Below are 261,690 nucleotides of genomic sequence, written 5' to 3' on the forward strand. Positions count from 1 at the left end.
CTATGTTCATAGATTGAAACAGTGTTGTTAACATCATGAAAGTGAAAGTGAAGTCGCTCAGTCGTGTCCGACTCTTTGCGACCCCATGGACTGTAGCCTATCAGGCTCCTCTGTCCATGGGATTTTCCAGGAAAGAGTACTGGAGTCGGGTGCCATTGCCTTCTCCAGGGGATCTTCCTGATCCAGCGATCAAACCCAGGTCTCCCGTATTATAGGCAGATGCTTTACCATCTGAGCCACCAGGGAAGTCCTGGGGAGAATAAGGAGATATAAGGACAGCTAACGGGTGCAGTTTCTTTGTTATCATTGTTGTCTGTCACTAAGTCATGTCCAACTCTGCCACCCCATAGACTGTAGCATGCCAGGCTCCTCTGTCCTCCACCATCTCCCAGAGTTTGCTCAAATTCATGTTCATTGAGTCCCTGATGCTATCTAACCATCTCATCCCCTGCTGCCCCTTCTCCTTTTGCCTTCAATTTTTCCCAGCATCAGATTCTTTTTCAATGAGTCGGCTCTTTGCATCAAGTGGTCAAAGCATTGGAGCGTCAGCATCAGTCCTTCCAATGAATATTCAGGGTTGATTTCCTTTAGAATTGACTGGTTTGATCTCCTTGGGGTCCAAGAGACTCTCAAGAGTCTTCCTCCGGCACCACAATTTGAAAGCATCGATTCTTTGGCGCTCAGCCTTCTTTATGGTCCAACTCTCACATCTGTACATGACTGCTGGAAAAACCACAGTGTTGCCTATATGGACCTTTGTCAGCAAATTGATGTCTCTGCTTTTGAATACACTGTCTAGATGTGTAGCTGAAGAGAGAATTTGTGAAGTAGAGGAAAGGACAGAAAAAAAATCTAGACTCAAGCACAGAGTTAAAAGAATAAAAAATACAGAAACAAGCAGAGGAGACAGATATGATTCAATGAAAAGAGTCTCATGTTTATTTAACTGAAGTCCCAGGAGGAGAAGAGAGAGAATGAAACAGAAGTAATATAAAGAAACAATAGCCAAGAATTTTCCAAGCTAGGAAAGATCTCAAGCCACATATTCAAGAATCCCTACAAACTCCACTGAAAACAAGTACAAAGAAAACCGCTCCTCAACACAACCAAGAACAAAAAAATAAGTATCATAGATTGAATAAGAAAACTCTACTTTTTCATTTCAAAGGTTACCTAGGAAGGCTAAATGATCTTGTCTCCTAAATAAAATCCCCATCTTCACTCTTCCTCTCATCTACACCATTCTCTACACTGCAGTTAGGTTGATCTTAAATTTTTAAATAGCACCCATCACCTCTCTCCTCTACATAAATGTTTCAGTGACTTCTCACTCCCTCAGAATAAAGTTCAAATTCCTTGTCACAGTTTAGGTGGCCCTCTCAGATCTGGTGTCCGTTTACATTTGCTTCTAGATTCCTTTCTCACTGCTACCTCTCTAGAACTCTACACTCCAGCCACTTTCCACTGACTTTTTCTCATGCATGTGTGTGTGTGCTCAATCACGTGCAACTCTCTGCAACCCCATGGACTGCAGCCTGCCAAATTCCTCTGTCCATGGAATTGCCACTTTCTACTCCAGTGGATCTTCCTGATCCAGGGATTGAACCCTTGTCCCTATGTTGCCTGCATTGGCAGCAGGATTCTTTACCACTGAGCCACCTAGAAAGTCCCCACTTTTTTTTTTTTTAATTTTTTTATTGAAGGATAATTGCTTTATAGAATTTTGTTGTTTACTGTCAAATCTCAACATGAACCAGCCATCAGTTCAGTTCAATTCAGTCGCTCAGTCATGTCCAACTCTTTGCGACCCCACGAATCGCAGCACGCCAGGCCTCCCTGTCCATCACCAACTCCCAGAGTTCACTGAGACTCACATCCATCGAGTCAGTGATGCCATCCAGCCATCTTATTCTCTGTCACCCCCTTCTCCTCCTGCCCCCAATCCCTCCCAGCGTCAGAGTCTTTTCCAATGAGTCAACTCTTCATATGAGGTGGCCAAAGTACTGGAGTTTCAGCTTTAGCATCATTCCTTCCAATAGGTTCCCCCAAATTGTTTCCCTCTTACCCATTCCAGGTCCTTTGCATATGCTGTTCCTATTCCTTCTAACTCTCTCCTCATCTTACACTCCTTTTCCTGGCTTTCCTACTTTCTATTGTATTATTGTTTAAATAACATTTCCTTTGGAAAACTTTCTAAATTTCCTAGATTTGGTCATTTATGCCCATAGAGGGCAAGAAATTTGCTCCTTACTTTCTGAAATTCTCCAATCAAAGCACCTATCACATTCTATGATTACTGTTTGTCTCTCTGTAAAGCCTTTAAAGTTCTAAACAGGCAGAAACTATGTGTATTTTGCTCACATTTGTCTCCCTAAGTCCTTGGCCTGGCTCAAAACTGACATTCAATAACTTTTTAATTACTTATTAATTATTTCAAGAAACCCCTCATATATTATCTTCAAGACAGTCCATTATACTTCTCTTCCAGACCAAGCTATTTCTTTTTCTTCTAAGTTTCTAAATAAGGATAAATGTGAATTAAATATTTATCTTGGAGGGTCCTTTATCATTTTCAAGATATTACTGCAATAAAAATAAAAATGTAAGTGAAGGTATGAATATTCATACCACAGGTCCCTCTCCTCCTATCCTAATTCAACAGAGTTTAACGTTTTTACTTGCTTTCTTACATGCAAAAAAAGTGTGATTATACTACTAGCATCCTCAAATGACACTCTGGCTTTTCACTCACTCCAAAATCAGGTTCAAAAATGGCCTTCCTTGTTTCTCATAGCCTTCTGTGGCTCCTTTCCAGTTTTTATCACAGACTTTTTCTCTGCTTCCTCTTCTCAGTTCAGCACAGCTTCCTCTGTCATGTTCTATAACCCTGCCACTGTTGACGAGTCTTTTTATGTGCCATCTGAATTGGTCAGCTCTGTCTCATTACCTCTTGAGTTCTATTTCGAATTTCAGTGGCAAACAATTTTTTTCTTCACCTGCGACTTTCCCTCCCTTTATAACTAATTTCTTAATTTGGTCATTGATTTAACTCTTTAAACATAGGGCAAAATTGAATATGATCCCCTTGCCATCATCACATTTTATCTACTGTTTAAAGCCAAGAACAGTACCTGCTGCTGCTGCTGCTAAGTCGCTTCAGTCATGTCGAACTCTGTGCGACCCCATAGACGGCAGCTCAACAGCCTCCCCCGTCCCTGGGATTCTCCAGGCAAGAACACTGGAGTGGGTTGCCATTTCCTTCTCCAATGCATGAAAGTGAAAAGTGAAAGTGAAGTCCCTCAGTTGTGTCCAACCCTCAGTGACCCCATGGACTGCAGCCTTCCAGGCTCCTCCATCCATGGGATTTTCCAGGCAAGAGTACTGGAGTGGGGTGCCATTGCCTTCTCCTAGCACCTGACAAATACTAAGTATATATTTGTTGCAAAAATTAAATACCTTTGGGAGGTACTCTATGACAGATTGATTAGGTTGATTCAGATTACTTTTGTTCTTCATATACCACAGATAAATATCTAAAATGTCATTGAATCCCTGGAAGTTGATAACACTTAATAACATTTTATTTCAATATACAGATTGTGATCTGATCCAATTATAGGCATTCTTCCTTAGCAAGTTCTTTTTTGTTGTTGCTCAGAAATGGAAGAGAGGAGTTTTGTTATTTTCATTAACACATTTAGAAAACTTTACTTCCTTTGCATATCAGTCCTAGTCTTTGGTCAATAATCTAGTCTAACCAGTACAAGAAACACAGTTACTTCATTTACATGTTAACTAACAATGACAAATTCACCCTGTAAATCAATTTGCTGGCGTTTAAAAATGTAGACAGCAAGTAAGGCTCATGGTCCAGGGTAAAGGATACTAATAGAATGCAGAGAAAATTTCTGGGTACCACCCCTAATTTGAGATTTGGGGTAAATGGGGATTTTAGTGAGTGCCTGGGTTGGCAACAGGAAGGATTTGATAGAAAGACAAAGGTTAGATAGATGATGGACTTCACAGTTCAGGAAGAAACCAGGGTAAGCGTATTAGGAGATGGACTAATTCAGCATATAGTGAGATAAGGGGAAAGTATCAGGATCTTGGGAGAGGGTAGGGAAATAACTTAGAAGCGTGAATTAAAGGAAATCGAAGCGGGGAAATAGCAAGGACCAGGGCTTAGATGGTAAAGTCAGTGGCCTAAAGATATGCCCCCTGGGTAATAATGCTAAAAGTGGAAAGAGAAAGCAAGGAAGCAGTCTCTGAAGGGGAAGGGGAATGCTCAAAGGTGGAAATCAACAGGGGTGCGGTCGCCTCCCGCAACGGGTATAGAAAAGAGGGGGCGCAGTCCCCCCTCACAAGGCAGAAACATAGCCGGAATCCTGAGCTACAGTGCAGTAAAACGTGGGTGGGTGGGTGGGTATCAGGAGGGGAACAGAGGTCCAAGGTGCTGGGATGAGTCAAGGGCTGAAGGAGGGTGATGCAGTCTGGAGTTTTGGGAGGTTTTCACAGAGAGCACTGGGATTTAGAGTTCGGATTGTAAAAATATGTTTCAGACTCTCAGGGGGCTCTGGCATGTGTTTGGTAGAGTCCACTCAGGTTATCCTGGGGTACGTAGGTGGTGGTCAGTCAAGGATGGAAGGCAAATTCAACGAAGTCTGGGAATTCATTTAAACCAGTTAAGGGTGATTTCAGCGAAAGCTGGGAGGATTTAGGTCAACAGTATGGTGCATTCCAGCCCGAGTGGGTCGATTTGCCCGGTTTGGGGCATGAATTTAAGTGGGCGCTGAAGAGTATTTCAGGCAGCGTGGCTGAAGGACTTCCTTCAGGACCGCAGTCCCTGTCAGACCGGCTTCGGGGTGGGTTACAGCAGCGGCCAAGCGCACTGCGTTTAGGATGGAGTGCATTCCGGGCCGCGCCGGGGCGAGCGAGTCCGGGAGCGGGAGTCCGGCGGGGACTCCGGGGAGGTTCGGAGGGAACAGCCGTCAGCGCAGGGCAGGATCGCCGGCTCGGGGATGTTCCGCGCCGCGAGCTGTACTTCACTCCCGCCCCTCCCGATCCCGGGGGAACCTGTTGCCGGAGGAATGGGCGGGCGGCGGCGGCGAACCCTCCATCGCCTCCGCCTGGGCCTCATGGCGGCCCTTTCGACCTAGACGCTGCGCGGCACGGCCCCTCCCAGTTGCCTCTGTTTTTTTTTTTAAAAACGAAAGAAAGAAAAATCAGCCCCCAACCCTCACCCGTGACCTGCGGGCCCGGCGGCGGCTCGTGCGGCTTCCGGGAGCGGAGGCGCGGCCCCGCGGGCCGGAGGAGGCGGAGGCGGAGGAGGAGGCCAACATGGCGGCGCGCAGGGCTGGGCCGGGCCGCCGCCACTCCTGAGCGCCCCAGCGCCGTAGCTCGGCTCGCGGTGCTCACGCCCGCGCCCAACCTGGCCCGGCGGCCGCGGAGCGCGCAGCCCAGGAGCGCAAGGGCCCGCCCGGGCGCGGGGACGGCGCAGAGGCAGCGCCGCTGGGCCCGCCAGGCCCCGGACCCGCAGCTTCGCTGCTCGCCGGCCGGCGGGGCCCGGAGGCCGGAGCCATGGAATCGGAGGAGGAGCAGCACATGACCACGCTGCTGTGCATGGGCTTCTCGGACCCCGCCACCATCCGCAAGGCCCTGCGCCTGGCCAAGAACGACATCAACGAAGCCGTGGCGCTGCTCACCAACGAGCGGCCGGGCCTCGACTACGGCGGCTACGAGCCGATGGACAGCGGTGGCGGCCCCAGCCCCGGGCCCGGCGGGGGCTCGCGGGGCGACGGCGGCGGCAGCGACGGCCCCTCCCGCGGCGGGAGCACCGGAGGCGGCGGCGGGTTCGACCCCCCGCCCGCGTACCACGAGGTGGTGGACGCCGAGGTGAGGAGGGGCGACCCGTGACCCCCGTGGGAGAGGCTAGCGGGCTGGAGTTCCGTGGGGAGGGGACACACCCCACTGGGCTTGAAGTGCGGGGAGCGTGTGGAGCAGGGGAGGCACGGAGAAAGGGCAAATGGAGCACCGGGCTCGTCAGGACGGAGGTCAACGGACTGCGGTCAGGTAGGGAGTGGAGCCCATAGGGTAAGGGCTGATGAAACTGAATTGAGGATGCGGGGCAGGGCTGCGCGGCAGGGTGGGGAGGGGTCTCTCGGGCTTGAGCTGAGGTCACCAGCGGGGCAGGCCCGGGAAGGGGATGGGGAGGAGGGTCCAAAGCTGGCATCCCCGAGATGCGGGAAGATGACACATTGGCCTGGAGAGTGTGATGGGGGGTGGCGCGTGTTATCAGGCAGTCAGAAATGGGGTACTAGTAGACTAGGCAAGGACCCGAGATTTCGTGGCCCAGGGTTTCAGTGAAGGAGTCGGGGAAGGCACCAGGTTCAGAGTCAGAGAAAAAGTGGGATGGGCCAGCCAGGGTAAAGAAAGGCCTTTGCTGGGTCAGAGGAGGACTTGAGGTTACGATGGGATTTGGGTTTTAGCCAAGGACCAGAAAAAAGAGATTGGTCGGGGTCTAAAATGAAGAGGGACTGGGCAGAGGCCAGGAATGACAATAATTGATATGAGATGTGGATTGGGGCGTCATCGATAAAATCAGGTATTAAAGCCATGGGGATTAGACTGAGAAAGGTTAGAGATAAGAGGCCAGGACAGGAGTCAGAGCTGAGGAAGGGCTCGGCAGTGATGGGACCGGAGTTGGAATATGAAGCTGGGACCAAGTCTGGGTACTGGTCATTGATGAAATCAGAAATGAGGGAAAGCTAGACCAGAGAAAGGGGTTGTAGCAATGAGAGTGCTCTGCAGAGGGACAGGGACAGGGTGGAAAATAAAGGGACTGGAGGAGTCTGTTAAGGAGAAAGGGCCTTCTAGGTGAATGGCTTTGATCAGAGATCTCAAGTCTGGGTGGAGATGATTCCTTCTGTTTAGTTTGAGATGTGAGCAAAGAACACGAGGGAGAAAACAGACTTTACCTCTCATTTTTTTTTAAAAAAGTATCAACCAGAAGCAACAGTGTTGGTGAATAATTCTTTTGCAGAAAAATGACAGCTCATGATAGGGGTTTTGGTCCGATTTGCTGCATAGTACATTTCAAAGGTCCAGTAGAGTAGGTTGGCTTACCCTAGTGGTTTGGGTTTTTAAGTAGAGATGTGAATTTGGATAATTCTTAATGAAGCTAAGCCTCCTGAAAGGATTTTTTCATAAATAATATTCTGTCTTTTTAGTCATATGCTTTGGCAGCATGGGCTGAAGTAGCTTGGGAAAGAAAATAGCACTTCAAAAAACTAGATTTCACAAGATCTCTTTGGTTTCCAGACTTCCACATACTTGATTGATTGCCCTCTGTTACCCGGTAACTCAGCTGTATCATTGACTAGTGTATGGAAGTAAAGGTTGTAATTATTCCTACTTTGGGGGAAAGGTCCCATATAATTAAATCAGATCAGATCAGTCGCTCAGTTGTGTCCGACTCTTTGCGACCCCACGAATCGCAGCACTCCAGGCCTCCCTGTCCATCACCAACTCCCGGAGTTCACTGAGACTCACATCCATCGAGTCAGTGATGCCATCCAGCCATCTCATCCTCTGTCATCCCCTTCTCCTCCTGCCCCCAATCCCTCCCAGCATCAGAGTCTTTTCCAATGAGTCAACTCTTCACATCAGGTGGCCAAAGTACTGGAGTTTCAGCTTCAGCATCATTCTCTCCAAAGAAATCCCAGGACTGATCTCCTTCAGAATGGACTGGTTGGATCTCCTTGCACTGCAAAGGACTCTCAAGAGTCTTCTCCAACACCACAGTTCAAAAGCATCAATTCTTTGGCGCTCAGCTTTCTTCACAGTCCAACTCTCACATCCATACATGACCACTGGAAAAACCATAGCCTTGACCAGACGGACCTTTGTTGGCAAAGTAGTCTCTGCTTTTGAATATGCTATCTAGGTTGGTCATGACTTTCCTTCCATGGAGTAAGCGTCTTTTAATTTCATGGCTGCAGTCACCATCTGCAGTGATTTTGGAGCCCAGAAAAATAAAGTCTGACACTGTTTCCACTGTTTCCCCATCTATTTCCCATGAAGTGGTGGTACCGGATGCCATGATTTTCATTTTCTGAATGTTGAGCTTTAAGCCAACTTTTTCACTCTCCACTTTCACTTTCATCAAGAGGCTTTTGAGTTCCTCTTCACTTTCTGCCATAAGGGTGGTGTCATCTGCATATCTGAGGTTATTGATATTTCTGCCGGCAATCTTGATTCCAGCTTGTGTTTCTTCCAGTCCAGCGTTTCTCATGATGTACTCTGCATAGAAGTTAAATAAACAGGGTGACAATATACAGTCTTGATGAACTCCTTTTCCTATTTGGAACCAGTCTGTTAAATAACTGTATTTAAATCGCTTTAAGAAATGAGCTTCTGTTTGCAAGCCCCCATCACTCTTCTTGTTCCAATTAGTTTTGACCCAGTTTTGAAATCAAGAAGAAAGCCACTGCTTTTTCTGAAGCTGCTTTTATAGTTCTTCAAAGTTCAGCGTATCCTCATTTTGTGAAAAAAATTTACTTTTTTTTCTTTTATCACGCCTTTTAATTTCCTGGAATTGCAAAATCAAAATAAATTATAATGCTTGGTGGTACTTTAACATCCACGTTAGCTGCCCTGCCTGAACATTTAAACACTAAGAATTTTTGGCTTCCTTTCACATGAATGACAGGCTGAGGAGTCTGCTTTCACATAAAATCTAGAGAATCTATGACTTTGTGAAGACCCCTGTCAAGTTTTCATTTCCTCTTGACTTGTGGATTTGGCTCTACCATTTAATTTTGCAAGGTCAGAGTGGGAAGTGGGGGTTGCTACTGGTGCCTGAGGATGCTTTACCCAGAAGAAGACCACCAAGGATACAGGCACATGGGAACCTGGTGAGAATATTTAATCCAGTTGTTGCCTCTGTAGTTTTACAAATCTATTTGCATGCCGCTTGTGCAGTTTGTTGGTCATTCTTGTGGACAACGGGAACCTGAGGCATTTGATCTTGGGAAATAGGGAGAAGCGCTGATCATTGTTGAGCATCTATACGGTGTCAGGTGCTGTTAGGTGCTTTATACATTGTACTTAATCCCCAGTGAGGTAGTTAATAACATCACTGTTTTAGAGTTATGCTTAGCTAGTGGCAAAATCTGAATTTGAAACTGGTCTCTCTGACTGCAAAGACAGTGTGTTTTTCATTCTACTCAACTCATGGTTTAAGATTGAATTCATTTTAAGATAAAAAGGAAAAATAAAAAGGGAAAGAGACAAATTTGAGGTTCCTGTACAAGCTAGGAAAGATGTGGCTTGCAAGGGCTGAATCAACGCATTGGGAATAGGATAATGGATAGAATGAAGGGAGAATCCTACCTTTTTAAAGAAGACTTCAGAAATTAATGCTTAGTTTGTCTCCTTGGTTTTACATACATAAGCAGGCAAGCCCCAAAGGGGCTTGTCAACCTGTCATTCATGTCCCCACAGAGTCAGTTCATGAAAGAGATGGGACTAGGATCCAGGCCCGCTCACTCCAAGTCCATTGCACTCTCTCCCTATCAGCTGCCTGCCTTTCAAATGAAAAAGGGACAGGACACAGTTAAAGGCTGGAGAAAAGAAAGTGTAATAAACAAGGTAAAGATTGTCAGCTCTTGTATAATCTACTTGTTTTATTTCTTTAAAATGAGGTCCTTGGCTGAAATTATATAAATTTGTATTGGCCCAATAGGAAATTTCAGTTTCAGTGTCCTCTTAAAAATATTTGGGAATATACAGATCAAAATCCAATTGTTAAAAAAGAAAAAAATGATTGCATTTATTTTGTATTTGTCATTTGATAACAGGAACAGTCCTCTCATTTGGTAAGCATTTAATCCTTCCAGGTTCCAGGGCTGGGAACAGAATGTAGAGGTTACAGTCTGGTGGATCTTAGTGCAAGCCTCTAGCTTTACAAGAAGTGACTTCCCAAGGTCATGCAGTTAGGTCAATCAGTTTAGTAATTTGGGCTCATGCTATAATTAGGATTTGGTTTAAAAATTAAAATTTGGAAAGTAAAAGCAGTTAACTTCTGGTTCAGTAGCACCAAGGAGAATGCAGATAGAAAAGACTCAGATATCTAGTAGAATGCATAACACTGCACAGAAAGCCACTTTTTTAGATAATCTTCCAGTGACTTAAAGGTACTGCTTTGCAGAAAGTTGTGCTGGGTGTAGATGTGTATTAATTCTTGGTGTCTTGGCTGGATGGGATTTTGAAAAGTTCACCAGTTTTGATTTTAAATAGCATTACTTAACAACCTTTCCACAGCAGGTAGGAATCTGTTCTATTATTAAAGAGAGTGAGATCTCACAGCTGCTCCAAATAACTTATCCAGATGTTTAACACCCCCGGCTGTTAGAATTCTTCAGTGTTTCTTTTATGGTTAATGTCAGCCCCCCTGACCACTATTCAGGGCATGCCCCCTGGCTCTGCCCTCCTAGAGCTGGGACAGAGTTGGTCCTTTTAAGAACTGTGATCCTATCCAGAGAGTTAGAACTTAGAACCAGGAACCCTTTTAGGCACGTTTTAAAATTTAACACTTGTGCAATATACCTTACTTGTTACTAAGTTTCCTTGTTTTGTCTTTAGAAAATACTAAAATAGATTTTTTTTGCAAGGAGAGTTTTAACAGAAATACCTTAGTGTCAAGTTTCATGTTAATTCTTATTCCTAGAAGTGACATTTAATGCTGTGATCTCACTAATATTGTGAACTCCTTGTTTTGTTTCTGTTTAATTGTGAATAGTCTTCTGAAAATATTTTGTCAGAAGTATTTGCATGATTTCATTGCTTTTTTGTTAAAGAGCCCTAAAGTTGTCCTGCTAGACTATATATAAATCACATAAAAATCACATTAATTTGTAACTCCTTATTTTTGCCCCTTTTTTTTTTTCTTTTGGTATTAAGTGGGTAGTTATACATGAATTAAAATTATACATTGTATATTACATAATACACTAAGGTTTATATTAAAACTCGTGTCCTTTTTTCCCTCTAAAATACACAATTCTAGCTCATTTGAATGTGGAGTAAATATCTTATAAATAAATTTTAGTTATTTGTGATTTGAATATATGATTTACAGGTTCTGATCTGCTGTGACTTGTTCAATTAGAAAATGTAGAATCTATTTATAAGTTTTACAGTTAAAAAAATAAAATAATTCCCAGGACTTCCTTGGCAATCCAGTGGTTAAGACTCTGTGCCCCCAGTACAAGGGGCAGCAGTTCCATCCCTGGGCTGGGAACTAAGATTCTGCATACCACAGGGCAAGGCCAAAAAAAGGGAAAAAAGAATTCCAAAATTCAGTTGAAAGTACGTGAAAAATAGGGACTCTGAAAGATTAATTTTGAAATAAAAATTTCTTTATAATCTAGTATATATGTGTCTCCTTTGCGAACTAGGCATATGAGTTCATCTGACTTGTAATTACGTGACCATTTGCTATTAGAATGAATGTAATTTGGCATGAAAGAAGTACCTTTTGTGTATCAGTGAGGCGTATTCTAGTGAAATCATAGTATGTAGGGACAGCTTTATGCAACATAATAATCCTGTTAGCTTAAAATTTGAAACCAATAACAGTATTAGAAAAGTAAATGTTGTTTTAATAATTTGAGGAAAGAATTTCAACCGTAATATAACCTAAATAGCAGACATCAAGGTATTCCACAGCTTCGTGCTTACTGCTCAAAAAGCATATAACATGGATTTTATTTGAATTTGAGTGCAAAGATGAAAAATTGTTGCTTTTAATAAGAATTATTATATTCAGGAAGATTTGGTTCAGTAATAATTTTCCTGTCTGTGGAGTTCAGTTTTCCCAGAAGTTTTTTTTATTTGAAATACCAAAGAGAAATGAGAAGTAAAATATATAAGATTAAACCATTTCAAAACACCCTCATATTCCACATGCACTCAAGATCATGCACTTCACTCGTTTGTGTTTTAGTTTTTTTATTTTATTTATTGAATTGCTTTTGTTTTTGACTGTTCTGGGTCTTTGTTGCTGCTCACGCTTTTCTCCAGTTGCGGCAAGTAGGGGGGCTGCTCTAAAGTTGCAGTGCGCTGGCTTCTCGTTGCGGTGGCTTCCTTTGCTGTGTAGCTCGGGCTCTGGAGAATGAGGGCTTCAGGAGCTGAGCGTGTGAGGTCGGTAGTTGTGGTTCACGGGCTCTAGAGCACAGACTCAGTTAAGTTGTGGCGCGTGGGCTTAGTTGCTCCGCAGCGTGTGGGATCCTTCCAGATCAGAGGTCAAACCTGTGTCTCCTGCATTGGCAGGTGGATTCTCTACCACTGAGCCACCAGGAAAGTCCTAGCTGTTTTGTCTTTTTTTTTTTTAAACATAGTTCAAATAAGCTTTAATATTAGGTTTCCTGTCAAATTAGAAGTGTTTTGCAGTAGTCCAGACATGCGGTGATGAGCTGCTGGAGGCAAACACAGTAGTGAGAAGTGACAAGTAGCTCAGGGATGAAGGAGGGGACAGGAAGCTTTGAAAGCAAAGCCGTGTGTATGGAGTGATGTGCAACAGCTTTGTGTGCTGCATGCCCCCGAGAGGCTGTTTTTACTGATGCCGCACTCCAGAAAAGGTTACAGTCTGTTCTGTTTAAGAAAGTCCAGGAATGTGTAATACATTTTACCACGGTTTTGATTTAAAAAATAAGAAAATAATAAGAAGAAAGTTGGGCGTATAAAGAAGCAAGCATTGAGATACAAGGGACGTATCAGCCTGAGACTTTCGCATTGTGGAGGCATTGCTAAGAAAGTTGTGCTTCACTTTCAAGAGTAGATGTTTTTTCTCACCTTCCTTCCAGGGAGTTTTAGTTTCTTTTTTAAGTTTGTATTTCTCGTTCTCATTATATTATAATAGGAATTGTTATTATTCAGTATTGAAATATTTTTCAGTCACAATTGAGTTGTAAAAATTTTTTCTTAAGCTCATATTAGTAGTAGGTGACATTAGATTTGGTGTATGTTGATTTGTTCTGAAGAAAAGAGCTAACACAATTAAGTTGGCATTTCATTTTGATAATCTTTACCAAAATTGAAATATTTTAGCCATGAAGCAGGAATCTTTAGCCATGAAGGTGGAATCTTTTTCTGGGGCTAAGTTGAAGATTTTATTTTTCTTCTTGGAAATAAGTAATATCTTCAGTGCCCACCAAAGTCTTCTCACTTCTTAAGTTCCAGTATAGTTTGCTTTCTTGTAGTATCTGTTTCAGTTATGTGCATTGTGAAATTCAGTTGACAGCATTTGATATACTTTCACTTAAGTTTAAGATGTTTATGTTAGAAATATTTTATTTAAAAAATAAATATGATATATTCCTTATCAGTAGGCTTCCAAAATGGTTTCTGAAGTTAAAATCTTTTCCAGAAAGATTTGTTAGTCGCTGTTGCCAGTGCTTTTCAATTTCTACTTTGTCTTCTTTTAGAATCTAGCTTTCATAAACAGATCAAAATTTTTAGGCTTTTTTCCCCCCTTCTTTCCATTCCTCACTCATATTGGCAGTTTTGGTTGAAAATTGAATTGCTTTCTGCAATTTACCATTAGAAGCCTACCGTGTAGCATTGTAGTAGCAATTTAAATTAAAGCAATTTAAAATACAGATCCTAAAAAATATGAAGGTATTCCATACTGCCAATGGCAACACCATCTGTCAATTAGTTAATTTATTTAAGACTCCTTACTTTGTCTTCTTATCAAGTAGCCTGTTAATTCTAACCGTAAATATCTCTCCTGCCCCCGCTGTTACTGCTCTGGTTTTGTTCATGTCCCGTTCTTACTGTTTTTCTGTGCCACTCATGGGTACCAGAATGATCTTTGTAAAATATAAATTTTAGTTATGAGATAACCTTGCTTAAGCTGAAACTCCAGTACTTTGGCCACCCCATATGAAGAGTTGACTCATTGGAAAAGACTCTGATGCTGGGAGGGATTGGGGGCAGGAGGAGAAGGGGACGACAGAGGATGAGATGGCTGGATGGCATCACCAACTCTATGGACATGAGTTTGAGTGAACTCCGGGAGTTGGTGATGGACAAGGAGGCCTGGCATGCTGCGATTCATGGGGTCACAAAGAGTCGGACACGACTGAGCGACTGAACTGAACTGAATTGAACCTTGCTTAAAAATGTTTGGTGGCTCCTTAATTCCTGTAGGTAAAATCTGAACTCCTTTCTTTCAAGATCTCCATCCTTCTCCACCCCACCATGCCTCCTGCCTTCCAGTGCCATGTTCAGAGGCCATCTGTCCCCTCACTCTCCTCCCCAAACCTCAATAAGCATCTCTCTGGCTAACATGGATTTATTCTTCGAGATTACCTTGAATGGTGTTTCTCTTCAAGGCACGCTTGTCTCACCTGGCCACATTCTCCCAACGGCATTTTGTAGGTACACCAAGTAAAGACATGATCATATTTTAGCTAACAAAAAGGTGTATTTACATGTATGTATCTGTATTTCCACTGGACTTGAGGAACAGTAATATTTCTTTTTATCTCTGTGTCCCTGAGACCCCTGGCTCACAGTGTTTGGCTGGGTAAATAAATGAATGGAGAAGGAATATCTTAAGGGAAATAAAAAATCAAATGGAGTTTGAAAGAATATTAAACCAGGAATTTGGGAGATAGTACTTTTCTCTTCAGGGTTCTGTTGATTGCTAACTATAAGTTTATTGGACAAGTCAGTTTGCCTCTCTGAGCCTCAGTTTTCTCGTCCGTGAAATAGGCATCTTGTACTAAATCTATGGTTAATTTTCATTCTTTAATCTCTCTGAGAAGTTAAAAGCTATGAGGCCTTTCAGAAAATAGCATGTGTAAATATACACACTTGGTTTTCTAAATAAACTGATGCTAAACACTAATGGCTGTTATTTTTGGGTGATAGGGTACATAGGTACCCTATGTACCAAAACTCTTCAGTTTTACTGAATTAAAAAAAGATTAAGTTTTTAAAAAGTATATAAACTCTATTAAATGAAGACAAACCAAACTCTGGTGTCCATTAAAAATGAAAATAGCTTTAAAAATTGATTAAAGTATTTCATGATTCTTAGGGAAATTTTGCCTAGATTCTAAAATTGTTTTAAAACTTTGCAACTGAGGAAAGTTAAATATAGGAAGGGTTTGTGTTTTATGTAACTGAAAAACTGGAAAAAGTATATTACTTCCTAACATAAAATTGGGAACTTCTTTTTTAATCTAAATTTCATATTTGATTATATACTTACTAGATAGTTCCTAATTCTAGCTATAAGAAAACTGTCTCAGAAGATGTGGTTCAGCAGGACTTTTCAAATTTGAGTCACATTTTGAGCTTTAATGGAGCTTCTGTTTAGTCGCTTTTCCTGCCTTTCTCCTTTTCTCCGTGTTCCCCCCATTCCTCACCTAATATCTCCGAGCATTTTGCCTTGTTGACTGATTTTAGAACTTCGTTATCTATGACTCAGGTATGTTTGGACTCACCTTTCGATTAACCTGCCAGCATTTAGAGACTCTCTGAGATCTATGACTCTGTCTTGGAAACAGCTGTTTTTAAAGCATAGATTTTGTTTGTTTAGCTTTGCATTGCCAAAGGGATGGAATAGAGATGCATACCTGGACAACAAGGCCTTCCCTTGTCACCTGTGATTTCTGGGGCTTGTAGCCCTGCTACAGGGAGGCCTGGTATGCTGCGGTCCATGGGCTTGCAAAGAGTCAGACACAACGGAGTAACTGAACTGAACTGAGCACTGCTATTCATGACTGTTGGGCTCTTGGTGGCTCCAGACTTAGCCTCATCTGCTGTTTTCAAGAAGACACGACTGACGTGACTTAGCAGCAGCAGCTGTTTTCAAGAAACAGTCCACTCACTTGACTCTTTTCGGTCATTTGTTCACCTTAATGTACTCTTCCATGTCTGCTTACTTATTTCTAAGAGAGCAAGACTGCTGTTTCTGGAATTTTTATTAAAATACTGGAAAAAAGAGTTCTTAGAAGAGTTCTCTGATTTATATTAAATAAAGATAGAAATCAAATTCCAATGATAAAAAACAGGCATTAAATACCCAAAGTGTCAGAGCAGCAAGACAGGTAATAGTCCATTACCTGTGTTCAATAAAACACTTAAATCTACCTTCATTCAGTAGGTTTTTATTGAGCATTGAATGTGTGCTCGGCACTGAGTAGATGTTGGGCATACAGGAGTGAACCAATCACAGTCCCTTCCCTGTTACAGTTTCAAGGCTGATGGGTTTCCTTTGCTCTGTGTCCAATAAATTATAATGTTATAATTCAGAAAAGTAAGGCCTTGAAGAGTTGTGGGTTAAGTGTGAAGAGATTAGATCTCTCCAAAGCATTTGAGTAGTGCCTCAAGAATTTTTTTGTGATGTAATTTGATCTATAGTGGTATCCATTGCCAGGAAACCAAGTGATACTGTTTTTTCAAGTGTTATTTCTTTTAGTGCCATGGAATGTACAGAATTTGTATTTGTTTACTTGTTGCATGTTTAATATTAGGTTAATGATTCTCTCAACTAGCACCTCTTTTAAGAATGGTGGTAATTATTTCAGCTAAATGTCATTATGTTTTGTCCTAAAATCAAATTTGTGCATTTTTCCCCCCAGGAAAGAGAAATTGCTCTAGAAACTGGCCTTTTTTTAGGCTAAAAATCTCTTATAATTGTTGATAATACCCCCCAAAAAAGATTGTTTTTAAAGCTAAATGAAAAACTTGTCTGTTATTAATAACATTAGGAATCCTTAGTTTATTATCAACATTTGTGTGTGTGGGGGGGGTGTTTAGTTTTATGTTGGAGTGTTTTATGTTTTATGTTTACTAAAATACTATATACTTTTAAAATGTTAGTACTTTTCATTTTGTAAGATTTCCTTCTGCTTCATTTGAAATGTTTTTAAATGAAACATTTAAATAACAGTAGCAACAGATCATCCTATATTTCACAAGTTTGTATATCATATTTGATTTTGAGAGAATATCCATTGTCTGTTGAGCAATCAGTATTCTCAGTTATACCAGGCAAAAAATGTATGTGTAATATATAAAACGTGTACCGTAAAAAACAATTGGTTCATGAGATGTGTGCAGACATACTGACATCTGTAGAGAATAACAAGCAAGTCCTGTTTGCTTTTCATTACTTTGGGGTTTTTATGGTTGGAGTATAAAACATGTCTGTGATAAAGAAGTTCCAAGTATTTGTTAAGGAGAATCAACTATCAGAATCCATGCTGAGTTACCTTGGATTCACCCTATTCACAGTAATTTTAACATAGGAGAGAAATATCAAGAATACTTGGCAAGATACACTTTGTAAAACAGAGCAATTATCTGTAGAGCTGAGAATATTTTCTGTCCTGTCCTCTCTCTGTTCCAGTAAAAATGTTAAAAGTTGTAAATTTAAAGATTAAGGTTGAAGATGTGTTTCAAAGCTGGAAGAGACCATCGGGATCTTGTGATGTAACATCTCGCCAGTTTAGGGGTAAGGACCTTGACTCGGATCATTAGCAAAGTCAAGAAGGGAACTAGCTTTCCGCTTCTCAAGAAGCATTTTGTATACTTGACCAAACTGTCTTTCTGACATGAGGAAGTCTTTTACTGTAACTCATCTTTAGTATATTTAGTATATCCTTCCTCATAAGCTTGCTGTATCTTCATCACCACCATTTCCTTTGTTAGATACTAGTTTCAGTTAGGGGGCAAAAAGTTGACACTTGATTCATTTTTTCCCCCTTAAAGATATTTATCTTGTTTACCTTGCTTTCTCACTCAGCACTTTCTAATGTTAGCAGCTGTTGATAAGTTTATAAGAGGCGGTGAGGACGAAGGAGAGGAAGGTTGAGGAAACGCTGTCATTTGTGAAGGAGCTGTGTCCATCTGTCTGCTTAGCGTCGTTGTAAACCTGACAAGCATTAGTGATCCCCTGCCTGAGTGTCCACAGTGATACATGGGTACTGATATTTTAAAATAAGCTTGATAGTTAGTATATAAATTTCTTGAAATAACATATGCCTAATTTGTATATCTTTTACTTTCTTAAAACTGCCTTTTTGTTCTCTGTGTATCAAATACAGTGATTATCATAAATATCCACTCGGAAATATTATACATCTGTAGGTTTGAAATAAAAACATTTGGAATGATACTTTGAAAGGCTATTAATACTCTTAAAAACATGACACTTGCATTAATTATATATTTTAATGAATATAGAAATAAAACATAGTGTGTGTTGATTTACTCTTAGAGGATCCATTTTAAAAAATTAGCCTTAAAATATGCCAGGTTCTTTTATGACTCCCAGCCTATACGCATACTTTTCCTTCTACCTGGCCTGTTCCCCTCAACCTTCACTCCTAAGGAAAGGGAAATTCTCTTGTCATATTAGACCAGGAGAATTAGTCCAACAGCACTATGTGACATCAGTTTGATCCTTGTGGTTGATCCTTTCTCCACAAAGTAGATTTAACACAAGCTTGTAGTTGGCAGAATTAGATATTGAACATCCTCCTATTTCAGTCTCGTGAGTCCCATGAAATTCCAGATGTTAACCAAACCACATGTACCGTTAGATTTGCTACTGGTTTTCTTTTAGAGCTGTGCCTTCTATTCCACTTCCTCCTATTCAGTCTTCCCCTCTACCCAGTTAAAAGTCCCTTCTTGAGTTTGAATAGAAACCCTTACATACAGTGCTCAGTCATAGCATTTATCCCCTTGTATTGGAATTATTTATATATTTGTTAACCCAGACTGAATTGTAACTCTTTTGAGGTCAGGGTCTGATCATCTCCATTTACCACAAAGTCCAGGGAACACTTGACATTTGTTATTGCTCAGTCACTCATTATGTCCGGCTCTTTGCAACCCCATGGGCTGCAGCACTCTAGGCTTCGCTGTTCTTCACCATCTCCCAGAGTTTGCTCAAACGCACGTCCATTGAGTCAGTGATGCCATCTAACCATCTCGTCCTCTGTTGTCCCCTTCTCCTCCTACCTTCAATCTTTCCCAGCATCAAGGTCTTTTCCAATGAGTTGACTGTTTGTATCAGGTAGCCAAAGTACTGGCACTTCAGCTTCAGCATCAACCCTTCCATGAATATTCAGGCTTGTTTCCTTTAGGTTTGACTGGTTTGATCTCCTTGATGTCCGAGGGACTCTCAAAAATCTTCGCCAGCAGCACAGTTTGAACGTATCGATTCTTTGGCCTTCAGCCATTTTATTCCAGCTCTCACACCTGTACGTTACTACTGGAAAAACCATAGCTTTGACCATACAGACTTTTGTCGGCAAAGTAACATCTCTGCTTTTTAGTACACTGTCTAGGTTTGTCATAGCCTTTCTTCCAAGGAGCAAGTATCTTTTAGTTTCATGGCTGCAGTCACCATCTGCAGTGATTTTGGAGCCCCCCAAAATACAGTGTTACTGTTTCCATTGTTTCCGCGTCTATTTGCCATGAAGTGATGGGACCGGATGCTGTTATTTTCCTGTTTTGAATGTTGGTTTTTAGGCCAGCTTTTTCACTCTCCTCTTTCACCTTCATCAAGAGCCTCGTCAGTTCCTCTTTGCTTTCTGTCACAAGGGTGGTGTCATATGTGTATCTGTTGTTATTGATATTTCTCCTGACAGTCTTGATTCTAGCTTGCGATTCTTCCAGTCCAGAATTTCACATGATGCACTCTGCACATAAGTTAAATAAGCAGGGTGACAATACACAGCCTTGACGTACTCCTTTCCCAATTCGGAAAGGAGTATGTGGTTGTCTGAGGGGGCCTCGCTTGACATAGGAGGTACTAAATAAAAAAATCTGATCTGGAAAATATTTAGTTTGCGTCAGCATTTTGGAACACATTTTCTTACATTCATGTATGTCAAGTAATGCTGGGGATGGTGCATTTATCAGTATAATAATGATTAATGATGTTACTGTTAATCCAAGTGAGTTTATTTTGAAGTAAAGCTGTGGAGACACCGTTCATTTTTTTTTTTTTAACCCCTCCTTTCTTACCCCAGTTTCTTAAAGTGAATCTTGCCTGTAATAACCTATACCGTAGCTTGAAGGTAAGAAGTATTTTGGTAGCCCTATAGCAGATTTCTGTCATGGTATTTTCATTGTTTTACAGTTTGTGGAGGGCTTCCCAGATGGGACAGTGGTAAAGAATCTACCTGCAATGCAGGTTCGATTCCTGGGTCAGGAAGACCCCCTGAGGAGGAAATGGCAACCCACTGCAGTATTCTTGCCTAGATAATCCCATGGAGAGGGGAGCCTAGTGGACTATAGTCCAGGGGGTCGCAAAGAGTTAAACACGACTTTGCATCTGAGCACACACACCACACACAGTTTGTGGCAACTTTTTTTGAACTGTTGCCAGTATCTTTCTAATGGACACCATTTTGGACATAATGCATTAAATGTGAAGCTGGTATTTGGCACCACTCCCTCTGCTTTGTATATTTTTTCTGTAGCGCATAGAAAAATACTGTACACAGGAAAGAACATAATGTATGATCGGTTCAGTTCAATTGTGTCCGACTCTTTGCAGCCCCATGGACTGCAGCGCACTAGGTTTCCCTGTCCATCACCAGATCCTGGAGCTTACTCAAACTCATGTCCATCAAGTTGGTAATGCCATCTAACCATCTTATCCCCTGTCATCACTTTCTCCTCCTGCCTTCAGTCTTTCCCAGCATCAGGGTCTTTTCCAGTGAGTCAGCTCTTCGCATCAGGTGGCCAAAGTATTGGAGCTTCAGCTTCACCATCAGTCCTTCCAGTGAATATTCAGAGTTGATTTCCTTTAGGATTGACTGGTTGGATCTCCTTGCAGTGCAAGGGACTCTCAAGAGTCTTCTCCAACACCACAATTCAAAAGCATCAACTCTTCAGCACCCAGCTTTCTTTGTGGCCCAACTCTCACATCCATACATGACTTAGAAGAAACAAAAGTTTTTTTTAGCCTTTGTAGGACTATTTACCAGTCTGTTCTTATTACATATCTTAGTTGAGCTCAGCCTCAATAAGGAGAAGATTATTTGCAGAACTGTCACTTCTGGAAAAGAAAAAAAAATAGGATACAGAATAATTATAATAGTAAACTGATTTTTAGTGTCTTTTCTGTTTCAGATTGTCCTATTTGTTTCATTTATTAATATAATAATGATTAATGATATTACTATTAATCCAAGTGAGTTTATTTTTAAGTAAAGCTATTGAGATGCTGATTGGCTTTTACCCCTCCTTACTTACCCTAATGTAAAAGGAAAAAAAAAATAGCTGTGTGTAAAAGTAGGAAGAAGAAGGAAACAGTAGTATGGGAAGCATTTATGCATCACTGAACAAATGTTTGTTGCATGCCTTTGTCACTGGTCTGGCTGCTTATTGCTTCTTACTAGCTCGTAGCCTATTGCAGTGATCCTGAAGGGTGGTAGGGGTAATCAGCAACAGATCAGGTTGTGTTTTCAGGATGACTTGTCCTCAGCAGGGCCCCCAGCTATCTCAGGAGTGGAGAGGATTGGGTAAAAGTACTTAATAAAGCTTTAGAAATATCAATAACCTCAGATATGCAGATGACACCACCGTTATGGCAGAAAGTGAAGAGGAACTAAAAAGCCTCTTGATGAAAGTGAAAGAGGAGAGTGAAAAAGTTGGCTTAAAGCTCAACATTCAGAAAATGAAGATCATGGCATCTGATCCCATCACTTAATGGGAAATAGATGGGGAAACAGTGGAAACAGTGGCAGACTTTATTTTTCTGGGCTCCAAAATCACTGCAGATGGTGACTGCAGCCATGAAATTAAAAGACGCTTACTCCATGGAAGGAAAGTCATGACCAACCTAGATAGCATATTCAAAAGCAGAGACATTACTTTGCCAACAAAGGTCCGTCTGGTCAAGGCTATGGTTTTTCCAGTGGTCATGTTTGGATGTGAGAGTTGGACTGTGAAGAAAGCTGAGCGCCAAAGAATTGATGCTTTTGAACTGTGGTGTTGGAGAAGACTCTTGAGAGTCCTTTGGAGTGCAAGGAGATCCAACCAGTCCATTCTGAAGGAGATCAGTCCTGGGATTTCTTTGGAGAGAATGATGCTGAAGCTGAAACTCCAGTACTTTGGCCACCTGATGTGAAGAGTTGACTCATTGGAAAAGACTCTGATGCTGGGAGGGATTGGGGGCAAGAGGAGAACGGGATGACAGAGGATGAGATGGCTGGATGGCATCACTGACTCGATGGATGTGAGTCTGAGTGAACTCCGGGAGTTTGTGATGGACAGGGATACCTGGCATGCTGCGATTCATGGGGTCGCAAAGAGTCGGACACGACTGAGCGACTGAAATGAACTGAAGCTTTAGAAAAGGTGTGTGTGCTTTAGCCAATGACAAATCCAATGTGTATGTAATTTGATTTGTATACTAGATGTATTTTTCCAAAATTTTTATCTTGAGCGATTTCCAGCCTACAGAAAAGTTGGAAGAACAGTACAGTGAATACTTGCATACCTTTCACCTGGATTCAACATTTACAAACATTCTGTCACACTGACTTTATCTCACTTTTCTCTAAAGACAAACACCTACACACACACACACATTTTTTACCCTGAACCTTTTGAACCTAAGCTGCAAAAACATTGTCCAACAGAACCACAATAGCATTGTCTCAACCAAATGAATTTAACAATACATTAATATTCTCTACTATTTGGTCCATATTTAGATTTCTCTACTTGTACCAAAAATATCCTTTATAGATGTTTTAAAAAACAGTCCAGGATTGAATCAAAAATTATCATCTCATACCTGTCAGAGTGACTGTCATCTAAAAGAATACAAATGACAAACATTGGCAAGGGTGTGGAGAAAAGGGAACCTTTGTCCATTGTTGATGGGAAGGTAAATTGGTGTGGCCACTGTGGAAAACAGTATGGAGGTTTCTCAAAAAGCTAAACATAGAACTACCTTAGGACCTGGCAAGTCCACTCTTGAGTATATATCTGGAAAAAAAAAAAAAAAAACACACTGATTTGAAAAGATACATACGTGCTGATGGTCATAGCAACATTACTTACAATTGCCAAAGTATGGAAGCAACTTAAGTGTCCATCAACAGATGAATAGATAAAGGAGATGTGTATATATACACATATACATATATACAAAGAAATACTACTTAGCCATAAAAAAGAATGAAATGTTGCCAATTGCCATAGCATGGATAGACTTGGAGAGCATTATGCTAAGTGAAATAAGTCAGAGAAAGATATACTGTTATGATACTACTTAAATGTGGAATCTGAAAAGCAAAACAAACTAGTGAATATAACAACAAAGAAGTGGACTCACAGATAAAGTGAACAAACAGTGGGGAGAGGAGACGGGAGGGGCAACATAGGCGTAAGGGATTAAGAGGCATAAACTATTAGGTATAAAATAAGCTGCAAGGATATATTATACAACATGGGAGTATAGCAGATATTTTATAATAACTATAAATGAAATATAACCTTTAAAAAAATCATATGATAAAGTACTAGGCCCCATATTAAGCACTTCAGATGTATCATTGTGTTGGAGAAAAGTACAGGATTGAATAAAAAATTATGCATTGCATTTGGTTATCATATCCCTTTAATGTAGATTCTGGAATAGTCTTTATATCCTTTTAGTCTTTTGATATTGACATTTTCAAAAATAACCCAGTTCTCATCTCGTATTTTTAAAAGATTTTATAATTGAATCATTTTAAATATACAAGAAAGTTTTATCATTGTCTATTAAGGTAATAAGGAAAACTGAACAAAAATATTAACTTCCTTCATGACATAACTTGTTTCTCTTTAATGAGACTGTACTTACAGTCATCTTTATTTTGATCTTTTATAGAATTTTAGCATTTTTAGAGCCAAAGAAGGATCTTAGATCTATGGGTAAATGTTTTCATTTTAAAGATGATACTAAAATTAAGTGTGAAGATATGAAGTCTTACATAAGACTGTGGTTCCCAGCTAGGGGATACTTAGTAATGTCTGGAGACCTTTTTGGTTGCCACAAGAAGGGAATTACTGGCACATAGTAGGTAGAGGCCTGGAATGTTGCCATACATCCCACAGTGCATAGAACAGCCCCCTCAGCAAAGAATTACCCACCCTAAAATGTCAGTAATGCCAGAGTTAAGAAACCCTGGTCTAAAATCCTACAGCTAGTGGTGAGCTTAAACCAATGTGTCTTCGCCCTCAGTTCTGTGTTCTTTCCACATACAGTGCCTCACTTTGGCTCCCTGTTGTTCCCCTGGCTTCATTCTCCGTTTCTGCACTCTGAACCTTTTTTGTTAAGCCTAATGCATTTCTTTATGCCTGTAAGGATTAAGGTGAATTAGAGCATATTACCAGAAGAGCATGGAATATCTTTTTAAAAGAGAAGTATAAAAGTGTTTTCAGTGGAGTTTTGTTCCTGTAAGCAAAAGTGTGTGCAGAATAACCTTTTGAGAGCAGTTTAGATAACCATAACAGATCTTTACTTTGTTTATTTGATGTTTGCATTTGCAGAGCATTTTTACATACATTATCTTACTTAGTATTCACAAAGCCCATTTTTAGTTACAAGCAAGCAAATGTCAGTCTCCTTTTCACAAGTGTAGAAATGAAGGATCACAGAAAATACTATATCCCATCTGACTGTGGTCTGGTAGGTATTAGTTAAATTTACATGGAGAGAGATTTCAGTTGAACTTTTATCTGTGTGAAAAAAGGAACAGGCAGCCTTAAAGTGTCATAGGCTTTTGGTTACTAGACCTATTTAGGCAGAAGGACATTTCTGAGGGTGTGGAAGGCAGATTCTTTACCTTCTGAGCCACCAGGGAAGCCCAAGAATACTGGTGGGTAGCCTATCCCTTCTCCAGGGGAACTTCCCTACCCAGGAATTGAACCAGGCCTTCCTGCATTGCAGGTAGATTCTTTACCAGCTGAGCTACAAGGAAGCCCCCAGCTTGTTGAGTAACACAATCCAGTTAGGGCCGCACAGCTGTAAATAGGTAAAGTTTAATACAACTCAGTATTTGTTGTTACGGAAATAGAAGAATGTGCTTTAAATATGCCACACTCTCTGGTGGTAGAGATTCTCTAGGCCTAGAATCCTTTTCCCCTTCTCTTTCATTTCCTAAGTATTTATTAGATGCTTAACATTCATTCATTCATTCATTCACCAAATATTTATTGAGCACCTACTCAGTATCAAGGGCTGTTGATGCAACAGATAAAGCAAAAAATCTGCCCTGGCGGAGCTTGTATTCTGGCTGAAGGAAGACAGACAGCAAACAATTAAGTGTAGAAAGTTAGATGGTGAGTGCTATAGAAAAAGGAATGGGGCCGAGAGCATGCTGGCCTGGGTGGGGTATGCCTTTTAGATGAGATTCAGAAGTGAAGCAGAGGGCAGCTCCTCACTGGAGCCCTGGAGGCCACTGAAACGGCCTTTTTGTCAGAATGGAGTCGAGCATCGAGGGTTCTGAGCAGGGAGGTAATGTGATCTTACGGGAAAGATCCAGAGTTTGTTTTCAGATGTGTTTATTTAAGATGCCTAGTAAATATTCCTAGTGTAGATGTCAGAGGAGACATTGGGTAAGTGCCCGGTGTCTAGGAAGAGGTCCATGCTGGAGATAAACTGTGAGGGCCTTCAGCTTGGAGATGGTATATAAGACCGTTACACTGTGCATTCTCAGCAGGGCCAGCAGCCCTCCAAAGGAGCAAAAATTGGTTTCTCAGGGTTGACAAATATCTTAGATATTAACAGTGGTTTGGTCCAAAGCTCAGCCCTACCCAACACAACCTTACTCTTTAGTATGTCAGTGAGATCACCCAGGCAATGCATGTGTCTAATGTAGATTTCTGAGGACTGGGTTCCCGGGTACTCCAGTGTTTAGGGACTGAGGTGACAAGAGAGGAACCAGCTGAGGAGAGTGAGGAGTGGCTAGTGAAGTAAGAGGAACCAGGGAGTGGATCTGTCCTGGAAGCCACATGGAGGAGGTGTTTCAGGGAGGATGGAGCAATCAGCAGTGTGAACTGTCGCTGGTGGGTGAGATCAAGTGAGGACTGAGCACTAACCTGTGCGCGAGGCTGAAGATGCTGGATGCTTACTTAGGTCTCAGCCTAAATGTCAGTTCATTTTTAGGCTATCTTTGATCATGATAGGCTGGGTCCCCTTCTTCTTCTTTTTTTCTTTTTGAAAAGGATATTGAAATTATTCAATATGAAATTGAAAAATTAGGAAAAACACAAAACATAAAATTTACCATCTTAGCTATTTTTGAGTGCACAGTTAATTATAGTTACATTTTGTGAAGCAGATCTCCAGAACTTGTCATCTTGTAAAACTGAAACTCTGTACCAGTTAAACTACAGTTCCTCTTTTTTCCCCTGCCCCCAGCTCCTGCTAACCACCTTTCTTTTTGTTTCTATGAATTTGACTCTCAGATACCTCGTGTAAGTGGAATAGCACAGTGTACTCAAGGTTCATTGATTTTATAGCATATAACAGGATTTGCTTCCTTTTTAAGGTGAAATAATATCCCATGGGTTCTCCTTCTTATACACTTTCATAATACTCTTGTTGTTATAGCATGCTCCTTATAAGAAATGATAATCCCTTATGTAATTGTCTTTTCTGATAGGTAGTGTATCTCAAAGCCTCAAAGGCAGAATGTGTTTGTCTTATTCATTGATGTATTCACAGCTTCTAGATAGTACTGAATGAGAATTCAGTATAAAAACAGAAGACAGAATACCTTAGTCTGGCAGAATCTTGAAAAATGTATTAAAGAAATGATACTTGAACTGATTTTAAAGACTGTCTTAGTCTATTCAGGATACTATATTAAAATACTATAGAATGGATGGCTTGTAAAGAACAGAAATTAATTTCTTGTAGTTCTGGAGGTTGGGAAGTCCAGGATCAAGGTGTCCGCAGCTTTGGTATCTGGTGAGGACCTGCTTCCAGATTCATGGACAACTGTCTCCTGGCTTTAACCTCACATGGTGAAAGGGCCGAGGGAGTGCCCTGTGGTCTCTTTGAAAAGAACAAAGCTCTCATGACTCACCTACTAAAGGCCCCATCTCCAAATACCATCACATAAGGGATTCGGTTTCAGCATATGAACTTTGAAGGGACACAAACATGGAGCCTATAGCAAAATAAAAGTAATAATTTATTGTGTTGGAGAAAAAGCACTCTAGGCAGAGGAAAGAGCATTGAGGTAGCATGGCATCACGGCAAGTCCTGTGTGCTCAAGGGCCTAGGAGTTCAGTGTGGTTAGAGCAGAAGGGTTTAGGAAATAAGTAGATGAGGTTCTGTGTGTAGGTTGTGGTCAGCTGGTGAAGAGCTTTGCATGCCAGTCAGTGCTGGAGACCTGCTTTTACTTTCTAGGTACTTAAGGCAGCTGGGGTCTAAAGGAGGTTTATGAGCAAGTAAGTGATGGGATCAGATCCCTTTTCTTGGTTTAGTTTAGTTTTTGTTTTGTTAAGAAAGATCACTGGCATTTTGAAGAGGACACAAGAGTGGGGCTAGAACAGTGGCAGGGACGCAGTCCTGATTGTGAGTGTTGGCTGCAGTCTGAACAGCATGCAGCGAGGGCCTCAGCCACAGTGGTGGTCGGCCAGGAGAGACTATTGAGAAGTTTCTGAGATAGAATCATTGTGGTATGGGGACCGACTAGTTGGGAAGATGACACTTAAGTTTCAGAGACTAGGTATAGTTTCTTCAGAGAAGAAACATATTCAAATTAGAACACTGAGTTCTTCATGGACGCTGAAGAGTCAGTCTAACAGGGATACAGAAACATTCATCTGAAGCTTGAAGAGCAGTCTGGGCCACTGGGTAGGATGTGCCAGTTTGTGGTAATTGGTCTTCTACAGGGATGCTCTCCCATCTGCATAGTAATCCTGCAAGGCAGGCGCTGTTCTCTGCTTGCTGTTGAGAAAACGACGGCATAGAGAGGTTAAGAAGCTTATTCAAGGTCACACAGCAAGCAGATGGTGGTGACAGAATCAACATTTAGATCTGTCATGGGAATATATAGTAAAGGAAATTCCAACAAAATTTAATAAAAGGTACTTGTTTATCCTAGAAAACCTCTTACCTAAAACTTTAGGAATACCAGTGGATTAAGAAATAACGAGTGCTTTGGGAGAAAAGCAGTTGAGAATCAATTCATTCTTACCTTGTCAACTCTTAGCTTAGGGTACATTATATAAAATTTTTGTTTGGTTGTTTTTTAATAACAATTTACCTCCATTCTGGACTGATGCTTTTAGGGACTGAGCCCTCCTACGAGTTTTAGGAGGAACTGGAATACCTCCAGAGTGCTTAATCTAGAACATGAGATTTGGAGAAACCTCGATCTGAATTCTCATCCCATTCTGAATCCATGAGTGACTGTTAGCATTAGGCAAGAGACCATAAGAAATAGATTTGAGTAACTTGTCTTACTTGAGCCTCAGTTTTGCCCATGACAGATATTGAGCACAATGACAGATTTTGCCTCGTTGCCTCGTGGGGTTGGGCACCAACCCTGAAACAGAGTAGCTAAGCCGTCAGGAGACATGCTAGTTCTCCTTTGCCTCTCTCTCATTTTTCTCTGCATGTATCTAAATCCCCCTTTACCATCTCACTCCTTCTTCTGCTGTCTATTAAAACTGAAGGTCTAACTACAGCTACCAGCTTTTTTGTTCCTGAGATCAACGATATATAAATCTCAGACCTTAAATCTAAATGATAAAGGATAAATCCTATGTGTTGCTCAGTAGTATCCAACTCTTTGTGACTGCACAGACTGTAACTCACCAAGCTCCTCTGTCCATGGGATTCTCCAGTCAAGAATACTGGAGTAAGTACCCATTCTCCACTCCAGGGGGATCTTTTTGACCCTGGGATCAAACCCGGGTCTCCTGCATTGCAGGTGGATTCCTTACCATCTGAGCCACCAGGGAAGCCCGTATGTAAGATGCCACCTTTGAAATCAAAGACAACTTCTCATGAAAACCTTGTTTCTATGTATTGAATCAACACCAAGGGTTATGAAAGAAAGGGACCCCAAGAAATGTCTGCTTTTGTAGAACAGTTAGGAAATTCTCTACTGCTTATAATATGGAATGAAAATGAATTTCAAGAAAGCAATTTGCCAACAGACAAATGTATTAGTGACTTGGGAACCACCTGCACTTGTCCCTCATCTCTTTCTTCAGTAAGCAGTATTTTAGGAATCATCTAGTCCAGAATAACAGATCATATTATTAATAGATTTGCATAGAACTCTGAATTGCTTTGAAAAATATTAAATAAGACTGACGAGCCTGAAGTCTCAACTTTCATTAGAAAGTTGTTTAAGTTGGTGACTTGGAATCAGATGTTCATGTTTTCATCTTTTTTTCCTTAAGCACTTGACATATATGGTGCTAATTGTTGTTTATTTTAGGTAATGGACAAATGCATTTTTAAAAATCATGGGAAAATGATTTGGCATCAATTTGGCATCTTCATTTTTCTGTACATTAATCAAGCATTTGGAAGTTCTTTTGAGTACATTGTTGGCTAACAAAATAGTTCAGTAATCAAATTTAGTATTAGCATAAACTTTAAGCAATATTGGCTATCTTCTGTCCCTTACGTTTTTTTTTTTTTTTTTTTTCTGTATTTGTTGGGTTAGTGGCTAGACTGGAGCAGAGCTTATCTCTGAACAGCAGGCAGTATTTACTCCAGTAGGTTCCACTTCTTTAAACAAAGAAGGTTTAAATTGAGTTTAAGAGCAAAAGGTTTGTTAATTTCTTTGAACTTGAAGATGGTTTTCTAAGTAAATATTAAAATTCTGTTATTAACCTTAATGCTTATACAATAGTATTTCAAAGGCCAGTTGCAAAGGCTGAGTAAATTATACTGTTTTGTGTATGCAGCCCTCAATCAAGTTAGCGCCTGTACAATGTTTATGTTGGTTCATCTGCATTTTTCAAACAGGCAAGTTTCTAGATATGGATAGTGACATATATGCTCGTGTCTAACTGTAAATATAGAAGATTTCATGCAAAGAAATATTTTTGTCAAGATAATCTACATGTTAAATCTAAAGATCTCTACCTCTGTGGAGGTAGATTTACACTATGCAGAGACAGCATTTATCAATTCTGTGAAAAACTGTTTCCAGTAATTAAAAGTGCTAAGCCCATTTATAGATAAACACTAAGCCTTATTCTGAACCATTTGCCAGTAATGAAGTTATAATCACAACTATATGAATTTCTAGGGTGTTCATGACATTATCAAATATCATGGGAGTTACAGAGATCTTGTTTATACTTGTATTAATTTATATTTATGGGCATAAGTAAAATTACTTCTTTAGGAAATAGCCTAAATTATGTTTCCAGCAATTGTTTTGGTTCTAATCTTAAAATATCTAGTTTAGAAATCGTAATGTAGGGCATTAACTCATTTGTTATTTTTCTTGGATGACCAGATACACAAGATTCAGTGTTATTAGAAATTTTTCAGGTTAAAAGTGATATTCAAGAATTTTTTGTGAGCTCATTTCTTTTCTGCCTTAGTGACAGAATTGTGCATCCCTAACATGCTAAATTTACATAAATATTGTAAAGCATTTTCAAAACTTAAATGTCTTTCAATTTTAAATAAAATTGGTGGGCTATCATAATAAAAGGACATTGCCTCAGATGGTCAAAAAAGCTGAAAATGTTGAAGTTTTATTACTTAATATACTTGAAAAATAAAGTAATACCAGTTTTGAAATATGAAAGCTCTGTAGCCCTCTGCTTATAATACTGTTTCCCTTAAACATCAACTGTTTGCATGCATGTGCACCGCCACCCGCAGCGTGGTTTGGATCCACCCTTTCTCTTCTTTCACATTGTCCTGGTCTCTAAAGATGAGAATTGTGTCTTTATCTCTGTCCCCAAAGCTCAGTATCTTGTCTGGAACATAGTGAACTTTTGATAAGTGTGGTGGTAGTGTTTAGTGGCTCAGTCATGTCTGACTCTTGTGACACCATGGCCTGTAGCCTACCAGGCTCCTCTGTCTATGGAATTTCCCAGGCAAAAATCCTGGAGTGGGTTGCCATTTCCTTCATCAGGGTAAATTCCTCACCCAGGGATCGAACCCAGATCTCCTGCATTGCAGGTGGATTCTTTACCAACTGAGCCAGGGAAGCCCGTTGACAAGTGTATTTATTATCAAATTAGGTTAAGTGCTCATTAACTATTACTTGGGTATCACTTGCATTAGACATCTAATGAGAAAATAATATATTACATTCCAGAGTTCTTATTAAAAGCCGTATACCTTATGTCTGTTGGGAGCTATTTTGCAGTAGGACAATTCCAAGCTGCTTTGCATGTGTTCTCTTGTTTAGAATGTAATTTTTGCCAGGGACGGGCTCTACTCAAAATGATGACTCAGAATATTAAACCAACCTAAATACGGGCTCCTGTCCCTGTTTCCTCCTCTGGTGATTCCCTCTCTCGTCTGTGTCGGTAGCACCCTCCTCAGAACGTAATGCTGCTCTGTATCGCTTGTTAACTTGATGTGTACCTTGTACGTTCCCCCCTTTTAAAGAACAAGAATGTTAACTGCTTAGAAGGCAATGTGAGATTTTTCTCCTGTTATGTCTTAAATATGTTATTTTTTAAATTATTTTTAAAAACTAATTGGCATATTTATTTTTATTATAGATCATTAGATACAGCTGGGTTTTGAAATTCTTAGATGAGATTTTAAGCTTACTTATATTTAATAACTATAATCTTTGAACTCATATTTGTTAATCAAGTTTTTCAAATAGCAGCTTTATCAAGATATAATTCACACACGCTAAAGTTTACCCTTTTTAAGTGTACATTCTTAGAGTTGTACAGCCATCACCACTCTTTAATTTTAGACAGTTTTCTCATCACCCCCAAAAAGAAACCTTGCATGCATTTTTCCCCTTTGGTTATTTTTGTTTTCTGTTATATTAATGTAAGATTGAAACAGACGGCTACAGCAGCATTTGAGATTCCACAGAGAGAACTCCTCTGTTGCTGCGCACAGGCCTCTCGTTGCAGTGGCCCTCTTGTTGTGGAGCCCGGGCTCTAGGGCACGCTAGCTCAGTAGCTGCTGCGCACAGCGGGCTTTAGTTGCTCGGTGGCATGTAGAGTCTTCCCAGACCAGGGATTGAACCCGTGTCCCCTGCATTGGCAGGCAGATTCCTATCAGCTGTACCACCAGGGAAGTCGAAGAGATTTTACTTTTGATGAAGTTCAGAATTTATCTTTTCTTTTTTGTCGTCCTGTTTTTTTGTGTCCTATTTAAGAAATATTATCTAAACCAAGATTATGTAGATTCACTCCTGTGTTACATTTTAAGTTAATTTTTTTATATGGTGTGAAATAGGGGTTCAGTTTTATTCTTTTGCCTGTGTCTTAATGGTTGTCTCAGTTTCATTTGTTAAGAAAGCTAACCTTCCTCCATTGAGTTGCTTTTATGCCTTTGTCAGAGATTAAATTGTATTATCTCTCTTGTTGAGGGAGAATTGGCCACATATATAAGGGCTTATATATGGAATTTCAATTCGATTCCATTTTCTGTATGTGTACCTTTTTGTATTTTTGGCTGTGCCACGTGGCTTGTAGGATCTTAGCTTCCCCATAGAGGTTGAACTTGCTCCATCAGTACTGAAAGCATGGAGTCCTAACTTCTGGACCTCCAGGGAATTCCCTGTATGTGTATCTTTATGCCAGTACCACATTATCTTGATTACTGTAGCTTTATAGTAAATTTTGAAAGTTGAAAGTGTGACTCCTCAAACTTTATTCTTTTTCAAGATTATTTTGGTTATACAGGGTTCTTTGCATTTCTATGTGAGTTTTAGAGTCAGCCTGTCAATTTTTGCAAAATAAGCTGAAATTTTGATGCTGATTGAATTGAATCTGTAGACTAATTTGGGGAATATTGCCCTCTTAACAGTATTAAATTTCAGTCCATGAACATGGACTCTTTCTATTTATTTAATTCTTTAGTTTCTCTCCATAATGTTCTGTAGTTTTCAGTGTATAAATCCTGTACTTATTAAGTATTTTATTTCTTTTGATGTTATTGTAAATGGAATTGTTTTCTTAATTTTAAAATTGTTCATTAGTGTATAGAAATACAAGTGAATTGTAGATATTGGTGTTTCATTCTGCATCCTTGCTGAACTCAGTTATTGGTTCTAATGGTTTCTTTTTTTCATGAATTCCTTAGAATTTTCTACCTACAAGATCATATAATGAGTGAATAGAAATAGTTTTACTTCATCCTTTTCAATCTGAATGAATGCCTTTGATTTCTCATCTTGCCTAATTGCCCTAGCTAGAATCTCTGGTACAATGTTAAATGAAAGCTGGTGAACAGGCATCCTTGTTTCTGATTTTAGAGGAAAACATTCAGCCTTTCACACTTAAGTATGATGTTAATTGTAGGGTTTTTGTAGATACCTTTCATCAAGTTGAAGAAATTCCATTTTATTTATTTGTTGATTTTTTTCCTGTTACTGTTACGACAAGGTGATAGATTTTGTGAATATTTTTTCTGCATTTATTGAAATGACTGTATTTTTTTATCTTTATTCTGTGACTATTCACAACATTGTGTTGATTTACTATTGTATGCTGAACCAACCTTGTGTGCATACTTGGTCCTGGTGTACAATCCTTTTTATGATTCGGTTTGCTGCTGCTGCTGCTAAGTCACTTCAGTCATGTCCGACTCTGTGCAACCCCATAGACGGCAGCCCACCAGGCTCCCCTGTCCGTGGTATTCTCCAAGGCAAGAATACTCGAGTGGGTTGCCATTTCCCTCTCCAGTGCATGAAAGTGAAAAGTGAAAGTCAAGTCACTCAGTCGTGTCCAACTCTTTGCGACCCCGTGGACTGCAGCCTACCAGGCTCCTCCGTCCATGGGATTTTCCAGGCAAGAGTACTGGAGTGGGGTGCTATTGCCTTCTCCCACTATTAAGGATTTTTGTGTTTATATTTGTAGGATCATTGGGCTGTAGTTTTATTTTTCTTGGGATGTCTTTGTCCATTTTATATATATTATTTAATTTTCACATGTTCTTGGATTTCCTTTTGCTATTGATTTTTAAGTTCATTCCATTGTGGTCAGAGAACATATGTTGTATGATTTTAATCCCTCCAAATAGACTGAGACTTGTTTTATAGCCTAACACGTACTCTATCCTAGAGAATGTTTCATGTGCGCTTGAAAAGAATGTACATCCTGCAGCTGTTATGGAGTGGAGGATTCTGTAAGTGTCTTTTAGGTATACTTGGTTTGTAATTTTTTTTTGTTGACCTCTGCCTAGTTCTAGCTATTATTGAAAGTGAAAGTCTCCAACTCTTTTGTTGAATTGTGTGTTTCTCTTGAGTTCGGTCAGTTTTTACTTCCTGTAAAGTAGTCTCTGTCATGAGATGCATTTTTGTTTAGAACTGTTAAGGCCATCCTTCCTTATCTTTAGTAATAAATTTTCACATGACTTCTATTTTTTTCCGATACTAGTATAATCACTTCAGCTCTCTTTTGGTTTTTGTTTTTGTAGTGTATCTTTTTCCATTCTTTTTATTGACCTTTGTTTTTCTCATTATGAAGTGTCCTTCTTTGTCTCTAGGAATATATTTCTTGTCTTAACGTCTGTAGGCATACCTTGGAGATACTGTGGTTTTAGTTCGATACCACTGAAGTAAAGCAAATACCACAATAGAGTGAGTCACATGAACTTTTTGGTTTCCCGGTACCTAAAAAAGATGTTTATATTATACTGTCATCAGTAAATGCACAGTAGCATTATGTACAATACTTGGGCCACTTGATGTGAAGAACCAACTCATTGAAAAAGATCCTGATGCTGGGAAGATTGAAGGCAAAATGTGAAGGGGGCAGCAGGGAATGAGATGGTTAGAGGGTATCACCAACTCAATGGACATGAATTTGAGCAAACTCAGGGATAGTGGAGGACAGAGGAGCCTGGCATGCTGTATATAACCCATGGGGTTGCAAAGAGTCAGACACAACTTAGTGACTAAACAAGAACAGCATTATGTCTAAAAAAATGTACATACCTCAGTTTTACAATACTGTATTGCTTGAAAATGCTCACCATCATCTGAGCCTTCAGTAAGTCATAATATATATATTTTTTTTGTGAATAACTGTTTACTGATGAGGGTGGTGGTTATTGAAGGTAGGGGTAGCAGTGGCATTTTCTTAAAATAAAAACAATGAAGTTTGCTCCATCAGTTAACCCTGTGTTTCATGAATGGATTCTCTGTAATGTGCAGTGCTGATTGATAGCATTTTATTAGAAGAACTTCTTGCAAAATTGGAATCAATCGTCTCAAACCCTGCCACTGCTTTTTTATCAAAGTTTATAAATATTCTGACTCTTATTGACATCTCAACAGTCTTCACAGGATCTTTACCAGGAGCAGATTCCATCAAGAAACTATTCTCTTTGCTCATCCATTAGAAGTAACTGATCATCTGTTCAGCTTTTATCATGAGATTGCAACAATTTAGTCACATCTTCAACTCAACTTCTAATTCTAGTTTCTCTTGCTATTTCTACCACATGCGCAATGACTTCCTCCACTGAAGTCTTGAACCCCTCAAAGTCATCCATGCGGGTTGAAGTCAACTTCTTCCTAACTCGTGTTAGTGTTGATATTTTGGTCTCTTCCCATGAATTATGAATGTTCTTAATGGCATGTAGAATGATGAATCCTTCCCAAAGGATTTTCAATTTCTTTTGCCCAGATCTATCAGAGGAATCACTATCTATGACACTAAAGCCTTACAGAAGGTATTTCTTAAACAATGAGACTTGAAAGGTAAGATTACTCCTTGATCCATGGGCTGCAGAATGGATACTGTATTCACAGGCATGAAAACAACATTAATCTCATTGTATATCTCCAGCAGAGCTTTTTGGTGACCAAGTGCATTGTCGGTGAGCAGTAATATTTTGAAAGGAATTTTTTCCTGAGTAGTAGGTCTCAACAGTGGGTTTTAAATATTCAGTAAACCATGTTGTTAACAGATGTGCTGTCCTCTAGGCTTTGTTTTTCCATTTGTAGAGCACAGGCAGAGTAGATTTAGTGTAATTCTTAAGGGCCCTCTGATCTTTGGAATCACAAATGAGCATTGGCTTCTACTTCACATCACCAGCTCCATTAGTCCCTCACAAGAGAGTCAGCTCATCTTTTCTTTTTTTGGTGGTGGAAGAGAGGTATATTTGCTTGTTTAATTAACCATTAATTTTTTTTCTTCTTTTTTGCTTTTATTTTTTTAATTATGAAAATATGATAACATGTTTACAGGAGACTTGGAAAATACAGAACAAGGTTACATATAGTTCCACTATATATTACAATTTTTATCTTTTTAAATAGATAAATTTTTGATAGATTTTTAGTTTAAATTTCAATATAAAGCTCTCAAAAATTAATAGACTATACAGAGAAGTAGAATGATATAGTAGACCTGAAAAGCTCTGTGAACCAATTCAACATAATTAAGATTTATACAGTTTTCACACAACAGTAGGATACAAATTCTATTCAAGGTTACTTTTCATTTACAGTTATTACAAAATATTGGCCATATTCCCTGTGTTGTAGAATACATCTTCGAGCCAGTTTTACACTCAGTGGTTCGTCCCTCACTCTCCTCACCCTGCGTTCTCTGTCCCCTGCACCGCTAACCACTAGTTTGTTCTCTGTGTCTGTGAGTCAGTTTGTCTTCTGAAGCTCTAATGCCAGGCACTGACTTCTCCTCTCCAGCAGTGCGAGTCCTGGATGCCATCCTCTTCCAATATGAGGCTGTTTTGTCTGCACTGAAGATCTGTTGTTTAGTGTAGCCGCCGTCTTTACTTACCCTAGTTAGATGTTCTGGGTAGTTTGCTGTAGCTTCCACATCACCACTTGCTACTTCGTCTTTCACTTTTGTAGTATGGCGATATGGCTTCTTCCCTTCAACCTCACGAAGCAACCTCTGCTAGCCTCAGACTTCTGCAGCTTTCTCATCTCCCTCAGCCTTTATAGAACTGAATAGAGTTAGGGCCTCGCTCTAGTTTAGGCTTTGGCTTACGGCAATGTTGTGGCCACTTTGATCTTCTGCCTGGACCGCTGAAACTTTCTCCCTGTCAGCAGTAAGGCTGTTTGGCTTTGTTAGCATTTGTGTGTTCACTGGAGTAACACTTTTAATTTCCTTCAACAACTTTTCCTTTGCATTCACAACTTACCTAACAGTTTGGTGCAAGACACCTATCTTTCAGCCTGTCTTGGCTTTCAGCTTGCCTTCCTCACTCAGCTTAATCTTTTCTAGCTTTTGATTTAAAGTGAGAGATGTGCTACTCACTCTTCCTTTCACTTGAACGTGTGGAGGCCATTGCAGGGCTGTTAGTTGGCTTAATTTTAATACTCTTATATCTCAGGGACAAGGGTAGCCTGAGGAGTGGGAGAGAAACCAGACATAAGCAGTTGGTGAAGCAGTCAGAACACATACATTTATTGTTTGCTATTCTAAACAGGCACAGTTCATAGTGCCCCTAAAGCAATTACAATAGTAATATCAAAGATAACTGATCACAGATCACCATAACAAATGTAACAATAATGAAAAAGTTTGAAATATTGTTAAGAATTGCCAAAATGTAACAGGTGGTGCTAGTGGTAAAGAACCTGCCTGCCAACTCAGGAGACATAAGAGACACTGGTTCAATCCCCGAGTTGGGAAGATCCCTGGAGGAGGAAATGGCAGCCCACTCCAGTATCTTTGCCTGGAGAATCCCATGGACAGAGGAGCCTGGCAGGCTACAGTCCATGGGGCCGCACAGAGTCAGTCACGACTGAAGCAGTAGCATGAACACAACACATAGATATAATTGAGCAAATGCTCTTGGGAAAACAGTGCTGATAGACTTGCTGTATGCAGGGTTGCCACAAACCTTCAATTTGTAAAAAGCACAATGTCTGCCAAGCACAGCAAAGCAAAGCAGTGTAAAACAAGGGATGCCTAGATTCTGTTTGATACTAATACAGCCGCTCCAGCTCCTTTGTGTGTATATATCTTCTTCCATCCTTTTATTTCAACCTCTTTGTGTCTTTAAATCTAAAGGGTATCTGTTGTAGACAGCATAGAGTTCAGTCCATTTTTAAAAATCCATTCTGCAAATCTCTGCCTTTTGGCTCGAGCCTTTAGTCCATATTCATTTAATAAATTACTGGTAATTATAACAATATAATTATTTGATAAAACAAGGTTTATAGCTGCCATTTTGCTATTTGTCTTCTATTTTATGCCTTTTTGATCCTCTAATCCTCCATTACCACTCTGGTGTTAAGTAGATATTTTCAAGTGTGCTGTTTTCCTTGGTTTTTCTTTCACTGTGTAATTGTTAAAGTTATTTTATTAGTGATTGTCCCATAGTTTATATTTAACATCTTAATCTATAACTGTAATTTGGGTTAAAACCAACTTAATTTCAGTAGCATACAAAACATTCCTGCAGTATAACTCTGTTCTCTCACCTCTCCTTTGTGCTGTTATTATCATAGAGGTCACATCTGTAGTCATTATAAGCCCATTAACACAGTTTTGCAATTATTGCTTTATGCATCTATCTTTTGAATCAAAGGCAATGGCACCCCACTCCAGTACTCTTGCCTGGAAAATCCCATGGACGGAGGAGCCTAGTAGGCTGCAGTCCATGGGGTCACTAAGAGTTGGACACAACTGAGCGACTTCACTTTCACTTTTCACTTTCATGCATTGGAGAAGGAAATGGTACCCCACTCCAGTGTTTTTGCCTGGAGAATCCCAGGACAGGGGAGCCTGGTGGGCTGCCGTCTATGGGGTCTCACAGAGTCGGACACGACTGAAGTGACTTAGCAGCAGGAGAAGAAAGACTCCATTAATACTGTCTTTAATGAGAGGATGATGACGGGCCATGGAGGTGATGAAAATAGAGTTAATTCCACATTTGTGAATTTTTAACAAAAAAATCCATAAAGAAAAGACTTTTACTGGAAAAATATTTATTAAAATATCAGTGTGGTTAATTTTTAAATGGTGAAATTAATGATGGGTTTTAGTTTTTGCTATTCATATTTTCTGTATTTTCTGCAATGAATATATATTACTTATTTAGTAATTTAAGACAAAAGCATAAAGGTATTTACAAACCAAATTATATTACCAAGTGGAATGGGGTTCTTCAGTAGAACATACACCCTTTTTTTTTTTTTTTTAACCACTACAGGTGAATCCTTACCTCTCTAATTTATTATGTTCTTCAAAAATCTGTATTTTAATGTATATCATACTAAATTATTTTACTTCTAAAATAATTCCAAGCTCACAAAAAAGTTGCAAGAATAGCACAAAACTGTTTTTGCAACTTTTCTATAAATCTATATAAATAGCCATAATAAATTTGAAATTCTTATATAAACTTTATTCAGGTTCTTAAAATGTTAACATTTTATCACATTCTCTTTATTATTCTTTCTTTCTGTATATGTAAATATCCATGTATGTATAATGTACATGTGTATATCGAAGTATTAATATATGTGTTTTGTTGTTTTTTTCTGAAATGTTTGAGAATAAAGACATTTGAGAATAATGATACACCTTTACCCTTAAATACGTCAGTGTGTATTTCCTACAAACGGATATTCTCTTATATAACCACAGTATATTATCAAAATTAGGATATTAACACTGATCAGGTACTAACGTCCTTTAAACCCAAGAAGTAAAAACAAATAAAAATTCCTATTTCACAACCTAATCCAGGATCCCATGTTGTATTTCTCTAGTCTGACTCAATCTTTAATGACGTTGACATTTTTGAAGAATACAGGCTAGTTATTTTTTAGATTGTTCCTCATTTTGGGTTTCCCTGAAAGTGAAAGAGGCGAGTGAAAAAGTTGGCTTAAAGCTCAACATTCAGAAAACTAAGATCATTGCATCCGGTCCCATCACTTCATGGCAAATAGACGGGGAAACAGTGGCTGACTTTTTTTGGGGGGGCTCCAAAATGACTGCAGATGGTGATTGCAGCCATGAAATTAAAAGACGCTTACTCCTTGGAAGGAAAGTTATGACCAACCTAGACAACATATTAAAAAGCAGAGACATTACTTTGCCAACAAAGGTCTGTCTCGTCAAGGCTATGGTTTTTCCAGTGGTCATGTATGGATGTGAGAGTTGAACTATAAAGAAAGCTGAGCACAGAAGAATTGATGCTTTTGACCTGTGGTGTTGGAGAAGACTCTTGAGAGTCCCTTGGACTGCAAGGAGATCCAACCAGTCCATCCTAAGGGAGATCAGTCCTGGGTGTTCATTGGAAGGACTGATGTTGAAGCTGAAACTCCAATACTTTGGCCACCTGATGAAGGGCTGACTCATTTGAAAAGACCCTGATGCTGGGAAAGATTAAGGGCAGGAGGAGAAGGGGACCACAGAGGATGAGATGGTTGGATGGCATCACCAATTCGATGGACATGGGTTTGGGTGGACTCCAGGAGTTGGTGATGGACAGGGAGGCCTGGTGTGCTACGGTTCATGGGGTCACAGAGAGTCGGATGCGACTGAACTGAACTGAACTGAACTGTGCCTAGAATCAGGGATGCATGTTTGGCAAGACTGTCACAGAAATGATGCTGTGCCGTTTATAGTGCGTCCATTCAGGAGGCACACGATGTCTGTGTCGTTACTGCTGATGTTAAAGGTCTCCCTCCCTCACCCAAGGAAGCGCTTCGCTTTGGGTGGGTTTTGTTGGTTTATTGGTTTGTAAACAGTAGAAATGTACTTCTCAGAGTTCTTGAGGCTGGGAGTCTGAGATCAGGATCCCAGCATGGTTGAGTCCTACTGTGGCCCTCCTCTGGGTCCCAGGCTACTGACTTACAGTGTGAAGAGCAGAGAGGAGATACAGGCTCTTCTGTGACTCTCACAAGGGGAGTAATCCCATTTGGAAGCTCTTAGTTTTCATAGCTGATAGGTACATCAGATATTTCATATATGATTTGATCTGTTAACTTCCTGTGGCAATTGATGGTAGATATCTCATAGTAATGATATATTCCCATCATTCAACTGAATTCTGTTTTTTACATACCTTAATTCTACTTTGATCTTAGGTTCATAAATTGAAGCATTTAACAAGTGTACAATTTTAATACTATCTTAACCTCTTTATACATTTGGTCCTTTTCAATTCCTTTAAGTAAAATTGGTTTATTTACAGAATTTATTAATTAAAAGTACTTCTTAAAGATGTTGTGCTTTAAAAACTGAATTATCCCCAGATATCATAATTCTGAGTTTACTTCATTCACCACCCCTCACTCTTCACCTCCAATTTATATCATATTCTACTCCATTTTTAATTTTTATCACCTTCCTGGGTTTTGTCTTGTTTTCAGCCTAATTTAGCCTTGAACCTGAAAAAAATTTGTTGCATTCCTTTAGATAGCATTCATATGGGGTTGAAAATTCTTTTTTAATGTGCTTTTAAATCATTTCTGTTTTATATTTATGCTCCTTTGCTTCATTGAGGCTCAAGGTGAATTTTTTAATGAAATTATTTTATTTTTAATGATTGAATTATAGAGTGGATTGTGAAAATGGATAGATTTTCAAAGAAACTAGGTACTGGGCCATTTGGGAGGAGACGTTCTGTTTGATTTATTACAGATTATCGTAGCAAGAACTGATGGAAAATCTGACAGTTACTCCATTGATAGCTTGAACTTTGTGTGAATTATTTTCCATTTGAAAATATGTTTTAAATACCTGCTTTGTGCTAGGCACTAGGTTTTAGAGATATAGACATTGTCGGAAACAGGGTCTTTGTCCTTATGGCTCACTTGTTTTAATGGGGACAAACAGAATAAATCACAAATATTATAAATGTAAAATTGTATCTGTGAGTTATGTTATAAAGGAGAAGTTCAGCATGGTAAGGTTATCAAATAATTAATGGAATTTGATGATGTTTAGAAGTTCTTTAAAGGCTTTTCTCTGAAAGAGTTTTATAAAAGTAGATTGAAAAGGGCAGAAAGATGAGTTCAGGAATAGAAGCATCCCTATGGAGAAGGACAGATAGAGATGGGTTTGAGAGAAATATAGGGGGTCTGATCATTTAGTCTTAGTGGTGGAGATGGGAGACTAGGGTTTTAAGAATGTGATCCTGATTTCTGTTTGTGCTGCCAAATGAATGCAGTACCTACCATTCACTGAGTGGAAAGAAGGGAGCACAGCTCTGAGGTTTGAGAAACTCCAATGGCTAGGAAGGGGAGGATATACAAGAATAGGAGACAGAAGGAACAGTAGACCCCAGAGGAGAGGAGGGAAACAGGCTATCCTGGGAGGTTAGGGGAGTGAATCTAGCATACCAAGAAGAGGAAGTCTGCAGGTCAGACATTCCTGGAGAGTAAGATAAGGACTGAAACATGTCCATTGGATCGAATGATACAGCATTCAGTGTGGTGACCTTAACAGCTGCCACCTTGGGAGAGCAGGAACTCTAGAATCTATATTGGTGTAATACCAGGAGTGAGTCAGCGTGAGGAAATGGAGATAGCAGGTATAGATAATAACTCTAAGGAGAAATGTATGCCCTTGGTGAAATAGGATGGCTGTAGGTAAAGTAGATTGGGTACTATAGTGAGATAAAGAGAGTTCATTTTTGAAGACTGAGATGAGTTCACTTTCTGAGGGAGTAAGGATTCCACATTGATAAAAGCTGAGAATATTTCAGGTAGTCTTGGTATAAGATGTGATTATGAGAAAGAAATGTGGAATCCACACTCTTGGCATTAATGGCTACCATTAAGTGTCTACTTTGTGTTAAACTGAAAAGATTTTAAGTAGTCACTAATTAGTTTGTTTTTTTCTTTAAACCGTAATCCCTTTTTGTCAGAAGAATGATGAAAATGGAAACTGCTCAGGGGAAGGAATTGAATTCCCTACAACAAATTTATATGAACTGGAAAGCCGCGTTTTGACAGATCACTGGTCCATACCTTACAAGCGGGAAGAGTCACTAGGCAAATGCCTGTTGGCGTCTACCTACCTAGCAAGACTTGGTAAGTTCATACCTCAGGACACAGGGGGAGACTTCTTTTTTGATAGGAGGCCTGGCTTTAATCTTAGCTCCTGTTGTTGCCCATCTCTGTTATCTTAGATTGTGTATTCTCTTAGTCTTTCTTAGGGAAAGCATTAGTCGCTCAGTGGAGTCTGACTCTTTACAATTGGACTGTAGCCCGCCAAATTCCTTTCTCCATGGGATTCTCCAGGCATGAATACTGAGTGGGTTGCCATTTCTTTCTCCAGGGGTCTTCCCGATCCAGGGATCGAACCTAGGTCTCCCACATTGCAGGCAGATTCTTTAATATCTTAGCCACCAGGGAACTCCTGTGAAATAAAAGTGTTGTATGAAATCAGCTGCTTTCTTCTAGCTCCAATAGAGTATAAGATTCATTAAATATATTTGAAAATTCATATTATGGAAATTGAAATTAACATATTCTAAAGAGAAAGTACTGTTTATTTAACAAACATTTTATGCTTAGTAAGTGCTTGGCACTGTCTTAGGTGCTTTGTGGTTGTTGTTCAGTCACCCAGTCGTGTCCGACTCTTTGCAACCACATGGACTGCAGCACGCCAGGCTTCCCTGCCCCTCACCATCTCCTGAAGTTTGCCCACTTTCATGTCCATTGCATTGATGATGCCATCCTCTCATCCTCTGATGCCTTCTTCTCCCTCTGCCCTCAATCATTCCAAGCATCAGAGTCTTTTCCAATGAGTCGACTGTTCACATCAGATGACCAAAATACTGGAGCTTCAGCATCAGTTCTTCCAACAAGTATTCAGGGTTGACTTCCCTTAAGGTCAACTGTTTGATCTCCTTACTGTCCAAGGGACCTTCAGGAGTCTTCTCCAGCACCACAGTTCAAAGGCATCAACTCTTTGGTATTCTGCCTACTTTACAGTCCAGCTCTCACAACCGTTTGTGACCACTGGAAGACCATAGCCTTGACTATATGGACCTTTACCGGCAGAGTAATATCTCTGCTTTTCAACACACTGTCTAGATTTGTCATGGTTTTCCTGCCAAGAAGCAATTGTTTTCTGATTTCATGGCTGCAGTTACCATCCACAGTGATTTTAGAGCCCAAAGAAAAGGAAATCTGTCACACTTCCACCTTTAAATTATATTATTAAATAAAATATCACTAGGTTGGAGAATATGTATCATCATAAGGAGGCTTCTATACTATGAATATATTATATATTAAAGAGAAAATGGGCTTCCCTGGTGTCTCAGATGGTAAAGAATCTGCCTACAATACAGGAGACCTGGGTTTGATCTCTGAGTCAGGAAGACTCCCTGGAGAAGGAAAGGGCTCCAATATTCTTGCCTGGAGAATTCCATGGACAGAGGAGCCTGGTGAGCTACAGTCCATAGAGTCGCAAAGAGGTGGACTCAAGTGAGCAACTGACACTTTCACTAAAGAGAAAATGACTTGTTTTTCATATTGAATTCAGTTATAAATAGAATTGGGCTGTTTTGTGAATTTTTTTTCCTCATTTAAAGTGCATAGTTTACTATCATGATTAAGTAAGAGGCGCATCAAAAGGAAATATTTTGGCTAGCTTCCATGGTGTGTTTCTGACTGGCTTCTTAGCAGCAGCATTTATTGAGTGCCTGAGAGAATGCAGGTACTATGCTAAGCAGTGGCCCTGAAAAAAGAAAATGCATGCGGCAGTCTCCCCACTGATAAGCAAGATCTGTTACTGTGGTTTTTAAGTGTATTCTGAAGGGTAATTTTACAGTGGACTCATTCACTCACTCACTTATCGCTGTGCCAGGCTCAGTTCTGTGTGTTTTACTGCACAGAGTTCAGTTTGTTTTAGGGAAGAAGAGTGATCTTGGCATTTACTGAGAATAGTTCTGTTTTTAGTAGAGATGTTTAGAAAAACAATAATGGCTAATAAGTAGTTGCTGTTGCTGTTTTGTTAGCTATTTTGTCAGATCATTGGCAGTTACTCTGACATGGAAACATAAGTCCAACCATTTCAATTCTAATTAGTGTTTATTATACTATTAGTCAGTATATATTAATAATATAAATATATCCTGCTATTAATAAATAATTTAATGCTGTGACTATTTGTCAGTCTGTTCCTTTATCAGAATGTATGTCTTCTGCTTTTAATAATCCCTTAAGAATCAAGGTTTCTATGATAAGTAGTTCCATATGTATGAATTTGGAATGATATATGTGATTTCTGCAACCACCTAAAATCTCAATAAAGCATATTGTTTCATTTACTTTACTAAGGTCTTTCCGAGTCTGATGAGAACTGTAAAAGATTTATGGATAGGTGTATGCCTGAAGCGTTTAAAAAGGTAAGGAAAATGTGCTGGGCTGATTTTTTTTTTTTTGGTGGGGGTGAAGCTGAACAGGCTTTTTGTTTCAGTTTTAGTTTTTCATGTGTGAGCCCAGTTTATGAATCCTGCTCAACTGAGGAATGCTCTAATATGAAAAAAGTAGCTCTGAATTGGGGGCTCAGAAATGATTTGTTTCTTCTGTATTTATTGTTTGCTCATTGCTTCATTTAATATCGCTTTTACTTTCTTCTATTTAACTGCTAAAGAATAGATTAAGTGTTATACTAGGAAATTAGACATCTTACTAAACTATGGATTGTGGCACTTGGATAATATTTATTTATGAAAAATATAGGTTGTTTTGTACTCACTATCCTACTGAGACAGAAGTGGATGTTTAAACTACAGAAAGTTTAACTGGATTGAATATTGTATCTGGCAAAACGTCACGCAGACGGCAGCATTTCTTTTGGACCTAGACTGATATGCTTGCCCCAGTTCTGGTCACATCTCTTATAAAGCAGTTTTTCTTAATAGTGAGAATAGAAGATCACAGGACTTGTGTTTCTGAAAGCAGTCTAACTCGGCATGGCTGCCTTTGCAGGACCTGAGTCCTGAATCTCAGCAAGAGCAGAGACGATGTCACAGACACTGTTGTTTTTCCCAGCATATAGCCAGTGCCAAGAACAGAGAAAGAGCTCAGTAAATCTTTGTTGAATGAATAAATGAGTCTCCTGCATTCTCAATAGTTCTGGGTTTTGATATCCATTTTTGTCTCAAATGCAAGTACGTTACTACAACTACAGATGGATGAAGTTTGTATTTATTCATAAAACCCAGTAAAATAAACTGTTCACTTGCAAACTATTATTCCCGTCTGCATTTTGACAGAATCTCCATTGATTCAAGGCTTAAGGGAGAACGAAACTAATTTTAGGATTGAAAACAGCTTGATCTTTGTAAAAAGGGAGAAATCTTTTAAAATTGTCATTTGGGCTGGGATTATATGGAATCAAGGTTTCTCCCCATTTTGGATGAATTCACCTACCATTTTGTGGTTTTGTGGTTGTAACTTTTTTAAGACTTTTGTTAAGAATTATAATAGCTGTTAAAAGTAGCAGCACTTTTACAATGTAGCACACTGTGGCACAGCACACTGGTCATAGGGGACACCCTCTCCCAACAGCACGAGAGGTGGCCGCCCTACACGTGGACGCCGCCACGTGGTCAGTGCCAAAAGCAGACTGATTAGCGTCTTTGCAGCTAAAGACGGAGAGACTCTATACAATCAGCAAAAACAAGACTGGGAGCTGTCTGTGGCTCAGATCATTAACTCCTTATTCAAAATTTGGGCTTAAATCGAAGACAGTAGGGAAAACCACTAGACCTTTCAGGTATAACCTAAATCAGATTCCTTATGATTATACAGTAGAGGTGACAAATAGATTCAAGGAATTAGATCTGGTAGACAAGAGTGCCTGAAGAACTTTGAAAGGAGGTTTGTAACATTGTACAGGAATCAGTGACCAAAACCATTCCCAAGAAAAAGAAACACAAGAAGGCAAAGTGGTTGTCTGAGACAGCCTTACAAATAGCTGAGAAAAGAAGAGAAGCAAAAGGCAAAGGAGAAAGGGAAAGATATACCCATATGAAAACAGAATTCCAGAGAAGAGCAAGGAGAGATAAGAAGGCCTTTTTAAATGAACAATGCAAAGAAATAGAGGAAAACAATAGAATGGTAAAGTCTTTAGATCTCTTCAGGAAAATTGGAGATATCAAATGAACATTTTATGCCAAGATGTGCACAATAAAGGACAGAAATGGCAAGGACCTGACAGAAGGGGACGAGCTTAAGAAGAAGTGGCAAGGATACACAGACCTTACAAAAGAAGTCTTAATGACCCAGATGACCACAGTGTTGTTACCCAGTCACTCGCCTAGAGCCAGGACATCCTGGAATGCAGTGTCAAGTGGGTATTAGGAAGCCTTACAACAAACAAAGCTAGCAGAGGTGATGGAAGTCTAGTTGAGCTATTTCAAATCCTAAAAGATTATGCTGTTAAAGTGCTACACTCAATATACCAGCAAATTTGCAAAACTCTAAACAGTGGCTATAGAACTGGAAAAGGTCAGTTTTCATTCCAATCTCAAAGAAAGACAATGACAAAGAATGTTCCAACTACCATATAATTGCACTCATTTCATATGCTTGGATGGTAATGCTCAAAATCCCTCAAGCTAGGCTTCAGCAGTATGTAAACTGAGTACTTCCAGATTTACAAACTGAATTTAGAAAAGGGAGAGAAACCAGAGATCAAAGTGCCAACATCCGTTGGACCGTAGAAAAAGCGAGGGAATTACAGAAAAACATCCATTGCTGCTTCATTGACTGTGCTAAAGCCTTTGACTGTGTGGATCACAACAAACTATGGAAAACTGTTTAAAGAGATGGGAATATCAGACTATCTTACCTGACTCCTGAGAAACCTCTATGCAGGTCAAGAAGCAACAGTTAGAACCAGGCTGGTTCAAAATGGGGAAGATAGTGCATCAAGTCCTTATATTTTTACTCTGCTTATTTATATGCAGAGTACATCATGTGAAATGCTGGGCTGAATGAATCACAGGCTGGAGTCCAGATTGCTGGGAGAAATATCAACAACCTCAGATATGCAGGTGATACCATTCTAAAGGTAGAAAATGAAAGGGAACTAAAGAGTTTCTTAATGAGGGTGATAGAGAAAAGTGAAAAAGCTGGTTTAAAACTCAAAAAACTAAGTTTCAAAAAGCTAAGATCATGGCATCCAGTCCCATCACTTCATGGCAAATAGATGGGGAAAAATGAAAACAGTGGCAGATTTTATTTTCTTGGGCTCCAAAATCACTGTGGATGGTGACTGCAGCCACAAAATTAGAAGACACTTGCTCCTTGGAAGAAAAGCTACGACAAACCTAAAAAGCAGAGACATTACTTTGCTGACAAAGGTCCATATAGTCAACGCTGTGGTTTTTCCGGTAGTTATGTATGGGCGTAATAGTTGGACCATAAAGAAAACTGAACACCAAAAAATTGATGCTTTCAAATTGTGGTTCTGGAAAAGACTCTTGAGAGTCCCTTGGATAGCACAGAGATCAAACCAGTCAGTTCTAAAGGAAATCAACCCTGAATATTTATTGGAAGGACTGATGCTGAAGCTGCAATACTTTGGCCACCTGATGCAAGGAGTGGACTCATTGGGAAAGACCCTGATGCTAGAAAAGACTGAGGGCAGGAAGAGAAGGCGACAAGGAATGAGATGGTTAGATAGCGTCACCGACTCAATGGACTTGAATTTGAACAAGTCCAGGGAGATAGTGAAGGACAGGGAAGCCTTGCATGGAATCCCAAAGAGTTGGACATGACTTAGTGACTGAACAGCACCACCAACAGCAAGCTGTAATAACAAATGGTCAAGTGGTTGCTGGGAGTTTTTTCCTATAAAACTCTGAACACAAAAGTACCTTGCATTGTGTTCATTGTCATTCGATTCTTAGAATTTAGAGCTATTGAAAAGATTTCCCTACACCAGAAGAGCTACAGAATTCTGTGTTTCTTTAGACTTGTGTTTCCTGATATGATAAATCTCTCCCTGCCCTCTTTCCTGGGCTTTTCTTACAAGCTGCCTGTTTTTTAAAAACAGAAGGAAAAAACAAAAAAAAAAAGAGTTAAGAGTATAAGTAATAAGCAGTTGTGTGAATAAGGTACAGAAAAGGAGTTTTGTTGTAATTTCTACTTTCATCACCTTTCACCTTCAGGCTAGCCTAGATTCTAGTGTGTTCAGGCAGGTAACAGCATGTACATCTGGTCATAGTGCATAGTAATGTTTAAACCTTGTGTACCTTTTCCCCGCACGGTGCTGCTTGTCTTACCTGCCTTAATCTGGCAGGTAGATAGGACTCCCATTTTCAAAGCAAAAACTGAACAAATGAGATGGCAACAGAGGCAGTGGTGCTTAGCCCACATAAATTTTATTTTGTTACATGTGCTTAGTCGTTCAGGCCTGTCCAACTCTGCAACCCCATGGACTGTAGCCTGCCAGGCTCCTCTGTCTCTGGGGATTTTTGTTGCTACATGGAGCTTCTTAAATCTTAATCTCTGCTTTATTTTGCTTTATTATATAAGTTTTAAGTACAGGAAGGATAGATAGGCAGGCAAAAGAATTCTGGCAAAAAATATTAACTCATTGGCTTAAAATCACATTGGCTTATATAAAATCAGTCTTATGGTTATTGTTCATTTGAGCAAGTGGTGCAGCTAATTGCTATATAGAAAGTCTGAAGCTGAGGTTTTCCTTTGCTGCTAAAGAAGTTTGGATTATTTCAGGATCTTACCCCTCTTGTTAAGCAGTTCTTGGTGTGGCCAAGGTGAAATTTTTATAGCACAATATTTTCCCTCTCAATGGAAGTCTTACGAAAACCACTGTACCCATTTGCTAGTATTTTATTAAGTGGAATCCTTTGATTTCTCATTCCCTGTTCTGGTGGTTATTCCTGAGTTAGACTTCCCCGAGGACTTAGATCAAAATTTGGGGAACTCTAAAGATGAAGATTTTAGATTCTTATGTGCCATTTCCTTCCTTCCTTTTTTTTTTTAATCTGAGATACTGATTATAAGATGTACCATTATGTTATACTCTGTGTTTTATATTTCAGAAAAATAACGCTAAGTAAACAGTGTTATGATGCCTTATCACTTAGAGCTATTTTTTATTTACTTAAACTTAAAAAAAAATTGAGTATTAACTTTTATGCACACCAGAAAGGAAAACACAATCAAAATAAATTGGCAAGGTATTCCTAAAAAATTTTTTCCCGCTCAGAGCCCTGCTGCCATCTGGTCAACAGGTGGGAAGATCCATTTCTGTTTCTGAGATATAAATAATATGACGAGAATGTGCATGTTCAAATCATGAAATACAGCATCCATTTCTTAGATTCCAGGAATGTTAATTAATAGTGACAGCCAAAATACACTCATCATAAAACCTTGCTAATACTTTTACATTCATTATACCTTTTGATATTAATATTTGTAACATCTCTGTTAAGTGGGTAGGAGTTATGCCTGTTTTGAGACAGGAGAACTGAGTCTCTGAGAATTCAGGTAAATTTGTCCAAGGCCACGCAGCTAGAAAATAGTACCAGAAGTGAGCTCAAGTTCTTTCTTGCTCTTCACCATTTCACCTCCCCTAGTAATAATGAAAGGTAGAGAAACAACAAACATTCTCTTTTAACAAACTGTTTTAATATAAGGGAATTAAAGTTCAAAAAATAAAGCTAAGTGTTGACTGAAATAAATGAACAAGTAAATGGACTGCAGCTGTGGGTCTGTTAAAGCAAGTTATCTGCATAAAAGTAAGTATTATAATAATAATCACTTGATTATTGTAAAGATTGCACTCATGATTGCAGACATTTTTTTTTTCTTTCTTTCGAATAAGACTGTAAACTGCCTTTTTGTTTTTATAGCTCCTGACATCAAGTGCTGTTCACAAGTGGGGTACTGAAATTCATGAGGGGATCTACAACATGTTGATGCTATTAATAGAACTGGTTGCAGAAAGAATAAAACAAGATCCAATTCCCACTGGTCTGCTGGCTGTGCTTACAATGGTACAGTATGTCTAAAATGAAGTACTTTGCATTTTGGTTTTGTTTAACATACCTACTACCTTTTGACTAATAATTAGTAATAAGTCATAATGATAGTATCATTAAAGACATTCTTCCATTTTATTTTTAAAGCAGAGCTGCCATTCTGTGCTTTCAGTTTTAAAGAAATGCATTAAATAGAATGAATAAAATTATTAAATTGCTTAATGATTATTTAGAATGATTAAATAGCTTTCCCTTTTGTCTCCCTTATTATTCACATCACAAATACTATCATATAGGGTGCTGATGTAGTTTGGTTTCCAGGCTTTCCTCTGATTAGTAACAGTAGCTGCAAGAGGAAGTGGGGCTCGTGTGTTCCCTCATAACTTTTTTTGCTGGGGCTGTCTCATGCAGCATCCAAGATCTTAGTTCCCCAATCAGGTATTACAACCCATGCCCCTTGCACTGGGAGCATGGAGTCTTAACCACTGGACTGCTGGGAAGTCCCTGCCTCCTAACTTCTGTCTTCGCTGCCTTAGTGCCCATCTCTACTGGTGGCGGCCCTAGGACGTTTGCAGCGTTGGCTTCCCCTTGCCTTGGATCAGACCTCTGGTCCTAAGCCCTCCTCCTCTTTCCCTGTAGCAAACATTGAACAAAGCAGGAGAGTAGTACTTTGGCCATTTGCTCCTCAGCACTTGCTAAGGAGTATGTTTTGTTGAGGTACTTGAAAGATTCCATTAATGAGGAAGTCCAAGGTGATATTTTTATCTTCTTTTCTAATGCTAATATGTGTTGCTATAGAAATAGCTAATAATAATGTTTCTCTGTTCTCTTTGAATCTAGGCTTTCAATCCTGATAATGAATACCATTTTAAAAACAGAATGAAAGTGTCTCAAAGGAATTGGGCAGAAGTATTTGGAGAGGGAAATATGTTTGCTGTTTCACCTGTATCTACTTTCCAAAAGGTAAACATAGTTCTGTTTCATAGTTTTATAAATAAACGTATTGAAAAAGATTTTGTCTGCTACAAAAATGACAGTTTACATGGAAAGATTAAAATAGCCCATGAAAAATGGCAAATACTCCATGTAGCTCTTAAAATAGCTCAATATTTCAACAGTTTTTTCAGCTATTGCATATTTTTCCATAGCTGTTAATTAACTTCATGAGGAACTTTATAGATTTGAAACGTTTGGTGAATAAGAAATAACTGCATGACATGAAAAGTGCCCTATTTATTGAATTACCAGAGCCCCTGTTTAATGGGTGTCCCAGTTTCTTAGAGACATTTGAGAAGCTAGAGCATGTGAAATTACTTGAAATGACTAGTTATTGCTAGAAAAAATAATAATTAATCTCATGTATAATTTTCTCCTAAACTCCACAAGCTTTAAAGCTTTTGTTTTTTTTCAAGCACAGGCCAATATCTTCATTTTATATTTAAAGGTCTACAATGTGCCAATAACATACCCACATAAAGAGCACATAATTCAAACAGTTTGTTGATCAAACACTGTTTTGGTTTTGGAGAAATATTTGAAAGAAGTCAACATAGTAGATAAGAAACTTGTCCATTGCTTTAGTAGAAGCAGAGGTTCAGTTCAGTGATCATTTGTTGAACATCTGCTGTGTGTCTGGCATTATTCTAGGTTTTGGAGATATAAATAAATAGTTCTTGCATAGATAGTTCTTGCCCTTAGTATAGAGTAATAAGACATGGTTTCTAACTTACAGCATAGTGGAGGAAATAGGAAATTTAAAAAAAAAATCACAGTGTAACAAACAACAGGTGCAAGTGTAATAATAATGTGCTATTCATGGGATATAGGGAAAGGAGTTGCCACCTTGGAGGGTCAGGCAGTACTCCAGGGAGGAGGTGAGAGCTGAGTGGAAAGGACAGTGAGTATATCCTGTGGAATTTAACCTCCACAGCAACTCTGTGAGTTAGGTATTATTTTTACCCCCATTTTGTAGATGAGAAATTTGAGGCACACAGAGGTTAACTACTTGTCTAAATTCACAAGCCTTGTTACAGCAGGGACCTATGTGAGCTGGCTCCATAGTCTGCATTCTTTATATAGCCTTGCCTCTCAAGATATTAAAATCTCATCTTCAATATTGTCGTGACTATTAAATGACAAATGTATACAAAAACACTGAACACAGTGGGTCACTTTAGTAAGTACTCAGCGAATGTTCTTTCTCTCCCCTGCCCAGTTTATATATGCAGCAACAGACACCCAGAAACGTTCAGTCTCTAATTTCCTCTCATTACCATGAAAGGAATTCTCTCTCCTACAAAGGCCCTATACACCCTCTCCTCTCCTGTTGCCTTCTCAAGCATTTTACACCTTAGCATTTCTATTCTCTTTGGTATGCTCAGTTTTTTTCTCTTCATCGATTACTCCCATTGTGTATTACGTGGTCTAGTATTTTCCCGTCTTTAAAAATTCCGCCTTTGATACTGCATCCATCTCTAGCTTCAGCATTGTGCTCTGTCCCTCTTCACAACCAACCAGATGAAAGTTTCCATGTCCTTCCCTCTCAGTTATTCTTTTAGTGCTTACGCTGACATTTTAACTTATAAAAAACAAAGCATACATTTCATCACTATCTTTACACTCCTCTGAGCAGTACATGAAAACCTTAGTATGTTCTGTGTGCTCCTTCCTCACCTGACTCTTCCTTTTGTCTTTATTACGCATTGTCTTAGTCCTCTCCTATCTCATTTTATTCCCCTCAAATAGGTACCATCAACCTTATTTTATGCGGTGCTTTGACTCAGCCCTGTTTACATGCTGCCTCTTTGTGTACCATTTCGTCTGTATTTCAGGCCTTCCGTTGGGATAATTTTTCTTCTTCCTGGAGTACATCCTGTAAATTGTCCTCTCATGAGGGGTCCATTGGTGACTGAGTCTTTGTTTTTGATGGCCTAACTTTGATTTTATTTTCTGTTACTTGAAGAACATTTTTTCTGGGTTTTAAATTCTAGATTGACATATGTTTTGTGGCAGAATATCACAGATATCATTTCAGTGTCTTCTGGCTTTGAGTATTGCTTTTGAAAGTTGCCTGATGGTCTGACTATTGTTTGTTTTTAAGCAGTCTCTTTTCATGGCTGTTTTTTGAGATCTATTTCTTTTAGATGTTTGGCAGTTTGACTCTCACTGCAGTTAACTGAGATATTCTTTTTGTTTATTTTGCCTCAGATGCATTGAATTTCCCAAACTAAGGATGTATATCTTGTATCAATTCTAGAAAATTCTCACCCATTACCTTTTAAAATACTGCCTTTTGCCCAATAGTCTCTTCTTCTAGAACTATGGCTGCATGTTCAGCCTTCTCATCCTGTCCTTATGTCCCTTGACCTCTTTCATATATTGTATCTGTTTGTTTTCCTGTGCAGCGTTTGCGATGACGTTTTTCAGATCTGTGGTCCAGTTCGACTCTGCTTGTTTCTAATTATTTCATATTCTTGAGTCATATTTTCAGTCTCCTCCTTGTTTAATGCTTAACTTATATGCTCTGTCTGATATCTAAAAGCTGGTCTGATTCTGCCAACTTTTACTCACTTATTTGTTTATGTGTGTGTAGAAAAACGTATTTATACTTGTTTCTTTATTTTTCTATGAACTTACGTTTCTTGGAATTTAGGAACATTTTCTGAGGCCTGAGTTGCAAGTTCTTTCCTCCAAAAAGCATTTACTTCTTCTGGGTGCCTGGGAATACTATGATTTGGGACCACTTTAGAATAAATATTCAACTTAAGGTTTTTCAGACCATAAAGTCAATTTGAATTAGAGCAGCAAAGCCATGTGAGGGCAATTAGATGTTTATAAATTCCTGGAGAATTTTTTTCTCCTCACCATCCAGTAGCAGAGTCAAGGTAGGCTTATTGTTTCCATTCCACAGTAAGTTTATTTCAGTTCACCTTACATTCAGGCTGTAGTGCTTTGGGTTCTTGCTTTATGTGACAGCCTCTTCTTAGTCTCTGAGCCCTATGCTGGCATTGTGTCCTGCTTCTGAGCCACTGTAAGGCTATGAAAATGGAAGCTAGAGATCTCCTCAGTTCCATAGATGCCTGCAGCATGATAGCTGGCCTCACGGCTTGTTTACTTCACGGGATTTCTGCTTTCTCTCTTTTTTTTTTTTGGTTACACTTCTGAGGACGTTTTACCAACTCAGTTCTATGTTTTAAAAGATTTTTTTTTTTAATTTAAGATTTTTTTTAAGCTGCAGTGGCTCTTTGTTGCTGTGAGCAGGCTTTCTCCAGTTGTAGTGAGTGGGGGCCCTGTAGTTGCAGTGTGGTGACTTCTCTTGTGGGGCACGGGTTCTAGGCCTGCAGGCTTCAGCAGTTGCACACGTGGGCTCAGTAGGTGTGGTGCATGGGCTCAGTTGCTCCGCAGCATGTGGTATCTTCCTAGACCAGGGATTGAACCGGAGTCCCTTGCATTGCAAGGGAGATTCTTAACTACCAGGGAAGCCCTTAAATGTTTCCTGTTAGTTGTTTTCAGTTGGAGAGATGTTTGAGGCAACTAGACTGTAGTCTCCATTAGATCTTCTAGGCGTTCCATCCCTCCTCCTTCTGCCACCAGTTCCCTGAAACTGCTGTCATTAAGGTACTGTGCTTCTAGATCCGGAGAAACTGTCTCTTGCCCAAGTCGGCATCAGTGGTCAGTTTCTTCTTCCTTGAAACTTCCTTACCTACAGTCTCTTGCTCTCTGCCTGCCCCCTCAGCTACCTCTCCTTTCTTGACTCATCCAGAGCCTTCTTCTCTTCGTTCACCATACTCCCTGTAAGAAATAGCTTCCATTCTTAGAGATCTAAATGTCATCTTTGTGCTGATGGTCCTCTGCTTTATATCTCTGTGGCCCAGACCTCTTTCCTAAGCACAGCAGACTTGAAGAGCCAGCTGTCTCCACTTGGTTACCACAGAGACATCTCAGACTGTGCCTGATGCAGAACTTCATTATTTTTCCCCAGACTTCATTCTCCGCCTTTTCAGTAAATGGCATCACCATCTACCTAGACGCCCAAGCTGAAAACATAGGAATCAGCCATGATTCGTATTCATATCCAAACCATAAACAGGTCCTTTGATTTAATCTCACATAGATTTTCAGTTGACGTCTCTCTGTTTCTTCTGCCACCATCCCACTCCAAACACCATCATGTCCTGCCTAATTACTACACTAGTCTTCCCTCTGGTATCTCTGCTTTTTACTTTCTCATTCATCCTTTCCTTTCCATTCTCCACATAAGTGTAAGAGTCCCCTTAAAACATAAAATGTATCATTTTCTTCTTTAAACACCTCTGTTGCTTTCCTTCTAATCACAGTCTACAAATTTCTGCATGTTCCAGCTTTTCTTCTCTCTACAATTTAATCTTTGCCATTCTCCCCTGCTCACCACCTCCCAGGTGGGAGAGTTGCCGCTCCGTTTTTCAAATGAAGGTAGGCTTTTCTGCCTTCCCCAAACAGGGCCTTTTCCATTTTAGCCTCTCTGCCTGGACTGTTCTTTGAACGGCTCAATCTGTCTCATCCTTTAAGTTCTAGATTAAATACCACCTTTTCAAAGAGATTTTCTATGACCACCACTCTGAACAGAGTGGGCTCTTATTTCTCATTGGAGGACCTTTTGTGGAAATGCACAACCTGAATGAATTATGTGTTGGTTTACTTGTCTTTATCGACCCTGCTGGAATATGAATTCCATGAAAGCAGGTAGCACATCTCTTCTTCATCACTGTTCTGTATCCAGCCACTGGAACATTATGCAGCTTCTAGAACAGTGAATGCTTGAGAGAGGAAATAAAGGAAGAAAAGGAGGAGAAAAGAAGTGCTTACTCTAGAACACTAATTAATGGTACAGCTGGGACTAAATCTTTAATGTCTTGATTCTTGATTTGCTACTCTGAGTTAATAATTATTTATCCTGTACCTCAGAAAGCTTAAACAACTGATCTCACCTACCCAAAATGCATAAATGCTTTGTATTGTAGCAGTCCCATCAAAATACAGACTTACTTATAAGATTGTTTTCAGTAATGTCAAAAATTCACATGAAGAAACATTTGGGAAAACCTTTTGAAATAATGTTAAATTTTTTTCCAACTTTCTGATTTAGGATAATAGAAATATGAGAGTTAGTAGGGAAGTTTTTGTATTGCCATTTCAATTTCTGTTTTCTTTTCTCATAGGAGCCTCATGGATGGGTTGTGGATTTGGTAAATAAGGTATACAGCTTTTATTAATATGGGCATGTTTTTCATTTTCTAATGAGCTTTCCTAGAGTTTTAGGTAGATGACAGCTACAAAGAATAATCAAATATGTTTTATCATTTCTTCCTCTTTTTTATATGTGCTGTTTAAACAGGTAAACATCAGCTTTAGGACTTAGTACATCTCCTGTAGTGTATCACAGGAGCATTACAATTATCTTTGTGGTGACTCTGAAGACCAGGGTTATAAGCACATTGATAAAGTAGAATGTGAGCCGTAGTTGCTTGGTAAATTATTAAAGTATAGTATTTTAAAATTAATGTATACCTTTTTTCTTCTCAGTTTGGAGAATTAGGTGGATTTGCAGCAATCCAAGACAAGCTTCATTCAGAAGATATAGAACTTGGGGTAAGTTAAACCGCTGTATGTACACAGTGTGGAAGTTCACTTTATTGAGGTTGCTGTGTAACCCCTGGGACATTGGACACATTAAATTAAATGTTAAAACTCAAGTTACTCTTTATGGGAGTAGCTCCCATGGTTCTGATAACCACAGAAATGTTTACTCTTTCTTGATCATAATAACCAAATTGTAGTGTAGAGCATTTGGTTGTGTTTTTTTGTTTTTCCACCACATTCATTTCTCCTTGTGATGTTTTTCTCTTAACTCCTTACTTGTAGTGGTTATATGAAATTATCTTGCTGTTTAGGGATAATTGCTGTGTGTGGCAAGTATATGTGTACATAGCAATCTTATGCCTCAGTTAAGTCACAATTTATTGATAGTACCAGAAGCAAATAAAATATTTTAACATCGTTTAGTCAGCTTTTTGGTATTACAGAGATTCGTAGGTAATAAAGGGCTGTACCTGGAGCTTAGAATCACCCCTCAGGTGTAGTACCAGTATGTTTTCATGTCAACTTCACTTTCTCAAAAAATTTTACCTTATGGTAAGGGGAATAACTTCATCTTTAATTTTTCACAGACTACTTGTTTGTAACTGAAAGCACTTCATTCTGTTCTCTAATCATTCAGTTAGAGACTACTTATTACGTACTTGCCATGTAGAAGACACTGTGGCAGCTACTGCGAATTGACCAGAGTAGAAAATGATGTTGTAAAATAATATGTCTAAGTGACACAAATTGTGCTTGGAGTAATACCCGTTATTTCTGTGGGACCATGGCTTATCAGCTAACCCCGTTGGTCCATCTTTGCATGAGGGTAGTAACAACAGTCAAGGAGAGACTGGCGCTCTGCTTGGTAACAGACTATTGCTAGCTGCCCGCTGCTTACTCTTGAAGATCAGAGGTCAACCATATCGTGAATACTTGTAGTGACACTGGTCAGAGGCCTCTTCTCCCTCCCTGAACCTTGACTAGGTTGTTAGGCTGTCATTTTGATCCCCATTAAACGGATCAAGTATGTTAGCGAGGACTTTATTGACCTGGAAGATAATAGGTAGTGACTGAAAAAGCAAGACAAAACAAAACCTATTCAGATAGAGGGTTTTATCCAGCTTGCTTATTTCTCAAGAACTGGCTATGTAGGTCACTGGGCAATAATAGAAATAGACTTCCTTTTTTTTAAAGGTTAAATGAAACACTCACTAATTTCCTGCAAAGTGTATTTAAACAAACAGAGAAGCTCGAAGTTTCTCCCCTACTTGATGAAAATTGGCTAATGGGGGATATATAGAAATCTAGGCTTGTCCTCATTGTTATCAGATGTCTTGAGGCTAAAGATTTCTCTAAGATTTTTCCCTTCTTTTTTCATTCTGCTGATGGTGTCGTTTTGTGTCAGTTTTTCCCTAATGGCTTAAAATGTTTCTGATTTGCTTGAGGGGTGTTCTCATTGCCATCTCAAAGTTTATAACAGTACTCATTTCATTTTATACTCAAAACAATTTCATTTTTTAAACTTAGTTCTTGAGTTCATTTAGAATTTATTTATATATGTCACATAAGATAGAAATCCAGTTTTGTTTTCTTCCAAAAGGGTAACTAATTGTTTTAAGATCTGAAGAACATTCCTTTTTTTTTTTTCCTACAAGGTTTGTTTTTTTTTTTTTTTTAACTATTTTGGTTTGTTGACTTTATCAAATGTCTGAGTGTGTGTATACATTATATGTGAATTGTTCCTGGACTTCTGTCATTTTTTGATACTGTTTCTCTGCTATTTTCATTATTGGTGGTGCCAGCTTTGCTCAGCATCTTCCTTTTATCAGATTTTCTTGATCATTCTCGTGTTTTTATTCTTCCGAATATAGGCAACGTGTCAGGATCTCCTGCAGAAAGTGCCACCAAGATCATGTGTGGAGAATTGACATGTCTATAGTACTAGTCCTTTCCCTTCAAGAACATGATCTTTCCTCATTTATTTGGACCATTTATGTATTTCTGTAAAGTTTTATAGATTTCTTAATGAAAGTCTTAAATGTTTTCTTTGTTAAAGGCACATTAAAGGCACATTTCATTCCTTCCCCCACTATTCTCTCGTTTTTCAAATAAAAATTTTTATTATTCTACAATGTGAACTTTAGAATCATCTCATCCAAGCCTTGAAAGAAGTTTTATTGGCATAGTATGATTTAAGTTACATTAAATTTCTACAATAATTTAAATGAACTGACATCTTTATATCAGCTTTTCCTGCCCAAGAGTATAAAATGTTCTCTGACATATAAAAAAGGATTTGTTTAATGTTGAAAGGAAAGAACTTGCTCACATTTATTTCTCACATTTGCTGTCTTTTTTTCAGGCAGTCTCAGCACTAGTGCAGCCCTTAGGGGTATGTGCAGAGTACCTCAATTCCTCAGTGGTACAGGTAAGATAAACCATTTTACACTTATTTCAAAAGTGATCTAAGGCATACAAACAGTAAAAATTATCGTTTTATCAGGTTGTTCAGAATTTGCCTATCAGAATAACTGCTTTTTTTTAATTAGCTATCCTTGTAGTGAAATTTTTATCAGAAGATAAATAAAAGTGATTAATAGGTTATAGGTAACGTCTAAACATTTAAAGTTACTTATCTTTTCAATTTATCATTTTATCAAATACAATTACAGATTATAGCTCCCCCCCCCCCCACTTTCTTCACTGTAAAATAGGTGGCATATGTCCCTACCCCCTTCACAGGATTATTTACAGATTCAGCATTACGTTAAACAGTGTTGAGTGGCCTGCTGGGCTGCCTCTAGCCAAGTCACTGAGAATCTGAGTAGCAGTTTGACAGCGCATCTTGTCTGCATGTCAGCAGGTCATAGGATAGTCAAAGCTGTGAGTGTTGAGCTTTCTGATGCTTAGGGCCCAGTGCACTTTCTGGTTGCCTTTCCATTTCATTTAACAAGTTTTACTGAAGAAAATGTCATGTTGAAATACCTCCATTTATTATTTTCTTTATAAAAATATGTCTGTGAAACTTAGCTGTCACAGAGATTTTTTAAAAATCACCGTAAATGGTTTTGAAAGCTTAGTGTCCTTTGGGAGCATAGTATGCACTGTTCCTCATTTCTAATGTCTAGTGTACATAGGGCCATTTTAACAAGGGAAATGGGATTTTTTTTTTAGTAGGTTCTGGAAATTTCTAAGTTTTAAGTGCCTTCTTTAGATTTCAGAGTAATTCTGCAAAATTATTTAAATGAAGCAGAGTGACTAAGTATTTCTTGATTCTGATATTAAGGTCTTTAGAGACATGCAGTGTTCTCTCACTTATAAGCATATGAATATAATCATTTGTTTTGTAGTGAAACACTGAAACATAAAGAGGCAAAATGATTTGACTTAATAATTTAATAATCTATATTAGCAATTTAATAATTGGCTTTTTAATAATCAAAGCCAGGATTGAATTTTTAAGTGCATACTCTTTATCCATGCATTGCTCCACGAAAAGAGATTTAGTGCAGATATTCCAACTGCTAATTAATACTAAATTCTTTAGAATTCCAGGCTTTATATATAAGCACTGCTGCTGCTGCTGCTAAGTCACTTCAGTCGTGTCCGACTCTGTGCAACCCCATAGACGGCAGCCCACCAGGCCCCGCCGTCCCTGGGATTCTCCAGGCAAGAACACTGGAGTGGGTTGCCATTTCCTTCTCCAACGCATGAAAGTGAAAAGTGAAAGTGAAGTCACTCAGTTGTGTCCGACTCTTAGCGACCCCATGGACTGCAGCCTACCAGGCTCCTCTGTCCATGGGATTTTACAGGCAAGAGTACTGGCGTGGGTTGCCATTGCCTTCTCTTAGCACAGTGTTCTTTAAAAAAAAGTTTATGAATTTCCAACCAAAGTATGTTTAACTTCCTGCAGTAGCAACTGAAACAACACATCCAACCTTAAATTCTCTCAGCAATAAATTCATGCTGTAGTTATGTACATTAATACTTGTCTCTAACACTTGCTCCTTTAGAAGACTAATGTGACCCCTGGGACTTGCTTCCTTATTTATCTGTAAAGTAGTAGTAACCCATACCTGTCTCACAGAGTTGCGGTGAAAGCTAAGTAAGGCTGGCACATGCTTGACAAGAGCAGTGTGACTTGCCTCTTACCCCGACAGCCCTCAGTTTTCACTATACAGTTGGCATAAGTGTAAATAAGGGAATTGTATGTGGATGATTGCATGATGGCATTTTAATTCATTGCTAATGTGTTCTTGCTTTGATAGCCAAATATTTTCTAGTCACCAGATAAGTTTAAAACTTATTTTACTTAAAAAAAAATTTATTTTACTTAAAAGACAAGTGATCATTTAGACCTTGCTAATTTTTCACTACTTCTCATATATTACTTAGAGTTAGTTATCTGGCTATGCTACCATTCAGGAACAGTATGTTGTATGAGTCTTATCTGTAGGCCTCATTTACATTAAAAGCATCATATTTTTGTGGTTTGTGCTTCTATTTATTCTTTAAAAATCAAATGCAAAATACTTTATTCCAAATGATACATACTCGTGTTTAATACTTTAAGTCAGTCTGTGTGTCTTTGGTTGTCTTTGGCTGCTCTTCAAAGGACCCTTATAAGAAAGTAAAGAGGAACTGCACCCATATGATAGTAAAGAAGCCGAGGCTCAGAATCAGTTAAAAGGGTTTACTTGGGATGGTGTTAGTTAGTTAGTGGTAGTCTGATACTAGATTCAGATCTTTGCATTGTACCTTCTCCTTTGTGAAATGTGAATGAAGAAGTATCTCCTCTCTAGTTTAAGGACAGATTCAGGGGTCCTTATTAACTTTAGCACTTTTTTCCTACAGCCCATGCTAGACCCAGTCATCCTTAATACAATCCAGGATGTGCGGAGTGTGGAGGAAAAGGACCTCAAAGACAAGGTAATGCACCTCCAGTCACGCGATCGCAGCGCATGTTGGTCCACAGAAGCACAACCAGGACTTGGGGCAAGGTTCACATACCATTGCTCTTTGGATTCTGGTCACATACAGCTCACATTAAATTAATTTTACATTTCCTGACCAAAAAAATGTTATTTTGGTCAATAACAGTCAATAAAATGAATGGAGGGTTCTCAGTAAGTGACACCATTAAGAATTTAACCAACATGCTGGTTTTGATAGTAGTACAATTGGTATAGCATTGAAGAAGCTTTAAAATAATTTGGTACTAAAAGCTATCCAGAGTTGTTCTATGATTCATTTTTCTGCCTTGACTTTCTCTCAGACCCCTTCTCTTTTCTTTGCTCACTCGTGCACTGATTTTTGGTTAAAAGCAGAATGTAGTTCATCAACCATGTGAAATATCAGATACCACTAGACCATGGTTACTGAATATGTCCTTTATTCCTGTGTGTGTAAGAATTGCCATCAAAATGTTTTATTGGTTCCTTTTTGTTTTCTCTGTATGTGTGTGTATGTGTGTTTTGTTTTTAAATGAAAGAGATTGGTTAGCATCCCTGAGCTCTTGTCTGCCATCAAGTTACTTTGCATGCGCTTCCAACCAGATCTGGTGACCGTGGTGGACGACCTTCGACTAGACATCCTGCTGCGCATGCTGAAATCACCACATTTCAGTGCCAAAATGAATTCCCTCAAAGAAGTAAGTCTTGCACTTGTTTCTGGAAGACTTAAAGTATAGATACTCTTAAGTTCTTCCACAACTTGTTATTAATGTAAAAATGTTGGGAAATAAAAAATAATAATTTCTTGTAATCCCACTAAAAGAGATAACAGTGATTATATATAAAATGGTCTATGTTTACATTTGTCTGTTAATAAAGTAATACTTTCATATGTATTACGTTCAGAATTCATCCTATGAAGTATTCAGTGTTTTAGTGAGATTTTTCTGGAACACAATTCCTTGGAATATGAAGTTTGAGGTTTACTTTTTACCCCAAGGGTATAATTCCTTTTATTATATTTCAGATATGCACTTACTTAAACCAAATCTTTTAACTGGGGTTTGGGCAAAATTTTGTTTTGTTTACAACTGGAGTGGTCTAAGCAAAATGATGGAAATAAGATCTTGCAGCTTCCTAAACTTTCCAGGAGCATAGTTGGTTTTGGTGAGTGATAGGTGGGGCCAATAGAGTTCAGCCATAATGACAATTATTTTCCTTCAGTTTTGTACTAATTAGGATTCTTGGCTACAAGTAACTCTTGATTCTTGAGTGAATCACTTGATCATTTGAGTGATTCTTGAATTATTTTAAATTAAAAGAAGAATTTAATAAAAGAAGGCAGGGCTATCTCATAAAAATAGCTAAACCTCATAAGGTCAGAGACACATGTGGGCAACAGGACCAACTAGAATCCAAGACCAAACCACTGCCAGGACTCTGTCCAGGTCTTATCTCTGCTTTTCTTTGTTCTTTCTCTCCATGCAGAGTGGCGTCTTCATAAGGTAGACATGGCCATGGATAGCTCCCATGACCAGGGAAGGACTGATGCTTTCTCTCTGGTCCCAAGTGTAGAATTCGGAGACATGCTCTGATTGAAGTTTGGGTCAGATGTGCTTCCCTGAGCCAGTCAGCAGTGGCCCAGGGAATGTGAGCTCTGTGTTCTTTTTAAAGACATTAAAAATAGGTAGTCTATTAACTTCTAATAACTGGCCTTTGATACATTTAGGCTAATTATCAGACTACATTGTAATACTGTAAAAGTCACAAGATATATGTGAAGATTTTGATTATGAATATTTGCATTAGATTAAATCACAATAATCCTGTCTTTTTAGGTAACCAAACTCATAGAAGATAGCACTTTATCCAAATCTGTGAAGAATGCTATAGATACAGACAGATTGTTAGATTGGCTAGTTGAAAATTCAGTTCTGTCAATCGCATTGGAAGGTAAGTTAACTTGCTTTAAAAAATTACCTAACTCATAAATAATATACTTTTGTGTTAAAAATGTATGAAATTGTTGCTTTGACTATATTAGCCTTTATTTATTTTTTCTATTGGTCATCTTTATTTTGTACTAGCCTTTACATAATCTTATAGCAAGTTACTGTTGCTTTGAATTAATAGAATCATGTTTAGAAAGTCAGCGTTCATTATCTGTCTGCCTCTCTGGTGTTTCTTCTTTTAGGCAACATAGACCAAGCACAATACTGTGATCGTATAAAGGGAATTATTGAACTCTTGGGCAGTAAACTGTCATTAGATGAGCTCACTAAAATTTGGAAGATACAGGTAAGTTGATCAGAATTGCTTTTGCCCTTTTCTGACATTTTTTATCAGAGAAAGAGAAGGATGGTGACTTCCTGTCCATGGATAAATAAATATTAATTGAACTCAAAATATCTATGAGCAGATTTTAAAATGAGGTACATAATACTCTCAACTGAAGCCCTCAAGATCATTTAATAAAATGTGAAAGATTAGTATGTATTTCTTGTAAACTTAATCAGTATAAATTGTTTTTAAGCCAGTTGAAAATATTTTGTTCTCCTCTTGAAATGAATATGTCAGATTGAGAATTTGATTCTCATCTTTTTTTCTTTTTAGAGATTTAATGCTTGAAGAAATTAAAATAAGGCCATCTGATAACCACTAATAATGGTTGCTTCGTGTAGTCTTACCAGTTTTATCATGCAAGTGTATGCTGATAGTCTAGAATCAATTTATCTTTGTTAGTGTTTTACTTTTGCTTCTGTATATCTCTGGGGAAAGACTTGTATTTTTCCAGATTCCAAGACTTTACTTTTTCCCCAATGTCTTCTTTTCTAGTCAGGACAATCATCTACTGTGATTGAGAACATTCATACTATTATTGCTGCAGCAGCTGTCAAGTTTAATTCAGATCAGCTTAATCATTTGTTTGTTCTTATTCAGAAGGTATGTGCTCAAATGTGCTTTTGAATTTTTCTAAAATGAGGTTTTCTTCCTCTAGATTAGCAATATTTAACCATACTCTTCTTAAACTTTTTTAGCTCAAGTTTAAAGTTTCTGCATATTTTGCCAGTGTGATCAAAACGGACTGGGGAGCAATTCGTATGTCTTGTCTTTTTCGTTCTGCAGAGCTGGGAGACTGAGAGCGATAGAGTGAGACAGAAGCTATTGAGCCTTATTGGACGAATAGGCCGGGAAGCTCGCTTTGAGACCACTTCTGGAAAGGCAGGAAAATCAAATTTTTCTAGCTATAAGCGCTTAAAGCAGCTTTATTTGCATATGGGCTGGCTCATCACATGTGGTTTACCGTAGGTGTTGGATGTGCTCTGGGAACTGGCTCATCTCCCCACGCTGCCCAGTAGCCTTATTCAGCAAGCTTTGGAGGAGCATCTGACAATCCTTAGTGATGCGTATGCAGTGAAAGAAGCAATCAAGAGGAGCTACATAATTAAATGCATAGAAGATATTAAAAGGGTTGGTTTTACCTTTGGTCTAGTTTTGTTGTCAGAGTAATAGTATTGTCTGAGCAATTAGAACCAAATAATTTTCCTCCCCTATTGTTTAAATTAAGCTAAATGTCCTGCATGGAAGCTCTTTAATCTTTGAGTCCAAAATTGGGAAATTATAGGTACTGCTTTTATCAAGTCACTTACATTTTTCTTAAAATTAATTTTCAGCCTGGAGAATGGTCAGGTCTGGATAAAAACAAGAAGGATGGATTCAAGGTAAGAATTTGCAGATGAGGTATAAAGTAAAAGGTATACTAATTTAATAATTCTATTTAATAAATTGAGTTATAATTTTAAGATAATAGTAAATTATTACAGTGTTTTTTCAAGTAGTATTCAGATACAGACTGCTGTTTGAATATTTTCTTATGACCTGTGCTTTATTATTTAAAGCTTGGGGAATTATTGACTCACAAAGGGAAAAAATCCCAGGGTTCCATTCAAAGAGTAGTTTTACTATATTATTTTCATAAGATTATAAGACCTTCAACTTAGTTTTTCTTTTTAAAATTAAATCCAAAATATGCACAAGTTTAATAAATATCGTGCCCATTTTTCTCCCGTACGAGAGAAATGGAGGAATTCCCAAGAGTCAGAAGAGAGAAAGAAGGGGAGAAGGAGGTTCCTTCAGTGCTGGCATGTAGTCATTTTTGGATGCTTGGTTCAGATGTGGTCCTAAAGATCTTAAAAGAGTGATTGTTCCGTGAGCACCTGCTGCTGGGACTGCGTAGGGATGAGTGCATAGGAGCCCTTCCCCTCCAGGGCTTTGACCTCCAGTGGCTGGAGGCTTCCGCCTGTTCTTGGTAAGCGGGGGCTGCAGAACGGGCAGCAATGGCCGTAGCTCTCCTGTCGCTGCAGTCCTTAAACATCAAGGCTCTCCTTGGAGAGGGCTGACCTCAGTGGTCAGTCCCTGGAGCCTGCCTCCATGGTTTCAGCAGCCCTGATTACAGCACGTCCTCCTCCTCCACGCAGGCCCTCAGGTTGCTCAGATGAAACATGAAACCTCACAGCAAGAGGGGTTTCATTTCACTGTTACTTAAGAAAAGACTTTAGTAAATAGCTAACAGCTTAACAATTTCGTTGGTAAAGCATATTTCTTGGTATTCCCCATAAGTATTTGTTTAAAGGATCTTGAATACTGCTAATTTACACTGGTAAATTCAGAGACTCTTGTTAAGCACCCTTGGTGACTCATAGGCTTTTATTCTCCTAAATTATGCTTGGTCATAAAGTTTAGTTGGGGGCATTTAAGAACTTTGTGGGTTATATTTCTGACATTGAAATTTGATCAAGTGAATTTTCTACATTAAAATTATTCATAAACTGGAGCTGGTACCTCTCAGGTTATGATTAAATTATTCCTTTAATTCAACAACATTGCTCTCTTTCTACTCAGATACAGTGTGAATTTTTCCAGTTTTCTCAGCTCAGCGATTCGGATAATTTAGCACCCTCTGTCTTTATGATTGAAACTCATCTAGAGCTATTTAAGCAGTTTAAATCTTTTGATACTAATAGTAAGAAAGAAAAGGTATCTGTAGAAAATGGTCTTTTCTTCACTGTAACAGATACATTTCTTTATAGGTCTGAAGGTTAAAGCTGAAGGGACTTTTTCCTCCCTCCAGGGAAATGACTTTTGAAAGCAGAAAATCCTTCCTGACCCCTGTTCCTTCCTTGTTACAGCTGGGCATTACTTTAGCCCTTCTAGCCAGTAGCATCGCTGCATCTTTATTGCTTCTCTGTGCAGTCACTTCACTCAGTCTGATGTTTTAAAACAAAACTCAAAAAGTAACAGGGAGAATTTTGGAGTCATTTTGTTAGTCTTGAAAGAAATATTCTTCATTTTTTATATCCCACTGCTCCCAGTAAGGAAATTCTGATGTACCATTCCTTCATTTCGAATAATAATAACTTGCATTTACCTAGCACTTCTCCATTGACTGAGTTCTTTTGCAAATACTCTTTTAAAGTGCCCGTGGCTGAAGGGGGGCAGTGGGAAGATCAAAGCCCCCGACATGACTCCAGGCAGGGGGGTGAGTTATATACTGCCACTAAAGGTGTTTTTCTATGCTATGCCCTTTCCTGCCAGGCAGCAAGGTGGGCTGACTGGGAATTATGTCTCCCTGCCAGGCTACACAGAAACTAAGCAAAGGGTAAGAAGATCACCCACCTCTTACTCCCCTCCCACCCCCAGCTACCTCTACTCCTCCCACTGATTCCCTTTCCCTCTGCTTTTGACACTTAAAATTCCCAAGTTCCATTGTTGTGTTCAGAAATTCTGACCTTTATTTCTTAACTTTATTTCTGTAGATTCTGCCAGGATACCCTTGGCTTCCTTGGTCCTCTTTTCCTTTGCTTCCTTTATACCTTCCACTGTCTGCCCCCAACCCTTTCCCTCTTATTTCACTCTTTTTTACTTTTCAATTAAAAAGTTTAAATGTACGCACCCAAAAAAATATTACTAAACAAAAAAAAAAATCATTTTTACTTAATCAGTGGTGTTTGCATATCCTTAAGTCATTATATGAAGTCCTCCTAGCACAGTGCCCAGCAGCCTTTCAGTAAATGTTGGTTCCCTTCCTCTTACTTCCTCTGCTTCACCTGTGAAGACACTAAAATCATTTACACATACCTGAATGGCCTCCACATGACAAAACACGTAACTGAAAGTAAAAATAGCAAGGTGCCCTCAGTACAGTCTCACAATGATGTGATTGATTAGCACAGGAGGAAATACTTTGTAAAAAGTGTCCACCCTTGTAAAAATTTTTACTTTGGTTCTAGATAAATGGCTAGGTCTGGAAAAACAAGGCAGATGAAGAATTGGGATATTCAGCTTTGAGAAGTGAGAACTCAAGAAAGAATATGAAAGCTTTCTTTTAGATACTTTTAGGATTGTTAGAGACATTTGATTCAACTTAGTTTTTATGTCTCATAAGCAGTTATGGTAAAGGCATGTTTCAGTATCACAGATCCCTGAACTTTCTAGGAAGACAATCTGACACAGAATGCACTGTCTCCTGAGTTCCTCATCACTGGAAACACCGGAAGACAACTCTTTTAACAAAAATGAATAAGGAGAGTTTAGGCACAGGTTTGCAGGCTAAACTAGTTGACCTCTACAGCTTCAGCTAACATTCAGTCTTAATTTGGATATACCATTAACTGCTACTTATGAAACCTCAGCTTCGTTATCAGACATTATCAAATATTTTCGTTTTAATTGTTCACCATATTCTCTTGCCCCTTTTGTAAGTGGAAAACAGTAATTTAAAAATTTTCTTATAGCTTAGCAGCATAATGTCATAGCATAGATAGGATGGAATAAATAACATCTGTCTTGTTTGCTGAACTCTAGAAAGGCTATGTCAGAAATACCTTTCAGATTCCAAAGGATAGTTTTCAGTGTCAAAAAAATAAGCTAACCATAATTGACTCATAATGATACTTTCTAATATACCTGATTATTTACAAAAAGGTTTATATTTATATCCCAATGTTTATGATCCTTTCAGAAGGTATCAGTTTGGACTTAAGCCTCAGAATTTTAGTTTCTGTCATTTTGCAACTTTTATGTCTTAGCAGAAATATCCTAGCTAGTCTTTCAAGTAGTTGCCTTTTAATGTATACCTTATTTCTCTGATTCTAAGATGCCAGTGATTGCACCACGCATCACAGGGTTAATCCAGTATGTACAGCCTCACATGGTGGCATGCTGCTTTCCATTATCCAGTGTAGTGCTTTGGACTTCTTTGAAATCTTTAAGAGTATAGAATTTTGAGGCATGTTGAGAAATATAGAGTTTTGTGTCCTTGTCTTTTTTGTAAAACTCAAGCTGCTTTTTTCCTTCATTAAGTTGTTTATACTACAAGTTAAATAGTTCCTCTTGAATTAAGCTGTAACTTTGGACAGAGAGATGTTTAATGCCAAATGATGTAACCCTTCACAGAGTATGAGTCTGTCACACCAAATTCTCCTGGCTTTGGAAAATGCTTTAGTCTTAAGACCACTGGCAGTTTTCTTTGCTTTTAATTGAAATGATAGACATGATGGGCTTATCAATACCATAGTGTAATCCTTTGATAGCATTCAAGAAACAAATCAGTGATCTATGTTTAAATTAAAAACCCATCCTTGTTTGGTGCTAACTCTGCCATGTAAGAACAGAAATGATGGGTAGATGAACAGATACCTTTGTAACAGCCAAGTTTGCACATCCCACATAAGGATAGCCATATCTAAACCTACTCCTATGCCTAATGGCCGGAAAGTTTCTTTTATATAATTCTTAAGAAGTATCACTATCAGAAATGTTGAATTTTATAAAATTTGTATCTTAGAATCCAGGAAATATGGTATTTGCTGATTGATTGGCTAATCTCTAGGAAAGCCAATATTATTTTGGCAATAGCTGCCCACATTTACGTATTTAGTAGTACAACCGTTTTCTGCAAATGACATCAAAAGTATTTTTCTGCCCTATAGGCATCTTTATCTTACAGAAAGACTTGAAGAAGCAAGAAGGCTTTTTTAAAAAAATAAAGTTTTTAAAGTAAATGCTAACTATAATTCAGTTTTTAGAGAGTTACTTGATCAGTCGATTAATAGTGTTAATATGACATTTTTACAGATTTTATAATGAAATCTCATAGTTTGAAAGATGTCATTTATTAAAAAGCAGTTCTTTTTTTAAAGAGTAGTGCATGAACATCAGACTTTTCAGATATGTACGTGAAGATCTGGAATGTCATGCACCAGCTTCAGAAATAACATATTTAAAAGTGTTTTCAAAAATATAAATTATAAAGTGGCTGTAATAATTAATAAAAACAGAATTCTCTCTTCTAAAATTGTTTTAACTAGGAAATACAAGCAGATCATGGATATTTTCTTTAATACTTAGACCACTGTTAGTATCTTGATCATATCATTGGTATCTTGATCATATCATTGTAGAAAATCATATTTTTATACCATTTTACTTATCAGCCACTTCTGTATTATCCAAGTTAAGCTTGTGCCATTGATTTATTTTATTATGTCAACATATCCTAGCAGCCTGTGCTACTTATAATCTGTCCTCTGAAGTTGCTAATTCCTTGTTGTCTGTTTTTTGCTGATGTACCCCTGTACATTTACTGTCACTTCATATCCACTCCTGTTTGCAGTTCTTGGCTTTAGGATTGCATGCAGAATAAGAAGTTGGAGACTGAATTAAGAGTGCATGGAGATAAACTATAAATGAGCAATGTGAAGAGAAAAATAATAGAATGTATAACAGTAAAACCTAATTGACTTGGAACTTTTTTATAGCTAATAAATTTAACCTGCCATTTATTTCTAAATTAATGTAACTTCTTTTTAACTCTAGTCGTCTCAGATTAACAATCCCCAGTTTGTATGGGTGGTACCAGCTTTGCGTCAGCTACATGAAATCACCCGCTCGTTCATAAAACAAACCTATCAGAAGCAAGACAAGGTAAGAGGATTGCTATATTTGATTATTATGCAGTTACTTGCATAACCTTTTGTAATGACTAAACATCATAAGATTGCTAAGTTTTATAGTGACTGTTTTACAGTTTTATGGTTATTAATATAATTCATTTATATTATTTAATAATCTTGAATTTAAGTATCATTCTGCTTTCATTTCTGTGGAGCTTGTCTTTTGATATATCCCTAACTCATTTATTTTTTATTTCCTTAATTTACTGAAGTAAGCCAATTTTTAAAAGTTAGAATAGTATTGTAGGAATTTGAAAAGATTCGCAAGACTTGTTTTATATTGTGAAAAAACATTAGTTCGCTTAAGGAACTACAGGCTCTTCAGTGTAAGAGACTTGGGAAGAAAGATCTGGAAAAGTATGCAAGAAGTGAAATAGTGCTTTTGAAAGACTTATTTTTTAAAAAAATAATAAAAAATTCCTTTAGAACCAGAAATTTTCGAGGGAAGTTTATTAATTCTATAGTAATTCCCAAGTAAATGTACATATGAGATTGTTTTCATTTACTTTTACGTAGGAAATGTGAGTGAAAAATTTTTATGTTTGCTGTTCCTCAACTGTATGCTCAAATAGAAGCTTGTATTAAACTGACAAAGTAGCTGCACATTCTCATACCTTTTTTTGTTCGTTTGTTTTCACCAAGAGCATTATTCAAGACTTGAAGAAAAATTTTGAAATAGTAAAACTGGTAACAGGAAGCTTGATAGCTTGTCATCGGCTTGCAGCAGCCGTGGCTGGACCTGGAGGCTTAACTGGCTCAACGCTAGTGGATGGCCGATATACCTACCGGGAGGTACCTGGCATTGTGCTGTTGTTGCATGACTTACAGCATCCATTTGATCTTTTTGCGTTTGAACTATAAAAGTAATATTTATTGGAAAGAACTCTAAAGAGGAAGCATGAGGTGTCTTTGTCATGATGGAACAGTTTTTAATCTTTAATAAAACCACCTCGAAGTAAAAGGTTAGAAAATTGATATTTCTGGGTATATCTTTCAGTAAATCACCTAACATAACTGCATATGATATGGTATTAAAAATAAATATCTTTTGTCTTTGATCAAAAATATAATTGTCAGTTCTGTGGCTCATGGCTTTTTGTTTCTCAAAGCTGTCAGTAATATTGTTTTCCAAAAAATAGAAAAATATCTTCACTCATCAGTTGTGTTCTGGTGTTTTACTCTGAGATTGCTTGGCATCTAAAGTCACCCGAGTTTGTAATAGACAAGTAGTTTCTGCTACACTGTATTGTCACCTCATAAACGGATTTCTCACATTTACTTTACCCTAAATTACAAGAGAAAGCATTAGGTAAACTACTTTTTAATTAAAGGTAAAACTACTTTTTAATTTCAGTTGTTTGTTTGTTTGTTTGCTTTTACGTATGAATGCCTGGAGTTGACTAATTAGCATTATTTCTTTTTCCAGTATTTAGAAGCCCATCTTAAATTCCTGGCATTTTTCTTGCAAGAAGCTACTCTGTATTTGGGTTGGAATCGTGCCAAGGAAATCTGGGAGTGTCTTGTGACTGGCCAGGATGTTTGTGAATTAGATAGAGAGGTAAGAAGATGGCGTTATGGATGAAGTAAGACAAAAGTGTGACTTAATAAATAAATAGTATTTTGCTTTACTGTGTGTATATCACATTTTTATGCATGTCTCATATCTTCAATTCTAAACATTTTTCAGTTTACTAAGCATACATTTATAATAAGCTAGGAGCTGAGAGTGTTGAAAAGATATTTTATATATATGTTATATACATAAGCATATGAGATCTTTGGTAATTTTGATAACCATTCTGCATAAAACCAAATTCAGCTAAGTGAGTACAGCAAACTTAGTGTATTCTTTAGTTTTTTTTTTTTTTTTCCCTCCCATGAAACTAATTTTAAGTTAACCAGCAGAAACTTTGAGTTCCTATAATGATGTTGTATCCCAGAAACCCTAAAGAAAGAATTGTTGTCTAGACAGATCTTTAGAACGACAGTTGCTTCAACGTTTCCTAACAGTGAATCACTATTTCCTCCTCTCATTTTGCAGAATAACGTTAACTACATCATAGAGTTATTGAAAGGATCAAGTATGTGACAGTGCCTAGCACAGTGTAAAGCTTATTTAATAAATGTCAGTGGAAAAACTGAAATGTAATGATTCAGTGGAAAGTATGAGTATGTATTTTCATTATCTAGAAGAAAGATTGCTGTAACTAACTGCTTCATTTAGTTCCAGAGTTCCATTCATTTTAGTTTTGAGTGGTACTAAGGCATTATAAATTTCTGAAAAATTAAAAATCATTTGTCTTTGCTTTCCTCGTTTGGATTATGTATATGCCTGAAGTGGGTTTTAGTTACAGGGTGATATTTGTCTTGATTTGCAGATGTGTTTTGAATGGTTTACAAAAGGGCAACATGATCTTGAGAGTGATGTTCAGCAGCAGCTCTTCAAGGAGAAAATTCTTAAATTGGAGTCATATGAAATCACTATGAATGGTAAGGAAAAACATCAAAATTGTTTTTTCAGTTCTTTAAATTTTATTCTTTTCTTTTCAGCCCACTTTGAGAAACAGCGTCACAGTTTGGTATATGCTTCTGGACTTTGCCTTATGCATATAAAGATACATCTATATAAACATGTTTATATAAACAGATGAATTTCTTTTTACATGAATGGTATTTTTAAATTGCACAGTCTAATAACTGTCAAACTGTTTTCATGAAATTACTTAGTACAGAAAGGATTCATTTAAGGTAAAAATTGTTCCAAGTATAGACATCCTCTTTTCAGTTGTTTATTTTGATTGAAATTTTTCTTATTGATATGAACTTTGCATGCCATAAAATTTATTTTTTTAAAGTGTACACGAAGTGTTTTTTGTATGTTCACAAACTTGTTCAGCCTTCACCGTTTTTAACCTCAGGACATTTTCATCACCCCAGAAGGAAACTATATAGCCACTCTCCATTCTCCCCTTTCCGCAGTCGTGCATCTGCTTGTTGTCCTTGTGGGTTATTCTGATGTGGGCATTTTCTATCAATAGAATCGTGCATTATGTCACCTTTTGTATTTGGCTTCTTGATCAAGCTGAGACATAATGTGGTCAAAGTTCACCCAGGTTTTTGCACATGTCAAAACTCCATTCCATATGACTGGATAACACTTATTGAATGGGTGTAACACATTGTGTTTATCCATTCATCAGTGGATAGGCATCTGGGTTGTTACCACTTTTGGTTATTGTCAATAATGCTGCTGTAAATGTCCGTATACAAGTTTTTATCTACCTAGGAGTGAAATTGCTGTATGATATAATTAACATTTGAGGAATTGCCAATCTTTTTTGCAAAGTGGCTGTACCATTTTACAATCCCACCAGCAGTATATGAGGTTTTGATTTCTCCCCATCTTCTCTAATAATTATAAACTGTCATTTTTCTTTTAGCCATCCTAGTGGTTTTGAGATGGAGTCTCATGGCCTTTAATATGCGTTTCCCTGATGACTAAGGATATTCATGGGCTCTTTGATCACTTACATATCCCCTTTGAAAAGATGTCTATTAAAATTTTTCTCATCTTTAAATTGGGTTATTTGCCCTTTTAGTTTTGAGTTTTAAGGGTTGTTTATATATTCTGTATACTCACTCCTTATCAAATGACATGATTTACCAACATTTTGTCCTGTTCTGTGGATTGGCTTTTCATTTTCACGATAGTCATTTGAAGCACAAAAGCTTTTAGTTTTGATGAAATTTTTTTGTCGTTATTGTTGCTTGTTTTTGATACCATATCTAAGAAACTATTGCCTAATTGACAGTCTTGAAGATTTGTGCCTGTTTTGTCCTGAAAGTTTTATAGTTTTAGCTCTTGATATACTTTGTCTTTTCATTGATTATCTGTGGTACCAAGAGTACATGAATTTATCTGACATTCTATAATTTCAGGTTTTAACTTATTTAAGACTTTTTTTGAAAATGTGAATCTGTGTGATCATCGATTAAAAAGACAAGGAGCTCAGTTGGTAAGTAGCATTGTTTGCAAATCTAGATAATTTGGATAATCTAGTAAAACTTGATATTCAGCAAAAAAAAAAAAATATTCTAATTGAGAGAAGACATGAGGTTTTTTAAAAAGAATGGGCTCCTCCTTGACTGCAGTCTCCTGCATCATTCAGAGAGCTCCTCAGAGTGTGAGGGCATTCCCCTTCCCATACAGGTGACTTCTCAGATTCCTCTTTGGTTTTTGCTGACCTGAGAGAGCCAGTGGCCTCCTGTGGCTGGGTGAACGCAGAATAGGGATAGTTCTAGCCTAGCTTCTAACCTCTCAGATCCAACAGTTCACAGGTACCTGAGAATGTACCAAAATCTTCAGTTTTGAGGTCTCAGAGGCAAGGATTTGGAGGGAAATTTTTAGAACAGACAGAGAAGCAGGAAAATGAGAATGTATACAGCTTACATTTATATTTACGTGAGTAGCTTTAAAAAGGCGAAAAATAACTCTTGTTCCAGATCTGTTTCATTCATGACCTGACTTCCTAGAATTTTTACAAGATCTTGTAAGCCCTCGATCTGGCCATTTCTAACTGAGCTTTGAAAAGACCAGATTGAGCCCTGAGGATTAGTAACCACCTCTAGCTTGACTCCCTTTCCTTTGAAGAAAAGCTCCTGCAGGGGGTGCCCATGTTATTCCTGTATGTGTGCCTCAGTGCCCCATCTGGGTAGAGTTGCAGCTTCAGTGTAGGATAACACCTGGAGGAAAATCTCCTTATCTGTCCTGATTCCATGGAAGTTGCCCAGTGTTTCTGTTGTTGGCTGTTTTCTGTTTTAAAAAATTATTATATAAAACTTGTTTTGTATAAGGTTCTCGAGTGTACCTCGGTTTTTGTAGCCTTAATTCATAGTGAACTGTAAGAGGTATGGATTTACAGTGTAGCAGAAAATAATTGTATTTTTGTGGCCTTGATGTGCTATAATTTTTTTTCTTGTGAACAGTATGTAGAAAAACTGGAATTGATAGGAATGGATTTCATTTGGAAAATAGCCATGGAATCACCTGATGAAGAAATTGCTAATGAGGCTATTCAATTAATTATAAACTACAGTTACATTAATCTAAATCCTAGGTTAAAGAAGGTAAGTAAGGAAAAAAGGTGCTCATACACAAAAAGTAATGTATTTTTAATTGATAAGTTGGCGTGCCTGAAAGTTTAGCTTCTTTATTTTGACATTTTATCCTTAATAATGATTACAACTAAATGGTAGACTCATTAATTTCCATTTACCTCTTAACTTTTAGGATTCTGTATCATTACATAAGAAATTCATTGCTGATTGCTACACAAGATTAGAAGTGAGTAGCAAATTTTATTTAACCTTTTTTTGAAATAAATGCTCTTGAGTTTTTTTCCATTTATAATTTTGTATTTTGAGATCATGTATAGTTCTGGCTGGATCCCGTTGGAAGAATTTGCCAGCAGTATCGTATTGTTGGCATAGGGAACAGGCATTTGCCTTGATACCCACAATATAGAAATAAACGTAACTTTATGGGAAATCATTCCTTCTCCCTCCACCATCTCCCTTCCCTGTTTCACCTACCATGCCACACCTCACTCCCCACCTCCTTTTGGGGTATAAAACTGTCTTCTCTACATTCCACATTTCAATAGATTCTTTTTCTCCTTTTTTGGTCCAGAAATTTTATATACACACTTGCTTCTTTTCCCATCATTCCTCATGTGTCATTTCATTTATATCATAAATGCTGTTAAAAGCCACAGCAACACACTCAGTAGTAGGCCGTATTGGTTATCTGTCCATTAGTAGCCTGTGACCTAATACTGTCTCGTGTGTGTTGCCAGTGCCTTATTTCTAGCATGATGGTTAAAGTAGTAAGCATTCATCTTTTCATTCCTAATTTGTGCTTGTTGAAGTTTAATACCTAATAAAGAGTGTTCCAAAAGCATAAAATGCTACTGCCCTCAAATGTTAAAAAGTTAAATTTTCTGGTAGTGAATATATGCTGGCAGTGAATCTGTACAGGAGTTCCCAGGTTGTGACTTTCATCCAAATACGTGATTATAAAAACACTTAAAGTACTCAGGCACCCTAAATAAGATACCGTGTAAGTAATAACACGTGTAGAACAGTCATTCTCAATCAGAGATTATTTGACCTCCCAGGGGACATTTGGCAGTGTCTAGAGACCTTCTAGTTGTCACTAGACAGGTCCTGCCGGCACCTGGTGGCCAGTGGGTAGTGAGTACAAGTCAGAAATGCCACTAAACGTCCTACAAAGTCCAAGACAGTCTTCCATGACAAAACAGCTTCTAGCCCAAAATGTCAGCAGAGCTGATGTTGAGAAACCCTGATGTAGAATAATTTCTTGTTTAGGCAGCCAGTTCGGCACTTGGTGGCCCCACTCTGACACACGCTGTGACCAGAGCAACAAAAATGCTGACAGCCACTGCCATGCCAACCGTAGCCACGTCAGTCCAGTCTCCTTACAGGTAAGCGACTACAGAAGTTACAGCAGATGCACAACACACAAAGATCGGTCAGCTTAAAAGTAAAATTGGAATCTTTTTTCTTCCTTTGGAGATCTCTGTTAATTGTTCATTTCCTCATTTTATTTCATGTATTTTTCAAATAGTCATATCCTTGAAAATTATGTATTCCCTGTCATGTATTTTATCATTTGACTCATTTTACTTTAACTCCGTGTAATATGAGTAGCCTACTCTATGATTGAACCAAGATATATTCTTTGTATGAAGAATAATTTTTTTCAGATTTGAAATATTTACTTAGACATAACTTTTTGAATAGACAAATCATGACACAGTGTAAGCAAAATGAAGTGGCATGTGATGATTAATATTGTACATTATGATATAATCATAGTTAAAATGTTATGTACTTAAAATTATTTTTCAAATAATTGTGTTAAAAGTTTGAATTGACATCTCTAAATCACATTGCTGTGTGGAGTGTTTTCAGATGTTGTCAGTGAAATTTGAGTTGAGCATTTTCTGTACTTCTTTGGTATAGTAAGGAGAATAGATGGATATTTAGAAAATTAAATTGAAGCAGTTAAACTACTTCTGTGGATTTTAATAAGTCTTTCATTACTGGTGAGCAGCCCCAAATCAGTGGTGGTCAGGTTCTCAGAGAAGAGCTCCCTCTGTGTCTCATTCTGCTGCCCTCCAGTGGTTGGTGCTGATAGAGTCTCCTCTTCTGGAATGTGTGTATTTCTTTCTCTTTATTTACAGTTGGGGGTGTTCCTTTTCTTTTTAAAGCACTTTATAGCAAAGTGATCCAGTTATATATGTATATTTTTTTCCATATTGTTTTCCATTATAGGTTATTGCAAGATATTGAGCATAATTCCCTGTGCTAACCAACTCTATTAAAGTGAAATTTCCAGTACTGCTAATCAGCATGCCTGAGATTTAGAAATACACCTGTATGAACTATTTAGACTTTCCAGAATATCAAGTGTTTGAGGGCACTTGGATTTTCATCTGTCAGTGCTAACACATGTAGTGTTTAATAAAGTGTGGAGCTGTCACTGTATAAGCTGCTGGATATTGGAGTCCTCTTATTTCAAATGATATGCAAGATTCCTTAACTCTGACCTAAAGAGACCTCAGGTCTCATTTTTAGAGTCTGAGAGCTCCACACTTCCTTGCTATGTGTTTTCTGTTCCAAAGATGATTATATCTCTTTGATGTGTGTTGATTTCTTAACTATTTTGAAAATCCTTGGGATACCATTTTCTGTATATGTTTTAACTATACAGGATAGTCACATAAACCAGATGAACATTTTTTGCAGGGGGGGCGGGGATCTTTTTCTTCTGCCTCATTCTTAAGCTAATTAAACAGCAGTTCTCATTTGTGGTATACTAAATGGTTTGCATTTGTCTTCTAAATTTCAGGCAGTTCAGAACTTTGTCAGGTTCTGTGTGTTTACAGAATTATATGGCATATTTTAGTTGTAAGATTATGAGATTCAAACTCACTGATTGTTCATTCTTGGTGAATTGATAAATAAGCCTGCAGACCCAGCAGAAGCACAGGCCTTCTATTTGTGGAACAACTGTTTAAAAAAAAAAAAAAGACAAGAAAAGGACAGGAAAGGAAACGTGGGGAGGGCCAGCTTCTCCCCTGTTATCCGTCTGTGTGTGACAGCTGTGACCTGCTTGAACCATCTCTCCCTTGAGTAAAAGGGAAGTTTAGTTTTGCAGATTTCAGTGAGGGCTAAATGTGGTTGTGGTTTTGGTGAAAGAGACTGAAATTGAGCTCATGTTAGCAATTCAAGTATGTTCAAAGAAATTTTTTTAATTCATAGATCCACTAAACTTGTAATAATTGAGCGATTATTGCTTCTGGCAGAACGTTACGTGATCACTATAGAGGTAAGCCTCTCTTCTTTGTAAGACAACTTTATCACCCTATAACTAGTCTGTTAGGAGTGTATTTTTGTGACATTTAACTGTGGCACTGTGCTCTGCTGTTTGACTTGCTGTGTCTTTTTCAAGGATTTTTACTCTGTCCCCCGAACTATTCTACCTCATGGTGCCTCATTCCACGGACATCTTTTAACTCTCAACGTTACTTACGAGTCTACCAAAGATACCTTCACTGTAGAGGTAGGTTTACATTAAGTTCTGAAACCATTTCCATATTGTCTTGTTATTTTCATATGAACATCATTGATTAAGATAGCGGCAAGAATGACTATTTTAAAAGCTGTGTAGTAAACAAATTTAAAATAAAGATCTGAACTGAAAGGAAGTTGATAGGGTATAAGCAGGTACATAAGTAAGTACATGATATCAGGTGATAAATGGGTGTTATAAAGATTTAAGAAGATTACCACAGAATCAGATGGGTATACATGACATATTTTAGAATGGACAGGGATGGTCTCTGAGGTGGTCACATTTGAATGGAGACTTGAATGAATTGACAGAGCACGTTATTTCTGGGGAGGAGCTTTCCATACCAAGGGAGCAGCAGGTACAAAGGTCCTAAGGTGGGAGTCTGTTTGGCTTATTCAGTGGCAAGGAAAGTGGCTGGTGTGCCTAGAGCACGGTGAGAAGGGGAAGAATGGAAGGCTCTGCAGTGGAAGGATTTGAAATTTGATTACATGCATGATGGGGAGTGATGTATGGAATAGAATGTTTAATTACTGCAGAGGGGAGGCCTCATGAGGGCATGGGTTCTTGTCTTTGGGTTCTGTGTTGTGTTCCCAGCTTCTGCAGCAGTGCCCAGTACATACAAGGTGCTCACTAGTAGCTGTTTAAATTAATTGATAAGCGAATTATAGTATTGTTTCACTTCATTTTACAGGCTCACAGTAATGAAACTATAGGGAGTGTCCGGTGGAAGATAGCCAAGCAGTTGTGCTCTCCAGTGGACAGTATACAGATATTTACAAATGACAGTCTGGTAGGTGTAAATACACATTTTGTGTCACTTTAGTCTGTTGTCAGTATTCTCCTCTCTTTTCCTTCTCAGTAATTAAGAAACCACTTTCTGCAGCTGACAGTGAATAAAGATCAAAAGCTACTCCACCAGCTGGGCTTCTCTGATGAACAAATCCTCACAGTGAAGACTTCTGGCAGTGGGACACCATCTGGGAGCTCCGCAGATTCCTCAACCAGCTCCAGCAGCAGCAGCAGCGGGGTGTTCAGCTCATCATATGCCATGGAGCAGGTATCCAGTGATAATCTTCAAGTGCAAAACAAGAACTTCACATCATGAAGTTTTGCCTTCAGCCCATATAGATTTGGATGATTATGTCCTTTCCTCATAAGTCCTGACTCTTCAGAACTGTATCACAGAAATGCTGGGATTTAGTTGGGAGAAGACTATGTACTTTATCAATCTTCTGAACCAGACTCTTGTGAGTCTGAGTGATTCTGCCTGGCCCCTGCTTGCTGCTGCTCTGTTACATCTCTCTTCATTGATTGTCCTCTACTGGGTCATTACCATTAACAGTCAAATGTGCTGTGTTATTTCTGCCATCTTTTAAAAGTACCTTTTTCACCCAAACTTGAGCTTCAGTTTCCCTCAGTTCTCTCCTTTTCAAGTCAGCAAAGCTCCCTGAAAGAGTCTGTACTCTCTTTACCATCCTCTCTTGATTCCTCTTGAAAAGAGACTCCACATGTTTTGTCCACCTCTTAATCCTCATCTTCTTGACATCTCAGCAGACTTGTTCCTTGTGATCTTTTCCCCTTGAAATACTTTCTCCACTTGTCTTCCAGGACTCACCGGGCTCTCCGTCCCTCTCTAGGTCTTCCTCTTTGGGCTCCTCTGCTGCTGCTGCTTTGTCTTCCTGATCTGTATGCAGAGAAGTTCCCTGGCTCAGTCCTTTGACCTCTCCTCTGTCTATGCTTATTTAGGAATCTTATTTAGGAATCTCATCCAGTTTCAAAACTTTATATATTATATATACATTGATAACACCCCAACTTTTATCTTTAGCTTGAAGTGTAGATTGTTGTGTTAGTCACTCTGTCTAGTCCAACTCTTTGTGACCCCATGGACTGTAGCCCACCAGGCTCCTCTGTCCATGGGATTTTTCAGGCAAGAATACCAGAGTGGGTTACCATTCCCTTCTCAAGGGGATCTTCCCAACCCAGGGATCGAACTTGAGTCTCCTACACTGCAGGTGGATTCTTTACCATCTGATACATGGAACCAATTACTCAACACAGCATCTCCTCTTAAATGTTTGATAGACTCCATTCTAACTTTTGAAACTGAGCTGCTACCCGCTTTCCCACCACCTGCTCCTACCCCAAACCTCTTCATCCCACAGTCTTGTCCTGTTTCAGATAATGCCTATTTCATTCTTCTAGGGATTCATGCCTGAATCTTGAAGTCCCTTCTTTCCCTCATACCTCTATGCATCACCAAATCCTTGACTCTACCTTTAAAATATATCTATATCCAGAAGCCAGCTACTCTTCTCTGCCTCCACAGCTTCCACACAGATCAAGGCAGCCATCACGCCCCACCCACCACCTGAGGGTAACAGTAGTGCTGCGTCTGGTCGCAGGGCTTCTGCCCTTGTTCCAGTTCAGTCTCTCTGGTGTGTAGCACCCAGCATCCCATGATCTTTTTACAGACCAGTCAGATTATGCCACTCCTCAATTCAGAGGCTTCCGCACCTCCCACCTCACTAGTGCTCTCCCCTGAGGTCTCCCCCAGGACCCCCCCTCCCCCTCACCATTCCAGCTGCAGTGGCCTCGATGTTGGTCCTCAAACATAGTGGGGCCTGTGCCCTGTTCTTCCCCAATACCCAGGCATTTTCTTCGCTGGTACCAGGTTCTTTCTCACTTCCTCCTGCTCTCACTCAAATGTAGCCTTCTTGGTGAGCCTTCTTGGCAATCCCAGTTAAACTTTCAGCCTGTTCCTACTCCTGCACGGCTCATTCCCCTTCCCTGCTTTATTTCCATCTAACGTACTATATAAAATATTCACCTTGTTTAATGTCCCTGTTTCTCTCCCCAGTGAAATGTAAGCTCTGTGAGAGCAGACCTCTGAATGTTTTGCTCACTACTGTATTTCCAGCACCTAAAACAACAGTGAAACATAATAGGTAGTCTGTGTTTGTTGATTTTATGAATCATTCAAGGTTTTTTGTACCTTCTCTGTGCCAGGAGCTCGGCACCAGGGGTACAAAACTGGCAAAAGACATTCTGCTCTTTATGTGTTTACAGTCTAGAAGGTAAGATAATAACCAGCACTCAAGTGAAGTAAAAGTATTTAAGTAATGGAGAGGGTTATTACATACAGCTCTTTCATTTAATACCTTATGTAAGATGCTTGTGTGTCTGACTCTTTAAAACTTAGAGAGCATAGCCTTGCTATAGATACCACTGAAGCCTGCAGGGTTAATGTTAATATTGTGATGTTTCTTAAAAACTAACTATACTTATATGTGAAAGTGAGAGTCACTCAGTCATGTCCAACTCTTTGCGACCCCATGGACTACCCAGTCCATGGAATTCTCTAGGCCAGAACACTGGAGTGGGTAGCCTTTCCTTTCTCCAGGGGATCTTCCCAACCCAGGGATTGAACCCAGGTCTCCCACATTGCAGGCGGATTCTTTACCAGCTGAGCCACAAGGGAAGCCCAAGAATTCTGGAGTGGGTAGCCTATCCCTTCTGCAGCGGATCTCCCGACCCAGGAATCAAACCGGGGTCTCCTGCATTGCGGGCATATTCTTCATGTAGTGAGAATTTAAGAATGAAATCCCACTCAGAGCATTATTAAGACAGTTTATCAATAGCAGAAGTGATGTACATAGCATCTTCAAGTTTCACATTTTTATATTTCATCATTGTTGTTCAGTCGCTAAGTTGTGTCGGGCTCTTTGCAACTCCGTAAACTGCAGCACGCCAGGCTTCACTGTCCTTCACTATCTCCCTGAGTTTGCTCAAACTCATGTCCACTAGGTCAGTGATGCCATCCAACTATCTCATATCTGTCGCCCCCTTCTCCCGCCTTCAATCTTTCCCAGCATCAGGGTCTTTTCCAGTGAGTCAGCTCTTCACATCAGGTGGCCAGAGTATTTATTAGAGCTTCAGCTTTGGTGCTAGTCCTTCCAATTTAGGGTTGATTTCCTTTAGTATTGACTGGTTTGATCTTGTTGCAGTCCAAGGGACTCTCAAGAGTCTTCTCAAGCACCACAATTCAAAAGCACCAATTCTTCGGTACTCAGCCTTCTTTATGGTCTAACTCTCACATCTGTATGTGACTACTGGAAAAACCATGGCTTTGACTAGATGGACCTTTGTTGGCAAAGTGATGTCTCTGCTTTTTAATACACTGTCTAGGTTTGTTATAGCTACTCTTCCAAGGAGCAAGCATCTTTTAATTTTGTGGCTGCAGTCACCTTCTGCAGTGATTTTGGAGCATAAGAAAATAAAATCTGACACTGTTTTCACACTTTCCCCATTTATTTGCCATGAAGTGATAGGACCGGATGCCATGATCTTCATTTTTTGAATGTTGAGTTTTAAGCCAGCTTTTTCACTTTCCTCTCTCACCTTCATCAGGAGGCTCTTTCAGATCAGATCAGTCGCTCAGTCGTGTCCGACTCTTTGCGACCCCATGAATCGCAGCACACCAGGCCTCCCTGTCCATCACCAACTCCCGGAGTTCACTGAGACTCACGTCCATCGAGTCAGTGATGCCATCCAGCCATCTCATCCTCTGTCGTCCCCTTCTCCTCTTTAGTTCCTCTTTATTTTCTGCCATTAAAATGGTATCATCTGCATATCTGAGGTTGTTGGTATTTCCAGCAGTCTTGATTGCAGCTTGTGATTCTTCCAGCCCAGCATTTCACATGATATACTCTGCATATAAGTTAAATAAGCAGAATGACAATGTACAGCCTTGACGTACTCCTTTCCCAATTTTGAACCAGTCCATTTTTCAGTGTCTAGTTCTGTTTCCTCTTGTCCTGCATACATGTTCTCAGGAGGCAGGTCAGGTGGTCTGGTATTCCCATCTCATTAACAGTATTCCACAGTTTGTTATGATCCACACAGTCAAGGCTTTATCATAGTCAATGAAGCAGAAGTAGATGTTTTTTTGGAATTCCTTGCTTTTTCTGTGATCCAGCATGTGTTGGCAATTTGATCTCAGGTTCCTGCTTTTTCTAAATCCAGCTTGTACTTCTGGAAATTCCCTATTCCCATACTGCTGAAGCCTAAGCTTGAAGGATTTTGAGCATATCTTGCTGACATTTTAAATGTGTACAATTGTACAATAATTTGAACATTCTTTGGCATTGCCTTTCTTTGGGATTGGAATGAAAACTGACCTTTTCCAGTCCTGTGGCCACTGCTGAGTTTTCCAAATTTGCTGGCATAATGAGTGCAGCACTTTAGCAGCAGCATCTTTCAGGGTTTGAAATAGCTCAGCTGGAATTCCATCACCTCCACTAGCTTGGTTTGTTGTAATGCTTCCTAAGGCCTACTTGACTTCACGCTCCAGGATGTCTGGCTCTAGGTGAGTGACCACACCATCGTGGTTATCTGGGTCATTAAGAGGTTTTTGGACAGTTCTTCCATCCTTGCCACCTTTTCTTAATCTCTTCTACTTCTGTTAGGTTCTTTCTGTTTTTGTCCTTTATTGAGCTCATCTTTGCATGAAATGTCCCCTTGGTATCTCCAGTTTTCTTAAAGAGATCTCTGGTCTTTCCCATTCTGTTTTCCTCTATTTCTTTGCATTGTTTACTTGCGAAGGCTCTTTTACCTTTCCCTGCTCTTCTCTGGAACTCTGCAGTCAGTTGGGGTTTATCTTTCCCCATCTCCTTTACCTTTCACTTCTCTTTTCTCATCTGTTTGTAAGACCTCCTCAGATAAGCACTTTGCCTTCTTACATTTCTTTTCCTTGGGGATGGTTTTGGTCACCACCTCCTGTACAGTGTTACGCATTACAGGCGGATTCTTTACCAGCTGAGCCACAAGGGAAGCCCAGGTATTCTGGAATGGGTAGCCTAACCCTTCTCCAGCGGATCTTCCTGACCCAGGAATTAAACCGCGGTCTCCTGCGTTCCAGGCATATTCTTCATGTAGTAAGAATTTAAGAGTGAAATCCTACTCAGAGCAGTATTAAGACAGAGAAGTCAAAGTGAAAGCATTAGTCACTCAGTCATGTCCAGTCGTTGCAATCTTACGGACTGTAGGCCACCAGGCTCCTCTGTCCGTGGTATTCTCCAGGCAAGAATACTGGAGTGGTTAGCCATTCCCTTCTCCAGAGGATCTTCTGACCCAGGGGTTGAATTTGCATCTCCTGCATTGCAGGCAGATTCTTTACCACTGTGTCACCAGGGAAGCCCCAAGTTTTGCAGTAGCCAGTCTTTAAGAACCAGTCATTTTATTGTTTGTACCTTTGATTAGAAAAGGAGAAAATTCTTTTGTAAGTTTGTATCTCTATTTTGCTTTTTCCCTCAGGAGAAATCCCTCCCTGGTGTGGTGATGGCGCTTGTATGTAATGTATTTGACATGCTTTACCAGCTGGCCAATCTAGAGGAGCCAAGGTAAATAGAAATGTTTGTGAAGCTTGCAAGAGAGCAAGCTATTAAAGTTAGGGAACCAAATAAATGTTCTCTTAATATGTATATCACTCCACATCCCCTACTAAATTTGACTATTTTTTATTTGAAACTGTGGCTCTTAAGAAAAAAATTTCACATTTGAAAAATTTCAGGATAACTCTACGAGTACGAAAGCTTCTGCTCTTGATACCTACTGATCCAGCCATTCAGGAAGCCCTTGATCAACTTGATTCTTTAGGAAGAAAGGTATGAGTATCTTGGATAGTTATTTAACAGGCATGGAAATTTTATATCATGATTCAGTAAAAATGCAGCATAGCATCACGTAAAGGTCATGTGATCCCATCTTTCCCATAACAGATTTTTTTCTTTAGAAAAATACCTTTGCTCTAAATGGAAATCTGAACTTCATCATGACTTTTAAATTATCTGTAGTCAATAATGACATCAAATTTTGGAACTGGAAGAACCTTTAATGTCATCTGCTTCTACCTCCTTCATGTTTTATACGAGGAAACCTAAACCCAGAGTAATGAAGTGTCTCATCTAGGGTCAGACTCCAGTGCTCATTCAACTGTGATGTTTTTCTTCTGTCATGATGCCTCTCTGAATGTGGTTGTTGCATATGTTTGAGTTGTTTGCATAAATGGGTTATCACTTAATTTTTTCACAGTTGGTATTTAGTTCCTTTTGTTTAATTTTTATAATCTTGTTCCTTAAGAGTTTATACTAAAAATGTTTTATTTATAATATTGTTTAATTGTATTTTCAGAATAAATTCATTTAGAACACAGTTGTTAAAACTAAGCTATAAATTTTGTATTTCAGTGATTATTATTTAGATCAGGTCAGAACCTTATCACATATACCTTATTTATTAATTTGAGGGAGAAGAGAACTAATGTAATTGTAAACTATATTACTAGAACTGCTGCTGCTGCCGCTAAGTCGCATCAGTCATGTCCGACTCTGTGCGACCCCATAGACGGCAGCCCAACAGGCTCCTCTGTCACTGGGATTCTCCAGACAAGAACACTGGAGTGGGTTGCCATTTCCTTCTCCCCACCCAAAATTCTCAAAAACTACTACTCTGCAATCTTATAATTTAATTATCAGGGTTCAGTAGTACAAAGTTTAAAAACCTGGAAATAAATTAGGATGGCCTCACCAGTATTGCTTAGAATACAATCCCAGAGGCATTCCTGTAGAATGGAATGCTGTTGACCACTGACGGTCTGTGTGATGGAGTTCAGTGCTTCGTTAATAATTGAAGAGTGATGTGGCCTTGAGATTAATTTTTTTAGAAAATGTCGATGATTTGAGTATATTAAAGTGGAAAACAATATTAGAATATATAGTGATAATGTTTCTCCTTCATTTGTGTCCTTTTTCATTATTTTAAACTTAGAAAACATTACTGTCTGAAACAAGTTCTCAGTCTTCAAAGTCTCCATCCCTGTCTTCTAAGCAGCAGCATCAGCCAAGCGCCAGTTCAATTTTAGAAAGTCTATTTCGATCTTTCGCTCCAGGAATGTCCACCTTCAGAGTGCTCTACAACTTAGAAGTAAGAAACCTCATTTTTTTTTATTTAATTTGAACAGATTCATTTTGGTCTGAAGATTCATGCTTACAGATCTCAGAAATAACTAAATAGACTATAAATTGAAGTGTTTTATTGTTTTGGACTTTGAAAATGCTCTTTTTTCCCCCCAACTTATACCTATGTACATTGTTATACTTGTAAAATAGCATGTAAATAAATAATTAGCTAGTGGAGGTGATGGAATTCCAGTTGAGCTATTCCAAATCCTGAAAGATGATGCTGTGAAAGTGCTGCACTCAATATGCCAGCAAATTTGGAAAACTCAGCAGTGGCCTCAGGACTGGAAAAGGTCAGTTTTCATTCCAATCCCAAAGAAAGGCAATGCCAAAGAATGCTCAAACTACCATACAATTGCACTCATCTCACACGCTAGTAAAGTAATGCTCAAAATTCTCCAAGCCAGGCTTCAGCAATATGTGATCCGTGAACTTCCATATGTTCAAGCTGGTTTTAGAAAAGGCAGAGGAACCAGAGATCAAATTGCCAACGTCCACTGGATCATCGAAAAAGCAAGAGAGTTCCAGAAAAACATCTATTTCTGCTTTATTGACTATGCCAAAGCCTTTGACTGTGTGGATCACAATAAACTGTGGAAAATTCTGAAAGAGATGGGAATACCAGATCACCTGACCTGCCTCTTGAGAAATTTGTATGCAGGTCAGGAAGGAACAGTTAGAACTGGACATGGAACAACAGACTGGTTCCAAATAGGAAAAGGAGTACGTCAAGGCTGTATATTGTCACCCTGTTTATTTAACTTCTATGCAGAGTACATCATGAGAAACGCTGGACTGGAAGAAACACAAGCTGGAATCAAGATTGCCGGGAGAAATATCAATAACCTCAGATATGCAGATGACACCACCCTTATGACATAAAGTGAAGAGGAACTAAAAAGCCTCTTGATGAAAGTGAAAGTGGAGAGTGAAAAAGTTGGCTTAAAGCTCAACATTCAGAAAACGAAATTCATGGCATCTGGTCCCTTCACTTCATGGGAAATAGATGGGGAAACAGTGGAAACAGTGTCAGACTTTATTTTTCTGGGCTCCAAAATCAGTGCAGATGGTGACTGCAGCCATGAAATTAAAAGACGCTTACTGCTTGGAAGGAAAGTTATGACCCACCTAGATAGCATATTCAAAAGCAGAGACATTACTTTGCCAACAAAGGTTCGTCTAGTCAAGGCTATGGTTTTTCCAGTGGTCATGTATGGATGTGAGAGTTGGACTGTGAAGAAGGCTGAGCGCTGAAGAATTGATGCTTTTGAACTGTGGTGTTGGAGAAGACTCTTGAGAGTCCCTTGGACTGCAAGGAGATCCAGCGCATCCATTCTGAAGGAGATCAGCCCTGGGATTTCTTTGGAAGGAATGATGCTAAAGCTGAAGCTCCAGTACTTTGGCCACCTGATGTGAAGAGTTGACTCATTGGAAAAGACTCTGATGCTGGGAGGGATTGGGGGCAGGAGGAGAAGGGGACGACGAGGATGAGATGGCTGGTTGGCATCACTGACTCGATGGACGTGAGTCTGAGTGAACTCTGGGAGTTGGTGAGGGACAGGGAGGCCTGGCGTGCTGAGATTCATGGGGTCGAAAAGAGTCGGACGCGACTGATCTGATCTGATCTGATCTGAATGTATAAAAATGTGTAATTAACTTCCTCTGGAAGTTTTGCAAGTGTTTATAACATCAGTTTTTAATCCTCAGCCTTGTTACTAAATGCATCCTAACTTTTTAAAAAAGCTGTTGCAATTTGTTGCCATTAATGAAGCTTTATAAGTAGTTTCTCAGGAAACACATTTAACATTATTATTTTAGGGTGTTTTTAGAAAGAAAGCTATTTTATTAAAAGTATTTGACCAAAAGAATATTTTTATTGCCCTCCTTCCTAACAGTAGCTTTAAATTAGTAGATTCAGTTCACTAAACTTTACTAATTATTTACTGTCTACAAATCATTATGGTAGTTTTAACTACCACAGAGTTGAAAAGGTGTGATAATTGCTCCAGGTTCTTATGAGTTAGACGTAGGAGAGGCTTGATAGGCTGAGTCCTAAAATCAGAACCGTAGCAAAGCACTGTGGAGGTGGAAACTGCCCTGCTTTGCCAGACCCTCAGGGCACGTAAGGTTCTAGGGAATATAAAGCCCTGAATGATTTTGTTTTACCTTAAATTGTTCTATTTAGTTAATTGTTTATTAAGGTATCCAGATCAGTGCCCGAGCAACCTTAATTATCAAATTACCATTTGTCTTCAGTAGGTTTTGAATCACAACAAAGGTCATAATTGGCAAGAAGATACCTACTCAGGCATGTTTTCAAAGTTTTATTTCATCTGACAGTCTAATTTGGAGTATAAAGTCATATTCACTCATTTTTGTGCTTAACTCATTATTTATATGTTTGTATGGTGGAGCTGTGATAATGTTTCATAGTTGCCTTAAGATAATTTTTCTTGTGAAAATGTTTGTTGGGTCCAAAAGGAAAAAATATTTAGCATGTATTTTAAAAATAAAGTATGACCTCATTTCTTGTGAACATTTAAAAATACATACAATATTCCAAAACAGAAAATTACCTAGAAATTTTTGGCTAATTCAGTCTTATAAAATTTGTATCTTGCATTGCTGCCAGATTTGTTATTTGCTTTTAAATGATTGTCTCAGAAAGTTAAGGTATAAATCTTAACACCCACGTTTGAGAGCACCCTGAAAATCAGAATGACCCAGCAGTGGGTGTGGTTTGTCATCAGCTACTTAGATTGCATTACCTTAGAGCCAAAGGACTGTAAAATCATCCCCAGTCTCATTTTAGAACTTCAGATTAACTGGTAATTCCTCTGATAGGTTGCCTTTTGCTCTGTAAAAAATGTAGAAACCATAACACCCCCAAAGCACTTCTTTTTACTGTTACCTGAAAGGTTCATGTCCTTGCATTTCAATCTTTAACGTATGTTTGGCTTCTAGGGAAATTCAGAGTGGATATTCCAAGTACCCATTCCTTTGGGAAAATCTTTCACCCTCACTAAATTGTTGTCCATTAAGCATGGGGAGTGTGTGCCTGTGGCTGTCAACACTTAGAAAGGGTTAGGATAGCAGAAGGTTCCCATTCTCCTGAATGATGCTTGTGATCTGAAGCTGGCAAACCAGTTTCCTGAAGGGCAACTTAGGAAGAAAGCATCTTTAGACAAAAATATCACATTAAGAATCTAAGCTCCTAAAATTACTAATAAGTTCATAGAAGCAGATTTTTTTTTAATAAAGAAAGGATCTTGAATTACATCTAGATTAAAACCTTGGGAAAACTGAGGCTATGAGCTTTAAAAAATTTAAGTCATAACTAAATAAGCAGTTGTTTCCTGGGCACTTGTCTTGTGCCAGTGCTTATACTAAGCACCTTAAGTTTGTGTTATCTTACTTACAAACAATACTCTGGGAAAGGTAATTACTGTCATTTACCCAATGAGAAAACTGAGGCAAAAAGGCAAATTACGTATGTGAGATCTCTCAACTAGTCGGTGGTAAAACTAGGATGTGAGCTAAATTTGTAGTCTCATACTGCAGGTTGATTATTTATGTGAAAATAGTTTCCTTTAGGTGGATACTACAGTGTCATAAAAAGGGCATGGATGTTAGAGTGAGACCCATCTAGACTCAAATTCTAACTGTGTGACCACAGGTGGGAGGTCACATAACCTCTCAGGTCTCAGTCTTTCCCTGTAGAATAAAATACCTATGCCTTACAGAGTGAAATTAAGAGATAGAGCAAATTAAGTACTTCATCTTATGCCTAGTACCTTGTAGACAGTTGCTCAGTAAATAGGAGTTAGAATCATTATCAGGAAACTCATCCAGCATTTATAATAAATGGACTGTTATAAAACTTCGGTTTATATACTTTTTCTAGAACATATCCACATAACACATAATGTTACCTGCTCTTAGGCAAGTCTGGAGCCTGAGACATTCACATTTGCTGGTTTCATGAAAGAGGAGCATACTAGCTCTCTAAAAACAGAAAGATTTTTCATGCTAAGTAAATGGAACTATTTGTGAAACATCAGCCTCCTTATACTATTGGAGGTAGAAAGAGCAGCAGTTAAAGAGATTCTGACTCAAGTTGTCTGATTGCTTTACTTGGTAAAAAGGAATAATTTCTACTGGAAATGTTGGGATGATTAATTATGCTTTATCTTTTTTCCAAGGTTCTAAGCTCCAAACTCATGCCAACAGCTGATGATGACATGGCAAGAAATTGTGCAAAATCATTTTGTGAGAACTTCCTCAAAGCAGGAGGTTTGAGGTTAGAGTTTCAATATTGTATTATATGAATTGCAGAAAATGAATAGAGTTATTTTAGTTAATTTCTCCTGCCGGGCCTTATTTATGCCTACAAGGCATGATTTAAAGTATTATGGGAGTTGTAATAAGAAGGAATGATGTTTCTGTCTTTAGAATATTTTTAAATGTTTTAATGACTTTTGATTATTTGGAAAACTGACAGAAGCATATGTCTTTCCCCTTTGGGAGTGGGGGAAATTCTCAAGAGGAGATGAGACTGTGCTGTTTCTGGTCACTCCCACATCAGTTTGAGATAAGGTGGATCTGATTCTTAGTAATCTGTGTTGTGCAACGCATTAGCGCTGGGGGAAGATGTTATCTTAAAGAATAACAAACAGTTATTGCAGGTATTGAAACAGGCTTATAAAAGGTGCTTTGTGGGATGAAGTGGGGAAGAAAGCAGTGGTTAAAATGGTAAGGTTTGCTTGGGGTAATAAGATTAGGAGATGCTTCCCAGAAAGTGACATGTGAGCTGGAAGCAGAGATGAGTCACCGCTTTCTAGGTAATCAAGGAGGGAAGGACATTCTCAGCCAGAGGAGGGGTGGGGATGAGTGAGAGCATGGACGGCACAGGACTGTCTTGGGAACTACAGTTGCCTGGTGAGACCAGAGCAAAGGGTAAAGGAGAGAGATTGTGAATAGGGGGTCATATTGAAACAGGAGGTGTCTAAGCCAGGAGTTAGCTAGAACAGTTACTCTGACTGCAGTAGAAAAGATGACTGCAGGTGGAAGAGACTAGAGGCAGGGAGAACTGTAAGAAATGTTACAGTGTTCCAGAGAAGAGATGACAGGTTCTAAATGTGGGACAGTGGTAGAGGGACATTTATAAGATGAAATAGAAAAGTCTTTATGATTAGATGCAAGATTGTTGTTGCTGTTTAGTCTCTAAGTCATGTCTAACTTTTGCAACTCCTTGGACTATAGCTTATCAGGCTCCTCTGGCCATAGGATTTCCCAGGCAATAATATACTGGAGTGGGTTGCCATTTCCTTCTCCAGTGGATCTTCCCAATGCAGGGATCAAACCTGTGTCTTCTGCATTGGCAGGTGGATTCTTTACCACTGAACCACCTGGGAAGCACAGATATAGAGTAGGAAACTTTTTAAAAATGGCCCTATGATTTCTAGCTTGGGAGAATGAGTGAATGATAATAACTCTTTAGTCCATATGGGGAATGAAGATAAGATGGAAGAAACTGAGAAAGTCAAGAGAAGTGAGTTTGATTGTGCAAAAGATCTCTGTGAGTCACATGAAGGGGATGGTTTGGACATGATGCTCTTGAGAGAAGTGGAGAATGGCACTGGATGTTCAAGGAGGCGTCGTGTATAAGGAAAGCCTTGCAGCCTGAGACCCTGGCAAGTGTAAGGCTGGGAAGCAGAATCAGTAAGTAGAAATCTCTATTGTATGAGTGAGAGAAAAGGAGGTGACCAAAGTTTGAAGGATAGGATAACTGAAGAGAAAGTTTGCTTTTCTGTTTTGATTTTAACTTGGAGAAGCCTTGGTTCTCATTGTGAGCTGACTAAAAGGGGCCAATGAAAAAGAAAAGAATAAAAGGGGGTGATCAACCAATGGGGCTAAGTTCCACTGCAGTTGGAAGATATGTTCCATAAAGAAAGTAGGCATGCCGTCTCCTTTGGGAAAGAAAAGAGTGAAAACCAGCTTGAATTTTGAGCAGAGGGTAATTGAAGGAATTCTGTTGGAGGCCTTCAGGGAAGAGAGCTTGGGTGAGACCTTGCGGAGATCAAGGGGACTAGAAACAGAAGTGGAAATAGAGGGTGAAAACTCATTTCAGATCATCAGCCAATTACAGAGCTATGCTAACACAGGCATTTTAATTCTGGCTTATTTCTGAGTGTCAGTGCACATGCTAGGCATCGTTCTAAGTACTAGAAACAGAGCAGTGTATCGATAATAATCCATGTCCTTGTGAAGATGGTAGTCTAGAAGGGAAGACAACAAAGAAGGAAAAGTGTATGTCAGGTGGTGATAAAAGCTGTAGAGAAAAATAAGACAAAGAAGAGCGGGTGGGTAGGGCAAGGGTTTGTTCAGTGGAGTGATCAGAGAACACTGCACTGATGGGGGGATATTTTACAATGACCCAAAGGAGGTGAGGGAGCAAGATCTGGAGATGCTGGGGAAAGCTGTCCAGAGGAGCATCCAACGCAAGCCCCTGTGAGGGTCGACCTGGTGTCTGTAAAGCCAGCAGGGGGCTAGTGTGGTTGGGGCTGAGTGAGGGGAGAAGGGTAGGGGGCATGAGGTTACAGAGATACCAGAGGTCAGGGTATGCAGGATTTTACAGGCTACTGTGAAGGAAATAGGAAACCATGGGAGGATTTTGTCCAGAGGAATCCCATGGTAACCTCCATTTTTAAGGGATCATTCTGGTTGATCTTTTGAGAATAGATTTTGGAGGTGAAGCTTCAAGAGTAGAAGCAAGAAGAAGAGTTGGGAAGCTTTTATAGCAATGTAGGTGATAGATGTGAAAACAAGCTTTGTAGAATACACCAATTCTGGATATACTTTTGAATTGATAGCTCTTCTAATACCAACATAGCAGTTGATTGGGGAACTCATTCAAGTTAGTGAGAAGGCAAACTATCTAAACACTCTGTATTGGTTATTTTTTGGCTAAGAAAGGAGTCTAATTTTAATTCTGAACCAGGAAGGTTATATGTACTATAAGAAATCGTTGTGATAGGAATCTGTGTGATCCATTTATATGTAAGGATCATGTAAGAATTTTAAGTAATTGATAAGTATTAAACTACTTATATGGAGAGCTTCCCTGGTGGCTCAGATGGTAAAGCATCTGCCTACAATGTGGGAGACCTGGGTTCGATTCGTAGGTTGGAAAGATCCCCTGGAGAAGGAAATGGCAATCCACTCCAGCACTCTTGCCTGGAAAATCCCATGGACGGAGGAGCCTGATAGGCTATAGTCCATGGGGTTGCAAAGAGTGGGACACAACTGAGTGACTTCACTTTCACTTTCAAACTACTTATAGAAAATTACCTGTGGAAGAAACAGAAGTCTTAAATATCCTGCCTTTTCTTTTTTCTTTTTTTTTTTGAAGTTTGGTTGTAAATGTCATGCAGAGGGATTCCATCCCATCAGAAGTAGACTATGAAACAAGGCAAGGCGTTTATTCCATCTGTCTACAACTGGCAAGGTACGTAAATCTATTGATTACTCTCAGATGGCTATTCTTGACTCTTTCTTCCAGATGTCATCCTTTAAACATAGTATGAAATGATCTTGGCTTAGCCTAGCTTATTTCCTTTTAAGATTTTTACTCGTGGGACAAACATTGCCAACCTTATTGGATGAAGACCTCACCAAAGACGGCATAGAAGCACTTGCTTCTCGCCCATTCCGAAATGTCAGCCGGCAGACGAGCAGGCAGATGTCCTTATGTGGCACCCCAGAGAAGTCATCCTACCGACAGCTGTCAGTGTCTGACCGGTCTTCCATCAGAGTTGAGGAGATCATTCCTGCTGCACGAGTCGCAATACAAGTAAGTGACTTGTTTGTTCAAGAAGTCCCAAGGGCCTTCTTTCCAGAAGGCACCACTGGTGGGGAGGGCCTATGCAGATATAAAAATTATTGATGTGAGTATCATCCTCAAGGAGCGTACAGGAAGTAAGAAAGAGATCAACTAGTGTAGAATTCACTGTAATTCAGGTGGAAAACATCAATTGTTGTAAGAAGACTACCAAAGCAAGACATTCTACAGGGCTTAAGTGGAATGGAATAGTCATCTTCACATGCGGCTGTCACAAGGATTCCATGTAGGAGGGACTAAGCCTTTAAGAATAGGTAGGGATTCCATATCCATGGATTCATTTAGAGAGAGGAAAGTTGTTCAGGTAAAGGGGAAGGTGGGAGCTATTAGAAAAGAAGCCTGTGTAGGAGGCCACATGGTGGTTCACATAGAGCGGATGCTGTGTGTGGAAGAGGGGACATGGTGACAGCAAAATGGGTGATTTGAAGCCAGAACCTGGACAGCAGGGTCTCTGTGTTGTAGTAGCAGAGAGGCAGTTGTAAGTCTTTGAACGGTACAGAAGCATGAAAAAGGCTGTCTGTCTTGTAGATGATGTTGGAGGGAAATGAGCCTGCAAACTGAGACCAAGAGGAGGTTATTGAAGTCAGTGGGACATGTCCAAGTACTCACAGCACTTTCTTGCTTCCTTAGACAATGGAAGTCGGTGATTTCACATCTACTGTGGCCTGTTTCATGCGACTGTCATGGGCTGCAGCCGCAGGACGGCTCGACCTCGTTGGGAGTAGCCAACCAATTAAAGAAAGTAATTCTCTGTTTCCTGCTGGAATTCGAAACAGACTCAGCAGTTCAGGTACTGATTAAGAAGGATAAAATAATTAGAATATTGAACAGGAAGTAGCTATAAAAATCATCTTTGTATAGGTTATTCAGGGTCACAGAAAGGAGAAAGCCTTTTCTCTTGCTTTTGAGCATGAACAGAAATTCATCCAGCTAAATAAACCCTCAAGATTTATGCATATTCAAGTTTGCATGTATGTATATACATCCTTCATTTATATATGTCATACTAAGAAAAAAGTTTATAAATGCAAAATAAATAGAAAAACCAAGCAGAGTTTTAGCTTGCTGAGTATGAAAGTGTCATGAGGCCAATAATTACAGCTGTAATAAAAATTTATCTAGAATATTTACCTGGAAAAATCATTTTCTTGGTTTGGCCTGTTATTTTCTGTTAGGCCTTTATAAATAGCTTTATTTCTCAGCTTTATTTGGTTTCCCTGCTGTGTATATAACTCACTAATAATAGAGCTTTTAAACTGTACGACATACAGTAAAGTGCAGAAATGTTGAATGTACAGGAGTTTTAGGGTTTTTACATAAGTATAACCCATTAGATTAAGATAAGGAGCATTTCTAATAACCCAGAAAGACTCCCACATGCCTCCAAAATCGCACTGTTTTTGCTTCTGGCACCTGAAACTAGTTTTTCATCGTAAATGTATTTTTCAGCGCTTCCAAATGTGTTTTAAGTACAAAGAAAGCAGTGGGGGTCAAAGTAAATGATTAATTCTCTCTTGTTTCTTAGACCAAAGTGTCTTCTTGAACTCTTTACCTTCACTTGAGGATTATGGACACATTAAAGGGTTTTAATCCCAAGGGTCCTGTGGGATCCCCAGTAACCCTTCAGTAACCTTCCGTTTTGTATGTTTCCAGGAAGCAATTGCAGCTCTGGAAGTGAAGGGGACCCAGTGGCCTTGCACGCAGGCATCTGTGTACGACAACAGTCCGTGTCCACCAAAGACTCCCTGATTGCCGGAGAGGCTTTGTCTCTACTTGTCACCTGCCTGCAGCTTCGGAGCCAACAGCTGGGTATGCAGGAGGCCTGCTTGCCACTCGTGTTTTAGGAAACGGCCAGGTTTCTGTTGGGAATTATTTATATCCCTTCATAGATAAGGTCATATTAATAGAAATGGAAAAGGGGAAAGTTGGCATATGGAATAGGTAAGAATAGTGCTAGAGTACTTAATTCTGAACAAGTATTTATTGAGCACCTCTGTATACACGGTTCCACAGTTGATGTTACAAAGGCAGTATGTCTGCTGTCCAGGAGAGCTTACCATCTGTTGGAGGAATTAAAACAAGCCAAAGTTGTCGGTCATAAGCTATAGAAGTAGAATTATATATCAATCCCTAAACTGATAACGACTCCAGTATTAAAAATTATGAAACTTAAGATTTGTCCTTTTATCTTTATTGTTGGTTTTGACAAACTGGGGCTATTGCTAAACATATTTTTAGCATTAGATTCCCCAGGGCTCAGTCCCTGGACACTTTTTTTCCTCTGCCTACACTCATTCTCATAATCACCCATTCACATAATCACATCCACGTTCACAGCCTTAAATTCCCTATATGTGTCGGTAACACTTAAATTTGGCTCTGTGACCTGGGCCCCTCCCCTGACATCTCTACTTAGATATAGTAGACTTCCTGAACTTAACATGTCCAGAACTGAACACTGGTCTGGCCCACACCACCCAAGAGATTGCCCATCTTAATTCGTAGCATTTTCGTTCTTGGAGTCCTCCTACTCCAGGATTCCTTTCTTTACATCCTACTTCTAATCTGCCAACACATCCTTCTTCAGACTCCACCTTTGCTGGATTAAGGGGATTCCACCCCTTAGCCCACCTTTGCTGTTGGTACCCTCTGCTCCTCCATCATCTCTTACCCTGATTATAGCAGCAGTGCCCTGACTAATCTCCCTGCTTCTACCCTTGCAGTTTATTCTCCACACAGTAACCAGAGTGGACCCGCTAAAATGTAAGTCAGATCGTATCACTCCTCTATCTACAGCCTTGCAGCGGCCTCCGTTCACACTGAGTGAAAGCCACATCTTCCCTAAGGCCTTCCAGGCCTGGCACCATCCACGCCCGTGATGCCTGTGTGCCTTCACCTCTTGCACTCCCTGCCTCACCCACCATGCTTCAGCCACCCTGGCTTCCTAGCTGTTCGCTGACACTCAGGCACATGCCTGCCTCAGGGCCCTTGCACTAGCTATTCCCACTTCCCCCACCTTTTTTTAGAGAAATCACAGTCCTCACCTCTACCAGCATTCACCTGTAAACTCTGTTGTTGTTTTTTTCTCTATCACTTATCACTGTACAGCATACAGTAAAATTTCTCTGCTTATCATGTTTATTGTCATTATCCCCTTCCCCACCTAGATGGTAAGCTCCGTAAGAACAGAGACTTTTGTCCCATGTGTTTCCTAATGACTCCTTAACACCCAAACACTGTGGGGTGTGTAGTAGGCCCTCAATAAATACTTATTCAGGGATGCAGTCTTAATGACTTGACTTTTAAAAATTGTACCAATACATGGAGCCCAATTCATTACTATTATTACTGGTTCAGACTGCCTGTTACGTAGAATTGGTGATCATTATGTATTATTCGGTATAACATCCAAATTTATCATATAAGATATCAAGATAAACATACAGAAAAAGTTACATGTTTATGGGACAGTGAAGTATCAAAAATTTGACAGTACAGTATCAAAAATGATTTACTTTGGTCAGATTTGCTTTTAAAGGCTTATATATGAGAAGTCTTAAGTCACTGTGAAATACTATTAAGCATAAGCCATACTTTTAGTTCATTTTCCTACAATTGTTTGATTACAGAAGTAATCAGGATGAGAAAAATAACTTCAAGCTTTTTTATCATTTGTAAGTTTATTGTAGAGTACATTTTATAGTTCAGAGGTATTGATAGTTTATCAAAGCAACACATATTTGTTCTGTCACTAGTAAGCACAAGACATTGTGGGAAAAAGTGAGGGTACAACGATTACTTGGACAGTCCTGCTCTTGAGCGCCTTAGGCGCTCATGGGGGCAGTTATGGAGGTACTGAATTTGATTTTGTGTGGAAGAAGAGATGATGTCTACGATAGTTAAGGGTAAGAAATTATTCAAAACTTCTGAAATTTTGAAAATGCATTTCCTAACTTAGTTTCCTCCCCTGCCCCCATTCTCCTTATTCTTACCATCAGCCTCTTTCTACAACTTGCCCTGTGTTGCCGATTTTATCATTGATATTCTGCTTGGATCACCAAGTGCTGAGGTAAGGCTCACTTTATACAAAAGCCCTTTGGTCTTGCTCTGCCTGGGCTCCTGGATGCCTGAGGCAGTGTGGGGACTGTAGAGGGAGTGGTGTTAGTCCTCCTGGGGAGTCACATAGAGCGCTGCAGACCATTATGACAGTGACCGTTTAGACTCGCACCTTCCTTCCTTGTCTGTGTTTCACCGGAAGTTAAGATACTAGTGCTATGATTAACTTGCATTTATTTATAACAAACAAAATCTTACAGTGTTCAATATCCATAGCTGGCCAAGTCAGCCAACATTAAACATTAACTTGTTGGCCCAAATCAAGAAAGACCAACTTCAAGCCGTGAACTTTCATTAGGTCTTAGAATTCTCATTTTCGTACATAACCTTGAAAATTAACTTTGAGACACATGAAGAAGAGGTTTGTTTGTTTGTTTGTTTGTTTCTAATTTTCATTTAAAATTATAAGCCTGTTGATTAGAGTAGAATGTGCTGTGCTTAGACACTCAGTCATGTCTGACTCTTGGCAGCTCCATGGGCTGTAGCCCGCCAGGCTTCTCTGTCCATAGGGATTTTCCAGACAAGAATACAGGAGTGACTTGCTATGCCCTCCTCCAGGGGATCTTCCCAACCAGGGATCAAACCCAGGTCTCCCGCATTGTAGGCAGATTCTTTACCATCTGAGTAGAATCCACTACTAGAATAATTTGGGAAATCAGTACCCAGACCACACTTGATTTAAATTAGCCCTAGTTTATTCAATGTAAACTTTACTGACTGAAATGCTCACACCCTTATAGCATCGTTCAGAGTATGGACTTTGGAGGAAATTCATTTTTTAAGCAGTCTATGTGTTTATTGATGTACATCCTTGGCCACTAAAAATGTGATTTCAGATTCGCCGTGTTGCCTGCGATCAGCTGTATACTCTGAGTCAGACAGATACTTCAGCCCACCCAGATGTGCAGAAGCCAAACCAGTTTCTGCTGGGTGTGATTCTCACTGCTCAGCTGCCTCTCTGGTCCCCAACCAGTATCATGCGAGGAGTCAATCAGAGGTATGTAATAAGATGAAAACGTTCACGTCATACAGAGAGGGAGTAATGATTTGTGTACTGCTCCCCTACAGGCCACAGTGCATGACTGAGATGACAGAATCTCTCCTTCTCTCTTCCAGCATGTATACCTTGAAAGAAGGCATCTCAGGTTTTCCTCCCATTTAGGACCAAAGAGTTAGAAGAAATAATACCAGGCTTTCTTTCTCTCCACCACCCCAGCTTCTATCTCCACCTACCCCAAAAAGAAGACTCACCTGGTGGTTGAGAAACTGCATTATTTGAGCCAGATCACTGCGTAAAGAGTTCACACCTGTACATCACATTTTTAGCATACTTTATAACTCCATGTCTAGAGGTACTAGGGTATCCTTCTAGCTTTTTCTTGGGTTTATACATCCTGGACATGGAAGGAGGCTTGTGGTCCAGGTTCAGAGACTTGAGTAAAACGATTCTGCCTAACCCATCTTACCTCCTGAGGCAAGCCTGCCTACAGGGGTGCCCCAGTGTAGGCTCAGCCTGGGAGGTCAGGAATCCCACATGGACCTCAAGTTTAAGCCACATTTCCAGCTCAGCTTTATCAGCAAGCCCTTGCTCTGGGGCTTAGAAGACACCACAGAGATTTGTGAAATCAGTATATATTTTCCTTTGTATATGCTTTGTAAATTAGAGCCCTTAGTAGAAATGTTAGAGCTACTCCAAATACCACCAGACACATCCACAATTGGGTGTCACTTCCACTTCAGCTCAGCCTCTTCATTCTTTCTGGATCTGTTTCTCTGTTCTTCTCCAGTATCATACTGGACACCTACTGTCCTGTGGGGTTCGTCTTTCAGTGTTGTATCTCTTTGCCTTTTCATACTGTTCATGGGGTTCTCAAGGCAAGAATGCTGAAGTGGCACAGTACAACTTGTTTTCACATGCTGGGCTGGGTGAAGCTTAAGCTGGAATCAAGATTGCCCAGAGAAATATTAATAACTTTGGATATGCAGATGACACCATCCTAATGGCAGAAAGCAGAGGATCTAAAGAGTCCCTTGATGAAGGTGAAAGAGGAGAGTGAAAAAGCTGGCTTAAAACAGCATTCAAAAAACTAAGATCATGGCATCTGGTCCCATCGCTTCATGGCAAATAGATGGGGAAACAATGGAAACAGTGACAGACTTTATTTTGGGGCACCAAAATCACTGTGGATGGTGATTGTAGCCATGAAATTAAAATACATTTGCTCCTTGGAAGAAAAGCTATGACAAACCTAGACAGTGTATTTAAAAAGCAGAGACATCAGTTTGCCCACAAAAGCCCATCTGGTCAAAGCTATAGTTTTTCCAGTAGTCATGTATGGAGAGTTGGACTATAAAGAAAGCTGAGCACCGAAGAACTGACATTTTTGAACTGTGCTGTTAGAGAAGACTCTTGAGAGTCCCTTGGACAGCAAGGAGATCAAACCAGTCAATCCTAAAGGAAATCAACCCTGAATATTCGTTGGCAGGACTGATGCTGAAACTCCAATACTTTGGCCACCTGATCTGAAAAGCTTATTCATTGGAAAAGATGCTGATGCTGGGCAAGATTGAGGGCAAGAGGAGAAGGGGGCAACAGAGGATGAGATGATTGGAAGGCATCACTGGCTCAATGGACATGAGTTTGAGCAAACTCTGGGAGCTAGTGAAGCACAAGGACGCCTGGCATGTTGCAGTCCACGGGTTGCAGAGAGTTGGGCCCAACTGAGTGACTAAATAGCAACAAGAGCTCCAAATACCAAACTTGGTCTTTTTTTTTCAGTGTAGTAAAATATACACAGGGGCTTCCCTGGTGGCACAGGTAGTAAAAAATCTGCCTGCAGTGTGGGAGACCCATGCTCAGTCCCTGGGTCAAGAAGATCCATAACATAACGTTTAACATTTTAACGATTTTTAACTGAACAGTCAGTAACATTGAGTGTATTCACCTTGCTGTGCAGCCAAGCTCTTTAGCGTTCTAAACTGCAAGTCTGTACCCAGTAAGAAATCAGTAAATGCAAGACTGGTAAATTTGATTCCAGAAAATATCTATGAAAAAAAGTATACCTGAGTCAAAAGTCAGTTAAACTAACTATACAGACTTACAACATATGTGACAGACAGCAGCTAATTTTGATAATACATATGAAGAGATATTATAAATCACAAAAGACCAACAGCCAAATAGAAAAATGGACAAAGGACATGATGAGACACCTCAGAGACAATCTTGTAGATGATTTTTTTTTTTAGATTTGCTAGATTTTTTTTTTCTTTTACTGTGGTAGAATATGCATAACATAAAATTTGCAATTATATCAGTTTTAGGGGTGTAACTTAGTGAAATTAAGTACATACACATTTTTGTGTAACCATCACCACTGTCTGTTTCCAGAATTTTTCCATCATCTCAAACTGAAATTCTTCTCCCATTAAACAAGAATACCTCATTCGTTTCCCTCCTCCCTCCAGGCACCGGCAACTACCAGTTTACTTTCTATCTCTATAAATTTGACTATTCTAGGTACCTCGTAAAAGTGAAACCATACAATATTTGTCCTTTTCTATCTAGCTTATTTCAATTACCATAATATTTTCAAGGTTCATCCATGTTACAGCGTGAGTGAGGGTTTCATTTCTATTCAACACTGAATGATAATTCCTTCTTGTATATATCATACTTTGTTTATCTATTCACCATCAGTTCAGTTCACTTCAGTCACTCAGTCGTGTCTGACTCTTTGCGACCCCATGAATTACAGCACGCCAGGCCTCCCTGTCCATCACCAACTCCCAGAATTCACCCAAACTAAAGTCCATTGAGTTGGTGATGCCACCTAACCATCTCATTCTCTGTCATCCCCTTCTCCTCGTGCCTGCAATCTTTCCCAGCATCAGGGTGTTTTCAAATGAGTCAGCTCTTCGCATCAGGTGGCCAAAGTATTGGAGTTTCAGCTTCAACATCAGCCCTTCCAATGAACACCCAGTCTCCCTGCAGTCCAAGGGATTCTCAAGACTCTTCTACAACACCACAGTTCAAAAGCATCAATTCTTCAGTGCCCAGCTTTATAGTCCAACTCTCACATCCGTACATGACTACTGGAAAAACCATAGCCTTGATTAGATGGACCTTTGTTGGCAGAGTAATGTCTGCTTTTTAATATGCTGTCTAGGTTGGTCATAACTTTCCTTCCAAGGAGTAAGCATTTTTTAATTTCATGGCTGCCGTTACCACCTGCACTGATTTTATAGCCCTAAAAAGTAAAGTCAGCCACTGTTTCCACTTTACCAAGAGGCAGGTCAGGTGGTCTGGTATTCCCATCTCTTTCAGAATTTTCCACACTTTATTGTGATCCACACAGTCAAAGGCTTTGGCATAGTCAATAAAGCAGAAATAGATGTTTTTCTAGAATTCTCTTGCTTTTTCGATGATTTAGTGGATGTTGGCAATTTGATCTCTGGTTCCTCTGCCTTTTCTAAAGAACCAGCTTGAACATCTGGAAGATCACGGTTACATATTGCTGAAGCCTGGCTTGGAGAATTTTGAGCATTAGTTTACTAGCGTGTGAGATGAGTGCAATTGTGCGGTAGTTTGAGCATTCTTTGGCATTGCCTTTCTTTGGGATTGGAATGAAAACTGACCTTTTCCGGTCCTGTGACCACTGCTGAGTTTTCCAAATTTGTTGATGTATTGAGTGCAGCACTTTCACAGCATCATATTTTAGAATTTGAAATAGCTCAATTGGAATTCCGTCACCTCCACTAGCTTTGTTCATAGTGATGCTTCATAAAGCCCACTTGACTTCACATTCCAGGGTGTCTGGCTCTAGGTGAGTGATCACACCATCGTGATTATCATGGGTCATGAAGATCTTTTTTGTACAGTTCTTCTGTGTATTCTTGCCACCTCTTCTTAATATCTTCTGCTTCTGTTAGGTCCATACCATTTCTGTCCTTTATTGAGCCCATCTTTGCATGAAATGTTCCCTTGGTATCTCTGATTTTCTTGAAGAGATCTCTAGTCTTTCCCATTCTATTGTTTCCCTCTATTTCTTTGAACTGATCACTGAGGAAGGCTTTCTTATCGCTACTTCCTAATTTTTGGAACTCTGCATTCAAATGGGTATATCATTTTTCCTTTGCTTTTCACTTCTTTTCTTTTCACAACTATTTGTAAGGCCTCCTCAGACACCCATTTTGCTTTTTTGCATTTCTTTTTCTTGGGGATGGTCTTGATCCCTGTCTCCTGTACAATGTCATGAACTTCCATCCATAGTTCATCAGGCACTCTATCAGATCTAGTCCCTTAAATCTATTTCTCACTTCCACTGTATAATCATAAGGGATTTGATTTAGATCATACCTGAATGGTCTAGTGGTTTTCCCCACTTTCTTCAATTTTAGTCTGAACTTGGCAATAAGGAGTTCATGATCTGAGACACAGTCAGCTCCTGGTCTTGTTTTTGCTGACTGTTTAGAGCTTCTCCATCTTTGGCTGCAAAGAATATAATCAATCTGATTTTGGTGTTGGCCATCTAGTGATGTCCATATGTAGAGTCTTCTCTTGTGTTGTTGGAAGAGGGTGTTTGCTATGACCAGTGCATTCTCCTGGCAGAACTCTATTAGCCTTTGCCCTGCTTCATTCCGTACTCCAAGGCCAAATTTGCCTGTTACTCCAGGTGTTTCTTGACTTCCTACTTTTGCATTCCAGTCCCCTATAATGAAAGGAACATCTTTTTTGGGTGTTAGTTCTAGAAGTCAAAGGTTGTTGCTGAACCACGAAAAGACACCAGGATTCTTGGCCTCTGGAGGAGAAGAATTCAATCCGGGGCCAGAGACAAGGCTTGATCGCTCAGGGCATTTGTGTAATAAAGTTTTATTAAAGTATAAAGGAAACACAGAAAGCTTCTAACATAGGCATCAGAAGGGGGCAGAAAGAGTACCCCCTTGCTAGTGTTAGCAGTGAAGTTATATACTCTCCAATGAATCAAAACAATGTCTGGAGGTTGTAAAGACCTCACCAGACCTACTCCCATAATTTACATCTTATGATAACAAGATTAGCCAGAAGGTTTAATCCAGAGACTGTCCTCAAGCAGGATACATTATTGTTATATAATCCTAAGGAAAGTAGAGGGGAAAAAAAAAAGTTTGTCCTTTCTTCCTCCTTGAGAATTCCAGACCCCTCTCTCCTGGGTCTTCTTATCAATCTGCCTAGGAAATGACTCTCTCATTCCCCCCTTTACTTTTAGGAGAATTATGTTGCCAAGGGAAAGTGGCATCGTTTCATTCCATAACTACTTCCTGCTGTTTAGGGGCGTGGTCGCTAAATTGTTGAGGCAACGTATTCTCCTAACCCTTGTATTGAGAGTCTCTGATCCAGGGGCCCCAAGTAATAGTTGGAGGAGGCTGTGGCACTCGTAGGAGCTTGGACAACCATTTGTAACTAAAAGCCTTCATGCGTTTAGAAACAAATCCAATTACACAGTTCCAGATGCAAGCCAAAATAGTCATCAAAGCAAGTTAAAATTAAGTCATATTATGTCCATAGTTACATCAGTCCATCTTAGGATTGTTAGATGTTATCAGTTTAAGAAGAGGCATCACATGCGGTTGTTGTTGAAGGTATTTGCAGACTTGGAGAAAGTCTTTTCTTTGAAGAGGTGTCCACCATGAAAAGTTTTCCACTGATGAAGAGAGGAGTGCTCCACAGACCCAACAGTTAGATTGATTGTGGAATTCAGCATAGGAATGAGCCCAGGACAGGAAGGTATTGTCTTGAGGATCAAATGGCATACTCTGGACTTTTGGAGTCAGCATAAGTAGGCTCACATAGATTATTAGGCCCATCTGAAAAGTACAAAGTCAGAGCATAGAAAGTAAAGACATAAAATGAAGTCACTTAGTTCTGGTCAGGGTGCCACCTCTTAACTCGAGTGTGATGTACCCACAGATCAATTCCTGGCACTTTGACAGCTGTGGGAGAAGAAAGAATAACCTGGTAAGGGCATTCCCAGAGGGGCTCGAGGGATTGGACCCCAGATCCCAATGTTTTTATGAGGACCTCGGTTCCTGGCTCAAATAGAGGCTTGCTTGACTCAGAGGCTGGGTCAGGAGTCGTCTCCCAGAGTTCTGTTAGTGCCTGTTGAAAAGCTGAGAGCTGAGTTACGTAACTAGTTAATTCCAAGTCTTCAAGGTCTATAACAATGTCTGTGCGTAAGAAAGGCCTTCCATAAATACATTCAAAGGGGGACAGTCCCTCCTTTTTTGGGGCAGTTTGAGCCCTCCTTAAAGCTATGGATGGGACTTTAATCCAATTGTCCTGCATCTCTTGAGTTAATTTGTGCAGATGTCTTTTGATAATGTCATTAGCTTTTTCAACCTTTGCTGAGGATTGGGGTCTCGAGGAGCAGGGTAAGTGATATTCTATTCCTAGAGCCTTAGACACCCCCTGAGTTACAACAGCTTTAAAGGCGGAGCCATTGTCACTCTGAAGGCTCCGTGGTAGCCCAAACCTGGGGATAATTTCATAGATTAAAATCTTTATAACCTCCTTAGCCTGTTCACTATGACAGGGAAAAGCCTCAGTCCATCCTGTAAAAGTATCCACCCAAACTTGTAAGCAAGAATACCCATTAGCTTTTGGCATATGAGTAAAATCAATTTCCCAGTCCTCTCCAGGATAATTTCCACTTCGTTGCAATCCAAATTTTGCTAGCTTTTCAGTCTTTTGAGTTATTTTTCTGACAAGTCTCACACCTTTTGATAATCTTTAAAGCTTTTATTACATTTTTACCTTCAAACAAACGAGAAGCCATCTGGTAAGTACTCTCTGCACCCAAATGAAAACTCTGCTGTAAACCCTTAAGAATTTTCCATTGAGCATTTTCAGGAATTAGTAATCGTCCATCTTCTGACTGTAACCACCCTTTATCAGTAATCTTTGCTCCTCTTTTCTTGTATCTTTCTAATTGTTCCTCAGTGTAGATCAAAGGCGTCTGTGAAGGGGTTTCGTAAAGTGCCGCTTTTCTGGCTTGACAGTCAGCCAGCTGATTACCTTCAGCTACTTTACTCCCATCTCTGTTGTGTTCTTTGCAATGCATAACAGCTACTTCTTTAGGACAATATATAGCAGTTAAAAGTCTCTTGATCTGATCTCTCTGAAATGTTTAATAGATTCTCCTGTTGCTGTTTTAAACTCTCTCTTTCCATATTGCAGCATGAGCACATAAAGTCAAATAAGCATACTTAGAATCTGCAGATATTTATCCGCTGCCCTCTGTTTAACTCTAGAGCTCGGGTCAGAGCCACAAGCTCCGCTAACGAGCACTGGTTCCCTGGGGGAGAGATTTTGCTTCTAAAACCTGTTCAGCAGTCACCACGGTGTAACCTGCTTTAGGCTTTCCATCCCGAACAAAAGAACTGCCTTCTTTAAATATTTCCATGTCAGGATTGTCTAATGGGGTATCCATTAGTTCTTCCGAGCTGCATAGTTTAAAGTTAGGAATTCGGAACAGTCGTGATCAGGTGTTTTATTTTCCTTCTCAGGAAGGAAAGTGGCAGGATTTAAATTTCCACAGACTTTAAGCTTAGTTACTGGTCCTTCTAACAACAATGACTGATATTTAAGAAGCCTACTGTCTGTCATCCAAATATTAATCTTAGAATTTAAGATTCCACTCACATCATGAGAAGTCAGTACAGTAAGGTTTTGTCCATTAATTATTTTTAAAGCTTCAGGTGCTAATAAAGCCGCTGCCCCAATTACTCTTAGGCAGTGGGGCCACCCACGTGAAACTACATCTAATTCTGTGCTTAGATAAGTATTAGGTTGCTGGTGAGGCCCTCAGGGTTGTGTCAAAACTCCCAAGGCCATACCTTTTCTTTCAGTGAAAAACAAATTAAATTCTGACCCTGTGGGCAAGCTCAGAGTGGGAGCTTGCAGGAGAGCAGTCTGAAGAACCTTAAAAGCCTTTTGAGTGTCTGGAGACCAAACCAGTTTGTCAGTTTGGGCCTGCTGAGTTTCAACTATAAGTTTATATAAAGGCCAGGCAAGTTCCCCATAACCCAGAATCAAAATTCGACAGTAGCCTGTGATTCCCAAAAATCCTCTCAGTTGTCTTAAAGTCATAGGTAGGGGATGATTTAGTATAGGTTTAATTCTCTCAGGGCCTATGGCCCTAGTCCCTTCTGATATGATTAGGCCCAGATATCTAGCAGATTGTTGACAAAGCTGAGCCTTTTTTCTCTTGATGCCTTGTAACCGCAGCCTGCCAGAAAGTTTAAGAAATCTTCTGAGGCTCTCAAATAAGCTTCCTCTGTCTCAGCACAAAGCAAAATATCATCTACATATTGTAACACCACTGCTTCAGAGCTATTAAAGTTTTGTAGATCCCGTGACAAACTTTGTCCAAATAAGTGAGGACTGTCATGAAATTCCTGGGGCAAAACTGTCCAGGTTAACTGAGAAGCTGGCTGTATAGGGTCCTCAAAGGCAAACAGAAATTGACTTTCCTCCACCAAAGGCACTGAATAGAAGGCATCCTTTAAATCAATTACTGAGAAATATTTGGCTCCTTCAGGAATTTCAGACAGTAGAGTATAAGGATTAGGCACCACGGGGTGTAAAGGAACTACAGCCTCATATATTATTCATAAATCTTGAACTAGTCTCCATTTACCATTTGATTTCTTTATACCCAAAATAGGAGTGTTGCATGGACTGTTACAGGGAATTAGTAGTCCCTGCTCCTTTTAAATTGTCAATGATGGGTTTTAACCCTTCCTTAACCTCAGGTTTCAGTGGCTACTGCTTCTTATGTGGAAATAAGTGTGGGTCTTTGAGCTTGACAATGACAAGAATAGGATTTTGTGCTCGACCCACAGATTTTCCATCAGCCCATACTCTAGGATTTACATTTTGTTCAATTAAAGGGAGAGAAATGGAGGGCTCCATATTCATGAAAACAGAGGCATGGACCTTGCTCAGTGTATCCCTCCCCAAAAGGGGTGAGGGAGACTCTGACACAATCAGAAACTCCTGTGAAAATAGCACAGAATCCCAGTCACAACGTATAGAAACACTGAAGTAATACCTTTTGGCTCATCCAGACAGTCCCATTACGGAAGCGAATCGGGAAGAAAGTGGGCCAGGGGCTTCAGTAAGCACGGAGTAAGTTGCCCCAGTGTCTAAAAGGAAATCGACGGATTGGCCCCCCACAGTTATTAATACCCAGGGTTCCTCAGGTGTAATTAGGATGGGAGCTTGTGTGGGGACCCACGGGCACCTTCAGTCCTGATTGTCTTGAGAGTCCGACCCCTGAAACCTACGCCTCTGGGGGCAGTCTCTCTTCCAGTGTAGTCTTTTGCAGACTGGATATGGAGCTGGGGTTGGCTTAGATGCCTGAGGGCAATTCCGCTTGTGGTGCCCCTCCTTTCCACAGTAATAGCAAGCCCATCCCTTTTCACCTGGGTCCCTCTGGACATTTTTCTCAGGCTGTTTAAGAATGGTTCTCATAGCCATTGCGAGGGCTTCCGCCTGTTCTTTGTCTTTTTCTGCCTTTCTTTCTTTTCCTCATATTCCCTACCATAATAGACTGTCTGAGCCAGTTGTAACAGATTATCTAAAGGCTGATTTTGTCCATCAGTTCATTTCAGTTCAGTCGCTCAGTCATGTCCAGCTCTTTGCGACCCCATGAATTGCAGCACACCAGCCCTGCCTGTTCATCACCAACTCCTGGAGTCCACCCAAATCCTTGTGCATCGAGTTGGTGATGCCATCCAGCCATCTCATCCTCTGTCATCCCCTTCTCCTCCTGCCCCCAGTCCCTCCCAGCATCAGGGTCTTTTCCAGTGAGTCAGCTCTTCTTATGAGGTGGCCAAAGTTTTGGAGTTTCACCCTCAGCATCAGTCCTTCTAATGAACACCCAGGACTGGTCTCCTTTAGGATGGACTGGTTGGATCTCTTTGCAGTCCAAGGGACTCTGAAAAGTCTTCTCCAACACCACAGTTCTAAAACATCAATTCTTCGGCACTCAGCTTTCTTCACAGTCCAACTCTCACATCCATACATGACCACTGAAAAAACCATAGCCTTCACTAGACAGACCTTTGTTGGCAAAGTAATATCTCTGCTTTTTAATATGCGCTGTAGGTTGGTCATAACTTTTCTTCCAAGGAACAAACGTCTTTTAATTTCATGGCTGTAGTCATCATCTGCAGTGATTTTGGAGCCCCCAAAAATAAAGTCTGACACTGTTTCTACTGTTTCCCCATCTATTTCCCATAAAGTGATGGGACCAGATGCCATGATCTTAGTTTTCTGAATATTGAGCTTTAAGCCAACTTTTTGGTCCATACTCCCGTTTTAATAGCTTACAGCAGATATCTGAAGCTGACTAAGTGAGAAATCTATCCTTTAAGATCACTTTTCCCTCTTCACTTTCAGGATCAATCTCAGTGAATCTGCAAAGGTCTTCTCTCAGTCTATCTAGGAATTTACCAGGAGCTTCCTTCTCCTCCTGTTCTATGTTTGCCAATTTGCCATAGTTTAAAGGCTTAGCACAAGCCTGCCTGAGTCCTTCAAGAATACATCTGACAAAATGACTCTGATCCCATCTTCCTTTAGCCATGTTGTAGTCCCATTCTGGTTTTATAGTTGGGAACCACCTGATTCCCAGTGGGGAGGGCCGTTATCTCATCTTCCCTCTTCCCTACTGATTCATTACCAAGCCATTCATCTCCATAAGCAACTGCTTTTCCCAAAACTCGAGTCTTTGAGTCGGGAGTCAGCGTTTGTCCCAAGATATACATCACATCCTTCCAAGTAAGGTCATAAAGCAGAGTAACACCTTTAAAAGCTCTAATATATTTTTTTCAGTCCTCTAAATAGTCTCCAAGAGCCTCCTTGATTCTTTGTATTTCTTGACAAGAAAAAGGCTTATTAACTCTCATAGACTGATTATTTATCCCCATGGGTGCTTCATGAAGAGGCAGCGGCTTGTGTGGCTGTTTCTCAGTCTCTCTGACTGCTCTGCACATATGATCCCAGGGATAGATTGGAGAAACCTGCTTTTCTTTATCTCTTTGTCTCCTGTCCTCCATCTCATCTAGCAAAGTAGGAGGGCAGGAGGGAGCTGAAGGAGTCACACCCAAATCTATACCCTTAGGACATAAGTCTGGTATATTTTTCAGAGAGAAAAAGGGCAGCACATATGCTACTTTTACCCATTTCCCTTGTTTTCTACAGAACCAGTATAATTGTAAAACAGTATTATACTTAAGAGACCCTCCAACCGGCCACCGTTCACCATCCTCCAGTGGGTACTGCGGCCATGCAGTATCACATAGGAAGACCAGGTGTGTCTTCTTTAAGCCCTGGGGATCAAATGTATCCCAGTTTTTCAGGATACAGTTCCAAGGAGTGCAGCTGGAATTGTTAACTCCCATCTGTAAAAGAGAAAAAAAGCGACCAGTGCCCTCTTTCTACCGGAGGCATCCCTCCCTGCTCTAGATGGGGATGTAGACAGACTTTACACCAAAGCTTTTCTTTCCTGGTCGGACTTAGTCTGTCCCTTACTGACGCAGGCCACAGACTCGTCCCTACCAGTTCTACCACCAAGACGGGGTGGGGATGCATCAGGGGTAGACTTGACGGCATCCCTGACTGATGTCCAGCTCCTCACCAGTAAAACTTTGCTTGCCTCTGATGCCACCTCGGGTACAATGAGAGTAACCTTCTGGAATGCCTCCCAGGCTAAGACTGCTGGGGGAAACATTCTCATCACCTGAGTGCCTGTGCACAACCCTGAGTATATTCCTGACCACAATAAGGCCGATACGAGCATAAAACAGATGTTCCTTCCAAGAGTCACCACACCAATATAAGAGCCTCCTCTGGTCCACTAAGAGCCAGCGTTACCAAAGGAAAAAAAACCGATTGTAGTTCCAATCTGAGTAACCTTTAACCTCAGAGATGCTCTTGTAGCTAAAACTCCATCTAACTTCCAAACTTTCGATTCCTATCGAGGCTAGGCGCTTCCTGACTACCAATCCAAATTTGGGACCCAAGTTATAGTACACAGTAACAGCATAGATCACAAGTCCCTTGAAAATCTGTGATCTGACAGATTAAGTTCATGCTTCTAATTTCCATTCTGGGCTTCCCTTGTGGCTCAGCTGGTTAAAGAATCCACCTGCAATGCAGGAGACCTGAGTTCTATCCCCGGGTTGGGAAGATCCCCTAGAGAAGGAAATGGCAACCCACTCCAGTATTCCTGCCTGGAAAATCCCATGGATGGAGGAGCCTGTTAGGCTACTGTCCATGGGGTCGCAAAGAGTCGGACACGACTGAGCAACTTCACTTTCTTTCACTTTTCTAATTTCCAAAGAGTTATGAAATGGTCACAGAGACTGAAAAGTTTGACCGAGAAAGGAGAGTTCGGTCCACATGCTTTGCCAATTTCTGGTCAGTCCCTGAAAGAGACATTGGGTACTGCTTGGCATTGGCAGGTCGGTATAAACCCCCGACACATTTCTGCCATAAGCCGTATGAGGTCACCACGGAACCGCATAGCAGGCTCCTCACTTGCTTCGCACAGGGCGTTTATTTCATTCACGCCAGCACACCATAGCGTTAGGAAAGTACAGCAGAAAACGTGTTCGCTAGGAGAACAAAGAACTAGAGCTCCAAGCATCCTTACCTTGTCCTGAAGAATCCCGGACAAGCCCCCAAGATGAAAGGTTGTTGCTGAACCACAAAAAGACGCTGGGATTCTTGGCCTCTGGAGGAGAAGGATTCAATCCGGGGCCAGAGACGAGGCTTGATCACTCAGAGCTTTTGTGTAATTAAGTTTTATTAAAGTATAAGGGAGATAGAGAAAGCTTATGACAGGCATCAGAAGGGGGCAGAAAAAGTACCCCCTTGCTAGTATTGGCAGTGGAGTTATATACTCTCCAGTGAATCCAAAGAATGTCTGGAGGTTGTAAAGACCTCACCAGACCTGCTCCCATAATTTACATTTTATGATAACAAGATTAGCCAGAAGGTTTAATCCAGAGACTGTCCTCAGGCAGGATACATTATTATTATATAATCCTATGGAATGTAGAGGGGAAAAAAAAGTTTGTCCTTCCTTCCTCCTTGAGAATTCCAGACCCCTCTCTCCTTGGGGACCCCTAGACTTCTTATCCACCTGCCTAGGAAATGACTCTCTCAGAAGGTCTTGTAGGTTTTCATAGAACCATTCAGCTTCAGCTTCTTAAGCATTACTGGTTGGGCCATGGACTTGGATTACCATGATATTGAATGGTTTGCCTTGGAAACAGAGATCATTCTGTCGCTTTTGAGATTGCATCCAAGTACTGCATTTCGGACTTTTTTGTTGACTGTGATGGCTACTCCATTTCTTCTAAGGGATTCCTGCCCACAGTAATAGATATAATGGTCATCTGAGTTAAAGTCACCCATTCCATTCCATTTTAGTTCACTGATTCCTAGAATGTCGATGTTCACTCTTACCATCTCCTGTTTGACCACTTCCAATTTTCCTTGATTCATGGACCTAACATTCCAGGTTCCTATGCAATATTGCTCTTTACAGCATCAGACCTTGCTTCTAACACCAGTCACATCCACAACTGGGTGTTGTTTTTGCTTTGGCTCCATCCCTTCGTTCTTTCTGGAGTTATTCACCCACAGGTGGACGTTTGGTTTCATCTTTTAGCTAGTGTAAATATCGCTACTATCAACCATGAGTATATGGATACCACTTTGAGTCCCGCTTATGGTTCTTGTGTATATATGCCCAGTAGAATTGCTGGGTCCTGTAATAGTCCTGTGTGTGATGTTTTTGAGGAGCCACCACATCGTTTCCCCAGTAGCTGCACCATTTTCCTCTCCCACCAGCCATGTATAAGGGTCCATATTCTCCACACTCTTGCCAACACTTGTTTTCTGTTTGCTTTTGATAACAACCACCCTGAGCGTGAAGTGGCACCTTGGGGTTTTCATTTGCATGTCCCTAGTGATCAGTGATTTTGTATATCATTGTGTGCTTATTGGCCATTTGTATATCTTCTTTGGAGAAATGTCTGTTCAAGTCTTTTTCTTATTTTTAAGTTAGGTTTTCAATTTTTGGTGGTTGTTCTTTATGTATTCTGAATATTAATCCCTTATCACATACATGAATTGCATATATTTTCTCTCATTCTTATGCTCCTTTGTCTAGTGATTGTAGCATGAAAAGGCATTAAATTTTGTCATTTTTTCTGTGTTAATCGAGGTAATCATGTGGGGTTTTTTTCTCTTCATTCTATTAATGTAGGATATTCATTGGTAGGTTTTTGTATTTCAAACCATCCTTGCATTCCAGATATTAGTCTCAGTTGTTCACGGTGTTTAATTCTTTAAATGTTACTGCCAAATTAGATTTGCTAGGAAGTGTTCCTCTTCAATTTTGGGGGAAAAGTTTGAGAAGGGTTGGTGTTGATTCTTCTTTAAATGTTGGATCGAATTTACCAGTGCACCCATTTGGTCCAAGAATTTTCTTTGTTGATAGGTTTTTGATTGATTCAGTGTTCTTGTTAGTGTACAATCACTGTTTCTACCTCATTCAGTCTTCTGAAGTGTTAACGCTTCTAAGGATTTTCCATTTCATCTAGGTTATCCAACTTGTTGGTATACAGTTGCTCATAGTACAATCTTATAATCTCTTATAATCTCTCGTATGTGGAGATTCCTGGCCCACATATCTAAGTCTCAAATATTGTTTTGAAGCATTTAACCTATTTTAACTTTATAAATTTACAAATAAGGAATAAATTAAGATTTTGGTTGCTGAGACAAGATAATTTTGAGTGACTTTAAAGTTAAAAAGTTAACTAAAATTTAGAGTTATGTTACAGCTGACCCCATTTAACCTAAATTAGATATTAGTTATATATTTCCGGTTCAGTTCAGTCCAGTCACTGTAATGAAAAGTAATTCTTCTTAATAGTATAAAGCCAAATTTCAGAGAATGATTTTTCCCTGACAAAGTCATGGATTAAAAGTTATAGAAACTTCTTTTTTTTTTTGCCCTTGTACATTTTTTACTTTAGTATTCCAGTTTTTCCTAGTTAAAAGTTTTCTAAAATCAGATGATCCTTTTGTTAACTAGTAAGCTCAGTGAATCTTTAGTTGAAATATGTAAGCCATTTCCAAGTAATAAGCTGTTGTGCTTAAGTATAAGGTATAGTAATGATGTTAATAGCAGTTATGGGCTGATTATGTGGCTCACAGTATGCTAAATTCTTTACAGATATTTATCATTTAATCTTCTCAGTAGCCAAATAAGTTTGGCAGTTTTATTATCCCCACTTTATTAATAATCATAATTCTTGGTTCATTTGTAGTGTCATCATTAGTGCATTCTTGAGCCCTTTCTGTTTGTATATATGTGTGCACGTCTATTTCAAATACCCTGGTAAGCATTAGAAATCAGGAAACTAAGAAAACTGAAATACATCATCCCTGGACACCCAACTATTAAGTAGTGGAAAATGAAGGTGTTAGTCACTCAGCAACCCTATGGACTGTAGCCCACCAGACTCCTCTGTCCATGGAAGTCTCCAGTCAAGAATACTGGAGTTGGTAGCCATTCCCTTCTCCAGCGTATCTTCCCAACCCAGGGGATCGAATCCACGTCTCTCTCACTGCAGGCAGATTCTTTACTGTCTGAGCCATAAGTAGTGGAGCCAGGATTAAAAGTAAGGTCCGCCTGACTTTAAAATGTAAACCTGTGCTCTTCATTACTGTAATTGCCAAAAAAAACCTTCATTGATCATCTTAGAAAAAAGAATTTACCTTTCTCGTTCTTCTTTTATCCACTTTATTTTGCTTCTTAGCTCTTATCACCAATTGACATATGTATGTATTTTTCATCTGTTGTCTGTCTTCATTGTTTCTTGTTCATTGGTCCCCTAAAACAGTTCCAAGCATGTAGTAGGTGCTTAGGTGTATCAGTTAATATTTGAACAGTGAATGTAACTAGTGGATTATGTATGCAGGCAGTGTGTGCATCATTACAAAATGTGATAGATTTAGTAAGTTTCTTCTTTTTACACTATTATTCCTATATCTGTTTAAGTAAAATCACTAGTGTGTGTCTTGCTGAAATACTTAAGTTGAATTAATGTAGTTATTTTATGCTTAGGAAAATTATCTTATTCATCTGTTTCATTAACTTATTATAAGTAATTTTTTTTGTTTTCAAATTAGCCTCTTTTTAATAATTCAAATCTATCTATTTTTTAGACTGTTATCCCAGTGCATGGAGTATTTTGATCTGAGGTGCCAATTATTAGATGATCTGACAAGTAAGTAGATGTCTAACTGATTTATGTCAGGGAAGGGGTTGAGAAGAACCAGAAAAGAAAGCCAAACAGACATTTCTAAATCTGACTTAATATATCTGAGATATAAACAATTTTATGATTATTGTTTGAAGTTGAATTTTATTCTCTTGAAAATATTTTACAGTAATATATAACCCCATGTACCAATTAGCTCTTCTCTATAATATGTCCAACCATTAACTTATTGAGATTTGTTCATATTAAAAATTGTCACAGGCTCATATTTTAATCACACTGATACAGAATTGTTAGGAAGAGTCTTTCTCTCCATTACAGTCAATTCTGACAATTTGGAAGGTTTGAAGGAAAGAAGGAAGAAGCTCTGTTGTGATATGTTGAGAGTAATAGAAGTGAGTGATGGAAGTCAGGCAATTGTTTAGTGTTAGGTGACTTGCAATATCATTGTTAAAAACACTGTTGTTGGAGTGTTTAGATTTTAATCATCTGTACTTACTCTTATATAATGCAAGTACGTTTTGGAATGCTCTGAATTTTAGTTGTTCCAATCAAGAGTTTGTTAATTTTATTTCCTACCCTTTACACAAATCTTATAGGGAAGATTTATAATAAATAAATATAAATAAAATGAAATTCAGGATCAACAAAAGCATTGATTGGAAAAGAATGTCAAGCTCAGGAGGTTAAAAAAATACCTTGTATATATGCAGAATTAGGTTGTGAGTTCCTGGAGGACAAAAGTAAAAAGGGAATCACATTTCTTCGGTTGTTCTCAATACCCTAGAGGAAGAAACAGAATGGTTTCTCAAAAGAAACACAGAACCTAAAAGAAACTTAACACAAAGGTCTTCAGATAACAGACACATAAAGGGAGAGCGACTAAGAAACCTCAGCAGCATCTCTAAAGCAGACACCATCCTGGATTTCATGAGTGCCCCTCAAAAGCTGAGGACAGAGTACTCTGAGCACTGTGGTGACATTGGTTTTGTTGGAACCTGAGATAATGCAGTCTGTGTCTTAATTCAGGAGTAAGACCTATACTGTCTAGAGAAGTGAATGGACTACATGTCCATATAGCCTGGCACTGCATATTTCAACCAAGCTTCCGGTGTTGAATTAGGCAGCAGCCCAAAAAGGTTTGCTTTGTGGCTTAGACTTAGGGTATTCCGTTTTGCTGCTTGAGAACTGGACTCATGAATTGACTGGACACGCACATCCTCAGAATGCATGAACGGGTTATTAGTGGAGGCCTTTTCTGTGCCATTGAGCCATCGAGTAAGGGATCCAAGATCCGTTCACTGATACTGAGGGCAGAGTGGGAATATGTTTTGAAGTGAGCAGTCTTTGCCATTTTTGGAGTATTGTCTTATGCCAGTGCCCATCCTAGGCCCTTTACGCACAGCAGCCTGCAGTGTAGGTGATAGCCCCATTTTGTGAATGAGGAAACCAGGATGCAGTGTCCCCTGAAGTATCTTTCCATCTCACCCCACGGGGCCCTGCGTGCCTGTGGCCCCAGTGCACCGAGAAGAGAGTTTGATCACTCCCGCTCTCCCTGCTAGTCCCAGCTTCCACTATGGAATCTTATTCTCAATCCTTGTTTGGAGGAGAAAGCAAAATACTGAATTCGAAAGAGCAGAGTAGTTCTCTCAAGGCTGGCTCATTGTCTGGAAGCCTGGATCCTGCCGCCCGCTGTGGACCCCTCCCCTCCACAGAGCTCACCACTCCCTAGGCGTAGGTAACACTCCGAGACCACTGGCGTTCCTCTCATCCCTTGACTGACCACTTCCTACTCAGGCAGGGTTCCTTGCCTGGGACATCTGCTCACACCCACCAGACAGGAGCTTCTTCAGAGCAAGGATTGGCCCCTTCAGTTTGTATCCCCAGCATGAGCACCATGACCCACAGAGGATGCACTCAGGGCCATTTGATCTGTGACTGAGAGGAGGAGGCAGGGAAGGAACAGACATGTGTGAGCCTTCGTAGTCCCCTGGGCAGTTGCTATTCATCAGTGATGATTTCTTTAATCTGTGAGATGAAAGATTGAGACTTGTCTCTGCTTGATTATTTTAATTCAGGATTTTGACTCTATGAAAAGAAATTCTTCTTTCTTCAAGATGGGGTGTTTTTTGTTTTGTCTTGTTTTTCTATCTTAGCTTCAGAAATGGAGCAGTTAAGAATCAGCCCAGCTACCATGCTTGAAGATGAGATTACCTGGCTGGAAAACTTTGAACCCAATCGCACAGCTGAGTGTGAGACCAGTGAAGCAGACAACATCTTATTGGCAGGACACTTACGGCTCATCAAGACCCTTCTTTCACTCTGTGGGGCAGAAAAGGAAATGCTCGGTAATTATTACTTCATCTTATCATGTGACAGAGTACCTCAGTGCTCAGGTATTGCCATAGTGTTGTGTGAAATTGGGAACATAAGACAGGTGCTAAGTGTTCCATAGAGAACCGACCCTTCAGACAATAGGAGATTGTCTGGAATTTTAGTGGATAACCAATATAAGGTGTATTCTATCTGTGTCATTAAACCATATGGAGAATTTTATAGTGTTCAAAATAGTTGGATCACGTAACAAAAAAATAATAAATCATAGATGTTCCTCTTTTTTACAGTTACATACTTTGTAAAATATAGTCCATTGTGTATCTTACCGCTTTTACAGATTATTCTTGTCTGGAGAGGCAGGCCCCAACCACCACCCCCTGGGTGGTGGGATACATATATAATTTGTAAAAGCATATTCAGTATTATAAATTACATTCAGAAAACAAATCAAAATGTTGATTATCACTTCTATCACACAAACTAAGTTCTATAAAAGTTTTCTTGGCTACTGGGGATACATAGAAAAGAGTGATCCTAAACCAGGGTGAGATGGGGGGCATCATTTTTGCCTGAAGATTTTTACAGTTTCAGACCTTTTATGTGGACTCCCCCTATGCCCAGAGTAAAGTACATTATTCACCCAAACTATCTGCCTTGTGGTGTTCTTGGCGTTTATGTTCCTTAAGTGAAAGTGTAACTCCTTTCACTGTATTGTCAGCTCTTAAAGGAAGGTAGCTGCACTTGTCTGTCTTTATATCCTGTTCCCTGACTCTCCCACCCATCCCCACCCTGCTGCCCCACAGAGCTTTGCCAGGTACTGTAAGTGCTCAAAAAATAAGCATCAAGTAGAGTGAGTGTCCTGCCACTGGGTGGCCGCAGGAGCCTTTGCTGCTCTGATATGAAAGTGCAAGACAGGATCTTTGAATTAAATGTGTGTTCATCCTCAACATGAATATTATGCTCTATTCCAGGTTCATCACTCATTAAACCATTGTTAGATGACTTCCTTTTCCGAGCTTCTAGAATTATTTTAAATAGTCATTCTCCAGCTGGCAGTGCCGCCATCAGTCAACAGGACTTTCATCCAAAGTATGGAAAATGCACGTTGTGTTCAGTTTTGGTAAAAATTCTAATTCGAAACTTTAGTCCAAAAAGATTTTCTTAACTTGGAGTCTGTCTTCCATCTTGTGAGTGTGTGTAGCTTGTAAGATACTACTCTCTGTGTAAAGAAATGCATGTAAGGGGCTTAGGATAAAGCCTACTGGCACACAGTATTGCTGAGCAAGTATGCTAGTACTGATACCATCATCAGGATAGAAGAGTAAGAATGTTAACTTGATCAGTAACAAATTCCGAGAGAAACTGAGGTTTTAAGAATTGCTTCCAGAGTAACTTAGGCTCTGAGTCTTGAGGGATTCTGTGAGGAGAAAAGTGTTGGTGCTTTAGTGCATGAACCCTGCAATTTGCTGAGTATTGACTGTGTCCTGATAATTAAAACTGATAGTGATTTACTACAGTGGTAATTTTAAAATCCAATTTTGTATCAGTTTTTATGGGTAGAAATTTGGAAGATCTTTCACAGTCTTGACCCTGCATGGGTGCTGTTTCTGCTCTTGGAGAGAGGAGGACCCAGCTACAAGGTGCCATCTTATTTGCTCTCAACCTAACTTACTTTGTTCTTTTCTCATGAAAACCAGAGTTAATTGAGGTAATCCTGAAGAAACTGAGGATTTGGTGTTTAACCAGTGAAAAAAATTCCTGTACAATTTCAATAATTATTGAAATGGGCAAGGCATAATAAGCAATATTTTATGAACTCTTAAGAGGTGTCTTATCATGTATAGATATATCTCTATCTAGAAATTCCTTGTTAGCAAAATCTGTTTTAGGTAATCTTCATTAAAACTCTCGGGGTGTCCTTCACACTGTGACCCCAGTCCTTACCCCTGCCCTAGTCTTGTTCGGGAAGATTTGGTGCTAGGTCTGCGAGAGTCTTTTGTTAAAGCAGTGGAAACACGTGATTATCTCAGTTTTCAGTGAACAGAGAAAACAAATCTTCAGCAGTTTTCATTGAAATGTTTTTTTTCATGAATCCTTCCATTTGTATTTATTATTATAAAAGTAATACATCCATCAACAAGGAGTTGATTTTAAATCATATACAGTACCTTGAATAGAAAAGGAAACACTCTTTCATTGCTCCCTGGTGTACTGAATGGTGTTCATTTATCACCGTGACTCACAGCCTTTTCCCACCTAAATTCTAAAGCCAGCAAGAGATTTAAAATACACAAAAACTCTCTTCACAAGTAATACTATTCTTGTATCATACCAACAAAGAACTTCCTAATGTATATATAGATTTATATAATGGTGCCTTCTATTCATTCTTTACCTGTCCTTTGCAACCCAGAAATGCAAGGCAGTTAAGAAGCAGAGGATAGTGCCAGGTCCATGGCCTGTATCCTCAGTGCCTGATGCAGTTCTGATCTCCATGCCCCTCCTCCCTCTTGAACACATCTCCTACACTCCATTCCATAATTGTTTCTCTCAGAGGTTGGATGTCCTCTTTTCTGTGTATCCTTCCTAACCTGCGACCTCCTAAGAAATGCAAGGTTGACTTAGGTGACAGTGAGAAATTACTGTCCATCCCCCAAATGATTTCTGCTAAAGGGGAGTAGTAAAGAAGCCTTTGGTTTCCTGCAGAATGCTTGCTAGTTATCTTTCACTGTCACTTTATAAACACACTGACTTGGCAAGCTATTTCTGTCTCCACATTTTCAGCAAAATAGAAAGTTGACTAGTATCCTTGATGTTTATGGGCATCTGTTCTGATTTGTATAGCTTTCTGCCATGTAGATATTTGAATTTCATATCTACAAAAACTTTTCTTCCTACCTATTTTGATTGAAAGATAGTTGTTTCCATGTTATTTTTCGGTAAAGTTTTCAGACTCTTTATATTCTTGCTAATCCATCCCTTAGATAAGAGTATTCTGGAGTTGTAGTGGAAAGATTTGCTACTTTATCATCAGGCAAGAAGATATTTAGCTCTAAATCATAATCATCCTTCCTCTGTTCATGGTCTCTCCCTTTGTTACCTGATCACCTCCCACTAGATTCCTGGGTTCTGACTTACCCCTGTTTTAGAGATTGCACCGCTTGTATTTTCATTTCAAATGTTGGTTTAATTTAATAAGCGACTTAAGTAAGCTCTTCACTGTTGAAATTCACTTGTGTCTTTTGTTTTTAGGTGTAGTACAGTGAATAGCCGATTGGCAGCCTACGAAGTCCTTGTCATGCTGGCTGATAGCTCACCTTCAAATCTTCAAATTATTACAAAAGAACTACTTTCTATGCATCATCAACCTGATCCTGCTCTTACTAAGGAGTTTGATGTAAGTTTTCTAGACCTTGATGCACTGAATTTTTTTTAGAATGAGCTCTTGTTTAAACATAGTATTTTAAAACTATGCTTGCATTATCCTAGTCACAAAGAAAGTCAGTGTTATTCCTTTGCTTATCGTGTTCACATACTCAAATTAGCTATAATCTATAGTGTATTATCCTAATACATTACTAAATGGCACCCTTTTAATTAAAAAGAAGACTTTTTAATTTTTATTTTTTATTTACTTACTTATTTTTGGCTCCTCTGGGTCTTCGTTGCTACACAAGGGCTTTCTCTAGTTGCGGCCAAGTGGGGGCTACTCTAGTTGCGGAGCACAGACTTTTCATTGCAGTGACTTCCCTTGGTGTGGAGCACGGGCTCCAGGCACGTGGGCTTCAGTAGTTGTGGAACATGGGCTCAGTAGTTGCAGCTCACAGGCTCTAGAGCACTGACTTCTCTAGAGCAGTAGTTGTGGCCCACGGGCCCAGTTGCCACTAGTCCCGTGGAATCTTCCCCAGACCAGGGATCGAACCCATGTCCTCGGCTCTGGCAGGCAGATTCTTCATTGCTGGGCTACAAGGGAAGTCCCAAAAAAAGGGATTTTTTGACATTTGACTGTGACATTTTTGACAATTTTTTGTCAAAAATTGACATTTTTGACATTTGACTTTTGACATTTTTAAGTTAAGTGATAATTAGTCACAGTATAAACTAGCATTTCAGCCTATTTTTTGAGAAACTAAGCTTGGTACCGTGACAGGCACTAGGGCTACAAACTCAAACACTGGCTCTGGCACAGTCTAGTCTGTATTCACTTAAATTCAACTAAGATTTATTGAGTTTACCACGCACTGAGGCGCTGTAGGCTTCTGGAGTTCAAAAATGAAGATGTGAGTCCAGCCCTTAGATAGAGGTATATCCTGAATGCTCTGCTAACAGAGGCACTTTGACACCAGACGGTGGTATTTTAGAACACTTCTTAGGAATTATAGCATTTAAAATAGAGCCCTTCACAGTAGTGAGCCAATTGAGGCAAGGTGGGAAAGTCATTTCAGACAGGAGAAGCCATGTCAACATCTACAAGAGGAAAACGAGCTGCAGACAGATGCCCTGGAGCACCAGACCAGGAGCAGGAGGACACTTAAGCACCCTCCACGAACATGCAGAGGCAGCCTCACCCCTTTGAACGCCTGAGCTGAGTACTGTGAAGCAGGCAGGGAGAGAAGTGAGAACAGGTGTTCTAAATAGAGGCGATAGTGCTTGCAAAGTGAAATGCGTGCGTAAACTGGGAGCTGTTTTGGTATGAACTGTTGAGTTTATGATGCTTATTTTATGCAATCTTTAAGTTTTACATGCATTTAATAATCAGGTTAAAATGACAATCTTACTTTAGTAAGCCAGACATTATATCAGCATAATCAAGAAAATATTTGTCATATAAATACAGTTTTAGCACTGTTATGAACCAGTTTTTTCCTTGTTTTGCAACTTTTTTTTTTAATCTGTACTTTGGACTACAAATAAATTACAGTGTTAATTAGATCATAAAAATCACCTTGCTCTAAGTATATGTTGAATGTTAATGAAAAGTATATGATGTTCAGCAATTCCTTTCAGTCCAGAAGACCTCCAGGGTCTTGTCAGTTTGTTAGTTATTACATAGATCCAGGTACTTGATACATGCAGATAAAATATGGTTCTGGTCATAGCATTCGCACCAGATTCTACTGTAATCACATTGCAGAGTGTGTCACTACAGCATCCTTTTTCACTTGGAGAAGGGCCATGTTGAACTTTATTCAGGATGCCTTTTCTAAATTATTTCTACCTAGAAAAACACTGTACTAGAATCTGCATTGTTACAAAACATCCTTAAGTAAAATGCTACAGTATTTACATATTTTTTTAATTGCATGCTTATTAGAGGAAATTCAGTAGAAGAATGTTACCTTCTCAGAAAGTAAGAGAAGGAGTATGAGCCTTCCTTGACCATCCACACATGTTAGGATTCTTCATAGTAAATGCTTCACAGAACCCTTCCTACTTTTCAAAGTACTACCTCAGTTTGAAAATATGTATCAATATTTTTAATTAATGTCTACCCTACTATATAATGTAAGCTCCTTGAGATCAAAGACCAAATATATTTCTGCTCTCTCATATCCCTGGCTTCAGGGTACTCTAAAGAAGTATTTGTTGAATGATAATGAAGTGACTAAATGCATGACTACATAGTGAATATGCAAACACATGCTTCATATATGGGAGGTATTTTAGGAACTAAATGGAAACAGTAAGATAGTCGTTTTAGAACTGCATTGTATCTGTAGAGATGCTTTGTGGACATGGGTTTGCTACCATAGTTTGTTGACACACCGGATGGATACATTTGCAAGTTTCTCTCTTTTCCTCTGGGATATCTGACATAGCTGTGAGGAAGTCTGCTTAGTGACCAAGATACTAACTCTGTCTCTGCGGTTTCTACTTTCTTTCCTAGTACCTTCCCCCTGTGGATAGCAGGTCCAGCTCAGGGTTTGTGGGGCTGAGGAATGGTGGTGCTACGTGTTACATGAATGCCGTCTTCCAGCAGCTGTATATGCAACCTGGTCTCCCAGAGGTGATTTCCTTCCTCTTTTCTGTTTAGTTTCATAAACGTGTATGCCTGAGAACTGTTCCATATTCATGTATTGCATTTTGGGGTTTACTAAAACTAGACCTAATTAGAGATTCTGTAGTAGCTTCTGAAGTCTGTATAGATGATGTTGTTCATAGTCATAAACTTTTATAAATCTGCTGAGGTCTCATACTGCCTGTTTGACAGAGGAATTTGACCTAATGTGATTTTTTAACTCCTAAAATTATTCTCAAATTCTATCCCACAAAGCTATTAATGTTTCTTCTGTTTAGAAATATTTAGACTCTATCATTTGCACTTTGTAATAATCTACTAGTAGGTTATGATATAGAAGTAAATAGTTTTGAGAATATTCTGTGTCATTGTGTCATACTTATTTCTTGTAAAGATCCTGGTATTATTGGTTTCAGTTTTTCATAACCGAACGGAAGCTCAGAGATGATTTGTTCATTATTATACTAGCTAGAAGTGTTGAAGCTAAACATACGCAGAGTTGTAGCCACAGCTAAACACACATGTCATTCTGAAAGAACAGTGTGGGTACTTGGAGTATAGAAATCAAGGTTTTCTGAAAGTGGTTGAATATTTCTAATGTAATACATTTAATTTTTTTTTAGTCATTACTTTCAGTGGATGATGACACGGACAACCCAGATGATAGTGTATTCTACCAAGTGCAGTCTCTCTTTGGGCATTTGATGGAAAGCAAACTGCAGTACTATGTACCTGAGAACTTTTGGAAGGTATTTCACCCAGTAACTCTTTAGGTTGAAAGATGTTAGCTATTTGAAATGTGGCTACATTCTTTCTCTAGTGATAACTGTCTCTTCTTTATTAACTCTAGACTAATGCCATTGGCAAGACCTATAAAAGAAATATCTTTACCATTCTTCTTCAAGTGGTTAGAATGTTGAGAATAGTCATTTATATAATGTCTAGAGATTTGCTAGTCTTAATTGTTTGGGCTGTTTCCCCTTATTTTTACTTATCTGTTTGAAATATTTGTTCAAATTATTCCTCTGAACATATGCCAATTTCACTAATACCTCTAAATAAAGAATATCTTTTAAAGCATTGCTGTATTATGGTTTGCCTTATATTTCCCCCATAGGTTGGATAGTTTCTAAGAAAGAAACTGTCTGTTCCTTGACCTTAAATCTCACCCTATATGGTTTCATACACTTATTATTATAAAGAGACTGTGGAAAAACATAGATGGCTGAATGCAAGCTAATCTCACATCAGTAAAAACTTTTATATCCTAGTAGTGAACTTGATTTTTAGAAGCATTTAAAGACTCTTCTCGCATTCCTTTTCTACCATATTCAGAAATTGCTATTTCCTTCAACAATGTATTTAATTGTTACATAGATTTTCAAGATGTGGAACAAAGAACTTTATGTGAGAGAACAGCAGGATGCATATGAATTCTTCACCAGTCTCATCGATCAGATGGATGAGTATCTCAAGGTAGAAAAAATTTGCATTTTTCCCTCTCATTTCTCTCAAAGTCTAGCATGAGAACAGTGCTTTAGAATTTGGGATTACAAATCAGAAAGTGATTATCTTTTAACACCACAACTGTAATTCATTTCATCTGGGTTTGAATATCAAAATATACAGAACACTATAGATTATAGATTTACTTTCTTAATTCATCTGACACTTGCATATAGTTCTTAACCTATATCCCATAATAATAACTATTTGTAGCTACACACTATGTGTCTGCATCGAAGTAACCTTGCCTCAGAGCAGTGCTGCTCTCAACAGTGAACCCTTGGCTCCGCACAGAGCTGTCTTGCTTTGTCAAAGGGAGTGAAAGAACCAGACTCAGAAGTCGTTTGTGGTTACGTGACCCAGAGCTTCCTCCCTCTACCCAGTGAAACCCGTCGCAAACTTCCTAAGTGGTGTCGCCTTCTAAGACACAGACAGCCTCCCGTCACTGCCAGCATTACCTCTCCTCTCATCACAAGGCACAAGTTACCTGCTTCTTTAAAAAAAAAATAATGTTCAGGGATTTCTCTGGTGATCCAGTGGTTAGGACCCTGCTTCTACTGCAGGGGGCCCAAAATGAAATAACTTATAAATTTGTAGCATTCTATGCACACGAAAAAAGAAGAAATCATGGAGAGTCACTACTAGCGTGGTAACTGTGGCAAGGGGAGAAGGACTCAGACGGTCACGGAGAGTGCCGTCCTTGTGTCAGTGTGGCCGACAGCTCTGCTCTTCCTCTTCTGATTATTTACGTTACTCTGAGAGTGGGTCTCCGGGTTGTAACTCTTTCATTAGTTCCCAGCTTAAACTACCAAGCCGACTAATTGTATTTTGTTGGGTAAATTAAAATCTATGCTTTAGCTTAGGTCTAAATAAAATTCTGTATAAACAACCTAAAAGTTCTAAAGGTGTCGACTGAAACTTTAACTCTGTATTTCAACAGAAAATGGGGAGAGACCAAATCTTTAAGAATACCTTTCAGGGCATCTATTCTGATCAGAAAATCTGTAAAGACTGTCCTCACAGGTTAGTAAAAATAACACTGACATCAAAAAAATAACCATCATCCTTTTTTTGAATAATTCTTCTAATATGGTGTAGATTTTTTATTCATTGAGAGGCTTGCAAATATATCTCCTAATAGATGTATATATGTTTTTTGAATTAAATTTCTTTGGCTTCATTTCTAAAGTTTCTTTGTTGAAATTCTTAATTTTAAGCAGTTCTAAGTGGTCAAAATTTGGCGTTTTTATTTGGTAGTTTACTTTTAGAAGGATGAGGGAAGGTATGTGTTAATTACACTGATTATGAATGTAGTTCTACGTTTAGTCTCAATTATTGTGGTGCTTTCAAGATTTTTTCATTCCATTGTTGATCATGGTTTTCCTGTTGTTTGCTATTCAAGATACGAGCGTGAGGAAACTTTCATGGCTCTCAATCTAGGAGTTACTTCCTGTCAGAGTTTGGAAATTTCTTTGGACCAGTTTGTTAGAGGAGAAGTTCTCGAGGGAAGTAATGCATATTACTGCGAAAAGTGTAAAGAAAAGGTATTACATTTGCCCTTTTTAAAAAATAGGTTTAATTTGTTATTCATATTTTATGTTTTACGTAAGATCAGCTTTAACCTCCTGTTGTTATTTCCACTAGATTGTGTCATGACTTGTGTTCACACAGATGGGAAAGTCCTATACAAATCAATGACCTCTGTATTAATTACTTTGATGTTTTATCATCTCCATGGAAATAATTGGGTTTTGCTTCTCTTTAGAGAACAACAGTGAAAAGGACCTGTATTAAATCGTTACCTAGTGTCTTGGTCATTCATCTGATGAGATTTGGATTTGACTGGGAGAGTGGACGCTCCATTAAATACGATGAACAGATAAGGGTAACTTTTGTTTTCCTAATTTTTTAAATAACCATTATTACTGCACTCTCTTTATTGTTTCCTTTTCTGTATTTTCAAATTTCATTTAAAATGTGAAACCTTAGCATTCTGAGAAGTACACAGCCCCATGTCTTAAGCTGCTAGTGGCACAGGCAGATCTCTGGACAATAACCTTCATATCTAGAAGGCATCCTAGTGACAGAGAGGAAGCCTTTCCTTAATGTTCAAACAGGAGACTACTGATACTTTCCCAGACCTGTGAGCCACTCTGAGATTGTGTGCTTGAGCTGGAGGGTGTTCCTTGCTTAAATTAGGAAAACACATCCCTCTTGTTTGTGCAGATTTCAGTGGGTGTGGCCCTGTATGTTGACAACCGTCATTAATGTGCTGTTTTTGCTTTTAAATAGTTTCCCTGGATGCTAAACATGGAGCCTTACACAGTTTCAGGAATGGCTCGCCAAGATTCATCTTCCGAAGTTGGTGAAAACGGGCGAAGTACAGATCAAGGAGGTGGAGGATCTCCACGAAAAAAAGTTGCCCTCACAGAAAACTATGAACTTGTGGGTGTCATTGTACATAGTGGGCAGGCGCATGCGGGCCACTACTATTCCTTCATCAAGGATAGGCGGTAAGCGGTTCTCACACCGCTCCACCCCTCCAGCAGGCTCTCCTGCTGTGCTTTTCCTCTCCTCTGCTCCCCCGCCCTCCTGTGCCCCTCCTCCGCTCCCCCTCCCACCCCACTGTGCCCCTCCCCTGCCCGCTCCCCCTCCTGCGTCCCTCCCCTGCTCCCCCTCCCGCCCCCCTGTGTCTTTTCTGTGCAGACTCCATCCTCCTGTATCCCTCCTTCACCCTTGCCCTCCTCTATCTGTCTTCTGCTCCCTCTGCTCTACTGTTACTCACACTTACCCTTAGGTAGAGCAGAAGCTTTCACATTGCTCTTTGATCTTATTTCCCAAATTGGATTTTTAAAACTTGTTGCAACTGTTTTATCCCTTTATTCTGAAAAGTTGTTTAAAAAATTGAAGTAACTTTTGCTATGTTTTTCTTAGGTGTTTTCAAATGGTAATTACTGTCTATATTTATAGACAATACATAGAGATGAATGCTAGGGATGGAAGTTTGATTTTTTTAACCTCATGTTTGTTTTATCAAATCTGCACTCTAGGGGATGTGGAAAAGGAAAGTGGTATAAATTTAATGACACAGTTATAGAAGAATTTGACCTTAATGATGAGACCCTGGAGTATGAATGCTTTGGAGGAGAATATAGACCAAAAGTTTATGATCAAAGTAAGTTTTTACAAATGTATATTTTCCATTGGTTTTATTTTTTACTTGGAAGTTACTTGATTTTTATTGGTACTTTACTATCAAATTGAAAGCAGTATTTTTTATATAAAAATAGAACCAATTTTATTTATTTATTTTTTTTTACTTACAGCTGCTCTAGCCATATAGATCCACAAACTCCTTGATAGCCAGAGTGAGAAGGTTCAAGCTGATTACAAAATTTTTCTTAATTTTTTTGATTCTTTACAACATTCCTAGGGTAAGGAGTAAGTTAAGTGTGAGAAATGAATATTAAAGAACAACTTGAAAGAATTTCAACCTTAAAAGTAGTTTCAGAAGAAGTAGTTGTCCACTAAAATGTTCAAGTTTCCTTTTCACTTACATAGAGGTATATGATTAATAGAAAAGATATTACTAGCACCTGTGTTTTTAAAGCTGTATTTGTTAGTGTGGCAAACGAATCTTTCCACAGCCCCTGCCCCCAGAAGAAAAAACATAAAAGTACTTGACAGAATCCATCAGAATTTACTATTTGAAGAAACCTTTGCATTTTTTATACCTGACTGCAAAATAGTCTAGGGGCATTTAAAACTTTCCCCTGTGTGAGATCCACAATATTAGATCTTGATACCAGACCATGGTAGTCATGTATCTAAAGGTAGCAACCTTTCTCAGCTGAATATAGTGTCTCTGCCAAAATTTACGTGGATTTGGCTGTTTTGTGCAGAAATGGTTAAGTGAGGCCAATTATAGCCCCAACCTGTGCCTCAGAATTTACTTTCAAATGTGACTTGCCCTTTGATTGCATTTCAGCTTGCCTGGGAAAGCTTACCTTCTTTCCCTTACTCCATTACCATACAGCTCCCTTACTCCCTGCCTCCCTGGAGTGCCGTCTGAGTGACTAAGTCTCACTCTAAAAAGACACGCACTTTACTTGCACTTTGCATCTAACGAATTTAGTACGTACTTACTTGCTGGATTTGTGTTTTAAATTGTCAAGAGAAAATTTTTTATTTACAAAGAGTTTTTCCTGTTGTCTCATTATGAAGCGAACCCCTATACTGATGTACGCCGAAGATACTGGAACGCATACATGCTCTTTTACCAAAGGGTGTCTGATCAGAACTCCCCTGTGTTACCAAAGAAAAGTCGAGTCAGCGTTGTACGTCAGGAAGCCGAGGACCTCTCTCTGTGAGTTTCTCCTCTGTGTAGTTTGCTGTGATTTCAGTAGGTGATATTGTGATCTTTAGAGCATGCTCTTTGGTATTTAAAGGTAATTAGCTTAAGTGAAAGAAAGTGAAAGTGAAGTCGCTCAGTTGTGTCCGACTCTTTGCGACCCCATGGACTGTAGCCTACCAGGCTCCACTGTCCATGGGATTTTCCAGGCAATAGTACTGGAGTGGATTGCCATTTCCTCCTCCAGGAATTAGCTAAACTAAAGAGAAATTCTAAAAAGTAAGTAAGGAAATCCCTCTGTCCCCTGTCTGTCTTCTCACTGCTACCTTGGCAAGTTGGGAAGTAACCTTGGTGGTTACTTCCTTGGCAAGAAGTTCTTTGTATTTAGAAACATGGACAGAAATTATTTCATTTTAGAATTGAGATTTTTAAAAATCTCATTTATTGAGTGCAGTTTATGTCCAGAACCTAGTACCATGCCAGCACTGTCTGAAAGGTTTTTAAGTCCTATTTTCTACAAATTTGCATTTTAATACATTGGATCAGGAAACTGTACAGTTTATGTTTAATACGTTATTTATGTCTCTTAGGTCAGCACCATCTTCACCAGAAATTTCACCTCAGTCGTCTCCTCGGCCCCATAGGCCTAACAATGACCGACTGTCTATTCTAACCAAGCTGGTGAAAAAAGGTGAGAAGAAAGGACTATTTGTGGAGAAAATGCCTGTTCGAATATACCAGGTAAGAACTGTATAAAAAGTTCTAAGGGAGAAAACCCAGATAAATGTCAGAATCTTATCTCATGGGTCCAGAACTACTGTTGCCAGCCTCTTGTGGACATAGCTGTGTCCAGAACTTCTGACACAGCGACAGCCTAGCACAGTGTCCTCTGACCCACCTTGTCACAGAAGTGGCTATAGACTTGGGGTTGACGAGCACTGTCACCGGCCTGCTGTGTGCTGTGGGTGCCCCCTGGAAGCAAGGGGGAGGGAGTGGGCAGTGCAGAAACTCATTGCTGAAATTAACTTATTAAATCTGGAAAGAAAAATAAGGCTCATAACCTTTGAGTTGAACTAGTAATAACAATGATGATTATCAGTTATTGAATACCTACCCTGTGCTACATGCTTAAATCCCTAATTCTTAAAACACTCTTGTGGAGTAGCAGGTTTTATTCCCATTTTTCAGATGAAAAGGGGGGAAAGCTCAGAAGGGAGAAATAATGCTGCCAGTGTCACAGAGCCAGGATTTAAATTCAGACTGTCCCATTACCCTGTCCAGACTTTATACACTAAGTAATCAAGAGCTAAGTAGCCAGAATCAAAAAATTTAAGAGAAATATGAAGTCTTTGGTAAAAAAAAAAAAAAAAGGCAAATTAAGCCATCTGATACATGGAGAGCATGGAGTTGGTTGTATTTGGAAAAACTCTTAATTGTCCCTTTCCGCTCAAAGTAACAGACTAGAATTCACTTGTCCTTCACATGGTGGTTTTCCTGAATTTCCCAGAAGAATTGGGTTGTTTAATGAATAATAATTCACCTTTTTACAACTCTTTATCTTTGAAAGTTTTTCCTCTCTCCTTTTTAAAAAGTTCAAAGCTTGAGATAAGTATTTTATGAACCTGTTTTACCCTAACTTATCACTAAAAATATCTTCTACATATTGAATAATTTTACCCTGTTTCTTAAAAATAATTAACACTTTTCTTTTGTAGATGGTGAGAGATGAAAACCTCAAGTTTATGAAGAATAGAGATGTGTACAGTAGTGATTATTTCAGTTTTGTTTTGTCTTTAGCATCATTGAATGCCGTAAGTACTAGTCGGAGTTTTACTAGAGAAATTAGAAAGAATCATAGTTAAAAATCTTTCCACTAAAGCAATCAGAGGGTTTCCTTTGTGGCTCAGCTGGTAAAGAATCCACCTTCAATGCAGGAGACCTGGGTTCGATTACTGGGTTGGGAGGATCCCCTGGAGAAGGGAATGGCTACCCACTCCAGTATTCTGGCCTGGAGAAGTCCATGGACAGTCCATGGGGGTCGCAGAGTCGGACACAACTGAGTGACTTTCACTCGCTCAAAGCATTCAGTGACTTATCCTTATTCTTACATGTTAGCGTTTAGATTATATGCCCAAAAAATTCTCACAAATGTGTCAGTTACTGAGTGATATTCAAATACAGGCCGTATTCAGAATGTACAGTACAGATTGTGAATGAGTGTGGCTTTCCACTTCTTGGGTTTTTAAAGTGCTTTTATTATATTTTGTAAAGAATTTAATAGCCATAAGTGATGTAAATGGATATTGTGCTGTGAGGAGATTGATTATTATAATTTGTAATCAGACATTAGTAGTCTCCAAGTGCTTCTTTTCCTAGAGTACCATGATCACCGTTTGCCAATAAGGGGAAGACTTTCTTAGTCTGTTAGTAGATTACTTAACATCTTGTGGTCTAAAGGCTCTATTTTGAGAAGGCTTCATGTAAGAAATGCAAGATATCTTTCTTAATCTTTTTAAAATTTAACTGGAACATTTTCTATGACAAACTGGCTTTATTTTTCTTACTAGTATTTAACTCTATCATATATATTATTATTGTTATAGATCTTGTTACTCAGTTTGTAACAATGCATATTAATCTATAAAACTGTGGGGAAAAAAATCTCTTTTTTCTCCCTCTCTCACAGACTAAATTAAAGCATCCATACTATCCTTGCATGGCAAAGGTTAGCTTACAGCTTGCCATTCAATTCCTTTTTCAAACTTATCTACGAACAAAGAAAAAACTCAGGTAAGAAATGTTATGTTTTCACAGTCTGTTCTGCAAAAGGCATTATTAATTAAACAAGTTGAATTTATAAATTCAGACACTCAAAAATTCAAAACATTCTTTTAAATAGTTGAAGGCAATTTCTAATACATTCTGATGCTGAAGACATTTTTAAGGAATTTCTAATCCAGGAGGAAAGATGGAAAAAATAGAAAAAGAGATAACTGTGGTAGAAGTTTTAGATGCTGTTTATCTTTAGAACCTGGGGAAAGTTATATCCAGACCTGAGGATTGAACTAACTATCTGTGTTAGTCCAGCAATCATTGGATACATTCTTATCCTCCACCCTACTCCTGAGAAAAATAAAAAAAAATTTTTTTAAAAGTGAAAGACACTCCATGAATTTATTTGCCGGGCTATCTAACATCACTGTCTTTGCTTTTTTAAAGGGTTGACACTGAAGAGTGGATTGCCACTATTGAAGCATTACTTTCAAAAAGTTTTGATGCTTGTCAGTGGCTAGTTGAATACTTTATTAGTTCTGAAGGACGAGAATTGATAAAGTAAGTGTCAGTATCTTGTAGTTGAAAGAAATTTGTTTCTCTTCCAGTGATTTAAAGCTGAAGTTTCTTGTAACGCTTTGTGTTTCAACTTGAAATTATTTTTCTTGTTGGAATCAATTTTAAGCAGATAGCCAGTTGCTCAGAGGCAAGCATGTCTTGAACACCTGCTGTCATTCAGAGGATTCTCAAATACAAGTCTGCCCCCTCAGGGACTCACAGTCTGGTGTCAGATGAAGATCAGCAGTCCTGGGTTACTGCACAGTAATACCGCAATATTGCTGATATGTTTGGATTCTGGCTAAAATACTCTTTTTCAAAAATCTTTTGATGTATGTTACCTGTGATAGTATATTTACTTGTGTATCTGTAGTTAAAAAGTAATTTTGTTTTTCAAGATGGTCCAATCACTGTGACTGTTTGTACCTTACTCCCTCTCATTCTCTTATCCTCAGAGAGTTCAACATTCCTATGGGGATTGCAGCGAGCACCTTGATTTCTCAGTGTCCAGGCTCCTTTATCCCCAGGGACCTCCTCCTTCCCTCTGCCACAGCTGTCCTGGCTCACCACCCTAGCCAGTGGCCTTGCCTCAGGCTTCACTGAGGCACAAGTCTAGCAGATGAGCAGCAGCGCCCACCATCCCCTGTCACAAGTTACACACCAGCCAGTCTCTTCCCATCTTCTTTCCTCCTGATCGGATGGAAGAAGTGTCCTCTCGCCTCTCAAAATGAATCTCTCTACATGAGCAAGGCTTCTCAAGGAAGTTGGTTCTTTATCATTCCAGCATCTTTATCTTCGAGAATTTTCTACCAGGTCACTGCTGTCAGCATACAAATACACTCTCGTACCTCTCACCTTAAAGCAGACCACAGGGAATTCAGAAATGCCACTCCTTTCTCACAGGGAGTTCGTCATCCACTGGCAAGTTAAGATCCAGAAACTCTTGGTCCCATTTCCCCTTCAGCTCTAGGTCTGAGCTGCTAACATTCATTTATTGGCTCATTTAGTATCTCCACCTCCCCTAGTCCAGTGTGCCTCATACAGCAACAAAAGCGTTCCTTTTAAAACAAGGTAGATCATGTTACTTCTCTGCTTAAAATTTCTTCAGTGGATTCTGATTGCTCATAATAAAACCAAAATCTTTACCATAATAGAACACAAAAGGCCTCCCTTGAATATGGCTTTGCCTGTGTGTTTCACTATCCTCCTATCTTAGCATTCACCGGCTTGTTGATTCCTTGAACACACTAAGCTCTTTGTTCTGCAAAGACCTTTTTGCCTGTTGTTCCCTCTACCTAGAACAGTTTCCCCTCATCTCTGCATAGCAAACACCCTCTCACCCATCAGATGGCAAAGAGGATGTTCACTCCCGACCACCCAGTTTAAAGTAGGTCCACCCTGTGGGTTTGCTCCTTTGTTTTGCCTGTCCCCTCTAAAGACGCCAGCTTCTTGACGAGCAGAAGCTATGTGTGTTTGATTCCCTGCTGTACACATAGAGCCTGGCAAGCTTAAGTGCTCAGTATGTGTGTGTACATACATGCATACAGTTCATAAAGAAAGAATAAACCAATGTGTCTTTCAAGCATTTTTGCCTGTCCTTTTAGAATTTACTTTAAAGATAATCTTTCACCCATTTTTCCAGCTCAATTCCAAAATATCCTCCCATCAGGACTCCTGAGTATTGTGTTAAGCAGTAGAACATCATAGACCCATCCATTTGAAAGGAATATGGCAAAATATTTATTTAACTCCCTTTTATGTTCAAGCAGGCTTGCTCTTAAATATCTCCAGAAAAACTCAGTAACTTCCTTTGATAGTGTGATTTGGTTTCTTAGAATTCCTACATGGTAAAAAGAATCTTAGTAAATTACCTAATCTAAATTTTTCCTGACATTTTTTAGAGTTTATTATATTTTGTCCCTTTCTTTATAAAACCCAATTACTCATCATTATCAGTTGCTCGGATTTCATTATTTGAAGAATTAATATTTTCTATTCTCTTTTTTCTCTAATTGGGTTTTCCTGGTGATTCAGACAGTAAAAAAAAATCTGCCTGCAACATAGGAGACCCAGGTTTGATCCCTGGGTCGGGAAGATTCCCTGGAGAAGAATAGCTACCTACTCCAGTATTCTTGCCTGGAGAATCCCATGGACAGAGGAGCCTGGAGGGCTACAGTCCATGGGGTCACACAGAGTTGGTCACAACTGAGCAACTAACACTTTCACTTCACTTTCACTTTTCTCTAAATACAATTTCTTTAGCACTTTTAATACAACTTAAGTTGTCAGTGTTACAACTAAAAGAATAAATATGCACTATATTAATACCTTAGTGAACTTGAAGAGGCTGTTATCTCAGATCAGCCCCTCCATGTAGTCCTCTTCAGGGTAAATTTTTAAGTGTAATTATAACTGTAAAAAATTAAACTAGAAGCTGTTGCTGTTGCTGCTGCTGCTGCTAAGTCGCTTCAGTCGTGTCCGACTCTGTGCAACTCCATAGACAGCAGCTCACCAGGCTCTCCCGTCCCTTGGATTCTCCAGGCAAGAACACTGGAGTGGGTTGCCATTTCTTTCTCCAATGCATGAAAGTGAAAACTGAAAGTGAAGTCACTCAGTCATGCCCGACTCTTAGCAACCCTGTGGACTGTAGCCTACCAGGCTCCTCCGTCCATGGGATTTTCCAGGCAAGAGTACTGGAGTGGGGTGCCATTGACGTCTCCGAAACTAGAAGCAAATACTGCTTTTAAATTGATCTAAAAAATTACTAACCTGAAGATTACTTTACATCTTTAAAAAAAAATTTTTTTCCTCTGGAAATTTTTAAACATACAGCAAAGTAGAGAGCCTGTACCCGTCCCCAGCTCAGGTTGTCAGCATTTGGCCAGTCATGTTTACTTATTCCTGTTCTACACATTCTCATACCTTTATTCTCTGATGTATTTTAAAGTAACCTTCAGACATCATTATTTCATTCTAAATTTTTCAGCATATATCTCTTAACAGGTTAAGGTAAAAACAAAAAAAAAATTGTAAACACTTTACCATCGTCACTCCAAACAAAAATGATAATTCCTTCATATCACATCATCCTATTATACACAGTCACGTTCAGATTTCCCCAGATGTCTCAAAAGTGTCATTTTACCATTGAATTTGTACAAATCGGGATCTAAATGAGCTTCCCATGTTGTATTTGGTGTGTATGTCTCTTCCTGTTCTTTTAATCTGTAATCGTCCGTATCCCCACCACCTTTTCTGTCATGCCATGTATTTGGGGTGAGACGGGTCATTCGACCTATAGAGTTGCCCGTATTCTGGATTTCTTTGCATTCTCACAGTGCTTCCTAGAAATGTCTGTGATAGGTAACGTGGAGCACCCCCATTAATGTTCTTCCCAAAAGAATTGTGCCTGAACCTAATCAGACCCCTAGGGCCAAATATTACAGAAGTAAACTCCCCTAGAGTTATCACTTAGAACCTTAGTGGATGGTGGACCGCCTTTGTGTCGGGTTCACATTAGGTAGCTAATGCTTAGCATTAACAGTTACCTGGAATGAGCAGAAGTGAAGCATCCTTGGAAAGCTCCTCTCTCGTCTTCCTATGGGGAGAAGGAGGGCAGGGCTGTCAGCTCATCCTGCCCTCAAGACGGAGACATGGGCAGCTTTCACTGCTGTGACTTGAAAGAACACCTCATCTGGGCAGTTTTGACTTGGGTCATCAAAATTATGTTGTATTTAAATCTTTCTCATGAAACAGTGAGAATTTTCTGTTAAGAAATATTAGAAATAGTTAAGTTCTCACTGTGCTGATTATAGTAAGGGTTGTCATGTCAGAGTGCGTGTATGAAGCAGAGAAAGGCTCACTGCATGTGGGAATGCATGCAGTTAGCTCGTTGCTCTAAGGTAGGTAGTTATCACTCTCACGCAGCCCCAGGGATACTGATGGTGCCACCCCTCCCCGCCACCCCCACCACACCTGAGGCTGCTGCATCTGCCACCTCGCTGTGCAGAGGGTTGGGTTAGGTCATGCCTTTTCAGCAAACAGTGTAGTGTCTGAGTGTAACACTGGGCGTATCGAATGTAATGGACATGCCTGGTAAGCCTTAACTGCTCTCGTTGTCGTCATCATAGGAGAAGAAAGGAAGGGAGCAGGGCCTTTTCAGCCTCACATGCTTTCAGGAGGACCACGTAATAAGTCAGAGTTGGGAGAGGAAAGGAAAGGGAAGTGAAAATCGGATGGCAATGTAGGTGAACAGAGGGTTTAGGAAGTACTGTGTTGACTGAGAACTCTTTTAACTAGTATCCTATTCTGAGAAATCGAAGGGGTGCCAGGGAAAATTACTCCTGAGTAAACGGAATTTATAAAACCTTAGGTTCTTTGCTTTTATATCTCTTGAAGTCCAAATTTACATTTATACAGATACTCATCTTAGGGGGAAAAAAGGAAGAAACAGAAAAAAAATCTAACTTCCGAGTGCAAAGGTCTCATTTTTCCTCTTTCATCTTCTTCCTCTCTCACGAGGGCCTATGTGTGCCAACACTCAGGAGACTTGAACTGACATTTTGGAGTAATTTTTTCCTTGGATAGTAGACGGGACCCGTGTTGGGAAGGTTGGGTTATAGAAATCTGCTTGCTTTTTTACACCTCTTCCTCTCTCTGTTAGGATTTTCTTGTTGGAGTGCAATGTGAGAGAAGTACGCGTTGCTGTGGCCACAATCCTGGAGAAGACCCTAGACAGTGCCTTGTTTTATCAGGATAAGGTCAGTCTTGTTTTCTAAATACTGTTTACACATTCTGTTTTTACCAAATGTTTCAAATTGCACATAATAAGAAAAGAAGCCTAGGATTAGAGTCTGGTAACTTTCCACATAAAAATGCATGTTCCGTGAACTGATCAGTGCCAGGCTGGAAGGCGTTCTGTCCTCTCTTCCTCAGATCCCAGACGTCAGGGTAGGCTCAGAATTCACATCTGCTTTGATCTGCATCAGGGCTTTTTGTCTAGAACTCTTCCCTCTCAGAGTCTTCTCCCAAGAGTTTGTGCTCAGTCTCTGCATAAAGACCAGCCTGAGTCTGGAGTCTGTAGTCTAGACCAGCAGTCATTTTGAGCCACCCCTGGCTTTGTCTCTTTCTTCAGAAGCTGTGTTCATGATCTGAACCTTCATTTGGCAACGGACCAGACGGTGCCATCCATCCAGGGGCACTGGCCACAGTAGCTCCTTCTTTGATCTCTGTTATTCCCTAATCCTTGTTCCTGTTATTCTGAATTTCTTCCTCTTCCTAACCCTGTTTTCTGTAACATATTTTCTTCTAGTTCACAATTCCACACGCGCTCAAACAACATGGTATTTATTACCATTCTCAGTTTCCCCCAAATTTTAAGTCTTAGGGACATAAATGACATGAGTCTGATTATTCAATCTGTTAAGTCCTAGCAAATACAGCAGTAACGTCCCAAGTTTGCTGTTTCAAACAGCTGACACTACATGGAAAACTTTGAAAAATGTTGTATTCAGAATGAATTGGCTCCTTATAAACGTTGGCTGGAGGCAGTGTCTCAGGGAGCTAAATGTAAATTCTGGGAATTGCTGCTTCAAATTCAGCTGTTGGCTTTACTGTTCAACCCTGAGCAAGTCCTTGCAGGAGGCCGTTGGTGCAGTCCCAGTGCATGGCACCCAAGCACTTAGTTCCTTCAACATTCCTGAGCCGGGGCGCTCTATTTGCAGACAAGTTTCAGTCCAGGATGGAGAAGGAGGTCAGATACACTCTTCGGGAAGGACCTAGAAGAAGAACACTGTCCGTCTCAGTTCCAAGAATCCTAAGAAAGGGGAGGGAGGTTTACTCTAAGGCAGTGGCTTTCAGTCAGCTTAAACAGCAGAACCATTCTTCACAAAACCTTACTTGGTTGCAGAATATTAAAAAAATAAGTCATTGGGAGCTGCCTAGGACAGCTTAGATACTGTTGCTCTGAAGTACCCTGTGGAAGTTCTCTGAGATAGTTAACGTAAGAATGTTCTCCCGCTCCTGCTTCCTCCCATGTACCAACCCAGACAAAGGATAAAGGCAGAATCAATGCAGTCTACCTACAGATGGGGTCAGGCCACAGCGCATCACCCCACCAGCCTCTAAAAGCAGGACTGCAGGGGGAGGAAAGTGAAGGGAGTGGTGGAGGATGTAAACCATTGGCCTCAGTAAATTCCACTTGATCCTCAGCTGTTGTTATATTATGTCTGTTTCCCCCTTAATGGAAATGGTGCCACTTGCCACCCACTTTATATTGGAAAGCACTTTGAAATGGAATGCTACATGCATGGTAGATTTTACTGTATTTATAATGAGTATGACAGGATGGATGGGAATATTTCAAAAGCCTATGAGAGCCTTCTCCAGAGGAAAGGAACTGACAAGAGTAGTAAGCCGGGTCTCAATCCTCAGGTCACACATGGATTTCCAGGGACTTGTCCAGAAACAGTTGGGGTGGGAGGGGAAGAAGAAGCAATGTGATAACCAAAATGGTTTCTAAACAAATAAAATGTTTTTCAAAGCTTTCCATGAGGCGTCAGCGGGCTTTCAAGTAAGTTCACAGTTGAGTTGATATTACCGTTGTCATTCTGTCAGGCTGTTGCTCTCCATTTGCTCCATTGGCTTGGTTCCTAGCCTCTCTGCCTGTGTCTGTGTTTTTTATTCTTTGCATCTGTGATTATGTGAAGAAGTAGCAAAGTGGAGGGAGGGATTCAGACGTGTTTCCTCTAAAACCCCTGCCTTTTTTTTAAAAGACAGAAAGAACTGGGCTTTTTAGAAAATGTGACCATTAGGCAGTGGAACCATGCCCGTGAGTCTGAAGGCGAGGAAACAAAACTAGGCTTTTCTTTCATTATTTCTACAGTTCTACCAGTCTTCCTGGAAGATCAAATTGATAATTCTGTTTCTGCTCTCCAAAGCATAAATCCATCTGAATCTGAGACTGGATTGTATCAATCAGACTTTTCCTTTTGTTCTTATAGTGGTTTATTTCAGGTTAATCCTATTACAGATGTCCATCTTACATTCTTTTTCTTTATGTAATTTCTCCTCTAACCAGTTAAAGAGCCTTCATCAGTTACTGGAGGTACTACTTGCTCTGTTGGATAAAGATGTCCCCGAAAATTGTAAAAACTGTGCTCAGTACTTTTTCCTGTTCAACACTTTTGTGCAAAAGGTAAATGATTTTTTTTTCCACTAGGGATTTATAGTCTAAAGGAATTTTGTATATGCAAAACTTTTATATTGGTCAACATAGGACCTATATGATATAATTTTACAAGTGTTCCTTTTTAAAAATCTTCAATTGTGTGTTATATTACTTGTAAGAATCCAGCATAGGTAGGTGGGGGTGATTTCTTATTGTTGGAGCAAGAGTCTGCATTGAAATGAGGGGCCATTGTGCAGCCCCACAGGGCTGTTAGGTTTTCAACAAGTACTTTCTATATGTAAATTGTGGCATTTAAACACTTACTACTTAAAGCTTCTCTCTTGGCTGTATTTTTGGAATAGCTTTCTATCTGGATAAGAACATAATTTGTCATTCTGTTTCTTATGACAGCAGGGGATTAAGGCTGGGGATCTCCTTCTGAAGCATTCTGCTCTGCGACACATGATCAGCTTCCTCCTCGGGGCCAGCCGGCAGAGCACCCAGGTACTGCCTGCTTTTCCTTCATACAGACCAGTGACCTGGCCACGGTTTTGGTCATAGCCACAGTGTCTCTCTTTGTAAGTTTCATCAGAGTTCAGGTACAACAAGTGCTGTATAGCTTTGAAAATTCTTTGGAGTTTAGTTATTTTTACAGCCTCCTCATAGAATTTATTTTAAATGCCATAACCAGTGGGAATGACTAACTCAGACATCAGTCAAAGTGTCCTAGGAGGAAAAATGGGTTCTGCTCGGGGAATTCAAAAGCCTTCAGAAAGAGTGACACGGGTCCTCCTTCACTCACTCTCCGGGACTGTGAGCAAGGCCTGGTGGAGGTGCTTACCTGGGATGCTGTCACAGGCCATTATTCACATGTGAAGTTGAACCATTAAGTGCTGAGCAGCGTTGCTGCAGTTGTGATACTCATATTCAGAAAATGAAAGGGAAATGTGTTTTTTTTTTCCTACTATTTTTGGAATAGTAGAGTCAAATATATCCTCAAAGGACTCTCCTGTTTGAAGTTCCTATGTTGGTGTGTTTTTTCCAATCATTATATTTCTTCTGTTTGATAGATTTAAAATACATAAAATGTCAACATGCTGTAATGGTAAATACTATGTATGGAGCAGTTATTATGTGCCAGACACAACCGGTTACTTTTCATGCTCTACCTCTGAAGTTCACAGTTCAGTAAAACAGGTAGTTTCATCCCCCTTCTTGGGCAAGAATTACAGCTGAGAGAAATTGTGACTCGTTCAGGATCACAGGACTTAAGCTCTAGTTTCCACTGTCTGTGATTCACTGCCTAGGGAAGCTTTCCTTTTTTTATTAAGGGAGACAGACTTGTCATTTAGGCCTCCTCTCCACTTCCTGTCATACCACCTAGCCACTCTGACTTCTTAATGTTGAAAACGGGACTTCTCTGGTGGTCCAGTGGCTAAGACTCCACACTTCCACTGGAGGGGGTACAAGTTCAATCCCTTGTTAGGGAACTAAGATCCTGCATGCCACACAGTGTGGCCTAAATAAATGCACTGACAGTAACTTGCTCTGTGTGCTGATATTATGTTGAGTATCAATTTTTTACTTCAAGCTTTTCCTTCTCAGGGGCTCCGTTAACACTGACGATTATTTTAAATTCATTGTAATTTAAATAATATTCAGTTTAATTAATGATGTTATATTGTATGATTAATATTGTTTTGCATTTATGGAGCACATAAGTTTGAAAACGTTCTCACCTTTAATGTTTCATTGGTCCTCCCAACCATGAAGTGGGTGCGGAACAGGTAGTGGGTAGGTTGTCCCCGTCCTGATACAAGGAAGTCAGGTAGAGAACTCGCCCACATCCGCACAGATCAGTGAGTGGCAGAGGGGGCCAGGCCTGCAGACCTCCAGCCTCACGGGCTTTCCCCACTGTACTGGTGCAGGAAAGTTACCTAGCACATGGTGAAAGCTCAGTGCCTAAATAGGACTGCATGATAGTATTTGTTGTAGAATACAAATCCATATATATCTGTGTTAAGCCACTCTTAAGTTGGCTTAAAACCTGTGAGTTTTCTGTCCTTTGATCTCTCGTACTGTCAAACATTGAGAAAGAATGTGGCTCAGAATATCATGCACCCACGCACCTCTTCCTTCCTTGTCCCTCGTTTCTCACCAGAGCACTAACGCCCACTTTATTTTCTCTGACAACAGATACGTCGGTGGAGTTCTGCTCAAGCTCGAGAATTTGGGAACCTCCACAACACGGTGGCGTTGCTCGTCTTGCATTCAGATGTCTCTTCCCAGAGGAATGTTGGTAAGCTTCAACGCCTGTCTTTAGTATGTCAAGGAAATGCAGAGATGGTGAGTTTGTGAGCAACACGTAGAGAATGATAATGTTGGCAATTAAATGTATGTTAGTGGCTTCTCATTTGGCTATTTGATATTTGAGGGATGCTTAAAATTTTTTGTTTCAATTCATGTTAAGCTTCACCTTATTTTTACTAGTTTGTCACAAGAGAAAGTCAATAATTTATTTGGGGTGGGATATTGAAGCATTTAAAAACACTCTGGGTTTAAAGGCTACATCTCTACACTGATGGCAGGCCTTATCCTGACAGCACCACCAACAACAGCACCGATAGCGCAGTAAAGCTGCTCTACAGTCCTCAGTGTTCCGCATGTTGTGCCTCTGCTGGGGCTCTCAGTTTGTTGTGTTGAATCCCCTCAGCAAACCTGTGAGGTCGGTTCCCCTTCTGAGTGTGCGGGAGCTAAGATGGGGAGAGCGCGAGTAACTCCCACATCTCACAGCTGGTCAGAGGTGTAGCAGCCAGTGCGGAACACAATCCTCTGACCCCAGAGCCTATGGCAGGGTTTTCACATCTTCTGACCAGGAAACTAGATTAAAATCACAGTGCATCCCTCTGACCTGGAGACACTGTTGGCTCTCTGAAGCAATGTGGGGGAACTCTCGTATAGTCAGACATGAGCTAGACTGTGCTTGCTAAATTCTGATTCACCAATCTAAAAGATGAAGCTACCTCCTCTGTGAGTTCAGACGGGTCTGCGAAAGAAAATTGAGAGGGAGCGTCCTTGCTTGTCTGGCGTGTAGGGTAACCCCTTCCATGTGAGAGATTCTGCTCAGCATTGGCAGTTGTGTAAGCAGCAGAAGTGCCTTGTCCTCGGTGTCTTCAGAGGCACTTTGGGAGTTTTTTTTTTTCTCATTTTAAACTTCTTCGAAAGGATTATCTTGGGTATGAATCACTGGGAGTCTAGGGATTTAACAGTTAGTCCAGGGCATACATTGAAAGAGAGAGGAAGCCTTTTCTCAAGTCTCATGACTATGAGAGACGGCTGTACATGTTCAGCAGTTGGGTGTGTGAATCTTGAGGCAGTCGCCTTACCTTGTAGACGTCGGTTTCACATGGTAACACGAGGTGGCTTTTTCCTTTGATTTCCTAAAGCTCCGGGTGTGTTTAAACAACGGCCGCCTATTAGCATTGCCCCCTCGAGCCCCCTGCTGCCCCTCCACGAGGAAGTCGAAGCCCTGTTGTTCCTGTCTGAAGGGAAACCTTACCTGTTAGAGGTATGTCCTTGTTCCACTAATGCCATTTTCCTTTTATCTGTTTTCTTCTTTTTGAGGGAAAAAAATACCTTTTGTTATTAGTTGTATTTTGTATGTTACTCTCGTATAGGGGAGTATAGTTAAGAAGCAATTATTTCAAATTAGTTTTACTTCCTGTATGTATGTCAGAAAGAAATAGGCAGCTGAAAAGAATATTATTTGTCCACCCTGCAACTAAGAATTGGGCCTCCAGGTCCCAGGAAGAGGTATATGGCACACACACACCACCACGGTCCCCCGCCGAGTCACAGTCACTCCATTTATTATCAGAGGGTTTATTCCCAATCTTGTGTGTGTCCTTGGTCCTGAAATACTACAGCTCTGAAGCATACGGGTTTTTCAACCTCAGGAGTATAGAAGTGAGCTCTTCACAACCTCCTGTTGAGGTCCCTCTCCCTTCCACCCAGAGCTACTGCACCTTAAGAATGTAGTCTTCCAATCCTTGTTCTGTAACTTGACTTTTATATGCATGACTTGGTGAACATAATCATACTAGTTTTTATTTACATCAACAGTGCTGTGCTATATCTCTTTTTTTTTAAGCTTAACGTCATGTATTTTTTGGACCTATCAGTGGTTATTTTAATGGGGGAGATCCCCTTTTAAAGTCTGATAAAAGTGACTGATAAAAGTGAGAAAAAGGTACACATTTGCACAAATTGTGTTAACTCTCAGACAGACTCAAACTATTTTGAGGCAGTGTTGATGGTCCTTCATCTGAGTAGATTTCAGTGAAAGTCGGAAACAGCGTTTTAACAGGGAACTGTGACAAAAGAAAGACTCCTCTTCTACCCTCACTAGGTAATGTTTGCTCTGCGAGAGCTGACGGGCTCACTGCTGGCGCTCATCGAGATGGTGGTGTACTGCTGTTTCTGTAACGAGCATTTCTCCTTCACCATGCTGCATTTCATTAAGGTAGGACCTCGTGAACACCTGTGGTAGCCTGCGAGCCTGCAGTTGAGACCTAGGAAAGCATTTCTTCTGCTCCCAGGCGCTTTGCTTCTTTTAATAACCTTAATTGTTTTCCTAATCATAAAAATAGTATAGACTCATTTTTTAAATGAATAAAAAAAATGCAGAATCTCACCATTTATGATGATCAGCATGAATATTCTCTCACGTTTCCTTTTTATTTTCTGTGTGTATATTTTAACATAATTGGGATTTTATTGTCTATATGATTTTTGTGCCCTCTTTTTTCAATTGACATTATATTTAATGATATTCCATATCATTAAAAGCTACCTGAGTGTATTTCATGTATCTGTCATGTATCACAATTTACTCAGCCATTCCCTTCCCAGTGAGGCACATTTGCATTGGGTGCAATTTTTAACTATTAAGAATAATACTTTAATGCTATGGTGACCATTATTGTATAAAATGGTTTTAAAGTTTCAGGTTATTTCCCCAGTCCACATCTAAAAAATCAAAAGTAGACTGATTTTTCTCACCTTCTGAAGTAGTAATATATGTAGTTCATTATGAAGCTCTGATCAGTGTGTAGTAATTACTTATGTTTCATTTTCTGGATGCCAAGCACAGTTCCAAGCGTATTTGGTATTTAACTCACGTAATTCTCTAGCACATAACTCCTGTGAGGTGTAGATACTGGAATTGAAGGTGCTGAAGACACCAGTGCCACACAACTAGTAAGTGGCAGAGAGGGAGTTTGAATATCAGCAGTGTGGCTCCAGGGCTGTGCTCTTACCTACTGCCTTGCTAGGGATTACTAGAAAAACCTTTAAGCCTATGCATACCATTTTTATTCATTTTTAATCTTTTAATTTTTAATTCCATGGAGAATACATGACTTCATTCCCTTTGTGAAAAAGTATGCAAAGTCCATCTCGACCATCACCAGCCAGTATTGTCACGTCGGTTACGTGTCTTTCCACTCTTCTTTGTGTGAAATTACAAGAGATATTTTAGTTTGCCCCACACCTTGCCTGCCCCAGGATCTGTAATAGTGATACAGGTAGTGTTAACAAGTGGCTGTGACCAGTGGGTCATGCCTCCAAGCTCTATTAAAGTATGTTTTGCCCTCAGTGTCTTCTGTACAGATCTGCCTGTATCAGGGTTGATTGAGACCTCTCTTTATTGTTTACTAATTATATAACGAAGGAGAGTTTCCTCTTCCGAAAAACAAGAGGAAATTTGCCCAGACCTCACAGATTGTGTAGATTCCATGAGGCATGATACATGCAGTACTTACTTAGTGCCACACCCGGCACCTTGCACACGCCCTGTCATCATGCAGTGTCCTCTCCCACTGCATGCTGTGTGTAAGGTTATTAAAATGCACAGGGCTGTGAGTTTTCTCAGCCTTGCTTTCTTCATTTAGTGTGTCTTGGCAGATTTTTCTACTTCCTAAGCAGACTTTTCTTATATTTCACTTACAGCGTATTGATCTCAGAACACTCTAATTAGCATTCTCATAGCTACTCAAGAATAGTCAACAAAACAGAATAAGTATAAATGAAATATAAGTACAAATTGAGGCCTGTTTAGTGACTAAAAACCCTCTCCCTTCCTTTCTGCTTCTTTCCCTTTCTCCTTCCTAATTTCATAGTGAAATATCATGGAGGGTTATAGCAGGGAGGGTTGTGGTATTGTTTCAGTCCCCAGACTTAGCATTTGGGGAACTGAGACCCAGAGAAGGGAATGACTTGCCCAAGGTCAGCCAGGTGGTGGTAGAACTTAGGCTGGAGTCCCAGCACTGTTGATTGCCACTCCGACCTGCTTTTCACTGAAGACTTACTGGAATCTTTGTGCTTTTAAAAAATATTTCAGAACCAACTAGAAACAGCTCCACCCCATGAGTTAAAGAATACATTCCAACTACTTCATGAGATACTGGTAAGTCATGAATGTTTTGATTCACTTGCATTTAGATATTTACTAGGCAGCATGCATTTGCAAATAAAAACTGTATGTCCTTGTGTTGCTTTTGCATTCATTTGGTCTGCACTCACCAAGTCCTCTTCACATCACCCATTCTCCTTGCTTTAACTGATTCAGAGGTGAGTGGTAATAAATTTCGTTATGTTTAGTGAAGGAGCTAGACAAGGACACAAGCAATTCTAGTGCAGAAAGCAGAGGCTTTACTTACCATGCACAGAAAATGGTGCTCAGCTCAAGGGTGATCTTGTGTGAACCTCGCAAGAACCAGGAGAGGTGAATGGCTGGCTCTGCAGCCTGTCCATGTGCTACTGAAAATATCTCTATGAGCCACGGAACTGAAATGTAATCCACTATAAGGTGCCAAAGGCAGGGGAAAAAATACAACTGCAGTCAGTGAAATAAGGTATTATTAGAAGCTGAACTTAGAGAAGTGGAGTGACCTGCCCAAGGACATCGTCAGTAACTGACAGTCAGGATCTGAGCCAGGTGACTGGCCGTGGAGCCTGTGCTCTCTACAAATGCCTGGTTTGCTCAGTGACTGGAAGAGGTAGGACTAAAAGGAGTGGAAACTGGTGGGGCTTGGGGAAGGAGCCCAGACCAGACCAGGAAGAGTTCCAGGTTCCAGTGCCTGTGGACTTTTTCCCTGGAGGCCAGTGGTGACACACTGGTAGCCAGGTTCCACCTACATGTCTTGTCTATTTGGCCCAAATTGTTCTGTTCTTGAATTTCTGGATGCCAACCTGTCTTCAGAAATCAGGTCATCTGGCCACCCTGGTCTGTTTCCTGCGTGCTCCAGCCACCCAGAGCAGTGACAGCATGTCCTTTCCGTGAAGCTTGTGGTCTCCAGTTCCCACTGCCTCAGCACTGCTGTTGTCTGCCACGTGGCTCATTTCTTACCATCTCGGACTCTAGACATTTAAGTCAGTAACTTCTGCCATCAGTGATGGACACCATGGAAGGGTTTGCGGCAGGAAAGTGATATAACCTGATTTATGTCTTAGAAAGATTACCCCAGCAGTTGTCTTAAAGGATGGGCTAAAGAAGGAAGCAGGGTTGGAACTGGAAAACCATATAGGAGTCTGTGGCAGTAATCTGCGTGTACAATACCAAGGCTTATGCTAAGGAGAGACCAGAGCAGAAGGGGCTAGGGCCAGAACAACAGGTGTTTAGAAAGAGAATCAGTGGAATTTGGTGACTGACTGTGAACCAATGAGAGAGACTAGCCCAAGAACTATTTAAAATAAAGAGCGGGCGGTGGGATGGGGACTGGCTTCCCTTTAGGTCCCTGAGGCCTTGGCACAGGGTAAGCATTTAATAAACACTTTTGAATATGGAGATACATCATGGGTGCCATTTCTAAAATGCCTGACTCTCTGGTCCTTTGCCTCCTTTTGGTCCTAGCGCTTTTGTAAGATCATTGCTTCTCAGGACTGGGACTGAGTGATGTTCATCTGCTCAACAACAGACCCGCTTAGTTTATTGAATTGTGCACGGCTCAGTGTCAGGCGTTAGAAGTACAGCAAGAGTGTGCCATAGATCCAGCCTTGTGTGGTGTGGCATAAATCTCCACACATGGACTTGTAGAGCCTGTATTATATCAAAACTTTTTCACAGGTTTTTGCGAACCGTAAATCTCTTATCTTTGGGATAATGAAATACATGTCCTTATAACCCACAGAGAACCCTAGAGTCAGTTCTTAAGGGCATGTATTAGGAAATGTGTGGATCTTCAAATACTGCTTAATATTTTTTTATCTTTAGTTTGAAATTTAATATATTGTTGAAAATATGGCAATGACATATTTGTTTTTGGTTTTACTATGTTAGTAACTATAGTCCCTTGAACAAGTTATCTTTAAAGGCACCAGTGGCTGTAACACAAGTTTCTTCTTTCATTTACCAGCCTTTGTCTCCTGCTCCTCACAGGTCATCGAGGATCCCATACAAGTGGAGCGAGTCAAGTTTGTGTTTGAGACAGAAAACGGATTACTAGGCAAGTATGGCTGCCCTGTGAAGAAGTGCCTGCAGTAAAGGTGCAGAGAGCCCATTGTGCCAGCCGGCCTCTCCTCCCCAGGGTCTGCCTGGCACACTCTGCCTGGCATGGATTGCTGAGGAATCCAGGAGTTGCCTGGTCAGGCCTGTTAGACTCCCTCAGTCTAGTCAGGAGATTTAAAGCCAGAGGATCTTACCACCCTGAACACTCCTGCTTTTCGTAAGACAACAGCTTGAGGTCCTTTTACTGGGTCAGGTAAGATTCAGGGGTGCTATGACTTTCTTCAGCAAGCTAAAGGTTTGCCACTTAACAAGAAACCTTTCTTCCACTCTGTAGCCATTGAGGTGGGAAAAGACTAAAACCTTACACTCAGAGTATTGTCAAGCTCATGAAATGCAATTTATTTTTTTCTTTTAACCTGTGATATGAATGCACCCAAATTTTTATTATCTGCTCATAAAAGTTTTTTGACAGCCTTTTCTTTTTCAGAAGGCTAAAGTGGTTTAATGAGCTATTTCTTAGAAAAAGTTTAGTTAAAAATAGTCTTATCCAACTCCCACCATCCACCTGTATTCCCAGTTAACTTGAGTCATTTTAGACATTGCTGTGTGTTTAAAAGAAGTTTTAGTATCTCCTTTTATTGCAGAAAAGAAATTCATGCTTAAAATGTTCTGCAGTTACAACATTCTAGACCACTGCTTTGAAATGGTGCTCTCTGCTCTGAGCAGCACCCAGGCTCTCTGAAACTTACAGACCATACACGTCTCAAGGGCAGGGAGCAGGCATTACAGTCATCCCTTGGTAACCATAGGGCACTGGTTTCAGGACCCACTTGGACACCAAAACCCATGGATGCTCAAGTTCCATAGTCTACCCTTCATATCCATGGTTCTGCACCTGAGGATTCAACCAGCCACAGATTGTGTAGTGTACTATATATATTTATTGAAAAAAATTCACATACAAGTGGACCTGTGCAGTTCAAGCCCATGTTGTTCAAGGGTTGCCTATATTTTTCTTTAAATGCCCAAAGCACAGACCAGTAAGTATTTGTTGAAGTGAAATAGTACCATAAATCTCCATTTATCACACTGAAGTATTTTAACTGCTCTTTGTCAGTATTGCAGTGAATGGAAAACTTTGCAAGTCTCTAGGTGAAAAATCAGCCAATATAAATTTTAGTTCTTTTCAGTTCTTCTGAAAGTCAAACCTTCACCACCTTGTATTTTTCTTGAATCCTACTTAAAGTAGTGTTTCTGTCCATTAGAACTTGGAGAACCCTGTTAAGTCAGCATACTGTGCTTTGGTTAAGCTCCTCGTCTGCTTATCAAGTTTGCTGTGAATGTTCAGAACAGCAGCGCTGCTATTACCTGGGCCTGCTAAAGTTTAGTGCTTTATTGTTAAACTTTCTTCCTTTATTCTTCAGCTCTGATGCACCACAGTAATCATGTGGACAGCAGTCGCTGCTACCAGTGTGTCAAATTCCTTGTAACTCTTGCTCAAAAGTAAGTATTGACTCAAAATGCAGTTGAGTAAATGATGTTTTTAGTTACAAGTCAGATATGACTCAAGAAAAAAAATTCCCTTATTTTGGTACCTAGGGAATCTGAGCCAGCCAGGGCACACTTGCTTGGATGGTACAGACAATTATTCAAACAATTTCAAAGAGACGTAAAAGGGGAGCATTAAAAGTAACAGATCTTATGGGATCCAAGGGCAGGGAAAGTGCTAAGCTGACAGTTTGTGCAGGAAGGAGAGGAGTCCAGGGCGGGTTTAGGGACCTCAACAGCAAGAATTCATGAACTATCACTCAAGATACCTTTAGTTACCTATCAGCTGTGTCAGCTTCTAGGTCCCCACTTTCAAAACAGTCTCTCAAGAGGCCAAATCATTTAACAGCTACTTAACCCATGAACCCAGGCACTGTGTGAAATATCGCCTATATTCTCATTTAACATTTTCAGCAATCTTAGGAGGTTAGGTGCTGTTACTAGTCCCATACCATGGGTGGTTTAAGTGACATGCCTGCCGTCAGAGCTAGGACTCGAGCACAGGCTGACTGACTTCAGGGCAAAGGTTCTTTTCTCCTTTTATTTAATTGTGCTAAAATATGTGTGTGTTAAGTCACTCAGTCATGTCCAACTCTTTGCGATCCCATGGACTGTAGCCCACCAGGCTCCTTTGTCCATGGAATTCTCCAGGCAAGAATACTGGAGTGGATTGCCATTCCTTTCTCCAGGGGATCTTCCCAACCCAGGGATCGAACCCAGGTCTCTTAGATCTCCTGCATTGGCAGGCAGGTTGTTTACCACTGGCACCACCTGGGAAGTCCCTAAAATATACATAACGTGAAGTTCACCATTTTAGCCATTTTAGGTGTACAGTCCAGTGGCATTAAGTACATTATAGCGTTGTGCAGCCATCACCATCACCATCATCTATCTCCAGAACTGTTTTCATCTTCCAGAACTGAAATTCCATAGCCATTAAATAGTACTTCTCCACTCCTCCTCCCTCCAGCTCCCAGCAACCATCCTTCTACTTTTTGTCTTCATGAATTTGACTGTTGTAGATACCTCACATAAATAGAATCATACAGTATTTTTCCTTTCATGACTGGCTTATTTCCCTTAGCATGACATCTTCCAAGGTGTATCCATGTTGTAGCGTGTGTCAGAATTTCCTTTCTGTTTAAGGCTGAATAACATTCCATTGTATAGATATGTATATGTACTGCATTTTACTTATCCATTCATCTGTCAGTAGATCCTTGGAAAGGTTCTCAATGAACCTGAATTATTTGCCACTTCAGCTCCCCTATTTATTTATTATGTTGGCCCACAAAAGATCAGAGTGACTGCATGCTAATCCAAGGTTATTTTTTTTAATTGAAGTATAGTTGATTTACAATATTGTGTTAGTTTCAAGTGTATAACAGAGTGATTCAGTTAATATTATTTTTTCAGGTTGTTGTGTATTATAGGTTGTTACAAGATACTGAATATAGTTCCGTGTGCTGCACAGTAAATCCTTGTTTCTAGTCTATTTCATATATAGTAGTTTGTGTTTGGTAATCCCATACTCCTCTAACTTACCCCTCCTTTCACCCCTTTCCCCTGGTAACCATAAGTTTGTTTTCTGTGTCTGTGTGTCTGTTTTTGCTTTGTATATAGATTCTTTTGTATTATTTAAGACTCCACATATAAATGATACTAAGTATAATATTCTCCAGGTCCATTCATGTTGCTGCAAATGGCAATATTTCATTTTATGGCCACGTATGGAGAACATGACAACCACTCCAGTATTCTTGCCTGGGAAATCCCATGGACAGAGGAGCCTGGCGGGTTACAGTCCATAGGGTCATAAAGAGTCATACACGACTGAAGCAACTTAGCACATGTGTGCCTGAGTAATATTCCTTTGTGTAAATATATATACATCACATCTTCTTAAACCAGTCTCTGTTAATGGACACGTAGGTTACTCCCATGTCTTGGCTGTTGCAGATAGTATTGCAGAGTAAACATTGGGGTGCACGTATCTTTTCAAATTAGAGTTTTTATCTTTTCAGGATACATACCCAGGAGTGTAACTAACCCAGGATCCCAGGATTACTGAGCAGACAGCACTGCCATCACTGAGTTTTACACTGAGCTCTCTTTAGCTTAATTTATTTTGCTGCAGATTTTTCCTGATTCTTAGCTATCCTTGGACTTATACCAGAATGAGAAATCTGTTGGGATTAATCTGCTGCATTTGAGCATCCTCAACAGATTTAAATGAGAGCTCCATCGAAATAGTACATGAACACACATTTTCCAGATGACATAATATTGTAAACACAGATGGAGATCATCCTGCCACAATTGTGGGTTCGTTAATGAGGCTTCATACTGACAGCATGTCGTCATAATGACATAAAAGGCTAAAAGAGTGGTATTTCCAAGTAGTGTTGGGGCCACATAGCATATCTGATGCCAGCAAACACCAAGTCCATATATTAGTAGTGTCTTTATATGTACTGCCATATCCTGCACATATCCCATTTCATTACATATGTTAATGGCAGTCTCCCCATCGGTACTATCTTCAAATTAGGACAGCTTCTAGGTGGGCAAATACAAATGGAAAGGGCTCCAAAAGCAGGTTTTAAATTGTTTTTCCCTCATATCATTCTTTCTTATTTAAATTATAAAAATTAAAGACTAGTTTGATTTTATCAAGAGGTCATTTACTGTAGACCTTAACATTACTAGAAGAGAACATGGGCAAAATATTCTCTGACATAAATTGTAGCAATGTTTTCTTAGGCCAGTCTCCCAAGGCAATAGAAATAAAAGCAAAAATAAACAAACGGGACCTAGTCAAACTTACACATTTTTGCACAGCAGAGGAAACTGTAAACAAAATGAAAAGGCGACCTACAGAATGGGAGAAAATATTTGCAATTGATGCATCCAGCAAGGACTTAATTACCAAAATATATGAACAGCTCATACAACTTAATAACAACAACAACAAAAATCAAAAAGTGGGCAGAAGACCAAAAAGACATACAGACGGCCAAGAGGCACATGACCAGGTGCTCAGCATTGCCAGTTGTCAGAGGAATATGAGTCAGAGTCAGAGCTAGGGTGAGGTATCGCTTCACAACAGTCAGAATGGCTGTCATTAAAAGTCTACAAATCATAAATGCTAGAGAGGTTGTAGAGAAACGGGAACCCCTCCTACACTGTTGGTGGGAGTATAAATTGGTATAGCCACTATGGAAAACAGGATGGAGGTTCCTTAAAAACTGAAAATAGAGCTACCATATGATTCAGCAATCCCACTCCTGGACATACATCCAGAAAAAACTGTTGAAAAGATGCATACACCCCAGTGTTCACTGCAGCACTGTTTTACAATAGCCAAGACATGAAGCCACCTAAATGTCCACCAACAGATGACTGGATGAAGATGTAGTACATATAAACAATGGAATATTACTCAGCTGTTAAACAGTGTCATCTGCAGCAACACGGATGGACCTAGAAGTCATCACACTAAGTGAAATAAACAAAGACGAGTGTCATATCACTTATATGTGGGATCTAAAGTGTGATACAAAAGAACTTATTAAAAAAAAAAAGAGACATTGGAAACAAACTTATGGTTACCAAAGTGGAAAGGAGGTTGAGGAAGGATAAATTAGGAGTGTGAGATTAGCAGATGCAAACTACTGTGTACAAAATAGATAAACAACAAAGGCCTACTGTATAGCACAGAGAACTGTCTTCAGTTTCTTGTAATAACCTGTAATGGAAAAGAATCAGAAAAAGTATATGTACACCAGAAACTAACTCAACTTTATAAATCAATTATACTTCTAATTTTTTAAATAATGAAGAGGTTATTTATCAAATGTACAATTTGTTGTGGCTAATTTTGTTTGTTATTTTTCATTTTCCAACCTTGAGTTTTAGTAGAACTGAGTGGATGAGTTAGAGATAGATAAGAAACTTTTCACTACATATTTACCTTTTACTGCTTTTTGAAGTTTTAAACATGTGAATGTATCCAAAGCAAAAGAAAATATAAATTTCATATAAAGACAACTGAAAGTAACATTTGTGTTTCAAATCTTAAAGTGCTATGTATTAAACAAGAATATTTGCAAAGAAGGCATTTGGCTAATAAAAATTTCCTGCCATCACCAGGTGTCCTGCTGCTAAAGAATACTTCAAGGAGAATTCCCACCACTGGAGTTGGGCTGTGCAGTGGCTGCAGAAGAAGGTAATGAAGTTTTTAACTTTTCTGGTTATTTCATGGGAATCAATAACAACATATCTTATCAGGAAATAAAATCTCAGACTTGATTTGGAGACTGTCAAAGTATTTTCAGAGTTCACACAGTTATCACACAGTTGATACCTATCTTTATGCATGTAATTTGTATCTTAATACATTTGTCTTAATTTAATTTATAAAAAGGTAAGGATGATTATTTAAGAGGTAGTATTTTAGTGAACTCTTAAAAGCAGAAATGCAGTCTTATCAAAAAGAATCTCTTGATGTGGGAGAAAGTCTGGGTCAATTTATACACTATTCTATATGCTTTTTATACTGTAATATGTATTGATAGAAACTGTAGATTCATGTGGGCTTATTTGTCATCTCTAATGGCCTTTTTGACCTTCCATGTCAGATGTCAGAACATTATTGGACACCACAGAGTAACGTCTCTAATGAAACATCAACTGGAAAAACCTTTCAGCGAACAATTTCAGCTCAGGTGAGAGTTGTCTTTTGGTTTTGTGTGGATTGAAATCCCTTAGTTAGAATTTTTAGTGTATTTCTCAGAAACTGCTGTCTCAGAAAAGAGGTATACGTTAAAAGTGAGTAAGGACTGAAGACACGCTTGATTTTTCTGTGAAAAGGCCGCAAATGAGTTGTTGGCCTGGAAGGAAAGCAGTGAGGGTCATTCAGTGTGGCTCCACCTGCCACAGAAGTTGACATGAAGGCACCGCCCCCAAAGGTCAAATGAAGGGCGGCCTCGGTGCCCCTGCCACTGCACACCCTGACTTTTCCTGTGCTTCAATCTCTGGCAGGACACGTTAGCATATGCCACAGCACTGCTGAATGAGAAGGAGCAGTCAGGAAGCAGTAACGGGTCGGAGAGCAGTCCTGCGAACGAGAATGGAGAGAGACACTTACAGCAGGTACATCTGTAGGGCAAGTCCTGGGTGAAAGGGCAGTGCCCGCTCTGAGGTTTCCCAGGGACAACCTCAATCATCAAGAGAGAAAGGAGACCCCAGCTCCGCCCTCGGGAACCTCTGCTCAGGACTCATTCTCTGTGCTTAGAAAGCAGAGCGGCCGTTGCACCATGACATTTATCCAGGCTTTGGTCTCAATCTGCTGGCTGTTCTACTCAGCTTGGAGAGCATCCTGATAAAGCCCAGTTTGCAGATATGGTCCTTCCAGATTGTACTTCATTCTGCTGGGTTACAAAAAATTACCGCTTTCCCCTTCTGCTCTCACCAGCCTTCCTAGAAACACATATGCTTGAAAAGAAGGGCCTCATGTCACTGGAATCTGTGTGCTTGTCAGGGGCGTCAAATTTTTAAGTATTTTTCAATACTAATCACTATAGTAGAAAAAGGAATGAATTATTTATTGAACACTTACTATGTAGAATAATGCAGCAGGTTTAAATGTAATGACATGTATCGTTTCTTCCCTCCAGTCCATAACTTTCTGAAAGGCCTTCGCCATAATCTTTGGGATCCTGGTAATAACCAGTGAGGTCGCTGTTCCCCTGATTTCACAGAAGGAAACTGACACTCAGCATAGTGATTTGATTTAACTCAAGGCCACATTATGCCTCTAGGCAAGTCACTAGATTGTTCCTGTAACTCAGTAAGAACACAGAAATGGAAGCTCTGCATAATCAAGAATTGTCAAATATGAGGTCAAACATGTTTTATGGCCCTTTGATAAACATTAAGTAGTTAAATAAGGACATGTTAAACTGCAGAACACAAGTAAGTCGGTCGACATAGGAAAACTTTTTTCTGTTAACTTTATTAAGTATGTATTTATTCCTTTCATTTCCCAAAGGGTTCTGAATCACCCATGATGATCGGTGAGTTAAGAAGTGACCTGGATGATGTGGATCCCTAGGGGCCGTGCCCAGCACGTGACGAGCAGTCATGTCATGGTTACTGGATGCTCAGCACCTTTTTGAAATCAGAATCTCATTCTTGAACCCTTTAGCAGAGCCCGGAGGCTGGACTGGGAGAACCTACCATGAGGGGAGGAGCCCGTGTTTTTAAGGAACGCACTCTCAGCCCCCGGGGAAGGCCTGGGAGCTGTTTGGCAGTGGGAATGCTCCAGCCTGTGGAGTTCAGCTTACCTGGGGCACGGTCCACATGTGGACTGACACTTCTGTACAGATTTTAGGAAGTAAAGCTGGTGGCAGACTGTTTTGTTACACACACATACAGGAGTGAGTGAAGATAAAGCTGTTGCTTTCTCTATGATGCTACAAAAGAAATTCCTTTGGTTTTTATATTGAAAAAAAAAAGCAAGCTGCCTTTAGATATATGGGGGCAAATTTTTAATCTTGCAGTAACATTGAATAGAAATATCAAGTTTAAAATGATGTAAAAATATGTGACAAAAATTCCTTTTCACTGTAAAGTAGTAGTTAAAGAATTCAGTTTACACAGACCTTTGTATTTAATATGTCTCCCTATTTGTATAGAATTTCAGGTGGGTCTGGATGAGAGCCCTGGGCATAAACTTGGATCTTAATGAAATGTTACCAGGATCAAAAATTGGGAAATTAAGCTCTTTAAGGTATTTTTCTGATAAAATTGAGATTGAAAGAGCAATAAAAAAAATGCTATGTTCTCTAGAAGTATAGAGTGCATTCTTTGACATCAATCACTAATTGTTCCCAAAACAAATTTTACAAAGAGCAAAATAAAAAGCACTTTAAGATATGATTTTATTTAGTTTGACTTCATAAAATCTTTTTAATGCTTGGAGACATATTGAATAAACTGTAGTCTTAAATCATGTGACCTGCAATCATTTGCTTTTGCTGGAAATTTAATTACTAAAACCCTTGGTACTGGTTGTATATGAAGTTAAATATTTGAGTTGAGAGACACTGCTTTGTGAGTTTCTGGACGTTTTACCGCAGAGAAGGAATAGGAGACTTGATTTCTCCTCATCATGATTGACTGACACTGAAAAGATATGGATAAGAAAGAACTCACAAGCCACTGAACAACCACCCATTTAGCTGTGTTTCCCAGGTCTTGGCGCCATTCACTCGTTTCAGGTTAGCTGCCAGCCCACTCCTTTTTCTGGAGTGGAGAAGGGATGCCGACATGGTTCATATATTGTGTACCTTTGGGGTTTTGAGTCACTGCACACATTTTCAATCCTGTTTCTCTTTAGTTGCGTGCTCTGCCTTGTTCTGTGCTCCCACGCACAGGACTAGGGGAGCCTCTGGAAGCACTGAGCGGCCCCAGTCAAGGGTCTGCAGAGTCAGAGAGGCGCAGAGGACGCATGCCAGGGCTGACAGCTGCTCCTGCCGCGCACTGCAGACTCTGTGGCCTCACCGCCGAAGGTGCAGTTACATTGCGGCCAGGCTGCAGTCTGTAATTGCAGGACTGGCCAGTGGTGATGTCTGTCAAAGACACCAGCTGGGTGGAGGGCCAACACCTCAGAGCAGAGCTGCGCCCCAGAGAAAGGGCCGGAGGTCCTTGGCAGATTTTATGTGGTTCTGATGTTCTTGCAAATTTAAATGTGATGTTTTAAAGTGGATTTTTGAGTCCGTGAATACCCACACCCTGCTGCCCCCCCACCCTCTCTCTGCCCTCCTCCTCACAAAGCGACCCCGCGGGATGTGACCTTGAAATGCCAGCCACGAGGATATGGCGCTGGCAGCTGCACTCAGGAGCCCAGATTCAGGAGTGAAATTGCCACTTCTGTCCCTTATTTCCTATGGAAACAATGCCTTCCACAGCCCCCAGCACCTGCTATCCTCACAGTAGTGTTCATCGGGACCAGGACTACCCGTCGCTGACACGAGGCTCCTGGTTGGTTTTGCTCGCGTTGTTGCTGCAGTGAACATCACTTGCCCTTTGCCAGTAACCTTGATTTCCCCATGGCTGCAGTCTGCCAACCTGCTGATGACTTTTTTTTTAATGTCATACAACAAAGTGACAGTTACAACAGGCTTACCTTGGAAGAGGTTCATTTTTACTGCCAATCTTTTTGGATGAAGATGTTTTTATAAATCTTTCAAAATGGTCTGCAAGTCGAATAGGAATTGCACAACTAAACCCAATGCTGTGTGTCCTTAAGAAGCTCCCTTCATGAGATCCTTCTTAGGATGGCCAAGTCAGTCCCTTAGAGACGTCCTGGGAAAGAAAGCAAAGGAGCCTTCAGACAGGCATCCCAGCCTGTGACTTCCCTGGAGCCCACACGTGGGCCCAGAGCACATTGTCACCAGACTCACCCTCTCTTGCTCCACCCTCCCTGCAAACATCAAGGTGTGTGCAGTTACCTTTTGAGCTTGGAACAGGCAGACTGGAATTTTCCTCTGCTACCTCTTGTGTACAAAATCTTGTTTATACAATTTCAAAAAGAAGTAGATAAACTAAGGAAGAAACTTCATTCTAAATTTGGTTCACTGAGTGGCAGAGTTCTTAGCTTCTAAAGGTATAAAATAAATTTTTCAAAAACAGAGTTGGAGGCTCACTGACATTTTTCTGTGTATACCAGAAAATGGCTGTGGTTGGGGGAGGGGTGCCAGGGGCCGGTGACCTGGAAGGAAATAGTGCCGATTCCTTTTCCTACTTTGTACCAATGATGTGAATAGGGTCCATTCTTTAATGATAAAGGGCAGTGGGTCTTTTTCTAAGCTTTAGTCCCTCTGGATATCTTGACCATTTCAGGATTCACTTGCAAAGCTGGATAAGGATGTGCAGAGCTCAGACCAGTGGCCTGCAGCTGTCTTCCCCTTAGCTTTCAGGCATCCCTGCGGTCCCCAGCATAAATCACATCCCTGATCAAGCTGGATTTCTTGTTGGACCCCACGGGTCTCAGCCTTACTCCTGATGCCCTGCCTCTGCCCACATGGTTCCCCTCTCCTGGGCTCTTTGCTGATCCATCTACTCTGCAGTCCACACCCATTCCTCCCCGGCTCCCAGTGACCAGCTATCATCGTCTGCAAAAACCAGGTGTTCCCTTTTCTCAAATCTTAGAGCCTTCTGGGTATGAACAGCTAAGGAGCTAAACTCTGGCTCTTGGGTGATGGGGAGAGGGGTCTCTGGCATGTACCACAGATAGGGTGCCACTGGGCCCACTTACACAGATATCCTCTGGCAGTCGGGTCCTTAGCAGCTGGCAGGTTTTAAACACTTTCCATGACACTAAGTTGTCCAAGTTTGAGAGGACTTCTGCCTTTGCAGGTCCATTCCCTGATCACTTATAATATGAGCTGTTTCGAGCTAGGCCTTGCTCAAGGCAGCAACACTCGCCAGCCTCAAAGTGGGGCTGGGGGTGGGGGGCCACATTGCATGGGGTGATTATTATTTTTGCAAAGTGGAAAGTTCTGAGACTGTTCTTAATTTCAAATCATGAAAAATGACCCTGGACATAATTCTCATTACAGATGCCTCAGCCACTCATTTAAACCTTTGCCATAAACATTGACTCTGTGCCAGGCCCTGGGAGAGGAGAATGGAAAGGACACAGGGACCCTGAGCACCTAGAACATGAGGCACAGGATGCCAAGGAGGGAGAGCCCTGGTTGCTGGGGGGGACTTGGAAATTACAGGCAGACTCCAGTTTTATCCCAGGACAGGCTTAAGTACTCAAATACTTATACTCAAAGTACACATACTCTTCAAAGTCTCAGTTTGCTCAACCATCCCACACACTTATCTAGCACCTCATATAAGCAAGGTCTCATCCTAGACGGTCAAATTCAGGCAAGAGTCATGATTAAGTTGGTTTTGTTTTAAAAAGTCACCATATAATAAAACTGCTACAAAATGCAGAATAAATATCCTCAAATTACAAAAGGAAAACAGATTCAGAAAAGGTGCTTGTTGTAAAAAGGCAATAGAGGATTGATGGCAAACACAGACCAAAAAGATAAATGCATGTTTCTTTGCTTGGGTAGAGGTGGGGTTGAGGGAGCGCAGAAGGAGAGTTGTGCCTCCCGCCTCCTGCCTGCATCCCTCCAAAGGCCTCTCCGCTCAGGCCCTAGTGCTCTCTCCTGGCTCACAGGGTCTGTGTTCCCCTTCGGAGCCTCGGCTCTGAAGATAGGTGGCCCAACCTAGTGCAGTAAAAAGTCTTGACTTTAAGGCCAAATCTGGGTTTGCATCATGGTCCTACTTCACTTCCTGGTGAGCTAGGTGAGCACCCACCTCCCCGTCTCTGGTTCCCAGGTTCCTCCTGAATCAGGGATGACAGTGTGTGCTGTGCAAGGCAGGCGTGGACCCGGCGGGAAGCCGGATGGAGCTGGTGGCCCTCCGCTGCAAGTGCAGTCAGCCTTTGGGTGCTATCCCCCTCAGGCTGATGCCTGGGAGGCTAAACCTGGACCAGAGCAAGGTGAGGACAGCCAAGAGAATCAAAGGCATGGCCCCTGAAAACCTGGGGCACATCTGGCTGCATCTCTGTGCTGTTGGTAGTGGCTCAAGGTATGGGTAAAAGAGGTTTTGTTTTGTTTTTTTAATGAAACACAGATGAACATTTTTAATGATTAAAAGATACAAGTCACAAAGATAAACATCATCATATACCATAAGACACCTTAACAACAAAGATGACAAAGCAAAAATCAGAAGAAACAGAAGGGAAAAGAAAGCCATAGTGAGACATACTAACATTTTTTCTGAGAATGTTTATCATGTGCAGAAAAAAAGAGCATCTTGAATGATGTCATTAATGTATTTTTATCTAATTAATGTATATTAATCATAGGCTTCCCAGGTGGCCTAGAAGTTGCAGGAGATGCAGGTTCAATCCCTGGGTTGGGAGGATCTCCTGGAGAAGAAAGTGGCAACCCACTCCAGTATTCTTGTCTGAAAAATCCCACAAACAGAGAAGCCTGGAGGGCTACAGTCCACGGGGTTGCAAAAGTCAGACATGGCTGAGCACACACCACCATATTAATCATATCCTACACAATTACACTTAAAATTTTGTATCTCATACAATGTTAGTAGATGTCCATAGAACATTTAGGAAAACTGGCAAGAAGATAAACATTATTAAATGTCAAAAAGTAGAATTCTTTTTTGTGCATGTGATTCAGATATACACATGTATTATTTTTGAAGTTTTTTTCCATTATAGGTTATTACAATATATTGACTATAATTCCCTGGAGAGTTAGGAATTTTATCAACAAAAGCTGTCTTCAGGAGGTGAGTCCTAATGGCAGAACTCAGAGGGCCCCGTGGAGATCAAACTGATGGAGGTCTTTAGAAAAAGAGCAAGGACTTAAGCCAAAGAGACTTGGCAGCTGACTCTGGGCTGGTGCTTTGGACCCAACATCCTCATCTATCCAGCGGGTAGCGTAGGCCCTGCCTTTGCCCCAGGGCTGTTCTGAAAACCTGTGAGAAGTTGGATGGAGAAGCCCTTTGGACATTTTGAAACACAGGCCTTTTCTGAGAAGTATCACCCTTATCAGAGCCACCCAGTACCCTCAGAGGCAGGGAAAACATCCTCCACTAATCAGGAAGCCTCCTCATGGGGCCTCCCCAAAGCGGGCCAGAAGTGAGGGGCCATCTCTACCTTTCACGTCCCCCTGACTGATATTTGGCCTCTTCCAGCCTTCAAGCGCCTCACTGCCTCCCCACAGGAGGATGACCACCTCCTTCATGGAGGCCTGAGCATTGACTAACAGCTCGATAAAAGGTCATTCTGCTCACAATGTTGGCATCTGGGGAGTGGCTGGCAGGAAGCTGAGCACAGCCTGGCCTGTGCTAATGGTGGCATGTGGACCCCACCCTGCAGTGAGGGAGGGCCTGCCTGGCGCCTGCAGCCCTACTCCATCAGCCTCCATTCAGCTCAGGTCTGGGGTGGGGTGATGCAGGCCAAGAGCTGAGGTTCTCCCAAGCAGGGAGCCGGCACACCCTGAGTGCCAGCACCAGAGCTCCAGGAGGAAGAAGTAGCCTCTTTGCCCAGGGTCCAGGCTGGAGAGGGCTGAAGAGGGCGGAAGAAGGAACCAGTTCAAAGCTCAGCCAAGGCCTGGGACCACGGCATCCAGGACATGACCCCTTCCTTGTGCAAGTGTCCTGGGCAGGGCAGTCACTGGGCCTCCCAAGAGGCCTGCTCTCCCCAACAGCTGGCTCTGGCAGCAGATGGCAACAGCTACAGGGGCCACCTCAGCAGCCCTGCCTCCTGCACTGACGTCCCAGCCCCACATCACACACGTGTTGTCCACCACATAGGTCCCCGTGGTGTGGGAGGCCTCCAGGTGAGTCCCGCAGCCAGTCAGTGTCCAGCGCTCTCCCAGGCCACGGTGACCTCCCAGGGCCCCAGGACCAAAGAAGGGGCACATGAGGCACTCTGCAAGCTAGGCCCGCAGGGCACAAGCCAATGTCTGCAGGCCAACACGAGCTCCTCTTCTTCCCCAGACACCAGGCTTCCGCAGCTCTCACCATCCCCATCAGGGGCAAAGCGAAAAAACCTTGGCAGCCCCCCCTCCACTGCCCCCGCCACAGCCAGTCCATCAGAGCTGTGGGCTCCTCTCTCAGGGCCCAGTATCCTGCACACTCCCTCCGTGGCTAAGCCCCACCACCCGGGCCAGGACAGTCACAGGAGCTGACCACTGGTGCCAGGGACCACCGCCCAGTGGGAGCAGCAGCCTGGGGCAGGGGAGGACCGGCTCAGACACTCGGATGCTCAGGGACTTTCTGTCTCTCCTCTTCCGTCCTTATCAGTCTATCTTTTTAGGGTCTGATCCTGAAGCTGGGAAATCCAGAGAAAGGGCAGGAAAGCGGCACTGAGCTGAGTGACAGGACTCCGGCGCTCTCAGCCTTGCTGCTGGCATGCTGTGCCACCTTAGGAAAGCCATTCACCCTCTCTGAGCCTCTCAGGGAAAACATCATCTCCTCTCACTCAAAGATGGGGAGCAGTGGGGAAGGGGTTCCAAGGCCTGAGATGCTAGACCAGGAGATGGGGCACCCCGCCATAACCCAGCCACCAGGACAGAGGTTCAGGGGTGAGCTTGATGTCTCCCTGGGAGACAGGCTTCCCTCCAGAGCTTGGGAGTTGGACACACACCCTGGCTACAAGACCTCAGAGGGTGGTCCTGGGCTAGAGCAAGCCTCAGTGTCCCTCTATGTGAAGTGGAAAGGGAGGCTGTAGGGATGGAACGAGGAAAGCCACACGGAGCCCGGCACAGTGCCTGGCACTGGGCAAGGGCTCGCCTCACGTTAGGGTCGTGGTCACTAGAATCCATGGGTGCTAGCTGGGGGCCTTGCAGAAGGCACTCGGGGCACACTCCCCTTTGCTGTAAAGTGGGACTCCAGGGCGTGCTTCGCAGGTAGTGGATTCTACGGCCTTCAAACTGGCACGTGCCCTGGAGATAACCTGCTGGGTGATCCGAAGAACGCATGGACCCTGATGAGATGGCCAGTGGTCCACTGGGCCTGTCCCAGCCTCTCCACCTCTCTGGGCTCATCTTTCTGTTACAAAGCCATCCTTCAGCCTTCATCAGCCACTCCTACAGCCGGCTCCTAACTTGTCACTCGCCCTTGTCATCTTCTTCCTCAACCTTCAGTGGCTTCCCAGTACAAACTCCGTGGAAAATCAACTCTTGAGCTAGTTATTTCAGGCCCAATACCTGCCCCCTCCCTCAACTCTCCCCAGGACATCCCACATTCCCACCAAGCAGGACAGCTCAGTCCCTCCACCGGTTTGAGGGGCTCCATCACCAGATCGCCTGCAAGGTCCCCATCTATGCCCTCCTGCTACCTACACAGGGCATGTTTTAGACACAAGGTAACCCATCCACAGTTACCTATATCAAGAATGGATTTTAAAGCAACAGGTGATAACCATGATAGCCAGCACACTGTCCTCGCGCCAAGCTAAACACTTAGCACCCGTCACCTTCATTCTATTGATGAGGCACTGGAGGCACAGAGAAGTTAAGTAACTTGCGTGGGTCACACAGCGGATGACTGGCAGAGCCAGGATTAAACCGAGGTCAGTTCCACTTTCAGAGCCTCTCCCTGAATGGCCCCTCATGCACCACGCTGCCTGTGGTTAAGCGCCTGCGAAGCTCAGGGCCTGGTGCTCTAGGTGTTACACATTTTCCCAGCAACGCAGTGAAGCAGGAGCTACCACGGCCCCTCTTAGGGAGGAGGAAGCTGAGACTGAGACAGATGAGGTGTCTGCTCAGGGCTCCAGGGATGGAAGGGGTAGCACTGGCCTTCCCACCAGACAGTTGCACTCCAGCGTGGGACCAGGCATCTGTAAGCTGGTGCACAGGGAGCCAAGGATGCCTCCTCACCCCAGGGTGAGCCCAGCCTCCTACCTGTGAGCACGTAGCCCTGCTGGGGGCATCAGGCATGGGTCTGCACACCAGGCCCAGCTGGCAAAGCTGTATGGATGCTGCAGTTGGCCCGGGGAGGCAGGCAGCATCTGGCAACAGCGTAGACACCCTCACCCCCAAACGCTTTGGGGGCCAGGCACATGTGACTGTCCTCTCGGGCCTGAGAACCAAAAACAGAAACCCTGTTTTAGAAAGGGCTTTAAAACACAGGATGAGGGGGTGGGAGGGGACCAACTCGGACACCTGGTCCCAGCCCCTCGAACCCTCTCCAATGTCCCAGCAAGGGGCCAGCCAGCCCCTGAAGACAAGGAACTCACTGCTGTCCAAGACAGACTGTTCTGCAGATGGGCAGCTGTGAATATTATCAAGTTCTTCTGGACACCGAGAGTGACTTCAGAATGCAGATACAGGGAAATCATAGACCCCAGAGCCAGGACCCAGACGGCTCAGCCCCGCCCCACTCTCGGCCTCTCCCACATCCCCTAACCTGCAGGTTCAAGGGCTCAGTCAAGCACACTGCTGGACACTGTCTCCTGGGCAGAAATGGTTGCCCACCCCTGTCCTCCTGGCCTAAGTGCTGCCCTTCCACCAAAAGGCCATGACCAGATAGTATCTGTGCCAGGCTCTCTGACCTTAACCTCAGGCCCCCTCTTTTGCTGATTTGAGATTTCTCATCTGCCAGAACCATGGACCGTCTGAGAGAAAAGGGCTCTGGAGACCACTGCGTGCAGAGGCAGCGAATCCCCTGCACACATCTGGTGCTCCCCTCCCCCAAGGCAGTGAGTCCCTGGCACACACGCCGGCCCCACCCCCTTGAGGCAGGCACTGCGATCCATCCAGCCTCATCCTACAGAGTCTCCCAGGACCCCTCAGCGTGGCTCCTTCTAGAGCACCCAAACTAAGGGACTGAAATATGCCCCATTTAACTTTAACTTGCAGAAGGGGTACTGGAGTTCAGAGGAGGAAGGGGTCCGGGCAGATCTGGGCCTGAAGCACGAACCCCCCTCATGCTCCTGTGGGAGGGCACAGGTCACCTCGATGCACTTGCCCCATGGCCTCCTGCCCCTGCAGAAGTTGGAGCAGCCCAGCAGCTCCTCGGAGAGGTGCAGTGAGCCTCAGTCATGCCATCCGCATGGGCCCAGAGTACACCGACCTCACGGTCCTACAAAGCAGCTGCCCACCTTCAAGGAGGTCCTGGGGTGAGGAGGGATGGCTGGGGAGGGGAGCCTCCATCAGGGCTCTGCTCACGGAGGACTCCAGATTTTTGACTCCTGGTGGAAGAGAGGGGGGCTTCCCTGGTGGCTCGGCAGTAAAGAATCTGCCGGCAATGTGGGAGTCACCGGAGACACAGGTTCCATCCCTGGGTCTGGAAGATCCCCTGGAGGAGGGCATGGCAGCCCACTCCTGTATTCTTGCCTGGAGAATCCCACAGACAGAGGAGCCTGGCGGGCTATAGTCCAGAGTCAGACACAACTAAAGAGACTTATCCTGCACACATGGGAGAGGGGGCCTTAAAGAAGGTGATCAATTTTCCCACTAAAACACATCATCAGAGCCCATATTTGTCAATCTCTCCCAGTCCCCAGAAGCAGGCGGCTGAATCCTCCCTCCATAGGTGAGGGAGGGGCCAGATTGCCCAGTCACACAGACCCCTGAGACCTCCCAAGCCCCAGCCTGGACTCTGCCCACCCTGCCATCCTGCTGACCTGCTCCATAGGTGTGGAGGGTTGCGGTGTGGCCACCAGGTTGGGGTTCCCGAGCTGGTCCTCAGGGAAGAACCAGGCCTTGTTGATGACATCTTTGGCAGAGAAACAGATCAGCTCTGCCTCAGCTCAGCCAGGGTGAGCTCTGGCTCGGAGGTCAGCATCATGACCACGACGCCTGGTCATGGGGCAGGCAGTGAGAGACAGGGGTGGCCCAGCCCTCCTTCCCGATCTGGGACTCCTCTCCTGGGGCACACACAGACACCCAAGCACACACACATGCATGTACACACTTGGACACACCAAACTGTTCTTCAGAAATTAAACCACCTACAATCTCATGCTTAAAAAACAGCTAGAGTACAACTCTCTTAATCCTGTTCTCACACCTCTGAGCCTTGGCAGTTGCTGTTTTATTTGCCAGGTAAACTTTTATTCATCCACTAAACCCAAGATGAATTGTCCCTCCTCCGGGAAATTTTCCCCGACCTTTAGTGTGGGCAGGCACCTCCTCCAGGCTCCCTTCCACACAGCCCCGGCTACTCTGTGCATCTGCCTCCCTCATCAGACTGAGTGACCTTGAGGGCACCATTTATCTGACTCATCTTTAGTCCCCACACCCAACACAGAGCCTGGCACAAGGGGTCCTGTTGCAGACCCTGCCTGCCAAACGGGCTGTCAGAATCATGATGGCTGAGGGCAGCTACTCACCAGTCATGTGGGCGGCACGTGTGTGTTAAATGATTCAGTTTGCAGATTTTTTTTTCACACACCACGTCCGAGAACACGACTGCTGAGGGTCTGGTGAACAGCTGCTACGTGAGGGAGGAAGCAGGAGGCCAGCGTCCCCAGGCCTTGGGTCGGTGTGCCGAACTGGGCCAGGCACCCCTCCCAGAAGGGCCCCACTGCCTATAACCTGGAGACTTCCGGACCCCACTTTGCAGATGAGCCGTGGGCTCTGAGACACATGACTTACCATGAGCCTGGGTCACTGGACTCCAAAGCCCAAGCTCTTTCTCGTGGCTTGTAGACATCTGACTCCAGGGCAGGGCCAACTGAACAACTGTGCAGCCAGTGGGCAGACGGCAACCTCTGCAACGTCAGGATCTCATCCACTGTGTTCTCCCGTGGAATACTGCACCCTCCCTGGCGCAGAGCAACTCACTGATTGTTCACTGAGAGAGGTAGCTCGTGGCTGTCAGCAGGCAGCCAGTGGTCCCTTGCCTGTCACCTATAAGGAAACATGCTTTGGGCAGCTTCCTCATCTCAGCTCCTCATTCAGCTTCCTCATCTCAGCTCTCACCTTTGGGAGGTGGGAGCAAGCTTCCCTGATGCTCCCTGGGGGACCCCGGGACCTGACCCACCAGCAGATGACCAGCACAGGCACAGAGGGACGTGATGTTGCCAGGCTGAGGAAGGGGGCGCTGTCGAGTGTGCAGTGGGTGCTTCGGATGGAGGTGGGGAGCCAGGAAGCCCTGCAGGCACCTGGACTTTGGGACAGGTGGACCTGGAGGGCAGTCCCTTCTCATCCCACATCCTCCACGGCACCCTTCAGGGGTCAGCCCCACCTAGGCCTCTTGCCACTTGGCAGGGCTTTTGTCCCTCTTTAATTACTTCTCCCCCAACACACACACACACATACACTCACATACACACACTCAAATGCACACACACTCACACTCACACACATACTCACATACACCCACTCACACTCGCAAGAGTTGCCCAAAGCAGCTGTGTCAGCTCCTCCCTCTTCTCAGACGCACCCCGCCTTTGATCTGGCCAGCTGACAACCAGCCAACACTCACAGTGCTCCTCTCCAACCCCCATCCCCACCCCAGAGATTCAGGGATCAGGGGAAGGCAGAGCCTCTTGCACCTCTTTCCCTTCATCTGAGTGCTTCCTGGCCAATACCCACCCTTCCCTCCTCCTTCTGTCCTTTCTCTTTTGGGCCATAAGGGACCATCCTCCTGTCCACAGAGGACCTCCCCTCCTTGCCCCAGTCAGGCTTCCTTGGGGATCTCCGTGTCCACAGTTTCTTCTCCCCTCCTAGCTCCAAGTCCCTTACCTCCTGTTATTCTTCCTCTTCACCACGTACGATTTCTCAAGGCTTCTCCACCCCCAAAACCCCATCCCTCCAAATGGATCCCTCTCCCCTTGATGCCCACTCAGCCTGAACAATACACAGAACCCGCTCTTTGCACCTTCTACTTCTCCAGCCTCAGAAAACATGGAGTCTGCAGCCACTACCGCTGTGAGTGGACATTAGGTCAATTCAGCAGTGTCAACATTTTAAACATGCACACTTTCAGAAGGGACCTATCCTTTTTGTGTGTATGTTCATTAAAAAAAAAAAATTTATAAGAAATGCTTGGATTTTTTTTTTTTAATGTGAGTAGCTCAGAACTGTATACAGTGAAAAGTTTCTCTCTCTCCCATTCCCGCACCTTCCCAGGGGCAATTCTTGTTACCCAGGGGCAATTCAATTGTAGTAGGTCAAATAGTGTTCCTGTCGAAAGAACTGTACCTGGGCGTGTGTGCTCGGTCATGTTTGACCCGTTGTGACTCTGTGGTTTGTAGCCCACCAGGCTCCTCTGTCCGTGGGATTCCCCAGGCAAGAATACTGGAGTGGGTTGCCATTCCTTTCTCCAGGGATCTTCCCAACCCAGGGATCAAACCCACGTCTCTTGCATTGGCAGGCGGTTTCTTTAACACTCCTGGTATCTGTGACTATGACCTTATTTGGAAAGAAGGTCCCTGCAGATGTGCTTAAGATAAGGATGTCCTGATCACCTGGGTTTAGGATGGGCCCCAAATGCGATGACTGCTGTAGGAAGAAAAAACAGATGGGGAGTTAATACACAGGGAGACACAGAGAAGAGGGCTGTGTGGAGATAAAGGCACAGATGGAAATATTGCACAAACCAAGGAAAACCAGGAGCCACTAGAAGCTGGAAAGGACAGGAAGAGATTCTCCTGGAGAGGCTGCAGGGCCTTTATTTCAGACTTCTGGGCCCCAGAACTGTGAGAGAACTCATATCTGTTGTTTTAAACCACCAAATTGTTTTCTTTGTACTTTGTACAAAATTGTCTAATTTGTTACAGCAGCCCTAGGCAACTAATATACCCATTTATTGAGTAACTTTTCAGATATTATATTTTTATAAAAATACTTTAAGACACTAACATTTATGACTCATTGTTAACTTTTTATTTACATGGGCAAGGTGGAGAGGGGCATCTTAGTCTTTAGATATTGGGTGTCTGTTATCTTACTCCGGTCTTATTTTGGGGGTTACACTTTGTTGGTGCATCTACATCTGCTGTGTCATTTCTCTAGTGGCAGATGATCCCATTCTGTGTGTGTTCCAGTCTCTGGTGGGTGCGGGTCGTTTTCTGTCTTTTGCTGCTACAAAGCAGCAGTGCCTAGCCTCATCCATGCCTCACGTGTGAGTCTCCATGTGGCATGTTGGGATGCTCTCATCTAGTCCCCTAGAAGGTCCCACGATCACATGTAGATTCACTCAGCTCTCTCCTTCCAGCTTTTCTACTTTCTGGAATAAAACTTTCACTTTGATCGGCCACGATGTCACATTTTCATTCACTATCTATCACTGAATTCTTCTACAGGATCAGCAAATAACCATGAATATGGAGGGGCAAGTTTTAGTCTATTCACACAGTAGAATATTTTGCAGGTGTTAAAAAGAATGAAACAGATGCTTGTATATTGATATGGAAAGATGTCCAAAATTCATCATGTTTTAAAAGTAGATTATGCGCGTTTCCATAAATTGGTTACATGTTTTATATACGATGCTTGCCTCTGCATAAACAGAACAAAATCAATGCTATAGACCCTGAGCTGAATTCGAGGGAATTCTATGTTCTGTGTTTGGAACTGTGAAAGCAACGTGTTGTCTCCCCTAATGCCACTTAGAACTCTTCACCTTTGCCCACAGTCTCCCATCTACAAAGCATTTTCATATTCACCATCTATTTGCCCCAATCCCATAGAACATACTGAGCTGGGACCATTATCTGTATTTAAAAGATGGAGAATTGAAGCCAGAGAGGGGGAGCACTTTGTCAATGTCACACAATTACTTGTCAAAGCGAACCCAGACCCTAATTCCAGCTGCTTCCACAGCAAAGGGGTCTCAGGTTCAATCTCTGGTCGAGAAACCAAGATTCCACGTGCCAGACAGCGCGGTTCAGTCAAAAAATAATAAAAAGAGTGGTCAGAGAAGACTTCAGGAAGAAAGAGACACTGGGAGGAAGGAGCTGAGGGAATGAGCCATGTTGATAGGGGTTGGGGAAAAGCACTCCAAACAGAGGGAAGCCAGGCGCACAAGACCAGCAACAGAGGGTGCAGCCAGAGTGACCGGGACACAGCACGGCAACTGCAGGGCTGGGGTGCCGGGGCGTGTAGACCATTCTGGGAACTCTGGTTTCTGTCTTATAAGGCAAGAAGCTAAAGGCAAACTTTGATCAGAGGAGTGAAATGCCTTGATGATGTAAAGGATTGTTTCCACTGTTAGTTAGAAAACAGATGATAGGGGGCAAGGTCAGAAGCAGAGAAACCCAGCCAGAAGACCACGAGCCGCTGCTAGAGGCTAGAACCCGGGGAGCACTGGGGCACTGAGAGTGGCTGGATTCTGGATGTATTTTGAAGATAAAGGCTGTTGCATTTGCGGACAATTTAGATGTGCACTCGAGAGAAGAGTGAAGGTTCCGCGTTTTGGCCAAAGCTACTGGAAAGACAGAGTTGGTATTAGGCAGCAGGGAAGTCCAGGGGGAGAGGCTTGGCAAGGCAACTGCAGGATTTTGGTTGCCCCTGTTTGGAGCTTTCACAAAACAACCAAGCCGCCATATCAGTGGTGGGACATGTGACCCGAGCTCAGGGAGACACTGGCTGGAAGCTGTCAGCTTATGGATGATATCCAAGGCCACCAACTCTTAGGGATCTAAGGGAGTGTTTCCAAGAGGAGGAAGGGACCATTCAGGTCAAAAACAGCCCACGGGTCAAGTAAGGTGAGACCAGAAATTTGATTTAACAGTTCAGGTGGTCAGATCTGAAGATCAGATTTTTTAGCAGAATGGCTTGAATAAAGAGGGTTCTAGAGAGAATGCACGCTTTCCAGCTGGCGGTAGTGGTAAAGAACCTGTCTTTCAATACAGGAGATGTAAGAGACCCAGGTTTGATTCCTGGGTTGGGGAAAATGCCCTGAAGAAGGGCATGGCAACTGACTCCAGTATTCTTGCCTGGAGAATCCCATGGACAGAGGAGCCTGGTGGGCTACAGTCTATAGGGTTGCACAGAGTCAGACACGACTGAAGCAACATAGCATATACTCACAGAGAGAATGTGAGAAGGGAACTGAGAAAGCCAGAAAGTACAGACAGCTCCTTTAAGGAGTGAGTGAGTGGGTGATAGTCACTCAGTCGTGTCCAACTCTTTTGCGACCCCATGGACTGTAGCCTGCCAGGCTCCCCTGTCCATGAAATTCTCCAGGCAAGAATACTGGAGTGGGTTGCAACTTGCCTATAAAGGGCGCAGGAAACCAGGTTGTGGTCAGAGAGAGTACGAGGCCAAGAAAGCTTTTTTCCTTAGATGGGAACTTGTAAAGCAAGCTTATGAGCTGACGGGAATGTTACAGCAGAGAAGGGAAGGAAGCTGGCAACCAGGAGGGGGAGAATTTAGGTGGATGAGAAGGGGTGTTTTCTGGTGCAGTGGAGACAGGGCAGAAGCACTTTATCCTAACAGGTGTGGAAGTGGAGATGGGGGCAGAGGCACAAGCAGCGGGGTCTGTGGAGCGGGAGCTGCTGGGGGGGTCGGGGTCTCTATTTACTGCATCTGTTTTCTCATGGAAATAGGAAGCACCTGCGGAATGAGCTGGGAGGAGCGATGGGAGAAGGCTTGGGGATGTGAGGAGGAAGGAGAAGGGGTGATGTTGTCCAGGCAGGGTCTCTGGGGGCTTGAGGGCATGGGGCCCTAGTGCAGACCACTTAGCCCTGATCTGCATCCCCTCCCCCCACCAATGCTGCAGTCTCCTTATCTGTAAAATGAAAGTGACTATTGCTATATCGGGCAGAGAAAGAAATGAAAAACCCACACCAGTATTCTTGTCTGGCGAGAAATCCCATGGACAGAGGAGCCTGGTAGGCTACAGTCCAAGGGGTCACAAAGAGTCAGACACAACTGAGTGACTGATACTAACGCTTTCATGCTCAGGATGGATTTTCTAGCTTCAATTCACCCTTTGAGGAACTGCCTCATTTTGTACTGCTTTGTGTAAAAATAAAGACTATTGTTTACTAAAGAAAACAAAAATTTATTTTAATATACTGGGGTGGGCCCAGAGAAAGAGGCATCTCCCGGAAGTTTCCATCTCCTTGCAAGCAGTGGCTATGCCCAGATACGCCAGCAGAGGGCGCCCAGCACCCAGCGTGAGAGCCCATGGCTAACCACCCAGGCCAGGCATAGTCCAGGCATCGCTGGCAGCCTGCTCCAGCCCCTGAGATGCAGCAGACCCTGCCCTGCCCTTGGCGAGCCCACAGGAAGGCAGGTAGGAGCTCAGGCCTCTGTGATAAGAGACAGGAGGAGACAAGTTACATAAGGGAGAGAAAAGCTAGGTTCTGTGGAACTGGTCGATGGAAACTGAATCTAGGCAGGCTTCCTGGAGGAGACAACTCTGGATTTTAGGTCCGTTTGTAATGGGGTGACATGTCTAGTGACCAGTGCATGGCCTAGTTGGGGACATTGGGACAGGAAGCTAGCTTTTAATGTTTCCCTTGAGGCCAAGGAAGGGTATGGCCCCTTCTGGTGGGTGGAGGGGTCCGGGGAGGTTCTGAACAAAAGAGAGAGGTGACCAGAGTGTCAGCCCCAGTAAGGCTTTCACTTGCTCCCCAAGAAATCCCCCTCAGGAACTACTCTAGGCGCATCTCCATCCATGAACCTCCCCACCCTTCCCCCTCTTCTGCATGCTGGTCATGGAGGAAATGAAGGCCATTGTCACTGGTCTCCTGAACCACCTCCCCATTACGCTCTGTCCCTGCAAGTTTGAAGCGAGGAGTTGTCCAGCAGGTTGAGGGGCCCGCCCTTTCCCCTAGCTTCCTCCAGGAACTGTGCTCTGATGTTCTGTCCCCATCTTGTTTGCACCAAGGCTTGTGAGCCTCTGAGGATGCTCATCCACCATGAAGATAAATGAAATAATCAAAACAGAACACAGCCCCCTCTATCACCTTACATGTGCCAGCTACTGCTCTAGGTGCCGGGTCATCAGTGAACCAGATAGACACAACTCCTGCCCTCATGTTGCCCTCCATCTTGGAGAGTAAAGCACAAGAAACTACCAAGTCAAGTGTGCAGTATGTGAGGTGGTGACAAGAGCCATGGAGAGAGGAGAAAGGGAAGGGTGGAGGTGCATTTTTAAACAGGAAGGTCCAAGAAGGTCTGCTCCAACGCTGCTCCTATGTCTCAATCTGCTCCAATGCTGCTCCTATGACTCACCGCACATCCGCAGCCTCCCCCGGACCCCTGCCCACTGCTCTGCTCAGTCTCTGCAGCCCTGCTGTGCTTCTCCACTTACCCAAGGACCACTGCTTTGGAGCTGTGGGAGCCCCAGTCTGTGGGAAGTGAAGGTTCCTCAGACTGACCCCAAATCTCTGGGAACATGCCCAGGAATCTGCATGTCATGCGCTCTCCAGGAGAGTCTGAGGTAGCCCCAAAGCGTGCAGCCACAGATTTACTCCTTGAAGATGCGGCACTGCTGAGCGTGGTCCAGATTGCCCAGCTCCACTCTGCAGCCACCAGGCAGTTCCGTGCCTCCGTACAATGCTGTTCCCTTCTCCCATGCCTCTCCCAGTGTTCCTCGGATGATAACTCTTACACATCCTTTAAGACCCACTCAGAGTCACCTCCTCCAGCCAGCACTTCCAGAACAGGCAGGCCTGGACAGCAGGTGGGGCAGGACCTGGGGCACCATTAATTCCAGCTCTGTCACTAAACTCATGGTGTGATCCTGGGTGGGTCATTGCTCCTCACCAAACTCCAGTTGATTCATCAGTAGAATGGAGACAATAATTTCAACCTTACCAGGGAGATGTGAGGCCAAAAGAGATGACAGATCTGAAAATGCTTTATAGCCTCATCACATTTTAGACACACATAGAGGGAGAAGGTGGATGGGAGGTATAAATGGTTGGATGGCAGATCGTCCCCAGCCCCTGCTCCATACACTCAACTGTATCATGGACTGGCGATTTGATTCTAAAGACCCCAAGGGCATGCGCTCAATTGGCATCAAGTGTCCAGAGGTCTGGAGTGAAAGAATCCGAGCAGCCCCAGGGCCCCAGGGCCAGGAGTGGAGCCCAGGAGGAATGTGCTGCTGGCAGCTTCCCGGCCATTAACCCTCACCCCCAGGCCAAAATATCTCCATCATCTGCTGGTCAGGGTGTTAATGGGGCAGGGAAGGCAGCCATCTGCGGCAGGAGGAGGGCCAGAAGCCCTGAAGCCCAGCCCAGCAGTAACCACCTTAACCCCTCCCGGGCCTTACATCAGCCACATGGCGCTGCTGATCCATTACAGGATGAGGAAACTGAGGCAAGGGCAGATCCTACAGGGAATAAGGGGTGGGGTCTGGCTCCCCTTCTCCAGACAGGGAAGATCAAAAGGTTCCCTGAAAGAAGTTCCCTGGTGGTCTCGTGGTTAGGATTCCGTGCTTTCGCTGCTCTGGTCCAGGTTCAACCCCTCGTCAGGGAACTGAGATCCTGCAAGCCTCATGGCGTGGCCAAAATTTTAAAATATATATATTTTTTGGTGGGCTTGTAGTTAGGATTCCAGACTTTAAACTGCCAGGGCCCAGGTTTAATCCTTGATGGGGGAACGGAGATCCTGCAAGATGCACAGTGCAGCCAAAAAAAAAAAAAACTTCCCTGGGAAGAGGTGGGCGACATTGGCCAGCACCCCATCATTTCACTGGGAAAAACCAAGGCTCATGCAGACAGCTGAACATCAGAACTCAGGGTAAAAGAGGCAGGAGGAAAGAGGAGGCTGGAAGGAAAGAGAGGTAAGAAAACTGGGGTTACTGGGATGGCAAGCTGCTCCAGACTGGTCTACATTCTAAAGGAGATGGTGGGGGCAAGCTGGTACCCAGGTTCCTTACCCAAGGGGATGTTGGCATGAACCACCCTGACGGCCCAGCCTCCTCCCATCCCAGGATAAAATCCTGCTGCCCTTAAGTGTCCCTGGTGCTCTCTCTGCACCCACTTCTCCAGGACAGTTTCCTCTGATGCATCTCTGAAGGCACTGCCCCCGGGTGAAGATCTGATGAGCCAGCACGTGTGTGTGGCTGAGGAGGGCTCCGTCGGGCACCCAGAACAATGCTGATGGTTGTCCAGACAACCGTGTCCCTGGTGGCACAGCGGCGACCCTGAGGATGTTTGCCGAGTAGAGTGTCAACAGTACTCCTTTAGTGTGATGTCCTCTGCTTCGTCCCAGGGTCACTTTCCCAGAGATCATCTGGGTTTGTTGTGGGAAGAGATGACGGGGCTGCTTGGGTAAATGTGTTTACCCAGCCAATACAGGTGCTGCCTGACCATCAATCCCATCTGCAGCCCCCATGGCCACTCCATCTTCCTGGGGCCTCAGGCCCATGCGGGTCCCAGAGTGGTGCTTTCTCCCAGTTACCCGGTCATCACCCCTGGAGCTGGCTGAGAACCTGCCTGGCAGGCCGTTCAGCAGAGAAGGCCTGGGGGGCCAATCTCAGGGTGTTTCTCTTAGCATTTCCTTCATGGTTGCAAGACAGCTGCTGCAGCTCCAACCATTGCATCTGTGTTCAAGGCCAGCAAAGCTAATCACTTCTGCCTTGCTAATGAAGAAAGTAAAAGTTTTTTTCAGGACTGACTCCAGCAAATTCCTTTTTAGGTCTATTGGCTAGAACTGTCGATAGAGAATAGGATTGCCATGACCGACTTTGGGTCAATCATAGTTTATTACCTGGCTGCAGATATGTGATCCCTCCAAACAAAATCAAGGAAGGAGGGAATTAGCAATGTTTGCTGCTTTCTACTTTATAATCTCTCTTTTTATTAATTATATATCATGAACATCTTTCTGCGTCAATAAATACAGACTCAGGGGGATAGGGATAGAGGGGGAAATTGAAAGAAAGTAGAGTGGTGGTTGCTGGAGAGCAAGAAGGGAAGAATGGGAGGTTACTGCTAAATGGGTGCAGTTTCAGGTTGGAGACAGGTGGTGGAGACAGTTGCACAACCACATGAATGCAGTAAATAGCACTGAATTGTACACTTGAAAATGCTTACGACGGTAAGTTTTATGCTATGGGTATTTTACCACACTAAAAATAAGTACAGACTTAATCATCTGATAACTACTGAGGTCAGTACCAAGGACACAATATTAAACATAACAAACAAAGAACTGGCCTTCATGGGGCTTAGCATCAGATGGGAAATGCAGAAAGCCATCCCCGAAATTCACAAGTACAATGATCCCACATGCTACCAAGGAGAGGTTGGGAAAAGGGGTGTGAGTCAACCAGGAGGGTTCCCATTTTAACGGCCATGCACCATTCCCTCACAGAGCTGTAGCATCATTATTTCAACATTTCTCCTATTGCTGGAGGTTTAGAGTCTTGCCATGTTTGAGCTATAATAAACACTGACCCAGTAAACACCTCCCTAAGTTCAAGGCTATGGTTTTTCCAGTGGTCATGTATGGATGTGAGAGTTGGACTGTGAAGAAGGCTGAGCACCAAAGAATTGATGCTTTTGAACTGTGGTGTTGGAGAAGACTCTTGAGAGTCCCTTGGACTGCAAGGAGATCCAACCAGTCCATTCTGAAGGAGATCAGCCCTGGGATTTCTTTGGAAGGACTGATGCTAAAGCTGAAACTCCAGTACTTTGGCCACCTGATGCGAAGAGTTGACTCATTGGAAAAGACTCTGATGCTGGGAGGGATTGGGGGCAGGAGGAGAAGGGGACGACAGAGGATGAGATGGTTGGATGGCATCACTGACTCGATGGATGTGAGTTTGAGTGAACTCCGGGAGTTAGTGATGGACAGGGAGGCCTGGCGTGCTGCGATTCATGGGGTTGCAAAGAGTCGGACACAACTGAGTGACTGAAATGAACTGAACTGAACTGAAGTACATCTTGGTGCGTCTATTTCCTTAGGATAAGTTCCCTCATGTGGAAGTGCAGAATCTCAGGCACCCATGTGCAGAGGCTCTTAGCACGGGCTGCCACATTCCTCTCTAAACCTCATATCGTTTCTGTTCCTACCAGGGAAGTAAGAAATTGCCCTGTTCTTCCACTTTCTGCCAACATCATCTGTTATTGTCTTTGTAAAATGTTGCCAATGTTATGGGGTGAAACATGGTTTCTTGATGTTTTAAAGTGCATTCCCTTGATTCTTTCTGAGGTTGACATGTTTTCATTTGTCTCTTTTATGGGGTCACAGGTCTTTCCTGTAAGTGAGCTCCTTTTCTTTTCCTGTCTGATTTGTGGCGCTCTCTCTCAGGATTGTGAGCTCTGTCTGTAAGATGTTGCCGCCACTCTTTGGGCACCTCTGGGTGTTACAAGATCTTCCTCCTATGGAGACTGTATTTGTTGTTTGTCCTCCAGCCCCCTGGGGCTCTCCCACTTGCTTCAGGGTGGCATCCACAGCCCTTCCTGATCAAATCCCCACCCACCCACCAGTGTCCTCTCCAGCCATCCTCTCCATCCTAAGCTCCGTTCGCATCTACCCGTGGTCACTCCTCAGCTGTCTTGGGGTGACTCAGGGCTTCCAGCCTGTGTCCAGGCTACTCTCCCTGAGTGAACCCTTAAGGTGTAGCTCAGGACAAATCTGAGATGATTTTACTGATTGTCCAGGTGGGATCAGACCCCGCTGTGCCTCCCTCTGCCCAGCACTAACCACTTTGACCTGTCACGGTTCATTCTGCAGCTACCTCAGGGGAGTGGGGGCTCTAGTGGGATAGGCCTGGGTCACACACATCTCTCTGCCCCTAGTGCCTGGCACAGAGGGTGGCACCAAGCAAGTGATTAGAGTGTGCTTATGAGTGAATGAAGTAACAAATGGATGACTGAATGAAATTGACCCCTCCCTGACTCCAGGTTGGCAGATCAGGCTCTAAAGCATGCAGTAGTCCACTTACCCACCACCCTAGCTAGGTCTGCTCTCCTCAAGGTTAACGTGAGGATGTGCAGGTGGCTTGGGAGTTTTCTCCATCTGCAGAATCACCTGCGGAGCTCACTATCTGACCTGGGCACTGCCTGCGTCACTCAGACCCTCACCCGCCCTTATCTCTGAACTGAGCACTGTCTTGGACAGGGCTCTGGAGACTTGGATTAAAGGTCCAGCCTCTGCCACATGGTGTCCTGTTCTGCTGGGCTGGGCTTGTAGTCAGCAACGAGGAATCTGGGGCATTGGCTCCACCAAGCTACCATCCACTCAGTTCTCCCTTCATGGTGGAAAAAACCTTTCACAGGTCAGATTGGGAACTGAAACCCTGCCACAGGCCACAAGCTAGCTTTCTTGCCACTTCCATCCTCTTTTGCACCTGCTAACTAGAATATGTCCTAACGATTCCCTTCTTCATGTCTCTCCTCTGCTCAAGAACCATGAGTGGACTCCACTTGTCCATCACATGGAATCTGAGCTCTGTAGTAGGAATTCAAGACGCCCCACAACCAAGCTCCAGCCTCATTCTCTGACTCCGTCCGCCATCGCTGTAGCCAGGCCAGTCTCCTTCAGGTTCCTGGGACCATCCTTCCTCCTCTCCTATGGACCTTTGCCGGTACCATGCCTTCTGCCTGAGATACACCTGCCCCTTCATCCTACCTAGTTAATTCCTGACTTGCCGACCCCACCTTCTGTGGGTCTTCTTCCAACCATTTCAGTCCTTGATAATCTGTTTAAAAGCAAAAGACTAAGCCCTTCTCCCCTGTGGAATTATCTGGCTTGCTTATTCGCATTTCAGATCACCCCAAACCTCTATGGGGGTTCTGGGGCCCTGGGCCTTTAAAGACTCCCAGGAGTGTCTGATGCCACCAGCCCAGCTGGGTCCATTGACCTGCATTTGGGAAGTGCTGATTGCATGGGGCTTGGATGCCAACTCCAAGTCTACTCTGGCTCCTGATGGCTACACGCTGTGCACATTCCCCTCTTCTCTGCAAATGATAGCTACCATTTACTGAGGGCTCGCCAGGTACACTCTGAGCACTCGATATGCATGATCTCGTCTAACCTTCATATGCAATTAGGTAGATACTGTTAACCTCATTTTATTGATAAATTGAGGACCAGAGAGGGTCAGTCTCGTAACCAAAGTCACACAGCTTTCAGGGGAAGCCCAGTCTCAACCCCAGGACTGGTTACGCTTAAGCCAGAGTTCCTCATCCCTGTGCTATGTAGTCTCTGCAACTGGGCCGCAAGCCTTCAGAGTGGCCACGTGGTTCAGTTCAATTTGGGTCAGTTCCATCCTGTTCCACTGGCACTATTACCACTTGCTTTTGCTAAGTCCTGGGGATAGAAACGCGGGTAGGCAGAGGCCCCTGTCCTTGAAGGACACCCAGTCCAGGCGAGAAGACCGGCACATGCACACCTAGGGGCACGGAGACCCGTGCACGCCCTTTGGGAAGGACGCAGAGGACAGGGTGGGATTCTGCCCCAGGAGGGAGTGCAAGCCAGCTCAGGCTCCAAGCAACAGGCTGCAGGGACGACAGAGAAGGGGAGGAAGGGCATTAAGCAGATGGGGTGGACAGACAGGTTTCCAGCAGCTACAGAACTGGAGGAAGTGGTGGTCAAATTGGCTGAAAAGGGCTCAGCTCCAGGCTGAGGAGTCCGGCCTTATCCTGTGGGTGTAGAGACCATGAGAGGTGTGGGAGCTGGGGTGTCTGTCCTGAGGGCCAGCACAGGTAGACGCTGAGGACAACCTTGCTGCCTGGACTGTTGGGGTGCATCTCCTGTCCTCACCAGGGCTGAGATCACTTGGGACTAAAACTGGATGATTCCTGCCAGGAATGGAAGGCCCTACAGCAACACCCTCCATTCAACCCTTCTCTGGGAGGATGGGCATACTGTTCAGCCTCTCGGAGTCCGTTTCCTCATCTGTAACCTGGGGACACACACCAACCTTGCAGGCTGTGAGGGTGAAATGAAGGCGAGCACAGCATAGGTGATTATGGGTCTTGTTACATGTGTGGACCCAGGGGCACTGGAAGAAGAGCGCAGGCTCTGGGGTCCATTCTCCAGTCCCCTGGGATGCCCATCTCTCAGGGCTGGTGGGAGGGTCCCATTCAGGCAGCACCCAATACATTGCCCATGCGCAGTAACTTTGTGGGCTGCCCGGTCTGCCCAGGCACACGCAGTCCTGGTCACCTCGCCCCTGCTCCTGGGACCCTGCTGCTCTCTCTGCACGCTGCTCTCCTCCCCAGCCCTTAGCTCCTGTTGCCTGCGGTCAGCTCCCCTGCCCCGAGCACCTGGCACACTGGACGTGTTCTGTACCCTTTGCAAAGAGCTTTCACACGCACGTTCTCCCTGCAAATCCACTCACCTACTGTCCTGTTTATGAGGGGGACAGAGTTAATCCCCACTGTGCAGATGAGGGGAGAGAAGGACACGGACACCATTCAGGCACCTGCGGTGTGTAGGCGTCATACCCGGTAATTCTTCACGACGTCCTGAGGCTGGTAGTGTCTTCCCCACTGCATAAACGCAGATGCTGAAGATCAGAGAGGGGCAGTGACTTATCCAAGTTCATCCAGCAAGAAACTGGCAGAGGCTGAGTGCAGACCCAGGTCTTTCTGACTCGGGAGTCTGGGATTTAGAGCAAACATTTGCAATGTGGGGTTGACAGATTTGTCCCTCAGGGCCGTTGCAGGGACTAAATGGGGAAATCGGTGTGAGAGTGTCTGGCATCATGCTTAAGGACCAAGAGTAGAAGGGGAATCTTGTCCACCTCCATCTAATCATATAGAACACAGGGAGAGATGTCCAGGGAGGGTCGCCACACGCCCAAGGTCACAGCAGGCAATCACAGAGCCCAAGCTCACCGTCCCTGGGATCACTTTTCCCCAGTAAAGGGCAGGGGCTACCCCTCTCCAGAGAATGGAAACTTCCAAAAGTGCCTCTGAGCTGATGGGGGTGGCGGGGTGGTGGAAAGAGCAGGAATGTTGCCATGGTACACCAATCTGGAGCCTGAGGCTGAGAGCGGGAAGCCCAGAGTTTGCCAAGGTCATTCCTTTCGGCTCCACCCCCACCCCCAGAGACCTGCATGAAGACCTTGCCTTCCCAGTTAATCAGCCAACGAGAGGGCCCATTCCAGAGGCCCTCACGGTTGGGCCCCAATGGTCTGATGAACTTGAATAATTTCACAGAACATCAGCATCAGATACGCATTCTGTGACTGTGATGGGTCATGACACGTCCAGACCCCTCAGTAGCCATGGCCGAGCACAGCAAACAGGAACACTGTCCAATCACATCAGCGACTACACAGCCTCTCCTGGCTGGAGCATGACCTGTGCTTCTTTGTCAGCTACATCCTTAGCTTGGTCTTCCATGCAGGATCTTAACCAAGATGCCTCATCATGGGATCAGCCCCACTTCCCAATAGCATCCAGTCTAGAGCAGAGACCCACTTCCATGGACCCTCCCCTCAGTCACCTCAAACAAGCCCATATCCCTTAAGTCCCTTCTCACAGCCTCTTACAGAGACACCTCACAGATCCCCTGGGGTTTCTCCCCTCACTGCAATGAGTAACAAATGTACGTGTGCTCAGCCATATCCAACTCTTGCAACCACATGGACTGTAGCCCACCAGGCTCCTCTGTCCATGGGATTTTCCAACCAAGAATACTGGAACAGGTTGCCATTTCCTGCTCTAGGGGATCTTCCTGAACCAGAGAGCAAACCCAAATCTTCTATGTCTCCTGCATTGGCAGGTAGATTCTTTACCACTGAGCTACCTGCAAAGCCCGCAATGAGTAACAAACCCAACAAGTAACCACAGGTGGAGCAGTGGTAAAGAATCCTCCTACCAGTGCAGGAGAGGCAGGAGGTGCAGGTTTGATCCCTGGGTCAGGAAAGTGCCCTGGAGAAGGAAATGAAGACCCACTCCAGTGTTCTGGCCTGGGACATTCCATGGGAGTCGCCAAAGAGTCGACACGACTTAGCGACTAAACAACAAGCAACCACAGGTGAGCTCCTGGTGGCCCTCACCTGCAGGGTGCTGGCAGAAGGATCCCATCAAAGCCCCACTCCTCCCACCAACCCTGCAAAATGCAAAGACAAGGATCCATCACCTTCCTCTTGCAGGTGAGAAAAGTGAGGTCCAAGCCCAAGGTCACAGAGTAGGGTGAATATGTAATTTATCATCCCGAGGGGATAATTTGAGGGTGAAAGGTCTAACTAGGCAGGGACAGTGGGCCGGAATGAGGGCAGTCCAGGGCAGGCCAGGCATGTGGTCTCCCAATCATGCAGCAGGATGAAGGGAGATCTGGTCTGGAGGGGAAGCCTGGCCCGGGCATCTGTGTCCCTGCCTCAGTCCCCGGCCCCCTTCCTGGGACAGGTTTCTCTCTGTGGGCCGGGCTGGCAGCCAGACCCTCCTGGTTCTCTGCTGAGTTCTGGGGGTGCCCTGCAGTGTGATGTGGAGGCAGGGGCCACTCTCGAGTTTCCACCCGCACAGCTGTCCCACCGGCCACACTGCTGTGTCTTCTGTTCACTTTCCAGAGAGTCCCCTCACTGATCCCCTCGGTTATCCTGCCCAGAGGGGGACAGCGGAAGCAGCGTTGGGTGTGGGAAAAGGGTTCACATAAAACAATTTGCAGATGAATGAAGGTAACCATTCTAAACACTGAAAACTTTTTTATTTGAACCTCCCACTGGTGTTCTCTCTGATGCAGGTCACCCCTCCCCTGAGTGAATGAGCAGAGCACAGGAACAGCTGTTACAGCAGAGGCTTTCCTACTGGAGGCGGCAATGACCCAGAAAGGAGATGGAGGGGGTGCCAGGGGCATGCCCTTCCCTTGGCCATGACCCCAATCCCGACCCAGAGGCATGGCCCAGGTGAAGGTCAGCCCTCCTAAGAGGCCCAGGGTGCCAGCTCTGATTGTGGGGGCCAGGGCTGAGGTGGTACCACCCATGCTGGGGCCAAGAGGGGCTTTGCAGAGATCAGCCCAAGAAAGCATCACTCAGTGATGCTGCCATACCTTCATGGGCTGCTCAGATACCCAGAGCTGTTTGTTCCTGGGCTCTGTGGCCGCAATGGTTGTGTGGGTGTCACTCTGTTGGGACAGTTTTTAACCCCTCTGTTCCCACCTCAGTTTCTGCTCTGCACTCTGTGTCTAACCTACAAGATGCCAGGCTCAGAGTATTGTGAGCCCCTTGAGGGTGAGAACCGTCATCAGTTCGTGTCTCTTTCCACCTAAAGATCCCAGCTTCCCATCTGGCACACGGTAGATGCTCCATAAATGCCACTGGGACCAAATGAGTTAAGTCAGGAGTCTGAGAGTCAGTGGAATGAGGGGTGGGGCATTCCCTGCAAAAGCCTTCTGGGTTCTGGTCACTTATGTACAACCTCAGGGGCCACCAGTTGAGCATAGGAGAGACCAAGGCAAGTGAAGCAAAGGTACTGGCCTTGAGCAGGCAGCCACACTCCAAGATAAATGTGGAAGGGCCAGGACTAACTCAGTCCAAAAGCAGCGATATCAGGAAGAGCCTTCAGAAGAGGGAGGTCTGTGCAGAGGTTTGAAAGATGAGCCTGAATGTGCCAGGCAGACAGGAACAAAGGGCATCCTGGTGGAGAAGACAGCTTGGCAAGGGCATAAGGCACAGGGTGAGCGTGGGGTGGGCTGACCAGGAGAAAGTCAGAAGGTCAGCAGAGGTCACTCATGGGAGATTTTGGATCTCAGAGCAACAGAAGCTACAGGAAGGATGTAGGACCAGATGTCAGCTCTGAATGAAGACCCATTTCACCATCCGTCTAGTGGATCAAAAGACTCAGCAGGAATGAGAACCCTGATGGGCTTTCACAGGGGATGAGGGACCCAGGGGCAGCACCAAGGAGGGTTCCTGGTCAGAAGCTAGCTTTGAGGTGAGGCTATAAAGGCACTTGAGGGCCCTGGCTGCTGCAAATCTTCTCAAGAAATCCTATTACCTTCAAAGCTCCACAAAAAAAGTATTAATCGAAACAGCAATGGCCCAGTAATATAATCATCTCCTCTCTGTGTGATTCTCAAAATGTTCTCGGCCCACTGAGAGTCTGCAAAATCAAACCCCATTTTGCAGTTAGTGAAATGGAAGCCCTGTGAGGTCACACGGAGATTGGTGGTGGAGCCAGATTGAAACCCCAGGAGCAGTTCCATGTCAGCCCTGGGCCTCAGGTTCAAAGCCCAGTTCCTTGTCTGGGAGGGGATCCCCGGGGCTGTCGGGAAGCCCATAGTACAGGTCTTCCTCTTCCTGTGCCGGCCCCTCTGTGCCTGTGTCTGAAGCCTCTTCTTCCTCTTTTGTCCTTGGGGACCTCTGCTGGGAGCTAGGCACAGCTGCCTCCCACCGCTGCTTCTCTGGAGGCGCATCCTCTGTCGCAGGGGCATCAATCAGGGCAAAGTCGTGGAAGCGGTCCAGCTGGCACCTGCAGGTCCGGGACTCCGGAGGCAGGGGCTGAGGTTCCGCTTCCTCAGGTGGAGACGGGTTAGGGCTGCTCCCCTCACTGGAGCCCACGTCCAGGTCATCTTGGAAGGAAGCCAAGGGTGCAGAACCCTGGGGATGGGTGGGGGGACTGCAGGGGTAAAGGCAGAGAGGGTGAGGGTAGCCCTGAGTCAGACTGCCTGGGTCTGAACCCCAGCCATGAGCTGCAAGGGCCGGGATAGGTGAGTTGACCTGTCTGAGCCTCAGTTTCGTCCCCTGTAAGATGGGGGAAATACCAGCATTCGCTCCTATGGTTCTCCCCAAGGTTTATAGCAAATAATGAGTACAAAGCACTTTGCATGAGGCCTGGCACATAGTAGGTGCTCAAGAAATGGACCATTATTACGTTATCCAAACCAGGTCATTCCTCTGCCTCTCCAACCACTCAGGGACTCCTCTGGGCTACCGCCCCTGTCACACTGGGCGTCACCTTCTGTCCCTTCGTCTGCCTCTCCCAGTGGATGAGGGGCTCCTGCAGGGTGGGGCTGTGAAGGCCTGGCAGGGAGTAGGTGCCCAGGGATGCTGGTGGGTGAGTGACTACAGGCTTGAATGAGGAATATTCATGTTCCCGTTCGTGAATGGCTGGGGACAGGGTGGGGGTGGGGGAGGGGATGGAGAGACCTGCCTGAGGCCAAGAGCATGTCAGCAGCAGAGTCTGGATTTGAACTTAGGTCCCGCCTGGCTCCTCATGGTGAGAGTTCAAACTACTCTGAGGTAGGAGTGATTATTCTCATGTGAGGAAACTGCGGCTTGGCAAGGTGAGGAGCACTTGAAGGTTACACAGCAGAGGAGCTGGGGCTTGAACCAGGCCCAGGTGACTACGCCCAGACCCACGCGTCTCCTCAGGGTGTCCCCAGTCACCCTCAGTGGCCCACACCCCCTCCTCCTTCACCCCAGAACCCCCCTGCTCTGCACACTCACCTGAGCCTGCCCTGACTTGGGTCTCCTTCTCCCTCATCCTGGTCCGAGCCCCTGTGGATGACCACGGCGGCTTCCAACCAGGTCTGAGGGTCATGAGGGCCACTTTCTCCTCCATCACTGGCTCCTGGCTGCTGCTGTCCAGGTTCCGGGTCCAGGAGAGGGCGGGGGTCCTCACTGCAGCTCATGACCTTCATCTGGATGTGGCTGAAGTCAGGCAGGCTCTGGTCATAGGCGGCTGCCTCCCACAGCCTGACGTAACGGGGCTGGGGGCTGAATGGGGGTGCAGGAGACAGCAGGAGAGAGAATAGGCAGATAGGCAAAGATTTGCTGTGTTGTCCTCTGGCCCGCCTGCTCTGAGCAGCGGGTCTCCCTTGATCTCCAAGAAGCCTCTGGGAGCAGTTACTGTACTCAGTTCATGGATGAGGAGACTGAGGCCCAGCAAGGTAAGCTGAGTAGCAGAGCTCAGACACTCAGGCCAGTGTTCCTTTCACCCCGTGTCTCCAAAGTGAACCCCAAGGCTGCAACTACCAAATGACGGTCAGTTTATATTAACTGGGAGTTTGCTGGGTTCCAGACAGTGGCCTGAAGGCTTTATGCTGTTTATTTTGAACAAGCCCTTGAAGCAGAGCCATCGTTCCCATTTTTTCAGATGAGGACACAGCAGCAGGAAGGGCCCAGCGACTGAGTGGTCCTTGTGGGCCAGGCTCTGTGGGTTAGCTCATCGAGTCCTTGCCGGAACTCTGGGAGCTGCTGGGGGAGGCTGAGGCACAGACACCGGCTGGCTTGCCTGGGTGACTCAGACCTAGGGAAGGGGCTGGGGTTCCAAGCATCACCTTCTCCACTGCTCTACGATCCAGGGCTAGGGAGTGACAGGGAGGAGCCCCGGATCAGGGCGACCTGAGCCCCAGCTCTATTCCAGCAGCTGTCTCCGTGTGACCAGTGCTGAGGCTGGTCCCAATACCCACCCAGGATCTATCTGCCTCAGTCCCCTGGGACATTTGGTCACCTAGGTGCCAGGGACAGAAAATACCATCACCACCTCCTTCCCCAAGCAAAACAGAGAATGTCCCAGAGCCCTGGCCACAGATCCTGGATCTGCAGCCTGGACTTCTGAACACAATCATCACAGCTTCAGGGGTGGGGAGGGGGGACCAAGTCAGGTCACCCCTCCAGGGCTGCCGTGTTTTGGCAAGACAGCACTTGGCACTTCCAAGGATGAAGGCAGGTCTGGTCTGGTATTGACTCTCTGTGAGGTTTGAGTTTGTGATTGCACTTCTTGAGCCTCAGTTTCCACATCTGTATAAAGGGCCCGACACTACCACGCCTTTCATAGATTCCTATGAAGACCAAAAGAAGTTATGGGCACAAAATGCTTGAGTTGGTCTCTGGTGCTTTTGGAAGCGTTTCCTACCAATGATGGCAAAGGCTTATAGAGGGCCTGCTATGGTCCAGGCTCTGTTCTTAGCACTTGGCTTATAAAGTCTGCATCCATATCACAGGTTCCACATCTGTGGATTCAACTAACTGTGGTTTGAAGATACTCAGGAAAAAAATTTTAGAAAGCCCCAAATAGCAAAACTTGAATTTGTCACACACCAGCAACTATTTACATAGCATTTACATTATATTATACAATCCTAGAGAATTCCAAGGACTGTATAGTTCATGGGGCCACAAAGAGTCAGACAGGACTGAGCGACTTTCACTTTCATTATATTTACAACTATTGACATAGCATTTACATGCTATGTATTAGAAGTAATCTAGAGATGATTTAAAGTATATGGGAGTAAAGTTTAAAAATAAAATAAAATTAAAACTAAAAAAAATAAAAGCAACTAGACTATAAAAAAAATAAAGTATATGGGAGGATGTCTTACATTATAAACAAATATTATGCCTTTTTATATAAGGGACTTGAGCATCTGCAGATTTTGGTGTCTGAGGGGGATCTAGAGCCAGTTCCCCACAGATGCCAAGAGATGATTATTATCTCATTTAGCCCCTCCACTGAAGCTGTATTTGAAATACACCGTATCTGTATTTCAAAGATGGGGCAAAGAGAGGCAGGTCAATTTCCCAAAGTCACTCAGCCAAAAAGTGGCAGGGCCCCAGGGCTATGCCTTGGCCATCATTATGCCTCTTTTTTGCTAGCATAGTAGTCATCACCACTGTGTGGGATTTAGGGTCACACCTATTTGGCTGCCACTAATTCGCTGTAAGGCAGGACAAAAATCCCCAAGCCTCAGTTTCCTCATCTGTAAAATGGGAACAATAATGAACACCTCATAGACTTGAGAGGCCAAAACAATCTATGATTTCTGAGAGTCTGTTCTCAGTAAGTAAGAAGGTAAAGCCAGAGCCTGCAGCAGAAGGGAGACACTGCCCCTCTGCTCATGCCCCACCCCCTCACTCTCCTCAGCAGGGGGAGACTGGCCTGAGGGTCACTAACCCTCCCCTCCCTCCACTCCACCCAGAAGGCTCAGCATCCACCTCTTCATCTCGGCAGCAAACCCGCTCTCCAGCAGGCCCAGCGCCTTCGCCTTTGTGGACAGCACACCTTGGAAGTCAGAGTCAGCAGGTATGAAGGTGATCTGTAGGGCAAAGGGGAGAAGGCTTCTCTGTAGCTGCCCGCACACATTCGTACTTGCTGCTCCCCCAGAGCAGGGGCCTAACCTCTCCAGATACCCTGGGACAGAAACCTCACAAGGGAGTGCACCCTGTTTGACAGGAGGGCCCAGCACTGCTGGCTATCTGGATCTCTGGGCTCCTGCTCCCACTGGCCCTTCATCCACCCAGCAAACACTCCTGGAGCATCGGCTGTGTGCCAGGCACTCTTCTAGGCAGTAGGGGGCAGCAGTGAGTGAATGAGACAGGCACCCCTTTCCTGGGGGAGGTCATATCTTGTCCTGCCTGACATGGAGCAGGCCCTTCATCCGTATCTGGTGAATGGGTGAGAAGCAGGTATTGTCAGGTGTTTCCTGGCACCGACAAAGGCTGCGACAGAGGACAGAAAAGGGGGTGGCCGGGGTGGTGCCCAACCCTGACCCCTGAACCCTCTGGGATCTCGAGGTCTCTGCAGGTGCCACGCCACAGGTGGGCACGGGGCAGTGGAGGGGAGGCAGGTCACAAAGGAGGCAGTGGGATGAGGCAGAAGGCGCCCTGCCTTTGGGGTCTGAGAGGCTGGGTGAGCAGCCTTCCTTGGGCAGGTCATCACTTCTCCCAGAGCCTGTCTGTGATCCTCTGTAAAATGGGGTTCGCCTCAAAGAGATATTTGCAGCGCTGTTCACAATGGCCAAAAGGTGGAAGCACCCTAAGTACCCATTGATGGAGGACTAGATAAACAAAATGTGGTGTATACACACAAAGGAAGATTATTCAGCCTTTAAACGAAAAAAATGAAGTTCTGACATGTGCTACAACATAGATGAACCTTGAGGAAATAAGCCAGTCGCAAGACAAATTCCATAGGATTCCACTTATATGAAGTATCTGCTGCTGCTGCTGCTGCTAAGTTGCTTCAGTCATGTCCAACTCTGTGCGACCCCAAAGACAGCAACCCACCAGGCTCCTCTGTCCCTGGGATTCTCCAGGCAAGAACACTGGAGTGGGTTGCCATTTCCTTCTCCGAGGCATGAAAGTGAAAAGTGAAAGTGAAGTCGCTCAGTCGTGTCCAACTCTTAGCAACCCCATGGACTGCAGCCTACCAGGCCCGTCCGTCCATGGGATTTTCCAGGCAAGAGTACTGGAGTGGGGTGCCATTGCCTTCTCCAGTGAAGTATCTAGAATAGTCAAATTCGTAGAGACAGAAGGGAGAATGGTGGTTGCCACAGATAGGAGCAGGGCGGATGGGGAGTTATCGTTTATTGGGTATGAGTTTCAGTTTTACAAGATGAAAAGCATTCTGGAAATCGGTTCCATAACAATGTGAATGTAATTAACACTGAAAAGGTCACTTAAAAATGTTTCAGATGGTAAATTTTAGGTTATGTATATTTCACAATTTAAAAAAGCAGGATTAGTATTGCCTGTCTCCTGGCTGTGAGGATTCCATGAGATAATACATAAGGTGTCCTTCAGCACAGTGTCTGACACATAGTAGCTGTTCTATAAATCATGGTTCGACGCTATTGAAGATGAAATTACCTGACTTCTCTGAGTCTTGTTCCCCTCAACTGAAAATTTCCTCAACAAATATTTGATAAGACCCTTGGGCTTCCCTGGTGGCTTAGAGGGTAAAGAATCTACCTGCAATGTGGGAGATAGGTTTGATCCCGGGTGGGGAAGATCCCCTGGTGAGAATGGAATGGTTACCCACCCTAGTACTCTTGCCTGGAGAATCCCATGGACAGAGGAGCCCGTCCAGAGGAGCCCCAGAGGAGCCTGGTTTGCTACAGTCCACCGGGTCATAAAGAATTGGACACAACTGAGCAACTAACACTTTCACTTCACTTTACAGTGTTATACCAGGTTCATAAGCAGCAACCTCCTTTCTCCCTTCCCATAGAGTACAGTGAGTGAAAGACACTTGTCTGCACCATCCAAGCCCAATCCTGATGGGGAGAAGGGAATGATAGCTGGAGGGGTTCTTAGAACACCTGTGAGTAGTAAGCTTCCCCCCAAATGTCTGGAAATGAGGGAGGGCTCTGGGTATCTTCCATAGCCATTAAGTATGTCCTGCACTTGCCAGATGGTTCTGTATTTCCTAGAAGCTTCCCTTTCCTCCAGTCATCCTCCTCTTCATCATCATAATCACCACCATTATCTCCATCAACATCATAATCGTATCATCACCATCAGCACCAGCACCTTCATCAATAGCAGCATTATCACCCTGCAGCATCATTGCCATTGCCACTGTGAAAGCCTGGAGGAGAAGGAAAGTCCTGAGCGTCTTACAACACAAAATCTTTTAAAAGAGGGGGACAGGCAGAGTTGAAGCTGGGAAGGGGAGATCAGACCATGAAGACAGCAAAGCATCAGGCTAAGGAATTCAGCCTTTATCCAGAAGCAGAGGGAGCCCTGGAGGAGTTCTCAGCTGGAGAGTACACAGACAGATTTGTGTTTGGGCAGAGTTCTGGGCAGTCCCCAGAGGGAGGAACAGAGGGATGATGGAGGGAGGCCCATGGAGAGGTCAATCCATCAGTCACCAATCAGAGGTCTGGTCCTGGGCTCCAGCAGAGCAGGCAGGAGTGAGGAGTAGGGAGTGGGGAACTTGGGGGTAGAAGCAGAAGCCAGGCAAAGAGGTCTAGCCTTCCCAGCCAATCCTTCCCCTTGCCCCATCTCAGCTAACAAGCACAGCATCCCTGACTGTCCCACTGGCTAGATTTGTCCCAATTCTTCCTCCTCTCAAGCCCGAAACCCTGCTGACCACTAAATCTGAGCAAGTCTACTTCAGAAATTCAATAAGGTAAGCAAGCTGGAAGTACCAGGGCCACACCTAGCCACAGCAGGTACTGTATGTTTGATGAACTGGAAATGTCTTCTCCACACCTACAGCCTTGGGTTCAAGTTCTGCCTTAATCTAGGAGATGATCATCTCTCACCTGGACCACAGATGGAACCCCCCCACCACCACCACTGGCCAGTTGCTCTTGAAACTTCCTCCTCCCAGATGTCAGCCTGATAACTTTCCTGAACTGCAAAGCTGCTCATGTCCCCCTCTTGTCCCATCAACTACAGTGTAAGGTCCGAATGCCTCAGCATGGCATCCAGGCCCCGCGGGCCCAAGCCCCACTCCCTCTCCACCTTCCCTTGCTCCCCGCACCCTCCAGTCACCATGTCGACCCACTTGCCTTGTTCTTTCACCTCATGTCTTTCTTCACCCTATTCCTTCTGCCCGAAATGTCTTTCCTCATTTTTTCTGGCTGGTGAACTTCTACTTTACCTACAAATCCCAAATCATCTTCTCTGTGAAACCCATTCCCTCCCCAGCAGGCAGAAAATTGACTCCTCCACGAGACCTCCAGTCCTCCAAAGACAGGGACAGCCTAATTCACACTGGTATTGGCTACCCCTTACCCCCATATTGGGCTTCCCTGGTGGCTCTGCTGGTAAAGAATCAGCCTGCAATGCAGGAGACCTGGGTTCGATCCCAGGGTTGGGAAGATCCCCTGGAGAAGGGAAAGGCTACTCACTCCAGCATTCTGGCCTGGAGAATTCCACGGACTGCATAGTTCGTGGCGTTGGACAGAGTAGGACACGACTGAGCAACTTTACTTACTTACTTTTACTTTACCCCCATATCATAATTGTCTAATTCTATTCCCTTATATATTTCTTTCAATCCAGAAAATTCCCATTTGTCAGGCTCTGAGACAGGAGAGAATCTGGCAGGGAAGATGGGCATCAGTATTTGCTGAGAGCTCCGGTGGCCCAGGCCCCAGTGAGATGATGTGGGAGAGGGGACCCTCGTCTAGCACACCTCCCTGGCTTACAACACACTTGCCTTCTCTCCTTAGTGTGCCGCCCTAACAGCCTGCGTCCCTGAAACACACATCCACATCTGTGCTCCCATACCTGCACATACATACACAGACCCGCTCAAAGCCACGACACTGATCCTGAGACGGCTGCCTTTGAATTGGCTCCAGGCCAGGCGTGACACCAGGTCCCCACATACAAGACCCTATTGGTTCCTCCCACTGGGCCATGTAAGTCTCAGGGAGGTAGGGGATTCTTCTGCTAGGGTCACAGAAGTGGGGCACAGGGAGGAGAGATCTGAGGCCTGGCGGACACTGAAACCTGTGCTCCTTCTACACCACCATGCAGCCTCTGCAGCACAGGAACACCTGAATCCGTCAACAGTTATTCATTAATACTCAAGAATATTCCCTGTCCCGATCTCTCTCCCTCATCCCCACAGCCACTCTGCCCCCCTCCCCTTCCCCGCCCACAGCCAGCTCTGTGAAGGGGGCCAGAGCAAGAAGGACCCTCCCCCCACGCTCCCCCACAGCCATTGCCTTGCCGTCCCCCAGGGTCCAGGCTCCTCATTGGGAGAATGACGATCAAGACGGTGGTGACGTGGGTGGCTCGGCCCCAAGGCCTTCTTCTCCTGGTGACCTCTGCTCAGGGCATTGCACAGAGTCGAGTTGACTGTAAACTGCTCAGAAAATGACTACAAACCAGCCTGGACCGCTCCAGCGCTGAATAAACGCTCTGACAGCCAGGGGCTGCCTGCAGAGGAAACAGGGCTGGGAGAGCCTAACCCAGGCCCTGGGAGCCTCCTCCCTCCACCAAACCCCAGCACAGCCACCCAGGCGAGAGGTGAGGAGGGGGCTGCGGGGGAAGGGGCGGGGAGGAAAGGGAAGGTGGTGGCTGCCTGGGGACTGGAGTCCCAGATGGCAGGACCAGTGGGGTCCTTAAGATACACCCTCTTTCCCACCCCCCTCTTCCTGACTCACACATTCTACAAATGTGGAAACTGAGACTCAGAGAGGGAAGGAGCTTAACCGAAGTCTCCCAGGTAATTAGAGGCAGAGTGCAAGTTAGAATCCGTGCTTCTTTCCTTGTCTCCCTGGATCTAGCCGACCAGCTGCTGTGTGACCTCGGAAAAGCCACTCAACCTCTCTGGGCACCAAAAGATTACAACACTTGATATGCCCATTCCACACGTTTGTTGGGAGGATCAATAACAGTAAGGGTGACAGCCTTTCACCTAAATATTATACTCTACAGTTCACAAACTGTTCATCTCTTCTCTGTTCTCCATAATAACCCTGAGGCTGGGAGAAATAGGGGCCCAGGGCCTCATTTTGCAGATAAAAGAAACTGAGGCTCAGAAAGACAAAGGTCACATGGATACTTTGGAACAGAGCTAGAACTAGAACTCAAGACTCTCAAACCAGTGCTCTTCCCATCATTAAGTCACTCATTAAAACTCCAAAAGAGAGAGCACTGCCCAAGCCATGAGGTTCCAGCTGACTCACTCAGATCTCTCAGCAGCTCTGGGACACAGGGACCGTCCTCCTGAGGAAGGTTATGCTTTAGGCACCACACATCTGAGCTCTGATCCCAACTCTGATACCCAGGAGCTGAAGGAACCTCACTTTCTGAGCCTCAGGCTTCTCCACTATAAAATAGAACTTCAAAGATACCAAAAAGCTCAGGATGGATGCTGAACTTCACCAGGGATACAGGTGTGCCTGGCAGGCAGCAAGCCCTCAGGAACTCTGGTTTCAAGAACTTGGATTGTGTCTCCCGCATAGTACCTAGTTCAGGGCTCCAGATTCAGGGGACTTCTGATTAATCTTTATGCTAAGGGATGGATAGATGGATGGATGGATGGATGGATGCTCAGGAGAGTGGAGATAAGAAAAGAAATGGTAAAGGGGAGAGGATGACAAGATGATTGAAGGATGGGGGACTAATGCCTGGAATAGAGGCACAGCCCCAGACCCTCCTGGGCCCTGGCCCCCAGCCCACCTGTTCCCACTGTTCCCACCTACCTTGGGGTAACATTGGCACATGCTCCAGATGACGCCCCCAATCACCATGACGCCTCCCATGGCATAGAAGGTGCCGTAGACCTGGGGCCGGTCGTGGCTCATGAGGAACGTGCCAAGGGCCAGCAGGAAGAGCCCCAGCACGATGAAGCCGATGCGGAAGGTCTTCTCATCAGTCATGGCTGCCTGGCCAGGCCTGGCCTGTGAGCCACCTGCAGAGGGGTGCCAGCAAACCAGCCAGCTACCTACACAGACACTCACACTTGAGGAGTGACGCTCTGGGATCGCTGCCGATCAGGACTTAAGCCAAGAGGGAGGCAGGCTCCCTGCAGGCCCAGCCCAGCCACCAGGCACACCCCGTGCTCCAGGCTGGAGGAGTTACGCACAGGCGGCCGCGTGCCCCCACCTTCACCCCTCTCACCTCCGCTCTGGCCCTCTGGAGCGTGTGGGAATCCGAGTGAGGGAGACGGAGGGAAGGGGAGGTTCCAGGGCTGAGCCCCAGCCCAGGCTTTGACATCACCTCATTTCCCTGTGTGGGGCTGAGCTGGGTGGACAGGCAGCCTGCACCATCCAGCCAGGGGAAGCAGGTAACTACTGCAGCCAAAAGGCATCAGAATGCCACTGGGGGATTCCAGGATCCCACAGGCTGGCATTTTAGAATCCTGAAGAATTTTAGACTCTTCAAGGTCATGGGCCCACCTGGCCACTAGTTACGAATGGTGCCTGCATGCAGGGCTCTATTTTAAACATGTGATATGTATTAACTCATTTAGGGAACCCTGTAAGGCGGGCACTACTATCCCTACTTTATAAATGAAGACATGGATACATAACTTGCCCAAGGTCACACAGCCAGAAAAGACAGGGCAGTTGGTGTTTGAACCTAGTACTGTCCCGAGGTGAAACTGCCTAACTGCAGTGCAAGGGTTCAACGTGCAGGTTCTGGTGGCCATACAGACCTCCTGGCTTGGCTTCTGGCTCCTCTACTACGGGGCAGTGTGGTCTTGATCCAGTTGCCTCCTGTGCCGCAGTCTTCCTCCTCCCTACAATAGGGATAGTGATAGCAACTCGCAGGCCTGGGCTCCCTGGGTCCCTCTGCCCCCTTCCCATGCTCTGCGATCCATCCAGGCCTACTGGCCATGAGCTGGCCATGAAAGGCTCTAGTGGGCAATGCCCCTCTAGGGTGCGATTGGTTGATAGTGAGTTCCTTGCCTCCTAACCTAGGAAGGTGCCCTCATTCTAAGAATGACATTCTAATGGTGGAATTTCAGTCCTGCAGCAGGCTGATGGGAAAAATCAGATTCTCATAGAGGATTATAGGAAAATGATGGTCAACAGTATCTGTAAAAAAAAAAAGCATAAACTTGTTTGTACGGGGTTGAACTGGCTCTGAATTGGCATTGCAGGATAAAAGGCTTTCACTTGGCATCCTGACTTCATAGGCTTGGGGAATCTTCCTGTTTGTCATTGCCACCCTCTCCCTCCCCCCAAACGCAAGCTGTACTGGTTCCCAACACCACACCTATCCTCACATGATACACTCTGGTGTCACTGCCCACAGCGCCTTGGAGTTTCATTATGAAGCAGTTTCTCCTTTACCAGCCCTCAGATCCAGCACTTGACAGTTTGCAGAGGAGGTGTCCTGTAGCAGAACTCAGGTGACCCTTCCAGTGAGAGGCGACTGAGAAGTCAGAAAGGGCTGAAAGGCACAGGGTGACATCTACGTTTGGTGTTTTCCGGGGTGACCTTGGCCTGGTGGCTCTGCACTGGTCTTGAGTTTGTCATCTTTGGTTGAATGTGGTATCAAGTTACCTCCCAGGGATTGTGGAGAGACGTCATATGATAGAGGGAAAAACGCTTTGCAAACTAGGATTATTTACAGGGCATAACCCCAGGTGGCTCAGTGGTAAAGAATCCACCTGCCAAAGCAGGAGACGCAGCAGTCACAGGTTTGATCCCTGGGTCGGGAAGATCTCCTGGAGGAGGAAATGGCAACCCATTCCAGCATTCTTACCTATAAAACCCCATGGACAGAGGAGCCTGGTGGGGTCGCAGAGTAGGACACGACTGAGCACACACCCTTCAGGGAAACACTATTATCATAATTTTACACAGGCTCAGAGAAGGGAAGCTACACGCCCCTCCCAGAAAATGAATTCGGGGCCCAGAGGAGCTTCAGCCTGCCCTTTCTGGTCCTGGGCCCACGGCGGCGGGAATAGATCTTGGTCGCAATCCAGCAGGAGCCTCTCGCGCCCCCTGGTGGCCATAGTAGCACGCGCTTGGCTAGGTGCTTTCACATCTCTTCAGTTCAGTTCAGTTCAGTTCAGTTCAGTCGCTCAGTCGTGTCCGACTCTGCGACATCTCTTAGGTCGTGCCAGAGTCCCGCAACCCCGTGAGGCTACCTCTTGCGGTTACCCTGCCTATTTCACAGGCGAGGAAACTGAGTCCGGGGACATCTCTCCAAAGATCTCCCCAAACTGAACTGGGGGCTGAACGCGGACCTGGATCCATGCAGCCCCAGTCGCATTGTAGATGAATCTGGTCCTTAGGGCTTCCTGAGAAGCCTCCTGGTCATCCCAGCACTCTCCTTGTTTCCCCATCTTTTCTTTCCTCTACACTACTCACCCACTTTCTGCCTTTTCTCTCCTTAAAACAGGTTGGGGGCTGGGAGTGACAAGAGTAAGAAGCTCTGGGACAAGTAGGTGCTCTGTAAAATGGGTCTAATCTAACCTCTTGCACAGAGCCATGGTGAGGGTGAAATGGGGACACGTGTGTACAGCGCGTTGGAAGTATTGGGTGATCCATGGTTCCCACTCGCCTCTCACCTGCCTCTGACTTCTGCCTTTCACCCCTGCAAAGCGGGCTGAGCCTGAGGAGCAGTTGCAGAGTCTACCATCTTGCAGCAGAGGGCGCGCTAGCCACTGTTTTCTTCCCCGTTTACAGCATTCAGCGTCCCTGCAAGATCTTAAAAGCTGCGCCTGCAGGTAGCTGAATATCACACCCATTTGACAGAAACTGAGGCTCTCAAAGGCAGGATAAGCGGCCCAAGATGGCAGAGCCTGTAAAGAGCAGACCCAGGGTTCAAACGAGGCCCCAGGTCAGTCCTTGTTGAGTACCTGCTATATGTAGCTCACTCCGAGGTGTGGGTGTCTGAGAACATGGTTATTCAGCGTGATGGCTGGTGGCGGCTCAGATAAGAGTAAAGAGTCTGCCTGCAGTGTGGGAGACCCGGGTTCGATTCCTGGGTCGGGAAGATCCCCTGGAGAAGAAAATGGCAAACCCCTCCACTATTCTTACCTGGAAAATCTTGTGGACAGAGAAGCCTTGGCAGCCTACAGCCCACGGGGTCCCAAAGGGTTGGACACGACTGAGCGACTTCACTTTCACTTTCTTTCCTGTTTCACGGGGCACAGAGATACGTCTGAGGTCCAGCAAGTGCACAAAGCAGCCAGAGGCAGAGACTGGGGAGGGGTTGGCCCAAGGGAGGAATGAAAGGACAGAGTCACAGGAGGGATTCTTGAGAAGCCAGTTGGCATTCTTCTGTCAGGGCAGGAAAAGCAGTTCAGGCAAAGAGATCAACATGTGCAAAGGCCTAGAGGCAAGTAAGCACTGACACATGGCTGGAGGTAAAACCAAGTGCTGCGCGCATACCATCCCTACACTGCAGAATCCTCCCCCTCTTCCCCTACCTGCGCCTCCATGTCGGCTCCACCCTTCCAGCACCTGGATATCCTGGCCACCATCCTCACCTCCTCCCTCTCATCCACATGCTATTGGCCCTGCCTCTGGGACGGAGAGCTTCCCTGATAGCTCAGTTGGTAAAGAATCCGCCTGCAATGCAGGAGACCCTGGTTCGATTTCTGGCTGGGGAAGATTCCCTGGAGAAGGGATAGGCTACCCACTCCAGTATTCTTGGGCTTCCTTTGTGACTCAGCTGATAAAGAATCTGCCTGTAATGCGGGAGACCTGGGTTTGATCCCTGGATTGGGAAGATCCCCTGGAGAAGAGAAAGGCTACCCACTCTAATATTCTGGCCTGGAGAATTCCATGGACTTTATAGTCCATGGGGTTGCAAAGAGTCGGACACAACTGAGAGACTTTGACTTCAGTGAGACAGAAGAATTGAATCACTTCTAGCTCCCACTACAGCTCATCATTCTGGTCTGAGGCCCATCATGTCTGTCCTTCTAAGTGGTCTCTGCTTCTCCCCTTGCCAGCTGCAGTGTCTTTTCAACCCAAATACCAGGTTAGACCATGTCACTTCTCTCCTCAGAGCCCTGGAATGGTTCTCTTCCCTATCAGAGTAAAACTCAAGACTTAAAATGGCCTATAAAACCCTAGATAATCTGCCCAGCCTATCACTGCTCTGAGATAGTCTGCTGCCACACCTCCCCTCACTTACTCCACCCCAGTCTCCCTGGCTGCATGCTTTTCTGGGAATAGGCCTTTGCACCTGTTCATCCTTCCACCTAGAAGGCTCTTCCTCCAGATATCTGCACAGCTCCCTCCCTTGCCTTCTTCAAGTCTGTATCCAGATGTCAGCTTCTCTGGTGTGACATTCAAAACTGCAGAACCCCTCCCCGAGGTGTTCCCTGCCCTCCTTTCCTAATTTACTTTTCTCCACAGCACCATCAATTACACTGTACACATAAGTTATGAATCTCACCGCTTGTCTGAATTCCCCCACTAGAATTCGAGCTCCTACAGGCTTGGGGCTTTGTTTTGTTCATTGTTGGATCTCCAGGGGTTAGACCTGGTCGACTCTCAATTCATATTTGGAAATGGAGGGATGGCTATCAGCTCCAGAGCAGAGGGAGGCCGGAGAGGAAACGCAGGCAGGAAACCTGGGGTCAGGCCAGGGGAGCCGGCATCTTTCAGAGGCCAATGGGGAGTCTCCAAGGGAGTTATGCGGGGAGTGACACGGGTTGGATTTTCATTTTGTACCCATCCTCTGGTTCTGAGATCAGGTTGGAAGAAGCAAAAGGAGACGGTGGAAGTGAGGGGCAGTCACCAGACTCTAGCAGAAGCCTAGGGCTATAAAGATTAAAATGAACGCTTTTTAAAAGAGCTGCTGAAGGGATGGAGAACGAGGGAATTTTCCAACTGATTTGAGGTGGTGAGCTCCAGGGGGTGGGGTCACTGGTCAATGCAGAGGAAAACAGGGCAAAGGAGGAGCCCAGTGCAAGCAGGGGACAGGCCTGAGCCCAGAATGTCCCTGATGTCCCAGGCCTGGGGACAGGCATCAGAGGTGAGCTCTGGGTGATGGATAAACTGGTCAGCCGGCCTGGGAGGAAAGAGGCCAGAAAGAGAACCAGTGCCTCCTGGGGGCTGGGTTGACAGACCCAGCCTCATGGGGCTGCTCAGCCTGAGTCCTTCCCAGTTCACAGTTGAGGCCACTGCAGCTCAGAAAGGACCCTGGCTTATCAGGAGACTGGCTCCATGGCCCTGGCTTTGCCTCCAAGGAGCTGGTGACCTTGAGCAAACCACTGCCCCTCCCGGGGACTTTCAGTTGGGACGCAGATGATTTAGGACTATAGAAAAAGTTTTTCCAGTCTTCCAGCCCTCCCCAACTCCTGCCTCTTCCAGCTCCTGCTTGGCAAAGGTGGTGCCTCCAAATCACACCTGCAACTCATTAACTCACCTGCCTGGGGGAAATTCCTGTCTGGAGGTAGGAGTGAAGCTGGGCTTTGTTTCCCAGCCTGGAACCCCTTTAACCCCTTAGGAATTACAGAGGTCCTGATGAATCCCTTGCACTTCCCACAGCCAAATCCCCAAGGTACACAGTGAAAGCCGGTGTGTGTGCGTGTGTATGGACGCGTGTGCCTGCACCTGTGCATCTCGGGGTCCCACAGAAAGGTCAGGGCCAAGGCAGAATTCAAACCTGCATCTCCATCACAGCAGGAAGTACAAGGCACACACAAGGAAGAGAGAGAGGAGTACAGGATAAGGATCCAGGATCTGATGATGGGGAAGGGAGAGGATCCACAAATCCACGAGAAGAGCCACAAGATCTGGCTCAGGTGGCTGAGAGAAGGCCCAGGAATGACCAGGATAGCGGACCTTTTTTGTTTCATTTTCAGTCAACAAATATCTACTGAGCATCTTCTACGGGCCAGGCACTGTTTCTAAGCTTTAGGTAAAGAAATTGTATATATTGTATGCATATAATAGTAAAGGAAAGAAGCAAGAATACCCCTGCTCTTGGAGAGCTTGCTGGGGTAGAAACATAATAAACAAAGAAACTTTTAAATATTTTTAATTTTAAATATTAAATGATGACAGGTGTTATTTAAAAAGTAGAGCAGGAAGGAGGCTGGGAGTGCAGGGTGCTGGGTGGGATAACAGTTTTAACAGATTGGCTCAGGATGGCATCTTGAAGAGAGGTTCAGACAAAGATGTGAGGGGCATGAGGAGTAAGCCTAGAGGAAAACTTCCAGAGAGAGAAGACAGGAGCAAAGGCCCATAGGAGGGCCGACTGCAGCAGAGAGCAAGGGCAGGGACCGAGACCCACCCACACCATCCTCGATAGAGATTTCATTACTCAGAGTGACCTGGGAACCACTCAGGATTTTGAGCCCAGGAGGGGTGTCACGCATCTGAGTTTGATCAGGCTCATTCTGTCCAGTGGGCTTCCCTGGTGGCTCAGACAGTAAAGAATCTGCCTGCAATGGAGACCGGGTTTGATCTCTGGGCCAGGAAGATCCCCTGGAGAAGGGAATGGCTAACCACTCCAGTATTCTTGCCTGGAGAATTTCATGGGTGAGTGGCCTGGTGAGCCATAAGTCCATGGGTTTGCAAAGAGTCAGCACAGCTGAATGACTAACACTTTCCATTAAACTTTGAGGAGACGTCAAGGGACCCCGGCAGAACAGGGAGACGGGATGGCAGGTAACGAGCTGGTCCAGGCCTACATGGGAGGATCCAAGGCCTGGAACCAAACCAGGCCTGAATGAAAACACATTTATTTATATGAAAAACTTTTATTCTCTGTGATTTTACCTCTCTTAGACTCAGTTTCCACACCTGTTAAACGGGGACACTACCTGTGGCAAAGAACTTGAGGATGTGAAAGAACTGCAGGGAGCCTGGCCTGGTAAATGGGACGCTCCTCGGGGAATGCTGTACCTACACAGCTGATTCTGACTGAGCCCCAGGACTTTGAACTCCTGCTTGCGGAGTGACCCTCAGAAGGTTACTTAACCTCTCTGGGATAGTTTTCTCATCTGTGAATGGGGTATGACATTCTGGAAGTAGACATTTCTATCATATCTGGAATACAAGAAGAGGTGTGGAGCTCCCTGTCACGGGAGGTCGGAGCAGAGGCGCCTAGTGGAGGGGGGTCACCTCTACTAACAAAATCCAACAATCACTGCATGCTTAAGAGATGCTGCCACAGGCTCAGAAGGCTGCATTTATTGTTGGCTACATTAGCATTGAGCTGCAGGTTCAGTGTGATCTCATAATGTCACCTGCTATCATCTCATTTAATGCTCAAAACTCAGCTCTCTAAGGTACGGGCTGGTGCCTCTGTAATTCCCATTTAACAGATGAGGAAACTGAGGCAGAGAGAGGTACAGTCACTTGTCCAAAGTCCCTCAGCGGGTACCTGGTGGAACGCATGCACAGATGGTCTGAATTCAGAGTTCATGTTTTTTTGGTATAACCGAAACTCAATGCATTACTTTGGGCCAGTCCTGGCTCTGCCTCTAGGCCCCAGTTTCCTCATTAGCTCAAGAATATTTCCCAGCTGACAGCCAACAGTAGCGGCCACGTGAAAGCGGCATCTTGGGCATGCTGGGCCCCAGGGACTGCAGCCCCACCAATGTCACAAGGGGCCGCAGAACCACCAGCTGGGCCCAGGCAGTCCACAGAATCACGAGAGATAATAAAATGGATTTACTTTCAGCCACTTGTTACACAGCAAGAGAAAAAACAAAACAGCAGTCAGCAGTATTTGTTGACTGCCTGTGTGTACCAGGCACTGGACCAGACACTTAGAAGAAGCCCATCATTGGTCTCCAGCTTCCAGGCCTGCTAGAAGACTTTAACTTCCACCCTCTGTAATCTGAACAGGGCCCGTGAGGGAGCATGCAGCCCCAGGTGCTGTCTCTCCAGAGATGCCACCGGCAGCAAAGATGAGGCTCTCATAGCTAGGTGGAGGCAAGGGGGGCTGGGCCCCAGGCAGGGCATCCCCCGAGGCACTGCGTTCCAGGTCTTCCTCCACAGGGGACGCAGGTAGTATCAAGGGTCCCCCAGCCAGTGGGCAGCACACAGCCTCCTCGTAAGTGGGGATGGTAATCACCTTCGGGGTCCTAGAGGGACAGAAGAGAGGCTATCAACAGGGGTGGGGTAAAACCCGACGGCACACCAGGGAGAAGGGGAGGGAGGCTATGGGCTTCCCTGGGCCCTCGAACACCGCTGGAGCTTGACAGCCGCCAGCCCTTGCCCACCTCAGCTCCTTGACTCTGCTCTCCCTCCCTTGTAGTCAGTTCTCCATTCAGTTAGCTCTCCACCCGGGCTCGTCACACCCTCTGTCTCCTCAATTCTCTCTGCAGGGCAAGTCCTTCCCACCTCCCTGGGAGGTGGGAAGTCAGTTCCGACTTGTCCTTGGAGTCTCCATCCAGGCTCTTCTGACCAGGCTCTGCCCTCTAGATTCCAAGAATAGGTCACTTGCATCCCAGCCACACCAAAGCTGATGGAAATGAGGCTGATCCTCCGTCCTCTCAGGGCCCTGGAGAATCATCTGTGGGGAATCAGTGCTCCTTCCCTTCCCAGGACCTTGGGGGTAGGAATGTCACTGATCCTACGTCTGGGCTTCTTCTGCTTTGGGAAGATACTGCCACATACAGGGGCTGACAGGTGATTCTGGAGGTCCCTTCCCACCCCAAGTGTCTCTAAGGTTGATTATGAGTCACAGCGTTGGCTGGTTCAGCTCCCTGCTCAGCCACATTGTCAGTAGGAGATCATGGGTCAGTGTTAGGGAAATTAAATGAATAGTCTTGTTTAGGCTTCAGAGCCAAAGCAGAGCAGGCCTCTGACCTTGCTTCTAACCTGCCTGGACACTGCCCTGACTGTGAGTGACTGTCTGCTGTGAGTGCAAGACTTGCAGCACCATAGATAAGATGCAGGAGAAATCTTGAGATTGTTGAGCCGCTAGAGGGGGCCCTGGCCAACCAAGCCCCAGGCTTAACGACAACATTCCAAGTTTTACAAGACAAAATAAACAACATTAACACGAAGCCAGCAATGGCAACCCACTCCAGTACTCTTGCCTGGAAAATCCCATGGACTGAGGAGCCTGGTAGGCTGCAGTCCATGGGGTCACTATGAGTCGGACACGACTGAGCGACTTCACTTTCACTTTTCATTTTCATGCAATGGAGAAGGAAATGGCAACCCACTCCAGTGTTCTTGCCTGGAGAATCCCAGGGACGGGGGAGCCTGGTGGGAGGCCGTCTCTGGGACCGCACAGAGTCGGACACGACTGAAGCGACTTAGCAGCAGCAGCAACACGAAGCCAGAGCTGCAATTTGGTCACAGACTGATGATGATGTGAGTTTGCCACCATCCTGGGATTATAAATGGGAACCCCAAACTGCAGTCTTTGAAGTCTCACCCACAGAGCCGACCGCTACCTACGACCCTTTCCCAACTGGGACTCTAGATGTGCTGTAACACGAGACTTCCCAGCGCTGTTTAAGTCTGGATGTTGGTCAAAACCCAATTTGGTGATGTATTCTCTGGTCTATTTCTCTTTCTTTTAATGTTAGTATGTTGAAAATAAGTTAGACAATTCTCTAATAAATATCCGTATTACTTATTTGTATATAACGAGTGGCTTATTTTGTTAACAAATCCTGTGAACCTGAGATGAAAGTGAAAACTTTTGCAACCAGTAAGTAACTCTATTAACCTGAGTCCCAGTTTCCGCATCTGTAAACAGGGACGATACGGGCACCGACCTCACAGGACCATATGAAGATTAAATGAGGTAACATGGGGCACTTCAGCCAAGGAAGCTGATAAGGGGTCCCACCCGCCTCTGACTCACAGTGTCATTTGAAGTGAGGGCAGACAAAGAATATCACTCCTGGAGGCAGGCAAGCTAGGTTCAATTGCTATGTGACCTAGGCTATGTTCATACCCAATCTGAGCCTCTTTTTCCTCATCCGTAACATGAAGATAACAATTTCTATTTTATAGATTCAGGGAAAGGGAAAATGCTTTGACAACTCAGGAAAATGTGGGTGATTAGGCTTCCAGAAGCCCACATCTCCTGCCATGCTCACCTCCTAGCCATGCCCCAGCCACTCCCTACTTCTCCAAGCCTGGGAGACACGAGGCAGGCTTTGGGTACCCCTGGCACTGCTTCAGCAGGCAACAGCTGGCAGGGCAGGGCACAGCTGCCAGGTGAGACCAGCCCACAGCAGGAAGTTTGCTTAGAGGGCAGAGGTGCAGTAGCCCTCACACCATCTCACCTAGCCAGCTGGGCCCACCCAGCCCCAGGTCACCACAGTCATGGTCCCGAAAGCCAGAAACTTGGGAAACATGAAGCCTGAGGCAGGGGGACCACATCGCACACTTGAGGTGCAGACCCATTCATGGCGTTTTCTGGATGTGGCTCCCTGCAGCTGGGAGGGGCAGGGCGGTCCCCGTGCTCAGGAAGCTTCGCTGAGCCTGGTGGCGACAGGAGATCCGAGCCTAGCACCAGCCTCTCCACCATTCAGCTGAGTCAGACAAACAGTAGGGAAAGGGGAAAGGGGCCAGGGGTGAAGCACTATTTGCCCTCCACTCAAGCTCTCTAATCTCATTTCACATTCGTGACGAGCCTGGTCAGTCATCGCACAGGTAAGCTAGGGCCACACATCAACTAAGCGGCCAAGCCCCGGCCCACGCCAACCGTCACACCTCCCCTACCCGACCCCTGATCTCTCCATACCTCAGCTTTCTCATCTGTAAAATGGACCTGACACTGCCTTTTAAGCAGCGAAGCTTAAATCAGTGGGCATGAAAGGACATCATCAAATGAAAGCAAACGAAGAGGACTGAGTGTTGCAGTAAATACACCTCCCCATCTATCACCTCATTTGAGCCTAACGGCAATCCCAGAGAAAATTCCAGGATTGACGGGAAAAACCAGATACGGCTCAGAGAGTCTAAGTCAAGAACACACAGCTTAGGAAAGAGTGGACACTGACAGCCTTATGTCCTACTAGACCCGTGCTTTTTTCTGCTGTTCTCACTGTGGTTGGGAGTGGGGAATCCCAGAGGCCTCCCACCCAGGCACTTCATCTAGGGCTCACATTTCATATGGGAGCCCCTGAGAGTAGGGGTTTTGTCTATTTTGTCCACTGCTTCATTGTAAGTGCCCTGCAGAATTAGGTACTCAGTAAATGTTGGTGAAATGCATGAAAGAATAAGCAGATGAATAAATGAGGACACTGAGCCCCCAAGAGGGAAATGGGCCCACCAAGTCATCAGCCTAGATGGCCTTTGTCTCTAACCTGGAGTTACCCACAGAGAACAAGGTGCCTGGAGGCAGGGACAACTAAGTGACCTTCCCATGGGGCCCAGATGCTGGGCTTTCAGTAGGAGGGCCAGGATGGCTCAGCCCCAGGGACAAAAAAGAACCATTAGCAGAAGCAGCCTCACCAACATGAAGCCATCCCAGCTCTGAGTCTAAGACATGGTCTCTGAGCTTGATGGACCATGAGTACCCTGCAATGGGTGAGTTCCTCCCTGGCTCAGCTGGGAAATAAGGCTGAGTTCCCCCACCTGACATGCAGCTGTGGCCCGGACCCTGTTGGGTCAACACGACTGTGTGTATTGACAACATCCACTCTCTGTGCTCAGGTCAGGCTGGGCGGGGAAGGACAGGTATCCTGAGGCATGATCTGGTTCCAACCAATAACTCACTGAGTGACCAGATAGGTCACTGGTCTCTCTGAGACCCAGGTTTCTCATCTGAGAAGTGAAGAGGCCCCAAGGTCCTGCCCTTCCCTCTAAAGTCAAACCAAGGCCTGACCACTGGACTAAGGGACTTCCATTGAACACTCTATTGTCTGTGACCTCAGGGAGTCCCAGGCCAGTAGCAGGGACTAATCTGTTACCTTCTTTAACTCAGGACGCATTTACCTCTCTAACTCAGGGAATAAGAGTGCCCAGGGTCCCGGGCCAACTCACGGATATCTGGTTTAGCCCTTAGTGCATGCAAATCCAGTGCTTACAGAGTAGTGTAGGGGAACGAACACACACCTCACAGCCCGCAGGCTCTGCCGCTTTCTAGCTGTATAACCCTCACCCTCTTTTTCTGTAAATAGTACTTCTTACCTTGCAGGTGGGCTGGACTGGGGAAGGTACATGCAGGCCCCTGACATATGCAGGCACAGCAGACGCTTGTTGAAAGAGTAAGTGCATAATAAGAGCATGTAAGATACACGCATTCTCAACAGGGCAAAAACTGGTTCTGGGAATCTTGCTGATACTGTGTTTATGTATAAAGCACAGATATACATGCAGACCAAATATACAGTATATCTGTGGTATTAACGTTCCATGAGGGAGGATTAAGGGAAAAAGGCCTAAACAGTCTCCTGGGAGGGAGTGATTTAGAAAAACATGAGAAATATTATGTAAATGTAAGATTTTTTCCTCCATTGCCTACCTCATCCCTGGGCTTTTGCACACTCCTCTGCCTGCTTAAGACACCCCTCTCCACCTTATCCACTTGAGGAAAAGTTGACATTTGTTGTACATCTATCATGTGCCAGGCTCTAGGCTGAGTTCTTCATTTACATCATCTCAGGTAAGTACTATGAGCGGACTCATTGGAAAAGACCCTGATGCTGGGAAAGACAGAGGGCAGGAGGAGAAGGGGGAGCCAGAGGATAAGGTGTTTGGATGGCATGGCATCACTGACTCAATGGACACGAGTTTGAAAAATCTCCAGGAGACAGTGAGAGACAGGGAAGCCTGGTGTGCTGCAGTCCATGGGGTCGCAAAGAGCCAGACAGGACTTAGCGACTCAACAACATGCAACTGCCATACAGGCATTTGCTACATTTGTCATTCTTATGACTCCTGTTTCGTTTCTGATGAGATGTTGAGGTTCAGTGGAGTTGCATAATCTCCTGAAGTCCCATAGCTAGTTAGTGACAGAACCAGGAGAGGATCCCTATGGGTCTGACTCCTGTGGGTAAGTTCTTAACCCCTACACTACTCTGCCCAATACCATGCTAATCTCTACTGCCACTTCCTCCAGGAAGCCTTCCTGGATTTTTCCATGTCCCACAGGACCACGTCTGCCCTCTTTCACAGCTTTAACTACTCTGATTTGTCAAAGCCTGCCTCTGTCAAGGGACTTAAAACACTTTCAGGAGTGCTGATCAGCCTCCAGGACCCCAAAGCATAGGTAAAGCCTAGACCAGAGGAGAAACCCCATGGGAGTTTGCTGAGTAAATGCCTGATGGTGTGACCGGGCCCTGCCTGTGGCCCCCACTCCCTGCAGCTGCACCTGACCTGCAGCTCTCCTTCTCTGAGGACTCCACAGTGAGGTAGTACAGGTCCCTGGAGAGGTGGTATGGGTCCCATCGAGGCAGCTTCTGGGTGCTGGCCTTGACTGACCACAGCAGGCCGAAGAGCAGCAGCAGGCCACCTGCGCCACAGCAGAAGAAGCTGACCGACCTGAGCAGGGCACCGGGGGCCCCAGGCTCAGGGCATCCAGTGGGTGGGGCCGACTGGCCAGGCGGGGGGCCTGCATCTCCTTCACTCCACCAGGCGAAGCAGAGAGTCCCAGCCACTAGGACCACCGTGCCGCTGACCATCATGCAGTAGCGCAGGGTGGAGGCCACACGGGCCCTGTCACAAGTCTGGACAGAAAAGGAGAGAAAAGAAGAAACAAGCCCTGTGAGAGGCCTGCTGGGTACCAGATGTGGGTTTAGTCCTGCCTGAGATCACTGAGCAGTCTCAGAGGGGTCATTTGACTCCTCTGTGCCTCTGCTTCCTCATCTGTGGAATGGAGGTGAGGCTCCCAGCCCTCCAGGGCTGCTCTGAAGGCCATAGATCATGTGTCCCAAGGCCCTGGCACCACACCTGGGACCTGGCAGGACTCAGTAAGTACGGCTGTTTCCTGCCCAGCCTTCCCCCAGGACTCAGAGGCCTCATCTGCTTGGTGGTACGAGATTCCTCTCTGTGTCTCCTGCAGGCTGGGAGGGAGAAGAGTGAACCCTGTGGGGTCCGCCAGGCCTGCCAGGAGAGGGGCTTGCTGCTTATGCGTTGTCTCACTTCACCCAGGTCACAATCTCGAAAGGGTGATGCTCTTATCTCCATTTGATAGGCTTCCCTGGTGGCTAAGTTGATAAAGAATTTGCCTGCAATGCAGGAGACCTGGGTTCAATCCCTGGGTTGGGAAGATTCCCTGGAGAAGGAAATGGCAACCCATTCCAGTATTCTTGCCTGGGAAATTCCATGGACAGAGGAGCCGGGTGGGCTACAGTCCATGGAGTTTCAAAAGAATCGGACGTGACTTAGTGACTAAACAACAACTACAACAAATCTCCATCTGACCGAGGAAGACACTGAAACCCAGGGCAGGTACCGGCGCCAGTGGGGAAAGGGCATTGAGAAGCCTGGAGCTGAGATTCACAACACAAAACAAAATTTCATGCAAAAAGATGGTTTTTGTGAGCTTATTTTTAATGGTCATAATTTGGAAAGAGCCTAAATGTCCAACTATAGGGAAAGGGTGAATAAAGCATGGCATAAAATCTAGATGGTATATTCCATGACTGATTTAAAAAAAAAAAAAAATCAAGCTCAGCACAGATATTTAACAACAGGGGGAAATTCTTATGATATCTGACTTTTTCCAACTTAGGTGCCAAATTAAGCACACAGTATTATCTCAGTGAGGAAAAACAAAATGCCCAGGGGGTGGAAAAAAAACACTTGGGAGGAACCCTGGCTCCAGATTATACAGACGGGAAGGGATTTCTCCAAAACCAACATCCAGGTCATTGTACACACTGTTCCCTCTCCCTGGTAACTTGCTATCATCAATGTCCTCTCCACGCTCAGCTTGACTCTCACCCAAGAAGCCTTCAAATGGGACACTTTAAACTCAGAGTTCCCTGGGCCTTCATTGACCAAACTGTTATCTGTCTGTTTGACTTCTCTTTGTGTCTTGTCCTCACCAGACAGCAAGTTCCCTGAGGGCAGGGTCTGTATCAGCCTTGTTTACAGCTCTATCCCCCAGTGCTTAACACATAGTAGCTGCTCCATAAACAGGTGTTAAAGAAATTCTCCTAAATGAGAAACAGTGTTGCTGAATAAACCTTGTTGGGTGAAATGCCCCTCTCCTAGCTGGGAGGGATTGGGAGAGGGGAGGGAATACAGGACGCCAGCTGCTGCAGCACCCAGCCTTGGAGTCTGGTTTTGGTCCCTACTCTGCAGCTCACCAGCCATGTCCTGGGATAAGCCTCCCAACTGCGCCTGACCTGTCTCCTCATCTATACAGAGTCCCCCTCTCCTCTTCCACAGGTTGAGCCAGGGAAGGAGAGGGCCAGGGACTCGTAGACCTCAGGAAGACTAATGGTCAGCCTTCCAAATGGGGCTTGCCCAGCCTAACAGGGTACAACTGCACAACGCCCTGCTGTGCAGTCATTCAGAGACACAGTCCTCAGGGAGCTGAAAGTGAACTCACTCAGTCGTGTCCGACTCTTAGCGACCCCGCCCACCAGGCTCCTCCATCCATGGGATTCTCCAGGCAAGAGTACTGGAGTGGGTTGCCATTTCCTTCTCCAGGGGATCTTCCTGACCCAGAGATCGAACCCAGGTCTCCCACATTGCAGGCAGACGCTCTAACCTCTGAGCCACCAGGAAAGCGCACTCAGGGAGCTGAAGAGCATGGCAAAGTGTTCAAGATCTAGTAGGTGAGACTTTAGATTTCAAAAGGGCATATTTCCAGATGTGTTTAAAAACGTGTGTATGCATATATACAGAATCTAGAAAAATGGTACTGAAGAATTTATTTACAGGGCAACAATGGAGAAACAGACATAAGACAATAGACTTATGGACATGGGGAGAGGGGAGGAGAGGATGAGATGTATGGAAAGAGTGACACGGAAACTTACATTACCATGTGTAAAATAGATAGCCAACAGGAATTTGCTGTATGGCTCAGGAAACTCAAACAGGGGCTCTGTATCAACCCAGAGCGGTGGGATGGGGAAGGAGATGGGAGGGAGTTTCAAAAGGGAGGGGATATATGTATACCTATGGCTGATTCATGTTGAGGTTTGACAGAAAACAGCAAAATTCTGTAAAGCAATTATCTTTCAATTAAAAAATAAATTTTTTTAAATAGTGTGTATGTGTTTGTATGTACACATGTGAGCGAGAAAGATAAAATGTATACATGAAATGAGGTGCTCGAGGAGTGGACCCCAATCTTTATGAGCCTCCAGGCCACCAGAAGCATGTAGAAACAAGCCATTTGTAAATTACCTTTGGTTCTCTTCCTGTGAATCTGTCAGTGGGGCAAGTGCCTCCTGTCTCCGGCTCAAGGCATTTTCTCTGGGGGAGAAAAAGAACCTCACTACACTCTCTCCAAAGACAGCAAGGAGAGGCTGTCAGAAGGAAAAGCTGGAAGAAAAAAAAAACCCAGCAAATCGGTAACAGTAACCCCTCACCTATATATTGACACTTGACAGTCCCCCTTCACACCTGGCATCTCATCTGACCACGACTGAGGCAGATGGTCGGGCAGGGAAAGAAATTCTTGTTTTGCAAATGACTAGACTGAGTCCACCCTTATGGCAGATGACACCACCCTTATGGCAGAAAGCGAAGAAGAACTAAAGAACCTCTTAATGAAAGTGAAAGAGGAGAGTGAAAAGGTTGGCTTAAAACTCAACATTCAGAAAACTAAGATTATGGCATCTGGTCTCATCACTTCATGGCAAATAGATGGGGAAACAATGGAAACAGTGATAGACTATTTTGGGGGCTTCAAATTCACTGCAGATGGTGACTGCAGCCATGAAATTAAAAGACTCTTGCTCCTTGGAAGAAAAGTTATGACCAACCTGGACAGCTTATTAAAAAACAGAGACACTACTTTGCCAACAAAGGTCCATCTAGTCAAAGCTATGATTTTTCCAGTGGTCATGTATGGATGTGAGAGTTGGACTAAAAGAAAGCTAAGCACTGAAGAATTGATGCTTTTGAACCATGGTGTTGGAAAAGACTCTTGAGAGTCCCTTGGACAGCAAGGAGATCCAACCAGTCCATCCTAAGAAAATCAGTCCTGAATATTCATCGGAAGGACTGATGCTGAAGCTGAAACTCTAATACTTTGGCCACCTGATGTGAAGAACTGACTCATTTGAAAAGACCCCGAGGCTGGGAAAGATTGAAGGCAGGAGGAGAAGGGGATGACAGAGGATGAGATGGTTGGATGGCATCACCGACTCAATGGACATGAGTTTGAACAACCTCCAGGAGTTGGTGATGGACAGGGAGGCCTGGCATGCTTCAGTCCATGGGGTCGCAAAGAGTCAGACACAACTGAGCAACTGAACTGAACTGAGACTGAGTCCAGGAAGGTGAGAGACTTTACCAAAGCAGCATACAGCTTGTGTGTCAACCCTTGCATTGTAAGGTAACTTATGATGCTTTTAAATTTCTATAAAAGCAATAGTTCCTCATTGTGGAGGAGAGGAGAAAATCACCTAAGAGAATAAAAATGCAAATATCATTAATGCTGCCCACCAGAGATGAGCATGATCCACAGTGGATGCTTCCTTTTGGGTCCTCCTCCCTTGGCCTGCATACCTGATGATAGTGGCAGCACATGTGTACTGGGCATTTACAGGGGCTGGGAACCACACCCAGCAATTTACAGGTGTCCCCCATCTTAATCCTTGCAACAGCACTAGGTCCCAAAGACACTGGAGCTGCAAGGGTGACAGCTTGTGAGGTCAATGCCAAATCTGAACCAGGTCTACTCTGACTCCCTGGTGGCTCAGATGGTAAAGAATCTGGTAAAGAAGACTGCAATGCAGGATACCCAGGTTTGATCCCTGGGCTGGGATGATCCCTTGGAGAAGGGAATGGCTGCTCACTCCAGTATTCTTGCCTGGAGAATTCCATGGACAGAGGAGCCTGGTTGGCTACAATCCATGGGGTTGCAAAGAGTCAGACACAACTAAGCTACTAACACACACACACACTGCTGCTGCTGCTAAGTCGCTTCAGTCGTGTCCGACTCTGTGCGATCCCATAGACGGCAGCCCACCAGGCTCCCTCGTCCCTGGGATTCTCCAGGCAAGAACACTGGAGTGGGTTGCCATTTCCTTCTCCAATGCATGAAAGTGAAAAGTGAAAGTGAAGTCACTCAGTCGTGTCCGAATCCTAGCGACCTGACCTCATGGACTGCAGTCTACCAGGCTCCTAAGTCCATGGGATTTTCCAGGCAAGAGTACTGGAGTGGGGTGCCATTGCCTTCTCCACACACACACACACACACACACACACACACACACAAGTCTAACTCAAATACCTGTGAGTGCACAGCTAGATAGATCTGTATTTTTCAGTATATAAAGTTGAGACCATGCTGTGAATAGAAGCATTTGTAAGTCTTTAGCTCAGGCAGTTCCCACTTTCTAAAACACCCTGCCCTTCATCCTGACTCGAATGCTTCCAGACCTCAGAGAAGTCCCTGGATCACCCCTAGCATGGTCTCACTGGATGCCGTGTCATCTCCTTCTGTGTGAGTCACCCTCTCTCCATGTGGATTCCCCCGCTCCATGGGCAGGCAGAGCACACAATGACCTGCCACCCCTGGGCGGTGGAAGCTGTCAGTGTCTGCTGGATGAAGGACAGACTGCCCTGTTGTGCAGTAGTTTTATTTTTACAGATCGGGGCTCTGATGGATTATCAGCAGGATGTGCTCACCCAAGATTCCCCTGGTCCATTTCAGAGAGGTGGTCTTCAGGCAGTTTACTCACCCTTCACAGGAGTGTACCCTGGACCCTGATCGAGGGGAGGAAGGAAGGGCTCCCTGCCCTGGAGGGCATGACCCCAGTCCAGCCCCAGAGAAGTGTCTTTCCCAATCCAGCACTCAGGCTGCCAGGCTGGCCCCCTCCTTCCAGCTCCCTCCTATTCCAATCCATGCACCCAAGTTCTTGCCACCTGGGGTCCTGTACACCTGCTGCTCCCTCCACCTGGAGAGCCCTCTGTCCCCATTCAGGGCCCTCATTTCACAACCCCCTTTGAGACCCATGCCAAACACCACATCCTCGCAGAAGCCTTTCTGCTGCTACCACCCACACCTCCCACCAGCTAGAGTTATCACTCCCTCTGTCAGTTCAGTCGCTTAGCTGTGTCCAACTCTTTGTGACCTCATGGACTGCAGCATGCCAGGCTTCCTTGTCCATCACCAACTCCCAAAGCTTGCTCAAACGCATGTCTGTCGAGTTGGTGATGCCATCCAACCATCTCATCCTCTGTCATCCCCTTCTCGTCCCGCCTTCAATCTTTCCCAACCTCAGGGTCTTTTCCAATGCGTCAGTTCTTCAAATCAGGTGGCCAAAGTATTGGAGTTTCAGCTTCAGCATCAATCCTTCCAATGAATATTCAGGACTGATTTCCTTTAGGATGGACTGGTTGGATCTCCTGGCAGTCCAAGGGACTCTCAAGAGTCTTCTCCAACACCACAGTTCAAAAGCATCAATTCTTCGGCGCTCAGCTTTCTTTATGGTGCAACTCTCACATCCATACATGACTATTGGAAAAACCATAGTTTTGACTAGACGGACCTTTGTAGGTAAAGTAATGTCCCTTTGACTATAGCCACTCTGTTTGCTCTGTGATCTTGATCAGGGTGCTCAACATCTCTGAGCTCAAATTACTGCCTCCTGGGGAGGAGCAAGTTGTGAAGATGAAATGGGAGGCTGGCAAGTAGTGACACAGCTGGACAGAGGAGGAACCCTGGCTCTGGCACTGGGTAAGTTGCCTAGATTCTCCATGCCTCAGTTTCCTCCTTTGTGAAATGGGCACAATAATATCCCACTGTGCCCGCTACCAACAAGAGAACTTTAGGTGCCAGTTTTCTGTAAAGAACTAAACCATCTGAACAAGAAGGGTTCTGAACTATCTTCACCATAACCCTGGGGCAAACTGAGGCTCCAAGCGCCACCCAGCGAGTTACAACACAATTAGGAGGAGACTTGGGTGTCCAAACTCTGCGCACTAAACCACTGAGGTCAAGGTGAAGGGAAGGGGACCAGGCAGGGTTGGCTTAGGAGGAGCCGAGCTGCTCCTGAAGACGGGAGGCGGGGCGGGGGGAGGTTAAGGAAGTTTATACCCACCTTGGGCGCAGTCATCGCGCCGTAGGGTCAGGCGTAGTCCTGGCGCGAGGAGCCCGACGAATCCACCGGTGGCTGTCGAGCCCGAGGTCAGCGCGAACCTGGGAAAGACGGTCCCTCCGGCCTGCTGGGGGCGCGTAGCGGTAGGGGCGGCCCCGGCGACGGTCCTCCAGCCCTGCTCTCCACGTCCCCGCAGAAACGCTAACGTCCGGCTGCGGGTCTAGTCCAAGGGTCCCGTCCCGGTCCCGGTGGGAGCGGTGCCAAGGCCCCTTCACCGCGCAGGGGTTCGGCCACCGGGTGGGGGCTTTGAGGGGCGCACGGAGTCCTGCTTGGCTGTCGACTACGGTGATGACCAGCCCCGCCCCCGCCCCGGGCTTGGCAGACCGCTGCGGGGAACCTGCGCTTGGGCTCCGGGACGCGGCCCGCCCCACCTCTCATCGGATCCGCGTCCTCGCGGCCGGCAGCCGGACGGGCGGAGACTCCCGGGTGGAGAGGCTCCGGGTGGCTCCAGGTGCCGCGCCCGACCTTAAAGGAACAGCGAGACGGCTGGCTGGGGATGAGGTTTCCCAGGGCGAAGGGGGTGAGGGGAGCGGCAAGACCCCTCTTAACCGCTACCTCCCTGAACTGTCGGCAATCCGCGGTCCTCGGGGGCCATCCCGCCACTACTGTCCCACGAAGCGGGCTTGGGAACGGGACACGAAACTCCTCCAAGAGCTATTGCGTTCAGTCTGAAAGGGCTGTGGCATCCTGAGCAAGCCACAGGTCTTTCGAACACTGACATCCCCAGGAGATAAGCGTTCTCAGAAATAACTGCCTGCCTTTAAGCGCTTCCCCAGCCTCTACAGGAATCAAGTCACTGCCCCAGCCGGTGAGAGGCCAGGAGAGCGCAGTTGGAGAACAAGGCATCCCACCTACTGTGGGACCTAACTTCTCTTAACTTATCCACTCCTGCATCAAAGGAGGGCTATGACCCCACCCCACGGGTCTTCAGGTCACCCTTTCACAGGTGCAGGCTGGAGGCACGTATTGTGGACAAGTGATTCAGGAGCCTGGAGGAAGGGTCAGCATGGGTGAAGCCTGTGTGTAAAACCTTCTGCTGGGGACTCCTGAGTTTTGGCGGGAGGGAACGGGGCGGAGCCTCCAGGCTGAAGGAGCAGCATGTGCAGAGGGTGGGCCAAGTCATAGGCAGGTTAGACCTCAACAAGTTCACCTGGGTCAGAGGGAGGCAGTTCTGGACTAACTGGGGTCTGGGTTTTGTTTGTGTCTTTTCCGGCTGTTCCATTGAGCCAGGGGGCTGGTCAGATTCCCTTCAGCCGTGGCCTAGGACTGCCCACGGAGCTGATGGAAACCAACTCCCTTTCCAGCCCAGGCACACAGGAGGCTAGAGCAGCCTGCCCAGTGGAGATCTGAAGCTCGGAGACGGGAAACCACTGTCTCAGAGTCACAGAGCAGGTCAGCGGCAGGGTCCAGGCCCCTAATTCTTAAACTCTTTGTCTCCAAGGAAGTATGCCACCTGAGAGCGTTAGCGTTCTCTGCGCACTGACTCCTCTGTCTGATGAGGTCCTTTTACATGTTATTTCATTTTCACGGTGTGTGTGGTCTGTGTAAGTGTTCCCATTTTACAGACAGAACGCTGAGGCTCAGAGACGGGTAAAGGCCTGTGCAAGTCTAAAGAGTTCACAAGAGGCTGAGCTGAGACAAGGGAAGAGTTAGACCTCAAACCAAGACCTCCTTCAGCTTTGCTTTACTTAACCTGGAGGTGGGGACAAGCACCCCTCTTGCTGTCCTTGTTGGCCTGCCCATGGAGGGTATGAGTGAACAGCTGGAGGCCATGAAGCTGTCAGCCCCACTCAGTTCTGCAGAGGCTGGGGTCTATGCAGTTGTGGGCCCTTTGCTGATCGAGATTCTCCTTTTCCTCCCTGCTGGGAGGCCCATAGTCACAACTCACAGGTTGATAATGTTGAGGTCGAATCCTGGCACACCCCTGACCTTGCTGAAACCCGAGTCCCCTGGCCCAGACTGGCCACTCAGGTCCTGGAGGTGGCCAGGTTGTGATTTCTGTACTGACTCAGTCATTTCCAGGCTGGACAACTCTGGTCCTATCCTTCTCTTTAAGCTGTTGTTTCCTTATTTATAAAGTGGAGACCATGGTACCTCCTTCCCAAGGTAGCTATGAGGGCTCAGTGGTTTAGTAAGACCTTACCCATGAGGAGCTGGCTTGGGTATGCTCTTGCATTACACAATGGCCCAGTCTGTGAATCTCCCTTAGTTGATGGTGACCTCCTTGAGGACAGGGAGCAGATGTGACTTGGAGCAGGGCCCAGCCAGACCCAGCAGGCCCAGGACCAGAGGGGACTGGGACTGGGTGGTGACTCAAACCCAAGGATCTGGTCCAGTTCTTTTAGCTCCATTTTCCTCCCCCACTTTTAGAGGCTCTGATCCTAGCCCCCGAGTCTGTCGTGATGCCCAGGCACTGTGGGGACCATGCAGGCTTGGGAATACTTGCGGGTCCTTTCTAAACAATCAGACTCAGACTCAGAGCAGAAAAATCAGTCACCAACTTCTGCCTCCAGGTATGGGGGAGGGGACTCACACTTACTAGACGTCACCAGTCAGGGCTTTTCCCATTTAGCTGCCACTTCAGCTAATTCATCAAGACTGAGAGAGAAATATTAATACCTTCTCAGGGAACTGAGTCATTTGAAAAGACCCTGATGCTGGGAAAGATTGAAGGCGGGAGGAGAAGGGGACGACAGAGGATGAGATGGTTGGATGGCATCACCGACTGAATGGACGTGAGTTTGAGTGAACTCCAGGAGTTGGTGATGGACAGGGAGGCCTGGCGTGCTGGGGTCCATGGGGTCCATGACCCCCCTGGAGTCCATGGGGTCGCAAAGAGTTGGACACGACTGAGCGACTGAACTGAACTGAAATAAGGGTCACAGAGCTAATAAATGGGGGACTGGGAGTTGGGAGTGGCAAAGGAAGTGCTGAAGTCCACATCTGTCTGAGTCTTCCACACCACATGTATTTTTCCTTTTTTGCCACATTGGCCTCTCCTCGGTGGAGAGGAGGCCTGGGCTGCTGCTCCCTACCTCTCACTGGCCTCTCTGCCCCAGGCTGTCTGCCTTCCGTCATGCACCAGCTTGAGGTTCCAGACCAGTCCCAATCAGTGTGACTCACCTCCCTAAACCTTTCAGTGCCTCCCACTGCCCTCAGAATAATGACACCAGCTTCACTGCCTGCACTCCACTCATGCCCCTCCTGAACTGTCCCTCGTGTCCCAAGCACAATAACACACCTTTGCTACAAAGGACCTCCCGTTTTACCAGCTTCACCTGGTGAACTCACACACTTCCCCTAAGACAGGTCACAGGTTCCCTTCTCTGGGTGACATCTCCTCAGTGTTCCAAAGGAGAATTATATGGTGCCTCTCCCAAGCCCCCGCAGGACTTCTTTTTATCTCCACTTTAGCATCAAGGAAGCTGAGGTTCAGAGAAGTTAGAACGGCCACTCAAGATCAGAGAACAGAGCAGGTTTAAACTCAGGTTCACCTAACATCAAAGCCCTCTCTCTCTCTTTCTCTCTCTCTCTCTCTCTCTCTATATATATATATATAAAACACCAAAGCCTCTGGATATATATTATATATATATAATTATATGTAATAATATTTATATTATGTGTATAACTATATAATATCATATAATATTTATTATAGGTTTATATAATATTATACATAACAAATAATATATATAGAAGCAGGATATATATTTATTATATAATTATTATATATTATATAAATTTATTATATATTATATAATATGATATGTATTATATAATATAGGACTTCCCTGGTGGCTCAGGTGGTAAAGAATCCGCCTGCAATGCGGGAGACCCGGGTTGGGTCACTGGTTGGAAAGATTCCCTGGAGAAAGAAATGGCTACCCATTCCAGTATTCTTGTCTGGAAAATTCCATGGAAAGAGGAGTCCATGGGGTCGCAAAGAGTTGAACACACTGAGCAATTAACACACACACACATTATATAATATATATTTATATATATATATGTATATATGTATATATCCAGAGGCAGGAGATAGAGAACTTTGGTGCTGGATGGACCTGAGTTTAAACCTGCTCTGTTTATGTTTAAGCCTACTTTGTATGTATGCTGCTGCTAAGTCGCTTCATTCGTGTCCGACTCTGTGCGACCCCATGGACTGCAGCCCACCAGGCTCCCCCGTCCCTGGGATTCTCCAGGCAAGAACACTGGAGTGGGTTGCCATTTCCTTCTCCAATGCATGAAAGTGAAAAGTGAAAGTGAAGTTGCTCAGTCGTGTCTGACTTAGCGACCCCATGGACTGCAGCCTACCAGGCTCCTCCGCCCATGGGATTTTCCAGGCAACAGTACTGGAGTGGGGTGCCATTGTCTTCTCCGCTTTGTATGTATATATTATAATAAATGTATATATATATATATATGTGTAAAAGAATGTGCAGAGGTCTCTTTTAACCATTGCCCTCTTAAAATATGGATTTCTTGAGAGCTGGGATTTTGTCTGTTTTATCTGATATGTCCAAAAAGTTTTACTGTCTCAAAGAAGCTAGCACATAGTGGGTGCTTGATACACACTTGTTGCATGAAGGGCAGAATGAATAAGTGTGGATGATTTGAGGGTAGAGGAATGGTGTCGTGGGAAATCCTCAAGATTCCTGTTGGGTCCAGAGTTGGGCCAGACTTGGTGCCAGGATGAAGTTTTCAGACCCTTGGAGCCGGCTCCAGCTACACAACAAGGGACACACTCTCCCCCTGCAGTCAACCTTGAGAGGCCGTTGTCTCTGGTGGCCCCGTGGTTCCTGGAATGCTGTGCCTGGGAGACAGTCTATTCGTGAAGAGGCAGGGAGCCACATCCTCTGAGTTCATGTTCTAAAAAAGGAAACTGCTGTCTGTGGGTAAGAAAAGCATTAGAACCTCAAGGCCTCAGCTTCCTTGGAAGGCATTTTCTGCCCAAGTGAGCCAGCCCCAGGCTCTTCTGGGGCCTCTGTTCTGGGCAGGCTGAGGCTGGGCCAGCAGGCCTGAAGGGTGGGGGAGATGCACGCCGGTCAGGGGAGGAAATGTGGTCTGGGAACCCAAACAAAGGCTTGTGGATGGAGGGCTGGCGGCAGCCTTGACTCCAGGGCTGACCTCTGGGAATAGACACATAAAAGGAGGCAGATTCTGGGAAAGACCCAGCTGTTCCCTCTGTTCCCACAGATCCCGGGAAAGATACGGTAAGCTCTCTTGTCGCTGGGGAGCATGATTCTCAATGTGCTGAGATGGAGCGCGAGGGAAGAGAGCCGCCCTCACAGAGTGCAGGAGCTGCCTTGGGTCCTGACTCCGACTTGGCCAAGTCTCTGTCCCCTCTCAGTCTCCATTGCCCTTACCTAGGAAAAGTCGGGAGTCCTTTCAAGCTCTCAACTCTATTCTGAGGCTTAATTCTCTCTTCTCCTCTCTCCTCCTCTGAATTGGATTTACTAATCCCATCCAATTCTAATAGCAGTCCTAGACTCTGTTCATAGAGTCAGAGCTTTCTTTGCAGGTCTATAGAGGCTCTTTCGGAATCGTCTCCCTCTAGCCTAGCATTTCTTTTTTTTTTCTAATTAGAGAATATTTACTTTACAATGTTGTGGTATAAACATTGATGTAATGCCATACAGCAACATGAATCAGCCACAGGTATACATATGTCCCTTCCCTCTTGAACCCCCCTCCATCTCCCTCCCCATCCCACCCCTCTAAGTTGTTATAGACAACAGCTTTGGGTTCCCTGCATCATACAGCACATGCCCACTGGCTTTCTATTTTAAATACGGTAATGTATCTGTTTCAATGCTGTTTTCTCAAAGCATCCCACCCTCTCCTTCCCCCACCTTGTCCAAAAGTCTGTTCTTTATGTCTCCTTTGCTAACTGCAAGTGAGATCATCAGAACTGTTTCTAGATTCCATGCTGCTGCTGCTTGGTCGCTCCAGTTGTGTCCCACTCTGTGCGACCCTATGGACTGTCCCCTGCCAGGCTCCTCTGTCTGTGGGATTCTCCAAGCAAGAGTACTGGAGTGGGTTGCCATGCCCTCCTCCAGGGGATCTTCCCGACCCAGGGATCAAACCCGGGTCTCCTGCATTACTGGTAGATTCTTTACCAGAGAAGAATCTTTTTTTTTTTTTTCATTGCTCTTTATTTTTATTTTTTTTAATATAAATTTATTTATTTTAATTGGAGGCTAATTACTCTACAATATTGTATTGGTTTTCCAGAGAAGAATCTTTACTGAGCCAACAGAGAAGCCCTCTAAATTCCATATATATGGGTTAATATATTGGTCTTTCTCTTTCTGACTTATTTCATTCTGTATAGTAGGCTCTAGAACTGATATTGGTCTTTCTCTTTCTGACTTATTTCATTCTGTATAGTAGGCTCTAGAACTGACTCAAATGCATTCCTTTTTATAGCTGAGTAATGTTCCATTGTGTATATGTATCACAACTTCCCTATCCATTCATCTATCAATGGACATCTAGGTTGCTTTCATGTCCTAACTATTGTGAACAGTGCTGCAATTATGATTTCTTCAGGGTATATAGCCCAGCATTTCTGAAGAGCCCCATCTCCTGCCTCAAATCCCTCCTTCTCTACCAACCCAATCCCACTCCTGCCTCAAATCCCTGATGTCCCATATGAACCGCCCCCTTAGCCCATTCCAACCAAAGCACCATTTACCCTCTAAGATGCCCAGTCTCCTGTGGTCAATGCTCAGTGAATTCACCCAAACGAGGACACCACTGGCAGTAAAACAATCACTACCCTTTCTGGATCTGGTTTATCAACAGTTAAATGAGGGCTTGCAGCTGACAGCAGCTTAGGCTGCTGACCGGCCGAATGCTCTGATTTTACTCCAAGACTGTTATTAGCCTGTGAAGTAACCCTGGTCACGTCATTCTTCTCTTTGACCTCAGTTTCCGCATCAGTAATTGAGGTGATCGGACCAGGTCGGTTTTGGTCTGGTGAGGTGGATAAAAGCACCGACATTGGACGCAGGAGATCTGACTTCCCTTAGTCACTGGTTCATCTTGCCACCCTGGGCTGGTCCCTTCCCAGGCTTAGGTCAGATGGCGAGGGTGGCTTATCTGCTCTCCCAGGACCCCTCTCTCCCTGCCCTTGACATTCCTGGGACTCTGGGAACAGGTCCCTTAAACCACTTAACTAACAACTCCCAGATATGTTTGTCTCCTCTCATCACTCTGGAAGCTTCCAGATTGTTCCTCAGAACAATTGAAGGCGCCTTAATCACTGTGTCTGCCCTGATGGCTGGAGAAAACTTGGCAAGCAGGAGCTTATATTCCATTATTTTCAAAAGGAAAATTAATATTGTATTCAGAGCCCACCATAAAAGACCAATTTTCTGAATGTCACTAAAACTCTCTTGGACATCTGTTAAACAAATCGCTAGGGATTGCTACATAACATGAAATATATAACCTCTATTTAACATGAAGTATTGACCTCATTGGATGTTCTTAATACACAATGATCCCGTAAAGTATTGGATAAAATTTTGGGGGCTTCCTCAGGGGCTCAGTGATAAAGAATCCGCCTGCCAAGCAGGAGACTCAAGTTTGATCCCTTGGGAAGATCCCCTAGAGAAGGAAATGGAAACCTACTCCAGTATTCTTGCCTGGAAAATCCCATGAACAGAAGAGCCTGATAGGCTACAGTTCACGGAGCCACAAAGAGCTGGAGACAGCTTAGTGACTAAACACAACACAACATATTTTTCTTTCAATAAACACGTATGTAATATAAATTATAAGGAAATGACATATTAAAATGATCCCAGTACAAGAACCATTTAACATAGTAAGCCAGTGTGCATAACCACACTAATTGATGATTTATTTGTCAGGTCTTAGTGGTAGCATGTAGGATCTCCGTTGCATCATGCGGGTTCAGTGGTTGCAGTGTAGGCTCAGTTGCCCCGAGGCATGTGGGATCTTAATTTCAAGACCAGGATGAACCCATGTCCCCTGCATCACAAGGCAGATTCTTAACCACTGGACCACCAGGGAAGTCACACATTGATTACTGAGTTACCTGAGTGAGTTGCAAGGTGAGAGGGGGAGTAGTAAGTGGTAGATAAGGTAGATAAGGTTGCCTGAGGTCAGTGTGTATTCACATCAAAGGAATACCTTTCTTGTGTCAAAGGAATACCTTTCTTGTCTTGACACTTAAAGCTCAGAAAGTGAGTGGCTGTGACCCAGTGACTGAAGCCATAGATGAATCATTTCAATAAATCATAGTGGACATCTGCTTGCTTTCCTTGACTTATAGTTATACAGCTCTGGGGACTGTCTCTCTTCACTGAATTTTTAAATGTGATACATCTGCTCGTGTCATGATCATACTCACTTGCAATCACAATCACTTTGCCTGCCTGACACAGGCACAGCTGAGAGGCCCATGGCCATGGCCACGTTCATTCCATTTATGTGCCCCTCATCTCAACCACTGTCGCTTCTGCTCTTTCTGCTAATGAAGGCAGCCACTTAGGCCTACACACTTTCGTCCCAGGTTTTTCCTAGAAGGTATTTTCTCTTTAAATGTGAGGAAGATGTTAGCAATGATGCCCAGCACGTTTGAACAATGCTCTAAGGGGGTGTGCTCTGTGGAGAAAAGACTGAAGCAGAACTTGAGTGCAACCACATACTCTCACTAGGGCTCACCCATGACTTATATGCTCTCAGCAGTGCACAAGCCAAGCTATTAGACGGATAGTCCATAACAGTTTTGTAGGTCATCATCATGAGTATTCAGATGGCAAAGCATACCTGAACTATTGGCTATTTGTAATTTCCCTACCTGTTCTGCAGAAAAAGCAATCATTATTCCTGCTTCATAGATGGAGAAACTCAGAGGGATGAATTAACCAGAATGGCATCACAACCTGTCCTTGTTTGTTCCACCCACACATGGCCCCATGCACACCGACCCTGCTCCCCCACTTCTCTGACCCCTTTGGTCTGGGTAGGGATATTCCATTACCTTGGATCTCTCCTTTGGCCCTGTTCTTCCACACCCTCTAAGCCCATGTCTCTGGTGGCCCCCTTTCTCTTCCCAAAAGGCACAAATCATCACTACCTGTGTGGTCCCATGCTTTTTCATCAAGTGTGCCTGGGCTTCCTCTTCTCCACTACCTGCAGAGGAGGGCACCACCACCCTGGAGAAGGAATATATAGCCCAGCCTCACCCCCCAAGATCCCCAGGCAAAGGTCTGTGACCCTCACCCCCTGGGTGAGCAGATGTCCTCTGACCACACTGGATTGAGCAGAGCATGTTTCAGCCCTTTCTATATTGTCCTAGACAACCTGGTTTGCTGCCATGGCTTCAGCTACTACTCCAAGCAGATAAATCTTCATATGCAGCCCAGAATCTCCCCGCTAAGCCCCAGACACCCTGCCCTGGATTTAACCACTCTGTGGCCATAACCTAACCATCCTCTTGGGGTCCCAGCACCCATCCTCATCCCCTCTCCTCCTTCACCCTCTGTGGCTCATCAATAACCATGTCTGCTGATTCTGCCTTGGAAAATATGAATCATCTCCCATCCCGCTCCTCTCCACACTGAAACTGCCAGTTCTGCCCCAGGCCTCTCATCACTCCCTGGGACACTGCATCAGCCTCCTTGCTGGCCCTGCCTCCTCTGTCCAGTTCATCCCCCTCGTGGCAGCTAGAGCTTCCATTCAAGTCTGTTCATGTCATCCCCCTCTGTTGAGATCCTTTTGTTTGTCAGAAATTCAATGTGATTTAGGTGAGGCAAGAATCAATTTGATGTTAGGACACTGGACTGTCTCAAGCAAATGTGAAAAGTACACGAGTGGAGGTCAAGGTGCCTTGATTCAAGTACCAGTAAAATACTCACTTGAGGTTTTGTGTTTCTGCTTTTCCTGGTATTTTAATTTCATTCTTTCCTAATTACACTACTTTCCTCCACAGGATGGGCAACATGGCCACCTGCCACTCCCAAGACTTAGCCTCTATTACCATCAACACCATCTACCACTTTTGGTTCTAGGTTAAAAAAATCCCTGGGACCATCACTTGAGTGAGTGCCCACCCCTGGACCAGTCAACTGTGGCCACGCAGCAGGGTCATGTAGTGAAGGGCCCATCCCTGTGTATACCTACAGGTGGGAAAACTGAGCCAGGCAGGTAGCCTCCCAACTGACAGTGTCTACTGCAATGGCTCCTCATTCATTTTAGCGTTCACCTTATTTTTAAGTTGAGGTCACATGCAACTTAGAGAATTTGACCAAAGGCATAGATGTCCCTAGAAAAATAAACATCCTCACAACATTTTGCATGAAATTTCAAGAGATTTGTAGACATTCTGTAACTCAGTTCAGTTCAGTTCAGTCGCTCAGTCGTGTCCGACTCTTGGCAACCCCATGAATCCCAGCACACCAGGCCTCCCTGTCCATCACCAACTCCCGGAGTTCACTCAAACTCACGTCCATCGAGTCGGTGATGTCATCCAGCCATCTCATCCTCTGTCGTCCCCTTCTCCTCCTGCCCCCAATCCCTCCCAGCATCAGAGTCTTTTCCAATGAGTCAACTCTTCACATCAGGTGGCCAAAGTACTGGAGTTTCAGCTTTAGCATCATTCCTTCCAAAGAACATCCAGGACTGATCTCCTTCAGAATGGACTGGTTGGATCTCCTTGCAGTCCATGGGACTCTTAAGAGTTTTCTCCAACACCACAGTTCAAAAGTATCAATTCTTCGGTGCTCAGCTTTCTTCACAGTCAATTTATGGACCTCAAATTAAGACTCTCTGCTTTGGAATAATAGTCTTCTCAGGTGGTTCAGTGGGTAAAGAATCTGTCTGCAATGCATGAGACACAGGAGACTCGGGTTCTATCCCTGGGTTGGGAAGATCCCCTGGAGGAAGGTATGGCAACCCACTCCAGTATTCTTGCCTGGAGAATCCCCATGCATAGAGGAGTCTGGTGGGCTACAGTCCATGTGGTTGCAAAGAGTCCGACAACTGAAGCAACTGAGCATGCACGCATGCATGCCTTGGAATAAAGTCTTTTCCCTAGTTCCCAAGCCTCTTATGACCGAGTCTCACCTCTTCACATTGCCAGCACGTATTTTTAGCCATCTCCAACTCCTTACATATACAGGGGTGCTTCACATTTTAGTTTGTAGTCCCTCATCCCCCTACCACACTTTCAACTCATCCTGAAAAACTCAGCTCATGGGTCATCTCCCTCAAGAAAACATTCCTGAATCCAGTCTGCTCAAGTTAAGTTTTCAAATTGCTTCTGTGCTGTGCTTAAGCTTTACCAGCTGAAATTACCAGGGAAGCCCTCCCAGATTGCCTCTAGATACCACCAAATATCACTACAAATTATTCTGTGTAAGGCTTGAAAAAGTTTTGGAAATTTTCCAGATAGTAAGAAAAGCATGAAGCACAGACATTGATGAAAAGCAATTCTTGGCCATCCATTAATGGTCTGAGTGCCATGGGGCCAATCTAGCCCACCTCTTGTATTTGTACAGCTTGGGAACTAAGAATAGTTTTTACATTTGTAAATGATTGGGAAATAAATCAAAAGTGGGATAATATTTTGTGATAGATGAAAATTATATGAAATTGAAAAGCCAGTGACTTGGCATTGTGTGGCACATAGTATCAAGTGTTTGATAAATGGTGGTTGTTAAGAATAAAAGGGCCTTCACATGAGGGTGACCAAGCTGATGAAAAGACTAGAGTTCAAGCCACGTGAGGACCAGTGATGAGCAGTGACTGCTCACCTGGAGGAGAGAGCTATAAACATCACCTTAAAGTGTAGACAGTGTGTTGTCAAGTGCCAGGACACAGGTAAAAATATTCTGGTGGTTCAGAAGGGCAGAACTGGGACCATCAAGTTTTGTCTAGGAGTTTCTAACCACCTGAGCTGAGTCACATTGGGCCAGGCTTCTTTATAATGTGATGGGTCCTGTCCCTGGAGGGTTTCCAGAGAACATCCATGCCATCCGTCTAGAATGGATGCTTCCAGGACTTACCTGGCAGTCCATTGGTTAGACTTCAAGCTCTCAAGTCAGGGGGCATGTGTTCAATCCCTGGTCTGGGAACTAAGATCCCACATGCCACAAAGTAGAGCCAAAAAAAAGACCAGAAAGGATGCTTTTGTTGCAGGGAAAAGTCAATTCTGACAATATGTTGGAACTGTTTCTTTGACTTGTTTTCATCACTTTTGTTATTATGCATGCATGCTCAGTCGTGTCTGACTCTTTGCAACCCCATGGACTGTAGTCCACCAGGCTCCTCTGTCCATGGAATTTTCCAGGCAAAAATACTGGAGTGGGTTGCTGTTTCCTTCTTCATTTGTTATTATAATCATACTGGCCTGCCTCAGTCATAATGGCCTGCCCCTCTGCCTGACTGTTAAAGTGCTTTTGTTCAGGACTCTGTCCACCTATAGATGGCAGGAAGGGAGAAATTAACTCATCCACTGCTTCAGGCTTGCCATTCTAGGACATATTTGCAAGATTAATGAACATTTTTTCTTTGTTTCCTCCCCTCATCTCTGATCTATAAAAGAACCGGGCATCCAGACCCTGATAAACCGGTTATTTTGAGACACTAGTCTGCCATCTCTTCAGTTAGCCAGCTTTCCAAATAAAGTTATATTTCTTGCCTCAGCAATTCAGTCTCTGATTTACTGGTCTGTTGTGCAGTGAGCTGTGCAAGCTTGAACTTGGTAACAAATTTGGCTTAGCCAGCTGTTGAGTTCTGCCCCAAGGCAACAAGGCCACAGAAGTGGAGCCCAGAACCAAACCTCCAAAGTTGACTGATCCCCTTTGTAACCATTGCCAAAAGCCCTCTGATCATCACTAGCAGGCTTCTTGCCCCGAAATTAGGCAAACACGCCCACCCTGGTAGTCACCCTATAATGTCCTAACCAATCTCCTAATGCCAACCTTCCAACAGGAATTTTCTTTGTCTTGAGGCTACAAAAACTGGCTACCAACCCATGAAAACTGTGGACTCTCCCTGGTATGTCAGGGGTTGTCATCCTGCTGCACTCGCAGTGCCCACATTATCTCTGCTCTTTGTTCTTAATAGACTCACTCCTTTCTGCAATACTCCATGTCTGGAAATTCTTTTCCAACTCGTGTTTAGACTACCTCAACATTTGGGGGCACCTACAGGGACTACTCTCAGGGGATTCTCCCCCACCCTCCTTTCCTCTTTCTTTTCTTCTTCATTGAACCCTCTGTGAACAGGCAAATGACTGTGGTAGCAATTGAGGAACTCTGGCCAGGGTTACTCTCTGGTGTGTTCCAAAGGCCCCACTGCCCACTGTGCCCCAGTACCTGCCACCCAAGCGGGTGAGGGCTCTCCTTTCCTCTTTTCCCTCCTTCTCCCTTAAGTTGAGGACCAAGACAGTTAAAAATTGTTCGTGCACAGGTCAGGCACTTAAAAAACCTAATTAGGTCACCTCTTGTTTGAAGACTCCCATGACAGGATAAGGCAGTCCTGACTGACAGCATCTACTGCAATGGCTCCTCATTTGAGCTATTTGAGCATCTGCCAAATAGGCTATTTGAGCAGGCTATTTGAGCACCTGCCCCCATCAAGACAACTTCTGTGCAACATCAGGTATATATTGGTTCAAGCGAAACACTGAGCCCACTCCCCTGGCTGCTGCCTTCCCAGCAGGACTACAGGGCAAATTCCTCATCCTGTCTTCTCTGCTACTTTTACTTTTCCTTCCTTGGTCCGGATTAATTTACAGGAGCCTAGGGATTGTCCCTCCGGAGAAGGCAATGGCACCCCACTCCAGTACTCTTGCCTGGAAAATCCCATGGACGGAGGAGCCTGGTGGGCTGCAGTCCATGGGGTTGCTACAAGTCGGACATGACTGAGCAACTTCACTTTCACTTTTCACTTTCATGCATTGGAGGAGGAAATGGCAACCCACTCCAGTGTTCTTGCCTGGAGAATCCCAGGGACAGGGGAGCCTGGTGGGCTGCCGTCTATGGGGTCACACAGAGTCGGACACGACTGAAGTGACTTAGCAGCAATAGCAGCAGGGATTGCCCCTAAGTCATCCCAAAAAGAGCCTTCTGTGTTTCAGGGAATTGTCTAAAGTTGAGTCACCCATTTGGTTCTGGGAATCTTCTTTCCTGTTCTTTCCTGCTCTAGCTGCCAGGAGCATTTTTGTATGGTTTGTATACTGGCTTGTGTCTGCGTGGATGTGCATGCTCAGTTTTGTCCAACTCTTTACAACTCCATGGACTCTTTGCAATTCCAGGCTCCTCTGCCCATGGAATTTTCCAGGCAAGAATACTGGAGTGGGTTGCCATTTCCTACTCCAGGAGACCTTCCCTACCCAGGGATTGAACCTGTGTCTCCTTTATTGGCAGGCAGATTCTTAACCAACTGTGCCACCTGAGAAGACCGGACGTGCCTAAACATATGGTTTGTTTCCATTCTGTGTCACAGGCTCACATCTCACCTCTCGTTGTCAGGCGCAGTTGTTGGGATGGTTGGCTATCTGTGCTGTTAGCTGCACTGTGTCTTGTCACATGCAGAGGGTTCGTTGGGATGCCTTCTGTGGCCAGTGAACTCTCAATACCCCCCATTCTAAAAATGGGCTCAAGTGTGTCTCGAGAACCTCCCTCAGACTCACTTCTAGGCTGTAATCTCAGAAACTGGAAAATTTTGATGAGAAGAGGCTCCCATTCTTTTACGACAAAACTTGGAGTCAGTACAAAATGGGGAACCATAAAAATGACCTCTGAATGGCACACTACATTATAACACAATTCTCCAACTTGGTATCTTTACGTTCAAATCTTTATGGCACTCAGTCAGAATTCAGATCTGAGGGACTCATATCACCAGTATCTTTCTGTTGATGCCCTATCCCCTAAACTTTCTCTATCTCCCCCTCCATCAAATCTTTTAGACGACCCACTCCTTGACCTTTCTTGTCCAACTCCACTACAACCCTAACCCACACAGCACCCCATAGCTCCTCCACAGCTACCCCCTTATCAGTGCGAAAGCCCCACTCCCCTCCTCACTCAAGATCAAAGACTACACAATGCTAGAAAATAGATTCTAACATGCTTCCCTTAAGAGAAGTAGCAAATGGAGACATGAGCGTCATCAGAGTCCATGCTCTATTTCCCATGTCTAACATTTCACGTATTCAGAGCAAACTAGGTTCCTTCAGTCAGGACCCCACCACTTTCATTAAGGAATTTCAGGCTCTTACCTCAGCTTTTGACCTAACCTGGCAGGACATTCATATAATTCTAACTGCTTGCTGTACACATGAAGAAAAGGCCAGGATCTGGGCCTTGGCCCAAATATGGGCAGATGAGGGGCATGCTCAAAACCCCAGTGAAAATCCAGCAGGGGCAGACACAGTCCCAAGAGCAGATCCTGGACATAGATACCAGGCAAATGATTAGGGGGCAGCAGGGAGGTGAACTGGGAGGGACTACATGATCATGTAGGAAAGGAGTACATCAAGGCTATATATTGTCACCCTGCTTATTTAACTTATATGCAGAATACATCATGAGAAATGCTGGACTGGATGAAACACAAGCTGAAATCAAGATTGCTGGGAGAAATATCAATAACCTCAGATATGCAGATGACACCACCCTTATGGCAGAAAGTGAAGAAGAACTAAAGAGTGATGAAAGTGAAAGAGGAGAGTGAAAAAGTTGGCTTAAAACTCAACATTCAGAAAACTAAGATCATGGCATCCGGTCTCATCACTTCATGGGAAATAGATGGAAACAATGGAAACAGTGACAGACTTTATTTTTTTGGGCTCCAAAATCACTGCAGATGGTGACTGCAGCCATGAAATTAAAAGACACTTGCTCCTTGGAAGAAAAGTTATGACCAACCTAGACAGCTTATTAAAAAGCAGAGACATTACTCTGCCAACAAAGGTCCGTCTAGTCAAAGCTATGGTTTTTCCAGTAGTCATGTATGGATGTGAGAGTTGGACTGTGAAGAAAGCTGAGCACCGAAGAACTGATGCTTTTGAACTGTGGTGTTGGAGAAGACTCTTGAGAGTCCCTTGGACTGCAAGGAGATCCAACCAGTCAGTCCTAAAGGAAATCAGTCCTGAATATTCATTGGAAGGACTGATGCTGAAGCTGAAATTCCAATACTTTGGCCACCTGATGTGAAGAACTGAATCATTGGAAAAGACCCTGATGCTGGGAAAGATTGAAGGCGAAAGGAGAAGGGGATGACAGAGGATGAGATGGTTGGATGGCATCACCGACTCAATGGACATGGGTTTGAATAAACTCTGGGAGTTGGTGATGGACAGGTAGGCCTGGCGTACTGCAGTCTTTGGGGTCGCAAAGAGTTGGACACGATTGAGAGACTGAACTGAACTTGATCACGTACCACTAGAGGGCAGGAGAAAGGCAGTCATCAAACCTGTTAATTACAGCAAGCTTAGGGAAGATATTTGGGCTTCCCTTGTGGCTCAATTGGTAAAGAATCTGACCTGGGTTCAATCCCTGGGTTGGGAAGATCCCCTGGAGAAGGGAAAGGCTACCCACTCCAGTATTCTGGCCTGGAGAATTCCATGGACTGTGTAGTTCATGGGGTCGCAAAGAGTCGGACACTACTGAGCAACTTTCACTTTCACCTTAGGGAAGTTATTTACTCAGGACCCCTCTGAAAACCCTACCCCTTCCCAGGCATCAGTTCAGTTCAGTTCAGTCGCTCAGTCGTGTCCAACTCTTTCCAGGCATAGCTAGACCCAAAAACTAATGATGGAAAGGCTATTACTGTAGTTCATTTCATAAGCCAGTTAGCCTCAGACATTAGGCTAAAACTGCAAAAACTAGACCAAGTTCTCCAGGCATCATTTCTTATACTATTTGACATGGCCTTTAAGGTCTTTCACAATAGGGAGGAAACATCCAGGACTAGGAAGGAACAGAGAGAGGAAGAAAAAAATAAAAGTCATGCTCAGTAGATAGCTCTTGCTCTTTCCCCATCCCGCTCATGGCAGGCTAATCCGGGAGCGCCCTCTACTGGCCAGGGGCTGTCAATGACCTGTTTCCAATGGGGTCGGCCTGCTGCTGCTGTTAAGTCGCTTCCGTCGTGTCCGACTCTGTGCGACCCCACAGACGGCAGCCCACGAGACGCCCCACCCGCCCCCGTCCCTGGGATTCTCCAGGCAAGAACACTGGAGTGGGTTGCCATTTCCTTCTCCAATGCATGAAAGTGAAAAGTGAAAGTGAAGTCGCTCAGTCGTGTCCGACTCTTCGCGACCCCATGGACTGCAGCCTACCAGGCTCCTCCGTCCATGGGATTTTCCAGGCAAGAGTACTGGAGTGGGGTGCCATCGCCTTCTCCGTGGTCTGCCTGGGCACACTCAAAAAACTGCTCCATTCCACCACCCAGTATTCCTTGCCCTATTCGCTAGCAGGTGGCCCCTGGAAACAGAGCTGTCCTTTCCACCCTCAAGCGGGTGGGCCAACTCCTAAGATTCCCAGTGTCAAAGGCAAGACAGGACCCAATGCCTCAAAGCTCAGACCCCACTACTGCCATCAGTGATCACTGATGCCAGGAAAGGAGCCAGACAGTCTCCCAGGTCTCGACCTTTTGGAGGTAGACGAGTGACGATGCCTGGGGCTCAATGTTCAGGCCCCAAAGGTCCCCATAAGACCAGAGGAGCCCTGGGTAACCCTGGAGGTGACGGGGGCCTCTATAACTTTCCTAATTGACACAGAAGCTACTTATTCTGTTGTAACTTTCTTCCCTGGTCCCACTCGCTATTTCCCGATCCTCCCAACAGGATTAAACGGACAACTTAGCCTTGGCCGTTTTACAGCCCACTACCACGTTACCTTGAAAATATCCTATTCTCACGTTCCTTTTTAGTTCTTCCGGCCTGTCTCACTCCTTTGTTAGGCAGAGACCTTCTAACGAGACTCAAAGCCACACAATCTTTCATTCTAACAACTATGGCTCTAAACATTGAATCCATTCCAGACAGTATTCCACCCCATGTTACCGTCAGGTACCTCCAATAGTATGGGACACCTCTACTCCTGGCAGGTCTACCAATGCCTCCCCAGTACCTTTCCCAGGGTCCCACAATACCCTCTTAAGAAAGAAGCTTTAAAGAGGCTACAGCTATTAATTTCTGAATTTCTCAAAAACAGCATTTTATCTCCTTGTAATTCCCCATGCAATACCCCGATCCTGGCATTTAGAAAGTCTGATGATACATACCATTTAGTTCAAGATCTGAGGGCAATCAACCAGGTTGTCGTCCCCATTCACCCTACAGTCTCAAACCCTTAGGGACTCCTGAGTCAAATTCCACTGGGAATTCAATGGTATACAGTCCTAGGAAAAAAAGATGCTTTTTTCCTGTACCCCAGTTCATCCTGATCTCAATTCCTATTTGCCTTTGAATGGAATGACCAAGACACTAAAAATACTCTGAACAAGTCACATGGATAGTGCTGCCCCAGGGGTTCAGAGACAGTCCTCACTTATTTGGCCAGGAACTAGCAAAGGACCTCTCCTCTTTACAATTGGAAGGCAAAAGCTGTGGGCTCCAATAGGCGTATGATCTCCTGACCTGTAGCCCAGATAAACAAACCTCAGATAAAAACACCATTTTAGTCTCAAACACTTAACAGAATGAGGATACCAAGTACCCCCAGCAAACGGTCAGATTTCCTTCCAATGGGTCACTTTGTTGGAGTTAATATTAATCCCAGGAAAAATAAGTATTGCCCCACACCAGAACTCTCTAATCCTAGACATGGCCCTCCGAGCCACTAAACAGCAATTACACTAAACAGCAATTCATAACTTTTCTGGCAATGACCAGCTTTTGCAGAATTTGGATCCCAGTTTATGGTCCATTAGCAAACCCACCCTATGAAGCCCTTAAGGGACCAGAAGACCTCCCTCTAGAGTGGACTGATGAAAGGGAAACAGCTTTTAGACAAAGGAAAGAAGCCCTTGTCACTGCCCCAGCTTTAGGCCTGCCAGATTTAGCCAAGCCCTTTTCCCTCTTCAGCCATGAAAGGGAAGAAATAGCCCAATATCTGGGACTATCCCAGTATCCCATGGCACATTTATCTAAAAGTTCAGATATAACATCCCAGGAATAGCCTCCCTGTCTCAGAGCCCTAGTCGCTCCTGCACTGTTAACAGAGGAAGCTTCCAAACTCACTTTGGGACAGCCCCTTACAGTCTATACTCCTCATCATGTTCTCAGTTCAGTCGTTCAGTCGTGTCCGATTCTTTGTGACCCGATGAATTGCAGCATGCCAGGCCTCCCTGTCCTTCACCAACTCCTGGAGTTCACTCAGACTCACGTCCATCGAGTCAGTGATGCCATCCAGCCATCTCATCCTTCTGTTGTCCCCTTCTCGTCCCGCCCCCAATCCCTCCCAGCATCAGAGTCTTTTCCAATGAGTCAACTCTTCACATCAGGTGGCCAAAGTACTGGAGTTTCAGCTTTAGCATCATTCCTTCCAAAGAAATCCCAGGGCTGATCTCCTTCAGAATGGACTGGTTGGATCTCCTTGCAGTCCAAGGGACTCTCAAGAGTCTTCTCCAACACCACAGTTCAAAAGCATCAATTCTTCAGCGCTCAGCTTTCTTCACAGTCCAACTCTCACATCCATACATGACCACTGGAAAAACCATAGCCTTGACTAGACGGACCTTTGTTGGCAAAGTAATGTCTCTGCTTTTCAATACGCTATCTAGGTTGGTCATAACTTTCCTTCCAAGGAGTAAGCGTCTTTTAATTTCATGGCTGCAGTCACCATCTGCAGTGATTTTGGAGCCCAAAAAAATAAAGTCTGACACTGTTTCCACTGTTTCCCCATCTATTTCCCATGAAGTGATGGGACCAGATGCCATGATCTTTGTTTTCTGAATGTTGAGTTTTAAGCCAACTTTTTCACTCTCCACTTTCACTTTCATCAAGAGGCTTTTTAGTTCCTCTTCACTTTCTGCCATAAGGGTGGTGTCATCTGCATATCTGAGGTTCTTGATATTTCTCCTGGCAATCTTGATTCCAGCTTGTGCTTCCTCCAGCCCAGCGTTTCTCATGATGTACTCTGCATAGAAGTTAAATAAGCAGGGTGACAATATACAGCCTGACGTACTCCTTTTCCTATTTGGAACCAGTCTGTTGTTCCATGTCCATTTCTAACTGTTGCTTCCTGATCTGCATACAAGATTCTCAGGAGGCAGGTCAGGTGATCTGGTATCCCATCTCTTGAAGAATTCTTCCACAGTTTATTGTGATCCACACAGTCAAAGGCTTTGGCATAGTCAATAAAGCAGAAATAGATGTTTTTCTGGAACTCTCTTGCTTTTTCCATGATCCAGTGGATGTTGGCAATTTGATCTCTGGTTCCTCTGCCTTTTCTAAAACCAGCTTGAACATCAGGAAGTTCACGGTTCACATATTGCTGAAGCCTGGCTTGGAGAATTTTGAGCATTACTTTACTAGCATGTGAGATGAGTGCAATTGTGCGGTAGTTTGAGCATTCTTTGGCATTGCCTTTCTTTGGGATTGGAATGAAACTGACCTTTTCCAGTCCTGTGGCCACTGCTGAGTTTTCCAAATGTGCTGGCATATTGCAGTGCAGCACTTTCACAGCATCATCTTTCAGGATTTGAAATAGCTCAACTGGAATTCCATCACCTCCACTAGCTTTGTTCGTAGCGATGCTTTCTAAGGCCCACTTGACTTCACATTCCAGGATGTCTGGTTCTAGGTCAGTGATCACACCATCATGATTATCTGGGTCATGAAGATCTTTTTTGTACAGTTCTTCTGTGTATTCTTGCCATCTCTTCTTAATATCTTCTGCTTCTCTTAGGTCCATACCATTTCTGTCCTTTATCGAGCCCAATCTTTGCATGAAATGTTCCCTTGGTATCTCTAATTTTCTTGAAGAGATCTCTAGTCTTTCCCATTCTGTTGTTTTCCTCTATTTCTTTGCATTGATCGCTGAAGAAGGCTTTCTTATCTCTTCTTGCTATTCTTTGGAATTCTGCATTCAGATGCTTATATCTTTTCTTTTCTCCTTTGCTTTTCACTTCTCTTCTTTTCCCAACTATTTGTAAGGCCTCCCCAGACAGCCATTTTGCTTTTTTGCATTTCTTTTCCATGGGGATGGTCTTGATCCCTGTCTCCTGTACAATGTCACGAACTTCAGTCCATAGTTCATCAGGCACTCTATCTATCAGATCTATGGCCTTAAATCTACTTCTCACTTCCACTGTATAATCATAAGGGATTTGATTTAGGTCACACCTGCATGGTCTAGTGGTTTTCCCTACTTTCTTCAATTTAAGTCTGAATTTGACAATAAGGAGTTCATGGTCTGAGCCACAGTCAGCTCCTGGTCTTGTTTTTGTTGACTGTATAGAGCTTCTCCATCTTTGGCTGCAAAGAATAGAATCATCGATTTCGGTGTTGACCATCTGGTGATGTCCATGTATAGAGTCTTCTCTTGTGTTGTTGGAAGAAGGTGTTTGCTATGACCAGTGCATTTTCTTGGCAAAACTCTATTAGTCTTTGCCCTGCTTCATTCCGTATTCCAAGGCCAAATTTGCCTGTTACTCCAGGTGTTTCTTGACTTCCTACTTTTGCATTCCAGTCCCCTATAATGAAAAGGACATCTTTATGGGGTGTTAGTTCTAAAAGGTCTTGTAGGTCTTCATAGAACCGTTCAACTTCAGCTTCTTCAGCGTTACTGGTTGGGGCATAGGCTTAGATTACTGTGATATTGAATGGTTTGCCTTGGAAACGAACAGAGATCATTCTGTCATTTTTGAGATTGCATCCAAGTACTGCATTTCGAACTCTCTGTTGACCATGATGGCTACTCCATTTCTTCTGAGGGATTCCTGCCTGCTGTAGTAGATATAATGGTCATCTGAGTTAAATTCACCCATTCCAGTCCATTTCAGTTCTCTGATTCCTAGAATGTCGACATTCACTCTTGCCATCTCTTGTTTGACCACTTCCAATTTGCCTTGATTCATGGACCTGACATTCCAGGTTCCTGTGCAATATTGCTCTTTACAGCATCGGACCTTGCTTCTATCACCAGTCACATCCACAACTGGGTATTGTTTTTGCTTTGGCTCCATCCCTTCATTTTTTCTGGAGTTATTTCTCCACTAATCTCCAGAAGCATATTGGGCACCTATTGACCTGGGGAGTTTCTCTTTCAGTATCCTATCATTTTGCCTTTTCATACTGTTCATGAGGTTCTCAAGGCAAGAATATTGAAGTGGTTTGCCATTCCCCTTTCCAGTGGACCACATTCTGTCAGACCTCTCCACCATGACCTACCCATCTTGGGTGGCCCCATTGGCATGGCTTAGTTTCATTGAGTTAGACATGGCTGTAGTCCTAGTGTGATTAGGTTCTAGATGTTCTCAATTCCAAAGCATACCACTGGGTTTCAGACAGCAGAATTTAGAAATACCAGGCTTTCTTTGAGGAAGGCTCTGCATCTCAATGAGACCCTACCACTGCATTAGGCCCTGCTACTTGTCTGCCTAACCCAAATACTGGGGCTCTGCTATTACACTCTTGCCTAGAAACAATAGAACAAAATTACACTGTGAAAACAGATCTTCGGAATAGGTCTTGGCCCAATCTGGATGCAGAATGGTTCATAGATGGCAGTAGTTTCATGAAAGAGGAATACAGTCTCAGGCTATGCCACAGTCAGTAGAGAAAAACTAATAGAATCTGGCACACTTTATGTGGCCACTACTTCTGCCCCAAAGGCAGAACTCTTTGCCATAACCAGAGCCTTAGAGCTGGGAAACGGGCTCTGACTCAATATTTTTACACAGACTTGGCCTATACCTTCTGTGTAGTCCATGCTCATGCTGCCACCTGGAAGTAAAGGGGACTCCTGACAACACGTAATACCCCAATTAAACATGGGCCAGAAATGTTAAACTTGCTGCTGCTAAGTCACTTCAGTCGTGTCCAACTCTGTGCGACCCCATAGACGGCAGCCCACCAGGCTCCCCCGTCCCTGGGATTCTCCAGGCAAGAACATCGGAGTGGGTTGCCATTTCCTTCTCCAATGCATGAAAGTGAAAAGTGAAAATGAAGTCAGTCAGTTGTGTCCGACTCTTAGCAACCCCATGGACTGCAGCCTACCAGGCTCCTCCGCCCATGGGATTTTCCAGGCAAGAGTACTGGAGTGGGGTGCCATCGCCTTCTCTGGTTAAACTTGCTAGAGGTAATTAAACTCCCTAAAGAAGTAGCCATCCTTCACTGCAAGGCACATAAACAGGACTCCTTAGAAGTAACCAAGGGCAACCACAAGGCAAAGGCACACAGGGAAGCTAAGAAGGCCGCTCAAAGAATCTTACAAGCTCCCTCGGTTCCAAATCTAAGTGCCATCCCTCTCCAATGCTCTAATCTAGAACTGGAGGAAGGAAAAAAACAGGGACTCCCCTTAACCCCTTAAGGATAGTTAAAAGGCCCAGATGATAAGTTCCTCCTACCAGAAGCATCTCAATGGAAGATTTTTAAACATCCACCAGGCCACCCATCTAGAGGCTTAATCTCTCTCTAAATTAACTGATACTGTCTTCTCTGGGGAAGGAATCCTTTCGACCTTCCAGTCTGCATCACAGGCTTGCGCAGGTTGTCACCAGGTTAACCTAGGGTGGGGCGGGGGTTGGGGAGGGGGCACTGTAAGGTCTCCCAAATTACTCCAATCAGTCCAGAGGTGGTGGAATCAACTAGGGGAAGACTGGCAAATAAACTTCACTCACCTGCCCACTTGCAAGGGTTACAAATATCTCTTAGTCATGGAAGAAACATTCACAGGATGGATCGAGGCATTTCCAGCTAAGATAGAGCATCAGAAGTCAGTGTAGCCTTAGTGGAACATGTTATACCTAGATTTGGACTTCCACAGTCTCTGCAATCTGACAATGGGCCTGCATTTATTTCCAGTTTAACTCAGGGCACAAGTGAAGTTTTACAAATTAAATACTCCCTCCATTCAGCCTAGCACCCTCAGGCATCTGGGAAGATGGAAAGAGCTAATCAGACTCTCAAAAGGTATTTAACTAAGCTGGCTATGAAAACTCATCAAACTCAAGGGGTTGCTCTCCTTCCCATCACCTTCTTAAGGACCCGAATAACCACCACATCTAAGATCCATCTGAGCCCATGCATGTGTGCTGAGCCCATGGGTGCCTGTGTGCTAAGTCACTTCAGTTATATCTGATTCTGTGTGACCCTATGGACTGTAGTCCCCCAGGTTCCTCTGTCCATGGGATTCTCCAGGCAAGAATACTGGAGTGGGTTGCCATGCCCTTCTCCAGGGGATCTTTCCAACCCAGAGATCAAACTTTGGGTTCTTTACACTAGTACCATCTGGAAAGCTCATCTGAGCCATATGAAATTCTATATGGAAGGCCATTTCTGAACACAGATCTCCTAGTCCATCCAGAAACTCACTATCTGGCTCAATATCTCCTAGTATTAGGATTAACTCTCAAAAATATATGGGAATATTAAGACCCAAACCAGACTCTAATTTCACAGACACATCTGAAAACTTATTGCCTGGTAATTGAGTATATGTTAAGACTTCCACAGGATCAAAAACCACTAAGTGTGACCTGGACAGGGCCACACCCAGTCCTGCTGAGCACCCCCATGGCGGCAAAGATCCAAGGCTCCATCCTGCGGGATTCACATATCCAGACTGAAAACAGCTCCTCCCCTGAAGAACCAAACCCCTGGGAGCAGAAAAGCTGCTGGACCTAGCATATAGCTTTGAGCCTCTGGAAGTCCTCCACCTCCTTTTCAAAAAACAATCAGGTGGGGCTTCCCTGGTGTCTTGGTATATAAGTATCTGCCTGCCAATGCAGAAGACACTGGTTCCATCCCTGGTCCAGGAAGACCCCACATACCTCGTGGCAACATAGCCCATGTGCCACTATTGCTAAGTCGATGCTCTAGAGCTTGGGAGTTGCAACTACTGAGCCCACGTGCCACAACTACTGAAGCCCATGTGCCCTAGAGCCTATGTCTGAAACAAGAGAAGTCACTGCAATGAGAGGTCCATGTACCACAACAAAGAGTAGCCCCTGCTCACTGTGACTAGAAGCCCACATGGCAATGAAGTTCCAGCAGAGCCAAAAATAAAATAAATTAATTTTTAAAAAGATCATGTGATGATCTTTTTATTATCTTTTACTTATCTTACATTCTTGATCTTGAAAAGCTGATTTTCAACTTTATTATTTTCCTTGTCATTTGTTGGACAATTTCACTTCTGTCTGTACTTGTCACCCTTCCTTGTGATACAGTTCCCTGGTATTCCAGGGACTGCCTCTTTAAGACATCTAAGGCATTTCAAAAGTGGCATGGGTCTGACTCCAATAACAATAACTTCACTTCCTTCTAATACTAATGTACACTTCAAGATGGCTACTAAATCTGTTCTTTCCATTAACCCCTATACACCAGTATTCAATTTCCCCTTTTGAATTTGATTTCTATTGGGCACTGAAGGCAGACATAAATTCCCAGGAACCTCAGTTACACCTACAGCCCCCACACGATCAGAGACAATACATATGACAACTAACATGAGACAAAATCCTCCAAGGGGGCTTCCAATACTATTGACCAGACCATGTTCATTGCTTGTTAAACCTGGATTCTATAGATACTCAGTTTGATTTAAGGGACTACATCTGATAGATAGAGTGCCTGATGAACTATGGACTGAGGTTCGTGACATTGTACAGGAGACAGGGATCAAGACCATTCCCATGGAAAAGAAATGCAAAAAAGCAAAATGGCTGTCTGGGGAGGCCTTACAAATAGCTGTGGAAAGAAGAGAAGCGAAAAGCAAAGGAGAAAAGGAAAGATATAAGCATCTGAATGCAGAGTTCCAAAGAATAGCAAGAAGAGATAAGAAAGCCTTCCTCAGCAATCAATGCAAAGAAATAGAGGAAAACAACAGAATGGGAAAGACTAGAGATTTCTTCAAGAACTCTCTTCAAGAAAAGTACCAAGGGAACATTTTATGCAAAGATGGGCTTGATAAAGGACAGAAATGGTATGGACCTAAGAGAAGCAGAAGATATTAAGAAGAGGTGGCAAGAATACACAGAAGAACTGTACAAAAAAGATCTTCACGACCCAGATAATCACGATGGTGTGATCACTGACCTAGAACCAGACATCCTGGAATGAGAAGTCAAGTGGGCCTTAGAAAGCATCGCTACGAACAAAGCTAGTGGAGGTGATGGAATTCCAGTTGAGCTATTTCAAATCCTGAAAGATGATGCTGTGAAAGTGCTGCACTCAATATGCCAGCAAATTTGGAAAACTCAGCAGTGGCCACAGGACTGGAAAAGGTCAGTTTCATTCCAATCCCAAAGAAAGGCAATGCCAAAGAATGCTCAAACTACTGCACAATTGCACTCATCTCACACGCTAGTAAAGTAATGCTCAAAATTCTCCAAGCCAGGCTTCAGCAATATATGAACCGTGAACTTCCTGATGTTCAAGCTGGTTTTAGAAAAGGCAGAGGAACCAGAGACCAAATTGCCAACATCCACTGGATCATGGAAAAAGCAAGAGAGTTCGAGAAAAACATCTATTTCTGCTTTATTGACTATGCCAAAGCCTTTGACTGTGTGGATCACAATAAACTGTGCAAAATTCTGAAAGAGATGGGAATACCAGACCACCTGACCTGCCTCCTGAGAAACCTGTATACAGGTCAGGAAGCAACAGTTAGAACTGGACATGGAACAACAGACTGGTTCCAAATAGGAAAAGGAGTACGTCAAGGCTGTATATTGTCACCCTGCTTATTTAACTTCTATGAAGAGTACATCATGAGAAACGCTGGACTGGAAGAAACACAAGCTGGAATCAAGATTGCCAGGAGAAATATCAAGAACCTCAGATATGCAGATGACACCACCCTTATGGCAGAAAGTGAAGAGGAACTAAAATGCCTCTTGATGAAGGTGAAAGAGGAGAGTGAAAAAATTGGCTTAAAACTCAACATTCAGAAAACGAAGATCATGGCATCTGGTCCCATCACTTCATGGGAAATAGATGGGGAAACAGTGGAAGCAGTGTCAGACTTTATTTTTTTGGGCTCCAAAATCACTGCAGATGGTGACTGCAGCCATGAAATTAAAAGACGCTTACTCCTTGGAAGAAAAGTTATGACCAACCTAGATAGCACATTCAAAAGCAGAGACATTACTTTGCCAACAAAGGTCCGTCTAGTCAAGGCTATGGTTTTTCCAGTGGTCATGTATGGATGTGAGAGTTTGACTGTGAAGAAGGCTGAGCACTGAAGAATTGATGCTTTTGAACTGTGGTGTTGGAGAAGACTCTTGAGAGTCCCTTGGACTGCAAAGAGATCCAACCAGTCCATTCTGAAGGAGATCAGCCCTGGGATTTCTTTGGAAGGAATGATGCTGAAGCTGAAACTCCAGTACTTTGGCCACCTGATGTGAAGAGTTGACTCATTGGAAAAGACTCTGATGCTGGGAGGGATTGGGGGCAGGAGGAGAAGGGGACGACAGAGGATGAGATGGCTGGATGGCATCACTGACTTGACGGATATGAGTCTGAGTGAACTCCGGAAGTTGGTGATGGACAGGGAGGCCTGGCGTGCTGCAATTCATGGGGTCGCAAAGAGTCGGACACGACTGAGCAACTGAACTGAACTGAACTGAACTACATGTCCTGAGCTTTTTTTTTTTTTTTTTGCTTGCCCACCTTCAATTCTACATATTGTCACAAGATGTGAGAGAATCATTTCCTAGGCAAGTTGATAAGAAGTCTCGGGGTCCCCAAGGAGAGAGGGGTCTGGAATTCTCAAGAAGGAAGAAAGGACAAACTTTTTTTCCCCTCTACATTCCTTAGGATTATATAACAATAATGTATCCTACTTGAGGAAAAAAACTTCTGGCTAATCCTATTATCTTAAAATGTAAATTATGGGAGTAGGTCTGCTGAGGTCTTTACAACCTCCAGACATTCTTTTGACTCATTGTAGCAACTAATGACTAATTGGAGAGTATATAACTCCATTGCTAACACTAACAAGGGGGTATTTTTTTCTGCCCCCTTCTGATGCCTATGTCAGAAGCTTTCTCTATCTTCTTTATACTTTGCTGCTGCTACTGCTAAGCCGCTTCAGTCATGTCCAACTCTGTGCAACCCCATAGATGGCAGCCCACCAGGCTCCCCTGTCCCTTGCCCTGGGGTTCTCCAGGCAAGAACACTGGAGTGGGTTGCCATTTCCTTCTCCAATGCATGAAAGTGAAAAGTGAAAGTGAAGTCGCTCAGTCATGTCTGACTCCTAGCGACCCCATGGACTGCAGCCTACCAGGCTCCTCCATCCATGGGATTTTCCAGGCAAGAGTACTAGAGTGATACTCTAGTACCACTAGGCAATTGCCATTGCCTTCTCCGCCTTTATACTTTAATAAAACCTCATTACACAAAAGCTCTGTGTGATCAAGCCTCGTCTCTGGCCCTGGATTGAATTCTTCTCCTCCAGAGGCCAAGAATCCCAACGTCTTTTCATGGTTCAGCAACAACCTTTCATCCTGGGGGCTCATCCGGGATGCTTCAGGACAAGGTAAGGATGCTTGGAGCTCTAGTTCTTTGTTCTCCTAGTGAACACGTTTTCTGCTGTACTTTACTAACTCCACCGTGTGCTTGCGTGAATGAATGAAACACCCTGCGCAAAGCAAGTGAGGGACCCAGCTCTGCAGTTCCGTGGTGACCTCATATGGCTTATGGCAGAAACCTGTCGGGGGTTTATACCAACCTGCCTATGCCAAGAGGCACCCAATGTCTCCTTTTGGGACTGACCAGAAATGGGCAAAGTGTGTGGACCGAACTCTCCTTCCTTGGTCAAACTTTTCGGTCTCTTTGATCATTTCATAACCCCTTGGGAATTAGAAGTACTAACCTAATCTGTCGGATCATAGACTTTCAAGGGACTTGTGATCTATGCTGTTACTGTGTATTGTTACTTAGATCCCAAACTTGGATTAGTAGTCAGGAAGCACCTAGCCTCGCTAGGCATGGAATGTTTGGAAGCTAGATGAAGCTCTAGCTCCAAGAGCATCTCTGAGGTTAAAGGTTACTCAGATTGGAACTACAATGGATTGTTTTTTTTCCTTTGGTAACACTGGCTGTTAGTGGACTAGAGGAGACTCTTATACTGGTCTGGTGATGCTTAGGAGGCTCTTATACTGGTATGGTGACACTTAGAAGGCTCTTATACTGGTGTGGTGACATTTGGAAGGAACATCTCAGTTTTTTGTTCGTATTCAGTCTTATTGTGGTCAGGAATATACTCAGGGTCGTGCACAGGCACTCAGGTGACAAATGTGTCCCCCAGCGGTCTTAGCCTGGGAGGCATTCCGAAGGTTACTCTGATGGCACCCCAGGTGGCATCAGAGGCAAGCAAGGTTTTAATGGTGAGGAGCTGGACATCAGTCAGGGATGCCATCAGGTCTACCCCTGGTGCATCCCCACCCTGTCTCGGTGGTAGAGCCTGGAGGGATGAGTACATTGCCTGCATCAGTAAGGGACAGACTAAGTCTGACCAGGAAAGAAAAGCTTTGGTGTAAAGTCTGTCTTGGAGAAGGCAATGGCAACCCACTCCAGTACTCTTGCCTGGAAAATCCCATGGGCAGAGGAGCCTGATAGCTGCAGTCCATGGGGTCGTGAAGAGTCGGACATGACTGAGTGACTTCACTCTCACTTTCATGCATTGGAGAAGGAAATGGCAACCCACTCCAGTGTTCCTGCCTGTAGAACCCCAGGGACGGCGGAGCCTGGTGGGCTGCCGTCTATGGGGTTGCACAGAGTTGGACACGACTGAAGTGACTTAGCAACAGCAGCAGCAGTAAAGTCTGTCTACACCCCCATCTAGAGCAAGGAGGGACACCTCTGGTAGAAAGGGGGTGCTGGTCGCTTTTTTTCTCTCTTACAGATGGGAGCTAACAATTCCAGCCTCACTCCTTTGAACTGTATCCTGAAAAACTGGGATAGATTTGATCCTCAGGGCTTAAAGAAGACACACCTGGTCTTCTTATGTGATACTGCATGGCCGCAGTACCCATTGGAGGACAGCGAACGGTGGCCAGTTGGAGTGTCTCTTAAGTATAAGTGAAGTCGCTCAGTCGTGTCCGACTCTTTCTGTTTCTGTCTCTCTCTCTCCTCCTTGGCACACTGGCGCACTCCTCCACTCTCTTCTCTTTGCGTCTTTGGGTTGGCATGCCCTCATGCTTCGAGGATGGATACTCCTGCTAACTTCTAAATAAAATAGAGCTGTAACATTGATTTGTCTAAAAGCTATAACATGGTTTGTCCAAGACTCGAGAGCTGTGACGCGCCGAGGGCTTTAATGTCCATTGCTCCAAATCTTTGTGGTGATGAGACAGAACCGAGGAGCATACACTCGCCTGACAGGAGTAAAATAGCTGAAGGTAATCAGCTGGCTGACTGTCAAGCCAGAAAAGCAGCACTTTATGAAACCCCTTCATTACAGACACCTTTGATCTGGACAGGTCCTGTGGAACAGGAAAAATCGCAATATACTGAGGAAGAATTAGAAAGATATGAGAAAAGAGGAGCAAAGATTACTGATAAAGGATGGTTACAGTCCGAAGATGGATGATTAATAATTCCTGAAAATGTTCAATGGAAAATTCTTAAGGGTTTACACCAGAGTTTTCATTTGGGTGTAGAGAGTACTTACCAGATGGCTTCTCGTTTGTTTGAAGGTAAAAATGTAATGAAAACTTTAAAGAACATTATCAAAAGGTGTGAGGTTTGTCAGAAAAATAACCCAAAGATTGAAAAGCTAGCAAAATCTGGATTGCAACGAAGTGGAAAGTATCCTAGACAGGACTGGGAAATTGATTTTACTCATATGCCAAAAGCTAATGGATATTCTTCCTTACAAGTTTGGGTGGATACTTTTACTGGATGGATTGAGGCTTTTCCCTGTCATAGTGAACAGGCTAAGGAGGTTATAAAGATTTTAACCCATGAAATTATCCCCAGGTTTGGGCTGCCACGGAGCCTTCAGAGTGACAATGGCTCCGCCTTTAAAGCTCAGGGGGTGTCTAAAAGATCTTCACGACCCAGATAATTACGATGATATGATCACTGACCTAGAGCCAGACATCCTGGAATGTGAAGTCAAGTGGGCCTTAGAAATCATCACTACGAACAAAGCTAGTGGAGGTGATGGAATTCCAGTTGAGCTATTCCAAATCCTGAAAGATAATGCTATGAAAGTGCTGCACTCAATATGCCAGCACATTTGGAAAACTCAGCAGCGGCCACAGGACTGGAAAAGGTCAGTTTTCATTCCAATCCCAAAGAAAGGCAATGCCAAAGAATGCTCAAACTACTGCACAATTGCACTCATCTCACACGCTAGTAAAGTAATGCTCAAAATTCTCCAAACCAGGCTTCAGCAATATGTGAACCGTGAACTTCCTGATGTTCAAGCTGGTTTTAGAAAAGGCAGAGGAACCAGAGATCAAATTGCCAACATCCGCCGGATCATCGAAAAAGCAAGAGAATTCCAGAAAAACATCTATTTCTGCTTTATTGACTATGCCAAAGCCTTTGACTGTGTGGATCACAATAAACTGGAAAATTCTGAAAGAGATGGGAATACCAGACCACCTGACCTGCCTCTTGAGAAATCTGTATGCAGATCAGGAAGCAACAGTTAGAACTGGACATGGAACAACAGACTGGTTCCAAATAGGAAAAGGAGTACGTCAAGGCTGTGTATTGTCACCCTGTTTATTTAACTTATATGCAGAGTACATCATGAGAAATGCTGGGCTGGAGGAAGCACAAGCTGGAATCAAGATTGCCAGGAGAAATATCAAGAACCTCAGATATGCAGATGACACCACCCTTATGGCAGAAAGTGAAGAGGAACTAAAAAGCCTCTTGATGAAAGTGGAAGTGGAGAGTGAAAAAGTTGGCTTAAAGCTCAACATTCAGAAAACGAAGATCACGGCATCCAGTCCCATCACTTCATGGGAAATAGATGGGGAAACAGTGGAAACAGTGTCAGACTTTATTTTTGGGGGCTCCAAAATCACTGCAGATGGTGACTGCAGCCATGAAATTAAAAGACGCTTACTCCTAGGAAGGAAAGTTATGACCAACCTAGATAGCACATTCAAAAGCAGAGACATTACTTTGCCAACAAAGGTCCGTCTAGTCAAGGCTATGATTTTTCCAGTGGTCATGTATGGATGTGAGAGTTGGACTGTGAAGAAGGCTGAGCGCTGAAGAATTGATGCTTTTGAACTGTGGTGTTGGAGAAGACTCTTGAGAGTCCCTTGGACTGCAAGGAGATCCAACCAGTCCATTCTGAAGGAGATCAGCCCTGGGATTTCTTTGGAAGGAATGATGCTAAAGCTGAAACTCCAGTACTTTGGCCACCTGATGTGAAGAGTTGACTCATTGGAAAAGACTCTGATGCTGGGAGGGATTGGGGGCAGGAGGAGAAGGGGACGACAGAGGATGAGATGGCTGGATGGCATCACTGACTTGATGGATGTGAGTCTGAGTGAACTCCAGGAGTTGGTGATGGACAGGGAGGCCTGGCATGCTGCAATTCATGGGGTCGCAAAGAGTCGGACACAACTGAGTGACTGAACTGAACTGAAGACTCTAGAAATAGAATATCACTTGCACTGCTCCTGGAGACCTCAATCCTCAGGAAAGGTTGAAAAATCTAATGACATTATCAAAAGACATCTGGGCAAATTAACTCAAGAGACCCAGGACAGTTGGATTAAAGCCCTATCCATAGCTTTAATGAGGGCTTGAACTGCCCCAAAAAAGGAGGGACTGTCCCCCTTTGAATGTATTTATGGAAGGCCTTTCTTCTGCACAGACATTGTATAGACACTGAAGCCTTAGAATTAACTAGTTATGTAACTCAGCTCTCAGCTTTTCAGCAGGCATTAACAGAACTCTGGGAGATGACTCCTGACCCAGCCTCTGAGTCAAGCAAGCCTCGATTTGAGCCAGGAACCGAGATCCTCATAAAAACATTGGGATCTGGGGGTGAATCCCTCGAGCCCCTCTGGGAACGCCCTTACCAGGTTATTCTTTCTTCTCCCACAGCTGTCAAAGTGCCAGGAATTGATCTGTGCTTACATCACACTTGAGTTAAGAGGTGGCACCCTGACCAGAACTAAGTGACTTCATTTTATGTCTTTACTTTCTATGCTCTGACTTTGTACTTTTCAGATGGGCCTGATGATCTATGTGAGCTTACTTCTGCTAACTCCAAAAATCCTGTCTGCCGTTTGATTCTCAAGACAATACCTTCCTGTCCTGGGCTCACTCCTATGCAGCATTTCACAATCAGTCTAACTGCTGAATCTGTGGAGCACTCCCCTCTTCATCAGTGGAAGGCTTCCCTTGGGGGACATCTCCGCTTCAAAGAAAAGACTTGCTCCAAGTCTGTGAATACCTTCGACAACAATCATATGCCATGCCTCTTCTTCATCTGATGACATCTAACAACCTTAACATGGACTGATGTAACTATGGACATAATGTGACTTTTCATTTTGATTTTAACTTGGTTTAATGACTATTTTGCCTTACATCTGTAACTGTATAATGGGGTTTTCTAATCATCTAAAAGCTTTTAATTTACAAATGGTTGTCTAAGCTCCTAAGAGTGTCACAGCCTCCTCCAACTATTACTTGGGGCCCCTGGATCAGAGACCCTCAATATGAGGGTTAGGAGAATATGTTGCCTCAACAATTTAGTTATGGAATGGAAACAATGCCCCTGTCCCTTGGCAACATAATTCTCCTAAAAGAAAAGGGGGGAATGAGAAAGTCATTTCCTAGGCAGGTTGATAAGAAGTCTAGGGGTCCCCAAGGAGAGGGGTCTGGAATTCTCAAGAAGAAAGAAAGGACAAACTTTTTTTCCCCTCTACATTCCTTAGGATTATATAAAAATAATGTATCCTGCTTGAGGACAGTCTCTGGAAAAAACCTTCTGGCTAATCCTGTTATCTTAAAATGTAAGTTATGGGAGTAGGTCTGCTGAGGTCTTTACAACCTCCAAACATTCTTTTGATTCATTGTAATGACTAATTAGAAGGCATTGGCACCCCATTCCACTACTTTTGCCTGGAAAATCCCATGGACAGAGGAGCCTGGTAGGCTGCAGTCCATGGGGTAGCGAAGAGTCAGACATGACTGAGCGACTTCACTTTCACTTTTCACTTTCATGCATTGGAGAAGGAAATGGCAACCCACTCCAGTGTTCTTGCCTGGAGAATCCCAGGAACAGGGGAGTCTGGTGGGCTTCTGACTGTGGGGTCGCACAGAGTCGGACACGACTGAAGTGACTTAGCAGCAGCAGCAGCAAGTGTTCTCCACCGTCTGGAACACACAAAGAGATTCACAGAGTTGGGTAGAGAAGAGAAGGGGGAGGGAGGAGATAGAGGCGACCTGGTGGAGAAAAAGGAGAGTCCAAAAGCGGAGAGAGCAGTCAAGCCAGTAATCTCGCTCCCAAGTAAAAATGGGTACTGAAGATTGGGTTCTTAAAGGTACAAAGTTGAGAACAAATACCCAAAAGCAAAGATTAAAAATCTAAAGTAGAGGTTGGATTTTCAAAAATACAATATTAAAGAAAAGAAAAAAAAAGTCTCAAAAATTATATATATTAAAAAAAAAATATATATATATATATATATATATATATATATGAAGTTTGCTTTAAAAAATAGGGTCTCTTTTTTTGTTGCCAAGTATTAGTAGGTTATAAAAATGAAAATTAAAGGAGTAATAGAGGACTTAAAAATTAAAAAAATTTTTTTTAATGATAGTAAAAATACATCTAGGACTTTCTCTGGTGTTGTTGTGAGCACTGTGGTGTCAGTTCATTTTCGGATAGTTCCTTGGTCTGGCTTATATTTCTCAAAATCTATAGGCCCCTTCCCGTGTAGTTGGTACTAACTACAGGGTTTTGATCTATCACACCTGTCACTTTCAAGGCGGTTCCCTCTGTTTTAGCTTCTTCTGTTCGCTGGTCTCTTCAGTGTCTAATTTCTGCCCTGACACAAGGGGGCGGTGGTGGACACTTTTTTAGGCTCACTTGTTCAGTCGCACTGTGGGGAGGGAGGGACGCTGCAAACAAATAACACTGGCGTGTGCTTGCAGTGTCTTGGCCACACTGGGTTTGCCTCCACTCACCACGTGTGTGCTTTCCCTGTCTACACTGCTTAGGCTCTAGATTGCTCTGCCGGGAACTGTCTGAGGGCGGCCCTGGGTTGTATGCACTTCCCAGGTCTAAGCCGCTCAGGTTCAGGCACTCAGGTAGTCCTCAGAGGCGCAGACTCCGTTGGGCCTGTGTTTTGTGCCCTTCCCAGGTCCAAGCAGCTCAGGTGATGAAGTGTTTGGCGAGCGCGATCGCTGCGACTTATCACCTCCCCTGTCCCTGCCGCTCAGTTTTCTGGGTGTACAACTGACGCACCTTCTCAGGCGAATGTTGATCGTACAGAACCCCAAGAAGTCTAGTTAGCAAAGAAGCCTGCTTGCAGTTTGGTAGATAATGTCTCTCTGGGGCTGCAGTTGCCCCCTTCCGGCTCTGGCTGCCTGCCACTGGAGGGGGATGGTCTGCAGCCGGCTAGTTCTGTTCAGTCCTTTGTTCTGTGTGCAGGCCTGGTGGTGTCTTAGGGCTTTTTGCGTGGTAGCTATCCCACAGTCTGGTTTGCTAGCCCAAGTTAGTTTGCTCAGATTGCCCGCGGGGCATTCAGGCCAGATCCTTACTCTAAGCAATGCAGTCCGCGCCTCCCTGCCCAGCCCCGGCTTGCTAGTGGCGGGTACAGGCGTCTGTGCTGCTTCTCCTCTAGGGGAGTTACCATTGGGCATGTAATCTGTGGGTTTTAATTATTTATTTATTTTTCCTCCCAGTTATGTTGCCCGCTGTGTTTCCAAGGCTCGCCACAGACTCGGCAGTGAGAGTGTTTCCTGGTGTTTGGAAACTTCTCTCTTTTAAGACTCCCTTCCTGGGACGGAGCTCCATCCCTACTTCTTTTGTCTCTCTTTTTGTCTTTTTTATTTTTTCCTACCTCCTTTCGAAGAAAATGGGCTGCTTTTCTGGGTGCCTGATGTCCTCTGCCGGCGTTCAGAAGTTGTTTTGTGGAATTTACTCAGCCTTTAAATGTTCTTTTGATGAATTTGTGGGGGAGAAAGTGGTCTACCCGTCCTATTCCTTGGCCATCTTAGGACCACCTCCTAGCTCCATTCTTGAATGACCTGAAATAATCCATAGTGTCTTTAGAGGATTTTTTTTTTTTTTTTTGGTTTGCAGGCATAGCCCTCTTAGAGAGGAACATCCTCAATCTCACCAACATGGCCCAGAAATCCTGGAAGGCTACAGTTAGCTGTCATTGAGAAACAACAGTCAGCTCTAGGCTCTCTAGCTGAGGTGGTTTTACAGAATAGGAGGGCTCTTGACGTGACAGCAGACAAGGCCAGGGGTGTCTGTGCCCAACTAAACGAGATATGCTGCTTCTAGTAATATATTAATATCTCCAACTAAGTACAAGTAGACCTTCAAATTCTAAAGACAAATATCAGATTAATAGAGGATTTAAAACAGAGGGTAGGTCAGGGCCCCAGCTGGCTCTCCAGCCTTCTCTCTTCTATGAGAAGAAGAAGAATTCTTTATTGCTTGGTCCCTGCATCATTAACACATTATTTAAGTTCATCTCCCAACAGATTCACAGGATTCAATTCCAGATGCTGTTTCAACAATGATATCAGCTGACTGATACATGGACTCTGCTGGAAAAAGCTGCTTTGTCATTCCATGACCTCTCATCTCCCTCCACAAATGCACCCTGACAGAGAGCAGGACCCAGGACCCCATGATGCTCCTGTCCAGCAGGAAGAAGTCCAAGTGGTCTTCACCCATTTCCCCAATGACCTGGGTTCCCATGACCTGAGACAAGGATAGGCAAGTAGTTAGACTTGAGAAGGGTGTTGAGGGTCCAAAGATTTGGCCTATACATTAAAAGAGGGGTAAATGCTGAATCCTGCCCTAAGACCACAGATGTAAGCCCTTGCACTAAAGCCACAGAAGCAGAGCCCAGAACAAACCTCCAAAGCTGACTGAGCGCCTTTGAAACCATTGCCAAAAGCACCTGTGATAATCACAAGCAGGCTTCCTGACCCCAAATTAAGCAAAACTGCCCACCCAGGTAGTCACCCTATAATGCCCTAACCAATTACCTAATGCCAACCTTCCAAGAGGAATTTTCTTTGTCCTGAGGCTATAAAAACTGTCTGCTGCTGCTGCTAAGTCGCTTCAGTCGTGTCTGACTCTGTGCAACCCCATAGATGGCAGCCCACCAGGCTTCCACATCCCTCGGATTCTCCAGGCAAGAACACTGGAGTGGGTTGCCATTGTCTCAGATCAGATCAGTCGCTCAGTCGTGTCAGACTCTTTGCAACCCCATGAATCACAGCATGCCAGGCCTCCCTGTCCATCACCAACTCCTGGAGTTCACTCAGACTCACGTCCATCGAGTCAGTGATGCCATCCAGCCATCTCATCCTCTGTCGTCCCCTTCTCCTCCTGCCCCCAATCCCTCCCAGCATCAGAGTCTTTTCCAATGAGTCAACTCTTCACATCAGGTGGCCAAAGTACCGGAGTTTCAGCTTTAGCATCATTCCTTCCAAAGAAATCCCAGGGCTGATCTCCTTCAGAATGGACTGGTTGGATCTCCTTGCAGTCCAAGGGACTCTCAAGAGTCTTCTCCAACACCACAGTTCAAAAGCATCAATTCTTCAGCGCTCAGCCTTCTTCACAGTCAAACTCTCACATCCATACATGACCACTGGAAAAATCATAGCCTTGACTAGACGGACCTTTGTTGGCAAAGTAATGTCTCTGCTTTTGAATGTGCTATCTAGGTTGGTCATAACTTTCCTTCCTAGGAGTAAGCGTCTTTTAATTTCATGGCTGCAGTCACCATCTGCAGTGATTTTGGAACCCAGAAAAATAAAGTCACTGTTTCCACTGTTTCCCCATCTATTTCCCATGAAGTGATGGGACCGGATGCCATGATCTTCGTTTTCTGAATGTTGAGCTTTAAGCCAACTTTTTCACTCTCCTCTTTCACTTTCATCAAGAGGCTTTTTAGTTCCTCTTCACTTTCTGCCATAAGGGTGGTGTCATCTGCATATCTGAGGTTCTTGATATTTCTCCTGGCAATCTTGATTCCAGCTTGTGTTTCTTCCAGTCCAGCCTTTCTCATGATGTACTCTGCATATAAGTTAAATGAACAGGGTGACAATATACAGCCTTGACATACTCCTTTTCCTATTTGGCACCAGTCTGCTGTTCCATGTCCATTTCTAACTGTTGCTTCCTGATCTGCATACAGATTTCTCAAGAGGCAGATCAGGTGGTCTGGTATTCCCATCTCTTTCAGAATTTTGCACAGTTTATTGTGATCCACACAGTCAAAGGCTTTGGCATAGTCAATAAAGCAGAAATAGATGTTTTTCTGGAATTCTCTTGCTTTTTCCATGATCCAGTGGATGTTGGCAACTTGATCTCTGGTTCCTCTGCCTTTTCTAAAACCAGCTTGAACATCAGGAAGTTCACGGTTCACATATTGCTGAAGCCTGGCTTGGAGAATTTTAAGTATTACTTTACTAGCGTGTGAGATGAGTGCAATTGTGCAGTAGTTGGAGCATTCTTTGGCATTGCCTTTCTTTGGGATTGGAATGAAAACTGACCTTTTCCATTTCTGTGGACACTGCTGAGTTTTCCAAATTTGCTGGCATATCTTTCAGGAATTGGAATAGCTCAACTGAAATTCCATCACCTCCACTAGCTTTGTTCGTAGTGATGCTTTCTAAGGCCCACTTGACTTCTCATTCCAGGATGTCTGGTTCTAGGTCAGTGATCACACCATCGTGATTATCTGGGTCGTGAAGATCTTTTTTGTACAGTTCTTCTGTGTATTCTTGTCATCTCTTCTTAATATCTTCTGCTTCTCTTAGGTCCATACCATTTCTGTCCTTTATCGAGCCCATCTTTGCATGAAATGTTCCTTTTGTATCTCTGATTTTCTTGAAGAGATCTCTAGTCTTTCCCATTCTGTTGTTTTCCTCTATTTCTTTGCATTGATCGCTGAAGAAGGCTCTCTTATCTCTTCTTGCTATTCTTTGGAATTCTGCATTCAGATGCTTATATCTTCCTTTTCTCCTTTGCTTTTCACTTCTCTTCTTTTCTCAGCCATTTGTAAGGCCTCCCCAGACAGCCATTTTGCTTTTTTGCATTTCTTTTCCATGGGGATGGTCTTGATCCCTGTCTGCTGTACAATGTCACGAACCTGAGTCCATAGGTCATCAGGCACTCTATCAGATCTAGGCCCTTAAATCTATTTCTCATTTCCACTGTATAATCATAAGGGATTTGATTTAGGTCACACCTGAATGGTCTAGTGGTTTTCCCTACTTTCTTCAATTTAAGTCTGAATTTGGCAATAAGGAGTTCATGGTCTGAGCCACAGTCAGCTCCTGGTCTTGTTTTTGCTGACTGTATAGAGCTTCTCCATTTTTGGCTGCAAAGAATAGAATCATCGATTTCGGTGTTGACCATCTGGTGATGTCCATGTATAGAGTCTTCTCTTGTGTTGTTGGAAGAAGGTGTTTGTTATGACCAGTGCATTTTCTTGGCAAAACTCTATTAGTCTTTGCCCTGCTTCATTCCGTATTCCAAGGCCAAATTTGCCTGTTACTCCAGGTGTTTCTTGACTCCCTACTTTTGCATTCCAGTCCCCTATAATGAAAAGGACATCTTTATGGGGTGTTAGTTCTAAAAGGTCTTGTAGGTCTTCATAGAACCATTCAACTTCAGCTTCTTCAGCGTTACTGGTTGGGGCATAGGCTTGGATTACTGTGATATTGAATGGTTTGCCTTGGAAACGAACAGAGATCATTCTGTCGTTTTTGAGATTGCATCCAAGTACTGCATTTCAGACTCTCTGTTGACCATGATGGCTACTCCATTTCTTCTGAGGGATTCCTGCCCGCTATAGTAGACATAATGGTCATCTGAGTTAAATTCACCCATTCCAGTCCATTTCAGTTCTCTGATTCCTAGAATGTCGACATTCACTCTTGCCATCTCTTGTTTGACCACTTCCAATTTGCCTTGATTCATGGACCTGACATTCCAGGTTCCTATGCAATATTGCTCTTTAAAGCATCGGACCTTGCTTCTATCACCAGTCACATCCACAGCTGGGTATTCTTTTTGCTTTGGCTCCATTCCTTCATTCTTTCTGGAGTTATTTCTCCACTGATCTCCAGTAGCATATTGGGCACCTATTGACCTGGGGAGTTTCTCTTTCAGTATCCTATCGTTTTGCCTTTTCATACTGTTCATGGGGTTCTCAAGGCAAGAATACTGAAGTGGTTTTCCATTCCCTTCTCCAGTGGACCACATTCTGTCAGATCTGTCCACCATTACCTGCCCATCTTGGGTTGCCCTACGGGCATGGCTTAGTTTCATTGAGTTAGACAAGGCTGTGGTCCTAGTGTGATTAGATTGACTAGTTTTCTGTGAGTATGGTTTCAGTGTGTCTGCCCTCTGATGCCCTCTTGCAACACCTATCATCTTACTTGGGTTTCTCTTACCTTGGGCATGGGGTATCTCTTCACGGCTGCTCCAGCAAAGCGCAGCCAATGCTCCTTACCTTGGACAAGGGGTATCTCCTCACCGCCACCCTTCCTGACCTTCAACGTGGGATAGCTCCTCTAGGCCCTCCTGTGCCCACGCAGCCACAGCGTGGGGTTGCTCCTCCCGGCCACCGCCCCTGGCCTCGGGCTTAGGGGGGTGGGGTAGCTCCTCCCGCCCGCCGCCCCTGGCCTCGGGCTTAAGGGCATGGGGTATCTCCTCCTGGCCGCTGCCCCTGACCTTGGACGCTGGGTATCTCCTCTCGGCCTCCCCCCCTGACCTCAGAGGTGGGGTAGCTCCTCTCGGCCGTTCCTGCGCCGTCGCAATCTGGCACTCTCGGCCGCTGCCCCTGACCTCGGACGTGGGATAACTCCTCTTGGCCTCCACCCTTGGGGCATGGGGTCCTCCTGACTTCTGCCCCTGACCTTAGACGTGGGGTAGCTCCTCTCGGCCGCACTTTAGCGCGCCCGTCGCCGCCGCCTGCACTTTGTCTACCAACCCACAAAAACTGTCGACTCTCTCTGGCCTGTCAGGAGTTGTTGGCCAGCTGCATTCACAGTGCCCATGTCATCTCTGCTCTTTGTTCTTAATAAACTCACTCCTTTCTGCAATATTCTGTCTGGAAATTCTTTTCCAACTCATGCTTAGACTGCCTCAACACCAGCCAGGAGTCTTGGTCAGGGCATTCCCTAGTCAAGGAATACTGGAACAAGGCCTAGCAGCTGCCAGGACCATCTGGCCTGAGGATCTTTCCCTCAAGATTCCTTGTAGCAGCACCAGCTGCCCCAGGACTTGGCAGTTGTAGAATGGAACCAACAAATTTTTATGAGTCAAGGAACTCGATTTCTTAGGGTAAGTCCACCCAATTCAGCAGTCGATTCATTTGTTTGTGGTTTTCTGTGCTCTTTTGTGTTATAAGTTAATAGACTTGATATTGTATGGTAAATCACTCTGGTATGCCCACCAGGAAGACATTCCTCTTCAATTTGGGCTTTTCCTTTATGGAACAAGCCAATTAGATTGGGATACCCTGTTGTAGAGGTGAATTGTTGATTGTACCTGAGTTAGAACCAGTTCACTGGGGAACTAGTTCTTGTGGAGGTAGGCAGCCTGATTGAAATGAGTTTATCTGTTTTGTAGGGTAAGTTTATTTACCCTTACAACTGAACTGGGAACTGATTTTGGAATCTGTGTCATTTTTGTTGGTATTTGCCTATGTGTTTTGTGTTATCAAACTTATAGAAATAGGAAGTACTCCATATATCCCGAAGGAGAGATCTTTGGGGCCTATATTAGATAAATGGGCAAAATATAGCCATGAGCCTAAGACTAAGAAAAACATGTGTACTATTGTATGTCGTAAATCCTGCAGTGAGCAGAGTGAGTTTGGACTCTGCAACACTTTGCAACTGTGGTTGTCAAACTTGAGGGTCAACATCACATGGAGGAGGGCTTGTGAAAGCACAGCCTGCCGGGCCCACTTCCAGAATTTTTGCATCTGTAAGGAGTTCCCAAGTGGGTGGTGCTACTGCTGGCCTGGGCCCACACTTGGCGAATTTCTGCTCCAGAAAGCAGTAGTTTCAAAATTCCAGGTCAACCTGGCTGGCCCATAACAATGCTTCCAGAAGATGTAGGAAAGTCAGAAAAATCATGAAATGCAGCAAGCAAGAGTTTTGCAATACCAAATGTGCTCAGTTTGAAGGACTGTCCCTTAGTCTGAAACTGTGATTTTCCTACTTTCTCTGACATTATAATTTCCTTCCTTTTGTGGAAAAATAATAACAGATGGTGGTTCTCTCATTAATTTGTTTCTGGGTCTCTTTCAGTTTAGTTCAGTTTAGTCACTCAGTCCTGTCCGGCTCTTTGTGACCCCATGGACTGCAGCATGCCAGGCTTCCCTGTCCATCACCAACTCCCAGAGCTTGCTCAAACTCATGTCCATCGAGTCAGTGATGCCATCCAACCCACCATCTCATCCTCTGTTGTCCCCTGCTCCTCCCGCCTTCAATCTTTCCCAGCATCAGGGTCTTTTCCAATGAGTCAGTTCTTCACAACAGGTGGCCAAAGTACTGGAGCTTCAGCTTCAGCATCAGTCCTTCCAACGAACATTCAGGACTGATTTTCTTTAGGACTGACTGGTTTGATCTCCGTGCTGTCTGAGGGACTCTCAAGAGTCTTCTCCAACACCACAAAATAACAAGTTGGCAGCCCTGGTCACGGTCTTCAGTTTTTAAAAACATCTTTTTGGTCTGTGTACTTCTAAAATCCAGGACATACTGCTCCTGTGCATATAAGAACTTAGACTGAGTTTCTCTAAGAGGTGCCATCCAACGTTAAGCTCAGGGGTCTTTTAAAAAGGCATTACACGCCTCCTTGCCTGGCTGAACAGCTTACTCAGAACATAATTGACCTTTTATTGATGCTTCAAGTGATTATTATGCAATCTATTCCTATAAAGAGCTGTCAAGCCCACAACCTTGCCCTCAGGAAGGCTGCTTAGCGAAGGACCGTTTAGCCCTCATTAAACCACCCACATTGTTTTTCTGTTGCATGTGAGCTGTCCTGCTCCCTCTGCAATTCACTCTCATGCCATCTCGCTGTTGCCTGTGCTTCCACCTATTGCCCACACAATGTCATGCCACCACACTTATGAAATCAGTGGTTTCACTTTACACATTAAATTGGTGACTGTGACTTTGGGACCATTTATCTCTGCCAAGGAATGAAGCCATAGGCCTAGAACACAGTCAAAGAGATTTACCCCTATCTTCTGGAAGATGATGACAGATAATATTCACTGGGAATTTACCACATATCAGGACTTATCTCGAGTGGTCAAGTGACTAGCCCAAGGTTAATATATGGAGGAGTCAGAACTATGGAAATGAGGTTGGTACTGTTAACTTCTACTCCAGGCTTCCCTGGTGGCTCAGACAGTAAAGAATCTGCCCACAATGTGGGAGACACAAATTTGATCCCTGGGTTGGAAAGATCCCCTGGAGAAAGGAATGGCTACCCACTCCAGTATTCTTGCCTGGAGAATTCCATGGATAGAGGAGCCTGGCAGTCCATGGGGTCACAAAGAGTCAGGCACAACTGAGCAACTAACACATCCACCTGCCTTTAGGGGTTTTTTCCAATGTTGAGTGACTGGAGATCTGAGCACTGAATAAATGAAGATTCATAGATGTTAGTTGTTGTAGTGATACTTAATTTGCTGATAGGTTTTAAGAGACATTCTAATTTTGTTGGGAGAAACGGAAATGATTCTGATTCAAGAATCAAGCTGGGGGACAGCTGACTTGGAGACAGTGGCTCTGTGTCTCCAACAGCTGACTTGGAGACACTGGCTCTGTGGCACTGGGAAACTAGGAGACAGCCCTGTTGTCCCCAGGAGCTCACAGTCCAGCTGCAAGAGAGGAAAGCAGGTCTGGGTATGGGACGGGAGAAGCAGGAAACTGCTTATTCTGTTAAAAACTTTTACTGTGCTTTGGCCTGTTGAACTATATGCTTGTGGTCTTTGTTTGAAATTGAACAAAGCCAGGACCCACACCAGTTGTGTGTGC

The 261,690-nt window shown here is 43.4% G+C and overlaps 3 protein-coding genes and 1 long non-coding RNA gene across 10 annotated transcripts; 1 reads left to right on the plus strand and 3 right to left on the minus strand.

Moving 5' to 3' along the window:
* Window positions 1–5,573: 5,573 nt before the first annotated feature.
* USP24 (ubiquitin specific peptidase 24) lies at window positions 5,574–161,231 on the plus strand. 5 transcript variants are annotated; one of them, XM_070786468.1, is made up of 69 exons: window positions 5,574–5,892; window positions 43,034–43,199; window positions 45,459–45,526; window positions 51,017–51,160; window positions 51,986–52,108; window positions 57,343–57,378; window positions 57,707–57,772; window positions 60,126–60,191; window positions 62,618–62,692; window positions 63,255–63,413; window positions 64,554–64,668; window positions 64,910–65,013; window positions 65,551–65,658; window positions 65,842–65,937; window positions 66,025–66,186; window positions 66,390–66,437; window positions 68,315–68,374; window positions 71,593–71,700; window positions 72,372–72,521; window positions 73,156–73,287; window positions 74,108–74,219; window positions 75,669–75,745; window positions 76,716–76,856; window positions 77,020–77,073; window positions 78,117–78,232; window positions 80,076–80,142; window positions 80,266–80,376; window positions 81,080–81,178; window positions 81,272–81,445; window positions 86,704–86,789; window positions 86,960–87,053; window positions 88,216–88,371; window positions 92,609–92,706; window positions 95,818–95,913; window positions 96,030–96,258; window positions 96,937–97,096; window positions 97,960–98,115; window positions 100,305–100,375; window positions 101,259–101,419; window positions 117,713–117,774; window positions 119,925–120,116; window positions 121,077–121,194; window positions 123,358–123,502; window positions 125,993–126,112; window positions 126,748–126,873; window positions 127,502–127,600; window positions 128,571–128,653; window positions 129,033–129,174; window positions 129,396–129,515; window positions 129,923–130,143; window positions 130,681–130,805; window positions 131,855–131,996; window positions 132,572–132,722; window positions 133,697–133,792; window positions 134,668–134,771; window positions 135,201–135,314; window positions 139,975–140,071; window positions 142,390–142,506; window positions 142,891–142,983; window positions 144,676–144,778; window positions 145,926–146,047; window positions 146,888–147,001; window positions 148,880–148,945; window positions 150,917–150,983; window positions 152,410–152,488; window positions 156,686–156,761; window positions 157,174–157,260; window positions 157,577–157,687; window positions 158,586–161,231. In XM_070786468.1, exons 1-69 carry the CDS (start codon window positions 5,578–5,580, stop codon window positions 158,646–158,648), a joined length of 7,914 nt encoding a protein of 2,637 aa, XP_070642569.1. In that variant the 5' UTR covers window positions 5,574–5,577; the 3' UTR covers window positions 158,649–161,231. The 5 variants fall into 5 exon arrangements, with proteins under 5 accessions (XP_070642569.1, XP_070642571.1, XP_070642570.1 ...); XM_070786470.1 differs by having other exon boundaries at window positions 142,894–142,983; XM_070786469.1 differs by having other exon boundaries at window positions 43,037–43,199.
* Window positions 140,642–149,287, minus strand: LOC109556251 (uncharacterized). The gene is made up of 4 exons (XR_002180376.2): window positions 149,199–149,287; window positions 146,039–146,094; window positions 144,609–144,796; window positions 140,642–141,088 (listed from the first exon to the last, which is right to left on the minus strand). It is a non-coding gene; the product is annotated as an uncharacterized lncRNA (long non-coding RNA).
* A 24,469-nt stretch (window positions 161,232–185,700) lies between the features above and the next one.
* On the minus strand, window positions 185,701–197,289 carry BSND (barttin CLCNK type accessory subunit beta). Its single transcript, XM_070781177.1, has 4 exons — window positions 196,849–197,289; window positions 190,895–190,995; window positions 188,402–188,671; window positions 185,701–187,571 (listed from the first exon to the last, which is right to left on the minus strand). The coding sequence occupies exons 1-4, from the start codon at window positions 197,023–197,025 to the stop codon at window positions 187,160–187,162; spliced, it is 960 nt and encodes a 319-aa protein (XP_070637278.1). The 5' UTR covers window positions 197,026–197,289; the 3' UTR covers window positions 185,701–187,159.
* A 7,437-nt stretch (window positions 197,290–204,726) lies between these two features.
* Window positions 204,727–217,669, minus strand: TMEM61 (transmembrane protein 61). 3 transcript variants are annotated; one of them, XM_019957392.2, is made up of 4 exons: window positions 217,221–217,669; window positions 213,352–213,420; window positions 210,529–210,713; window positions 204,727–205,157 (listed from the first exon to the last, which is right to left on the minus strand). In XM_019957392.2, exons 1-4 carry the CDS (start codon window positions 217,233–217,235, stop codon window positions 204,890–204,892), a joined length of 537 nt encoding a protein of 178 aa, XP_019812951.2. In that variant the 5' UTR covers window positions 217,236–217,669; the 3' UTR covers window positions 204,727–204,889. The 3 variants fall into 3 exon arrangements, with proteins under 3 accessions (XP_019812951.2, XP_019812949.2, XP_019812950.2); XM_019957390.2 differs by having other exon boundaries at window positions 210,364–210,713; window positions 217,221–217,664; XM_019957391.2 differs by lacking the exon at window positions 213,352–213,420 and having other exon boundaries at window positions 210,364–210,713; window positions 217,221–217,659.
* Window positions 217,670–261,690: the final 44,021 nt, after the last annotated feature.

Source organism: Bos indicus, chromosome 3 (assembly GCF_029378745.1).
Source record: "Bos indicus isolate NIAB-ARS_2022 breed Sahiwal x Tharparkar chromosome 3, NIAB-ARS_B.indTharparkar_mat_pri_1.0, whole genome shotgun sequence".
Taxonomy (NCBI): Eukaryota; Metazoa; Chordata; class Mammalia; order Artiodactyla; family Bovidae; genus Bos; species Bos indicus.

What these genes read in the sequence shown, in the direction of transcription:
- BSND (XM_070781177.1), bottom strand. Translation starts at nt 197,025, where the DNA reads ATGACTGATGAGAAGACCTTCCGCATCGGCTTCATCGTGCTGGGGCTC. An exon ending in TTTGCTGCCGAGATGAAGAG is followed by an intron (nt 188,672 to 190,894) that starts GTGGATGCTGAG and finishes ACCCCCATTCAG; the next exon opens with CCCCCAGCCCCGTTACGTCA. An exon ending in CCAAGTCAGGGCAGGCTCAG is followed by an intron (nt 187,572 to 188,401) that starts GTGAGTGTGCAG and finishes TTACCCCTGCAG; the next exon opens with TCCCCCCACCCATCCCCAGG.
- USP24 (XM_070786468.1), top strand. Translation starts at nt 5,578, where the DNA reads ATGGAATCGGAGGAGGAGCAGCACATGACCACGCTGCTGTGCATGGGC. An exon ending in TGCCTGTTCGAATATACCAG is followed by an intron (nt 132,723 to 133,696) that starts GTAAGAACTGTA and finishes TTTCTTTTGTAG; the next exon opens with ATGGTGAGAGATGAAAACCT. An exon ending in CTTTAGCATCATTGAATGCC is followed by an intron (nt 133,793 to 134,667) that starts GTAAGTACTAGT and finishes CCTCTCTCACAG; the next exon opens with ACTAAATTAAAGCATCCATA.
- TMEM61 (XM_019957390.2), bottom strand. An exon ending in TCACAGGAAGAGAACCAAAG is followed by an intron (nt 210,714 to 213,351) that starts GTAATTTACAAA and finishes TTTTCTGTCCAG; the next exon opens with ACTTGTGACAGGGCCCGTGT. An exon ending in TCAGAGAAGGAGAGCTGCAG is followed by an intron (nt 205,158 to 210,363) that starts GTCAGGTGCAGC and finishes CTGTCCCTCTAG; the next exon opens with GACCCCGAAGGTGATTACCA.